This window comes from Bufo bufo, chromosome 1 (genome assembly GCF_905171765.1).
Source record: "Bufo bufo chromosome 1, aBufBuf1.1, whole genome shotgun sequence".
NCBI lineage: Eukaryota > Metazoa > Chordata > Amphibia > Anura > Bufonidae > Bufo > Bufo bufo.
This window is the reverse complement of record NC_053389.1, coordinates 281186069-281474426: the sequence shown is the minus strand read 5'-3', so window position 1 is coordinate 281474426 and position 288358 is coordinate 281186069. Positions and strand designations below refer to the sequence as shown.

At 45.6% G+C, this 288358-nt stretch overlaps 2 protein-coding genes across 4 annotated transcripts; one reads left to right on the top strand and one right to left on the bottom strand.

Annotated features, from left to right (window-relative positions):
* Nucleotides 1–84643: 84643 nt before the first annotated feature.
* LARP1 (La ribonucleoprotein 1, translational regulator) lies at nt 84644–154095 on the top strand. Of its 3 annotated transcripts, none has more exons than XM_040440119.1 (19): nt 84644–85063; nt 125348–125409; nt 128692–128757; nt 131160–131319; nt 133191–133319; nt 134770–134919; nt 135687–135849; nt 136723–136867; nt 136963–137137; nt 139851–140023; nt 141428–141817; nt 144745–144868; nt 145648–145853; nt 146301–146407; nt 146540–146697; nt 146788–146932; nt 147020–147129; nt 147214–147341; nt 150774–154095. In XM_040440119.1, the coding sequence occupies exons 1-19, from the start codon at nt 84835–84837 to the stop codon at nt 150972–150974; spliced, it is 3021 nt and encodes a 1006-aa protein (XP_040296053.1). In that variant the 5' UTR covers nt 84644–84834; the 3' UTR covers nt 150975–154095. The 3 variants fall into 3 exon arrangements, with proteins under 3 accessions (XP_040296053.1, XP_040296060.1, XP_040296070.1); XM_040440126.1 differs by lacking the exon at nt 84644–85063 and adding an exon at nt 118226–118265; XM_040440136.1 differs by lacking the exons at nt 84644–85063; nt 125348–125409; nt 128692–128757 and adding an exon at nt 129775–129910.
* A 16841-nt stretch (nt 154096–170936) lies between these two features.
* Nucleotides 170937–211042, bottom strand: FAXDC2 (fatty acid hydroxylase domain containing 2). Its single transcript, XM_040440107.1, has 9 exons — nt 210959–211042; nt 200365–200409; nt 199829–199920; nt 194843–194946; nt 179591–179712; nt 176266–176471; nt 175675–175780; nt 173370–173536; nt 170937–171337 (listed from the first exon to the last, which is right to left on the bottom strand). Exons 2-9 carry the CDS (start codon nt 200407–200409, stop codon nt 171181–171183), a joined length of 999 nt encoding a protein of 332 aa, XP_040296041.1. The 5' UTR covers nt 210959–211042; the 3' UTR covers nt 170937–171180.
* Between the last annotated feature and the right edge of the window lie 77316 nt (nt 211043–288358).

Genomic DNA, 288358 nt, shown 5'->3' with positions numbered 1-288358 from the left:
CATTTAAAAACAATGCTAACAGATTAGCTCTTTTCGATTGTTGCTGTTATCCACAGCTCATATGACAGCAGACCTGATAACTGGTGTTGCCATAAGATTAAAAAAACTACTGTATGGATATTGTTTTCTCAATACAGAGAGCCAGCCATGTCATAACTTGTGACAACACAAAGAAATACTCTAAAAAAAATCATATGACAAAACATTACAGAAAGGTTATTTAAACAGGAAATTGGTAAAAGTTTCAGTTGGACATTACAAATATAATAAAGTTATCTGAAGGTGGAAAAGACAGTAAAATTCCTTGAATCCTCCTTGCAATAATCTAAAAGTGATAAAGGTTGATCCAGCACAAGGTATAGAAGGGTCAAATTTAGTCTTATCGAAAGTCCATTAAAATCCACAGAACATGGGTACAGATGATCTATCTATCTCTGAGGTTACAACACCTCAGGTGTGTAGGTGGTTATTGCTGCCGCTGTACAGCACATGTGAATAGCTGGGATGTCTGCATAGATTGTGCAATGGAAGCACCAGGCTTAGTGAACTCAACTTCAATAATGCTGACATCCCTTTATGTAAATGTGGAGGAAACTCTGGGCAGCAGTTACAGTGCAAAGGGCTTAATGGAGAGAAGACTAGGTCTACCATTAACCCCTTAATTAACAAAAAGTAAAACTTCAAAACAGAAACTTAAAACATGACAACAATTTTTATTTTAAATATCCTGAACCTTTAGCCTCTTAGTTAATTATTTCACTTAAACACAAATAGTTACAAAGTGTATGTGTATCTGCTGTGTCACTTGAACAACTTTGGCTTGAGGCTACTCCTAAGGAAGTAAAGTGGCCCCCCTGCTCTGCTCTTCACCCTTTAAACCCTATGCAGGGATCTGGACTCCACTACTATAGAAACACCAGGTTGCTGCCTCTTGGAGTAGCCTCTATTCAAGTTATGGTTGACCCACAGTGGCCAAGAGCAGCACCGAGGGATCAAGAAAAATTTAGTCAGGGAGAGGCAGCGTTCGGCCAATACAATAAACAGTTTGAGGTCAGGGTGGCAGCTCAGGGTCAGAAAGGAGATCAGGTCAGGTAGTGAAGGGTCAAATGCGGGAAACAGGAAGAAGTTGGAACATAGGCAGATAAACGTAGAAACAGCAAAGCCTTGGAGGACACTAGTAAACTAGAACCTATTGCTCAGGCACCTTCCCACAGGTCAAGGTGTCTTAAGAACCCCAAGGTGGACAGCCATTAGCTGGTAAAGTTTAAGGTTCGCACAATCTAGCCCTGTAAGAGGTGGCGGGAGTGCGTGTCCGCACTGTACTGGCAGATAAGGAGCAAGTTAGCCTGCATGAAGGAGAGGGATGCCAACAAGAAGCAAACTACAGCCTGCGAGAGAAGTTATTCTGGTGGCTGGCCCCACTACTTAGGAGGGGACAGATGTTGGGGGGTCAGAGCAGCCAGGAGTGGGTGAGCAGGGTGGCGTCTGTGCTCAGGAGCAGAGCAGGGACTGGAATATGCTGCTGCTAGAACACAAATTTCAGTAGCCTGAAGTTGATCTCCAAAAAAGTACTGTATTTTTCACTCCATAAGATGCACTTTTCTCCCCCCATAATTAGGGAAAGTGCTCACTAGTACACAGTAGGACCGGGTGTGGTGAATATAGCCACCCTCCTAGTTCTGGCTGTACTCACTGCTCCCTGGTATTCTGTGGGTGCTGCACTGTGTTCTGACTGTGTACAGCATTATGACCTGAGGCTGTGCAATGTTAGGTCACATCGGCATCAGCAGAAGACCAGGGAACAGTGAGTGCAGGAACAGCATGCTGGATGTCCCAAGTGGCAGCATCGTCCTGAGCAGGAGAGGTAAGATTATTTATATATTTCATTTCTCATGGGGTCTGATCTGAGTTCTAATGAGGAATAGGGGTCTGATCTGAGGTCTAATAATGAATGACAGTCTGATCTTAGGTCTGATGAGGGTCTGATCCGAGGTCTAATAATGAATGAGGGTCTGATTCGGGGCTCTGATCCTAGGTCTGATGAGGAATGTGAGTCTGATGGAAGGCTGATCTGTTTGATGGGGATTTATGGTCTGATGAAGATTGGGAGTCTCATTTGGTGGTCTGATCTGAGGTCTGTTGGAAAATATTTTTTTTTCTTATTTTCCTACTCTAAATCCTAGTTGTGCATTATATGCACTCATTTTCTGATGCAAAACAATCTTCACTTTATTGCTGTAAACAAAATATGAGCAGATGTGACATGTTTTGGTTAAACAGCCTTTTTCAAACAAGCAAAACACACTTCAACACCTAGGGCCACATAGATCAGCAAAATGAAGCTGGACAGTCCCTTCAATGCTCCCCAGGCTCCCCCATTCCAATATTGTCCAATTTAGGGCTCTTTCACACTTGCGTTCTTTTCTTCCGGCATAGAGTTCCGTCGTCGGGGCTCTATGCCGGAAGAATCCTGATCAGTTTTATCCTAATGCATTCTGAATGGAGAGAAATCCGTTCAGGATGCATCAGGATGTCTTCAGTTCAGGACCGGAACGTTTTTTGGCCGGAGAAAATACTGCAGCATGCTGCGCTTTTTGCTCCGGCCAAAAACCCTGAACACTTGCCGCAAGGCCGGATCCGGAATTAATGCCCATTGAAAGGCATTAATCCGGATCCGGCCTTAAGCTAAACGTCGTTTCGGCGCATTGCCGGATCCGACGTTTAGCTTTTTCTGAATGGTTACCATGGCTGCAAGGACGCTAAAGTCCTGTTTGCCATGGTAAAGTGTAGTGGGGAGCAGTATACTTACCGTCCGTGCGGCTCCCCGGGCGCTCCAGAGTGACGTCAGGGCGCCCCACGCTTATGGATGACGTGTCGCATGGATCACGTCATCCATGCGCATGGGGCGCTCTGACGTCATTCTGGAGCGCCCTGGGATCCGCACGGACTGTAAGTATACTGCTCCCCCGCTCCCCACTACTACTATGGCAACCAGGACTTTAATAGCGTCCTGGGTGCCATAGTAACACTGAACGCATTTTGAAGACGGATCCGTCTTCAAATGCTTTCAGTTCACTTGCGTTTTTCCGGATCCGGCGGGCACCTCCGGCAAATGTAGTGCACGACGGATCCGGACAACGCAAGTGTGAAAGAGCCCTTAAGCAACTATGGACCACTCAGTCGTTGAGGCCCGATTACCTCTCTGCAGTCTACACCAGTGATGCCCAACCTACAGCCCGCGGGCCAAATGCCGTGTCATGCGGTCCGCAAAGCGATACTGCCTGTGCCTGCAATCTCCCCGCTCAGCGCCGCCTCCTAGCTAATTTATTCACTGCACTTGCCTCTGTGAAATTGAAGAGAAGCGCCGTAATCTCGCACAGGCACACTGGCAGAGGCATCGAAATGCGCATGCACCGTCTTCCTGGCCTCTGCCAGTGCACCTGTGCGAGATTACGGCGCTTCTCTTCAATTTCACAGAGGCAAGTGCAGTGAATAAATTAGCTAGGAAGCGGCTCTGGGTGGGGGGAATATCTGTGGAGGACACTGAAGGGGGGGATCTGTGGAGGACACTGAAGGGGGGATCTGTGGAGGACACTGAAGGGGGGATCTGTGGAGGGCACTGAAGGGGGGATCTGTGGAGGACACTGAAGGGGGGGGATCTGTGGAGGACACTGAAGGGGGGGGATCTGTGGAGGACACTGAAGGGGGGGTATCTGTGGAGGACACTGAAGGGGGGTATCTGTGGAGGACACTGAAGGGGGGGATCTGTGGAGGACACTGAAGGGGGGTATCTGTGGAGGACACTGAAGGGGGGGTATCTGTGGAGGACACTGAAGGGGGGTATCTGTGGAGGACACTGAAGGGGGGTATCTGTGGAGGACACTGAAGGGGGGGTATCTGTGGAGGACACTGAAGGGGGGTATCTGTGGAGGACACTGAAGGGGGGTATCTGTGGAGGACACTGAAGGGGGGTATCTGTGGAGGACACTGAAGGGGGGGTATCTGTGGAGGACACTGAAGGGGGGTATCTGTGGAGGACACTGAAGGGGGGTATCTGTGGAGGACACTGAAGGGGGGTATCTGTGGAGGACACTGAAGGGGGGTATCTGTGGAGGACACTGAAGGGGGGTATCTGTGGAGGACACTGAAGGGGGGTATCTGTGGAGGACACTGAGGGGGGGGTATCTGTGGAGGACACTGAGGGGGGGGTATCTGTGGAGGACACTGAGGGGGGGGTATCTGTGGAGGACACTGAGGGGGGGTATCTGTGGAGGACACTGAGGGGGGGTATCTGTGGAGGACACTGAGGGGGATTTTGGGGTGGGAGGTCCTGGAGGGGTGTTTGGGTGGGAGCTTTGGAACGGGTGAGAGATCCAATACGTATGTGGGGGTGGGAGATCCGGGAGGGGGGGCCCATCATTTTTTTTGCTATGGGGCCCAGTCATTTCTAGCTACGCCCCTGATTGTTAAGATTGGGTGGGCACTGGAGCGATAGAGCGCCCTCCTGTAGGAGAAGCCGGCGGGAGATGAAAGGAGGAGGGGCCAGCTCCTGGTGGTGTCGGGCACACGGCGCAAGCATGGCGGTGGAGGATCTGACTGAAGCCTAAAGACTAGACATCAAGGTAGACCTGCAGAAGAAGGTGACAGCGCAGTATGTGATGTATACATGTGTGTAATGTATGTAGTGCAGTGTGTGATCATCACATACTGCACTACATACATTACACACACGTATACATCACATGCCCCCTCACAGTAATAATGCCAAGATATGTGCCCTCTTCACAGACTTAATGCTTACACATGCCCCCTCACAGTAGTTATGCCCAGATATGTGCCCCCTCACAGTAATGATGCCAAGATATGTGCCCTCTTCACAGATGTAATGCTCACACATGCCCCCTCACAGTAGTTATGCCCAGATATGTGCCCCCTCACAGTAGTTATGCCCAGATATGTGCCCCCTCACAGTAGTTATGCCCAGATATGTGCCCTCTTCACAGTAGTTATGCCCTGATATGTTCCCTCCTTACAGTAGTTATGCCCTGATATGTGCCCTCCTCACAGTAGTTATGCCCTGATATGTGCCCCCTCACAGTAGTTATGCCAGATATGTGCCCTCTTTACAGTAGTAATGCTCACTCGTGCCCCCTCACAGTAGTTATGCCCTGATATGTACCCTCCTCACAGCTCACAGTAGTTCTACCCTGATATGTGCCCTCCTCACAGTAGTTATACCCTGATATGTGCCCTCCTCACAGTAGTTATGCCCAGATATGTACCCCCTCACAGTAGTTATGCCAGATATGTGCCCTCTTCACAGTAGTAATGCTCACACGTGCCCCCTCATAGCGTTTGCATTTCTTTCTGGCAAAGCTACCTGGTTCCGGCCCGCGAAATTTATACCAAGTCTAGTGCGGCCCTGAAGTGCTATTTTTCTCTTCAAAGCGACTGAGAACTCAGTGGAACCCAAAAGATACATTGTAAATCAGCAGGACCCATTGGGTGCCACCGGTAACCATCTGGCTCTGGTTCCACCACCATGTTGTGGCTTCTATTATAAATGCAAACCACAATGCTGATGTGAATACAGATAACTTTTTGAAGGGATCGACCAGTTTAGAGTTAGTCACATAGAATGTGGATGATCAACCTGGGACCTAATCCCAGAGAGTCTCACTTATGGAAGCCCCTTGATTATCTGTTAATGGCAAAGGCACCTACAATATATTAATTTTCCTTGTAAGAGTGTCTAATTTATTAGGAAATGTTCGTAATTTATTGCTACCTGCATTTGCTCTGCTCTGCTCTGCTAAAAGCCTATCACATCAGTAAATCAGTACAGCCTTGCATACCAATGTGGTATGCAAGGCTTTTAGCAGAGTGTAGTGAGTAGTGATGAGCGGCAGGGGCAATATTAGAATTTGCAATATGTCGCAAATATTTTGGAGAATATTTGCCATAAATTCACGAATTCGCGATTATATTTTTGATTGCGAAAATCGGCAATGTAATATGCACGTATTGCGCGAAATACAGACGTGGGTCACTATTGCTACATTTTTCAAGCTGCTAGAAGTTTCCTGAGACTGGAGAAAATGGTTGGCACCCCAGAACATTAGAATAGCTTTATGTGTAGATAGGGTGCTCCAATATATTCGCAATTGCGCTTATCAGCACTAATGATGCAAATATTTTGGCGCAATACGGGCAACTTCACATTTTATCAGGTCTGAGTAGATATTACTGATTGGTGCACTAAGTATTGTTGTGACATCACGGCACTGTGTCTGTAGTATGTATGTATGGACAGCAGAACCTATCAGCTACACTATATCACTATCTAACCTACACTGACTATCTCCCACTAACTATCTGCATTATATATAAGCTAACTAACTAACTAACTAACTAACTATCTATCTAATGTAATTAAACATTAAGCACAGAGCCCAGCAATGACACTGCTGTCTCTCTCAGAACTCCATAAAACTACAGAAAATGGCTGCTGGGGAGGTTCCTATATAGCAGTGCTTCTCAAATAGTGAGGGGGGGGGCGCCAGGCTCCGTAAAGGGGGGCTCGTTCAGGGCCGGCCTTTGGGGTGTGCGGGCTGTGCGGCCGCACAGGGCGCCATAGCAACAGGGGCGCCGGGCGGCCGACAGCTCGCAGTGTAATATGCGGCAGGGAGATGAGCGCTTCCATTGTGATCATCTCCCGTCTGATCAGAGGCCGGCGCAGGCGTTGGACGCGATGTACGGAGCGGGGGGTGCGGTCACTGTACTATAGCCCCGCCCCACCGCTCCCTCCGGTATACTAATATAAAATGTATTATTGAATTAAAAGTTATTAAACATGCCCCCCTCACTCCTAATAGTACCGTATATCCGAATTTCTTCTGTATAATGCCGGCAGGCAGGCCGGGCGGCCGGCGCGTCCCTCAGTGATGTCACGTGCCTGCGCCGCCTGCTTTATGAATGAAGCAGGCGGCGCAGACAAGTGACGTCACTGAGGGACGCGCCGGCCGCCCGGCCCGCCTGCCGGCATTATACAGAAGAAATTCGGATATACGGTACTATTAGGAGTGAGGGGGGCATGTTTAATAACTTTAAACGGCGGCGGCGGGCACACGGAATCTGTGGATGGCACAGTTAAGGGGTGGGGGTCTGTGGATGGCACTGTTATGGGCTGGGGGGGGCACTGTGGATGGCACTGTTATGGGGTGGGGGGTCTGTGGATGGCACATATATAACAGTGCCAGCCACAGATCCCCCTGTAACAGTGCCAGCCACAGATCCCCCCCATAAGTGTTCGTCATCCACAGATCCCCCCATAAGTGTCCGTCATCCACAGATCCCCCCATAAGTGTCCGTCATCCACAGATCCCCCCATAAGTGTCCGTCATCCACAGATCCCCCCATAAGTGTGTGTCCGATCCACATTTCTTTCTTTTTTTATTCTCTTATACGTTAATAAGGATACAGTGTTATGCAGAGGTGTACTTATAACAATTTTATAGACAAATGATACTATTTACAGTCGCGCGGGGGGGGGGCGCGAAATGTTTTCTTCTTCCTAGGGGGGGCATGACAGAAAATAATTGAGAAGCACTGCTATATAGTAAGGGGTAGGCAACTTTCCTATTGGTTGCTAGGGATGTTGCTAAGCTCAGACAAAGACATTGCAGCCTTCTCATTGGCCCACAAGCAAGAAGCAGGGAGGGATCTTGGGTTCAGATGAAAAAATTCGCAAATACGAATATATAGCACTATATTCTAAATATTTGCGAATTCTCAAAGTGGCGATATTCGCCAAAAAAATTCGCGATTCGAATACTCGCGCCCAACACTAGTAGTGAGAGCAGTCAGTATCTCTGCATAACACATTGCTGCTCCTGCCTGTGCCCTGTCCTCTGAAGCCTGGCACAGCACATCGGATGTCCTATGCCAGGCTTTAGCAGAACGCAGATGGTACAAGAGATGTGTGCTCCTGCCTGTACATTGATCACTGCAGCCCCACAGTGGAATCGGTACACCCGTACACCACATACATGTCAGCGGTATACCATTGTTAGGGTTCCAAAGCGCTATAGACACCTGAACTCCAGGTGCCTATCTCATAAGGAAAATAAAGTATATTACAAATATCCATTTTATGAAATTTTGACTGCCGACCACAGAGCACACGGACTGCTTTAGCACAGGTCTTATCTATTTTATGACTGATTCTGAAAAATGAAACACATAACAGTGTGGACAGAACTTATCTAGAGTAGATATTTTTCTGACTTTCAAGTTACTAGTATATTATACTCTTCAGATATATACAATCTTACCCAAACAAAGCAAACTGTTGTATGTTTAGCAAAGTCCTTCATCCAATTATTTATCCAAAAAGGGTCACCGACACAGAGCGTCAAACTTTGTCCTCACAGCTAGGGCAATCTTTTTACTGACCTCTGGCCGCCCACTCACTGTCATGACAAGGCCAGTTCACCTGCTTCTACAAGTGCTGTCACTCCTATAATAATGACTATGGTCTCTACTAGAGGTGTAACTTGAAGCTCCTGGACCCTGATGCAACATCTATCCTCATTGACCAGGTCCCATACTGGTGTATTTTTATGTGGCAGAGGAACTTTTGGGTCTCCTTAGGTGTGACTGCTACTTCTGCACCCCATACTGCTATACCCCTGGGCTCAGGGGTTACAGTCACAGGTTACATTCAGTTAATTATTGCTTGCTTGGCACCAACTCCTCCGTTATCTGATTCTTCTTTCACCTCTTTGTTCTTGTGCATTAATATATTTGTTTTGCAGCTACTACACTGTCAAGTAAAATTCTCCACCACTGTGCAAGTGAAATGCATGCATGTATAATGTCCCCATCATGTAAAGTCTATAACCACTGTTAAATAAAAGCCTTGTCCAGGGATAGAAAAAAGGTCTACTTTTTTTCCCCCAGAAACAATGGCAACCTTGATCATCGGCTGTGTCTGGTATTTTTATTATTATTTATTATTAAATCAACATTCATTCCATAGCGTTGTACATATGAGAAGAGGTATACATACATAATACAGACAATTGCACTAATCATAAGCAAGACGAGTTACAAACAGGTACAGAAGGAGAGAGGGCCCTGCCCGTGAGGGCTTACAATCTACATGGTATGGGAGAAGGACACAGTAGGTTAGGGTGAAGTTGGTCATGGCGGTATAGAGGCAGCAGGGTCGCTGGTTGTAGGCTTGTCTGAAGAGGCGGGTTTTCAGGTTTCTTTTGAAGGATTCCACTGTAGGTGAGAGTCTGATATGTTGGGGTAGCGAGTTCCAGAGTGTGGGGGATGCACGGGAGAAATCTTGGAGGTGATAAGAGGAGAGGAGAGAAGGAGGTCTTGTGAGGATCGGAGATTTCGTGTGGGGATGTATCGGGAAAGTAGCTCAGAGATGTAGGGAGGGGACAGGTTGTGGACGGCCTTGCATGTTATTAATCTGTGCTGTATGAAACCATAATTCAGACCCCAGTCTAGACCCATAAATAACTTGAGACACCAGACTAGACCTCAAACAAACTGAGACCCCAGACCAGATTACCTAATTACTGTAATTTGAGACCAGATATCAAAATTAATTTGAGCTCAAACGCTTAAGTAAATTCAAACTCCAAACAAGAACTTACTTTCCGTTCTTCACTCCTAGGTCGGGTCCACTCAGCATTCAGTCCACTCAAGATACAGTGTGGTGACAGAGCTTTAGAAGAAACAAGAGGAGGAGGATAAGTATATAGAGGAGTTATTGTAGTAACTGTGGCATGGTACACTACAAGAGCTCCTGGGCAGAACATGGTGCAGGGGCCACCACGAGCCCTCCTGGCTTCAGTGCCGGTGACAATTGCAAACTCTGTGTCCCTGCTTAATATGGAATATGCAATAAAGAATATTACACTATCTACTCATTTTCATGAGTTCATGTCCATTTCTTGTGAAGTTGTGATGTCGAAATTTAGTGCTCCCGATGGATACATGTTACATGTGATCGCAAGCTGATTAATCACTGATTTGTTTGACAGAAATGCAAATATTTTTGCTCATTACTTCTTCTCACATACTTGCCTCCAGCAAGAGGAGGAGGATTAAAAAAACTGCTCAAATGAGATACAAAGGGAAACATGACCTATATAAAAAAGTGACATCTATTTACATACAGCAAAAGATGGTGTTACATATTGGGGTAACAATCTGCAGTGCCAGTAGAAGTTGACTTAAGATTAGGTGCCTTGGGAGGGGGGGGGGAAACAGAAGAAAATATGACTATGCCGCAAGCCCCAGAGGAGCGGAGGATGGAAGTGGTAGTAGCTCTGTGTCAGGAATCATCCTGCTATATCTGTTTAGTTCAGATTGTCTTGCCCTCAAGTTTTCCCTCAGTTAAGATGGTGGATTGTGCCTCAGCTGGGTGCCATCTTACTTCCGGTTTCACATTTAAACCTCTCAAGCCTGTTACTAATTCCTTGAGTATTGTGTTTGAGCTCCTGCTTGTGCAGTCCTCTCGCTTGGAACTTGCTCTCCGGTTTGTCCCTCCTCCTTGCGGTTTACCCTGCTACCTCCTGTTGCCGACCCCGTGTTCTGTCAGAAAACCTTAAATCGTCAGATTCCCTCACCCCACATGACTTCCGATGGTGTGCCGGAGGTGTGCGCCTCTGCGCAAGAGCAGTACCAAGGCACGCGCCTTTGCGCAAGTGCAGTACCAGGTATAGTACGAGGGCATGGTAGAAAGTGTAGGTGCTGTGGCCAGCAAATGGTGCTGGAGTTAATAGCTAGGGCAACTGTAGAAAATAAACAAGTCTCTTGTTACTAAAGTGCAGAATGGGAGTTGTAGTAGATCCAACAGTATCAAAACACAGTTCCAAACTCCATAATCTCTTTCTGCAGAATCTAAGTCTGTCAATATTACTCTTGCAATGATGGTTGTAATTCCAAACTGAGAGGTACATGATTAAGATACAGTTAACCAGACCATGTCCAAGTGTGAAGGGTGTCTTAGCAATGTCCTTCTCATTGCAATAAAGTCTTAAACAGTCTTAAACAGTAAATACCTTACTGACTGACTCCAGTGCTCGACTATGTAGATTCTGGACCTTCTTGGTTGTTTCATTTTGTTTTTCCTGGAGTACTGTGTAGTACAGATGGCTTTCCCTAGTCCTCTGAGGAGTAAGCACTGAGCACATGTAGCTTCCACTCACTTCCTCCACTAGCGCACAACTAAATGAGCTAGGAGCTAACTTCCTACATGGGAAGAGTCAGGAATAATAACCCTGACTGATCCATACACGGATATGCTGGTACATCACCAGGCATTAACATCAGCCACAATAATAAAACACTGGCCCATATATTCCTCTGGAACTTGTCATTTTCTCAATATTGGGAAAACTTGGCAAAAGTTTCTTTACTTGCTTCCCAAGATGCCAAACCAGACATGTCTATTAAAAGGGGTGAGCAAGTATGAGCCTCTGCTTGTTGAATACTTATTCGGCCAGTAGTTTTATTTTTAGTAAAGTGATTTACAGTTTGTTTCATTACTAGTTTATATTCAGATATTTCAGAGGGAATAAAGTTGTTTTATGAAGACCTTGCTCTGTTGAGCTGTTAAATTCGGTATAATTTACATCATAAATATACAGTAGTTAAATAGTTGGGTCCATCAATTCCAACCCATTATTCTACCATGTTCATCCAGAGGAAGGCAAATAACCCCTATGACCATTACCCTATATTAAAGAGGACCTGTCACTGATCCGGACATGTATGTTCTAGTAAATACTCGCATTCCCCACAAAATGACAACCCTATGTTTCACTATCCTCCTAATGTTTATGCATGAACTGCCAACGGGTGCTACTAGGTAGGGGTGTGTTCCTACACGGCCTGACACTATCCAATCGGTGCTGCCAGTATGAGACTGTGAGGGACTCGCTTCACAATTTGTTCATAAACTTATAACAGGAATACCAGAGGAACAGCAAAACATCAAGTCATAAAAATAGACGCTCCAGAATGGTTATGTGGAACAGAATTTGGCTACTTTCACACCTGCGTTCAGGTGCGGATCAGTCTGGTTGGTATCCGTTCAGTACGGATCCGTCTGCATTAACTCTGTCAAAAAAAGTGTAAGTGTAAGTTAAACGGATCCGTCCTGACTTACATTGAAAGTCAATGGGGGACGGATCCGTTTACAATTGCACCAATATTGTGTCAATGTAAACGGATCCGTCCCCATTGACTTACATTGTAAGTCAGGACGGATCCGTTTAGCTCCGCATCGCTAGGCGTTTTGGTGTCCATCTCCAGAGCGGAATGGAGGCGGAACGGAGCCAAACTGATGCATTCTGAACGGATCCTTATCCATTCAGAATGCATTGGGGCTAAACTGATCCGTTTGGGGCCGCTTGTGAGAGCCTTGAAACGGATCTCACAGGCGGACCCAGAAACGCCAGTGTGAAACTATCCTTATTTAACCCCTTAAGGACTCGGCCCTATTTCACCTTCTGGACTTGGGCATTTTTTGCAAATCTGACCAGTGTCACTTTAAGTGCTGATACCTTTAAAACTCTTGGACTTATCCAGGCCATTCTGAGAGTGTTGTTTCATCACATATTGTACTTCATGACACTGGTAAAATGAAGTAAAAAAAAAATCATTTTTATTTTAAAAAAAATACCAAAATTACCCATTTTTTTTTTAAAAATTGCAAATTTCCAAGTTTCAATTTCTCGACTTCTATAATACATAGTAATACCTCCAAAAATAGTTATTACTTTACATTCCCTATATGTCTACTTCATGTTTGGATCATTTTGGGAATGATATTTTATTTTTTGTGGATGTTACAAGGCTTAGAAGTTTAGAAACAAATCTTGAAATTTTTCAGAAATTTTCAAAAACCCAATTTTTAGGGACCAGTTCAGGTCTGAAGTCACTTTGCGAGGCTTACATAATCGATACCACCCAAAACTGATTTTACAAACTTTGTTTACCCTTTAGGTGTTCCACATTTAAAAATTTTTTTTTTCAGTTACAAAGCAAGGGTTAACAGCCAAACCAAACTCAATATTTGGAACCAATACTCAGATATATGGATCAAAAACTAATCACAAATCATAACTCCACCAACAATTGTATTTAAATAATCATCAATTTTATTAGGTACTACTGGAGTTGCAAAAATCTGGCCTCACATAAATTAAGAACATTTAAAATCCTTCTCAGACTTTGGGTGTATGGTAGTTACAATTCATACATATAAAAGTGCAATAATACATATGAGATAGTGGTAGCAGTGCATACAAAAAGTGCTGTCCTGTCCACAAAGTATGGAGGTCACAGAGTCAGACTTCCGACCCTGGATCTCATGGACATTACAACGCACATTGCCATACATCAATATCATATTGTTGGCATAAAACCTAGCATACTGACCCAAGTATCTACCACACCACCATCAGACTGTGCCCCGACGCGCGTTTCGCCGTCAGCTTTTTCAAGGGGTTATAATATCAATCAAACAGCCGGGTATATATGGCCTGGAGAGTGGGCTGAGTATCTTACATTGAGCCAATAAATGATAGCTAAACTAAAAATGGGCTGGATGACACACGTCCTCACCTGTATTGATTTAAATAGTTGGCATCGCTATGTACGTGGCGCGCGACTCACCGCGCACCGCCGGTGCCTGCGTACGCAGTCGCGGCGATGATGAAAGACGGCCGCGCTCCTTGGAGCACAGAGCATCCCACGTCAGAGCCCCGACCACGTCAGCACGCCCGCGGCTGCACAGAAGGACGAGCGCTCTGCGAGCCCCATCTTGGATGAGGGAATAGGTGTCAACCCAAACATATAGGGCCAGATTTATCATTAGCTCAGGTCAGAATAATGGAGTGAAAAAGTCCCAAAAAAGTCTCAAACGCTAAAACTGCGCACAAATTTGCGACTTTTTTCTGCTCTGCACTATGCTCGCCAGTTTTCTGAAAGTGGGCGTGTTTTCTTATGTAAATGAATCTCTAGACAGATTTACTATTGGGACTATTTAAAAAAGTCGCAAAAAAGTCCCAATTTCACTCCAGTGAGGACCATGCTTATCTTATGAGACTTTTTAATAGAACATGCGACTTTTTCATAAAAACGTGCGACTTTTTCATAAAGATGTGCGACTTTTGTAAAGCTGCTTACTGACGGATAAACTGCTACCATCAAACCACATTTATTACAGTCTTAAAGGGCTGATCATAAATCTGACTTGGCTAAAACTGACTTTAGCCATATGTGAAGGTGGAGTGAGCTGTCAGAGTAATGATAAATCTGGCCCATAGTGTGCATACTCGTCATCTATGTATATCATATCAAGGAACCCAAGGTCGATTTTACAGTCATTGCATAAAAATATGCCTAGGATACAGCATGTTTTTCCATCAAATCATTACACAGATGTATGCAAAAGGGTTCGGCATGTTTCTCCACAACATATCATCAAATACAGACTGTGCATATGATAGCAGTGAATATATACATTATCTATAAAAGAATATACTTCTTTTACATATAGGACTTTAGTGATCATAAAAATTTACAAATAATAAGTGATAGAAATACCACAGAAGTATTGTGTGATGACAATAAGTATACATAGTATATATAGGAGAATTTTTTTTTTCATAAAAAACTTTGGTGACCATAAGACTCTACAAATTATCATATCTATATATACACTCACCTAAAGAATTATAAGGAACACCTGTTCTATTTCTCATTAATGCAATTATCTAGTCAACCAATCACATGGCAGTTGTTTCAATGCATGTAGGGGTGTGGTCCTGGTCAAGACAATCTCCTGAACTCCAAACTGAATGTCAGAATGGGAAAGAAAGGTGATTTAAGCTATTTTGAGCGTGGCATGGTTGTTGGTGCCAGACAGGCCAGTCTGAGTATTTCACAATCTGCTCAGTTACTGGGATTTTCACGCACAACCATTTCTAGGGTTTACAAAGAATGGTGTGAAAAGGGAAAAACATCCAGTATGCGGCAGTCCTGTGGGCAAAAATGCCTTGTGGATGCTAGAGGTCAGAGGAGAATGGACGACTGATTCAAGCTGATAGAAGAGCAACGTTGACTGAAATAACCACTCGTTACAACCGAGGTATGCAGCAAAGCATTTGTGAAGCCACAACACGCACAACCTTGAGGCGGATGGGCTACAACAACAGAAGACCCCACCGGGTACCACTCATCTCCACTACAAATAGGAAAAAGAGGCTACAATTTGCACGAGCTCACCAAAATTGGACTGTTGAAGACTGGAAAAATGTTGCCTGGTCTGATGAGTCTCGATTTCTGTTGAGACATTCAAATGGTAGAGTCCGAATTTGGCGTAAACAGAATGAGAACATGTATCTATCCTCTGATGGCTACTTCCAGCAGGATAATGCACCATGTCACAAAGCTCGAATCATTTCAAATTGGTTTCTTGAACATGACAATGAGTTCACTGTACTAAAATGGCCCCCACAGTCACCCGATCTCAACCCAATAGAGCATCTTTGGGATGTGGTGGAACGGAAGCTTCGTGCCCTAGATGTGCATCCCTCAAATCTACATCAACTGCAAGATGCTATCCTATCAATATGGGCCAACATTTCTAAAGAATGCTATCAGCACCTTGTTGAATCAATGCCACGTAGAATTAAGGCAGTTCTGAAGGCAAAAGGGGGTCCAACACCGTATTAGTATGGTGTTCCTTATAATTCTTTAGGTGAGTGTATATGTGTATGTAGTGACATCTATTGTGCAGTGCAAATTATATCAAAGAATTATTTTGTTCTTCTTGAAATGACAATACATTATTAAACAGTGAATTCACACCTCCATCAGTTGGTGTGCCATTATGCTGAGCACATAATAAAAATCCAGCACAATTCAAATGTGTAAAAATAAAACAAACATGCAAGTGAGAAAAATTAAAGAAAAAATATATAAAAAATATATATAAGTATATTAGGAGATCTGTGGGATTAGGGATACATGTACAAACTCAATATTTATGGCCCTGATTCTGTAATTTACAGAAACACCCCATATGTGGTCGTAAACTACTGTACGGGCACACGGCAGGGAGCAGAAAGAAAGGAATGCCATACGGTTTTTGGAAGGCAGATTTTGCAGGACTGTTTTTTTTTTATACCATGTCCCATTTGAAGCCCCCCTGATGCACCCCTAGAGTAGAAACTCCATAAAAGTGACCCCATCTAAGAAACTAAACCCCTCAAGGTATTCAAAACTGATTTTACAAACGCCGTTAACCCATTAGGTGTTCCACAAGAATTAATGGAAAATAGAGATACAATTTCAAAATTTCACTTTTTTGGCAGATTTTCCATAAAATATTTTTTTTACTTTTACAAAGCAAGGGTTAACAGCCAAACAAAACTCTATATTTATGGCCCTGATTCTGTAGTTTACAGAAACACCCCATATGTGGTCGTAAACTACTGTACGGGCACACGGCAGGGCGTAGAAGGAAAGGAATGCCATACGGTTTTTGGAAGGCAGATTTTGCTGGACTGGTTTTTTTGACACCATGTCCCATTTGAAGCCCCCCTGATGCAACCCTAGAGTAGAAACTCCATAAAAGTGACCCCATCTTTGAAACTACACCCCTCAAGGAATTTAAAACACATTTTACAAACGTCGTTAACCCTTTAGGTGTTCCACAAGAGTTATTGGCAAATGGAGATGAAATTTCAGAATTTCAATTTTTGGGCAAATTTTCCATTTTAATCAATTTTTCCCAGTAACAAAGCAAGGGTTAACAGCCAAACAAAACTCAATATTTATGGCTCTGATTCTGTAGTTTACAGAAACACCCCATATGTGGTCGTAAACAGCTGTACGGGCACACGGCAGGGCGCAGAAGGAAAGGAATGCCATGCGGTTTTTGGAAGGCAGATTTTGCTGGACTGTTTTTTTTTTATATCATGTCCCATTTGAAGCCCCTCTGATGCACCCCTAGAGTAGAAACTCCAAAAAAGTGGCCCCATTTTAGAAACTACGAGATAGGGTGGCAGTATTGTTGGTACTAGTTTAGGGTACATATGATTTTTTGTTGCAAGATAAGAAATAGCTGTTTTGGCACCATTTTTATTTTTTGTTATTTATAACATTCATCTGACAGGTTAGATCATGCAATATTTTTATAGACCAGGTTGTCACGGATGCGGCGATACCTAATATGTATACTTTTTTTTATTTATGTAAGTTTTACACAATGATTTCATTTTTGAAGCAAAAAAAATCATGTTTTAGTGTTTCCATAGTCTGAGAGCCATAATTTTTGCGGGATGAGATGACGGTTTTATTGGCACTATTTTGGGGTGCGTGTGACTTTTTGATCGCTTGCTATTACACTTTTTGTGATGTAAGGTGACAAAAAATGATTTATTTAGCACAGTTTTTATTTTAAATTTTTTACGGTGTTCATCTGAGTGGTTAGGTCATATTATTTTTTTATAGAGCCGGTCGATACGGACGCGACGATACCTAATATGTATACTTTTTTTTTATTTATGTAAGTTTTACACAATAATATAATTTTTGAAACAAAAAAAAAATCATGTTTTAGTGTCTCCATATTCTGAGAGCCATAGTTTTTTCAGTTTTTGGGCGATTATCTTAGGTAGGGTCTCATTTTAGAGCCGGTCGATACGAACGCGGCGATACCAAATATGTATACTTTTTTTTTATTTATGTAAGTTTTACACAATAACAGCTTTTTTAAAACAAAAAAAATTATGTTTTAGTGTCTCCATATTCTGAGCCATAGTTTTTTAAATTTTTTTGGCGATTGTCTCAGGTAGGGGCTAATTTTTTGAGGGATGAGGTGACGGTTAGATTGGTACTATTTTGGTGGGCAAACGCCTTTTTGATGTAAGGTGACAAAAAAATTGTTTATTTAGCACAGTTTTTATTTTTTACGGTGTTCATCTGAGGGGTTAGGTCATGTGATATGTTTATAGATCCGGTCGATACGGACGCGACGATACCTAATATGTATACTTTTTTTCCCCCCTATTTTTTACCAATTTTTTTAAACTTTATTTGGGGAAAATGACGTTTTTGTTTATTTTTACTTGAAGCTTTTCATTTTTTGGGGGGAAAACTTTTTTTTATCAACTTTTTTTTTTACTTTATTTTTTGTCCCACTTTGGGACTTGAACTTTTGGGAGACTTCTGTATTGGAATGCATTGGCTGTATGAGTAATACAGTGTGTATTACTCATACAGCTTCCGGCCTGTGAGATCCAGGGGGCTGGATCTCACAGGCTCGTCACCGAAGGCAGCGCAGATGCCTCAGGAAGGCATCGTGCTGCCTTCCATGCCATCGGGTCCCCCCCACAGCCCCATGGGGACCCGATGGCACTTCCGCCGCACCAGGTGAAAGCCGCAAACTGCAGGTCTGAATTGACACGGGACCCCCCCCGCGCATTTAGCCGAGGTGCCTGCTCAATGATTTGAGCTGGCACCTTGTTCCGATCACCGGGCGTCGGTGATCGGAACAACACATGGCGTACCGGTACGTCATGGGTCCTTAAGGACTCGGGAACCATGCCGTACCGATACGTCATGGGTCCCTAAGGGGTTAACCACTTCAGCCCCCAGTGCTTAAACACCCTGAAAGACCAGGCCACTTTTTACACTTCTGACCTACACTACTTTCACCATTTATTGCTCGGTCATGCAACTTACCACCCAAATGAATTTTACCTCCTTTTCTTCTCACTAATAGAGCTTTCATTTGGTGGTATTTCATTGCTGCTGACATTTTTACTTTTTTTGTTATTAATCGAAATTTAACGATTTTTTTGCAAAAAAATGACATTTTTCACTTTCAGTTGTAAAATTTTGCAAAAAAAACTACATCCATATATAAATTTTGCTCTAAATTTATTGTTCTACATGTCTTTGATAAAAAAAAAAATGGTTTGGGTAAAAGTTATAGCGTTTACAAACTATGGTACAAAAATGTGAATTTCCACTTTTTGAAGCAGCTCTGACTTTCTGAGCACCTGTCATGTTTCCTGAGGTTCTACAATGGCCAGACAGTACAAACACCCCACAAATGACCCCATTTCGGAAAGTACACACCCTAAGGTATTCGCTGATGGGCATAGTGAGTTCATAGAACTTTTTATTTTTTGTCACAAGTTAGCGGAAAATGATGATTTTTTTTTTTTTTTTCTTACAAAGTCTCATATTCCACTAACTTGTGACAAAAAATAAAAAGTTCTATGAACTCACTATGCCCATCAGCGAATACCTTGGGGTCTCTTCTTTCCAAAATGGGGTCACTTGTGGGGTAGTTATACTGCCCTGGCATTCTAGGGGCCCAAATGTGTGGTAAGGAGTTTGAAATCAAATTCTGTAAAAAATGACGAGTGAAATCCGAAAGGTGCTCTTTGGAATATGGGCCCCTTTGCCCACCTAGGCTGCAAAAAAGTGTCACACATCTGGTATCTCTGTATTCAGGAGAAGTTGAGGAATGTGTTTTGGGGTGTCTTTTTACATATACCCATGCTGGGTGAGATAAATATCTTGGTCAAATGCCAACTTTGTATAAAACAATGGGAAAAGTTGTCTTTTGCCAAGATATTTCTCTCACCCAGCATGGGTATATGTAAAATGACACCCCAAAACACATTCCCCAACTTCTCCTGAGTACGGAGATACCAGATGTGTGACACTTTTTTGCAGCCTAGGTGGGCAAAGGGGCCCATATTCCAAAGAGCACCTTTCGGATTTCACAGGTCATTTTTTACAGAATTTGATTTCAAACTCCTTACCACACATTTGGGCCCCTAGAATGCCAGGGCAGTATAACTACCCCACAAGTGACCCCATTTTGGAAAGAAGACACCCCAAGGTATTCCGTGAGGGGCATAGTGAGTTCATGGAAGTTTTCTATTTTTTGTCACAAGTTAGTGGAATATGAGACTTTGTATGAAAAAAATAAATAAATAAATAAATCAGCATTTTCCACTAACTTGTGACAAAAAATAAAAAATTCTAGGAACTCGCCATGCCCCTCACGGAATACCTTGGGGTGTCTTCTTTCCAAAATGGGGTCACTTGTGGGGTAGTTATACTGCCCTGGCATTTTCCAGGGGCCCTAATGTGTGGTAAGTAGGTAAATGACCTGTGAAATCTAAAGGTGCTCTTTGGAATATGGGCCCCTTTGCCCACCTAGGCTGCAAAAAAGTGTCACACATGTGGTATCGCCGTATTCAGGAGAAGTTGGGGAATGTGTTTTGGGGTGTCATTTTACATATACCCTTGCTGGGTGAGAGAAATATCTTGGCAAAAGACAACTTTTCCCATTTTTTTATACAAAGTTGGCATTTGACCAAGATATTTCTCTCACCCAGCATGGGTATATGTAAAATGACACCCCAAAACACATTCCCCAACTTCTCCTGAGTACGGCGATACCAGATGTGTGACACTTTTTTGCAGCCTAGATGCGCAAAGGTGCCCAAATTCCTTTTAGGAGGGCATTTTTAGACATTTGGATACCAGACTTCTTCTCACGCTTTGGGGCCCCTAGAATGCCAGGGCAGTATAAATACCCCACATGTGACCCCATTTTGGAAAGAAGACACCCCAAGGTATTCAATGAGGGGCATGGCGAGTTCATAGAAATTTTTTTTTTTTGGCACAAGTTAGCGGAAATTGATATTTTTAATTTTTTTCTCACAAAGTCTCCCGTTCCGCTAACTTGGGACAAAAATTTCAATCTTTCATGGACTCAATATGCCCCTCACGGAATACCTGGGGGTGTGTTCTTTCCGAAATGGGGTCACATGTGGAGTATTTATACTGCCCTGGCATTCTAGGGGCCCTAAAGCGTGAGAAGAAGTCTGGAATATAAATGTCTAAAAAATTTTACGCATTTGGATTCCGTGAGGGGTATGGTGAGTTCATGTGAGATTTTATTTTTTGACACAAGTTAGTGGAATATGAGACTTTGTAAGAAAAAAAAATAATAATTCCGCTAACTTGGGCCAAAAAAATGTCTGAATGGAGCCTTACAGAGGGTGTTCAATGACAGGGGGGGTGATCAATGACAGGGGGGTGATCAATGACAGGGGGGTAATCAATGACAGGGGGGTGATCAATGACAGGGGGGTGATCAGGGAGTCTATATGGGGTGATAACCACAGTCATTGATCATGCCCCTGTAAGGCTTCATTCAGACGTCCGGATGCGTTTTGCGGATCCGATCCATCTATCAGTGCATCCGTAAAAATCATGCGGACATCTGAATGGAGCTTTACAGGGGGGTAATAAATGACAGGGGGGTGATCAGGGAGTCTATATGGGGTGATAACCACAGTCATTGATCATGCCCCTGTAAGGCTTCATTCAGACGTCCGGATGCGTTTTGCGGATCCGATCCATCTATCAGTGCATCCGTAAAAATCATGCGGACATCTGAATGGAGCTTTACAGGGGGGGTAATCAATGACAGGGGGGTGATCAGGGAGTCTATATGGGGTGATAACCACAGTCATTGATCATGCCCCTGTAAGGCTTCATTCAGACGTCCGGATGCGTTTTGCGGATCCAATCCATCTATCAGTGCATCCGTAAAAATCATGCGGACATATGAATGGAGCTTTACAGGGGGGTAATCAATGACAGGGGGGGTGATCAATGACAGGGGGGTGATCAGGGAGTCTATATGGGGTGATAACCACAGTCATTGATCATGCCCCTGTAAGGCTTCATTCAGACGTCCGGATGCGTTTTGCGGATCCGATCCATCTATCAGTGCATCCGTAAAAATCATGCGGACATCTGAATGGAGCTTTACAGGGGGGTAATAAATGACAGGGGGGTGATCAGGGAGTCTATATGGGGTGATAACCACAGTCATTGATCATGCCCCTGTAAGGCTTCATTCAGACGTCCGGATGCGTTTTGCGGATCCGATCCATCTATCAGTGCATCCGTAAAAATCATGCGGACATCTGAATGGAGCTTTACAGGGGGGTAATCAATGACAGGGGGGTGATCAGGGAGTCTATATGGGGTGATAACCACAGTCATTGATCATGCCCCTGTAAGGCTTCATTCAGACGTCCGGATGCGTTTTGCGGATCCAATCCATCTATCAGTGCATCCGTAAAAATCATGCGGACATCTGAATGGAGCTTTACAGGGGGGTAATCAATGACAGGGGGGTGATCAGGGAGTCTATATGGGGTGATAACCACAGTCATTGATCATGCCCCTGTAAGGCTTCATTCAGACGTCCGGATGCGTTTTGCGGATCCGATCCATCTATCAGTGCATCCGTAAAAATCATGCGGACATCTGAATGGAGCTTTACAGGGGGGTAATCAATGACAGGGGGGTGATCAGGGAGTCTATATGGGGTGATAACCACAGTCATTGATCATGCCCCTGTAAGGCTTCATTCAGACGTCCGGATGCGTTTTGCGGATCCGATCCATCTATCAGTGCATCCGTAAAAATCATGCGGACATCTGAATGGAGCTTTACAGGGGGGTAATCAATGACAGGGGGGTGATCAGGGAGTCTATATGGGGTGATAACCACAGTCATTGATCATGCCCCTGTAAGGCTTCATTCAGACGTCCGGATGCGTTTTGCGGATCCGATCCATCTATCAGTGCATCCGTAAAAATCATGCGGACATCTGAATGGAGCTTTACAGGGGGGTAATCAATGACAGGGGGGTGATCACGGAGTCTATATGGGGTGATCACCACAGTCATTGATCACGCCCGTGTAAGGCTTCATTCAGACGTCCGGATGCGTTTTGCGGATCCGATCCATCTATCAGTGGATCCGTAAAAATCATGCGGACGTCTGAATGGAGCTTTACAGGGGGGTAATCAATGACAGGGGGGTAATCAATGACAGGGGGGTGATCAGGGAGTCTATATGGGGTGATCACCACAGTCATTGATCACGCCCGTGTAAGGCTTCATTCAGACGTCCGGATGCGTTTTGCGGATCCGATCCATCTATCAGTGGATCCGTAAAAATCATGCGGACGTCTGAATGGAGCTTTACAGGGGGGTAATCAATGACAGGGGGGTAATCAATGACAGGGGGGTGATCAGGGAGTCTATATGGGGTGATAACCACAGTCATTGATCACGCCCCTGTAAGGCTCCATTCAGACGTCCGTATGCGTTTTGCGGATCCGATCCATCTATCAGTGGATCCGTAAAAATCATGCGGACGTCTGAATGGAGCTTTACAGGGGGGTAATCAATGACAGGGGGGTGATCAGGGAGTCTATATGGGGTGATCACCACAGTCATTGATCACGCCCGTGTAAGGCTTCATTCAGACGTCCGGATGCGTTTTGCGGATCCGATCCATCTATCAGTGGATCCGTAAAAATCATGCGGACGTCTGAATGGAGCTTTACAGGGGGGTAATCAATGACAGGGGGGTAATCAATGACAGGGGGGTAATCAATGACAGGGGGGTGATCAGGGAGTCTATATGGGGTGATCAGGGGCTAATAAGGGGTTAATAAGTGACGGGGGGGGGGTGTAGTGTAGTGTAGTGGTGCTTGGTGCTACTTTACTGAGCTATCTGTGTCCTCTGGTGGTCGATCCAAACAAAGGGGACCACCAGAGGACCAGGTATCAGGTATATTAGACGCTGTTATCAAAACAGCGTCTAATATACCTGTTAGGGGTTAAAAAAAACACATCTCCAGCCTGCCAGCGAACGATCGCCGCTGGCAGGCTGGAGATCAACTCTCTTACCTTCCGTTCCTGTGAGCGCGCGCGCCTGTGTGCGCGCGTTCACAGGAAATCTCGCGTCTCGCGAGATGACGCATATATGCGTGACTCTGCGCAGGGCTGCCACCTCCGGAACGCGATCCTGCGTTAGGCGGTCCGGAGGTGGTTAAAGAGGTTGTCTCACAAAAAATATTCTACAGTTTTCAAACCAGCACCTGGATCTGAATACTTTTGTAATTACACGTAATTAAAAATTTTGTATAGCCACTCAGTTATTCAATAAAATGTATCTGTACAGCGCCGCCTGCTGTTGTTTTTTTTTTTTGTATTTCTTTGTCCTGCTCACTGAGAAGGCCGCACATGCTCAGTTTCATCCTTCAGCTGCCTCCTGAGCTGTGATAGGGAGATCACGGACACGCCCCCTGAGCTGCAGCAGAACAGACACTCCTCTTGAGCTGTCAGCTTGATATAAATCTAGCAGAGCAATGAATGGGGAGATCTCTGGATCCATGTGAGGTTCAGGGCTGGTTCTAGCTTTGTTAGAAAGAGACTGTCATGTACTATATGATGTCTGATTTTCATTTGTTACATTAGTCATGGGATAACACCTTTTATAAAACAGACATGTCGGGAGTTTTGTCAGGTCCTCTCTAGGGAGAAAAATTAATTTCCAACTTCAAATATGGCATTCAGAATAAATCCAGGGAACAATGCACCTTCTCTAAAAATCTAGTAACATAACATGCAATACTTTCACATTCAAGAAAGACATCCAGGCTCCTCTTGAACTGGTTCAATGAATCAACCATCAAAACATCTGGTGACTGTAAAGAATCCTTGTCTATATTGATAGAGAAACCTTCTTTCTTCTAGATGTAGAGGATGTCCTCTTGCCATGCTCGTTAATCAGGTGAAATGATTGTTGGTGCAGACACCTAAATCATTGTTTCTGGACAGCAGATGTAAACAGCACTCTATTGACCAGATGGATCTGTATGAGGATGAGCAATTGCAGTGGTCATCGTTCATCACCATACAGTGGAGGTGATCGCTGCATGTAAATGCAACCCTTCACCTCCACTAACGAGCAGGCAATTATCAGGAATGAACTCTTCCTTTCCAACTGTCTGCTCATCGGCGCAGTGTAAATACGCCTTAAACAAACCCAAATTTGACAAACTTGCTTGGTACTGCAATCCATTTCCTTATCCCTGCCCTGTGCTATACTGTTATGTTGTTTCAAGTACCTAGCTAGAGAAAAGCAACATAATAGTATGGCACAGTTATGGTGCGGGATCAGGAGCTATCCCCGCTCCATCACTTGCAGGTGCCAGCTGTATTATACAACTGGCAAACTGTCCTCACTGCTGGGATTAAACATAACTCAGATTCCACCATTTAACCCTTAAAGGGATTCTGTCACCAGGTTTTGGCCTATAGAGATACGGACATGCACGGCTAGATCGCCGCTAGCAGGTCCGCAATATATCTGTCCTATAGGGCTGTGTGGTTTTAATTTCTTTAAAAAAGGATTTTATAGATATGTAAATGAGTCTTGAATGTGTCCAAGGGGCTGCACTAACCTTACTTGTGCCCAGCCACGTCCGCCTGTGAAGGAGCCCCGCACCGCCTATGTCCTCCGAATCTCCTCCTTTCATCAACAATAGATAGCCGTAATCTCGCGATGTGCGAGATCGCGCATGCGCAGTGCCGATATAGTGTTCCTTCCCTGTGCTGGCATCAGCCTCAGGGAAAGAACTGCGCATGCGCGATCTCGCGCATCGCGAGATTACGGCTATCTATCGTTGATGAAAGGAGGAGATTCGGTGGACATAGGCGGTGCTGGGTTCCTTCACAGGCGGGCGTGTATATTGCGGACATGCTAGCGGCGATCTAGCCGTGCATGTCCGTATCTCTATAGGCCAAAACCTGGTGACAGAATCCCTTTAAGATGCCACAATAAATAGCTACTGCGGAATCTGAGATGTTAGAGAGACAGAGAGGTAGAAATATAATTTTTTTTTTATATATATATATATATATATATATATACTAGCAGAAGGACTTCGCACGGGTATATTTCATCTATTTCATTTAATGTTTGTGTGTGTCGTTAAAAGATATCAACAGTATCCCCCATAGCAGTGACCTCTACAGTACCCTGCCCCCTTAACAGTGACCTCCATAGCCCCCACCCCTTAACACTTACCCCCCCACAGAGCCCCACCTCCTTAAAATGTAACCTGCACAACCCCCCACATGCCCACTAACAAAGACCTCCACAGTGGGGCATTATTGTCTTTAATTGACAGTATATAAAACCCCATAGAATAGTATACACTTAAGGTCATGTGAGTTACATCAGCCTCTATAACAAATCATATTAACTCACACATAAGCTGTCTTATACTAAGAATGTCCATTGTTGCCTATAGCAGCCAATCAGAGCTCATATTAATGACCTGTAGCAAAATAGAAGCTGAGCTGTAATTGGTTGCTATATGCAACCTGATGAATATCCAGGTTAACTGCCACAACAGCCAACAGACAATGGCTCCTGTAGTTTGGCGGTTAGGTTACTAAGCATATAATTGGAAAGTGTGGGGTGACAATTTCTACTCAAAACCTGGTCTATGACGTTCCCCAAGTCGCAAGAGGCGGCTTTGCCAAATTTTGTGATTGTGATTTTGTGATTGTAAATACGACGGATTCCTTTAGTGGACATTGTGACAAATCAGGGTCACTTAGCTCTCCAGGATCGCCGTCTTCTCCGCTTAGACGGTTGGCACCCCTCAGGAAGCCACTCCAACACTGCAGATTTGGGTGCAAACTGGCCACGACCAGTTTTATTGTCACTTTAACAGCAGACCAAACATAAATCATAAACATGAATCCTAGGCCGTCTGGCCAGTGGCCACTGACTATACAGTAGTTCTACCTCTCTATCGGGATCTGGGTCTACCACCCAGCTCCCCAAAACACAGCACCCTGCTTACCCCACACTGGGTCAGAGGGTCTCGGCTCCCACAGGCGTTGGCGCAGCCTGCTCCTTCCCCGGACAGGGAGCCCTGATTGAGGAGCTCAGCCCACATTTATTCTCCTCAGCTGGCTGCTAATTACATTCATTACCAGCCTAGCGGCTGCAGACAGTGGTAGAGATCTATTTTCCCAGCCTTTCTTTTTCTCACCCAGCTTCCTCTGGGTGAGATACACCATTTTAATGGCCCTCATATGGTCTTCTGGCAGCTCCACTGCCACAACATACACGAATACATACATATACTCAGCTTTATGTCTGTGTTCATCCCTGCTGTATATGGGTGCGGGTGTGTATATGCAAAGCTAAACAAAATTACTATTGCCGTATTCATAAACACACAAACTATTAACCCCTTACTGACCAGTCTGTTTTGGGCCCTAATGACCAAGCTTTTTTTTATTTTTTTTATTTTTTACATTGTCTCCTTCCAAGAGCTATAACTTGAATTTAAAGGCTATGTACACCTGCAGAGGCAATTTTTTATGATTGCATTTGACTCATTTTTGGCAAAAAATTTTTTTTTTCAATTGGCCTTTATTGAGCGGTTCTGTCACAAAGGGTTAACAGTTTTTCTAGCTGTGTGACTAGTACTTTCACTTTGTGCCAGTCATCTAATAAACCTTATCTCTAAACTACTGAGAGGTCATAAACAATTATTTAAGTCACAATCTTATCAGTAAGAGGTCAGAGAGCAGAGATAAGGAGTCAGCTTCTGGTCTGACAGAAAAGACAGAAAATCCAAAGGGTGCTACTAGAGCATGTCAGCTCTGTACAGAAAAGGGACTCCATATTTTTAAATAAAGACCATAAATATTTTTTGTTCAAAATGAGTACAATGCAATCATAAAAAAAAAACACTGCCCACAAACGTGTGCATAGCCTTTAACTTAACTTTTCAATTGAAAAAGGTGTATTTTTTTACTTGGATTTTTTAAAATTAATTTAATAAAACGTTTATATTTTCTTTTTAACCATTCAGGTTTCCCATAAGAAGGGGACTTTAACAGGCACTTCTTTAATACTCTGTACAGAGTATGCAGTGGAGAGCATTATAGTGTTGTGTGCTATACTGCCAAGAGATAGCTTTGGGAGAGCACTCCTTGTATTTTTTGCAGGGTGTTGGTGAAAGGTTTCTTCAACCACACAACCAATATTGTAGAAAAATCCATTGATTACAGGTAGTCAATCACTATATTCTCTCCTGGTTTTTTTTAATTCCAGCTTAGTAGTGTAAAGTAACATCAAGACTAGATAACAACGTTTCAGTCAGAATGACCTTTGTCAAGTTGCATTTGGATGGAGTAATGCAGCACACGTAGAACGCTGGACACACCTGCATTACTTCATCCAGAAGAGACTTGACAAAGGTCATTCGGTCCAAGACATTGTCACCTAGTCTTGATGTTACTTTACACTACTAAGCTAGAATGAAATAACAGGAGATAATATTGTGATTGACTACCTGGAATCAATAAACATTTACTCAAATTGGTACACAAGAGCGAGTGCCCTGGAATTTTCTACAACAGTGCTATACTGACAGTCACCAGCAGGCTGCGACAGAGAGGCACATCCTGATTGGGATACACAGCAGGCAGTCATGGCTATGCCAAGACATCGGCGTGGAGACAAAGGGTGCTCACTCCCTCTAAACAATTTAGATGCTGCGGTCAATAGCTATTGACCATGGCATCTAAGGGATTAAACCGGCCAGATGTGCGCTTCGGCGAGTCCAGGCAGTTAGAGCAGGAGCCCGGCCTTATTTGAGAGACCCGTGAAGCGTTTAGACTTTGCCGGGAGCAGGTAAAATGTAACTGGCACATTTCAGTTTCAATTGGAATTCTGACACAGTACACAAGTACACAATGGGGCAGATTTACTATTTAAAATGCACAGTTTTAAAAAAAAAAATGCAGTTTGCCCAAAAAAACTGCGTGCATGTTTGGCTTAAAGGGGTCGGCCACTTTCTGGCTTCTGAAGTAAGATGACTATATGGAACTCACCAATATAGCCTTTGTTGATATTCTGTGTCATTTGCTATATTTCAGAAGATATTCTTCCTTGTTGGCCAAGTCATTTGTGCTGTACAGTGAAAGGTCCTGTCCATTAAATGGCCGCTGGTGGAGGGTCATCTGATCAGGCAAATCACTCAGTCTCTGCCATTAAAATAGCCCACACCTGCCCTAAACTTTTAACATTGCAAGTGCAGAGGATAGATGTGGTATTTTGAGGGAAGAAGGGTGAGTGATGTGTCTGGAGTTATTTTTGCTTGGTCACATGACCCTCCATCAGCGGCCATCTTATGGACAGGTCTCCTGTGAAGATTTGCCCAACAAGGGGAAATGACTTATGAAATATAGCAAACGGCACAGAATATCAACAAAGTCTATGTTAGTAAGTGTCATATAGTCATCTTACATATGCTTTGGTCAAAAGTAGCCAGAAAGTGGCCAACCCCTTTAACGTTTACCAACTGTTTTCTAAGCAGGGAGTGGCTTTGTGAGAAAGGACGTGGCATCATGAGAAGGGACATGGCCTAAATGCGCCTCTGTGCAACAAAAAATATTATTATTTTTTGGGGCATAAAACTACACCAACAGGTGGCATAAACAGACTAGAAAGTTTTTTTTGGCACATGGACACATCTTTTTGGCGCACAGGTGGAATTGTAGCCACCAGAATAGTAAATTTGGCTAATATTAAGACTGTGTTTTGTATTCTTAGACGACACAAACGTTTTTCGACATTATTAGTAAATCTTACCCATTGAATTTGGTTTACCATTTGCAGCAAAAATGCAATATGCATTAACCTGTTGAGCTGAGCGGGTGACAAAGCCAGTGGATCCCTGCTGTTTTACAGACATCTGCCAGAAGTGTATGTGATCGGAGACAACGCCAGTCACTTACATTTAACCTTTCAAATGCTGTGATGAATTGCGACCAGATCAATGAGACAAGATCCTAGGCGGGCACTTACTCTCTCCTATGACTTATCCGAGGTTTGATAAGAAGGATCACTACTAATATAGCTGCATCCAGTGCTTAAAGGATGCTGGAAGGTTTTAGAAAAAAAAAAGGTTAACCAATTAGGAAAGAAGCATATATGAAGTATATGAAGAGATTTGAAATCACAATTCTGCAACCTCTCCCCTCAAGAAACACTGGCCTGCTCGTACCCATGCTGTGCAGGCATGCTATGTCACACAGATCCTTTAATCCCATCCCTGTGTTCCCTGTACATTGCTTGCACAATAGCTGCCTGGGGTCTGATGCTGGCATTGCATTTTCCTTGATAGTCGAGTCTTTTTTTTTTATCTCTGATACGCTGACCAGTTGCTGACAGAGTACTGTTGGGATGCTCTAGATAAATTGCAATACAACGGGTGGGTGACCAGGGTTCCGCCATCCATCACACTGTTTTATGTGGGTCATTTAAAAATGTACATCATAAATAAATCAAGACCACTAGCCTAGTTTAGGCAGTGTTGTCAGGTTGATGGCTAGTTGTCAGGTTCATGGCTAGTTGTCAGGTTCATGCCGAACCCTTACCCTAATACAGATGTATATGTGATAGCGAGGGATCTCCCTACTTGGGAAAAGTCTATTTGACAGAGATGAGAGCCACATCATACATGGCTCCCTGTAGTTACTTATTGTAGAGGATGTCCTACAATGCTTTGCCCTTTCCCCTTCTGGAGTGAAAACCAGCCATTGCTTCAACACTATAAACTGATCAATGGAGAGCCCATGATCTTAAAACTGTACATTGCAAGATGAATAACTGATGCTACAACATGTGGCAGAAGGATGAAAACTGTCTAAAGGAAATGGTTGTCCTTGTACTGACATCTTCTTTAAAGCAACCAACAGGAACAGCTAACTCTTGTACACAAGCTGTAAGCCACGCTCCATAAAAAACTCCTTACCCAGATCCCAGTTCATAAGGGTCAAACACATAGTATCCTACTTATCTATGGTACAGAACAGACTCCTGGCACTGGCGTCACGAACTTTAAGGGATCTTGCCACAGGCACACTAAACCTACAACACCCAGGGCACCTCACCTACCACCTGGCCTGGTCCCTATACACAGAGAGTGCCCCAGAGGATCCATGTGCCAGCCTCTCCATCACTTCTGTACGCCTGCCCAGAGTATATAAAAACTGTGAGTACCAAGAGCAACCCTCGGTTTGTTAACTACCCCTGTGACCTCACATTCGCTCACCATGCAGGACTGGCGTACTGCACTCAGAACCCACCTTCTCAGGATGAGACCTATGGAAAGCCTTGATGAGACGAGTGGCCTTAATGTCCGCCACTGGGACCCACATCCTCTCCTCAGGACCATAACCCTCCCAATGAACAAGGTATTGGAGAGAACCGCGGATAATGCGAGAATTCACAATCCTAGAGACCTGGAATTCAAGATTACCATCAACAAAAATCGGAGGAGGAGGTAAAGAGGAGGGTACAGTGGGTTGGACATAAGGTTTTAATAGGGACCTGTGAAAAACATTATGGGTCTTCCAAGTCTGAGGAAGATCAAGACGGAAGGCAACGGGATTACCCTGAATCTTTTGCCAAATAAATGACAAAGACGAGGAAAATCTCTCCTCTTCAGGTAAACCAGAAGACCCCTCTCCAGAGAATGTCCCAAACTGTGGATGAAACCCATATGCACCAAAAAATGGTGACTTATCAGAGGACTCCTGGCGACGGTTATTTAAAGCAAACTCAGCAAGGGACAAAAAAGAATACCAATCCTCCTGATTCTCCGCCACAAAACAGCGCAGATATGTCTCCAGATTCTGATTGACGCATTCGGTCTGACCATTCGACTGCGGGTGAAAAGCAGAAGAAAATGACAACTGAATCCCCAAGCGAGAACAGAAGGCCTTTCAGAATCTGGAAACAAATTGCGTGCCCCTATCAGAAACAATGTCTGAAGGAATGCCATGCAATTTAACAATGTGATCAACAAACGCTTGCGCCAACATCTTAGCATTGGGTAACCCAGGAAAGGGAATGAAATGCGCCATTTTGCTAAAACAGTCCACTACCACCAGAATCACAGTCTTCCCCGAGGAACGAGGCAGGTCCGTAATGAAGTCCATGGACAGATGCGTCCAAGGACGGGAAGGAATGGGTAAAGGGAAGAGAGAACCCGATGGCCGTGAATGAGGGACCTTGGCACGAGCGCAGGTCTCGCAGGCTGCCACAAAACCCTCAACCGTCTTACGAAGAGCCGGCCACCAGAATCTCCGAGCAATAAGATCTACTGTGGCTCTACTCCCCGGGTGCCCAGCAAGGACAGTATCGTAATGCTCCTTAAAAACCTTGTGTCGTAAAGCGAGAGGCACAAACAACCTCCCAGGAGGAGCCTCTGCCTGGGCTGCCTGAACCTCTGCCTCCAAATCAGGATAAAGAGCAGAGATGACCACCCCTTCAGCCAAAATGGGACCCGGGTCTTCAAAGTTCCCCCCTCCCGGAAAACAACGTGACAGGGTATCCGCCTTCACATTTTTAACCCCAGGGCGGAACGTGATAACAAAATTAAACCTAGAAAAGAACAAAGACCATCTGGCCTGTCTCGGGTTCAGACGCTTGGCTGATTCCAAGTAGGCCAGATTCTTATGGTCGGTAAACACGGTAATAGAGTGTCTGGCTCCCTCTAGCCAATGGCGCCATTCCTCAAAAGCTAATTTGATGGCCAACAACTCCCTATCTCCCACATCGTAATTTCTCTCTGCGGAGGAGAGTTTCCTTGAGAAAAAGGCACACGGTCGCCATTTGGCAGAAGAGGGACCCTGAGAAAAGACAGCACCCACACCCACCTCAGAAGCGTCCACCTCAACAATAAAAGGTAGAGAGACATCAGGTTGTACCAAAATGGGAGCGGAAGCAAAACTCTCTTTGATACTAGAAAAGGCCTTAAGCGCATCTACCGACAAGGAGGAAAAATCTACCCCCTTTTTAGTCATATCAGTGAGGAATAATTAAAAATGAACTTTCTGTAATAATTGGCAAAACCCAAAAACCGCATCAGCGCCTTCTGATTTTTTAGGAAGCTCCCAATCAAGCACAGCGCGGACCTTCTCGGGGTCCATGCGAAAACCAGAAGCGAAGAGAAGAAAACCAAGAAATTGAATCTCCGGAACCGCAAACACACATTTTTCCAGTTTAGCGTACAATTTATTCTCCCGCAGAATGAGCAAGACCTGACATAGGTGGTCCCCATGAGTTTTGAAATCAGGAGAAAAAATCAAAATGTTATCTAGATACACCAGTACAAATTTCCTCATTAAATGATAAAAAATGCTGTTCACAAAATGTTGGAAGACGGCCGGAGCATTCATCAAACCAAAGGGCATAACCAAATTCTCGAAATGACCCTTAGGGGTATTGAAGGCAGTCTTCCATTCGTCCCCTTCCCTGACCCTGACTAGGTTGTATGCCCCTCTTAAATCCAACTTAGAAAAAACTTTAGCCCCAACAATCTAGTTAAACAGGTCCGGGATCAGAGGAAGCGGATATGGGTCGCGAATTGTGATAAGGTTCAGCTCCCTGAAATCCAGACAAGGTCTTAAAGAACCATCTTTTTTCTCAACAAAAAAAAACCCAGCGGCAACAGGTGACTTCGAGGGTCGGATGTGTCCCTTTCTCAGGCATGGCGACTCTTTTGGGAGAGATTGTATAAACGTGATTTTGGCAGCTTGGCGCCTGGGATGAGATTAATAGGGCAATCGTACTCCCAGTGATAGGGCAGCTCCTGGACACCACTCTCGGAAAACACATCCGAAAATTCAGAGAGAAAAGATGGTACAGTCTTGGTAGAAACCTCTGAAAGAGACACTGTGAGGCAATTCTCTCTGCAAAAGTCACTCCAACCATTTATTTGCCTTGCTTGCCAATCAATGGTGGGGTTATGTTTAGTGAGCCAGGGTAGCCCCAACACTAGAGGAGTAGGTAATCCGCTTAGGACGAAACATGACATATCCTCAACATGAGCATCACCCACAGTCAAACGGATATTGTGAACTATGCCCTTTAACGATCTTTGAGAAACTGGAGCGGAATCGATAGTAAAAACACGTATATCCTTATCCAAAGTGCATACCTGGAAACCATGCGTTATAGCAAATTGATTATCAATGAGATTGACAGCTTCTCCACTATCTACAAAAATCTCACAAACAATGTTCTTGCTGTCTAGTGCCACCCTGGCAGGTAGGAGAAAACGGGAACTACAAGCAAATGGCAAACTTTCAATTTCCGCATCAACCTTGCCAATAGTAGCAAATGGAAAGTTTTTAGAGGTTTTTTTTATTTTTGTTTCTTTTTTATTACCCTCAGAAAACTCCATGAATCTCCTAGAGGGGCAAACATTAGCCAAATGATTTATACCCCCACAACAGAAACAAACCCTCCTCTGAGAGCTGAATCCTCTACTATCAGAGGCAAGCAAACCCAGCTGCATGGCCTCCTGCTCAGAGGGGATTGAGAGAGACTGAGACCCCTGTGTACTGAATGAGACAGCCCCACTGTCCTTGGGCTGAATATGACAGGAAGGAGTGGTCTCTCCTCTCTCTCTAAGATGCCTGTCAATACGAACAGCTAGAGACATGGCAGACTCCAAGGAGGCAGGTCTCATGAAAAGCAAATGCATCTTTCAATCCCTCCGAAAGATCATGGCAAAATTGACTTCGGAGTGCAGCATCGTTCCAACCAGTATCAGCTGCCCATCTCCGAAATTCAGAACAATATATCTCTGCGGACTGTTTACCCTGGCATAAAAGACGCAGTTTAGATTCAGCCAGAGCAATACGATCCGGGTCATCATATATCTGCCCCAGGGCTACAAAAAATTCATCCACCGATCAGAGGGGCCGTGCCCCCACCGGCAGCGAAAAGTCCCAAGACTGAGCGTTATCCCTGAGCAACGAGATGATGATCCCCACCCTCTGCTCCTCATCACCAGTGGAATGGGGAAGTAGGCGAAAATGGAGTTTGCAAGCCTCTCTAAGGCCTCATGCACACGGCCGTGTTCCGCGGCCGAGAGCGGTCTGTGGTAACCCGGCCGGGATTCCTTCTGACAGCAGGAGCGCACGGTGTCATTGGTTGCTATGACGCCGTGCGCTTCATGCCGCCGCTGCTGTACAGTGATACACTCGTATAGATCATACCAGTGTATCACTGTACAGCAGCGGCGGCATGAAGCTCACGGCGTCATAGCAACCAATGACGCGGTGCGCTCCTGCTGTCAGAAGGAATCCCGGCCGGGTTACCACGGACCGCTCTCGGCCGAAGAACGCGGCCGTGTGCATGAGGCCTTAAGCGAACAAAATTCTCACTACCCCCGGAGAACGTATCCGGAAGCGAGATCTTAGGCTCGAAACAAACTCCATGAATGCAAGCAGAACCGGTCACCTGAAACTGAGACACAGTTTTACGGAGATCTGCTACCTCCAGTGAAAGACCTTGCATGCGGTCAATCAAGGCTGAAACCGTATCCATGCTTAAGATGGTAATGGCGGTTTATAATGTCACGGATGATGTTGCAGATAGCTGGAAGTTATGAATAAACGTCCGACTGGCTTGATCCCAAACTAAGGAGCATATAGGTGACCCCTATAAAACCCTAAGAGCTCACCCTGACTGCTAAGCACATACAAGGGTCTCAGAGGTAGACGATTGTATGCCCACGTACCTAAGACTGTGTGACACCTGAAAACCCTATAATAGTGAGGGGACACGACCACCGGCTCCCTGCACTTCATACGGAGGGAGACAGGGTCACCTAGAATCAAGTCAGCAAGGAAACACAATACATGAAAGGACTTATCTGAACAAGCAGCAGCAGAAGCCTCCAGCAGTGAACACTTCAATCCAGGAAGTAGTATAAACCGCAAAGTGAGGCAGTATAGGAGGGAATATAAAGGAAAGAGGATTAGTCTAAATAGGTGACACCTGGGAGAAGGAAATGAGATGAGAAAGTGAAACCAAAACAAAGAACATCATGCAAGAGGTAGAGAAGGACGTCTGTCAGACCTTCTCACAGAACTGGCGGTGACAACTCCACAGACTCGTTCAAACATCCACAGACACAAAGATCATTCCCAATTAGGGTACTTTCACACTAGCGGCACGGACCTCCGTCAGGCTGTTTCGGCGGGTGAACAGCCTGTCAGATCCGTCCTGCCGCTAGTGCACGCGTGCCCCCAGACTACCGCTCCGGCCCCATTGACTTTGTAGTTTCACTTAATGCCTATATGGCCTTGCTTATGTAGGGTAGACCACACAACCAATCAGAGACAGGATTGCAAACCACAAATCAACAATCAGGTGCAAGAGAACATGGCTAGCAATACTCGACCACTTCCTCTGAGCCAGGCACAACATCTCCCAGTTACTGCCTGTAGAGCTCAGAAACAGTATTGTGTGGAAGCTCAGACCTAGAGAAGGGTAAAAAAAAATGTCTTCTGCACTGAAAGTTCCCCACAGTGGCCTCCTTAATTCTTAAAAGGAAGACGTTTGCAACAACCAAAACTCTTCCTAGAGCTGGCTGCCCCACCAAACTAAGTAATCAGGGGAAATGGGCCTTGGTAAGATAGGTGACCAAGAACCCAACAGTGACTGTGGCTGAGCTACAAAGAGTCAGATAGTACAGTCGTGACACAAATATTAGTTTTCACAAAGTTTGCTGCTAAACTGCTTTTAGATCTTTGTTTCAGTTGTTTCTGTGATGTAGTGAAATTCAATTACACGCTCTTCATACGTTTCAAAGGCTTTTATCGACAATTACATGACATTTATGCAAAGAGTCAGTATTTGCAGTGTTGGCCCTTCTTTTTCAGGACCTCTGCAATCCGACTGGGCATGCTCTTAATCAACTTCTGGGCCAATTCCTGACTGATAGCAACCTATTCTTTCATAATCACTTCTTGGAGTTTGTCAGAATTAGTGGGTTTTTGTTTTTCCACCCGCCTCTTGAGGATTGACCACAAGTTCTCAATGGGATTAAGATGTGGGGAGTTTCCAGGCCATGGACCCAAAATGTCAACGTTTTGGTCCCCGAGCCACTTAGTTATCACTTTTGCCTTATGGCACGGTGCTCCATCGTGCTGGAAAATGCATTGTTCTTCACCAAACTGTTGTTGGATTGTTGGAAGAAGTTTCTGTTGGAGGGTGTTTTGGTACCATTCTTTATTCATGGCTGTGTTTTTGGGCAAAATTGTGAGTGAGCCCACTCCCTTGGATGAGAAGCAACTCCACACATGAATGGTCTCAGGATGCTTTACTGTTGGTATGACACAGGGCTGATGGTAGCGCTCACCTTTTCTTCTCCGGACAAGCCTTTTTCCAGATGCCCCAAACAATCGGAAAGAGGCTTCATCTGAGAATATGACTTTGCCCCAGTCCTCAGCAGTCCATTCACCATACTTTCTGCAGAAGATCAATCTGTCCCTGATGTTTTTTTTGGAGAGAAGTGGCTTCTTTTCTGCCCTTCTTGACACCAGGCCATCTTCCAAAAGTCTTTGCCTCACTGTACGTGCAGATGGGCTCACACCTGCCTGCTGCCATTCCTGAGCAAGCTCTGCACTGGTGGCACTCCGATCCTGCAGCTGAATCCTCTTTAGGAGACGATCCTGGCGCTTGCTGGACTTTCTTGGACGCCCTGAAGCCTTCTTAACAAGAATTGAACCTCTTTCCTTGAAGTTCTTGATGATCCTATAAATTGTTGATTGAGGTGCAATCTTAGTAGCCACAATATCCTTGCCTGTGAAGCCATTTTTATGCAACGCAATGATGGCTGCACGCGTTTCTTTGCAGGTCACCATGGTTAACAATAGAAGAACAATGATTTCAAGCATCACCCTCCTTTTAACATGTCAAGTCTGCCATTTTAACCCAATCAGCCTGACATAATGATCTCCAGCCTTGTGCTCGTCAACATTCTCACCTGAGTTAACAAGACGATTACTGAAATGATCTCAGCAGGTCCTTTAATGACAGCAATGAAATGCAGTGGAAAGGTTTTTTGGGATTAAGTTAATTTTCATGGCAAAGAAGGACTATGCAATTCATCTGATCACTCTTCATAACATTCTGGAGTATATGCAAATTGCTATTATAAAAACTTAAGCAGCAACTTTTCCAATTTCCAATATTTATGTCATTCTCAAAACTTTTGGCCACGACTGTAGAGTGCAGATAGTAGAAACTTCCAGAAGGACAACAATCACTGCAGCATTCTATCAATCTGGGCTGTATGGCAGAGTGGCCAGAAATAATCCTTTCTTCAGTAAAAGACACATGAAAGTTTGCAAAGAATCACATAAAGGACTCTAAAACCCTGAGAAACAAAATTCTCTGGTCTGACTAATCAAATATTTAACTTTTTGGCCTCAATTCAAAGCATCATGTTTGGAGAGAAACCAGGCACTGCCCAATACCACTCCTACAGTGAATCATGGTGGTGGCAGCATCATGCTGTGGAGGTGTTTTAAAGCAGCTGGGACAGGTAGACTGGTCAGGGTTGAGGGAAAGCTGAATGGTGCAAAGTACAGAGGTATTCTTAATGAAAACCTGATCAAGAGTACTCTGGACATCAGATTTGGATGACCCTGAGCACACAGCCAAAACAACACAGGAGTGACTTAGGGACAACTCTATGATTATTCTTGAGTGGCCCAGCCAGAGCCCTGACTTGAACCCCATCAAACATCTCTGTAAAGACTTGAGAATGGCTGTCCACCGCCGGTCCCCATCCAACCTGACAGAACTTGAGAGTATCTGCAGAGAAGAATGGTAGAAAATCCCCAAATTCAGGTGTGCAAACCTTGTGGCATCATACCAAGAAGACTGGAGGCTGTAATCGCTGCCAAAGGTGCTTTAACTAAGTCCTGAGTAAAGAGTCTGAATAGTTATGTCAATGCAAGTTTTTAGTTACTCCTTTTCAATAAATTAGCAAACCATTCTGTTTTCACTTTGTCATTATAAGGTATTGAGTGCAAAATGATGGAGAAAAATTATACCTTTTTTTTTTATTTTAGCATAAGGCTGAAAATGATGATTACACTTACCGGTAATCGGATTTTCCTGACCCCACGACAGCACCTTAGAGAGATGGCTCCGCCCCAGGACAGGAAACCTGCAGCATAAAAAGGTGGAGCCGCTCTCCCACCTCAGTGAGTTTCCAGAGCATGAGAGGGACTCCCCCTTACGTTAGTTCAGTTTAACATTCTTCTTTTTTTTTTTTTTTTTTGCAACACCCGTGAACACACAGACTTACACCAACAGGGAGGGAATAAAGAGGTGCTGTCGTGGGGTCAGGAAAATCCGATTACCGGTAAGTGTAATCATCATTTTTCCCCTCCCCCACGACAGCACCTTAGAGAGAGATTTCAGAGATCAGCCTCAGGGTGGGAAACAGTACTCAAGACTTTTGTACCAAAGAGAAGGTCAGAAATAGAGTCAAGTTGAAGCCTATAGTGTTTATAGAAAGTGGACGGAGAAGACCAGGTGGCAGCCCGACAGATCTGTTCAATGGATACGCTGGCCCTCTCAGCCCAAGAAGTGGACACCGCCCTCGTGGAGTGAGCCCTCACAGAAATAGGGGGAGACACACCGGATACTGAATACGCCAAGGATATAGCTTCTCTGATCCAGCGGGCAATAGATGCCTTAGAGGCAGTATTACCTTTCCTAGCCCCGCCGAACAGAACAAATAAGGCAGAAGACTTCCTCCAGTCCTTAGTCACCTCCAGGTACTGCAAAATACACCTCCTGACATCGAGGGAATGCATCTCCTTCTCTCTGTCATCTTTTGGTTCTGAAAAGAAAGCTGGAAGAGCTACCTCCTGAGCCCTATTAGTCCTAGAAGGAACCTTCGGCATAAAGGCGGGATCTGGTCTGAGAACTACCCTGTCTTCTCTGATGGACATGAAAGGGGGGTTAATGGAGAGGGCCTGAATCTCCCCAACCCTTCTGGCTGACGTTAAGGCTACCAGCAAAACTAGTTTAAGGGAAAGCACTTTAATTGAGCAAGAGACTAGAGGTTCAAAGGGATGTTTAGTTAGGGCATTTAACACCAAGTTAAGGTCCCAAGGAGGAAATCTAGGGCCTGCTACTGGCGTAATCCTATCTACTGCCTTAAAAAACCTAACAATCCAAGGGTCCATGGCTAAACTCCTTCTCCCTAAGACCGATAAAGCTGACACCTGCACTTTTAATGTACTTTTTGCCAACCCTAGGGACAATCCCCTCTGTAGAAAATCCAACACCTGAACCACTGAAAATTCTAATGGCCAGGAAACACTTTCTGTGCCTATAAAGGATAGGAACTTCCTCCATACCCGTGCATAAATAATATTCGTCACCTCCTTTCTACTTTTCATCAGAGTGGAAATGACCTCCTTAGAGAATCCCTGACTGGCTAAAAATGACCTCTCAAATTCCACGCCGAAAGATGCAGAGACTCTACCTCCGGGTGGAATACTGGACCCTGTGACAATAGGTCCGGAATTCCCGGCAGGATCCATGGATCCGAAACCGACATGGCCCTCAACAGGGAAAACCACGCCCTTTTCGGCCAGAAGGGAGCTATCAGAATCACTCTCGCCCTTTCGTATCTGATCTTCCTTATCACTAACGGAATCATTTGTAGCGGGGGAAAGGCATAACCTAGCGGGAAGTCCCATCTCTGGAGGAAGGCGTCCACCCCAGATGGGCACTCTTTTGGACTGAGGGAGAAGAACTCCGGCACCTTTCTGTTCTCCCTTGTGGCAAACATGTCTACCGAAGGCAGACCCCATAAATCTACTATCTGGGAGAATATCTTTGGACTTAGTGACCACTCCCCCTGACGTAGCCTGTGGCGACTCAGGAAGTCTGCCTGAAAATTCTCGACCCCTCGAATATGAATGGCCGAGAGATGAAGCACTTTCTCCTCTATTTCCTCGAAAATCCATCTTGTCTCCTTCTGTAAGGAATCTGACCTGGTTCCTCCCTGACGATTGAGATATGAGACCACTGTCCGATTGTCGGACATCACCCTCACATGTCTGTTCTGTATCATAGGAAGAACTGCCCTCAAGGCCAACAAAACAGCTCTCAGCTCCTTTCGATTTGACGAGAACAGCTTCTGACCCTGGGACCACTCTCCCTGAAAGATCTGATCCTCCACGTGAGCCCCCCATCCCCAGGGGCTGGCGTCCGTAGTCACAACTACCGGTTCCGGAAAGGACCAGGGAAGTCCCTGAGTCAGATTCTCTTCTTCTTTCCACCAATTTAGGGATGAAAGAGTTACGTCGGACAAACTTATAACTGACTCCAGAGACGTCCCTGCTCGCCTTGCGGCAGCCAAAATCTCTCCCTGTAACTGGCGAGAGTGTCGCTGCGCCCACTGGACTGCTGGCATGCAGGATGTTAAGACTCCTAACAGGGACATAGCTTTCCTTATAGACAGGGTTCCTCCTGACTGAACCCGCCGAACTACTCCCTGAATCCTGGCTACCTTCTCCTCTGTGAGGAAAGTTTTCTCCAGCCTGGAATTTAAAACCAGACCCAAGAAAACCTGGCTTGATGATGGCTCCATCCTGGACTTCTGGGTATTCAAAAGCCACCCCAGGGACTGAAGTACCTCCATCACCCGATTCAGAGCCCAGACACACTCCGCTTGAGTTTGGGCCACCACCAGAAAGTCGTCCAAGTAAGGCAGAAATGTGATGTTCTCCTTCCTGATGAAGGAGGCCATCTCCGCCACTACCTTCGTAAAGATTCGAGGTGCCATGGAAAGGCCAAAGGGGAGTGCCTGGAACTGGTAATGAAGAAGCCCAGTCTCGGTTCTTACAGCCACCCGGAGGAATCTCTGGTGATCTGGATGAATCGGAATATGATGGTACGCATCTTTTAAATCCAGAACCGCCATATGACAACCCGGAGATAAAAGAAATATTGCTGACCTGATGGTTTCCATCTTGAATTTCCTGGCTTTCAGGAATTTGTTCAGGTATTTGAGGTTTATTATAGTCCGGTATGACCCATCTGGTTTCTTCACTAGAAACAGGGTGGAATAAAAACCTCTCCCTATCTCTGACTCTGGGACAGGAAGTAACACTTTTTTGTTTATTAGTTTTTTTATTTCTTGCAGCATAATGATAGAAAACTTTGAAATCACAAATTTTTCCGCGGGGTATCTCAAAAATTCTAACCTTAGACCTTCCCGCAGAAGACCTATCAACCATCTGCCCGCCATCTTTTCCCAAGCAGGAAGAAAGAATCTTAATCTTCCTCCTACTGGGATCATGGCGTCATTGCTTTCCTTGTTTTCCCCCACGAGCTGCGGCTGATCTAAACAAAAAGCCCTTACTTCCTGATCTAGGCCTTGCTCCCTGCTCTCTGTCCCCCGTCTGCTTTTTATTCTGAAATCCACTCGGGTTCCGAAAGGGCCGTCTATATTGCTTAAATTGAGTGAAAGATTCTTGGGGAAACTTTTTCTTTCTATCTGCCGCTTTTTCGAGTAAGGAGTCAAGTTCAGACCCAAAAAGGAACTGGCCATCACAGGGAATGCTACACAATCTCAGCTTGGACGGCATATCCCCCCCTTTCCAATTCTTAAGCCACAAAGCACGTCGCGCGGAATTGGAAAGGGATGCGGCTCTCGCTTCCAGCCTCACCGAGTCCACTGCGGCATCTGCAATAAAGTCCGCGGCCTTCTGGAAAGTGGGCATAGATGCCAACAATTGCTCTCTAGGGCATTTATCCCTAATCTGCCCCTGTAGCCTATCCAACCACAGTGACATAGATCTCGCAACCACTGTGGCGGCTATACTAGGCCTGAAAGCCGCCGCAGAAGATTCCCATGAATTCTTAAGGGCAGAATCTATTCTTTTATCTAAGGGATCCCTCAAGAAACCCATGTCCTCAAAGGGCAGAGAGGATTTTTTAGAAATCTTGGAAATGGCTACATCCAGCTTCGGGGCCCTGTCCCAAGATGTAGATGCCTCTTCCTCAAAGGGGTACTTCCGCTTAAAGGTTTTAGAAATAAACGGTTTTTTATCCGGTTTTTTCCATTCTTTTTCTATCACAGCTGAGACCGATTTATGGACAGGGAAACACCTACGCTTCTTTTCCCTAAGTCCCCCAAACACAACATCCTCTACAGATCTATTTTCTCTGGTATCTTCCAATTCCAGGGTAGATCGGATAACCTTTAACAATTTGTCCGTATCTTCTGCCGGAAAAAGGAACTTTCCTTCTTTGGTGTCATCCTCCGAAGAGAAGGAATCATTAGAGTCCTCATCCCCGGAGAGAGAGCCACTATCTTCCGATTCCACGTCGGACTCCTGTCTCACTTCTCTTCTTCTCTTCCTACCGGCTTTCAAGGAATTTTTGACTTCGGACATAATAGACTTAATGTCTTTTAGAAGACTCGGAGTCTCCTCGGCCACTGTCTTCTCAATGCACTGCTGACAGAGCTTCTTAGCATAAGTAGAAGACAGCGAGCACTTGCAGATAGGGCATTCCTTGTTCTTTTTCTTTGTCGCCACCTTCTTAGGCACCGTCTAAGAAAAATGGAATATACCCAATCTAAGTAACAGCCTAGACCCTGAAAGGAGCGAGAATAGGACTCACAATACCGGCGGCAAGATTTCAATATCTGCACATTCAGATCTCCCTTCTTCATCCATAATGAAAGGTAACCTGCAAAAATATTGCCCAGGTTATCTACTGCCACCAAGAATTCCTCTCACCTGAGAGATACATAGTTACTGCAAACCTCTCCACGCCAAGATAGCCCAGGAACTTGGTCCACTTCAGGCACACCGAAAACAGACAACGGCGTCCAATAACTCCAGCACCCTCATACCTGTATGTAGTTGGTTTTAAAACTGCCGGGCAGCCGAACTTCCGGTCACCTGACCGGAAGCGCACGGCCGTGGAACGCATGGCACTTCCTGTCCAGACGCCACCCACCAGCGTCTACATCCGGTGGCGTCCTGGCTGGTTTGCAGCAATACTGGGGCCTTCTGGCCACCCTAGATCCGTTGGTGCGGTCCTCCTCGTCTGAGGGACCAGCACCTTCTGCCCTTGTGACCCGGGATCTTCTCACCGGTATCCTGCCCCCGACGCCTGTGGGGATGATCGGACAGGTAAACAAGCCGCCTCCAACCCTCCGGCATCTACCGGGACTTCCAGGTCAGGACGACAACTGCAGGCTCCCGTACCAGGACAGGAAACCTCACTGAGGTGGGAGAGCGGCTCCACCTTTTTATGCTGCAGGTTTCCTGTCCTGGGGCGGAGCCATCTCTCTAAGGTGCTGTCGTGGGGGAGGGGAAAACATAACATATATGGACATTGTATGTACATGTGCCAGGGAGATGAATAGTTTTTGCTCAGTCCACAGCAGAAGTGACATCCCATCCATAGGCTAGGCTTGAAATCTGGTAAAAGACATGTCATCAATGGAAACAGGATTTTCAGCGTCACATGCTCAGTGGCCGATCCACGCAATTTGGTGATGGTAAGTATATTACAGATTTTCTCTAAGAGGTTAGCTATGCATTGATTGAATGATATGAATTGGATTAGTTACAAGTTTCACAAAATTCTTCTGCCAAACGATTCTGAAGGCAGGGAGGATAAAAATGGAGGATCACATGACCCTGGGAAGGAGAGGGCTTGTCCTGATTGGCTCAGAGGCTGGCAGGCTGTGAGCCAATCAGGGGGCAGGATTTTGACAGGTCCTTCAGCCTCTGGATGACATTCTGAACTTCGCTTACAATCTGAGAGCATGTGTCTTCGATATGTCTGGCAAAAAGCAATTACAGACACAACTGACCAATCTAGCTGTTGTAGGGACAGTTTAGGGACATAGATTGAATGAATAGGTAGAAAAGTCAGGGTTTTATCAGGGAAAGAATTGGCTCTAGAGATGAGTGAACTTTTTGAGATCAGGTTTGTTTCAGGTTCGCCAATTTTTTGTAAAAGTTTGATTTGGACCCGAATGGATTCTACCCAAACCAAATTTTGCTATTGCCCTGGAAATTGGTATATAACACCCTCTAGTCTCCTAGAACTCAGAATTTTTAGGAAAAGATGTTATCTCTGACATACATAGCTATGGGTAAACGCATGTTTGACAATGTTGACATGTGTTATGCTTTTTCATATTCCAAAGCTTCCAAAAATTGTCCCTTATTGGTATTTAAAGGGGTTGTCTGGGTTCAGAGCTGAACCTGGACATACCCCCATTTCAACACTCTGGCCCCTTGGATATGCACATTGGAGCATTTCATGATCCAATACTCTCCCTTGTTGTATAGTGCAGGGCAGGGGTTGTTTGTTTCTGTTTTTGATGCTATTAGATGGAGGCTTTTGCCTAGCAGTGTTGCTGGTGACATCACTGGCTCTGATAGGCGGTCTTTAAGCTAGGGCAGCGCCTAAGCAAAGGAGAGGAGCATGAAATGCTCCGATGCTTATATAAAGGGGGCTGCCTGGGTGAAAATGGGGGTATGTCCCAATTCAGCTCTGAACCCGGACAACCCCTTTAAACACACACAGTGTTTTGAGGGGGAAAAAACTGTGGCTAATTGGAGGACCAAGTGTTCAAAAATTATAGCTTAACAGGGTCAAAATGCCTGCCCATATGACACGCACATGCCAAGAGTTCCACCACACCACCCTAGCCAGAGTCCAGAAAAATGTAATTTCAGTGAAGGCGTGGAAGTGTGCCACATTTGCAAACTAAAAATTAAACTTTTCCATATAGCAGTGGTACTCTTGCTCCCCAAGAGTCCCAGTACACCTGTGGGGCCATACCCAGAAAATTTTTATGTAGGCTACGGAGTAGAAGTGTGCCACATTTGCAGACCAACTAGTCAAATTTACCATATAGGCGTGGTAATCTTGACTGTGTAGTCAAGAGTTCCACCACACTGCTTGGGCTAGAGCCCAGCAAAATGATTTTAGGCAAGGTATGGAAATAAGTGGTATGGCAGCAACTGAATAGCCAGCAACTTGACCAGGTGGGAGTTCAGATTGCATATAAGCTAATTGCTGGCTGAGAATGGTTTTCACACGGCCAAACATTCTGTTATAGATGCCACACTGCTTACAATCTGAGAGCATGTGTCTTCGATATGTCTGGCAAAAAGCAATTACAGACACAACTGACCAATCTAGCTGTTGTAGGGACAGTTTAGGGACATAGATTGAATGAATAGGTAGAAAAGTCAGGGTTTTATCAGGGAAAGAATTGGCTCTAGAGATGAGTGAACTTTTTGAGATCAGGTTTGTTTCAGGTTTGCCAATTTTTTGTAAAAGTTTGATTTGGACCCGAATGGATTCTACCCAAACCAAATTTTGCTATTGCCCTGGAAATTGGTATATAACACCCTCTAGTCTCCTAGAACTCAGAATTTTTAGGAAAAGATGTTATCTCTGACATACATAGCTATGGGTAAACGCATGTTTGACAATGTTGACATGTGTTATGCTTTTTCATATTCCAAAGCTTCCAAAAATTGTCCCTTATTGGTATTTAAAGGGGTTGTCTGGGTTCAGAGCTGAACCTGGACATACCCCCATTTCAACACTCTGGCCCCTTGGATATGCACATTGGAGCATTTCATGATCCAATACTCTCCCTTGTTGTATAGTGCAGGGCAGGGGTTGTTTGTTTCTGTTTTTAATGCTATTAGATGGAGGCTTTTGCCTAGCAGTGTTGCTGGTGACATCACTGGCTCTGATAGGCGGTCTTTAAGCTAGGGCAGCGCCTAAGCAAAGGAGAGGAGCATGAAATGCTCCGATGCTTATATAAAGGGGGCTGCCTGGGTGAAAATGGGGGTATGTCCCAATTCAGCTCTGAACCCGGACAACCCCTTTAAACACACACAGTGTTTTGAGGGGGAAAAAACTGTGGCTAATTGGAGGACCAAGTGTTCAAAAATTATAGCTTAACAGGGTCAAAATGCCTGCCCATATGACACGCACATGCCAAGAGTTCCACCACACCACCCTAGCCAGAGTCCAGAAAAATGTAATTTCAGTGAAGGTGTGGAAGTGTGCCACATTTGCAAACTAAAAATTAAACTTTTCCATATAGCAGTGGTACTCTTGCTCCCCAAGAGTCCCAGTACACCTGTGGGGCCATACCCAGAAAATTTTTATGTAGGCAACGGAGTAGAAGTGCGCCACATTTGCAGACCAACTAGTCAAATTTACCATATAGGCGTGGTAATCTTGACTGTGTAGTCAAGAGTTCCACCACACTGCTTGGGCTTGAGCCCAGCAAAATGATTTTAGGCAAGGTATGGAAATAAGTGGTATGGCAGCAACTGAATAGCCAGCAACTTGACCAGGTGTAACGGCTGAGGATGGGGGAAACCCTCAGCCGTGAGGTGCCAGGTGTTGAAGTAGCTACTCGGCCATGAAGCCACAGGACAGGGAGCAGGTCACCTCCTACAGCGTCCCTACCCTGACCCTAACTCCTAACCTGCATGGGCCGACCTTTAAGGTAGGAGGGCCCATGCGCCGGAACCTCGGAGCCCTATCTTACCCTCCGCAGATCCCTGAGCTAGGAGCTGGGTAAGGCAACCTACTCCTCCTTGACACGGAGGAGCAGGAGCCTCAATGGCCAAGCTGTTGGGAAAAGGGGAACAGAAACAGCAATACGGAAATGGCAGGTGAACAGACATTCACCAACCTGCCACAGCCCTGCTGACTGGATCCCTAAACAGACAGGGATCCAGAACCGTTATGCTGCACAAACACATATGAAAATCCCAACAGACAAACTTGCTACAACACACACATAAAGACATAGGCATACATAAAACTTTAACTTAAACCTAAACTCAAACTCAAACTTAAACTATGAACTATGACCACAGTGGTGGCTCTCACTGGCGGATGTAAAACACAGGAGGCTGCTATCAGCAAGCATGCTGAAGCAACCTACTGAGCTCTGCAAGAGAGAGGGTCTTTATAGGCCCAAGTGGCCACACCCAAGGATTGGACACACCCAGTGACATCACACACACACTGGGAAGGAAGTTAACCCTTCCAGTAACACAGAAGGGAAAACAAACATACATAAAGGGAAAGTGCACACAATAACTAACAACAAGTGCACACATACACACATCACACAAAACCGCATGCACAACGTAGCAAGCTGCAATGGCACAGCTCCGACTGCTACGCTGCCCATACACACTGTTGCCAGTGGCAACCACAGGTGAGGCAAATACCACAGCCCTCACCTGTGATTGAACACCAAAGAGAACCGCTGACAACCGCATGCGGTTCAGGAGTCACGGTCATAGCCATGGCCGTGACACTCCCACCCCTCAAAGCCCCCCCACCAATAAAAAAAAATAAAAAAAACGTGAGGGACTCACACAAGGGGATGGGAGAAGGGGACGTCCACACTCAGACACGGTTCCCAAAATGTCACTGTCAGCTGCATCCTCTCCCAGCACACAACACAGCCAGTCCGACGAGGCCTGCAGCCCGCAGCAGTGACACAGGGAGGAGAACCACAGAGAGTGAACGAGGGGACTCTCCACTCACGTCCCCACTCCAGTCGCTGCCAGCAGACACTCCTAACCAGCACGCAGCCGGACCACTTACGGAGTGCTGCCAGCAGACGACCAGAGATGGGAACATGGAGAGGGACGAGGGATCCCCAACACGGACACGGAAGGTAAGGTGGCGGGGAATAAGCCACCAACCGTGCCGTTAACGGAGAACCCCCAGGAACGCTCTCCCTCCGGAGAACGCGCATGCAGACCACAAGGGTATGGCACTGCATGCTGCACCCTCTTTCGAAGGTATGCATACCGCATACCAGACACACACCACGTGTAATAAAATCAGGGGGACGCCAAACGAGGCAACGGTGAAGGGATGGCGGGGAAACGCCACTCACCGCGCCATCAGAGGCGAAACCCCCAGAACGCTCTCCCTCCGAAGAGCGCGCATGTACCCCTTCACAGACGGCGGTACATGCTACACCCTCTTTCGAGGGAATGCATACTCCCACCCCTCAAAGCCCCTCCCAACAACAAAAGGGGAAGGTTGGTGAGGCATAGGAAACAATGGGAGGGGGGGAGGGGAAAGACAAACAAAGGGGATACCAACACGGACAACGGTGAGCGAGGAATGCCACTCACCGCGCCGTAAATGGTGAAAGCCCCATAACGCTCTCCCTCCGGAGAACGCGCATGCACCCCATCCGTAGATAGCGGTGCATGCTTTACCCTCTTTCGAGGGAACGCCACGCGGGAAGCCTCTGTGGTCATACTGTCACGGCTGAGGATGGGGGAAACCCTCAGCCGTGAGGTGCCAGGTGTTGAAGTAGCTACTCGGCCATGAAGCCACAGGACAGGGAGCAGGTCACCTCCTACAGCGTCCCTACCCTGACCCTAACTCCTAACCTGCATGGGCCGACCTTTAAGGTAGGAGGGCCCATGCGCCGGAACCTCGGAGCCCTATCTTACCCTCCGCAGATCCCTGAGCTAGGAGCTGGGTAAGGCAACCTACTCCTCCTTGACACGGAGGAGCAGGAGCCTCAATGGCCAAGCTGTTGGGAAAAGGGGAACAGAAACAGCAATACGGAAATGGCAGGTGAACAGACATTCACCAACCTGCCACAGCCCTGCTGACTGGATCCCTAAACAGACAGGGATCCAGAACCGTTATGCTGCACAAACACATATGAAAATCCCAACAGACAAACTTGCTACAACACACACATAAAGACATAGGCATACATAAAACTTTAACTTAAACCTAAACTCAAACTTAAACTATGAACTATGACCACAGTGGTGGCTCTCACTGGCGGATGTAAAACACAGGAGGCTGCTATCAGCAAGCATGCTGAAGCAACCTACTGAGCTCTGCAAGAGAGAGGGTCTTTATAGGCCCAAGTGGCCACACCCAAGGATTGGACACACCCAGTGACATCACACACACACTGGGAAGGAAGTTAACCCTTCCAGTAACACAGAAGGGAAAACAAACATACATAAAGGGAAAGTGCACACAATAACTAACAACAAGTGCACACATACACACATCACACAAAACCGCATGCACAACGTAGCAAGCTGCAATGGCACAGCTCCGACTGCTACGCTGCCCAAACACACTGTTGCCAGCGGCAACCACAGGTGAGGCAAATACCACAGCCCTCACCTGTGATTGAACACCAAAGAGAACCGCTGACAACCGCATGCGGTTCAGGAGTCACGGTCATAGCCATGGCCGTGACACCAAGTGGGAGTTCAGATTGCATATAAGCTAATTGCTGGCTGAGAATGGTTTTCACACGGCCACACATTCTGTTATAGATGTCTCACGATGGAGCGGAGGACAAGGAAGAGGAGTTTCAGCAGGAGAAGAATCATCTGATAATGACAAGGACACTGTACTGTTGTACTGTTTAGGGATGTGGGCTGGCTGCCACGAAGAAGACCAGTAGAAGGAGGACAAACTTGTTCTGATTTAGTAAGCTGCCCAGTTCTATTTTCCCACAGGATCCGGTGATGCCGCCTTACATGCTGCAAGAGTCCTGGTACCTATGTTTGTGTTTGAACACCCACGGCTTATTTTAATCCTGCAGCTATTGCAAATGGCTGTTTTGTGTGTCGGCTGTGTGGAGAAAAACCACCATATGGGAGTTGCTCGCACAGAGCTAGAGGCAGCTGAGCTTGGCCTATGTCTTGGACATTACACCCACAGTATCAGCAGCATCACCAGTTCCCAAGCTGACCACAATAGAAGCAGATGTGGCCCTGACAGTTATTTTGGAGGTTTTGGCTGGACATTGCCTCCACACTTATCCTCTGATGTCTCCTCCTCCTCTCTGGCACCCCAATCCAGCTCCCAGGTTCTGTCCTACACACAATCCTCATCCTCCCTACTTCTTTTGTCAAACTGTGATACTCATGGTGGGCTTCCGATTCCCTGCTCTGCATTTGCCCAGAGTGTCACTGTCTCTACCACTGCCCCTACCGCCACCACCTACAAGTGGCTAAAAGTGCCATCATCACTACCACAACAACACATAGGGTCCCCTCCCTTACCCTAAAACTCCCTCATGGCAGTCCAAACATTCACTGCTCTCACACAAGTTATCAACAGAGAGACTCTCTTGACTATCTGCCGTAGTGCATGGTGGGGTTTTGTTGACTCTTCTTAGGAAAAAAGTAAATGCAAGTATCATAAAATAATAAAGTTACAACAAAAATAATCGCACATAATACATACACTCACCTAAAGAATTATTAGGAACACCTGTTCTATTTATCATTAATGCAATTATCTAGTCAACCAATCACATTGCAGTTGCTTCAATGCATTTAGGGGTGTGGTCCTGGTCAAGACAATCTCCTGAACTCCAAACTGAATGTCAGAATGGGAAAGAAAGGTGATTTAGGCAATTTTGAGCGTGGCATGGTTGTTGGTGCTGTCATGGTCTTACCTGCTTGCTGCTCTCCTTCGTTTGACATGTGCTGGCGGCCATCTTGGGTCCTGGGTTTCTTGTAGCCTTCCACCCTGCGGCTCCTCCTTCCCCTGGGAGGAGCTGGATGCCTAGCTCATATATATAGGAGGTCTGTGGCTTCAGTTCCTTGCTTGGTCCTCTTGTGTTCACATGCTTCTAAGACTGCTGCTGCTTCTGGTTCCTGATCCTGGCCTCGTCTGACTACCCTGCTGGTTCCTGATCCTGGCTTCGTCTGACTACCCTGCTGGTTCCTGATCCTGGCTTCGTCTGACTACCCTTCTGGTTCCTGACCTCTGGCTTCGCAAAGACTCTGCTCGGTTTCACCATCCGTTTGGACTTTTGCTTTACAGCTTTATTTTCAATAAAGCCTTCTTATTTTCACTTATCTCTTGTTGTACGTCTGGTTCATGGTTCCGTGACATTAGGACCAAGCCATGAATTCTGACGGTACAGGGCCATCCTCGCTACCCACGCTGGTTGCCAGACTTGATCAGCAGGATCACCTGTTGGGTCGGTTCGCTGTGGCGTTGCAAACCCTGCTTGAACGCACGGCTCATTTCGCTCCCGTTGCCGATGGGTCGGTTGTCGCTCCTGGGCTCGCTCCTACTGCCGCTCCGGTTGTTGCGCCAGAGTCTACCCCGACACCTGTTGTTGCGCCTGCGGTGTTTCGGGGTATGACCGGTTCTGCCCCTCTTCCACAGCGCTTTGGGGGAGAGCCAACTCAGTGCCGAGGTTTCCTTAACTCGGTGGGCATTTTCGGTTGGCATGTCCGAACCGTCCGGGAAACGCTCGTACCCTGAGATCCTGTCGGGGGCAGATCTTGGGTGGAGTCTCCTCGTCCCCGGTTTCCCGTGTTGACAAACCACTGATCACTGTTGTCCTCTCCTGGGTCGGGGGCTCTGTGACGACCCAGGCGTTAGTGGACTCTGGTGCTGGTGGTTTGTTCATTGATAGTGTGTTCGCTGCCGCCAATTCCATTCCTCTGCAGGCTCGAGGTTCCCCACTGGCTCTTGAGGCGATAGACGGCAGACCCCTTCTGCCGCCACACGTGACTCATGAGACCCTTCCAGTGGGGATAGCCATTGGTGCCGTTCACAGAGAGTCGGTCTGCCTCCAGGTTATTTCGTCTCCACACTACTCGGTGGTCTTGGGGTACCCCTGGCTCCAGAAGCATAATCCGACTTTCGATTGGAGATCGGTCGAGATCCTCTCGTGGTCACCGCAGTGTGGGGCTAGTTGCATCCATGGGTCTGTCAAGTTGCTGTGTACTTCCTCGGACTCTCTGTTGCCTCCTGAATACGAGGAGTACCGGGATGTATTCGATAAGGTGCGCGCGGTTGCCCTACCTCCGCACCGCCCATACGATTGTGCCATAGAGTTACAATCTGGTGCCGTTCCTCCTCGTGGCAAAGTCTATCCACTGTCGGTAGCGGAGAATGAGGCCATGGAGGAGTACGTGAGGGAGGCGCTTTCACGCGGACACATTCGCAAATCTTCGTCCCCGGCAGGGGCTGGATTTTTCTTTGTGAAAAAGAAGGGCGGTGAGTTGAGGCCTTGCATCGATTACAGGGGTCTCAATCGCATCACGATCAAGAACGCTTACCCGATAACCTTGATTTCCGAGCTGTTCGATCGCCTTAAAGGGGCCACGGTCTTTACCAAACTCGACCTGAGGGCGGCATATAACCTGGTAAGGATCAAGGCGGGCGATGAGTGGAAGACCGCGTTTAACACCAGGACCGGTCATTACGAATCCTTGGTTATGCCCTTTGGGTTGTGCAATGCGCCCGCAGTCTTTCAGGAATTCATCAACGATGTTTTCCGTGACCTGTTGCAGCAGTGTGTGGTAGTCTATTTGGATGACATCTTGGTATATTCTGAATCCATGGAGGCCCACATTCTGGATGTCAGACGAGTGTTGCAACGGTTACGAGAGAACAAGCTGTTCGGTAAGCTTGAGAAATGCGAATTTCACCGATCCCAGGTAACCTTCTTAGGTTACATCATTTCCGCTGAGGGGTTCTCCATGGATCCTGAGAAGGTTTCGGCTGTCTTACAGTGGCCCCAGCCCAGTGGTCTTCGTTCCCTGCAGCGCTTTTTGGGCTTCGCCAATTATTATCGGAAGTTCATCAGGGACTTTTCCATGCTGGCCAAGCCTCTCACGGATCTGACCAGGAAGGGCAGTAATTCCCAGGGCTGGCCGCTCGAGGCCATCCGAGCTTTTGAGGCCCTAAAGTCCGCCTTTGTGTCGGCTCCGATTCTGTCGCATCCCAACCCTGGGTTGCCCTTTGTCCTCGAGGTGGACGCGTCTGAGACGGGAGTAGGCGCCCTTCTGTCTCAGCGTAGAACACCAGAGGGTCCTCTGCTTCCTTGTGGGTTTTACTCCCGGAAACTGTCTTCCGCGGAGTGCAACTATCAGATTGGTGACAGGGAGTTATTGGCCATCGTGCAGGCCCTTAAAGAATGGAGGCACTTGCTCGAGGGTTCGGTGGTTCCGGTTCTCATCCTGACGGACCACAAGAATCTGACCTACCTTTCTGAGGCCAAGAGATTGACACCACGTCAGGCCAGATGGGCTCTGTTCTTGTCACGTTTTAATTACGTGGTCTCCTACCTACCCGGTTCCAAGAACATCAGGGCGGATGCCTTATCACGGCAGTACTCCGAGCTGTCCAGGGAGGAGTCGATTCCGACTTCGGTCATACCTCCGAATCAGATCCTGGCCGCCATTCGCACCAGCCTGACCTCTCCCCTGGGTGAGCAGATTTTGGCGGCTCAATCTGGTGCTCCCTCTGGGAGACCCAACGGCAGATGTTTTGTGCCTGAGGAGTTGCGCACTCGGTTGTTGCGAACCTACCATAACTCCAAGACCGCGGGGCATCCTGGAAAGAATCAGCTGTCCTGGGCTGTTTCACGTCTGTTCTGGTGGCCTTCCCTACGTTCCGACATCGCCGCATATGTAGCGGCATGCTCCGTTTGTGCCCAGAGTAAGTCCCCTCGGCACCTTCCGTTGGGCCTTCTGCAACCCATAGCCACCGGGGAGCACCCATGGTCACACCTGGGGATGGATTTCATTGTGGACCTCCCTGCATCCCGAGGCCATACGGTCATTCTCATGATTGTGGATCGGTTTTCCAAAATGTGCCACTGTGTTCCTCTCAAGAAGTTACCCTCTGCACAAGAGTTGGCCACGATTTTTGCCAGGGAGGTCTTCCGGTTGCACGGTTTGCCTAAGGAGATTGTGTCGGATCGGGGGAGTCAGTTTGTGTCCAGGTTCTGGCGCGCCTTTTGCTCCCAGTTGGGGATTCATCTCTCCTTCTCCTCAGCCTACCACCCTCAGTCCAATGGGGCCGCAGAACGATCCAATCAGGCCTTGGAGCAATTTCTTCGTTGCTATGTCTCCGATCACCAAGACAATTGGGTTGACCTCCTGCCTTGGGCTGAGTTTGCCAGGAACACGGCGGTGAACTCTTCCTCTGGGACGTCTCCCTTCATGGCCAATTATGGGTTCCAACCTGCCGTGTTACCGGAGGTATTCTCTCCCCAGGATATTCCGGCTGTGGAGGATCACCTTTCCGTCCTACGTGCTTCTTGGGTACAGATCCAGAAGTCCCTTGAGGTCTCTGCGCAGCGCCAGAGATTCCAGGCTGATCGCAGACGAGCGCCTGCTCCTTCCTACCAGGTCGGAGACCGTGTATGGTTGTCCACCCGCAACCTCAACCTTCGAGTGCCCACTCCCAAGCTGGCGCCTCGCTTTGTTGGTCCCTTCCGAGTGCTTCGCAGGGTAAACCCGGTAGCCTATGCCCTTGCGCTTCCTCCTGGCATGCGGATCTCCAACGTGTTTCATGTCTCCCTGTTGAAGCCACTGGTGTGTAATCGTTTCACTTCCTCGGTTCCTCGGCCTCGTCCGGTCCAAGTGGGCAATCGTGAGGAATATGAGGTGAGCAATATCCTGGACTCACGCCTGGTCCGCGGTCGGTTGCAGTTTTTGGTCCATTGGCGTGGTTATGGTCCAGAGGAGCGTTCCTGGGTTCCCTCCGCAGATGTCCATGCTCCTGCCTTGCTCCGAGCCTTCCACGCACGCTTCCCTCAGAAACCGTTTTGTGCTCCGCGGAGGAGGGGCCCTTGAGGGGGAGGTACTGTCATGGTCTTACCTGCTTGCTGCTCTCCTTCGTTTGACATGTGCTGGCGGCCATCTTGGGTCCTGGGTTTCTTGTAGCCTTCCACCCTGCGGCTCCTCCTTCCCCTGGGAGGAGCTGGATGCCTAGCTCATATATATAGGAGGTCTGTGGCTTCAGTTCCTTGCTTGGTCCTCTTGTGTTCACATGCTTCTAAGACTGCTGCTGCTTCTGGTTCCTGATCCTGGCCTCGTCTGACTACCCTGCTGGTTCCTGATCCTGGCTTCGTCTGACTACCCTGCTGGTTCCTGATCCTGGCTTCGTCTGACTACCCTTCTGGTTCCTGACCTCTGGCTTCGCAAAGACTCTGCTCGGTTTCACCATCCGTTTGGACTTTTGCTTTACAGCTTTATTTTCAATAAAGCCTTCTTATTTTCACTTATCTCTTGTTGTACGTCTGGTTCATGGTTCCGTGACAGGTGCCAGACGGGCCGGTCTGAGTATTTCACAATCTGCTCAGTTACTGGGATTTTCACGCACAACCATTTCTAGGGTTTACAAAGAATGGTGTGAAAAGGGAAAATCATCCAGTATGCGGCAGTCCTGAGGGCAAAAATGCCTCGTAGATGCTAGAGGTCAGAGGAGAATGGGCCGACTGATTCAAGCTGATAGAAGAGCAACGTTGACTGAAATAACCACTCGTTGCAACCGAGGTATGCAGCAAAGCATTTGTGAAGCCACAACACGCACAACCTTGAGGCGGATGGGCTACAACAGCAGAAGACCCCACCGGGTACCACTCATCTCCACTACAAATAGGAAAAAGAGGCTACAATTTGCATGAGCTCACCAAAATTGGACTGTTGAAGACTGGAAAAATGTTGCCTGGTCTGATGAGTCTCGATTTCTGTTGAGACATTCAAATGGTAGAGTCCGAATTTGGCGTAAACAGAATGAGAACATGTATCCATCCTCTGGCTACTTCCAGCAGGATAATGCACCATGTCACAAACCTCGAATCATTTCAAATTGGTTTCTTGACCATGACAATGAGTTCACTGTACTAAAATGGCCCCCACAGTCACCAGATCTCAACCCAATAGAGCATCTTTGGGATGTGGTGGAACGGGAGCTTCGTGCCCTGGATGTGCATCCCTCAAATCTCCATCAACTGCAAGATGCTATCCTATCAATATGGGCCAACATTTCTAAAGAATGCTATCAGCACCTTGTTGAATCAATGCCACGTAGAATTAAGGCAGTTCTGAAGGCAAAAGGGGGTCCAACACCGTATTAGTGTTCCTAATAATTCTTTAGGTGAGTGTATATGCTCCCAGGTAAACCAGTGGCGTCCAGGTTTTGATCACCAGTGGAAAAGAAAGGAGCACATACCATATGTCCCAGGAATGCAAACTTTGTCCCGACACATTTCTCTGAACCGTTCTCTGGGGTCAGTTCATCAGGGGACCACATATAACAAAAAAGACTCCAAAAATCAAACAATACAGAAATGGAGGCAATAATATGTGTGCGAATCAGATTATATTCTTGTAGTAATACCCAAATGATAATAGTAAATCCCATGGCCATAAAGAAAGACAATTCCCACATATTTGGGACCAAATATAATGCATCTGCATCGCATACCAAATGTCCACAGTGCTGCTACTACTGAGACCCTTTTAAAAATCTACCACACACCATTTAAATACTGATAATCAAAGTATGTCTATTCTATAAAATCGAAATAACAGCAGGATAGGCCAATAAACATAACAATCGCTATGACAGAAAGAAGAGGATATGATTATACTTCCCTAAATCCAAAATGAGATGCCAAGCCTGGAGAGGTACGATAAGGGATCCGTCTGAGTCAACACGGTGGTGCAGTGGTGTCCAACTTGATGGAAAGTCTGGTCTCTGTCCATGCATTCCTGGGACATATGGTATGTGCTCCTTTCTTTTCCACTGGTGATCTCAAAACCTGGACGCCACTGGTTTATTTGGGAGCATATATGTATTATGTGCGATTATTTTTGTTGTAACTTTATTATTTTCTGATACTTGCATTGACTTATGACATTACTATTGGACTGTAGTCATATTAGGTCTCTTCTCGGGTGGCGGTATCTATCCCATGTCAGGGACATATAGGGCCTATCAGGAGGTTCCTGACACGGGATCGCCCCTATCGGGGCAGCCATTCAGTTTTGCTAGGCAGGGTCTATAGCTTGATAGGGCAAGTATGAGGGTGAGTCAATTTTCCTTTCCTTGTCCTGCCCAGCTTCATTGTTAATTGAGGACCGGGCAAATTTTCACCTTAAAGGGACACTGTCAGGCCTTCTGAGCATATTTAGATCTTTATATGCCCTCCTAGGTCTTGTATTATCCCTGTGCACATTGTAAAACGTGAAAAATAATCTTTATAATCACCTGTCAATCAACTGTCCTTTGTGCCCAAGGGGCGTTCTTTGTGCCGCATTTGTGCCCAGCCGCGCCCCAACTGCCGGATCCTTAGAGACGCCCATCTCATTAGAATTCACTTCGCTGGGCGGTATTTTGTACCCACAGACAATGAGGGCGAAGTGAAGAGTAGGAGGTCGGGCGCAAGCACATTAGCATAGGATGATGTGGCTTTACAGCAGCGCTCTAAAGCGCTGGAGAGCAGTGCCCGGCGCAGGCGCAGAATGGAGAGGCTGAAGCGGCCTCATAGAAACATAGGGGACGCAGGCGCGATGTGATCCCGGCAAGTGAGGGTGCCGGGCGCATGCACAGATGATGCTATTGAGGCCGATGACCGTAACTTCGTATTGGGCATGCGCGGGATCTCTGAATTTCGGGGACAGAAAAATACCGCCCAGCGAAGTGAATTCTAATGAGATGGGCGTCTCTAAGGATCCGGCAGTTGGGGCGCGGCTGGGCACAAATGCGGCGCAAAGAACGCTCCTTGGGCACAAAGGACAGTTGATTGACATGTGATTATAAAGATTATTTTTCACGTTTTACAATGCGCACAGGGATAATACTTATATGAATTGGAAACTTATTACAAGACCTAGGAGAGCATATAAAGATCTAAATATGCTCAGAAGGCCTGACAGTGTCCCTTTAAAGACCAGGCCATTTTTTGCAAATCTGACTAGTGTCACTTCATGTGTGAATAACTTTAAAACGCTTTTACTTATCCAGGCCATTCTGAGATTGTTTTTTCATCACATGTTGTACTTCATGACACTGGTAAAATGGAGTCAAAAAAATTCCTTTTTATTTCTAAAAAAAATACAAAATTTACCAAAAATTTGGAAAAATTTGCAAATTTCCAAGTTTCAATTTGTCTACTTCTATAATACATAGTAATACCTCCAAAAATAGTTATTAATTTACATTCCCCATATGTCTACTTCATGTTTGGATCATTTTGGGAATGCCATTTTATTTTTTTGGGACGTTACAAGGCTTAGAAGTTTAGAAGCAAATCTTGAAATTTTCCAAAACCCACTTTTTAAGGACCGGTTCAGGTCTGAAGTCACTTTGTGAGGCTTACATAATAGAAACCACCAAAAAATTACCCCATTTTAGAAACTACACCCCTCAAGGTATTTAAAACTGATTTTACTAACTTTGTTAACCCTTTAGGTGTTCCACAAGAGTTATTGGCAAATGGAGATGAAATTTCATAATTTAATTATTTTTTCAAATTTTCCATTTTAATCAATTTTTTCCAGTAATAAAGCAAGAGTTAACAGCCAAACAAAACTCAATATTTATTGCCCTGATTCTGTAGTTTATAGAAACACCCCATATGTGGTCGTAAACTACTGTACGGGCACACGGCAGGGAGCAGAAGGATCATATGGTTTCTGGAAGGCAGATTTTGCTGAACTGGTTTATTTATGTCACATTTGAAGCCCCCTGATGCACCCCTAGAGTAGAAACTCCAAAAAAGAGACCCCATTTTGGAAACTACGGGATAATGTGGCAGTTTAGTTGGGACTATTTTTAGGGTACATATGATTTTTGGTTGCTCTATATTACATTTTAGTGAGGCAAAGTTACAAAATTGGCACTATTTTGGGGTGCATATGACTTTTGATTGCTTGCTATTACACTTTTTGTGATGTAAGGTGACAAAAAACATTTTTTTGTCACCTTACATCACAAAAAGTGTAATAGCAAGCGATCAAAAAGTCATATGCACCCCAAAATAGTGCCAATAAAACCGTCCTCTTATCCCGCAAAAAGTAAGCCCCTACTCAAGACAATCGGCTAAAAATAAAAAATAAACTGACTCTCAGACTATGGAGATACTAAAATGTTTTTTTTTGTTTAAAAAAGGATATTATAGTGTAAAACCTAAATAAATTTTAAAAAGTAGACATATTAGGTATTGCCGCGTCCGTAAGAATCTGCTCTATAAAAATTAGGTATTGCCGCGTCCGTAAGAATCTGCTCTATAAAAATGGGGAAGTCAACCCGCCCGCCCATGCAGCCAATAGGAAGCGATCCTGAGAGGTGATGTCACCATCACCTCTCAGGATCTAAGGATGGTGATTGGTGGTGTATTATCACACCATCGATCACCATCCTATTCCGGGTTATCGGGTCACCAGAGACCCGAATAACCCGGAAACGCAGCAAACCGCAGGTCTGAATTGACCTGCGGTTTGCTGCGATCGCCGATACAGAGGGGTTAACAGGACCCCCCTCGGCATTGTCACGCCCTGTGTCCTTAACTGTAAAACAAAACATGCAATGCAACAGCTCTCTACAAACCAAATAAAGTACAAAAATGCATAATAATTGCTAATGCTATACTTATAAATTTGAGATGCTTGGCAAATACATTTTGTACAAAATTATTTGAGCCCGTCTGCCGCACGTCAAGGCGATCTCTGTAAGACGGGTTCCTAACACAAAATTATACCTGTTATGTGCCATGACGGCTACCATACAATTCAGGGATGCTGAGCCTTCTTTAATTTCTGTCATCTTTGGTGCCAAAATGGCCTCCATTATATCCAAGGAATGCAGGTACCAACATGCATGCTGAGCCCACTCCACACCTCTCCTGGTGCCAAATGGCCACCAAAGAATGCAATGAGAGTCCACACTATATCTCTCCTGGTCCCAAATGGCTTCCAGTGAATAAGGGAGAGCCCTGTGTCCTTAAGTACGCCCTGTGTCCCCAAGAGGTTAAGGGCACAAATTGGATTATTTTTAATGATCATCAGTAAAGGTTACGTTTTACACTGGTGAAGGAACTCTGTGATTACATTATAATTAAGTTACACTAGTGACTACCTGACATCTGATGTCTATATCTATCAGAACTGTGAAAAATGTACGGTATAATTTGTGTTTGATTTCACTGGTATAAAATGTTATTGCTGTAAAATGCTTTTTGTTATAATGTTTAATAACACCGGACAAATATAATGCACTGAAAAAAAATGTGCAATTGCTCAGCAGCAGAATGATATTGGGGTGCTGTGCTGACAATAATATTATGTAGAAACTTGAGGTTCCTACAGAGTGAATGAGCGGTCACCCTTATCAGGGCAGGTGCTCTGGGGAGGGACAGTGTAGGGACCCACCTGACAGGGACAGTAAGTGGCCTCAATATGTGTTGTTAAGCCCACACTAGCTAACTAAAAGAAACCTCTGGAGAAAAGAACTGTATCTATTTCTGGGGTATCAATGTCCTCCTTTGGCTATCAAGCTGGACGACTGCATCTGAAGTTTGGCTATCAAAGGGATGGCTGAGTAAGGTTTAGGCCTCATGCACACGACCGTTGTGTGCATCCGTGGCCGTTGTGCCGTTTTCCGTTTTTTTTCGCGGACCCATTGACTTTCAATGGGTCCGTGGAAAAATCAGAAAATGCTCCATTTTGCAGCCGCATCCGTGATCCGTGTTTCCTGTCTGTCAAAAAAATATGACCTGTCCTATTTTTTTGACGGACAACGGTTCACGGACCCATTCAAGTCAATGGGTCCGTGAAAGAACACGGATGCACACAAGATTGGCATCCGCGTCCGTTATCCGTGAAAACTCATATCCGACAGTATATTCTAACACAGAGGCGTTTCCATAGTGATGGGGACGCTTCTAATTAGAATATACTACGAACTGTGTACATGACTGCCTCCTGCTGCCTGGCAGCACCCGATCTCTTACAGGGGGCTGTGATCTGCACAATTAACCCCTCAGGTGCTGCACCTGAGGGGTTAATTGTGCATATCATAGCCCCCTATAGAGATCAGGGGCTGCCAGGCAGCAGGGGGCAGACCCCCCTCCCTCCCCAGGCCACCAATGAAAATAGGGAGGGGGGGCCGGGGGGGCCGCACAATGTGCCACCAATGAAAATAATACAATAGAGGGAGGGGGGGGGGCCACACACTGTGCCACCAATAAAAATAATACAATAGAGGGAGGGAGGGGGGCGGGGGGGGCGCACACTGTGCCACCAATGAAAATAATACAATAGAGGGGGGGGCCGCACACTGTGCCACCAATGAAATTAATACAATAGAGGGAGGGAGGGGGGGCCGAGGGGGGTCTGCCCCCTGCTGCCTAGCAGCCCCTGATGTCTTACAGGGGACTATGATACGCACAATTAACCCCCCTCAGGTGCAGCACCTGAGGGGTTAATTGTGCGGATCACAGCCCCCTGTAAGAGATCGGGTGCTGCCAGGCAGCAGGGGGCAGTCATGTACACAGTTCTTAGTATATTCTAACTTGAAGCGTCCGTATCACCATGGGAACGCCTCTGTGTTAGAATATACTGTCGGATCTGAGTTTCACGATCTAACTCCTATCCGACAGTATATTCTAACATAGAGGCGTTCCCATGGTGATGGGGACGCTTCGAGTTAAAATATACCATTGGATTGGAGAAAACTCCGATCCGATGGTATATTAACTCCTGACTTTACATTGAAAGTCAATGGGGGACGGATCCGTTTGCAATTGCACCATATTGTGTCAACGTCAAACGGATCCGTCCACATTGACTTGCATTGTAAGTCAGGACGGATCCGTTTGGCTCCGCACGGCCGTGGATCCTCCAAAAATCAAGGAAGACCCACGGACGAAAAAACGGTCACGGATCACGGACCAACGAAACCCCGTTTTGCGGACCGTGAAAAAATACTGTCGGGTGCATGAGGCCATACCCTCATGAAATAGTTATCTTTATGGAATTAAAGACACCACATCAGAAGGAATACCATATAATTTCACGATTTTATCGACAAACACTTGTGCAAGTTTAAGCATTAGGTAGACCTGGCAATTCTATAAAGTACACCATTTTACTAAAGCAATCAACAACCACCAGAATCACAGTTTTTCCTGAAGAATTCAGTAAATCTGAGATAAAATCCATGGATAAATGAGTCCAAGGTCGGAACGGGATGGGCAACGGATGTAAAGATCCGGAAGGCCGAGTATGTGTCACCTTAGCATGTGCACAAGTACTACAGGCTGACACATAGTCCTCAACACACTTACGCAACCCCAGCCACCAGAATCTACGAGAGATGAGACAGTGGATCTGTTCCCAGGATGTCCTGTGAGAACTGTACAGTGATGTTCCTCGAACACTTTGTGACGTAATTCAGAAGGAACAAACAACTTCCCCGGAGGACAAGAATCTGGTGCATCTCCCTTAGCCTTCAACACCTCTGCCTCAAGGTCGGGATATAGGGCGGATAATACTACCCCTTCAGACAATATTGGACCAGGATCTTTCGAATCACCCCCGCCCCCTTCCCAGGAAAGCTACACGACAAAGCATCAGCCTTGACGTTCTTATCCTCGAACACTTTGTGACGTAATTCAGAAGGAACAAACAACTTCCCCAGAGGGCAAGAATCTGGTGCATCTCCCTGGGCCTCCCATACCTCTGCCTTAAGGTCGGGATATAGGGCGGATATTACTACCCCTTCAGACAATATTGGACAAGGATCTTCCGAATCGTTTCCCCCCCCCCCCTCACCCAAGCTACGCGACAAAGCATCAGCCTTGATGTTCTTAACCCCAGGGCGATAGGTGACAATATTAATCTGGTAAAAAACAACTACCATCTGGCCTGCCTTGGGTTCAGTCGCTTAGCCGACTCCAGGTAAGCCAGATATTTGTGATCAGTAAGCATAGTAATAGGATGAATTGCTCCTTCCAACCAATGACGCCATTCCTCGAAAGCCAACTTAATGGCCAGCAACTCTCTATTACCCATGTCATAATTCCTTTCTGCAGCCGAGAGTTTCTTAGAGAAGAATGCACATGGGCACCATTTACTAGGTGAAGGACCCTGCAACAAGACTGCTCCTACTCCTACCTCAGATGCGTCAACTTCCACAATGAATAGCTGTGACACATCCGGGTGCACCAGTATAGGACAGAAGCAAAACATTTCTTCACCGCTGAAAAGGCTTGTAATGCCTCATCAGACCAGACTGAGACACCTTTCATAGTCATGTCCGTTAAAGGTTTAACCACAGTCGAGTAGTTCAAAATGAATTTACGGTAGTAGTTAGTGAACCCCAAAAAACGCATAAGCGCTTTCATATTTTCGGGTCGATCCCAGTCCAGCACAGCACGGACCTTCTCTGGATCCAAAGGAAAACCTGAAGATGCTGCCAGTGGGGATTTGGAAGGTCTAATATGTCCCTTTGCCAAACTTTTGGCAATATACTCTCGCATGGCCGCTCTTTTGGGTTCAGAAAGGTTATATAACCTAGATTTGGGCAACTTCGCTCCGGGAATAAGATTAATAGGACAATCATATTCCAGATGTGGGGGTAAATTCTGGCAACCACTCTCAGAAAATACATCAGAAAAATCAGAAATGAAAGTGGGTACAGCTTTAGTGGTTAAGACAGAAAGAGATGTATTAAGACAGTTGTCAATGCAATAATCACTCCAATCAAGAATCTGTCTCGCTTGCCAGTCAATGGTAGGATTATGTTTGCTTAACCAAGGTAAACCCAGAACCAATGGAGCAGGCAGACCCTCCAGCACAAAACACAAAATGGATTCCTGATGAAAATCACCTACTCTTAAACGGATGTCCTGCACCATCTGTGACAAACATTTCTGAGTAAGTGGTGCAGTCAATTGCAAACACAGAAATATTTTTTTCTAATTCACTTGTTAACCCATGCATATGGAAGAACTGACCATCAACTAGGTTAACCCCTGCCCCACTGTCAATAAACACCTCAATTCCCACAGTTTTGGACTCTAGAGCCACCTCGGCAGAGAAATCGGATACTACCAGTAAATGACAAAAGTAATTTCTCTGACTCCCCACCCAAACCACCAAGAGTAAGATGGGGATTAAACGTCTTTTTCACGTTTTTACCTTGACGCTGAACTTAAGTACAAATATTAACAAAATGTCCCCTTTTTCTGCAGGAAAAACATACTCCCTTCTTATGACTAAAACTCTTGTAAGCAGGCCCAGAGGTAGCTCCCCCTAACTGCATAGGTTCGTCACCAGACATAAACTCAGGAGTATCTCCACCCAAAGTGTCAGGAGATGATTCGTGCTGAGAGGGAGGGACCTTTCAATACGTACGGCAAGGGACATAGTCGCTTCCAATGACTCAGGATTTTTGTGAAAGGCCTACGCGTCCTTTAGCCTCTCGGATAATCCCTGACAGAATTGGCTATGGAGAGCTTGATCATTCCACTCACTAAGCTACACCTGAGACAAGAAGTGTGGTCATTACCAGCAACAACACTGAAAACAAGTGAAACCAAAGAGGTTGTCAGATCACGTGCAGCCAGTCTCTTAGATCTTCTGACACCTCTCACGTTAGAGACTGTGACACATACTGTGTGTATACTCATATATGGGTACCTTTATTTAAGGTGTGGCTGTAGAGCAGCACATGTGTTATATAAGGCTACTTTTACACTCACGTTTTGTGAGTGGACAGATCGGTTCAGATAATACAACCGTCTGCATCCGTTCAGAACTGATCTGTTTGTATTGTCTTTAACATAGCCAAGACAGATCCGTCTTGAACACCACTGAAAGTCAATGGAGGACGAATCCGTTTTCTATTGTGCCAGATTGTGTCAGAGTAAACAGATCCGTCCTCATTGACTTACATTGTGTGCCAGGACGGATCCGTTTGCCTCAGTTTCATCAGACGGACACCAAAACGCTGCAAGCAGCCTCCAGAGCATAATAGAGACGGAACAGAGGCAAACTGATGCATTTTGAGCGGATCCTTTTCCATTCAGAATGCATTAAGGCAAAACTGATCCTTTTGGACCGCTTGTGAGAGCCCTGAACTGATCTCACAAATGGAAAGCCAAAACGCAAGTGTGTGAAAGTAGATAGTTTTATTTCTGGCTGAATAGTTGGGTATCTTTAAATGATTACAAATTAAAGGTTATATTCTAGGATGATGCCCTTGGTGCCATCGTAAGGGCAAATGTTTGCCTAGCTGACTGACCTCCTGCTATGCTAATGAGATATCTGCACCCCAAAATGGTGCCATTAACAACTACAACTTGCCTTATAGCACTTTGAATGTGACAATAAAAAAATGAAAAAAAAAACAAAACGTAGTAAGGCCCAAAACAAGCTTGTCACTAAGGGGTTAATCAGAGAGATGTGCTGCCAACCAGCGAGTATTTTCATGCTCACAAAGAGGATTCAACCAGCCATTAAACAAGCGTTTGCTTGTTTGCTGGTTGAACACTGCCACACTAATAGTACCTGCAAACAATGTCGATTATGCACGTTTTTTTCCGGGTGGATTCCCGGGTGGAAAAACCACAGTGTTATACAATACCAGCAAAGTGTATGAGAATAGATAATTCTCATATACAGTGTGCGGATTTCTTCTGCGTTAATATATTGACCTGCCATGCGGATTTCCAAGCATGTCAATTATGTTGGCTGCTTTAACTGCAGATTTCACCACTTTCAGATGAAGGGTAAGATCTGCAGCAAAACCACATCAAATCCGCACTAAAATCCACAATTAGAAATTGCAGTTTTTGGTGTGGTTTGGGTGCAGAAACGCACAGAAATCTACACGGAAATTTGTGTGGATTTTCTTTCAGTTCATCGCACCCAAGTGCAGGTACCCTAAGGCTACCTCCACACATTGCGGATTATACCGGGTTTTTTTCCTGCGCGGATTCTCATGCAGAAAAAATGCAGTGCAGTACAGTACCAGGAAAGTGTATTTACAGTTTGCTTTTTTTTCCATGCGGAAATTGACCTGCCGTGTAGATTTAGAAATCGGCAATCTGCAGCATGTCAATTGTTTGGGCGACTTCTGTGCAGATTTGTCTGAGGCAAAACCGCAAGTAACATATGCGTTTTTTGGTGCTGAAACGGTGAGAAATCAGCATGGAAATCAATGCTGACATTCTGGGGGTCATGTATCAATTTGAAATATGGTTAGTTGCGCCGCAATCGGCTACTTTTCCCCACTCACGCCAGATCTGAGATTGTGGGCATGGCGTGGAAGGGCCGCGAGGGCCGTCTCATATACCGTTTTCTACGCCTGTTGTAAGTGTAGAAAAAGGTCTAAATGTAAGACAACTCGGAAGCTGTCTTACATTTAGATCTGGCAGAGCATCTGCAGAAGTTACGTAGAGGCCAGCGTCTCTTCATAACTTCGGTGGAACCACCGCCAGGGCAGGGGCTTTATTAAGACCGGCGTCTAAAACGCATGTCTTAATAAATGTGGCCCTTTATTCTCTGACCTGCTAGAAAGGTACATGATGTAATCTGTACTAAAGGTAATCTTCTTCTTCTCATCAGTGACTGCATTTGTGAGTGATCCTCCGCTGTGTTATGTGACCAGCGCTCTAACTTTCCTAATAACACAGCATGTTATATGTAGACAGGAAGTCAGTTTCTCTATGTACTCCTATGGGAGCCTCAATGTCAGTCTCATAGGAATAAACAGAGAAGTAACTGACTTCCTGTCCTGTGTCAGTTGGAGATCAGAGTTGGTCACATGACACAGCTGAGGATTAGAAGGGAGGGGATAACTCACAAACACTGATGAGAAGATTACATTCACCACAGATTACATCATGTACCTTTCTAACAGGTCAGAGAATAACATTTTTTTGCATGGGTTCTTCTATAACAATGCAGACCCTCTAAACAGTGCGGTCCTCATTAGTTTAATAAAGGTTTAAATGTGAACGTTCCCTTACATGAGCCAACTATTTGGAACAAGTTTTTGGGTAAATGTTCATTCATAATAATTGGCCCAATCATCTATGCATGTAAAAGGGCCCTTAAAGTGGTCCCTTTCTGTTAGGAGGGTGCCACAACGACAAATTACAGTGCCTGGTGGCTGCAATGATAGGAGAGGTGCCATATAACGTGCTGTGTAGTAATAATCGGTGACACAATCTAATACTGGTGTAGTAAAGTGACTGAGACGATCTAACCATGGCTGAACACACACCTTCTCACTGTGAAAAACGAGCCGGTAGTACTGCTAACAAGGAGGATTACCTCATGCTCACTTTACAAATACCGTAGCATAGAAGAAAGTACACATGACTCATAGTGTGCCATGTACAGTATAGAGCATAAATCATCTCATGACAGGGAGCGGGAGAGATTTGTTTTCTCATTGACTGTAAGATGTATGGCATGAAACCCTAAGCCCTGTACTATGTGACATGAAATACCACACACAACTGCACCTAAAATGTACTGAATTAATACCCATACCTCACATACCTTTTTTCAACAAGTCTATGCCCTTTTAGATGGAGATATGGTGAGGGAAATGGCTAAAGGTGCGCCTTTAGGATACATTCACATGACATTGAAGAAAAAACATGCATTAGGGGTTATCCGAGCCTGGAAATGCCCCTCCATATGCCCGGGCCCCTCACACTGAATATACTTATCTGGCTGCTCACGCCGCTGCTGCTTCTCCCCGTGCATGGTTGAAAACATCTGGTGTCGAGGGGGGGGGGATGCCAATGGCAGGCGGTGACAGGGACAAGCCTCCCTAGCATCGCGGGTGACGTTATAGAGGCACGTCCCCGTCACCGCCTACCCCCCTTCCCCCTCGACTCCAGATGTTTTCATCTGCGCACAGGGAGAAGCCGCAGCGGTGCGGGGACCAGGAGCGGCACAGGAAGAGGAGAGCCAGGTAAGTAGAATCAGTGAGGGGCCCGGGCATATGGAGGGGAGGGGGGCATTTCCAGCCTCGGATAACCCCTTTAAAAGGGGTTCATTTGTCAGTTTTTCATGGCCATTTTGAATCCGTGTAAAAAAAAAATGTATCCATTTTCTGGCTACCGGTTTTTAACGCCTGTTTGGCATCAGTTCTCCAACTGTTTTTAATGGCTGTTAAAAAAACAAAACAGAAAAAAATGATGAATTCCATTGGCTTTTTTTCAATTTTTCAGGATTTCCTTGCCTCTCATCTCCTGACAACGCCTAGCATCTCCTGACAACCAACCATTTTTAGTCATCAGACGGATAACATTCTGTGCAACGGCTGTTAAAAACTGGCCTATTGACTTCTATTGGGTCTGTCAAGCAGTTAAAACAGACAAAAATAGGAAAGGTCCTACTTTTTGAAAGCTGGTATTCAGGGTCCGTTTAAAAAAATGGACGTGTGCATACACCCATAGACTGCCATGGCTGGCACACGGCCATTTTTCACATGAATAAGGCCTAAGCCGTAAGTACTGTACAGTCGTGGCCAAAATTTTTGAGAATGACACAAATATTCGTTTTCACAAAGTTTGCTGCTAAACTGCTTTTAGATCTTTGTTTCAGTTGTTTCTGTGATGTAGTGAAATATAATTACACGCACTTCATACGTTTCAAAGGCTTTTATCGACAATTACATGACATTTATGCAAAGAGTCAGTATTTGCAGTGTTGGCCCTTCTTTTTCAGGACCTCTGCAATTCGACTGGGCATGCTCTCAATCAACTTCTGGGCCAATTCCTGACTGATAGCAATCACTTCTTGGAGTTTGTCAGAATTAGTGGGTTTTTGTTTGTCCACCCGCCTCTTGAGGATTGACCACAAGTTCTCAATGGGATTAAGATCTGGGGAGTTTCCAGGCCATGGACCCAAAATGTCAACGTTTTGGTCCCCGAGCCACTTAGTTATCACTTTTGCCTTATAGCACGGTTCTCCATCGTGCTGGAAAATGCATTGTTCTTCACCAAACTGTTGTTGGATTGTTGGAAGAATTTGCTGTTGGAGGGTGTTTTGGTACCATTCTTTATTCATGGCTGTGTTTTTGGGCAAAATTGTGAGTGAGCCCACTCCCTTGGATGAGAAGCAACCCCACACATGAATGGTCTCAGGATGCTTTACTGTTGGCATGACACAGGACTGATGGTAGCGCTCACCTTTTCTTCTCCGGACAAGCCTTTTTCCAGATGCCCCAAACAATCGGAAAGAGGCTTCATCAGAGAATATGACTTTGCCCCAGTCCTCAGCAGTCCATTCACCATACTTTCTGCAGAAGATCAATCTGTCCCTGACGTTTTTTTTGGAGAGAAGTGGCTTCTTTGCTGCCCTTCTTGACACAGGCCATCTTCCAAAAGTTTTCGCCTCACTGTGCGTGCAGATGCGCTCACACCTGCCTGCTGCCATTCCTGAGCAAGCTCTGCACTGGTGGCACTCCGATCCCGCAGCTGAATCCTCTTTAGGAGATGATCCTGGCGCTTGCTGGACTTTCTTGGACGCCCTGAAGCCTTCTTAACAAGAATTGAACCTTTTTCCTTGAAGTTCTTGATGATCATATAAATTGTTGATTGAGGTGCAATCTTAGTAGCCACAATATCTTTGCCTGTGAAGCCATTTTTATGCAACGCAATGATGGCTGCACGCGTTTCTTTGCAGGTCACCATGGTTAACAATAGAAGAACAATGATTTCAAGCATCACCCTCCTTTTAACATGTCAAGTCTGCCATTTTAACCCAATCAGCCTGACATAATGATCTCCAGCCTTGTGCTCGTCAACATTCTCACCTGAGTTAACAAGACGATTACTGAAATGATCTCAGCAGGTCCTTTAATGACAGCAATGAAATGCAGTGGAAAGGTTTTTTTGGGATTAAGTTAATTTTCATGGCAAAGAAGGACTATGCAATTCATCTGATCACTCTTCATAACATTCTGGAGTATATGCAAATTGCTATTATAAAAACTTAAGCAGCAACTTTTCCAATATTTATGTAATTCTGAAAACTTTTGGCCACGACTGTATATGTATCCTTGTGGCACTAAACTCAGTAAGGGCTCATGCACACAAACTTATTTTTTTTCCGCATCCAATCTCCATTTTGTGCAGGTCAGCTGTGGACTCATTCACTTCAATTGGCCACAAAGCATAGCCAACTCCTATATACAGTCTTTTGGGAAGAGTCTATCCTGTGAAATATTTCAGGACTGTGCCTGCTGCATGTATTTGTACTATGACCCCCATCATTTATTCAATAAAGGAGACATTTTATCAAGGACATCCTAATATCATGGTCCTTCCTGTGACAGAGGTTAAAAGATCTGAGAGACTGGCTGCACATTAGGTTATCTGACAGCCTATCTGTTTTCCTTTGTTGCAGTGTTGTTGTTGATAATAACCAAACCTCTTGTCTCAGGTGTAGCTTGTGGTCATTACTGCTCCTCTATTTAGTCTGGACTCACACTTCATACCATGCGGTTGATATTATCTGCCTGAAGAGCTGGTGTGTGGTCCACCTGCTCATCCATTTTTATTGAAGATAAGTGTACTTCCCTTTGTATTTTGTTGTTCCCATGTGCTCATTGTTTACTAGGCCTCAGGGAGATGCTGGTTCGTTCATCTGGGAAGAAACCAGTGGTCTCAGACCCTGTCACTACTCCTACGGCTATTCAGGGTTACTAGGGCCTAGGTTTCTGGTGTATGAATATTCCCACCTTCAGTGTCTATTCATATTGACAGGAGTCAGGGCTAGGTTTAGGGTTTCCTAGGTGGTGACCATTTCCCTTTCCCTAGCCGTGAGGCCTAGTTTCTGGTCATTTTCCTTCTGTTGTTATGCTATGTACCTCCTCTCACCCTACATTGTGACATTATCAACCGCCGAAAAACCGCCATTTTGTTTGTGTCAGTGCAGCAATGGATACTGTTTCTGCACTGGTCGAACAACTGCAGGGGCTGTCTTTGGAGGTAGCTGACCTCCGCACGACCGTCTCACAGATCCAGAGACCACAGGCGGCTGGTTCCGGGAACAGGCCTGTCCTGAACCTAAGGTCGCTCTCCCGGATAGATTTTCCGGGGGAAGTGACAATTTTATTCGGTTCAGGGAGTCGTGCAAATTATATTTTAAACTAAGTCCTAACTCTTCTGGGGACAAGAGTCAAAGAGTGGGTATAATCATTTAGTTACTTAAAGGTGACGCTCAGTCTTGGGCTTTTTCGCTGCCGACCGGATCACAGTCCCCCCAGTCGGTAGATTAATTTTTCAGAGCTCTATCTACAATGACCCAGATCGGATCTCCCTGGCCAAGACCAAGTTGCGTGGCTTACAGCAGGGAGAGCGTTCTACGGAGACCTATTGCTCTGAATTTAAGAGCTGGGCTACGGATATGGAGTGGAATGATCCAGCTCTCCGTAGTCAATTCTGTCAAGGGTTATCCGAGAGCCTGACAGAAGTGTTGGTGTTGTTTCACGAATATCCTGAGTCATTGGAAGCGGCCATGTCACTTGCTGTACGTATTGATAGACGCCTGAGTAAGAGATCTAAAGTTTCTCACTCTCAGGACGTACTATCATATAAAGTGGCATCCTCCTCCGACACTTTGGGTAGAGAGACTCTTGAGTTCATGTCTGGTGACGAACCAATACAGTTAGGGGGAGCTATACCTGGACCTGGTGATAAGAACTTTAGGCTTAAGAAGGGACTCTGCTTTTTCTGTGGAAAAAGGGGACATTTTGTTAACGTATGTCCCTATGTTTAGTGTCAAAGTGAAAAAAGAAAAATGTTTAATCCTCATCTCACTTTTGGTGGTGTGGGTGGGGAATCTGAGAATTTACTTTTGTCATTTACCGGTAGTACCCGATTTCTCCTGTCTGCTGAGGTGGTGCTAGATTCCAAAAATGTGGGAACTGAAGTGTTTATTGTGGGGCATGGGTTAACCTAGTTGATGGTCAGTTCGTCCGTATGCATGGGTTGACAACAAGTGCATTAGACAAAAATATTTTGGTGTTTGCAATTGATTCGGCTCCACTCACACAGAAATGTTTGTCACAAATGGTGCAAGACATCAATTTAAAAGTGGGTGATTTTCATCAAGAATCAATTTCGTGTTTTGTGCTAGAGGGTCTGCCTGCTCCCTTGGTGCTAGGTTTACCATGGTTAAGCAAACATAATCCTACCATCGATTGGCAAGCGAGACAAACTCTTGATTTGAGTGATTATTGCATAGACAACTATCTTATCACATCACGTCAAGGTCGCCTCTATGAGTGGTCCCTAACACTAGTTCCTACCTGTTTATGGGCCATGATAGCCACACAAAATCCAGGGAGCGCAGGTACAGCATGCACGCCAGGCACACTCTGGCGTGCATGCTGTACCTGCGCTCCCTGGACTTTGTGTGGCTATCATGGCCCATAAACAGGTAGGAACTAGTGTTAGGGACCACTCATAGAGGCGACCTTGACGTGGTGAGTGGCTTATTACGCTTTGGCCAAAATGTACACCAATGCCTCATTCAGCATCCAGCGTAGAGGCAGGGCAGAGTGCTGGTTGCAGAGTGCTATTGAATTTGTGTTTTTGAATTTGTATATGTATTTCGCCATAGTGATGTGCACCTGCATACAGGGTTGTGCTGACTGAATCCCCCACATTTTATCTTATCACATCGCTTTCTGTTGTAACCACTAAATTTGTACCTTAGTTTATTTCAGATTTTTACGATGTATTCTCTCAAAGTGGAGACCAGGAGTTACCTCCACATCGGGAGTATGATTGCCCCATCAACCTCATTCCCTGAGCTAAGTTGCCCAAGTCTTGGTTGTATAATCTTTCTGAACCTGAAAGAGCTGCCATGCAAGAATATATCACGGAGAGTTTGTCAGCCACAGAGAGGTCATATTAGACCATCCAAATCCCCAGTGGCTGCAGGATTATTATTTGTTAAGAAAAAGGATGGAACTCTTAGGCCATGTTTGGACTTCCGTGAGCTCAATCGCATTACTGTCCGTGATCTTTACCCCCTTCCTTTGATCCCGGATTTGTTCAGATTGTTGGTACCTAGGTGTTCTCTAAACTGGATTTGAGGGGGGCATATAATCTGGTAAGGATCAAGGAGAGGGACGAATGAAAGACGGCCTTTAATACCCCTGAAGGTCATTTTGAGAATATGATCATGCCTTTTGGGTTGACCAATGCCCCTGTGGTTTTTCAACATTTCATTAAAGACATCTTTCATCATCTGGTGGGCAGGTTTGTGGTGGTGTATCTGGATTATATTCTAATTTATTCTCCTGACATGGAGACACATCAGGATCACGTGAGACAAGTGTTACAGATCCTAAGAGAGAATAAATTGTATGCTAAGATGGAGAAGTATGTATTTGCAGTTCCGGAAGTGCAATTCCTGGGTTACCTACTCTCATCTTGAGGTTTTCGTATGGATCCTGAAAAGGTACGTGCTGTGTTGGACTGGGATTGACCTGAAAATCTAAAAGCGCTTATGCGATTTTTGTGGTTCACCAACTACTACCGTAAATTTATTTTGAACTACTCGACTGTGGTCAAACCTTTAACGGACATGACTAAGAAAGGTTCTAATGTCTCAGTCTGGTCTGATGCGGCATTACAAGCCTTTTCTGTGGTGAAGGAGTGTTTTGCTTCTGCTCCTATACTGGTGCAACCATTCATTGTGGAAGTTGACGCATCCGACGTAGGGGTAGGAGCAGTTTTGTCGAAAGGGTCCTTCACCTAGTAAATGGCGCCCATGTGCTTTCTTCTCTAAGAAACTCTTGGCTGCAGAAAGGAATTATGACGTGGGTAATAGAGAGTTTCTGCCCATTAAGTTAGCTTTTGAGGAGTGGCGTCATTGGTTGGAAGGAGCTATTCATCAGATTACGGTGATTACCGATCACAAAAATCTGGCTTACCTGGAATCGGCTAAACATCTGAACCCACGGCAGGCCAGATGGTCGTTGTTTTTTTTACCAGATTTAATTTCATTGTCACCTATCGCCCTGAGGTTAAGAACGTCAAGACGGATGCTTTGTCGCATAGCTTTCCTGGAGGGGTGATTTGGAAGATCCTGGTCCAATATTGGCTGAAGGGGTGGTAATATCCGCCCTTTATCCCGACCTTGGGGCAGAGGTGTGGGAGGCCCAGGGAGATGCACCGGATTCCTGTCCTCTGGGGAAGTTGTTTGTTCCTTCTGAATTACGACACAAGGTGTTCGAGGAACATCACTATTCAGTACTTACAGGACACCCTGGGAGCAGATCCACTGTCGATCTCATTTCTCGTAGATTCTGGTGGCTGGGGTTGCGTAAATGTGTTGAGGGCTATGTGTCGGCTTGTGGAACTGGTGCACGTGCTAAGGTGACACATACTCGGCCTTCAGGATCTCTACTTCCGTTGTCCATTCCGTCCCGAACTTGGACTCATTTATCCATGGACTTTATCACAAATCTGCCAAATTCCTCAGGAAAAACTGTGATTTTGGTGGTTGTTGATCGCTTCAGCAAGATGTTGCACTTTATAGTATTATCAGATCTACCTAATGCTAAAACTCTTGCACAAGTGTTTGTCAATAACATAGTTAAGCTACATGGTATTCCCTCTGATGTGGTGTCTGATAGGGGGACTCAGTTTGTTTCCAGATTCTGGAAGGCATTATGTACTTTTCTGGGGGTACAATTGTCCTTCTCTTCGGCCTTTCATCCTCAGTCGAACGGACAGACTGAGCGCACTAACCAGAATCTGGAGACTTATTTGAGATGTTTTGTCTCAGAGAATAAGGAGTGGTCTTTATTTTATTCTTTGGCCGAGTTTACCATAAATAACCGTAGGCGGAGTCCCCTGATAAGGGGACATATGGGTTCCATCCACAGTTTGGCACATTTTCTGGTACTAAGACTTCTGGTATACCTGAAGAGGAAAGATTCTCCTTATCTTTGTCATCTATTTGGCGGAAAATTCGAAATAATAAAAAAAAAATGGGCAACAAGTATAAACGGATGGCTGACAAGAGACGTATTAATGGTCTGGACCTGAGAGTGGGTGATTCTGTGTGGCTGTCCACAAGAAACATTAAGTTGAAGGTACCTTCATGAAAGTTGGGTCCAAGGTTTATTGGTCCATATCAGATCTCTGCCATTATTAACCCGGTAGCCTTTCGTTTTGAACTTCCGCAGGCTTTAAAAATTCATAATGTTTTCCACAAATCATTGCTGAAAAGATATGTCGAACCTGCTGAACTGTCCTCCTTGCCTCCTGCTCCTGTCATGGTGGACGGTAATCTTGAATTTCAGATCGCCAGGATAGTGGACTCACGTTCACTGGAAGGGTTACTGTCCAGAGGAGAGAATGTGGGTTCCAGCGGCCGACGTTAATGCCAGTCGCCTTGTGAAAGCTTTTTACAGGGCTCATCCAGATAAGGTCGGTACTGGGTGTCCAGAGGTCACCCGTAGAAGGGGGGGGGGGGGTACTGTCACAGTCCCTCCTGTGACAGAAGGTTAGAAGATCTGAGAGACTGGCTGCACAGTAGGTTATCTGACAGCATATCTATTTTCACTTGTTGCAGTATTGTTGTTTGTAATGACCACACATCTTGTCTCAGGTATAGCTTGTGGTCATTACTGCTCCTCTATTTAGTCTGGACTCACACTTCATACCATGCGGTTGATATTATCTGCCTGGAGTTGGAAGAGCTGGTATGTGGTCCTCATCTGAGTTCCTGATCATCCATTTTCTATTGACGATAAGTGTACTTCCCTTTGTATTTTGTTGTTCCCATTTGCTCGTTGTTTACTAGGCCTCAGGGAGACAATGGTTTGTTCATCTGGGAAGGAACCAGTGGTCTCAGACTCTGTCACTACTCTTAGGGATATTCAGGGTTACTAGGGCCTAGGTTTCTGGTGTATGATTATTCCCACCTTTAGGGTCTATTCATACTGACAGGAGTTAGGGCTAGGTTTAGGGTTTCCTAGGTGGTGACTGTCTCCATTTCCCTAGCCATGAGGCCTAGTTTCTGGTCATTTTCCTTCTGTTGTCATGCTATGTACATCCCCTCCCCCTACATTGTGACACCTAACCACCACCAGGCAAACCCTAAAAGCCCAGGGTGTGCCATGAGGGGAAGAAGGGTTGCACCCCTCCTATCACTGCTCATGCGGCCCAGGAGAGCCCTGAAATCAGGATTAGCCACCGTAAGGACTACAACCACCTTCATTGCCATTCAATTGAAATGTGGACACCTAAAGAGGACTATGGCAGACAGCAGTGACTGGTACTGTGCAGTGGCACTGACAGACCTATGGGCTGTATCAGCAGGAACATAGAAAAAGCAGAGGCAGGGTATGGCAGACTGTAGCATCTGGTTCTCTGGAAAGGCACTCAAGGACAGCCACTGCCGTACCCTGCTCCAGCCGTCTCTATGCTTTACCCACACGACACACCCACTCCACTGTGCCAGTTTCTACAGTCTGTGAAGAGGGTTGCGCTACCACCTGGTAAAGCACAGGGTCACGATCTGGGGGCATTTGTTAAAGTTGCATATTTTAAACCTCATTATAGAAAGGTGAATTTTGTAAATCAACATAAAATCCAGTAAAATACAACAAATGCCAAAATGTCCGTACGGCCCTAGGGCCACATAGATCAGTCCCCCTAGTGGCAGGAGCATGTAACGCAGGAAAGATACCTGCATAGTTTGTTAGGCTGAATGCTATCTCTTCCTACTCCCACACAGACATGCTTACTTCACTGGAGAGAGGAATGATAAGCCACTGCCTGACACCTCTGACAACGCTTACATCCCAGGGGATGTATCGGAGTAGGTAAAAATTATAATCTTACACAGGAATGTCTAGACTAGATTCAATTGTGACAAACCTGCTGAAATAACTATAATGAGCTGAAATCTGTGCAGGCTTCGTCTAGCGGATGGAAACAATGTTTCACTTCACTGACAACAATCAGAGATTTTGAAAACTTAGGGCTCTTTCACACTTGCGTTATTGTCTTCCGGCATAGAGTTCCGTCGTCGGGACTCTATGCCGGAAGAATACTGATCAGGATTATCCTAATGCATTCTGAATGGAGAGTAATCCGTTCAGGATGCATCAGGATGTCTTCAGTTCCGGTACGGAACGTTTTTTGGCCGGAGAAAATACCGCAGCATGCTGCGCTTTTTGCTCCGGCCAAAAATCCTGAAGGCTTGCCGCAAGGCCGGATCCGGGATCAATGCCCATTGAAAGGCATTGATCCGGATCCGGCCTTAAGCTAAACGTCGTTTCGGCGCATTGCCGGACCCGACGTTTAGCTTTTTCTGAATAGTTACCATGGCTGCCGGGACGCTAAAGTCCTGACAGCCATGGTAAGTGTAGCGGGGAGCAGGGGAGCAGCATACTTACCGTCCGTGCGGCTCCCCGGGCGCTCCAGAGTGACGTCAGGGCGCCCCAAGCGCATGGATCACGTGATCACATGGATCACGTCATCCATGCGCATGGGGCGCTCTGACGTCATTCTGGAGCGCCCGGGGAGCCGCACGGACTGTAAGTATACCGCTCCCCCGCTCCCTGCTCCTACTATGGCAATCAGGACTTTAATAGCGTCCTGGGTGCCATAGTAACACTGAAAGCATTTGGAAGACGGTTCCGTCTTCAAATGCTTTCAGTACACTTGCGTTGTTACGGATCCGGCAGGCACCTCCGGCAACGGAAGTGCATGCCGGATCCCAACAACGCAAGTGTGAAAGAGGCCTAAGGCTACTTTCACACTTGCGTTGTTCTTTTCCGGCATAGAGTTCCGTCACAGGGGCTCTATACCGGAAAAGAACTGATCAGGTATGTCCCCATGCATTCTGAATGGAGAGTAATCCGTTCAGGATGCATCAGGATGTCTTCAGTTCAGTCGTTTTGACTGATCAGGCAAAAGAGAAAACCGTAGCATGCTACGGTTTTATCTCCGGCTAAAAAAACTGAAGACTTGCCTGAACGCCGGATCAGGCATTTTTTCCCATAGGAATGTATTAGTGCCGGATCCGGCATTCAGAATACCGGAATGCCGGATCCGTCCTTCCGGTATGCGCATGCGCAGACTGAAAAAAAGGTGAAAAAATAAATGCCGGATCCGTTTTTGCCGGATGACACCGGAAAGACGGATCCGGCATTTCAATGCATTTTTTCGACTGATCAGGCATTTTTAAGACTGATCAGGATCCTGATCAGTCTTACTAATGCCATCAGTTAGCATACATTTTGCCTGATCCGGCAGGCAGTTCCGGCGACGGAACTGCTTGCCGGATCTCTCTGCCGCAAGTGTGAAAGTAGCCTAAATTGGAAAAAACAAGGGATACACTACTGACATAACGTAAACTGTATGGGGGATGAATGATCACTGTAATGATTGTTCGTTCCCTGTGCAGTTTCCATTGGCCAGTGTGAAGGTACTGTATATCTATGGGACAGCAGCGGACAGGAAGAGAGAAGGTGGACGGCAGGTGCCTACTGCACGCCGTCTCCTCAAACAGCTGATCTGCAGGGGTGCCGGGTGTCAGACCTCCGCCAATCTGATATTGATGACCAATCCTGAGGATAGGTCATCAATAGAAAAAGCCTGGACAACCTCTTTAAAGGGAACCTGTCACCAGGATTTTGGGAATAGAGCTGAGGACATGGGTTGCTAGATGGCCGCTAGCACATCCGCAATACCCAGTCCCCATAGCTCTATGTGCTTTTATTGTGTAAAAAACCAATTTGATACATATGCAAATTAACCTGAGATGTGTCCTGTACCTGAGATGAGTCCAGGGTGAAGGAGCCCAGCACCGCCCCGTATCCTCAGAATCTCCTCTTTGCTCCCCGACGACAGAAAGCTAGAGCGCCGTAATCTCGCGATGCGCGAGCTAGTGCATGCGCAGTGTCGTGATAGTGTTCCTTCCCTGTGCTGGCATCAGCCTCAGGGAACGAACTGTGCATGCGCTAGCTCACGCATCGTGAGATTACGGCGCTCTGGCTTTCTGACGTCGGGGAGCAAGGAGGAGATTCTGAGGATGCGGGGCGGTGCTGGGCGCATTCACGCTGGACTCATCTCAGGTACAGGACACATCTAAGGTTCATTTGCATATGTATCAAATCGAGTTTTTTTTACACAATAAAAGCACACAGAGCTATGGGGACTGGGTATTGGGGATGTGCTAGTGGCCATCTAGCAACCCATGTCCTCAGCTCTATACACAAAATCCTGGTGACAGGTTCCCTTTAACCTTGCTGCATTTCATATTTCCCCTACGCTTTCAGCTAACAGCTGAAGCTTGCATCTTTTCAGCAAAAACTGCATGTACAAAAATGTCACAAGAAACGCAGTGCTGAAAAATGGCACTAAAATCAGTGGGCATAATTTACATTTTTGCCAATTTTCTGGCAAGTGGCCCCACCACATTTATCTTCTTTTACGCTTAGCATAAATTGCAGTTTTGGCCAGGGGTGCACCACCAATGAGGCAAGGTGAGGCGATCGCCTCAGGCAGCACCAGGTAGGGGCAAGAGGAGGGGCAGCTGAAGGGCCATGGGCTGAAGGGAAGGGGTTAGGTTAAGAAATTGGCATTGGGGAGGGGGCGCTGTTTAAGTTTTCGCCTCAGGCAGCAGAATGGCTAAGCGCACCCCTGGTTCTGGCACATGGACTGACAAAGGCTGCGCCTAATTTACAACTAGGCCTAAATTGGGTGCAGCCTCTGGCAACACATAGGGTTATCATAGACTGGCGTACACCGCCGGTCTATGATAAATCAGGCCTTATGTGTGAATTCACCCCAAGGCTGTATTCACACTTAGGTTCTATCCTGGTATTTTCTGCATTTTTTTATTTTTTGTGGTGCTTTTTGCCTTCTTCTTTGGGGTAGGATGCCATCTCTAGATGTCAGGTGAACATTTATGAAAATATAAAACCCAGGACACACAAGCATTTTATTTTTATTTTTTTGGCACTGACATTTTTGTTCATTAAGTTGTGTTTTTTTTTTTGTTTTTTTTTTAAACGTTGCATGCTGGAGCTCTTGGCATTTTTTTGGAGCTTGGTGGGCAGGGCCAAATATACACTGTTTTGCATCAAAATAATGCCATAATTTGGGCGTAAAAATCTGTCTTACACTTACCTAAAGAATTATTAGGAACACCTGTTCTATTTCTCATTAATGAAATTATCTAGTCAACCAATCACATGGCAGTTGCTTCAATGCATTTAGGGGGGTGGTCCTGGTCAAGACAATCTCCTGAACTCCAAACTGAATGTCAGAATGGGAAAGAAAGGTGATTTAAGCAATTTTGAGCATGGCATGGTTGTTGGTGCCAGACGGGCCGGTCTGAGTATTTCACAATCTGCTCAGTTACTGGGATTTTCACGCACAACCATTTCTAGGGTTTACAAAGAATGGTGTGAAAAGGGAAAAACATCCAGTATGCGGCAGTCCTGTGGGCAAAAATGCCTTGTGGATGCTAGAGGTCAGAGGAGAATGGGCCGACTGATTCAAGCTGATAGAAGAGCAACGTTGACTGAAATAACCACTCGTTACAACCGAGGTATGCAGCAAAGCATTTGTGAAGCCACAACACGCACAACCTTGAGGCGGATGGGCTACAACAGCAGAAGACCCCACCGGGTACCACTCATCTCCACTACAAATAGGAAAAAGAGGCTACAATTTGCACGAGCTCACCAAAATTGGACTGTTGAAGACTGGAAAAATGTTGCCTGGTCTGATGAGTCTCGATTTCTGTTGAGACATTCAAATGGTAGAGTCCGAATTTGGCGTAAACAGAATGAGAACATGTATCCATCCTCTGATGGCTACTTCCAGCAGGATAATGCACCATGTCACAAAGCTCGAATCATTTCAAATTGGTTTCTTGAACATGACAATGAGTTCACTGTACTAAAATGGCCCCCACAGTCACCAGATCTCAACCCAATAGAGCATCTTTGGGATGTGGTGGAATGGGAGCTTCGTGCCCTGGGTGTGCATCCCTCAAATCTCCATCAACTGCAAGATGCTATCCTATCAATATGGGCCAACATTTCTAAAGAATGCTATCAGCACCTTGTTGAATCAATGCCACGTAGAATTAAGGCAGTTCTGAAGGCAAAAGGGGGTCCAACACCGTATTAGTATGGTGTTCCTAATAATTCTGTAGGTGAGTGTAGACTACATGCACACGAATGTTTACTTCCGTGTCCGTTCCGCTTTTTTTGCGGATAGGATGTGGACCCATTCATTTCAATGGGTCCGCAAAAATTGCGGACAGCACACCGTGTGCTGTCCGCATCAGTATGTCCGTTCCGTAGCCCCGCAAAAAAAATAGAACATGTCCTATTCTTGTCCGTTTTAGGCATTGTTACAATGGATCCGCAAAAAAAAACGGATGGCATACGGATGTCATCTGTTTTTTTGCAGATCCGCACTTAAACCCTCCTCACCGCCACAAGCTTGGTACATAATGATCTGATTCTCTCCTACTCACCTGGCCAGCAGCTGCAGGTCCCTCCTGAATTCAACTGTATGGACATCCTCAGGACAGCTATGCAGTTGAATACTGTGGCGCAGTATTTTGTGCTGCACTGTGGTATTTGGTTAAGCTGGGGAGGTATATTGCTCTGCCCTATGGCATTGCTGGCCCTCCTACTTCTGTTGGCCCTGCCTATTATGTTGCTTTTTTTCAAAATGGACCCGCCTGCAGCTTGGGGGCCCTTTTATGTTCTTTTTTTCCAGGGACACTTTTAGTTCCCAGTCTGCCCCTACCTATAGTATTAGTAAATCTGGGCCACAGTGTGCAAAAAATGCCACAAAAACCGTGGGTCTACTGTCCTAGAGTCACAGCATCATAGTGATCTACTTCCAGCCTGACCATGGGTCTACTATCCTGGACTCACAGCATCATAGTGATCTAGTTCCCACCTAACCATGGGTCTACTGTCCTGGACTCACAGCATCATAGTGATCTAGTTCCAGTCTGACCGTGAGTCTACTGTCCTGGACTCACAGCATCATAGTGATCTAGTTCCCACCTAACCATGGGTCTACTGTCCTGGACTCACAGCATCATAGTAATCTAATAGTTCCAGCACAACCGTGGGTCTACTGTCCTGGACTCACAGCATCATAGTGATCTACTTCCAGCCTGACCATGGGTCTACTTGTCCTCGACTCACAGCATCATAGCAATCTAATAGTTCCAGTACAACCGTGGGTCAACTGTCCTAGAGTCACAGCATCATGGTGATCTACTTCCAGCCTGACCATGGGTCTACTTGTCCTCGACTCACAGCATCATAGTAATCTAATAGTTCCAGTACAACCGTGGATCTACTATCCTAGACTCACAGAATCATGGTGATCTAGTCCCAGTCTGACCGTGAGTCTACTGTCCTGGACTCACAGCATCATAGTGATCTAGTTCCAGTCTGACCGTGAGTCTACTGTCCTGGACTCACAACATCATAGTGATCTAGTTCCCACCTAACCATGGGTCTACTATCCTGGACTCACAGCATCATAGTGATCTAGTTCCCACCTAACCATGGGTCTACTGTCCTGGACTCACAGCATCATAGTAATCTAATAGTTCCAGCACAACCGTGGGTCTACTGTCCTGGACTCACAGCATCATAGTGATCTACTTCCAGCCTGACCATGGGTCTACTTGTCCTCGACTCACAGCATCATAGCAATCTAATAGTTCCAGTACAACCATGGGTCAACTGTCCTAGAGTCACAGCATCATGGTGATCTAATAGTTCCAGTACAACCGTGGATCTACTATCCTAGACTCACAGAATCATGGTGATCTAGTCCCAGTCTGACCGTGAGTCTACTGTCCTGGACTCACAGCATTATAGTGATCTAGTTCCAGTCTGACCGTGAGTCTACTGTCCTGGACTCACAACATCATAGTGATCTAGTTCCCACCTAACCATGGGTCTACTGTCCTGGACTCACAGCATCATAGTGATCTAGTTCCATCTGACACATGAGTCTACTATCCTGTACTTACAGCATCATAGTGATCTAGTTCCCGCCCAACGGTGGATCTAATGTTCTGGACTCACAGCATCATAGTGATCTACTTCCAGCCTGACTGTGGGTCTACTTGTCCTCGACTCACAGCATAGGGCCCCAATCATACGACCGTATTTTTGTGCTGCATCTGATCCACATTTTTTGCAAAACGGATGTATAATTAATTTCAATGAGGCTGCAAAAAAATGCGGACAGCACACCATCTGTATCTGTATGTCTGTTCTGTAGCCTCGCAAAAAAGATAGAACATGTCCTATTCTTCTTCATTTTGAGGACAAGGATAGGCAGTGTTACAACGGACCCCCCCCCCCCCTCCAAAAAAAATGGACGTCATCCGTATTTTTTGCAGATCCGCATTTTGTGGATTGCAAAATACATACAGTTGGTTGCGTGAATGCAGCCTCAGGGTGATCTAGTTCCAGCCTGACTGTAGATCTACTGTCCTGGTCTCACACCATCATTTCAGGTTGTCACTGCGGGGGTCTTCTCAACCCCTCTCCATTAACCAGAGCTGCTGAGAACTTGGATGAAGGTCACATGTAAAGTTCCTATAGGTCTATATGTTTCACCCTCCAGAAAAAAAATACCCTACCGCACATGTGAACAGATTCCTATCAATGGCTACTTATCTGGAAACCCCTGACACAGTGCAATGTTCTCCAGAAACTACAACTCCCAGCATGCCTTGGCACTTTACGCTGGGGGTTGTAAGAGACCACTGCTTCATGGACTACAAGTCTCAGCAGGACAAAGCGCGGACGAGGCAAGAATGGGGCTCCAGCTGACCCTCAGCCCAGATCCCCGCCCCCTTCCCTCCTCCCCACGGGCCCGGCGGGAGCGCGCACGTCGGCGTGTCTCAGAGCGCGTCCCCGCACAGCCCATCGCGTGGTCTTCCTTGGCTTCCATATTGCGGCGATAGCCTCGGGATTCCGCCCGGTGATCGAGCGTCCGGTGTCCAGCGATCTCCTCCTCTTATCCTTACGTGATCCGTGCAGAGAGGGAAGCCCGGCTGGTCGGAGCGCTGATCCCCGCCCGGGTGGTGGTGGGCAAGGGAGATGGCGACTCAGGTAGAGGCTCCGCTTATGCCACCGCCGCCCCTGCAGCAGCAGCCACCACCGGACGCGGAGGAGAGACGGTCGGAGGGAGGCAAAGCAGAGCACGGGCAGGACGGCGATGATGGGCCGGGGCGCAAGGAGTTTGTGGAAGCTCCACCGCCCAAGGTGAACCCCTGGATCAAAGGCAATGGGGGCCCCGGGGGGCCGGTGAACGGACAGATCTCCGCAGGTGGGTGATCGCCTTGTGCTGGGGGGTGCACCGATCTCTGCACGGGCACGCTGATCGCGGCTGCAGGGTGCCATGTTCTGGACTTTACTTGTTTGCGGGCGGTGCTGCCAGGGGCTCTCCTGGGCCATGTGCTTGTCATGAGCGGCTTTTTTTTTTTTTTTTTTTTTGAAATGTAATTTTTTTGGGGGGTCATTATGTTTGACTTTGTATGAATTATTGAGGCGCTTATAAGGTCACCTGCTTGTCCCCCCCCCCCCAGGCTTGTGACACGGGAGATATGGGGGGCGGTGACTGGTCGAGGGGGAGGAGGTGGGGTGTCCATTACCCAGTCCACCCTTTGATGACACTGCAGTCTGGCCTGGGAGGTGGGTGGAGGATAGCTGGCTCCTTACCAGCACCCCCAGACCTTCGATGGGTCCCCATTCCAATGCGTGTGACGCCATGTGGGTGGAGTGTGAAACCGTGCTGCTGGCGGCGGAGGGGTTAATCGCAGGGGTCCGCTGTGGGACGTACCACTCGTGTGGGCCAAAAGAACGTTTTCTAATGGACCGTTCCATTCAAGAACGCCCAGAGTCCAACGTTCCATTTTGGAGCGTTCACGGTCCAACGTTCTTCAGGCCCCGCCCACCTCGGCTACCCAGCATTCCTCTGCAGACAGGCAACGTGGGTCGCTGTACCTAGGCCTGAGCGCCTGTCTGCACCGTGCACACGGGCCCTGCCGGAGAGAGCGCGACTGTCGCCGCGTGTGCTCGCCATGTGGGTGCGCCGGCGGCCGACTGCCTTGTAGGCGCCTCCGTCTCCTGACTAGGCCTTGGCGAGCCTCCCGTGCTTGGCTGGCACTCTGCACGCCTGCCCTGCGCTCATATAAATAGCTCGGGTACTCTTCCCAGGCTATAAGTGGCAGTGGGACTTGGTACAGCTCCCATGTGCAGCCAGACTGTACTTCAGGTGACAGGCCCTCAGCTTATGGTTAAATGTCATATTGTCATCATCCTCTGCTGGGTGGTCCTAGCAGTGCTGTGGGGTGTTAACGGGGGTTTCCAGCCTGCAGTTATGGATGACCGTGTACAGGACCCCCGCCAGTCAGCTGGTTATCAATATTAAAGTTGTGGAAAACCCTTTTAATATCAGATCGGTGGGGTTCTGACTCCAAGCACCTCACCGATCAAATGTAGGTCACGGCGGACAGAAGCAGAATGGGGGGGGATCAGCTGCCGACTTGGCCACTACAGAGTGGATGGAGCCTTCTGCTTCTGAGTCTGTCTACCGTTTCCAGCAGCTGATTGCCGGGGGTCAGGAGTGTCGTCGCCCAATCCCCCCTCCAAATCTCATATTGATAACCTATCCTGAAGTTCCTCTTACATGGGGTCCGCGATCTGCTACCAACAGTCCGCAACGCAAAAAAGTAGTGCAAGCGTTTTTTTTTTGTTTTTTTTTTTGCGGTGCTGAGGCACGGACAGAAAACCCATGGAAGCATTCTGTAGTGCTTCAGTGGGCTTCCGATCCGTGCCTCCGTTCCGCACCGCATCTCCTGGATTGCGGACCCGATTGCAGGGTGCACACAGTTGTTGCCCGCTTATTGCGGGACGGGCAACGGCTGTGTGCACGAGCCCTTACAAATAGTATTATGGCATTTGTGTGTAATGTTCTTTTCAGACGTGGCTGGGCAATATTGGCAACAGTCAGAAAATGCTTCCAGTTAATCCTAAATTGTGAAACAGGTTGGTTTCCCATAATAAGTCAAGCCTTGGCAGCTGAAGGCATCTGTGTTGGTCAGAGAAAATTGAAGTTCTAACATATGTAAATGAGTCTTTAGGAGCAATGGGGGCGTTGCCCTTTCATGTAGAGGCTCTGCTCTGTAATTGCCACCCCCCTCTCCACTTTGACCAAGTAGTGAAAATTTAATTGCAGAACCTCTAGGTGTAACGGCAACACCCCCCTTGCTACTAGATGCTCATTTGCATAGATTAAAACTTCATTTTTTTGGAGCAATGGGACCAACACAGATGTCTTCAGCTGCCAAGTGCACATGTAACAGGTCAGCCAGTGTCATAGGTACAAATCTTCTACAAAGGTTGCAAACCCTGAGATTGCAGCTTTTGAAACGTCATTTGCGTAATTTTCTTTTGCTGAAATGGCCGTTTTTATGTACCACACTTGCCACTTCTGAAAAGGGCAGAATTTCCATAGTTTACACCAGTTTTCAGACGCAAGAGATTGAAATCTATGCCAGAGTTGATCTCATTCTTGGCACGCAGACTGCTGAAGGATGTGCTTAGTTTATGACTAGGTGGGTGCCTCATTGTAAATAAGGGCCACTTCCGGTGGATGGGGGGGGATATCAAAACGGTTGTAGAAAATGTCAGTCTTGATCAGTAGTGGCCCCCATTGTTCTTAAAGTGTATCAACACTTTTGCATTAATCAATCTTAGGCTACATGCACACGAACGTTGTTTGTTTCCGTGTCCGTTCCGTTCTTTTTTTTTTGCTGATAGGATGCGGACCCATTCATTTCAATGGGTCCGCAAAAAATGCGGACAGCACATCGTGTGCTGTCCGCATCAGTATGTCCGTTCCGTAGCCCCGCAAAAAAAGGAACATGTTTTAGTCTTGTCCGTTTTAGGCATTGTTACAATGGATCCGCAAAAAAATGGATGGCATACGGATGTCATCGTTATTATTTTTTTGCGCATCCGCAATTTGCGGACTGCAAAACACATACGGTTGTGTGCATGTAGCCTTACAATGTGAGTATATGAGGAATTACACTATTTTTGTCCATTATATGACTTGTATGTGGCATTTTTAGCGTCTCCTGTCCACTGCCAACAGGTGGAAGAGGAGACTGCTTCCTAAGGGCTGATTGACATGAATGTGCTTGATCAAGGAAATGCGGTCCATGTGTCAACCACAGCTTTTCTGACCCCAACTGACTGAATCATAGTGATTTGATACTGTCAGTAACTTCCTATAATAAATTCCTATGATAGTCAGGAGAGCTAATGGAGGACATTATAGAGCAGTACTGACCCGTATGGATGTGAATAAAGCACTTAGGCTGACACAGAAGCTGCCTATTTAGTGCAGTCTCTTAGTATGTCATGTCTGTAATCTGATTTTTCCGTGAGCTTGTCCATCTGGAGATTGAACAGAAATTTCATAGTTCGTTTTGGACAGCTGATAACTGGAGAAAAATAAATTTGTTTAAGGTATATTACAAAGTTTCGTATAGTTAATTGAAGTATTCATTTATACAAAGTTGTAAAAAGTTCTTGATTATTTAAATTGTTTGAGATCTAAGGGTTTAAAATTGAGTAGGCAAACCTGTGACGCTGCTCCTTGTCTAAGTTGCCCTTACACATAAGAGAAAAGCTGCTCGACTGTCTGTTAAGAATTACACAAGAATGTTTGGGATGGCAATGGTGGACTATTGTTTTCCAAAAATGTGATGTCAGTTTTTTTTTTTGTTTTGTTTTTTTCCATCCGTTGTCAGCTCAAACTCGGTGTATAGCATGATCAGCAGGTCATTTGACACTGTAAGCCCACTGTTGTTTTTTTTTCCCCCTCCATGATCTGCCATTTTAGTCTGGCAGTAGCTGATTGATCGGGCTTTGATGCTGTGGCATCAATATCAATGAAACGTCACATTGACAGTCACGTTCTGGTGATGCAATATCACACCTATTTTTATTGTAATGTCTTATTTCTCCATTTTTAGAACAGTGTCCAGATCTTTTATTTCTGTAAAATTAAAGGGATTGTCCATTTAGGAGATCCACTTTTGCTAATGCAGCCTCTGGTTGATTGATTGGATTACTCAGGATCCAGCAGACGATAGCCCAAAACGTCCAGTAGTCAGGTGGACCCTTCACAACTCAGACAGTAAGAGCTTATGCACACAACCTCAATTGGTGTGGGAAACACCTATGTGTTGGCCACATCTGAACCAAGGATGTTTCTTTTGACCCAAACTAAGATCATCGTAGTGATTTATGATGCAGTCAGTTCAGGTATGGAAGACGCAGCTGACACGCAGGACGTGTTTCCTGATCCGAGCCAGAGCCTTAATGACTTGTGCTAACTACCTTAGTCATAATTCTGAATTTGACAAGTATGTGAATATTTGCTGTGGTAGACCTTTTTGCAATGAAGAGCAGCCATTTTGGTTGACAACTTTGAACTAGCTTCTTGGGTAGTCATTGAATTGTTTTTGATGGAATTTATGGATATCAACTCATTTCCTGTTAAAAAAAAAATGGCCACCCACTACTAAACCGACAAATGCCCATATCTCTAAGTAAATCAAATGTGTTAGACTCACTGCCAAAATGTAGGTAAGCGCTTTGGCAGAGCTCCATATGAAATGGCCAAGCAAGGAAGTGTTGCCTACAGCTATCCTCTTGGGAAGCGTTTGAGATGGGAGTTAGAACGGTTGCCAACATAACGCCGGAAGGATCGTGTCAGTCTATTATCCATAAGGAGCACCCACTGCAGAGAAGAACTCATCTGCCCAGAGTCTGAATTGTTGTAGTTCATACACAGCCATATTGTGCCTTCTTATGGCAAAATGATATAAGTAATGATTCTAGAAGATTTTTTTTCCTGGCAGACTCCTTCAGATGAAACCATTGCATACAACGGCTGCTGTAGGCCGCTAAATCATTGAGCCAAACGTGACCACAGCCTGCCATGGCTGGACAGCGCAGTCACTTGACATTACTTCATGTTAATGCTATGTGACTGCAGCCACCAATCCTTACTTAGGGTTTTTTAGGCAGATAAGTCAGAATCCTGAACAGCCGCCTTAAATTTCTCATTAATGGTTCCATTTATCTGTAGTGTACATTTTAGGGTAGGTTCATGTTTGAAAAATCACTAAAGTAAAGTGGCCTAAATGGGAGGAAACCCCAAACACTGTAGCGTGTTTATAACCGGGGAGCAATTCCTCCGCATGTGATCTGTTGCTAGCGGCAATCCCCAGCAAAAATGCATACAATGGAGGATGTCGGCAGTGGACCATATGTACCACAAAGGCATCCTACACAAGATGGAGTAGTGTGTGGATGAAAATATACAAATGCAATTGGTGATCTCACTATGGAGGTATGTGGGAGCTTGGCTGTAAGTTGTATCTTGGCACCTCTCAGGCCGTCTTCACACACCATAGGTAGTCTAGTGCAGTGGTCCCCAACCTTTTTTGCACCAAGGACCGGTTTCATGCAAGACGATTTTCCCAGGGACCGGTTGGGGGGAGGGGGTGGGCGGGACCGACTGATTCACGCGCATAACAAAACACAAATGTGCATATTAAAATATATAACACTATATAATGACTATATAAACTGACTATGGTCTCTGCTGCACTGTACCATATTTTTCGCCCTATAAGACGCACCTAGGTTTTAGAGGAGAACAATAAGAAAAAAATATTTTTCATTACACCTCAGGTCAGACCAGCAATCAGACCCCCAATGTTAATCAGACCTCAGATTAGACCCCCAATGGCTCAGATCAACCACCAAACCTTTAGCCATCTATCAGCCCCCAATGTCAGCCATAAGCCCCCCATTAGCCCCTCATGTCATCCATAAGCCCCCCATTAGCCCCTCATGTCGGCCATAAGCCCCCCATTAGCCCCTCATGTCGGCCATAAGCCCCCCATTAGCCCCTCATGTCGGCCATAAGCCCCCCATTAGCCCCTCATGTCGGCCATAAGCCCCCCATTAGCCCCTCATGTCGGCCATAAGCCCCCCATTAGCCCCTCATGTCGGCCATAAGCCCCCATTAGCCCTTCATGTCAGCCATAAGCCCCCCATTAGCCCTTCATGTCAGCCATAAGCCCCCCATTAGCCCTTCATGTCAGCCATAAGCCCCCCATTAGCCCTTCATGTCAGCCATAAGCCCCCCATTAGCCCTTCATGTCAGCCATAAGCCCCCCATTAGCCCTTCATGTCAGCCATAAGCCCCCCATTAGCCCTTCATGTCAGCCATAAGCCCCCCCCATTAGCCCTTCATGTCAGCCATAAGCCCCCCATTAGCCCTTCATGTCAGCCATAAGCCCCCCATTAGCCCTTCATGTCAGCCATAAGCCCCCCCCCATTAGCCCTTCATGTCAGCCATAAGCCCCCCCCATTAGCCCTTCATGTCAGCCATAAGCCCCCCCCATTAGCCCTTCATGTCAGCCATAAGCCCCCCCCATTAGCCCTTCATGTCAGCCATAAGCCCCCCCATTAGCCCTTCATGTCAGCCATAAGCCCCACCTATTAGCCCCACATGTCAGCCATAAGCCCCCCCCCCCATTAGCTCCACATGTCAGCCATAAGCTTCCCCCCATGTCAGCCAGCCCATAAGCCCCCCATGTCAGCCAGCCCATAAGCCCCCCATGTCAGCCAGCCCATAAGCCCCCCATGTCAGCCATCAGTGCAAATAAAATAAAAAAACACTTACCTCTCCTGCTCCTGGTCACCATCGCGATCCTCTTCATTCTGCTGTGCGCAGCCATGCATAGCCGAGCCGAGGACCAGGAAGCGGTGAGTACAGATCCTTCACCGCTCCCTGGTCCTTCTGTACTAATGAAGCGCTTCCATAATACAGAGTTAAAGACTGCCCTGATCGCCGCGGCCCGGCTAACAATCCTCCACGGCCTGGTCCTGGGCCGCGGCCCGGTGGTTGGGGACCGCTGGTCTAGTGGTAGAACATACCGAGATACCTTGACGGTGGTGCAAAGGGGCTCTGATGTGTTCCTGACTGGAATACATTGGCTAAAGTCTCAATTTTTACCTCAGCCTGAGGGATTAGCCAGTATTGTCAGTTGCATATCATTGTGGTGCACCTTTTGCAGTGATTTAGGTTCACGTTTGGGTTAAGCGCAATGGTTCTTGTCCAGCTGAGACGGAAACCAGCTGGATTACCGCCGGATCCTATTATAGTCAATGGGATCTGACGGTGAACGGCAGTATCCGTCTAGGCCGCTCACAAGTGTGAACCTACTCTAACTTGTAATCTTCAGAGTCTCAGTTTTTTTTTACTAGAATTCTGCCAGAAATAGACATTCCCATTTGTTAGCAACCTCCTAGACAATGGATGTGAGGCCATAACGAGTGCCGAATGATGAAACAAGTCCGTTGATGCTTGTTCAAAGAGCCTTCACCCCAACCGGCAGCACATTCCCAGTTGTCCCAAGCAGTGCTGCCAACGGGCCAGATTTTTCACTGGACAGTACGGTGTAATAGACTGCCCTATTCTGTCCGTTGAAGAAAAACTGGAATAAAAGTCAGGTAAAGAGTCCAAAGACTGCCTCGTTCAAGACTATGTACATATCGTGGCATAATTTTGACTGACTCTGGGGTATTCCAACCTATACCTCTGTAGGAAATCCCGGTGGGGTGTCATAATTCTATGTGAACCCAGCCTAAATCATTGTTCCTGGGCCGCAGAGCGCTGTCTAGACCGCATGATCTGCTTCCTAGGAGCAATGACTTTGGGGTACATATCTCGGGATCATTTCATTCAAAGAACGAGCATTTCGATCCTTCGAGTGATATGCTCCTCCTTTACACAGGCGGATTCTTGAGAGCGTTTATAGGAATGCTCTTTCCAGATAATCGGGCCATGTAAATTCGGCTTTTATAAAGTGCCCACACCCCCTGCGGAGTGTGTATGTGGGGAGTTCAGAGACATAACGGGACAACTTTACAGAAACTAGTGCTGACAGGACATACGTGAACAATAAAGCTACCCTCATTCAGTGCGCTTCACCTCCTCATACAGCTGATCGTCGGGTTTCGGACCCCAGCCGATCTGATATTGATGACTTATCCTGAGGACAGGTCATCAATATTAAAAGCCTGGGCAAGGAAGTATAACACATGGAGTGACTTCAATAAGTCATAACTAGAGATAAGCGATTTTTCCACTTATGAAATTCGTTCACACTTCGTTTGGTGAAAGGTGAATTGAGTTACGGATTCCGTTACCACGGGCCATAGTGCAATTCTATGACTGAATGCCTCTGAAGGCATTCCGTCATAGAATTGCATTACGGTCCGTGGTAACGGAATCCATAACTCAATTCACCTTTCACCACCAAACGAAGTGTGAACGAATTTCAAAATATTAAATTCGTTCATCTCTAGTCATAACCAGAAAACCATTAATCTGTTTTACATAGACTGTTAATATGTGATGAAAAAAACTTAAAGGGAACCTGTCACCAGTTTTATGGTGTCCTAACTAAGGGCAACATAAATAAGTGACTGATTCTCTTAGCACAATGCTGGCTCACTTTCTTTAATTGACCCAGTCAATCTGCCAACATCTTGTATTGAAAAGCTCCAGCTGATAATGATGAGTCCTGAATATTCATGAGCTCCTGACTCTCCCCGCCTACCTGCTGCTGATTTACAGTTTTTTCCATATGAATCAGCAGCAGGTGGGCAGGGGAGTGGCTATATCTCTGAATTAAATATACGCTGGACTCAATGACATCACGCTGGACTCGAATCAGCTCATTAGCATGTGGCATCTTTGTGTATATTATGAGGTAACCATCTGTCACACCAGTAAGTGAATACACCGAAGGCACTTTTTAGTAGTTAATGATTGTATATAATTAGATTATAATGAAATATCCACATGACAAGTTCCCTTTAAAGAAAAGAATAAAAAAAACTCCTGGGGGGGGGGGGGGACGTGATTTCATTAGGGTGTGTATCGCTGCATCTAATGTGATTTAATACATTAGTTTATGAGAAGTTTATTATATTTCAACACTTTACTACCATTTGCTGGTCCACATTGGAATATACTTGCTATAGGCTGGGGCCTGTACAAGGCTACCAGGCCTATCGCCTCCAAGGTACGGCTTTTCCAATCTCACCATCTTCAATGCTGTGGCCACGATTGGCCATGACATCTGCGGGTTTGCAATAACGCGGATCACAGACATTTTTAACCCAGGTGCCCTCTGTGTAAAACAGCAGGCACCCAGCAGCTATGGTGCCCACTCCTCTGATCTTTAAAGGGAACCTGTCATCAACTTTATGCTGTCCATACTAACGGCAGCATAAAGTAAAGACAGGTAAGTTGATATCAGCCGTCTGTCATTTAAAAGTTATAAGTAAGTGGTTGCCGAGAACCAACATCACAATCATTGCAGCACAGGGCTGGAAAAAAGTCACAGCCACCTGAGAAGAGTCCTGGTTATTCATGAATTCCTGCCCACCTGCTGATGACTGACAGTCTTCTACCTAGTTTTCTCCCTTTCTCTCTAGGAGAGAACTGCCAATCATCAGCAGATGGGTGAGAGCAGGAGATTCTGAATTTGAACTCTTTTCCAGGCCTGTGCTGCAATAGTTATGATGCTGGTTCTTGGAAACCACTTACCTTTAGCTCCTCAGTGACACACCGCTGACATCAGCATTTCTGTCACTAATTTATACTGCCCTCAGTGAGGTCAGCATGAAGTTAATGACAGGTTCCCTTTAAAGAGCCATGTACAGCACATCTCGTCAAGGGGTTAAGTTGTACTCCTTTTACAGTTGGATGCATACCCACAACAAGCTAATGCTCTATATTTGCCACTAAAAGTGCCCATAAGATAAGCTGGCTGGACCGCTGATGAACTTCTGTGTATGTTCTTCTTCTAAAGGTCCTTTTATGCAGGCCAACAGTTGATCGTATGAATGCTTGTTCTTGAGGAAACGCTTATTCATCAGGTGAAAGCACCGTTGATGTGGACACCAAAATTGTTTCTGGACAGAAGATTGTCCCCGAAACGAAGAGTGGCTGGTCTGGCATGAGCACAGCCTCTCCATTTCTGTGGAAGTTCTACAGACAGATGAGCGCTGTACTTGGCTAATCCCAGAACTCCCATAGAAATGATTGTGGAGGGGGGCACTCCACAGGGTATAGGGTCCCTGTTCTTGTGATCTTTGGGGGTACCAGCAGTAGGACCTCCACCAATCTAATAGTTATCCCCTATCCTGTGGATGTGGAATAACTTCCCATAAACGGAATACCCCTTTACCTCTCTCAAAGGCAGAATGGGGGAAATCCGGATTGGGCATGTTCATAGTTGAGTCATAGCAAACGGCTGGGTCCTTTAACTCTAAGTGGAACCTTGGGTGCACACCCCTCTGTTCAGTGTGGGACCAAAATTTATTTATTTTTTTCCCTTTAGGCAGGAAAGGGGCATTAAAAGGACATGCATGAAATATATCTGTTACAATTAGTTCTTTTCAATTGGTATTTTCACACAAGATTGTGTTTCGTTAAGTATAGCCTAGAAATTTGAAGCAAGCCCCATAATTGTTCTCACTCATGGATCCAGCTATTCTATTAATCGTGGCCTTCTACAGCCAGGATATAGTTTACAGTGTTTATGGCCAGTTTATAGGGCAGAGGATATCTGTATCTCTTTAAAGAGTTTGCGCACTTTGGAGTAAATGCACCAAAAGTAATCTCTTGATTGAAAGGTTGTCCTGCCAGGGCAAACTTGAGGGTCACTGAGTTTTCAAAAAACTTATGTCATAGAGACATAGCAAAGCTTTTGATTGTAGGGGGTCTGAGAGCGAAGACCCCCACCAGTCGCTAGAATGAGAAGAGAGAAGCACCCATCTCAATTCCATCCTCTGCAGAGAGAACGTGTTGTACGAGCTCCCCTCTAATCGTTCTAGGGTTCAGTGGGGGTCTTCACACTCAGATCCCCAACAATCAAAACTTTTGATATGTCTCAATGACCTGTCCGGGGTATGTTAATATTGAAATACCATAATAGGCCTTTTTAGTGTGAGAACTACATGCACCATTACTGGGCCATACCCTAACGTCCTAGACAACCCCCACAGAAATACACCTGGTTCCTTCCCTGGATCTACCTACACTAACTGTTAAGTTGTCCGATTAATATGAAAACGAAAATCGGACATCATATAGTACATAATCTCTTTAGCTAGAACCAGCCTTGTACTTGATATGGATCCAGAGCTCCCCCTTTCATTCTAGTTGCACTGGATGATTTTCTTCAAGCTGGCAGTGCAGAGGACGTATCCTTTCTCGGGAAAGAGTCCCTTCTGCTGCAGTTCAGCGGGTGTGTCCTTTCAGCTGAAGCTCACTCCCTGTAACTGTCACAGTGAATGCAGTTGGAAGCAACTGAAGTATGGACCTGTGCCTGGTAAAAAATAAAGGACATGGCACTGCAGCCCTTTCAGTCCGTTAAGAGTAGAATGCCCATGGATCTTATATTAAAGGGGTTCTCCAAGTTTTTGTAAAAAGGGGGTAGTAAAAAAAAGAGAACCATACTTAAATTTAAAATGTCCATATGTCCTGTGACAATTCACCTATCCATGCTGTTTCTATATGGATGACATCACTTTCATCTGTCCTGTGACTGCTGCAGCTTGCTGTGTTCACATGTACCATAAATGGCTGCAGGCCCACAGGGAAGCAGAACAGCGGCGCTGGGCATTTTAAAGGTAGGTACATGTTTTTTCTTTCCTCCGTGAAATTTTTCCAAAGTCTTGGAGAACCTCTTTAATGAGCAATCCTAAAGACATAAGTCCTGTATTACCCCTTTAATTTTCTTAGTGATTCGCCTTGGATCACCATATTGTTTTCAGGTCTACGCTTCCTGAGAGAGTAGAAATTTCACCCGATAGTTGATTAGTCAAATGAGTTCATTCCAGTAGATTGTGGCCAGCTTTAGACTTTTTCTCCAAAGCTAGCATTCTGCCTGATTTTTCAAAGCAGTGCATGAGAAAATAAAAAATATGGAAAAACAACTCAAGTATTGACATACTGGGGCAGGTTGTGTGCATTTTCAGAGTGTTGGTATTACATCCTGACAGGTGCTTCACATAGAGGCAACCACGATTATGCGTTTTGTTCAGTTAATCACTTAATCTCTTCCATTCCAGCTAAATACATCTGCTGTATAACCAGGGCGAGGGTCAGATCAGATGCTGCCGGCATATGTTGGTTTTTGCCTTCATATTCAGGGAAATAACATGTTTCGGGTGTCCTCTTATATTTGTTGCAAGATATGAAATCCATGTGGTATCTCTTGATTAGTCCTTCGGAGTGTGTGAAAGTGGTGTTCTGCGCCATAAATGTCTTTCGAGTGTCAGTTCCCTTCACATAGCTGAGAAGGAGGCCATAGTGCTTCTAGTGTGGACAGAAGATTCACCTGGACTAGGAGAACATTGAGTCTGGTGTTCCAGAACAATCCATTATATGTACTTCTATTTTGGGACAGAAAAATGTCCTTGAGACAATCGTAAGCCTTTTGCAGTCCACAGACCATGGCTCTGCAAAAATACAGATGCATCTGTATGTCTGTTCCGCAAAGGATAGAACATGACCTATACTTGTCACAATTCAGATCCATGAATGTAGCATGCATAAGGACCGCATCCGTATTTTGCAGATGTGTGGTTGCAGACCACCAAATGTTTACGATCGTGTGCATGAGACCTTAAAGGAGTTGTGCAGGCTGTATATATGGATGACCTATCCTCAGGATAGTTCCTCAGTATCTGATCTGCGGGGTTCCAACACCCAGCATTCCTGCTGATTAGCTGCTTCCTCTAAATATGGGCTCATGCACACAACCATGGTTTTGGTCCACATCCGATCAGGTTATCTTTTCCTGGGCAGGTTAATCCTTTCTTGATCTTCATTTGTATTTTGGACAATGTCATCTGAAGATGATGGTGGAACCATGTGGGAACTCAACCTACTGTGTTACAGTTTGTGTAGAGACCATTTTATGTAGAAAAGATCAAGCATTTTGCAATCCAGTGGTTAGGACTGTAGGGCTGTCCCCGTTTAGGTCCTTTCTACAACATGTCCTGGAGATCCGCTCTCCCATATCTTCAAGAAGAAGGGACACAGTCTTACTGTACATTCAGTTCTACCAGTGTCAAACTTGGCAGGAATGCATTCCATTTGACAGCGGGGAAGGAAACACCTTGTCAATTTATTTATAAATTTATAGTAGGAAAAAGAGGAATGGCAAAATGTACAGGACAGTGGCTGTGCTTGGTATTGCAGCTCAGCCCAAATCATTTGGATGGGACTGAGCTGTGCCTAGGCCATGTCATGAATGTGACCTCATTAGCCTAGGAAGAGGCCAGAGTACCACGGCCTCTTCACGTAGCTGATCAGTTGGGGTCCGAGGATAAGCCATCAATATCAAAATCTCAGAAACCCCTTTAAAGTGAATGTCATTTGAAAATGACCTATTTACATTTCAATTTAGTGTTAAAAGTATTTTAAAATCACAATCTCAATTTCAATATCACAATCTGTATTTAAAGGGACTCTGTCACCACTTTCTAACCCCCCCTTTTAAAAGTATTGTTATCTCCATGGCGCCCCTGTGATTACAAAGGTGTTGTTAGAAGATAAATTCGCCGTCTCCTTTTGATAAAAAGAGCTTTTATCTAACCTGTCAATCTTCTTGATAAGGTGCCCAGGGCGTTTCTGTTGGTCTCAAGCTGCCGCCCGCCGCTGTTGGTGCCCAGCTCCTCCCCTGATGCTTTCAGCGCCGCCTGAATATAATGAAATACGCCTCCGGCTCTCGCTCAGTGCCCCCTCCTTTTAAAAGATCCCGCGCGTGCGCACAGGCCTGTGCCTGATGCGCCCGTGCGGACATTTACAATCAGCCTCATTGAGCGAAGTGCGCATGCGCGCACTTCGCTCAACCTCCTCATCAGACGAGCACTGCAGTTCCGGAACGGAACGTTTTTTGGCCAGAGAAAATACCGCAGCATGCTGCGCTTTTTGCTCCGGCCAAAAATCCGGAACACTTGCCGCAAGGCCGGATCCGGAATTAATGCCCATTGAAAGGCATTGATCCGGATCCGGCCTTAAGCTAAACGTCGTTTCGGCGCATTGCCGGAGCCGACATTTAGCTTTTTCAGAGTGGTTACCATGGCTGCCAAGACGCTAAAGTCCTGGCAGCCATGGTAAAGTGTAGCGGGGAGCGGGGGAGCAGCATACTTACCGTCCGTGCGGCTCCCGGGCGCTCCAGAGTGACGTCAGGGCGCCCCAAGCGCATGGATCATGTGATCACATGGATCACGTCATCCATGCGCATGGGGCGCTCTGACGTCACTCTGGAGCGCCCCGGGAGCCGCACGGACTGTAAGTATACCGCTCCCCGCTCCTACTATGGCAACCAGGACTTTAATAGCGTCCTGGGTGCCATAGTAACACTGAACGCATTTGGAAGACGGTTCCGTCTTCAAATGCTTTCAGTACACTTGCGTTTTTCCGGATCCGGCGTGTAATTCCGGCAAGTGGAGTACACGCCGGATCCGGACAACGCAAGTGTGAAAGAGGCCTAAGGGACACTTCAAAGTCAGTTTTTTTTCATACAAATTCACTTAATGGCCATCTTCTGGTTACTGATGACAAATGTGTTTGTTAGATTATACGGCAATTATTAATATGGCCTTTGATGAAATTCTGCACCATTTTTTACTTCATGAGGTATGCCCCTTGTTTACAAGGTCTTATGTAATGTCCAGAGAACTTTTACATAAAATGGCTGCTGATAGAGGGTCATGTGACCAGGCAAATCACCTCCATATCAAACACACTGCACCTGTCATATGTACTTGTACTGTTGGGAGTTTAGTGTATTTGAATGGAGGAGACATCACATGGAGATGATTTGGTCACATGACCCTCTATCAGCAGCCATTTTATGGACAGGACCTCTGTGTGGACAGCACAAATGGCCGGACAAACAAGGGGCATACCTTATGAAATATCAGCATTTTAACAAAGGCTATATTAGTAAGTGCCGTAAAGTCATCTCACAAACAGTGGTCAACCCCTTTAATAAAATATATATGAAAAACTATCCTTGTCATTCCCCTACACATTACAATTTTTTTTAAACAATAGGTCCTTTTTTTTTTGATGACTTATTCCCTTTAAAGGGAACCTGACAGTTTGAAAATGCAGTGCAGTCTGCAGGCAGCATGATATAGAGCAGGAGGAGCTGAGCAGATTGATAAATAGATTGGTGGGAAAAGATTCAGAATAAGGGCTCGTTCACACAAGTGTGAAGCCCTTGCTGTGGACCGCAAATTGCAGCCTGCAATGCCGCAGGCACATGGGGATCGCAGACCAATTCACTTGAATGGGTTCGCGGTCCTTCCGTTCCGCAAAAAGATGAACTTGCTCTATTTTTTTGCGGTGAGGAAGCACAGAACGGAACCCCAGAAAGCACTCCGTAGTGTTGAGCTCCGGATTTGTGGACACATTGAAATGAATGGGTCCACATCCGTGATGTGGAATGGCCACGGAACGGTGCCAGTGTATTGCGGATCCGGCATCAACGAGCCCTAACTTGTATTTCATTCATTTAAATTTCTGCTCATTCTTGGCTTTGAAGTCATGGACCTCTCCTCGATTAAATCTTTTCTCATAAACTGTCTATTAGAACTCATGCACACGACCATATGTATTTTGCGGTCCGCAAAAAATACAGATGACATCCGTGTGCATTCTGTATTTTGAGTAACGGAACAGCTGGCCCCTAATAGAACAGTACTGTCTATATCCGTAATGCGGGCAATAATGGGCCATGTATTTTTTTTTCCGGAACAGACATATGGAAACAGAATGCACATGGAGTAACTTCATTATTTTTTTTTTTGTGGGCCAATTGAGATGAATGGTTCCGCATACGGTCTGCCAAAAAAACGTAACAGACACAGAAAGAAAATAGGTTGGTGTGCATGAGTCCTTAATGTGCTCAGCGCCTCCTGCTCCGACACCATGTGCAGCGTGATGGGTTCCCTTCAAGCACACATTCAGTCTTGCCCAAGGCGTGTTTAGATGGGGCGTTAACAGCCCTTGTGTATGCAGCACATGCCCTGTATGTTGAGTGTCCCTATGGGTAAAAATACAGACCTTTAATTGCCATATGGTGCTCCCATAGAAGCAGTACTTTTAGGCCATAATTCTTTCCTAATGTGAAAGTCATTAATATGTCGATAGAAATCTGGTGGTTTGCATGGTCACCATTTTGTCGTATGTAGCTGCAGGCTCATCATCTGTTGGTCTTAAAGGGAGAGCATCACTAATATTTTGCCTTGAATTTTCTCCACTACAACACCTGTCCAGTTTGTGTGGTTTTTGCAGTTGCGGGACTGTAGGTACTGTATTCATGATTGCCTGATTTTTATTAAATATCTTTTTTTTTTAACCCTTTTCTTTGACCTTCAGGACCAAAGCCCTGTACTTGCACAGTACATCTGCTAACAAAATGCACCACCCAGCTCTGGTCTACTTCACTCAACAGTGGAGAAGACTAACTTAGTTTGTATAGGCACCTTGGCAACTCGCTGGCGACTGACTCCTATGTTTGTTTTTTGATCCCTATGACACCTTGTGGCTTTGAATCCTGAAGTTTGTAGTAACGGCGGTGCTGTTTGTGTGCGCTCTATGGCCTCTATATAGCACCTGTCAGCACTATATGAACCAGGTACTGTGCCAATAGATTTTGGTGTACAGGCCTGGCAGTGCATGTGGTGGATTTCCTCCGATTAGAGGTTTGGGTGGGGGTTGCTAGTATTTGCTTATCCTCTGCTAGATGTGGAGGAGGGGAGACCTGTTTATCCAGCCCCACCCATTCCCTTGAAGACATTAATTGAAGAAAAGAGTCCCAGTGGTGGTTGACCTGGGGCACGTTCTCTAGAACCAGTTCTCGTTAAGTGCTATGGCCTGTGGTTAGGTTCACATGGAGTTTTTGGAGAAGGTTTTGAGGCAGATTTTCCTTCAGGTTTTTCAGCCAAAGCCAGACGTGGGTTTGGTAGGAATGGGAAATATGAAGGAAGGACTTCTCCTTCCTGCTGGATCCACTTTTGGCTTAGACCTGCATAAAAATCTGCCTCTCTCCTCCAAAAAACTTCTTGTGAATCTACCCTAGAGGTACATTTAAATGACGGTATATCTTTTTCTATCTGCAAAATAGGGATGATGAGTTTTTTTTTTTCCATCATCTGTTTCCGCATCCATATGTGCGTTCTGAAAAAAGATAGAACATGTCCTATACTTGCTGGCAAAATGCCAGCAAGTGAATGGGTGTGCCAAACGGATGTTTAATGGATCACAAAATCCATATGGTCTTGTCAATGTACCCTTAGGCAGACCATACACTGCAGGCAGCTGTTCCCCTTGTCTAACCCCGCACTTGGTGTGAATAACGAGAGGGGAGTAAGGTGCTGGGAGACGCCTCTGGCCAATGGCTTATCTCCCCTGAAAACCAATGGAGCAGGTATGCTGACATTCAACAGCTACAGCCTTCCCACCACCAATATCTCCTGTTACGTGGAGAAGTCTAGACCTCCCCATACACACTAGAACGGTGGCTGGTTCTGAAAAAAAAAAGTAAAATATTTTGGCCGACACCATAATATGTAAGGAATCAAGTATGGTGATTTGGCAAAACCTCTTAAAGGGATTCTGTCACCTCTATCTGTAAAGAATAAATCAAGGCAACTGGACGTACTGTAGATTTCTTGATTTATTCTTTACAGATATACCATGACCTGGATAAATGAGAACCTTCACAGACATTCTGTCACCTCGTTTTCGGTTATAGAGATGCGGACATGCACGGCTAGATCGCCGCTAGCATGTCCGCAATATACCGGTCCTATAGGGCTGTGTGCTTTTGTTTAAAAAAAGAATTTAGAGATATGTAAATGAGTCTTGTAAGGTGCCCAAGGGGCTGTACGAACCTTCCTGGTGCCCTGCCCACGCCCCCCTGTGAAGGAGCCCAGCACCGCCTATGTCCTCCGAATCTCCTCCTTTCGTCAGTTAGATTGCCGTAATCTTGCGATGCGCAGTGCCGGTATAGTGTTCCTTCCCTTGCTAGCCTCAGGGAAGGAACTGCGCATCGCGAGATTACGGCAATCTAACTGTGTCGAAAAGAGGAGATTCGGAGGACATAGGCGGTGCTGGGCTCCTTCACAGGGGGGCGTGGCTGGGCACCAGGAAGGTTCGTACAGCCCCTTGGGCACCTTACAAGACTCATTTACATATCTCTAAAATCATTTTTTAAACAAAATAAAAGCACACAGCCCTATAGGACTGGTATATTGCGGACATGCTAGCGGTGATCTAGCCGTGCTTGTCCGCATCTCTGAAACCTAAAACCAGGTGACAGAATCCCTTTAAGACCTCCATACATGTTAACTATTGTCTGCCAAACTCAGTCTATGCCCTCCCTAAAGATATCATCTTTTACTAGGTAAGTCTTTGTCAGAAGTGTCTGCCAGCGCCTTTATCCTCACATAAATCAAGTCTGTATGTAATTGAGGTAGCTGGGCGCTATAGCTATCAGCAGGTAACTGCTGAAGGTGTATGGGTGCCTTTTTAGAGCTGTATCCAAGAACAATGGTTTAAAGGGGTTGTCTCGCTTCAGAAAGTGGCATTTATCATGTAGAGAAAGCTAATACAAGGCACTTACTAATGTATTGTGATTAACCATATTGCCTCCTTTGCTGCCTGGGTTCATTTATTTTCATCACAATATACACTGCTTGTTTCCATGTTACGACCACCTTGCAATCCAGCGGTAGTGGTCGTGCTTGCACACTATAGAAAAAAGCACCAACCTATGTGAGCCCCCACCATCCTGGCCACCAAGAGAGGCAGGCACTTTTTCCTACAGTGTGCAAGCACGGCCACAGCTGCTGGATTGCAGGGTGGTCATAACCATGGCAACGGGCAGTGTATAATGTGGTGGAAAAATGACTCCAGGAAGCAATATGGAAAATCACACTACATTAGTAAGTGGCTTGTATTAACTTTATCTACATGATAAATGTTATTTGCTGAAGTGAGAGAGCCCCTTTAATTCTTCAAGGTAGAAGATGCATGCTCGAAATATAAAGCAGATAAACTTGGCCCTGGTTGCCACTATGTGCCCATCCTTGATATTACCACCATTGGTTACAAGGCAAAGTCATATGACTGTGTAGGTCTATGACTGGTGGATATTGTCACTGCTGCTGGTTATCTACCCAAAATCAGGGCGGAATTATTTTATATGCCGGTCACATATAGTCTTTCAACCCATTATATTCTCTCACCGTTGTTCACTAGCGTTAAAGGGGTTGTCCCTGCTGGACCTTCTCAGCATATGGATAGGAAATGGATTAGTTTGTATTATCTTTAACATAGCCAAAAGTCAATGAAGGACGGATCCGTTTTTTATTGTCAGTGAAAACTGATCCGTCCTCATTGACTTACATTGTGTGCCAGGACGGATCTGTTTGGCTCAGTTTCATCAGATTGACACCAAAACGGAATGGAGACGGAAGGTAGGCAAACTGATGCATTCTGAGTGAATCCTTTTCCATTCAGAATGCATTAGAATGCAAACTGATCCGTTTTGGACCGCTTGTGAGAGCCCTGAATGGATCTCACAAACGGAAAGCCAAAATGCGAGTGTGAAAGTAGACCAAGTCAGATTTATTAATGGTCTTTTAATAGTGTGATAAATGAGGTTTGACGGTAGCAGTTTATCCTTCAGTAAGTGGCTTTGAAAAAGTTGCACGTTTATAGGTTTCTGACAGAAAAGTCGCAAGATTTACTTCATTATCAGTTGTACCTGAGAGAACCTGGCAAACATGGGCCCATCTTTTGATGACAGATCTTTTTGATAATGATAAAAGGAAAAATAATTTTACAGAAGCAGAAAAATTATTGAAAAGGTAAAAAAAAATCAGTTAATGTGTAATAAGTGTGTATAGTGTAATATTTGAATGTGAAGTGCGGTTTTTTTTTTGTCCCTTTTTAACATCCATTGTGTAATCTGTTCGTGGGATCGCCACATGCAGTTATAGGACCCATTAACTTTAAATGTGGTCTGCGATACCCATCCGACTGTCCTCATTTATAGAAAACAATTTTTCTATTTTTTTAAACCGTGCAAAACCAAAAATTTTGGAATATATTTTATTTTTAGGAAACTAAAAAAAATACATGTTATACTTTAATAATTAACCAAATATACATTAATAAAACATTAATTTTTGTAAAATAATGAAAACAATTTATTTTGAACATTTTTACATTTAACTTTCAACATTTTTATAGGTTAAAATAGGGTTGTCCCGATACCACTTTTTTAGGACAGAGTACAAGTACCGATACTTTTTTTCAAGTAGTCACCGATACCGAATACCGATACTTTTTTTAAATGTCATGTGACCGTTTTGGGGGATCTGTGGATGACGCACTGTCATGTGGGGGATCTGTGGATGGCACTGTTATGGGGGATCTGTGGATGGCACTGTTATGGGGGATCTGTGGATGGCACTGTTATGGGGGATCTGTGGATGGCGCTGTTATGGGGATCTGTGGATGGTGCTGTTATGGGGGATCTGTGGATGGCACTGTTATGGGGATCTGTGGATGGCACTGTTATGGGGATCTGTGGATGGCACTGTTATGGGGGATCTGTGGATGGCACTGTTATGGGGATCTGTGGATGGCGCTGTTATGGGGGATCTGTGGATGGCACTGTTATGGGGATCTGTGGATGGCACTGTTATGGGGATCTGTGGATGGCACTGTTATGGGGATCTGTGGATGGCACTGTTATGGGGATCTGTGGATGGCACTGTTATGGGGATCTGTGGATGGCACTGTTATGGGGATCTGTGGATGGCACTGTTATGGGGGATCTGTGGATGGCACTGTTATGGGGGATCTGTGGATGGCACTGTTATGGGGGATCTGTGGATGGCACTGTTATGGGGGATCTGTGGATGGTACTGCTATGGGGTGGGATATCTGTGGATGGCATTGTTATGGGGTGGGGGGATCTGAGGATGGCATTGTTATTTGGTGGGGGATCTGTGGATGGTGCTGTTATAGGGGATCTGTGGATGGAACTGTTATGGGGAGGATCTGTGGATGACACTGCTATATGTCATCCACAGATCCCCCTCATAACAGTGTCCCCCAATACACCGGGCCCCGCCGCTCACCGAAGTATTTATAAACGTGAATCCTTATCCTGTTGTTAAGTTGAACTAACGCTGCCCTCTCCCATGTTCCCCTGTATCCCCCTGTATCCCCACAGCACTTACTTAAGCTTCCATAGCAGGCAGAGCGGACGGCAGCAGTAACGTCACTCACTGACGTCGCGCGTCTGCTCCGCCTGCTTCACTCATAAAGTGGGCGGAGCAGGCGCTCTACGTCAGTGAGTGACGTTACTGGTGCCGTCTGCTCTGCCTGCTATGGAAGCTTAAGTAAGTGCTGTGGGGATACAGGGGGGACATGGGAACATGGGAGAGGGCAGCGTTAGTTCAACTTAACAACAGGATAAGGATTCACGTTTATAAATACTTCGGTGAGCGGCGGGGCCCGGTGTAAGAGTACAGTGACTGCACCGGGCCCCGCCCATAGTTACGCCCATAGTATTCTATTTATGTATCGGGGCGGGGTATCGGCGGCTGAGTACCGCCGAGAAAACTCGGAATCGGTCCCGATACCGATACTAGTATCGGTATCGGGACAACCCTAGGTTAAAAGATAAAAAAAAAGGTAAAAAAGAGTCTTCTGTTTGATGCCAATGTTATAAGCGCAGGGTATGTATGTATATGTGTGTGTGTGTGTGTGTGTGTGTGTGTGTATATATATATATATTAGAGAACAAAGAAGTAGGACTGCACTCCAAGATAGTGATAAAATCAGCAAGTGGTTTATTCACCCATAATATGGCAAGTCTTGCGACGTTTCGGCTCACAAGAGCCTTCCTGCTCTTGTGAGCCGAAACGTCGCAAGACTTGCCATATTATGGGTGAATAAACCACTTGCTGATTTTATCACTATCTTGGGAGTGCAGTCCTACTTCTTTGTTCTCTATACCATTGGGGATTGCCATTACCCTACGTTGGACCTTGCACCCACATGCTGGCTGGTGCTCCCACTGGACTTTTTCTTCTATATATATATATATATATATATATATATATATATATATATATATATATATATATATATATATATATATATATATATAATTTAAGGTGGGACGAATCAAATTTTTTCCGAATCCGAAAAGGTTCTCGAATCCTGTACATAATTGTGTGAACGGTGTAAGAAACAAAGTCAGACCGCGTCAGTTTGTCTGAACCTCCACCTCCCAGTCATGGTCGCACCCTATATGACCGCGATGACCCCTGCTCCTATCACTACAGAACATACAGGGTAATACAGCGCCGTCTCCTTTGATGTAGATGTTCTCTTTCCTCATCTTCTCCTTTCAGACCAGACCACCATTTTTCATCTCTGCAGTTTGACCAAAAAAAAAATCTTAGTTTACTACTTTTCCATCATCCTCCCATCTTCTGGACAAATCATCCTAACACCCCCAATACTGTGCCGCTGTGCTCCCCAATACTATACTGCAGAAACAGCTAATACCCCTGATAATACTAGTACCACACAAAGCCCCCCATATAAAATACCCCTTCTTTGTGGCCTCAATAGATGCCCCCATAGTGCCCCCCAATAATGTGCCAGTAAGTGTCCCCATAGATGCCCCCCTAATCATGTGCCAGTATCAAGTGCGGAGTGCCTCCCCCCCCCCCCTTTCCCCATGTGCCGGTATTATAGTGCCATCTTCCCCCCCAATGTGCCGGTATTATAGTGCCATCTCCCCCCCAATGTGCAGTATTATAGTGCCACCTCCCCCCATAATGTGCCAGTATTATAGTGCCACCTCCCCCCATAATGTGCCAGTATTATAGTGCCACCTCCCCCCATAATGTGCCAGTATTATAGTGCCACCTCCCCCCATAATGTGCCAGTATTATAGTGCCACCTCCCCCCATAATGTGCCAGTATTATAGTGCCACCTCCCCCCATAATGTGCCAGTAGTATCCAGACCCCCCCACCCCATAACAGTGCCATCCACAGACCCCCCCCATTGCCGCTCCAGTACGGTTATAAAATGTGTAATTCTGATTAATAATGATTCATGCTGCCCCCTCTGTAGTATAACATTCAATATATCCCACTCACAGGGCTACTGATAACGTAATGCAGGCCGGCTGGGCAGACGAGCGGCAGAGTGACTGAGTGACGTGCCTGCGCCGCCTGCTTTATGAATGAAGCAGGCGGCGCAGGCACGTCAGTCAGTCACTCACTCTGCCGCTCGTCTGCCCGGCCGGCCTGCATTACGATATCAGTAGCCCTGTGAGTAGGATATATATATTGAATGTTATACTACAGAGGGGGCAGCATGAATTATTAATCAGAATTACACATTTTATAACTGTACTGGAGCGGAGGGGCCGGAGCACAGTGAACGCACCGGCCCCCAGCTCCTCCTCCCAGTCCCTCCCACCGGGATTCGTCGGATTCGTATCGGGTAAATTACGTCGGGATTCGAGTCCACGAATCGATTCGATGAATCCCCCGTTTATATATATATATATATGTGTGTGTGTGTTCCCAACATAAGCATGGCCCTCACTGGAGTGAAATTGCGCAATTTATTGCGTCTTTTAAATTGTCGCAATATTAAATCAGTCTAGAGATTTAATTACATAAAAAAACGCGCCCACTTTCAGAAAACTGGCGAGCATAGCGCAGAGCCATAAAGTCGCAAATTTTTGCGCAGTTTTACCAATTGCGCAAAAGTTTGCGACTTTTTTTTTACGCCATAAATTTGATTTTAGCCAATGATCTGGCCCGTAGTGTCTGCGTGTGTATAATCCCATAGCTGTGAAGGTTATGGACTTAGGAGCCCGTGTTCTTCTCCTTTATGAGAACTTATGGTTCGGCTACTACCACACTGGCAGTTTGGCAGATGCCACACTGGAGCAGTTTTGCTTAAAGGATAACCGTCATGTTTTCATTAAAAAAAATCTATTTTAGCATATGTTACTGCTGCCGCAGCATTATTCATAAAGCAATTTTTAGTTTCTTCACTTACCACTGCTTTCCTTGAGTTTTCTCCTTTGGTTGTTTTGAATCCTATATTATGAGGATCTTCTCAAGATGGCTCCTCTGCCAATTCTCTGAGGCCAAAACTGCATTCCCTCAGGTCACATACAAACATGCTGTAGCCGGCAGCATATCAGATTGGATTACTGAGAGACACGCCTCCTCACTCTGAAGCCTAATGCAGGCATGCAGTGTGAAGGACCGCCCCTCTGTCTTCCTAGCCGGAGACAGATGAGCCATAGCAAGGTCTTTTAAGGGAGCAGTGGAAAGGGACAGGGGACATTAATGAAAGCCGTTATTATAAGGTAATTACAGATCTTTTGGCAATCATTGACAGACTAAGGCTACTTTCACACTGGTGTTTCTGGGTCCGCCTGTGAGATCCGTTTCAGGGCTCTCAAAAGTGGCCCAAAACGGATCAGTTCAGCCCCAATGCATTCTGAATGGATAAGGATCCATTCAGAATGCATCAGTTTGGCTTCGTTTGGTCTCCGTTCCGCTTTTGAGGCAGACACCAAAACGCTGCTTGCAGCGTTTTGGTGTCCGCCTGACGATGCGGAGCCAAACGTATCCGTCCTGATGACTTGCAATGTAAGTCAATGGGGACGGATCCCTTTTCACTGACACAATATGGTGCAATTGACTTGGACTTTTTTTTTTTTTTTTTAAAGAATTATGCAAACGGATCCGGAATGGATACAAGCGTTTGCATTATCGGTGCGGAGCCGTCTGTGCAGATACAAGATGGATCCGCCCGAACGCAGGTGTGAAAGTAGCCTAAGGCTACGTGCACCCGAACGTTAGGGCTCAGTGCCCGTGCTGCGGACTGCAAATTGCGGTCTGCAATGCACGGGGCAGCGTATGCGGATCGTGGACCCGTTAAATGGGGTTCGCGATCTGCATCAGACGGTCCGCACCGCAAAACAAGTAGTGCATGCGCTACTTTTTTGCTGTCCGGAGGCACGGCCAGAAAAAACACGGAAACACTCCGTAGTGCTTCCGTGGGGTTCCGATCCGTGCCTTCGTTCCTTATGTCCGTGATTGCGAACCCATTCAAGTGAATGGGTCCGTGATGCGGAATGCACACGACCAGTGCCCGTGTATTGCGGACCCACTGTATGCGGGCTGCAATACGGCCACGGGGGGCACACGGCCGTGTGCCTGTAGCCTAACTCGGGTATACATGCCTAGCTCTAACAAACTGGCAAATAAAATCTGACCGTTATCCTTTAACCACCTCCCGACCGCCTAACGCACGGATGCGTCCGGAAGGTGGTTGATTCATTCCTCCTGGACGCATCCGTGCGTCATCTCGCGAGACGCGAGATTTCGGGTATTGCCGGCCCGCGCATGCGCATCGCGGGCCGGCAAAAGTTAAAGAACAATTTCGTCACCAGCCTGCCAGCAACGATCATTGGCTGGCAGGCTGGCGATTTTCAAAAAATCCAATCACAAGCCATATAACAGATCATATTAGTAAATATGATCTGTTATATGGCTTGTCTGCTCCTGTGCTGGTCCTTTTCGTCGGTTGGATCCAGCACAGGAGCAGACTGAACTGTGAGTACACCAAACACTACACCTTAGCCCCAGATCACCCCCCTGCACCCCAATTAACCCTTTGATCACCCCTTTGATCGCCCCTGTCAATCACTAGTGAAAGGAAAAAAAGTGATCAGTGTAAACTGTCACTTTTTTTTTTCCACTAGTATTGGCTGTTAGGTTTTAGGGATAGTTTAGGCCCCTTGGTTAGGTAGTTAGCGTCAGTTAGCGCCCAGCCCACTGCACCGCAGTCACTTTTATTCGCTGATTAGCGTATCGCTAATCAGCATTTGTACTTTTATAGTATCTGTAAGTGATCAAAACTGATCACTGTCAGATCTATACTTGTATTAGTGTCACCTTAGCTCGCCCTCCACCCAAAACGCAGTGTTTGCCCGATCAGGCCTGATCGGTCGCCCACACGTGCGTTCACCCACGCCCGCCCCGCCGCAGTGACAAAAAATTTTTTGTTTTTTGATCACTGCACATTCACTGTACACGCACTGCGGCGATAAAAAAATCAGTTTTGATATTTTTTATCAACCGCAGCGGCCTCCGGTACTTCGCTAGCCTCCCCTTTGTAAGACAGGTTTGCTTTTTTTCTTGGGTAGTCTCAGGGAATACCCCTAAATTTAGTAGTCCAAAATGTCAAACAGGGGGTATTCTTCTGAAGAGGCCTACAGGATTCTGACCCAGTCGGATGAGGAGTGGGAACCCTCATCTGACGAATCTAGCGGGTCAGAATATGAACCTGTGGAAAGCAGTGGCTCTCTGACCCAAAGTTCGGACGAGGAGGCTGAGGTCCCTGATAGCACCAGGCGTACCCGGCCCCGTGTCGCTAGACCACAGGTTACGCAGGATCCGCTTCAAGAGCAGCAGAGTGGGGCTGTCGCTGCCGGATCACGTGGTGAGGCATACACCAGCAGCGCAGCCCTTCCTGGACCTAGTACCAGCACTGCCGTACAACATGGTGAAGTAGCGAGCACCAGAAGGGCAGTTGAAGCTGGTACGGTGGCACGTGCAGTAGTTACCCCGTCGCAGCCACCGCACAGACAGGCCCGTAGAGCCCCTAGAGTCCCTGAGGTGCTGGCAAACCCTGATTGGCAGTCACCAACTTCAGCCGCACCTGTAGTTCCCCCTTTCACCGCCCAGTCTGGAGTTCGGGTTGAGACGGCTCAAATCGGTTCGGCCCTGGGATTTTTTGAGCTGTTCTTGACTGCGGAGCTCTTGGACTTAGTCGTGGCAGAGACAAACCGGTATGCCACACAATTTATAACCGCAAACCCGGGAAGCTTTTATGCCCAGCCTTTCCGGTGGAAACCAGTCCAAGTTTCCGAAATTAAAATTTTTCTGGGCCTTCTCCTCAACATGGGTCTAACTAAAAAGCATGAATTGCGGTCATATTGGTCCACGAACCCAATTCATCACATGCCCATGTTCTCTGCTGCTATGTCCAGGACACGATTTGAGACCATCCTCCGTTTTCTGCATTTTAGCGACAACACCACCTCCCGTCCCAGAGGCCACCCAGCTTTTGACCGGCTCCACAAAATTCGGCCCCTCATAGACCATTTCAACCAGAAATTTGCAGATTTGTATACCCCCGAGCAAAACATCTGCATAGACGAGTCCCTAATACATTTTACCGGGCGCCTTGGCTTCAAACAATACATCCCAAGCAAGCGTGCCCGGTATGGGGTCAAATTGTATAAGCTCTGTGAAAGGGCCACAGGCTATACCCACAAATTTCGTGTCTATGAGGGAAAAGATCAGACCCTGGAGCCGGTCGGTTGCCCTGACTACCTGGGGAGCAGTGGGAAGACAGTCTGGGACTTGGTGTCACCCTTATTCGGCAAGGGGTACCATCTTTATGTGGACAATTTCTACACAAGTGTGGCCCTCTTTAGGCATTTGTTTCTAGAACGGATTTGCGCCTGTGGCACCGTGCGACCTAGTCGCCGGGGCTTCCCCCAACGGCTTGTTACCACCCGTCTTGCAAGGGGGGAGAGGGCTGCCTTGTGTAATGAAGAACTGCTCGCGGTGAAATGGAGAGACAAGCGTGACGTTTACATGCTCTCCTCCATTCACGCAGACACGACAATCCAAATTGAGCGAGCAACCCGTGTCATTGAAAAGCCCCTCTCAGTCCACGACTATAATTTGCTCATGGGAGGGGTGGACTTCAATGACCAGATGTTGTCTCCGTATTTAGTTTCCCGCAGAACCAGACGCTGGTATAAGAAGGTGTCTGTATATTTGATTCAATTGGCGCTGTATAATAGTTTTGTTCTCTACAGTAAGGCTGGGAGAACACGATCCTTCCTCAAATTCCAGGAAGAGATCATCGAGAACCTCCTGTATCCAGAAGGTTCCGTGGCCCCATCCACCAGTGTAGTTAGCCGTCTACACGAGCGACATTTCCCCAATGTCGTTGCTGGTACCTCAATCCAACCGTCACCCCGAAAAAGATGTCGTGTCTGTAGCAGGAGTGGAATAAGGCGTGACACCCGCTATTTCTGTCCTGACTGCCCTGACCACCCTGCCCTATGCTTAGGAGAGTGTTTCCGGAAGTACCACACACAGGTACACCTAGCATAGGGATCACATCTCACCAGGACAGGCACACAGGGCTATTAGGGCCCATTCACTCACAGCTGCTGCAAACGTCTCCTTTCACATGGGACAAAGTGCATAACGTACTTCGCCACATCTTTGGGCGATTTGCGCTTTGCACATTGACCCATGGGGAAGGAGAGGTTTGTTCTATAAAGGTAAAAAAAAAACAAAAAAAAAAAAAACACCAGTAAGCAAAAAGGTTAATGTTCAGTTCAAAAAGTTAAAGTTTCTATGTTCTCTTCCAAAGTTAATAAAATTATTGTGTTGCGGCCTGGTTTTTTCTCTTTTTTTTTTTTTTTTTTACCTTCCAGGTGGACCAACCGATCGACTAGCTGCAGCACTGATGTGCATTCGGACAGAAGCATTGCGCTGCTGTCAGATTACACGCAAGTCGGTGTATGCGGCGCTGCAAGACGAGATTTCTCCTCTGCAGTAAAAGATACGTTTGCCGAGGCATATGAGCTGAGGAGGTGGCGGTGTTCATATACTTTGGCAAACACTTTGTATATATAAAAAAAAAAATCCCGGCAATGATTTATTCATCCACATCGATTGATGTGAATGGAGAAATCGGGTTTGCCAGGGCATACGAGCTAAGTGGGCATGGATGTTGGGCGGAGCTCCTATGTCCTGGCAGACGCCTTTCCCCTCCTTTTTCTTTTTTTGGCAGAGATTTTTTCATCCACATTGATCGATGCGAATGAAGAAATCTGTGCTGTTCATTTTTTTCTTTCAGCCCAGCGGCTGAACGGAAAAAAAAAATCTCATTACCTGTATGCTCAATATAAGGAGAATAGCAGAAACTCCTAATGCTGGGCATACATGTAATGATTGCGGAGACCCTCAAATGCCAGGGCAGTACAAACACCCCACAAATAACACCATTTTGGAAAGAAGACACCCCAAGGTATTCGCTGAGGGGCATATTGAGTCCATGAAAGATTGAAATTTTTGTCCCAAGTTAGCGGAAAGGGAGACTTTGTGAGAACAAAATCCAAAAAATCAATTTCCGCTAACTTGTGCCAAAATTTTTTTTTTTCAATGAACTCGCCATGCCCCTCATTGAATACCTTGGGGTGTCTTCTTTCCAAAATGGGGTCACATGTGGGGTATTTATACTGCCCTGGCATTTTAGGGGCCCCAAAGCGTGAGAAGAAGTCTGGTATCCAAATGTCTAAAAATGCCCTCCTAAAAGGAATTTGGGCCCCTTTGCCCACCTAGGCTGCAAAAAAGTGTCACACATATGGTATCTCCGTATTCAGCAGAAGTTGGGGAATATGTTTTGGGGTGTCATTTTACATATACACATGCTGGGTGAGATAAATATCTTGGTCAAATGCCAACTTTGTATAAAAAAAATGGGAAAAGTTGTCTTTTGCCAAGATATTTCTCTCACCCAGCATGGGTATATGTAAAATGACACCCCAAAACACATTCCCCACCTTCTCCTGAGTACGGAGATACCAGATGTGTGACACTTTTTTGCAGCCTAGGTGGGCAAAGGGGCCCACATTCCAAAGAGCACCTTTCAGATTTCACAGGTCATTTACCTACTTACCAGACATTAGGGCCCCTGGAAAATGCCAGGGCAGTATAACTACCCCACAAGTGACCCCATTTTGGAAAGAAGACACCCCAAGGTATTCCGTGAGGGGCATGGCAAGTTCCTAGAATTTTTTATTTTTTGTCACAAGTTAGTGGAAAATGATGATTTTTTTTTTTTTTTTTTTTTTCATACAAAGTCTCCTATTCCACTAACTTGTGACAAAAAAAAAAAAATTCCATGAACTCACTATGCCCATCAGCGAATACCTTGGGGTCTCTTCTTTCCAAAATGGGGTCACTTGTGGGGTAGTTATACTGCCCTGGCATTCTAGGGGCCCAAATGTGTGGTAAGGAGTTTGAAATCAAATTCTGTAAAAAATGACGAGTGAAATCCGAAAGGTGCTCTTTGGAATATGGGCCCCTTTGCCCACCTAGGCTGCAAAAAAGTGTCACACATCTGGTATCTCCGTACTCAGGAGAAGGTGGGGAATGTGTTTTGGGGTGTCATTTTATATATACCCATGCTGGGTGAGAGAAATATCTTGGCAAAAGACAACTTTTCCCATTTTTTTATACAAAGTTGTCATTTGACCAAGATATTTATCTCACCCAGCATGGGTATATGTAAAATGACACCCCAAAACACATTCCTCAACTTCTCCTGAGTACGGGGATACCAGATGTGTGACACTTTTTTGCAGCCTAGGTGGGCAAAGGGGCCCATATTCCAAAGAGCACCTTTCGGATTTCACAGGTCATTTTTCACTGAATTTGATTTCAAACTCCTTACCACACATTTGGGCCCCTAGAATGCCAGGGCAGTATAACTACCCCACAAGTGACCCCATTTTGGAAAGAAGAGACCCCAAGGTATTCGCTGATGGGCATAGTGAGTTCATGGAAGTTTTTATTTTTTGTCACAAGTTAGTGGAATATGAGACTTTGTATGAAAAAAAAAAAAAAAAAAAAAATCATCATTTTCCACTAACTTGTGACAAAAAATAAAAAATTCTAGGAACTCGCCATGCCCCTCACGGAATACCTTGGGGTGTCTTCTTTCCAAAATGGGGTCACTTGTGGGGTAGTTATACTGCCCTGGCATTCTAGGGGCCCAAATGTGTGGTAAGGAGTTTGAAATCAAATTCAGTAAAAAATGACGAGTGAAATCCGAAAGGTGCTCTTTGGAATATGGGCCCCTTTGCCCACCTAGGCTGCAAAAAAGTGTCACACATCTGGTATCTCCGTACTCAGGAGAAGGTGGGGAATGTGTTTTGGGGTGTCATTTTATATATACCCATGCTGGGTGAGAGAAATATCTTGGCAAAAGACAACTTTTCCCATTTTTTTATACAAAGTTGTCATTTGACCAAGATATTTATCTCACCCAGCATGGGTATATGTAAAATGACACCCCAAAACACATTCCTCAACTTCTCCTGAGTACGGGGATACCAGATGTGTGACACTTTTTTGCAGCCTAGGTGGGCAAAGGGGCCCATATTCCAAAGAGCACCTTTCGGATTTCACAGGTCATTTTTCACTGAATTTGATTTCAAACTCCTTACCACACATTTGGGCCCCTAGAATGCCAGGGCAGTATAACTACCCCACAAGTGACCCCATTTTGGAAAGAAGAGACCCCAAGGTATTCGCTGATGGGCATAGTGAGTTCATGGAAGTTTTTATTTTTTGTCACAAGTTAGTGGAATATGAGACTTTGTATGAAAAAAAAAAAAAAAAAAAAAAATCATCATTTTCCACTAACTTGTGACAAAAAATAAAAAATTCTAGGAACTCGCCATGCCCCTCACGGAATACCTTGGGGTGTCTTCTTTCCAAAATGGGGTCACTTGTGGGGTAGTTATACTGCCCTGGCATTCTAGGGGCCCAAATGTGTGGTAAGGAGTTTGAAATCAAATTCAGTAAAAAATGACGAGTGAAATCCGAAAGGTGCTCTTTGGAATATGGGCCCCTTTGCCCACCTAGGCTGCAAAAAAGTGTCACACATCTGGTATCTCCGTACTCAGGAGAAGGTGGGGAATGTGTTTTGGGGTGTCATTTTATATATACCCATGCTGGGTGAGAGAAATATCTTGGCAAAAGACAACTTTTCCCATTTTTTTATACAAAGTTGTCATTTGACCAAGATATTTATCTCACCCAGCATGGGTATATGTAAAATGACACCCCAAAACACATTCCTCAACTTCTCCTGAGTACGGGGATACCAGATGTGTGACACTTTTTTGCAGCCTAGGTGGGCAAAGGGGCCCATATTCCAAAGAGCACCTTTCGGATTTCACAGGTCATTTTTCACTGAATTTGATTTCAAACTCCTTACCACACATTTGGGCCCCTAGAATGCCAGGGCAGTATAACTACCCCACAAGTGACCCCATTTTGGAAAGAAGAGACCCCAAGGTATTCGCTGATGGGCATAGTGAGTTCATAGAACTTTTTATTTTTTGTCACAAGTTAGTGGAATATGAGACTTTGTAAGAAAAAAAAAAAAAAAAAAAAAATCATCATTTTCCGCTAACTTGTGACAAAAAATAAAAAGTTCTATGAACTCACTATGCCCATCAGCGAATACCTTAGGGTGTGTACTTTCCGAAATGGGGTCATTTGTGGGGTGTTTGTACTGTCTGGCCATTGTAGAACCTCAGGAAACATGACAGGTGCTCAGAAAGTCAGAGCTGCTTCAAAAAGCGGAAATTCACATTTTTGTACCATAGTTTGTAAACGCTATAACTTTTACCCAAACCATTTTTTTTCTACCCAAACATTTTTTTTTTATCAAAGACATGTAGAACTATAAATTTAGAGCAAAATTTCTATATGGATGTCGTTTTTTTTGCAAAATTTTACAACTGAAAGTGAAAAATGTCATTTTTTTGCAAAAAAATCGTTAAATTTCGATTAATAACAAAAAAAGTAAAAATGTCAGCAGCAATGAAATACCACCAAATGAAAGCTCTATTAGTGAGAAGAAAAGGAGGTAAAATTCATTTGGGTGGTAAGTTGCATGACCGAGCAATAAACGGTGAAAGTAGTGTAGGTCAGAAGTGTAAAAAGTGGCCTGGTCTTTCAGGGTGTTTAAGCACTGGGGGCTGAGGTGGTTAATGTATGCTAACCAGGGCTGCAGGGCAGCATTATAAAGCGCTACCAGGGCTGAATGAGTCAGTCATGTTACAGGGCTCAGTAATGCTGATGCAACAGGTTCTGGTGGCTTCCTGGAGCCTCAGACCTGTGCAAATCCTGCACAGCCTGCCAAGTACTTTGCAAACTATGATGCTGCTTTGTTTCTTTGGCTGCATATGTGTACTTTTTTTTTTTTTTTTTTTTAAGGAGTCGGAGTACATTGTATTTTAACCAATGGGTGGGGGTGATGGAGGGGTGGAGCAAACCCTTCCCAGCTGCTGGTTAGTCTTCTATCTGAGCTTGAGCGGAGCTGCAGATCCCGGTGATGGTCCATTGATGATCTTGTTTCTGTGGTCATGGTAGGGTGGGGTACGTAGAGGTGGGGTTTTTATCTCCTGGAGTACGGGGGGGGGGCTGAATTGTTAGTGTCCATAAATAACTTCTCTGGTGATGTGATATGGGTATGGTGGTCTGCACGTTTCGTCTTTTTCTAATGTATATTTTGTTGGATTGAAGGAGGTGTATTCATAAGCATGGCTAGAAATGTACCAAAAATATCCATACCCGGGGGGCAGTGGTTTTGAGCGTAGCAGATGAGGTGACCTCTGGCTGAAAGATGTCACATTGCAGGTAGTGTCCAGCGTGTCCTCCCCTATTTGGTGGACGTGTGCGCATTGTGATAGCTCGTGGACATATTGTACATATTGTACCATGGCTGTGCTATGGGCGTGCTGTAGGATATCATAGTTGTATTTGCTTTTCTAGCACATGACTGTTGTTAACCCTTTACTGCACCACTCAAGGCTGGCATTGTTCTGGCACTGCTTGGATTTCAAGTACAGTACCTGAAGATCAATGGCATGCCATGACTTCCTTCTGTAAAAGCCTATTAATAGAAGTGCATAGTTTCCCTTGCACCCATTCCCAGGAGTCCTGTCATGTGCGCAGAGAGTCCAGGGGGCACCATACCTTTTTTTTTTTTAAAGGGCTGTGTCACCTGGTTCTACGTGGACTCTGAATGGGTTTGTAAGTCAGCAGTTGTGTGGTCCCTGCCGATAAGCCCGTGTAAGGGGGGGGAAGAGTACTGGACTTCTGGGATTCCGTTCAGGAACCAGGAAGCCCAGTATGAACAGTGCTACAGTCCCTTTTGAGACATTCAAGAGTGAATACGGTACATGAACTAGTGGTAAAATCAGTCAATAAGGCCTCATGGAATCGCACTGCACTGTGCTAAAGGGGTACCCCCCTTCCTTGATGGTCTATCGATGGTGACTTCTATGATTCCTACCCTTAATGAGAATGAAGGGGCTGCTATGTTGCTGCAGCGCTTTGACCCCACCGATCCTAAACTGATGGCATATTCCAGTAGTAATGCTGCTTTAAAGAGACCCAGAGTGAAAGTAGGAAGGATAGGCAACATGTCTGCAGCTAGCATAGTGTTCATTTAAGAGAAGTCCCCAGCTGGACGGAGGTTTCCTCAAACTGCAACCTAAGGCCTCATGCACACAAACCTATTTTCATTCAGTGTCCGGTCTGTTTTTTGCGGACCGTATACGGAACCGTTCATTTCAATGGGTCCGCAAAAAAAAAAAAAAGGAAGGTACTTCCGTGTGCATTGTGTTTCCGTATGTCCATATTTTCGTTCCGCAAAAAAAATAGAACATGTCCTATTATTGTCCGCTTTACGGACAAGGATAGGACTGTTCTATTAGGGGCTGGCTGTTCCGACGTCATCTGTATTTTTTGCATGAGGCCCAAGTAAAACTTTTCATAAACTTTCACTGGCTCTGAAAGGAGGAGATAAAATTATTATTTAGTAATTTTCTACCAAGGTGATGCACAAATCCAGTGGTAGGCAGCATACTTTACACTGCAGCCAGATTGACTTTTCTACTGCCTAAAGCAGGGATGGCCAACCTGTGGCTCTCCAGCTGTTGCAAAACTACAACTCCCAGCATGCCCAGACTGCCTTTAGCTTTCAGCCTGCAGCAGGGCATGGTAGGAATTGTAGTTTTACAACAGCTGGAGAGCCACAGGTTGGCTATCCCTGGCCTAAAGTATCTAAGAAGTTTGCAACTGCAGTTAGTCTGCCGAGGCTCCTTGGAAGGGGTGTGAGGTTTTGGGCATGTCCCTACTACTGCCATAGGAGAATCTTGCTTGTCTTGATACTGGTGTAATGCGATCTTTACACTGTGATTGCACCTGAATAAACGTCACGTGGCTTTTCACCAAGCAAGGACCAAACTTATCAGATGTGAGCGCAGGGTATGAGCTGTCTCCCGGTGATTGGCGAGCGCGCTGTGCCTCCTGTCCTATAGGGATTTGCTGATTCTCTCAGCAGAAAATGGCTGTATTTCAATGCAGGTTTCATTCTCTCGTCATGCAAATATTTCAGCTTAACACCAAGCAAAGAACAAGCTGGTTTTACCATAAACCTGTACGTTTGGTTTTTTTTTTAACCCTTGTTTAACAGGGTCTAGTATTTGGAAATATTTTTTCGTACACAGTCTGTGATGGAAGTGATCACGCCCTGCGCTCCAGCATTCTGGTTTCAAAAGGTCGCAAAATGGGGACTTGTGACTTTTTGAGCTTATTTACCCCCCAAAAAAAATTATTTTTGCTTTGTTCATTCCAGTTTCGAGAATTGGTTGGGAAATTGGTCAGAAATTGTCTCACTGCTGACTCCTCATTGTGTTGACCCTCGACTTTCTTCTGACCCTGCACGCATATATGTGCAGTTTAATTTAAAGGGAACCTGTCACCATGTTCTGACATAAAACCGAATGTACCTTAATGCTTGTTTACCCTGATGGTTCCTAGCGATCGATCCATAATCTTCTCTGGACTATCCTATCCCGGCCAGTAGTGGTCATCAGCAAAGAGGTTCCTTCTGGTTTCTGAAGTGTAGGTGGACTGACCAGTAGATGCTTGGAGTATAGGATCTGTTCACACGTGCATTGCGGTTTCTATTTATTAAAGGGGTTCTCTGGAGGTGTACCTAAAAACCTTCTTTCTGCTGACCTGTGGAGAGAAGACACTTTGAGTAGTACTTACCCATCTGTCGTTCAGCTATCACGTGACTGCTGGCTTTTCTGACCTGGTGACCAGATGTGGTCCTCTTTCTTCCTGTTCAGCTGCATAATGTTGATTTAGCTGAACAGGAGAAGAGAGAAGCACCATTGGTCGCAACGTCACAGGAAGAGTCTGCAACCAGTCCCAACCGACATCGCAGAGGGTAACTGCACCTCAACTGTCTTCTCGCCACAGGTTAGCCGAAAAGTCTTTTTTCGTGTTTTAATTGACATGTTTTAGCAACTACTTGCCTTCCTCGTGTAATAAATCTGGAGCATCTATTATGACTCTGTAGTAGAACCATTCCTTTATTATTCCTGCTAGAAGATATGAGTGAATTACTAGCAGTTTGCAATGAAGGTCCAGATGGCTGTTACCAGTTGGATGAAAGGGGTACCCCTGCACAGTCTTCCACTGGCAGTGCTCATTGGATAGTGTCAGTTTGTTCAAGTGCACACCCTCAACTGGTAACACTCTTCTGGACCTTCATTGCAGACTGCTAGTAATTCGTTCATAACGTCTGACAGGAATAATAGAGGAATGTTCCATCAGAGTCAGGCGAATAGATGACTTACAATTATTACATGGTTGATAGAACTTGTTGTTCAAACCTATATGAGAAGTGACCGATCCTTTTTAGAGAGCCGCAACACAGTGACAGATATGTTGCACGGTACACGCCATCAGTGTCGTTGCATATGATGATATATTTCCCATAAAAAAAAAAAAATACAGGGATCTGTATGGGCCCCAAATGAGGATCAGGTGTGAACAAATGTGCGATTTGCACTGCAACCCCCTGTTTCTATGGCTGGCCTACGCTGGGAAACTTGGGGTGCAAAATTGCCATGTACCCTAAGGGTAAAAGCACACGTTAAGGGTTTGTGTGGACAATCCGCACTGAAATCTGCATCTGTTCGCAGTGAAATCCGTGTGGTCATTCCGCACAATTGGTGCGGATTTTACTTTCCCCATTGAAGTGAATGGAGAAAATCCGGACAATAAAAATAAAATAAATTGACATGCTGCGGATTTTAAAATCTGCACTGAAAAAATCTGCATAATGTGCATGAGAATTTCAATTTCTCATAGAAAACAATATTTATGACCTACAGTGCGGATTTTCTCCACGCAGAAAATCAGCACGCAATCCATATTGTGGGCATTTAGCCTAAAAGTTCAGCTGCTCACCCAACCATGGTAACAGTTGTCAGCCCCCCTTTCACCTTGCATCAAGCCATGTAATGGGCCCTTTAAGCAAGTGCAGATCACTCATTTTTTCCCCCCAAATCTGCCCACGTAAAAGGACCCTTATTCATCCAGTTTTCGAAAGGAGATAAGTGGCTGCCAGATATCTCTGGTGCTGCTTATCTCTCCCTATTAAAATGATGTGCACACTTTACTCCCCGGGCTAGAATCTGTCCTCAGAGAAGCTTGTAGCACTGGGATGTCACCTGTAGATCTCTCCAAGGTTTCAGTTGCTGTTTATATGTAACCTGCTTTCTCTGGAGAAGTATGTGTTGGAGGCAGGGCGGTATCTGTATCGTGAAATTCCATTAATCTCTTCTTAAATATAGCTGAGACCTTGGCCAAAGTCACAGCAAGAAAGCATCCACTCAATGAAAAACGTACACCTAATCCCTTTCTCCTCTTGAAGCTGGGGGGACCTCTCGTATTGACTCAGGTGCTGGTTCTCATGGCTGCTCACCTTGTGCAAGAAGCTGTCACTTTTCCATCTTGAAATGGCTTTGCCTTGAAACGCGTTTTGGTTTATGCATCATCCAATGTGTGAGGGACACGTTTGCCTTCATATCGGTGACTGACGCCTGCTGCTGGCTGGTCAGGTGTAGACTCGAATGAAAGGACACATGGCTTAATACTTTCTCAAAACTATGAATGATCCCCGACAAAACAACATGGAGAGATCATTACTTCCCTCCACTCTTCCTCATTTGCTTAGAGTTCTGACACGGAGAATTAAAAATTTCTTCCCCCATTCGCCCTCTTGTCGGCTTCTGAAAAAAGTCCCAGTCAGTCGGTGAAAACTTGCTTTCTTCATCGAGGATAGTAAATTGGGTAAAGGGCATCATGGGGGTCATTTACAAAGGCTAGCGGTTTATCCCATTCTGTTCCCCAGGCCCCCCCCCCCTCTCTCCCTGCGCTGGCCGAGAAAGCACCTAATTTATGTCGAGGCTCTGGCCTGGTCATAAATTAGGCCTGTTTCACCCCAGCGTTGTGGCTTTTTGGGTTTGACATCCGGTAGAGGATTTCAAAAATGGGTCAGTTTTGTCCCCATTCATTGTCAATGGGAGATGAAACTGATCAGGATGCGTTCCGTTCTGTATTTTTATTTTATTTTACAATGGAACTTTATGGTGTTTGGATCCGTCTGAGGCATCCTTTTAACATGTGTATTTTTTATATATGTTAAATGGATGGGAAAAACTTAATGTGAACCCGGCCTTACACGGTCTGAATATTAGACTGGATTAGTAAATCTGCCCCATTGTATGGACTGGGCATATGGTTGTTTTGGTGGCCATGTTGGTTGTCGCACAGCATTTCCAGACAGGTTTTGGTGTGAGGAAAGGCCGAATAGACTCTTTACCAGCTTGTATTAGAGGAGGGTCCTCGAGGAGTCATCTGCAATTATCTCCGGAAGATTAAATGGACAGTGAACTTACCTCTCTGTGTGTTTGAGGTGTAATTGGTCTCTTATAAAACGTAATAAGCATACATCCGCCCTAAACAAAAGTTTGCTTTGTGTGAGCTTTTGAGGAGTCATTCTGTGAGGGGCTCTTTCCACCGCCATGTTTTAGCTGCGGGGCATGAAATAGCAGCCCTGTCACAAGCCAGCATGTGTAAAATCACATGGGCCCTGATCCTGCTTCGCCCTGCCCCCTCCCCAGCTGGATTTTTCTCCTTATGTAAATGATCGCTCTTTGCCCCTTCCCTCATCTTGGGAAGGAACGTTTGCTCCTTAACCGCTTGTGTTCTGTGTGTCCCCCGTGTGTGCTGCTGACATGCCCCGGGCCCTGTCACTGCGTCTGCAGGCCACGTCACTCTAGCGACTTGTTCCATATGTTTTCTGAAGGACACCTTATCACTCGTTAAATGCGTGCACTCATGCTGCAGGCCCCTGATACACTGGCGGGTCATAATCCGCCAGTGAAGGCTAGATAAATGTCTACCCTCGCCAAATACACGGTTGGTACATGTAGTAAATGTGGGTTTTAGGGTTTTCCAAATAAACTGCTTATAGTGTGTACATATAAAGTATGTATAATCTCACGGCGTTCAGAAAAACTGAAAGGGCCTTGTATCACTCAGCTTCCCTGGCAACGGAAAATTTATTACATATTATACATGTTGAGTTTTTTTTTTATACGGTTTGAACTGGAGCTGCCTGGTTTTGCCTAAATCTGGATTATCTCTGCCCATCCCTGTGAACCAGCATTCCTTACACGCTTTTTCTAGATGTTCGAACTGTACACATTTATGATCCATAGACAAACCTACATTTTTTTCTTTAAAAGTTACGACGCCTTACACCAGGGCATAGCCATCTTGTGGTGTCACCTTGGTAACCACCTCCCTCGCGCTGGTTCTCCTCTCGTAAAGTTAGTTTGTGTTGTTGCTGCTATGGGCCTTGTCATTCCTGTAATTTTCTGCGTATTGGAGTGCAGTCGCTGTAACTGGGTTTAGAAACAAAACAATGGAACGGCTTAAAGGGGTTGCACAAGGTAAAGCACGGCTTCTCCTTCCAAATACAGTGCCTCGCCCGTTCTCAGGTTGAGTGGGGTATTGCACACCACCTGCATTCACTTCAGTGAAACTGAACTGCAGTACCAGACACCACCCATGGACGTGTGTGGCACCATTCCTGGAAGAAACCTGACATGCATTTCTAAGGCCTCTTGCACACGGCCGTTGTGGTTCCGTTCCATGCATTGGGGACTGCAATTTGCGGTCCCCAGTGCACGGGCAGCATCTGTGCGGCGGCCGGGACGGATCCAGACCCATTCAATTTGAATGGGTCCGTAATCCGTCCATTCCGCAAAAAGAACAAGTTCTATATTTATTTTTTTATATATATATTTTTTTTTTGCGGAACGTGGGGTTCCGTTCCGTGCTTCCATTACGCACCGGATTTGCGGGCCCATTCAGATGAATGGGTCCTCATCGAATGCACACGGCATGTTCCCTGTGTATTGCGGAACCACCGTATGCGGCCCACAATACGGCCACGTGAGCACAGCGGCCGTGTGCAAGGGGCCTAACTGTTTAACCCTTTACAGACTTAACAATTGTCATCACAGTTCGGTTGGTAACACACATGCAATGACTAGTGTTATAATAATTAGTTGTTCCTTTTGCAGATCCTCCGGCGCCTGCCAAGGTGGTGAAAGCTGGTGCCAATCGGCCAAGACGAGGCAGCAAGGTAATGGTTTATTCTTACAATAATCGTTTGTTGCCGTTTGTCAGGCAACTACAGTAATTGTCCGCTGTAGGGAGAAAAAAAAAATTCTGGTACGCTAAAAAATAAAAATTATATAGAAACACTTCTATAGAAATAGAATATCAGTTTTTTAGCTAAGCCCACGGCATTCCCATGCAGTTCTTAGGGCTCCTTCACACTTGCGTTGTCCGGATCCGGCGTGTATTCCACTTGCCGGAATTACACGCCGGATCCGGAAAAACGCAAGTGTACTGAAAGCATTTGAAGACGGATCCGTCTTCAAAATGCGTTCAGTGTTACTAATGATAGCCAGGACGCTATTAAAGTCCTGGTTGCCATAGTAGTGGGGAGCGGGGGAGCGGTACACTTACAGTCCGTGCGGCTCCCGGGGCGCTTCAGAATGACGTCAGAGCGCCCCATGCACATGGATGACGTGTCCATGCGATCACGTGATCCATGCGCTTGGGGCGCCCTGACGTCACTCTGGAGCGCCCCGGGAGCCGCACGGATGGCAAGTATACTGCTCCCCGCTACACTTTACCATGGCTGCCAGGACTTGAGCGTCGCGGCAGCCATGGTAACCATTCAGAAAAAGCTAAACGTCTGATGCGGCAATGCGCCGAAACGACGTTTAGCTTAAGGCCGGATCCGGATCAATGCCTTTCAATGGGCATTAATTCCGGATCCGGTCTTGCGGCAAGTCTTCAGGATTTTTGGCCGGAGCAAAAAGCGCAGCATGCTGCAGTATTTTCTCCTGCCAAAAAACTTTCCGTTCCGTAACTGAAGCCATCTTGATGCATCCTGAACGGATTTCACTCCATTCAGAATGCATTGGGATAATCCTGATCGGGATTCTTCCGGCATAGAGCCCCGACGACGGAACTCTATGCCGGAAGAAAAGAACGCAGGTGTGAAAGAGCCCTTGGGGTATTCTGGAAACCAGTTACCCTTTATCCACTGGTGAGGGTATAACTGTTAGATTGGTTGGGGGGGGGGGTCTGGCATCTGGGGTCCCTTTCAACCATGAGGATGGGGGTCCCGTGTCCTCTATTGGTTGAGCATTCGCCCTGCTGCTCCATTCAGACTCTGGAGAGTTGTATTTGGCCGTCTTCGCCAGCCTCATAGACTTTGAATGGATCAGTGGTGCCCATGCTCAATGTCACTACAGTCAAACGGGGGACATGGGACCACTGTCCTGTCCCGTGGATAGTAGATAACTTTGCACTGGAATACCCCTTTAAGCTACCCATACATACTGTGTGTATTTGTACAGCATGGTGGCTGTAGGAGGGAAGGTGCAAGAAATTATCAGCCATATGGCTCTTTCACACTTGAGTTGTTCTTTTCCGGCATAGAGTTCTGTCACAGGGGCTCTATGCCGGAAAAATCCTGATCAGGATTATCCCAATGCATTCTAAAAGGAGAGAAATCCGTTCAGGATGCCTTCAGTTCAGGACCGGAACGTTTTTTTGGCCGGAGAAAATACCGCAGCATGCTGCGCTTTTTGCTCCGGCCAAAAATCCTGAACACTTGCCGCAAGGCCGGATCCGGAATTAATGCCCATTGAAAGGCATTAATCCGGATCCGGCCTTAAGCTAAACGTAGTTTCGGCGCATTACCGGATCCGACGTTCAGCTTTTTCTGAATGGTTACCATGGCTGCCAGGACGCTAAAGTCCTGTCTGCCATGGTAAAGTGTAGTGGGGAGCCCCACGTGCATGGATCACGCGATCCATGCGCATGGGGCGCCCCGGGAGCCGCACGGGCGGCAAGCACTCTGCTCCCCACCACTACCATGGCAGCCAGGACTTTAATAGCGTCCTGGCTGCCATAGTAACACTGAACGCATTTTGAAGACTGATCAGTCTTCAAATGCTTTCAGTTCACTTGCGGTGTTACGGATCCGGCGGGCACCTCCGGCAACGGAAGTGCACGCCGGATCCCAACAACGCAAGTGTGAAAGAGCCCTTAGACTTCAACATGTCCGATCCCTTCTTCTCTTTGCCCAAAGTGTCTGGCATGTCTGATGATGAAATTTGCTCTAGAAATGTATGTGACTTGAATATCTGTCCCATTCATATGAATGGGGTTTATGTTCTACAAGCGTAATTCAAATGTATGCAGTAGTCACAGATCTTTCTGTATAAATCTGTCCTGTGTGAGCATACCCTTTAGAAGATTCTCCAGTTTTATGCATGGCTTTCAGTTGGCAGATGGGCTCGGGGGTTGGTTGGCATTTTTCCCCTTGCACTGTGGATTTACCACCCTTCATAATCTGGCCATAATCCTATCAATCTGCCTTCAGCCAGGATTTCAATATTTCTCACTGTTGCGGTGAAAGTTGAGGAATAGCCAAACACTGCAAGATATCTGCAAAAAAAGGAAAATTCTTCTGACCTAACATGACTGGTGTCATAAGTTTAGCCACTAAACCCCTAATGGTACATTGCTCTAATGTCGCATACTCTGTAGCTGATTCGTGCAATCACCTCCGATTGCCTATACGGCTGTTACTCAACTGCCTCCCTATAACAGCTGGATGGAAGATAACTGATCCCGTTCATTTCTCCAATGCCATGGTCAATGCTGACCATGGTGTCTACTCTAAAGGCATTCAGTCATAGAATTGCGTTAAGGTCTGTGGTAACGGAATCCATAACGCAATTCTGCTTTTACCATCAAACTAAATGCAAACTAATTTCATAACATGAAATTCGCTCATCGGACCCTCACCGATCTGATACTGACGACCTATCCAGAGGTCATCAGTTACAACATCTTAAAAAGGGTTTTCCAAGATTTTAGATCATTGTTTTAAATTGAGACCCACTCTTTAAAGGAGTATTCCAGAAGATAAGGAATAACTATCAGATCTGTGGGGATCCTACCAATAGGACCCCACCAATCACAAGAATGGTGGCCTCGTGCCCCCTGCAGTTGCCCTGAAAAGAACGGAGCGGCCGCGCGCATGTGCATAGGAGATGACCATAACCGCCTGGAATACCCCTTTAAGATCCAGTAAGTGATGGCCAACTTAATAAACATTGCCTTTCCAAATCCCAGGAGCCAAGTAGCCAGTGCTTAAAAAATAAAAAGTTCCTAGCTTTCTTTTTTTTCTTTTTTCTGCTGGTGTTAAAGTAGCCTAAGGGACAATGTTGTAATGAAGATGTCTAATTGTGTCGGGTCTCGGCACTTTATTGGGGTATTTGTTACTATTGTATATTGATGGTAGCCAGGTATATGTAATTACTGTCACTTTTGGCAGGTTGGAGATTTTGGTGATGCCACCAACTGGCCAACGCCTGGAGAGATTGCCCATAAAAGCACACCGGTAAGAAAAATGCTGTTACTGAATGTAACCCAGCCGTCCTTTTGACATCAATAAAATATTAGTTGAATTCACGAAGTGCTGTTCTTTGCATTGGGTCTCCTACTATTTGGTTGGACCAACATCTGTAGCCGTTATATGCACTGTTGTGTATTTGAGGGGTATTTGTATCAACATTTGTGGCACATTGCCAGCATGTGCCACAAATATCCGATAGGAGTGGTTATCAGTGGTGGAACCCACGCCCATCTCCAGAACGGGGCCCCTCTGGTGAAGGGAGAGCATCTGCGCATGTGTGTCTGCCTTTTATTGAGAATAGCCAAGCACTGGTTCGACTATTTCGGGCAGTCCCGTAGTGGCGAATGAAGAGGTGGCCACACTTGCATGGTGCGTTCTACACTCGGTGCTATGGGACTTCTGAAAATAGCCAAGTGCGCTCACTTTTCGAACTCCCATAGCGGTGAATGGAGGACGGTGGCCGTGCATGCGCAGTGTGCTCTCCTTCACTTCAGGGACCTGGTTCTGGAGATAGGAGAGGGTCCCAAAGGTGGGATCTACACCTTTTTCAGACATTTTGTGACATCCTTGCGAGGGTTATGATGCACTCCATAACAGAAACCAGACAAGCTCCATTATACATAGTGGGGTCTGTCTTGCACCATTAGTTTGATGTTTGTCGGATCCTGCACCCCCTTTATTGCCATAGTTCTCTTCCTATGACTGATCAGGAAAACGGTGATCGTTAGCGAAAATGTGAAAAGCAATTTGTCTTCCATTAACCCCCCCCCCCCTTCCCATTCCGTGTGCACGGTGATGTGGAATGTGTTGGGACTGGCGTGAATGGCAGCAGTCAGCCCTGGCCTTGTACTGCAGTCACATTTGAAGCAAGAAGCTTGGAAGGGGCTGTGACACCAGGAATAGCACAGACTGGTCCCCCCGAGCAGGATTTCCATTTAGGGGATGCCCTCCTTCCAAGTCCTCCCACCAGGTCTGCTGCTGGCAGTCTCTATTCTGGGACTGGAAGCCTCCGATGCAGCATGCACTGCTCTCTGGGTGAAGGCTTCATCCTGGGAAGTATTTTTAGGATCCTGGGTAGAGTAACTTGGCTTGGGGGTATGTGGAGATCTCGGGTTTCATTAGCTCTTTGAGGACACAGGTAAGGGAGATGTGTGGTCACTTGTTTGGAAGAGAAAATCTGTGTTTAGCCGCTTTCCTGCAGTTTAGAAATGGAGGATGTTAGGCTTGAGGTAGTTCTGTGTACAAATGCAGCAGAGCTGGGTCTGTGACCTGTTCTGAGCTGGGTGTATGCTTTTGACACAGCATGTTATGTTATTTGTGGCTTTACATAGGAATGCAGTTAACCCATTAAGCATTGTTGTTCTTGAATTTGACACATTCAGCTCTGCTTCATCTGGACTCCTCCATTGCATTTCTTATTCTGTCGTCCTCTTTTTCTCTTACTCGAATGGTCATCACCTAAGCCTTTTATCCCCTGGTTAAGCTGCAGATTATGCCTCCTCTCACCTCCCAGGACTAGGTAGATTATGGGTCTGGACTTTCAGGAATGAGTTATCTGTGTTGGTATGCTTGGTGGCTCTCGTGCTGCGGCCAGTGTAATGAGGCTAGTTTTTATTAATGAGCGGGTGTGTCCTGCGCCGTGGTGGGTACTGTGACTTTGACCAGAAGTCGGTTCACAGGCTTTGGATCTGTGGGAGTTAGGGTCTGATATGAGTTGTGGGAACGAGGGTCTGATAGGAGTTGTGGGAAACTGTTTCTACATTTTCAGGGAGTCATTATTGTCAGGGTTAAGAGACGTGTTATAGGAGACATTTCCTCTTTTGCAAACTTGAAAATGTGCCTAAAGCTGGCCATATACATTAGATGTGCGCCTGCTGAATCTAATCATTTTTGGTAGGACTGGCCGTCTAATCGGACCTTTAACACGTAAAGTTTATGAACCAGAAGCAAATTTGTATGTGCATTGGCCACTCCTGACTGCTGGGATTTGCCCCATTTTCCTCATGTGCTCCATGGGGTCGTTCACCATCAGCAGGCCTTTCTGCCAACCCCTGCATGAGGTAGCATACTTTACCGGCTCCTCACTCTTGGATTCCGACTCCCTTCAGTCCGCTGCTGCCCGCACCGGTCTCCCCATGTCAACTTCCTGTTTGACACTGGTCACGCAATGCAATGTGTCCCATTTGTCTTGTGACGAATGGGGGCTAGAGATTCCATGGAAGAGAAACCTGACCAGTAAATAAGCTGGAAGGCTCCATGCTTTTCATATATCCAATAGGTAAAAGCACCTAGGTATGAAGGTCATTGCCTGTACTCATGTAGGATATTGCATGTTGCTTTATTTTGTAGTATGTAAGTAACCCATAACTTGTTTGTCTTCCCTAAAGCCTCCTCAGAAACTGCAGCCAACCAGAAGGTCATTCGTAAAGAAGGAGATGAAAGAAGAGAGTGCTGACGGAAAGGAGAACCAAAGAGTAAAATCTGATGAGTCCAGTGAGGAGAAGAATGGGGATGATGATGGTCAGAGATCATCTCACAAAAAGAAAGGTGCTTTTATATTGACCACCATGTATTTTAAACCTGACCCATTTTAGCATGTCAAACGAAAAATGACTAAGGCAAGCAGACATTGAGGTAGTTCTGGAGAGGTTGCCAATGCAAATGAATTGGCTATTCATTTAAGTGACCAGCTCTAGGTCACCAGGGGTTTCTGAAGGCAAACTTTGAGAGAGGTTGAACTTGATGGACTTGTTTCTGTTTTTCAACTTATGTAACTATGACCTTGCAGTCAGCTGGTTGCCTCTCTAAATAAAAAGGAAGTTGTGGAAGAATATGTGGAGAACAAGCGAAGCAACAACTTGAAACTAGTAGGCAACAATGTTAAAAGGGGTTGTCCCATCTCACACATTGGACCAGTCTGACCTGACTGCCAGGGTTCCAAATAATTTCTCTGAACTTTGTAGGATGAAACTTGTCACATAAAAAACAAATTGGGGTCTTATTAAACCTAAAGACTTTTGAAAGCAGGTCATGCACATTAGATGTTTGTTGGCCAGACCCACCAGTTATGGTAGTTTTGGCCAACCATCTAATTTGTATGGTGGGTATCTGACACTCCCCTGATGGTAGATGTCTGGGGAATGTCAGGTGGCCACCATACACATGGGCATTTAGATTTCAGTTGCTCTAAGTTTCAATGCTTACCGGTTCTTCATGCTCCATGCATTTCCTGCATGTCGAGACAGGACCAGGCAGTAGTTAAAGGGTAACTAGACCTCTGTTGAAAAAAATGAAGAGGCAGAAACTCCACTTGGTGCTCTGCCCCTTTGGCTTTCGTCAGCTCTGCTTGTCTTTTCAGTGTATGGAGTACATATCAATAGGAAGCATATAGGAAGCATACTACACACGCTCAAAAAGCCAAGTAGAGCTTAGGAAAGCCAAAGAGGCGCTATGATGGAGATTCTGTTTCTTCGTCTTTTCAAGAAAGGTGTAGTTATCATTTAATGGTGCACATATTCTGCTGATGGTGTTGGGAGTAGCAGCTGTGGCAAATTCATTTGCTTTGTGGCTGCTTTCCCCTAGTGGCCTAAAGTGCTCCCCTTCCTAAAAGTATGGCCAGAGGTTTCTGCATGCAGCTTTGGAAGTCAAAATCTAGCATTTTTCTTTCATGAAATCCCAGGAACCTGGAATGTTTTTTGCTATACTTCTACTTACTAAAAGGGTTGTCTCATGATGACCTCTATGTATTCCACCACTCGGAGCCCCCGTCTATGATCTAGATCCAGGAACTGCCATTTAACGGAGTATTCCCATCTTGGACATTGATGCCGTATCACAAGGATATGCCGTCAGTGTCAGGTGCGGGTCCCACTCCTATCTCCAGAACCGAGCCCCTTGAAATGGAGCGCACACCGCACAAGCGCAGTCGCCCTCCGTTCACCATTATGGTAGTTTCAGAAATAGCTGAGCACTGGCTCGGCTATTTCCGTCACTCCCATAGAAGTGAGTAAAGGGTGGCTGTTCTTGTGGAGTGTGCTCTCGTTCACTCCAGGGTCCCCATTCTGGAGATAGGTGTGGAACCCACACCTCTCAGTTATTGATGGCATACCTTAGCAATATGCCATCAATGTCTGAGATGGTCAAACTGCTGCTCTGTCAGATCCGTATCCTCTATGCCAGGGATGCTCAACCTGCCGCCCTCCAGCGGTTGCAAAACTACAACTTCCGGCATGCCCTAATAGCTGTAAGCTTTCAGGCATGCTGGGAGTTGTAGTTTTGCAACAGCTGGAGGGCTACAGGTTGGGCATGCCTGCTCTGCATTACAAGGGCGGCCGTTCATTTGATAATGCTACGTTTCCCCTGCATTGTATGCAACTCTCATTCTCTTTCATCATATTATTTCTACTTCTGTTTAACAGGAAATAAACACAAGTGGGTTCCCCTGCAGATCGAAATGAAACCAGAGGGGCAAAGAGAGAAAACTGCTTCAAGGAACAATCGTCAGAATGAGCAACAGCGTCACGCCCTCAACAGGAGTGACCCCAAAGGTATTATTGCCCCCTCTGCTCTCACTGTACTATTTATATACTTGCCATTATTGGCACAGAAATGGGTTAGGGTACTTTCACTCTTGCGGCAGAGGATTCCGGCAGGCAGTTCCGACGCAAACTGATGCAATACCGGATCCGTCTTTTCGGTTGTCATCTGGAAAAACGGATCCGATATTTTATATATATTTTTTCACAGATTTAATGGTCTGTGCATGCGCAGACTGAAAGAACGCATCCGGCACTAACGGATAGAACGGATCCGGCACTAATGCATTTCAATGGAAATTAATGCCGGCAAGTGTTAAGGATTTTTGGCCGGAGAGAAAACTGCAGCATACTGCTGTATTTTCTCCAGCCAAAAACGTAAGAGGGACTGAACTGATGCATCCTGAACGGAATGCTCTCTATTCAGAATGCATTAGGATAAAACTGATCAGTTCTTTCCGGTATTGAGCCCCTAGGACGGAACTCAATACTGGAAAAAAAAAATGGTAGTGTGAAAGTACCCTTACAGTTTTATAGGTGGAAGCTTCTGACTGGATGAGCGATTATTACATTCAATATTTACATAGCTTTAATTATTGGAGCAAATATTTGCATTTTTGTCCCCTTAAGACATGTGCGTTATAGGATGTGGCTCTCTTTGCCAGATGTCTTTTCTTACACGTATCATTTACTGTGCCCTGCACACCTTTCAGCTACTTAATTTGAAGATTTTAAGTGTTTGTACCAAGATTTAAACGTATCCCTAGCCATATAATGTGAGTAAGCATCTGATCGATTGCTGGGATTTCCACCAATCAATCCCAAGAAAAGAGGACCCTGAACTGCCATTATGGAGGTGTATCAATAAGTTGCTGGTTTTGCATTCATTATATTCTCCTGTATGTTGGCCAAACCTCAAGCAGCTTCAAGTGCTTGCTCTGCTGTGGATAGACTTTGGGCACCTTAAGGACTTCATACATATTGTGTTGTCGGACTAATCCTTTGCTGGTTTTGTAGTCCTCTCATTTTATGTTCATTATATTTTCATGTTTGTAGGCCAATTCTCAAGTAGCTTAAAGTACTTGCCTTGCTGTGGCTGCAATTTAGCTCCAATTCTGGTTATGTGGAGTTATCCTCTAGCCACAACATAAGCTATAACTATTAGATTGGTGGAGGTCCTACTGCTGGGACCACCACTGATCACAAGAATGGAGCCTCCATCCCCCTGAAATGATCGAAGCGACAGGTCCATTCATCTCTGGAGTTCTGGAAATAGCAGAGCGCTGTTCTTGGCTGTCCCCGGAACTCCTATAGAGGTGAATGGAGCTTCAGTTTGCATGCCCGACCTGACATTCGAATCATTTTGCCTTGCTCCTAGAGGTACGGGGTTGACGGCTATTAACTGTGTATGGCAACTTTAAACACAGGGTTATTGATCTACGTGTTGTGCTTTCCCCAATAGCTTGGTATCCTGATAACAAGCAGGAGAGGGACTGGCCTGATTACGATGACACTTCCAGTGTGAAAAGTGAAGGAGCGGTCCGAGGTGGCTTCAGAGGAAGAGGCCGTGGACGGGGAAGAGGGAGAGGACGTGGGCGTGGTGGCACTCGCTGTAAGTACAATATAAGACTTTAGGACCCATCCTCCTACTATACTACACAATTACATCCACTTCAGTTATAAACACTACAATGGCCATAGAACTAATAGAATTTCCGCCAAATCGCATGATATTGACCCACACGAGTCCTGTTTTTGTCAGGGCACTTTGAGGTTGAACATGGCCTTACTAGAAGACAAGGTGGGCTTGTCTCTGCCCTATGTAGGCATATGTATTTACATTGCATAATACCCACACTGCACCCCACATACCTATAGTTACTGATGGAGAGGAAGTTGTGAGGATCCATATTGATTGACTTTCAGTTTTTGAAGCGGAAATAGCTGGAATGGTTTCATTTTTTTGTTATTCCTTGTGCAAATATGAATTGCCAAATGGATATTAGCATTCTCATCAATAAAGATGTCCCTACATACACAGTCTGACCCTCGTGGGAGGTCTGGCTCCCAGCACCTCTGTTAATCAGCTTTCTGAAGAGGCCGCGGCAATCTTCGGGTTCTTCATGGTACAACAAACACAGTACATGGTATTAATTTTGAATGGGACTGAGCTGTATAAAGGCCATGTGACCGGTGGACATGACGTCACAGGTCGAGGAAGAGACCACAGCTCTCCTCCAAATGCTGGGGTCACTGCCAACAGCTGATGAACGGGGTGCCGGGTCAAACCGCCAATCATGATGGGTCATAAGTATTTATCTCCTAGAAAAGTCCCTTTTAAAGCGATGGTGAACCTTACAATAATTATTTTTCTCACAGCTCATTTTGACTATCAGTATGGATACAGGAAATTTGACGGTACCGATGGGCCTCGGGGTCCTAAATATTCCAGTAATATTACTTACTACTATGACAACATGAGCAGTTCGGAGCTGTACAGTGTCGATCAGGAGCTGCTGAAGGATTACATCAAGAGGCAGATGTAAGTTGACGTATTACTTAGTTGAGAATCTTGTAGTAATGGTGCTCTTCTGGCGGGGTGACAGCAGTCTCTGGAATTTTTTCACTAGCTCTACCATGCATTGAACATGCAGAAATCCATAGTTTAACCCCCTTCATAGGCTGGAAGGCTGTAGGTTTTTCACACCGTAGTCCAGTGCAGAGGCTCTCCGTCAGTTGATATACTATGACTGCCAGCATACCTGTCTGCACATGCTGGGAGTGATTGTTTCGCAACAGTTGAAGACCACTAACCCCCCCCCCCCCCCCCCCCCAAAATTCATTTGTCCACTGAGTTAACTGAAATCTATCTGTATAGTGCCTCCTGCGGTTTGCTCTTTTTATAATTTCTCTGTCCTGCTCACTGAGATGGAAGCTCACGCTTGGTTCAGTCCTTAAGTTGCCAACAGCCGTAGTAGAATGGACACCTCCCCGGGGAAAATGCATGACCCCTAAGCTGCCAGCTCGAAATCAATGTAGCAGAGCAATAAATGTGGAGATTCCTGGACCCATGTGAGGTACAGGACTGATTCCAGCTTTGTTAGAGAGTGTCATGTACTATATGATTTTCATCTCTTACATATTGGACATCCCCATTTAATGGCAGACGAAGTAATACATAATAGTTAGGTTTTGGCAACTGTAAGACTCCATGTTAGCGGCCAACCTCTCTACCATTAGATGACCTTCCCCATTTGATGACCTCTTGGAACATGGTCAACTCAACAGTTGTCTTCCTGAGAATTTCACCATCACTCCCGTTTCGGGCAGATCACCGTAACCTAAAAAGTGAAATTGCTTTGTATTTAGTGCAATGTACACAATTTTGGTAATCTTTCTGTTGTCTGTTTTCCAGAGAATATTACTTCAGTGTGGACAACCTACAGCGAGACTTTTTCCTGCGCAAGAAGATGGATTCTGAGGGTTTCCTGCCCATCGGGTTAATAGCAAGCTTTCATAGGGTGCAGGCTCTCACCACTGACGTCGGACTGATCGTTAAGGTGAGGCAGCTGATCTGCTTCTGCGTTTTCCAGGCCTCATCCTGTTTTCTGAGGCTCTGTGGTTTAATAATTTTTATGAAAATCTTGGTTTTCAGGCGCTAAAGGATAGTAAAGTCGTAGAAATAATTGATGAAAAGATCAGACGGAAAGAAGATCCCGATGCTTGGCCTCTGCCCGGCCCTTCTCTCACCGATGCTTCTCAGACCGACTTCACCCAGCTCATCAACTGCCCAGAGTTTGTACCTAGGCAAGAATACCAGAAAGAGACGGGTGAGTGTACATAGTAGGCCTCATTTCCCACAGTAACTAATAAGAACTTGGCTCTCATTTTTGTAAACTGAAAGCAGCACTGTGATTGGTTGCTGTGGGACAGCCCTTCCATTACGCTGTTTTGAGGCCTGTATTCGATTCTTGGCCACTGCATGCACCATGAGTTGTTACTTAAGTGCAGCTTCATGTTTAATATTTTGATTTTACTTACAGAATTCCCTATAATTCATTTATCCACCCAATAGGATATTGGAGTGTGAAGAGACAATCGTACAGCTCCTGAAGTTGTTCATGCATTAGACAGTTGCACGACATGTTTATGAACCAATTCTTAACATTTTTAAGAACATTTTCAAAACCCACTTTTTTAGGACCAGTTCAGGTATGAAGTCACTTTTAGGGGCTTACATAGTGGAAACCCCCCCATAAATGACCCCATTGTAGAAACTACACCCCTCAAGTTACTCAAAACTGATTATACAAACTTTAACCCTTTAGGTGTTCCACAAGAATTAAAGGGAAATGGAGATGACATTTCTAAGTTTCACTTTTTTGGCACATTTTTCCATTTTAATAAAAAATAAATTCTTTAACACATTGAGGGTTAACAGCCAAACAAAACTCAATATTTATTACTCTGATTCTGCGGTTTACAGAAACACCCCACATGTGGTCGTAAACTGATGTAAGGGCACACGGCAGGGCGCAGAAGAAAAGGAGCGCCATATGGTTTTTGGAAGGCAGATTTTGCTGAACTGGTTTTTAGATGCCATGTCCCATTTGAAGCCCCCCTGATGCACCTTACAGTAGAAACTCCCAAAAAGTGACCCCATTTTGGAAACTAGGGGATAAGGTGCCAGTTTTATTGGTACTATTTTGCGGGTACATATGATTTTTATTTGCTTTATATTACGTTTTTTGTGAGGCAAGGTAACTGAAAAATGGCTGTCTTGGCACTGTTTTTACTTTTTAAAACATTCATCTGACAGGGTAGATCATGTGCTATTTTCATAGAGCAGGTTGTTACGGACACGACGATATCAAATATGTATACTTTCTTTGTTTCAGTTTTCTATAATAAAGCATTTTTGAAAAAAATTTGTGTGCATTTTCTGAACGCCATATTTTATTTTTTTATGCCGATCGTCTTGTGCAGGGGCTAGTTTTTTTGCAGGAAGAGTAGACTTTTTTTTTATTGGTACCATTTTTGGGTACTTATTTTTTTGATCATTCATTATTACACTTTATGCAGCAAGTTGACCAAAACATTGGTTGTTTTAGCTGTTTTTATTTTATTTATTTTTACGGCGATCACCTGAGGGGTTAGATCATGTGACATTTTTATAGAGCAGATTGTTACGGACGTCGCAATACATGTGTACTTTTTCTTATTTAAGTTTTACAAAATCACATTTTTGAAACCAAAAAAGTGTCTCCATAGTCTGAGAGCCATAGCTTATTATTATTATTTTTTTTTTATATATATATTTTACGGTGTTCACCTGAGGCATATATTTTTTTTAGAGCTAGTTGTAACGGATGTGGCGATACCTAATGTGTTTTATTTTTTATTATACACTTTGCAACCCTCATAAGGTCATACAAGACCTCTGGGGGACACTTAACTTCACATTATTTTTTTTCCCCACTTTATTTCTCCTGTAACTGGGGCTGACATAGTAGCCCCAGTTACAGGGAAAATACACCCCCCAGAGAGGCTGTACAGCAGAATACAACGCTGTACAGCCTCTGCAGGGCTGATTGAGGTCTGTGGAAGACCCGACAGCTCCTGCGCACTCTCGGCCCTGGCAGTCACATGACCACTGGGCCGGGACAGGAAATGCATAGCGCTTCCTGATATGTATACACAGCGCTCTAGAAGGCAGCAGGCCCCCCGCTCGGCAGCTGCACGATTAACGTGCAGCTGCCATCTCTGAATGGACGTTCAGGAACATCCTTTTGGAGACGTTTATATCCTATGGGCGGGTGTGAAGTGGTTAATGAAAGGAAGGCTGCACTGTCATTGGCTGTTAGTGGCAACAGTCAGGGGTGTTTTGTGTTAGTTTTTTTGCAGAAGCTCTATCCAAACTGGTGTGAAGGAAAAGTGGCTTAGTAGACCATAGCAACTAGATTCCAGCTTTCATTTTTCAAAGGAGCTCTAAAAAAATTAAAGGTGGAATCTGGTTGCTATGGTCTACTAAGTCAGTTTTCCTTTACACCAGTTTAGATAAATCTTCCCCTTTGTGTCTTTTCGTGGCCCATGTTGTCTTTCATGGCTGAGTTGGGAATAACCCACAGTAAGCGCTGGCCCAGGCCGAAGTTATGGTTCTTCGCTGTCTGTAACTCTCAATTCACTGAACACGAACTACGCAAATAGCACAGCACTACTACTACACTACTACGGGAATTACACGAACAACGGAGGACCGACACTTCCATAACTCCACCTCCCTGGGCCGATCCTTTCTGTGGATTATTCCCTTCTTGGCCATGAAAGGGTGCGATCACACATCTCCTTTAAAAAGTATTGGTCTGGTGCTCCCACCACTCGCTTTTCTTTTCACAACTGCATCATGTGTTCCAGTTTTAACAGAACCTTAGATGTATATTGCAAAATGTATGAAACTCAAGTCCTCCCATTTTGCCCATTGCTAAGTAACGGTATGGTCCTACAATGTGTTGCGGCTCTGCCTGACCCCCTGTCTCTTTTCAGAATCTGCACCTGGCTCTCCACGGACTGCCAGCCCCAATTTGCCTACTAAAACTGAGGAAGTGAGCAACCTAAAGACTATGCCAAAAGGGCTTTCTGCCAGTTTACCAGATCTGGACTCTGAGAGCTGGATAGAGGTAAAGAAGAGGCCACGGCCCTCGCCAGCCAGAGCAAAGGTAAGAATTTCAGGGGGAAAAAAAACTTTTTGCTTGACAAATATACTCCAAAGTTCAACATTGATTTTACTTAATCCCAGTTTGGAGCCATAGCTTGCTTGTCCTTTGAGTACATTCTTACGTTCATATTACTTTGATGCCAACATTCTCCTCATTGTAGATATCCGGCTGTTGCAAAGTTAACTTCCAGGTTGGGAACGTCTGCTGTAGGGTTCATTTACACAACCATAGGGGCTCCGTGCCTGTGCTGCGGTCTGCAAATAGCAGGCACTGTGAATCCTGTATTGCGGTGAGGACCCATTGACTCGAATGGGTCCACGGTCCGTAAAAGATAAGACATGTCCGATCCTTTGCGGTGCAGAAACACAGACCCGAAAGCGCTTCAGAGTGTTTCCGTGGGTACCTCCACTCCGCAAAAGATAGAGCATGTGCGATCTTTTGCAGATCGCGGACCCATGTAAGTCAATTGCGGTCCACAATAGGAACACTGAGTCTTTACCGTTGTGTGTATGGGCCCTTAGGGCTCATTCACACGACTGTATCAATGTGCTGTTTACGGACAAGAATAGGACATGTTCTATCTTTTTACGGGGCCACGTAATGGACATACGGTTGCATTGCCATTGAAATTAACGGGTCCACATGTGATCCACAAAATTGCATTTCCATCTCAACCTTCCAAGAACCATAACGTCTTTATTTTTCTAAGTGTAAATTGTAGGGATTGTTTTTGCTTGGTAAGTTTCCTTTTTTTGCTGGTACCATTTTGGAGGTACATATGAAAAACTGCATTCGCAGGGCAGCATTAAAGACATCCTAAAATTATTTTGCCAATCAGTGTGGTTATGGCTTTACCAAATTTTTATACCATATTTTGGACGCACCTAGGATTTGGAGAGGAAAATAAAATATATATATTTTCTTTCATCAGACCCCCCCCCCCCCCCCAGCTCCATCAGCCTCAGATCAGACCTCTTAAAAAAAAAAAATATATATTATACACTGTCGCACAGCGTTGGGTCATAGTGCGCTCCTTCGCACACTATGTCCTAAGGCTGTATGCAGTCAGGGCACAGTGTAGATTGGGGCCCAGAAGAAGACCAGGGAGGATGAGTAGAGCCAGCGCAGCACTTCCTGCGCCTCTCACATGCTGATGACTGCTTCCATCATGGAACGGTCATTAGCATTTGGACTATTAAGACGCACTGCCGCTTTTCCTTTTTTTTGTGCTACTTTAACACTGGTTCTATTTTGTATATCTTTATCCCTTTTTTTACGGTACACTTTTTTTCATTTCTGGTTGAGATGAATGCAGTATATTCTACTGAAAGTTTGGTTGAATGACGTTGTGTTCTTTCCAGCTCCAGGGATGCTAGTAGTAACACCTCTTTTAAATTAACCTAGAAGCCAGATGATGTGCAGCAGCCTGAAGCACAGACGACACCTGCCCCAGTGACGACCCCGAAACCGCCCAAAGAGCAAGATGAACCGGAAGAGCTGGACTTTATGTTTGACGAGGAGATGGAGCAGATTGATGGCAGGAAGAACACCTTCACTGACTGGTCGGATGAGGACTCTGATTATGAGATTGATGACCGGGATGTAAACAAAATCCTTATTGTCACTCAAACCCCACCGTCACTGCGCAAGCATCCTGGAGGAGATCGGACTGGCAACCATACGTCTCGGGCGAAGATGAGTTCAGAATGGGCCAAAGTAATCAATGATGGTCTGTACTACTATGAGCAGGACCTGTGGACGGAGCAGTTTGAGCCAGAGTATTCACAGATCAAGGTGAGTGCAAGTGGCACTATCCTAAACCCAAACATGTTGCCAGGCTGATCGAGGGGCTACTTTACTTTATAATACCTGGTAGGCTTTATGCAGGCAACTGCTCATAATGGTTTCCAAGCTTGCCGGACTTTACCGTTTCCATTATATCTGTAATGGGAACTGGCAGTAACCCGCCCATTTTCTGGCATATATGCTGACGAAAAATGTGTGTAGCATTTTTTTTGTCCTGGTATATACGCCGGAGTTCACAATGCTGATGTGAACCCGGCCTTAGAGATCATACTTGCTATACGTCAGAATACACTAGGGCATTATTTAACTAGCAGTTATCTGTTACCAAAAACACAGATTTATGGGGAGCAGTTTAAGAATGTCATTTAGATCTTTGCAGGTATCAGATTTACCCATAGTAGCTTCACTCGAGAGCGATCAGAAGACTAGGGATTTCCTTTTACTGAATGCAGACTGACTGGTATACAACATACTGTAAAGGAAGAAAGCTTCTGTGAACGTGCAGTTCCCCATATTTTCAGATGATTCCTAATATGTAATTGCTATGTGAGTAATTACCTAGTCTGTAGTATTAGAGTCCATTCACACGTCCGTGGTGTGTTGCGGATCTGCAACACACCCGTCCGGCACCCCCTATTGAAATGCCTTTTCTTGTCCACAGCTGCGGACAAGAATAGGACATGTTCTATCTTTTGCGGAGCTGCGGACCGGAAGTTCGGGGCCACGCTCCGCAAATGCGGAAGCGGAGAGCACATAGTGTGCTCTCTGCTTCACGTCTGGGCCCATAGAGAATGAATGGTTCTGCACCCATTCCGCAAAATTGCGGAACAGGTGAGGACCCTTTTGTGGACGTGTGAATGGGGCCTTAGTCTGTTGTGATCCTCTTCAAGGAGTTTCACTTAAAGGGCATCTGTCAGCAGTTTAGTACCTATGATACTGGCTGACCTGTTACATGTGCACTTGGCAGCTGAAGGCATCTATGTTGGTTCATATGTGAAAAAAAATAATGAAGTGTTCATATATGCAAATGAGCCTCTAGTAGCAGTGGGGGCGTTGCCGTTACTCCTAGAGGCTCTGCTCTCTCTGCAACTGCCACGCCCTCTGCACGGTAATTGACAGGGCCTTGCAGTCGTGATGATGATTTCACTGCCTGTTCCTGTCATTTAACGTGAAGAGGGCGCAGAAGTTGCAGAAAGAGCAGATCCTCTAGGTGTAACTGCAACTCCCCCGTTGCTCTTAGAGGCTCATTTGCATATATTAAACGAAACAGATGTCTTCAGCTGCCAAGTGCACATGTAACAGGTCAGCCAGTGTCATAGGTACAAATCTGCTGACAGATGCCCTTTAAATGAATGTCCACTAGGCATTGGTTCTTAAAGGGTTTCTCTAGGAATAAAGAAAATTACTTAATACTTAAATATTAGTTTTTATAAATTAATAAATATATTACCAAATCCCTTTCATCAGTTATAATTGCTTGTTTTGTCTGGGGAGCAATCATCAGGGGATAAAAATGGCCTCTGACCTTTTTAGTACACACAAAACGTGTCCTAATCACGCAGCAGGGCAAGTTACTTCACAACACTGAAGAGCTGCCTCTTCCTCCTCCCTGCTCTGCTTGTCAGGGATTATGGTCCTGAATACAGATGAGATCTTCAGCAGGATCTCTGTGGGAATGGGAGACATGAAGTAAAGGGGAGGGGGGAGGGGCATGTGACTGATGAGCAGCAGCTCTTGTATGCAGTCTCCATTACCACAGTCTGTCCTGTCCGTCCTCTCTGTACTTCATGTCTCCTCATGAACTCCATTCCCCAGAGATTCAGCTGAAGATTTTATCATCTGTATTCATGATCATAATCCCTGACAAGTAGAGCAGAGAGGAGGAAGCAGCTCTTTACCTCAGTGTTGTGAAGTAACTTGTCCTCCTGTGTGATTAGGACAGGTTTTGTGTGTACTAATATGACGGCGGCCATTTTATTTCTCTTAATGACTGCTCCCTAGACAAAACGAACCATTCTAACTAATGAAAGTTTTTTTGTATTATATTTATATATTTTTTTTATTCCTGGAGAACCGCTTTAATAAAGTTTTATGGTATACATCCCCCTGGTACAGCAGAGGTATGTACCCTGTCATGGTTAATTGTATTGACCGTGTGACGTGTTCTTGTCAGTCACATGTTTTTACAGTACTTTCCAGGTCCGGCCTTTCATTTTGGATAGTCTAGCCCTGTGACTTGTCAATGGGCACATTCTAGTGCTGTTTACCTGCATGTGAGTGCTGGGCATGATCCGTGAAGTGGTGATGGGGAGGCATACAATGCCTTGTCTTTGTGAAGAACCTCTGGAACAGATCACCACCTCATTTCAGAGAAGGTTGGCTGGGCTTCAGACAAGGTCCTGTTATTGGTAGTACGTTGTGTACTAGCACTGCCTTGTGTTTCCTGAAGGTACTGGTAGATTATGGCTCTAAATATTCCAATATTGGTTTCTTTTCACATTGGGTTGCATTTTATGTTCCCAATTAACCAGTTTGCGGCTGACGTTTTAATAATGACATAACTATGTTCTTAATCTACTTTGTTCTAAATGCGTACTCGCCATCCTTGAATACTCACTATGGTTTAAAGGGTGTAAAATAAAGATTCTTATTTCAAATGCCGGAGTGTGGTAATGTATGGTTAAATAATTGTGAATCTGGTTTTATAGCCTTATGTTAATTGTCTAGTGCTTGGTTAGAGGTAACGTCATTAATCAGAGCTTTAGGTTTCAGGCCACTTGAAAAGGGGGATTTGAAATAAATAGGGGACCCATTTCCATTTAAGTGTTAAACGAAAGTGTGATGTGCCAATCTCCACAGTGTAATACCTACAAGTCTGTGCTCCCTCTAACCATCTACTTCCTTTTTCATTGTAGCAAGAGGTGGAGAACTTCAAAAAGGTGAACATGATCAGTCGGGAGCAGTTTGACAATTTAACCCCAGAACCACCTGTCGATCCAAATCAAGAAGTTCCACCTGGACCTCCGAGATTTCAGAAAGGTAATTTTTTATCATTTATTACGTCCTCCATGACAGCACACATGGAGGATGTCCTTATATACCTCTAAAGGGGCAGGTGTTAAAAGCCCCTCCAACACCAGTGTTCTTCCAGTCCCTTACAGGTCAGCAGCAAGGGGATCCCTGTTATGGGGAAAAGTTTATGCTTTGGCATAGGAGCCCAGGATAGGATTGGGGGGGGTTTATGCCTCTCCTTCCATCCCTGAATTGGAGGGCTCAGCTAGCTCCCCCAGCCTTACCAGTACCCCATGAGGCCGCGTGGTCTGGTTGCGGTGTCCGCTTCCTCTCTGGAGAGGCTCTCTGCACCGTACTGCATCCTTCTTCTCCATCGGCGTACCACGTGCAGGACGCAGCCATATTGAAGGCAGTCCCAGGAGCGTCACTGGGGGGGGGGCTCTTTGTTTTTATAGATGTAAGAATTATTTAGAGGGCAAGTCTGTCCAATTAAATTAAAATAAATAAAACTAATGCTCACAATGGTAGAATATAAGTAATGCTCTTCTAAATCCCCACTGCTCCTGTTCTGACACTCCCTGGGTCCCCTGCCAGTCCTTCTCAACACAATCACTGGCCTCATTTTCTGTGTCACGATGGACCCTGAGGGGACTGGAGGAGACCCGGGGGAATCAAGTGATGGGGGTATGACTGATTTTATTTTACACCATTGTAAGCCATATTTAAAGACTTGTAATGGGCTCCACAACCACTTTAATTTCATGCACATCCTGGAAATTAGGGCTCACTCTGTTATTAATTTTCAGTTCCCACTGATGCCTTGGCTAATAAACTGTTTGGTGCTCCTGAACCCTCCACAATTGCCCGCTCCCTACCAACCACAGTTCCTGAATCTCCAAATTACCGCAATGCTCGGACGCCCCGTACGCCTCGGACACCCCGGTTGAAGGATCCCACACTTACTCCTCGGTTTTACCCTGTTGTCAAGGAGGGCAGGACGATCGATGCCAAGGTGAGAATGTCTTGATAATTTGAATTGCTCTTGTCATTCCCAGGTTTAATGAAGAGCACTCGGTTATAATGGCCAAACATATCCAAGTGTTTCACCACGCTGGACATTTGGGGTTTGATTTGACCTTGAATGGTATCAATGGGGCAGACTATCTAGGATTACATGCCCAGTTAGGCTGGTAAGGCTTTGAGCCTTCCCCCTAGAGCCACATCCAGTTTGCTTTTATGTCCTATTTGATGTCCATAGAAAACTGTAGCTGCAGACTGAACATCTGGGACTAAAGCGTATTGGTGCTATGTAGAGAAAATGTCCAAAGGGCCTTAGTCATGGTGATTATTGGTGTCCCAGAAGTCTGACTTGGGTATAAAATGCCCTTTATCAGACCTCTGAGATGATCAGCACAGGATTGCCCATCACTAACCTTCCTGAAATGTTTTCTGTCTTTAGACGCCTCGAAAAAGAAAAACACGTCACAGCTCTAACCCTCCCATGGAATGCCACGTTGGGTGGGTGATGGATTCAAGGGAACATCGACCACGAACTGCCTCTGTCAGGTAAGTTAAGATTTTAGTTTAATCTAGCAGTAGCCATGTTTGTATCGAGAATTTATCAAGCTGATTATTCCTAACTCATAAGATGTGCATATACTTCATTTTGTGAATAGCTTCCATTTATATTTCCTTTAGCTCCAACGCCAGTCCCTCTGAGGGTGCCCCAGCTTTGAGCAACTATGGATGTACACCTCAGTCTCTGCCAAAGTTCCAGCATCCTTCTCATGAGCTGCTGAAAGAGAATGGATTCACACAACATGTTTACCACAAGTACCGCCGACGTTGCCTTAATGGTGAGGAGCATGAGCTAAAAATGACCTATAAAGTCCGATGTATAGCCTTTGCGCTTTTGGGAATTATAATTTTTTTGCCTTCTTTGACAGAGAGGAAACGGCTAGGCATTGGCCAGTCCCAGGAGATGAACACCCTCTTCCGTTTCTGGTCTTTCTTCCTTCGAGATCACTTTAACAAGAAGATGTATGAAGAATTCCGGCAGCTTGCTGTTGAGGATGGAATGGAAGGCTACAGGTTGGTAGCGGCTTCTTGGGTTATTTTTCATAAGATCTGAATTTTTTTTTAGATGTTTGCTTTTCCTACCTTGAAATTTGTTTTTAGGTATGGCTTGGAGTGCCTTTTCCGATATTACAGCTATGGCCTAGAGAAGAAGTTCCGAGTGGACATATTCAGGGACTTCCAGGAAGAGACCAGGAGGGACTATGAGACAGGTGAGTAATGTGACACCTTGATGATACAAACTGCTACATTTAACTTTGCATCAGGGTAATCCATGTCCATTTCATTTTTCAAAGGTCAACTGTACGGACTTGAAAAATTTTGGGCCTTTTTGAAATATTCCAAAGCCAAAAACCTGGATATTGATCCAAAGTTGCAGAAATTCCTGAGCAAATTCCACCGGCTAGAGGATTTCCGAGTAGATGTAAGTAATGCCAAGTAGATGTTGTGCTTTTAGATATTGATGACCTATCCGCATGATAGGTCATCAGTAAGAGGTTTTTTGGGGGGTCTGGCAGCCCACCTGATCAGCTGTTTTCGGCAAACACTGGTGCCAAAAACATAATACTGGACGGATATAGATGCCAAAGTCTCCGTCCACTGTGTAGTGGTCCTGACCAGTGTACTACAGCTCAGTTCCATTTTGGCAGCTGAACTGCAGTACACTGACAGCACCACTACACCGTGGATGACTGCTCTGTCCACTGTTTCCAATGGCTGTGGCAAACAGCTAATCCGTGCGTTACATGCCCACCAATCTGGTATTGATTACCTATCTTCAGGATATATTATCAATTTGGAGGGGGGCTGACACTAGGCACCCCAACTGTTCAGCTGCAGTCTTTGGTGCCAGAATGAAGATGTTGAACAGAGCCAGGAGCACAGCTCTGCTCAAAGTGTAGTTCCTGTGACGAGGTTACTGCACCTCAGCTCCCATCCACTTCAGTGAGCCAAAGGTGGCAGAGAACAGCTTATTGGTGGGAGTGCCTGGTCTCAGACCCCATGGATCTGATATTGATGACCTATCCTGAGGAATAGGTCATCAGTATCATTAATCTAGAAACTCCCTTTAAGGACTGTATTATCAGAAAATGACCTTTTGTATGAATGTTTTTATGTTAAACATTTATAATTTTCCATGTCCATATCTATTGAAAAAACAAAATCCTGCAGTTTTCACACTAGTCGCTAAGCCATAGTCTGTACAGATCACTTTACTGAACTTATCTGCTTATCATTACAGGCAGGATTAGAATGAGAAATATCACCTCTACCCATGTTGGCTGCTGTAAAGCATATCTCTAAATGCTGTTGAACACCTGTCACCACTTCCTACTTGCCTCTTTTAGTAGCCAGTCTGTTCTTATGGCTATATGTTGTCATTCCATTATTTCTACTAGAAGTTATGAATGAATTGCTAGCAGTCTGCAGTAAGTAGGGGTGGTAACCAGTTAGGGGGTGTACCTGCACAGCCTGAGAATGGCAGCACTGATTGGATAGAGTGAGACTGAGCAGGTCCACACCCCCAACTGGTTACCACCCCTCTGTACCCTTACTGCAGACTGCCAGCAATTCATTCATAACTTCTAGTAGAAATAACACAGGAATGGCACAACATAGAGCCATAAGAATAGATGCTCCAGAATTATTACATGGGGAATGCATGTAGCTATTAACCGGTTCGCTACCAGCACCGTACATGTAGGCGACATGGCCGGCAGATCTCTGCTGTTTCAAACAGCAGAGACCTGCGGTTAATTACCGTGACTGACAATAATGCCGATCGCGGTAATTAAATGCTTTAGATGCCGTGACCAATTGAGGTCACGGCATCTTAAAGGGAATCTGTCACCTGCTTTTACCATTTTAAGCTGTCACCATCGCCATGTTCACTAAAGTACCTTATTTCCAGCAGTCGTCTTTTTACTTTATTTCGTTTTGTCCTTTTGATAAAAAAGCGACAGGAAGAAGGACGGGGCGTTTCTAGAAGGTAGACTATGACGTGGGCATGGGGCGGAACCGTTTGTAGGGTTGTGGGAGGTTATTTGAGGATCAGGAGGCATTCTTGAAATTCAAAATAAGGCGGGCTGGGCACTGCAGGGGGGCGTCACTGGGCACCGGAGAGGGGGGAAAAAAACGCCCCTCTGGGCAACTTGGAGCCTCATTAGCATATCATAAAAAGGGCTTTTTTTTATCAAAAGGACAAAACGAAATAAAGTAAGAAGAGGACTGCTGGAAATAAGGTACTTTAGTGAACATGGCGATGGTGACAGCTTAAAATGGTAAAAGCAGGTGACAGATTCCCTTTAATGCACAAAAACCCGGAAGCGCTTCCTACCGCTGCCCCGTGTGGCCAATTCGGGCATCGGTATTTGTACTGAATACTTTCAGCCTCGCTGATGAGGCTGAAAGTGTTCATGCTGCAATTCTTATTTTGGCCACCAGATGGCAGGCCAGGGTAAGAAATAAGCAAAATTGAGTTTAAATGGCATTTTAAAAATCCCTGATAGACCAAAATTAAAAATTAATAAACCTAATTTATAGGCTCATATATATGAGCCACCAAATCACAAAAAAAAAGTTTAAATCACCCCGTCCCCCATTCCGTATAATAAAAAAATAAATAAATAACAAATATAAACATGGGTATCGCCACGACTGAAAACGCCCATACTATTAAAATGGAGAAAAAAAATTCCAATATGGCATAACAAGGGGAAAAGGGTCAAAATGGACTATTTGCCATTTTTTTCATTGCTTTTCTTACCCAATTTTTTTTTTAGAAAATGTGATCAAAAAGTCACGCACACTCCAAAATGGTATCAATAAAAAACTACATATTGTTCTGCAAAAAATGAGCCCCTAAACAGCTCTGTAGACATAAGTATAAAAAAAAGTTATGGGGGTCAGAATATGGTGATGTAAAATAAAATTGATCAGTTTAAACTTATTTTTACACTATTTGGACATAAAGAATCTATACTTATCCCAGGGTATCATTGTAATCATACTGACCCAGAGAGTGAAGGGCATGGGTCAGTTTTGCCGGGAACAAAACCCGTAAAACTGTGGAGAAATTGCGCTTTTTTTTATTTAATTCCACCCCATTTGGAATTTTTTTTTACTGTCCCACTACATCTTATGCCATAATTAATGGTCGCACTAGAGAGTACAACTTGTCCCGCAAAAAATAAGCCCTCATACAGCTATGTGACTGGAAATCTTAAAAAGTTATGTCTCAAGGAAAATGGGGAAGAAAAATAAAAGACGAAATAAACTCCGGTATCCTAAGGGTTAAAACAGGCATGTCCGGAGTGATGACAGGTCCTCTTTAAAACCAGCTCAGGCAAGATGGCAGCCCCCATAATCACCATCAGGAAATACTATAAAACAAATTTATAATCAGTAAATAACAGATTAACAAAAAAGAAGTTACTGTCTTGTAATTTTGATGACACATTCCCTTTAAGACGAGAGTAAATTGATATTTGAGTACACCTGTAGTGGTACTACATGCACTTGACATCACGTTATTATGTACCTTTCTCATGTGGAGCTGTAATTACTACTGTACCTCTGCATTGTAGCCCTTTGTGGCCATTATCACCTTATTCACACTCCAGAGTCATTAATATAATTAATGGTTTTTGGTTGTGTGGATATTTAAAGGAATTAGAAGAACATAGACTCTTTGTAGATACAGCACCACCTTTGTCCATAGGCTGTGCCTGGTGTTGCCAATGAGCCCTAGTCAGGTGACACCACCTCTTCATCAGTGGCACGGTCTCTGAAAGTAGCCATGCATAACTAATGTTATACAACTTACTGATACTCACAATCGTTGTTTAATTTCCAGCCACCAATGGGAGAGGATGCAGGCTCCAGGAGGCGTTCCTCTCTGTCAGCAGGTGAAGGTAGGAGAAGATATCCTTCTCAGTCTTCCAGCAAAGGCTCAGGTCACCAGTCATCAAATAACACAACTAAGGAGGACACCAAAGGCCAAAGCCAACCCTCATCTGCCACCTTGGATTCCGAAACGTCAAGAGGAGGAAATTAGAAAGCTTGGAAACAATGATGGTTTTTCTTGGGAGGGGGGGTGAAGATGTGGGAGATTTCCTGGCCGTGGGGAGGAACGTATGATTCACAAACTGAGTGGGACTTCCCTCCACTTCCCACTGGAAATAATTCTACAAAAATCAGAGACTCCATGTGCTGGAGAAAACTGACTGATCCCATGGCTTTCCTGCAAGGGTGGCGGATGCTTATCCCAAAACAAAGAATTTTAGTTTGCTTAGGGATATAAATTTTAGTTTTTCTTTTAGCAGGAACCTGGAGGAAGGGGCTCGTGTTAGGGAGAAATTTTTTTTTTTTTTCCTTTTTAAATTATTGACATGCCCTGCCTCTGAGCAGGGGGCTGCCTGGGTGGCAAAATGAGTGCAGGCCTCATCTCTGCTCTGATTGCTGATTGGACGACCAGAACTTTGATGGTACAGGCTTTGAAAGAACAAGATGTCATCACACACGTCTCTGGTGGAAAGTTTGAAGCCTGTTGGAGTTCACCTGCTGTCATCTTGCGGCTCTGAGAGGATTCTCTTCCGGTTGCTACGTGGAGGATCTAGCAGTTGCTCACCAGATGGCGCTGTATCTCTTGGTTTCATTTGCAAGTTCTTCACAGCTCGTTGCTTTCACGACAGCCCTGCTTTTATTTTTATTTTATTTTCCTTTTTAAAGATATATATATATTTTTATTTGTTTTTTGTTTTATTGTTACTTCAGACTGTGAAAGAGAAAACTACAGAAGACTTTACTAGCAAATGGCTGCAAAAGAAAAATGGTAAAAAAAAAAAACTTAAAAAAAAAAATATAAAAAAAAACTGCCTTCACTTTCCCTTTAAAATTATTGTAAGCGATGATTAAACACAGTACAAAAAGTTGCCTTATTGTAACCTTGAAACTTGCAGAGAGCTGCCGTTTTCCAAAAAATTGGCAGCAGTCAATCAAAAGCAAAGAATGCAGAGCGGTGACAACACGTGGCAACAAATTCACGCCCTCTCATCACTGCCACCCATTTCAGATCTCTTTGTCGCTTGCTGTCTCCAGAGGATTGTTACTGGGTATTTACAGAACTGTTTCACTCAATGCAGAGAATGACCGTCACCCCCCCTCCTTCCTTTTTTTTTTTTTACCTTATCCCCTTGAATTATGGTCATTGGGTATTGGCGTGTGTACACATATGTATAGGCGTGTATACCTTTTTATATACGCATGTATACATAGGTGTATACACACTTTGTGGGTTGGTTGTTGTGCATCTGCTGTGTCCTTTTTAGGCATATAATTCTACCAAATGTTAGGAAAAGTCCCCAACATTTTCTCGACTGATCAACCATGTCACTGCCACATTGTCATCTGGGCTTTTGAAAGCTGGTACGTCTGATAAGAAAAATATATACCACCAAGTAGGACGGCTGCTTCTCAAAGGTTGACGGAGAGCAGTTCAAACAAGGTGCAGAATCCTTTTGTATGTTTTCGGCCAGGCATAAACTGCCATTCCTTGCAATGTGAACTGACATTTCCTACTCTAGGTTGGGTCAAGGCAAGCAATAGGGGTATCCCCTCAGAAGGTAAATGTGATGCCATGTGACAAACTTAATGTTATGATCCTCAAATTACTGTATTCTCCCGTGGCTTTCACACACCACATAACGAATGGTCCCTATGCATTGGTCAGTTTTGTTTTACAAGAGTCTCAGATTTCAACATAAACTTGGCGTCCCCACGCGGGCAGCCATTTTGTGAGCTGTTTGTATTCATTGCAAAGTGATCATGATCTCAGCTCACAGAATTGCTTCCCTGCTATTTTCCGATTCAGCAGCCGCTGACATCGAGAGGTCGTCATTTCCTTAATTTTTTTATTTTTTGTACTCCTTTCGAGTACTCGTTCTCACTGCAAGCTGTAATTATCCAGTTGGGTTTCATTGCATAAAATTTAGGGCTGGATCCTTAAGGAAATATAATGCTGGTGACTTAATGGAGGCAGATGGTTCCCTTCGTATTCCCTGCAGCGGAAAAGTAAAAAAAAAAATAAAGTTCACCATTGCTGGTGTCTGGGTACCGGCATTTCCCTACTTTTCTGTTAGCGGTCTTTTGTGGAGTGTGGTTGAGGGGTAGGAATGAGTGTATGTAACCCTCAGAATCCCTTTGAAGACATCTTGATGGTGCTTTAAGACAACCTCTCAATACCCCTCCTTTTTTTATATTTATGCAGTGGAAAGGGTAAATCGTAACCCAATATATGCTTTCTTTTTTTGTTGGGAGGGAAGGGTATGTTTGCGCTAAGAAAACATATATCTTCTATTATGTATAGATATATATAGATATTGGTCATGACTACATGGTTACACCCTTATTTGGCCTAATTTTCTTTGTAATATGTTCAGGGTTTTTTTTTTTTGTTTGTTTTAATTGTTCCTCTCTTTGAATTTTGATATTTGAGGGGAAAAAAGTGGGGAAAAAATACAATTTCCAAATTTGTTGCACCTTAAACAAGATTTTTGACTATTCTAGTACTGGTAGAACTTTACTGGTACTGAGCTACCTAGTGCCGGTACAGGGAATCTTTATACCATTGCCTACTTTTGAGCAGCTTCCTCAAAAGCTACCTGGTGCGTAATTGGTATTCTAGTGGCATTTTTAGCCCTGGGATGGGCTTCACTCCCCACTTGTTAGGGACAACACACTAGGCTTTACAACTGTTCTAGATAACTCTTGGCTTCCAGATAATCGGGTTCTGGCATTGTCATAATCTCCAATTAGCCCCCCATGCAATCACATGCCGACCTCAAAATACCATACACATGCAAAGATTTGACTCCATGCTGCAAGCTGCTTTCCCTCAACATGGAATGCTACAAGTACCTACTCCTGACCCTTATAGACCAATAAATAATTAAAGAACAGAAAAATTAAAACCTAAAAACAACAAAAAAATAAAAAAAAATGTAAAATACTTGAATGAGCGCTTGTATTATAACATTAATATTATTCAGAGTATCCATTCTTATTGCGTTATGATTTTGCTTATAGCTGTGCTTTAGTCATGGTAATTTGTGGTAATTCTACTTTTTCCTTTTTAATACAAAAAAAATGTATAAAAATAAAAACCTTAAAAGACCAAACTCTGTTGTGATTGATTTTCTTATATTCACTTTTTTTTGTGTGCCTTCATACAGAAGGGATGGACAATGCCAAGTACCTATGATAGAGCCAGGGTATACGACTTTTTATGGGACTAGCAGTGGGAGGCTGCTTACCGTAACATCTTTGGGGGAATTTATATCCTTGGCTGTACAAAAAGTCAGATTTTGTGGGTAGGGACAGGGTCTCTGACTTGTGCAGCTAATTGGGGTAAAGTACAAAGCTAGATTATCTTATCGCTGGCCTAGATTTGCTTTTCTGGTGCATGGACTGCCAGAAGATGTGCATATTTATTATGGCTTACTCCAGCGCACTTCTGATTAAAGGGGTTGTCTTGAGAGTTTGATATTGATGGGCCTATCTTCAGGATCGTTTGAACATGCGATCATAAGCCTAGTCACATGGCCTAAATGCAGCTCAGTCCCACTTAAGCAAATGGGGCAGAGCTGCAATACAAAACACAGCCGCTATCCAATGGAGGCATTGTGCTTGGTACAATGAGGCTTGGCCTCAAACAGCTGGTCGACAGGGGTGCCGGGCCTCTGTCAATCTGATATTGGTGACCTATCCTGGGGATAGGTCATATGTATATTAAATGCCTGGAAAACTCAAGATTAGTGTATGAAATGCCAGTCTTGATAATTACCACTAGGGGGAGCTCATTGCTTGTATCTTCAATTCAGTTTAATAGCTTTCTCTAGTATTGGCAGCAGGCAGACAGAATTTACAGTGAGGAACAAGTATTTGAACACCCTGCGATTTTGCAAGTTCTCCCACTTAGAAATCATGGAGGGGTCTGAAATTCACATTGTAGGTGCATTTCCACTCTAGAATGAAAAAAAAAATCAGGTAATCACATTGTATGATTTTTTAAGAATTTATTTGTCTTGCACTACTGAACATAAGTAATTGAACACCTGAGAAAATCAGTGTTAATATTTGGTACAGAAGCCTTTGTTTGCAATTACAGAGGTCAAACGTTTCCTGTAGTTCTTGACCAGGTTTGCACACACTGCAACAGGGATTTTGGCCCACTCCTCCACACAGATCTCCTAGATCTGTCAGGTTTCGGGTCTGTCGCTTAGCAAAGTTTTTCTATTGGATTTAGGTCTGAAGACTGGCTAGGCCACTCCAGAACCGTGATATGCTTCTTACGTAGCCACGCCTTGGTTATCCAGGCTGTGTGCTTCGGGTCGTTGTCATGTTGGAAGACCCAGCCACGACCCATCTTCAATGCTCTGTCTGAGGGAAGGAGGTTGTTGCTCAAAATCTTACAATAAATGGCCCTATTCATCCTCTCCTTAATACAGTGCAGTTATCCTGTCCTCTTCACAGTAGGGATGGTGTTCTTGGGATGCAACTCATCCTTCTTTTTCCTCCAAACATGACTAGTGAAGTTTGGACCAAAAAGTTCTACTTTGGTCTCATCTGACCACATGACTTTATCCCATGCCACCTCTGGATCATCCAGATGGTCATTGGCAAACTTCACACGGGCCTGGACATGTGATGACTTGATCAGGGGAACCTTCCGTGCAATGCATGATTTGAAACCATGACTGCGCTACTAAGCTCGATCAATAAGTGGACTTTTTAAAAGCACAGTAACAGGTCTTTGAGAGCCAGAATTCTTGCGGTTTCTCAGCTGTTCAAATACTTATACAAACTCAAAAACACAAATGCAATAGCACTCTGCAACCAGCACTCTGGTTGCAGAGTGCTATTGCATTTGTGTTTTTGAGTTTGCATATGTATTTCGCCATAGCGATGTGCACCTGCATACAGGGTTGTGCTGAATCCCCCACACGTTCAAATACTTATGTTCAGCAATGCAAGACAAATATATTCTTTAAAAAACATATGTGGCTTCCTGTTTTTTTTTTTTTGTTTTTTTTATTATTCTGTCTGAGTGGGAATGCACCTACAATGTGAATTTCAGACCCCACCATGATTTCTAAGTGGGAGAACTTGCAAAATCGCAGGGTGTTCAACAGGGGCGTAGCTAGAAATGCATGGGCCCCATAGCAAAAAAAAATTATGGGCCCCCCCCCCTCCCCTAAATAGTGCCATCCACAGATCCCCCTCCCCTAAATAGTGCCATCCACAGATCCCCCTCCCCTAAATAGTGCCATCCACAGATCCCTCTCCCCTAAATAGTGCCATCCACAGATCCCTCTCTCCTAAATAGTGCCATCCACAGATCCCCCTCCCCTAAATAGTGCCATCCACAGATCCCCCTCCCCTAAATAGTGCCATCCACAGATCCCCCTCCCCTAAATAGTGCCATCCACAGATCCCCCTCCCCTAAATAGTGCCATCCACAGATCCCCCTCCCCTAAATAGTGCCATCCACAGATCCCCCTCCCCTAAATAGTGCCATTAACAGATCCCCCTCCCCTAAATAGTGCCATCAACAGATCCCCCCCCCCCTAAATAGTGCCATCCACAGATCCCCCCCCCCCTCCCCTAAATAGTGCCATCCACAGATCCCCCCCCCTCCCCTAAATAGTGCCATCCACAGATCCCCCCCCCTCCCCTAAATAGTGCCATACACAGATCCCCCTCCCCTAAACAGTGCCATCCACAGTATCAGGTGCCATCCCCCCTCCCTACATGTGCCAGTCAGTATCAGGTGCCAACCCCCCCCCCCAGGTGCCAGTATCAGGTCAGGTACCAACCCCCCTCCCCCCATGTGCCAGCATCAAGTGCCCCCCCGCTCCCCCCATGGCAGTAACAGTCGGGTATTAAAAAAAAATAAAAATAAACACTTCTACTTACCTCCATGTCAGCGATGCGATGCAGCCTCTTCCTGTGTCCCTCCCTGTATGTCCATATATGGAGTCAGTGCTTGTATTTCAGAAAAGGTTTCTGCTGGGATTTGAACCCACGACCTTCTGTATCAGATGCAGAGCACCTAACCACAAGACCATAAGAGTAACCTTGCTGCTGATTGAAAAATTATGAGACTTCTACTGTTATAGCTGGCTAAGTGTACATCTATACGCATGACAGCTGCTCATATATAGAGATATGGCAGAGCTGAGTGTGCTGGGATAGCTGTCATATAGAGATATAGCAGTGCTGGGTGTGTTGGGGCAGCTGTCATATGTATAGATGTACACTTAGCCAGCTATAACAGTAGAAGTGTCAAATTTTTCAATCAGTTGCAATGCCTCTTTTATGGTTGTGAGGGTAAATGCTTTGCCTCTGATACACTGATACATTGGAGGTTGTGGGTTCGAATCCCAGACACATCAGGAGACTTTAGAATACAGTAAGATTAGATCACATTAGCGAGGGGGCCTGAACATTAAGACCGCTGCTGTGAAGGGGCCCTGAACAGTAAGACATCGATATTTAACTAACTTGAAAATAAACTGTCGGGCTCCGAAGCAGCTGCTTCCTCGGTAGTTACGCCACCTCCTGGCTGCCTGTGTGTAGTGTCTGTGTGTGTTAATAAAAAACTGAATGCGGTCGGACGGGCCCCCAGTGGCGTAGGGCCCCATAGCCACTGCTATGGTTGCTATGGCAATCCCTACGCCACTGGTGTTCAAATACTTCTGTTCCTCAGTTCTGTTGACCAAAAAGGGGAAAGCAGTCGGCACTCCTCTGGCAGAGTCGTGGTGCACGCGTCCAGGGTATGAAAAGCCCACTTACAATATGGAACAGAAGACCGGCACTTCACAGGTGGAATCTTCAAGATTCCACCTGTGAAGTGCCGGTCTCCAGTTCTGTTGACCAGTTGACTAAATATGGTGCTCTGTAGAATCCAGAATGGCTGGCTGTGGCTGCTCAGTTTAAACTTACAGAAGGAAAGGTAGCTCTGGAGGTGAAATATATTGTAGGCAGTGCTTGAAGTGGGCCGGAACGTGGCGGTACTCAGTACCGCCACTTCCAAAAATTGCCCTGGAGAGTACCAGCACCTCTCCGTGCGCCCAGTACGTGGGTTTCCGGTACCGGAGCGCAGCGGAGAGCTGGCAGTATCTCCTCCCTAATGTCGTTGGCTGGGCAGCTAGTGGAGGGGGGCGGGTCGTTGCAGAGTACGGCTCAGGCTGGCGCAGGCAGGGAGTTGACCTCACGTTAGGTGACGTCAACTCCTTCCCGCGCGCCTGTGACTGAGGAGCGATCAGTGCGGCGACCAGTGACTGGTCCTCCTTGGAGTCAGGAGTCGGACGGTGCAGCAAAGAACATCGACTTTGCTTTGGAATCCAACTTCTGAAGAGTACTGGTGAGTGACAGGCACCCCCCCTCCCCCCACACACATTAGTTCCTCTCTGTACCAGTACCCCCCCCCCCCCCTGGCAGGGGGGTACTGGTACAGAGAGGAATTAATGTGTGTGATGAGGGGGGGGGGGGGGGGGGGGGGGTCTGATGTGCAGGGGGGTACTGGTACAGAGAGGAACGAATGTGCGGTGGTGGGGGGGGGGGGGGTACTGGTACATAGAGGAACTAATATATATGTGTCTGATGGGTGGGTCTGATGTGTAGGGGGCCCCTGCACATCAGACCCCCCCATCACACACATATATATGGCAGGGGGGTACTGGTACAGAGAGGAATTAATGTGTGTGTGTGTGATGAGTGGGGGGGGGGGTCTGATGTGCAGGGGGGTACTGGTACAGAGAGGAACGAATGTGCGGTGGTGGGGGGGGGGTACTGTACTGGTACATAGAGGAACTAATATATATGTGTGTGATGGGGGGGTCTGATGTGCAGGGGGGGGGAGCACCGGCGCCTAATAGAGTACCGGCACCTCTTTTGGCCCACTTAAAGCACTGATTGTAGGAACAGAAACCTTCATAAACATGCGTGGTCATCGGGGTTGCCAACCATAATTGGGGTCCATTCACGCGTCCGTTTTTTCTTTCCTGATCTGTTCCGTTTTTTCAGGAACAGATCTGGACCCATTCATTTTCAATGGGTCCTGGAAAAAATCGGACAGCACAATGTGTGCTGTCCGTTTCCGTTGTTCCGTTCCGCATGTCCGAAAAAATATAAAACATGTCCTATTCTTTTCCGCAAAAATCGGATCCTGGACCAACACAAAGTCAATGGATCCGCAAAAAACGGAAGACATTCGTATGTCATTACGTATGTCATCCGTTTTATGCGGATTCCGTTCCTGGAAATTAGGCTTCCTCCCCAGTATTAAATGTGACCAGTGCGGCCCCCCTCCCTCTATATTCATTGGTGGCCAGTGCGGCAGTGCGGATTCCCAGTAAGTTTTCTACAGATCAGATTTTTCACTTCGTGAAAAACTCAGATCCGACAGTATATTCTAACACAGAGGCGTTCCCATGGTGATGGGGACGCTTCTAGTTAGAATATACTGAGAACGGTGTACATGACTGCCCCCTGCTGCCTGGCAGCACCTGATCTCTTACAGGGGGCTGTGATCTGCACAATTAACCCCTCAGGTGCTGCGCCTGAGGGGTTAATTGTGCATATCATAGCCCCCTATAAGAGATCAGGGGCTCCCTCCCCAGTATTAAATGTGACCAGTGCGGCCTCACCTCTTCTCCCCCCCCCCCCCCCCCCCATCATTGGTGGCCAGTGCGGATTCCCAGTATTAATAAATGTGCCCAGTGCGGCCTCACCTCTCTCTCCCTCGCTCCCCCCCATCATTGGTGGCCAGTGCGGTTTCCCAGTATTAATAACCATAAGCGTGCGCACGGGGTGTGCCACACCCTAATCAAGCCGACTGAGGTTTACAATGTGCAGCACTGCAGGTAGCAGAGCAATACAGCTGATGCCTGAAATCTCCAATAACAGAGCTCTGTACATTACAGAGCTCTGTTATAAGGGAGGAGGCTGCTGATTGGCCAGTATCATCTGGCTGCCCTGCTATTGGCTGATCCTCTCACACCCCCTTCTCTCGGGAGCTGAACACAGCAGCAGCAGTAGCTTCCTTTTCAGTTATTATGAAGACAGGAAGCGCGCCGGCCCTGCTGCTGATGAAGTGCCAGGGACAGCAGAGGAATGGAGCCATCACCATGTGCCCAGGTGAAGTGCCCATGTGAAGTGTCCTGCAGGCTTCTAACTACTGCTGGGTGGGAGCTCCATGTGGAGCTTTATGAATGGAAAAACTAATAGCCAAGACAGAGGCTAAAAAAATAACTGCTTCTGACCCTTATGTTAAAACATAACTTTCATTTGATTGCTTTAACACCTAATGGAAAAAAATCATTTTAAAAAGCTGCTGTTTCTCTAGATGACCTTATAGTAGTGGTAATAGAGTCTCAGGGGTCTATAAAAGCAGCTACACTATTTTTACAGACCTTTGAGACTCTAACACTACTATTAACATAAGGTCATCTAGAGAAAAAGCAGGTTAAATTCTTTTTTTTTCCGTTTAGGTGTTAGAGCAATCTAATGAAAGTTATGTTTTAACACCTAAAGGAATTTTTTTTTTTTTTAAAACCTACTGTTTCTTTAGATGACCTTATGTTGATAGTAGTGTTAATAGAGTCTCAAAGGTTTGCAAAAATAGTGTAGCTGCTTTTTATAGACCCTTGAGACTCTATTACCACTACTATCAACATAAGGTCATCTAGAGAAACAGCAGCTTTTTTAAAAAATATATATTTTTTCCTTTAGGTATTAGCGCAATCAAATGAAAGTTATGTTTTAACATAAGGGTCAGAAACAGGGTTTTGTTTAGCCTCTTGGTTATTAGTTTTTCTATGCAAGTTCTCTGGATCAATGAGATTTTTTTCCCCCGTATGGTTTATATATGTAGAGCAATGTCCAGTGATAACAGAGAGGACTATACTGTATATTGTACGGGATGGTGCAGGGGTTATACTGTATATTGTATGGGATGGTGCAGGGGTTATACTGTGTGTTGTATGGGATGGTGCAGGGGTTATACTGTATATTGTACGGGATGGTGCAGGGGTTATACTGTATATTGTACGGGATGGTGCAGGGGTTATACTGTATATTGTATGGGATGGTGCAGGGTAGGGATCGACCGATTATCGGTTTGGCCGATATCGGCCGATATTGAGGATTTTGAACGTTATCGGCATCTATTTTGCCGATATACCGATAACGTATGGGGAACACAGAACGCGCTGCTCTCAGCGCGTTCTGTGTTCCCTCCGCAGCACATGGGAGAAGGAAGCAGTGTCTCCTCCCCCTGTGCTGCTGCTGCTGCCGCTGCCGCCAATGACAGAAGAGAAGACAAGAGGAGGGGAGGGGCTGTGGCCGCTGCGCCACCAATGAAGATAAGCCATTCATTCATATACAGGAGGCGGGAGCTGGCTGCAGAATCACATAGCCGGCTCTCGGTCTCTATGAGCGATAGCTGCGATCCGCGGTAGTTAACTCCTCAGGTGCCGCGGATCGCAGCTACCGCTCATAGAGGTCGGGAGCCGGCTATGTGGTCCTGCAGCCAGCTCCCGCCTCCTGTATATGAATGATTGAGAGACTTATCTTCATTGGTGGCGCAGTGCGCCCCCCCCCCCCCCAAGCCCCCCAGTATTAATCATTGGTGGCGCAGTGCGCCCCCACCCCAATCCCGGCCAATAGTAAAAACATTGGTGGTGCAGTGCGCCCCCCCCCCCCCCCACCCAGTATTACTCATTGGTGGCAGTGGCCATAGGATCCCCTCTCCCCTGCTCCTCCGATCGGAGCCCCAGCTGTGTAAGCCTGGGGCTCCGATCGGTTACCATGGCAGCCAGGACGCTATTGAAGCCCTGGCTGCCATGGTAAGCTCCATGCTGCTGTGTGCACAAAGCACAGGGCAGCAGGGACAGTGTGAGATCCTATTCACCCTGATAGAGATCTATCAGGGGGAATAGGACAAGGGTTCTAGTCCCTAAGGGGGCTAAAAGTTAGTAAAAAAAAAAAAAACACAAAAATATTAAGTATAAATGAAAGACTTATAAAAAAAAAAATACACATTAACAATAAACCAAAAAATACACATTAACAATAAACATATTAATTTTCAGCAGATTTGTGTAGGAATTTTTTTTTTTTCTCAAAAATGAAAATTCCCAGAATATCGGTATAAATTATCGGCTATCGGCCTGAAAGTTCACAAATTATCGGTATCGGCCCTAAAAAATCAATATCGGTCGATCCCTAGTGCAGGGGTTATACTGTATGTTGTATGGGATGGTGCAGGGGTTATACTGTATATTGTATGGGATGGTGCAGGGGTTATACTGTATATTGTATGGGATGGTGCAGGGGTTATACTGTATATTGTATGGGATGGTGCAGAGGTTATACTGTATATTGTATGGGATGGTGCAGGGGTTTTTCCAGGACGTCCTCCATGACAGCACTACATGGAGGTTGTCTCCCCCGCCCACTATTGGGACAGGAAACAGAGAGGTTAAAAGCTCCCCCCCCACCCACCATCACCAGTGTTTTTTCCTGTCCCAATAATGGACAGGGCAGAGAGTGGTCTCTTGTAGACCTGTATAATCCTTTTTTCTTTTTCTATTTCGCCGGGCTAAAACCCCTATGCTGGGGTCCCTTAGCCTCCCAGCCCTCTCCAGTACCTGTGGGTCACGCGACTCGCGGCTGGAGGCGGGTATACCAGGGGCTGGGATACGGTAGCCGCAACCCCGCTGGGGCTCTGGGCTGCAGGACGCTCCTCCAGGAGGGATCGCGCGGGAACCGGAGTAAGCGCCGGCAGAGGAGTGCGCATGCGCGTGACCTCCGACGCCGGAACCAGCATGGCGGCGCCCTGCGGACGATCCCCAAGCGGCGAGGGACGCTGGAGGCCTAGCGAACGGCCTCGCGTCCATCCAGAATTTGTGGGAGGAGCATCCACGTCAGGAGGGGTAAGTGCCAGTGGCATTTAAAAGTCTGGTGGGCTAGGTGTCAGTCCCTCAGTCATGGACTCGTCTGGTGTGAGAGAGCAGTCCCCAGACCCTCCTGCCCAGGGACATGTGAGTAACCCAGCACTACATGTGGTGAAGCTGGCATATGGGATAGTGATAGGCTCAGGGATTTATGGCCTGTTTTTTCTATCACCATGTCTCCTAGGGAGAGAAAGATCCTACCCTAAAGGTGGACATCAAAAAGAAGCCCAGGAGATGTGCTATTTGCAATAAAAGGCTTCAGGAGTCATATACAAAGAAGCTTTGTACCGATTGTATTAACAAAATGATGAAAGAGGAACAGTCGTCCCTTTTAACGGACATTAGAGCCATCATTAAGGAAGAGGTCAAAGCGTCAGTTTCCTCCTTAATAACGCCTAAGGTGGCTGAACAGACCACCGGGATTAAAAGACCTAGGGAAATCTTGGAGTCAGACACAGAGGTCATAGAGGTGGAATATTCAGGGGAGGAGGAAGAAGAGGAGTCCTTACCTTCCTCATCCCATGAGGAGAGACGCAAGTACTGCTTCTCAACTGAGGATATGGATTCCCTCCTAACTGCAGTTAGACAGACTATGGATATCTCAGACGAACCAGCTAAGAGATCCATTCAGGAGGAGATGTTTGCTGGCCTGATTACAAAACAGAGGAAGGTGTTCCCCTTAAATTCTAGCCTAAAACAAATGATCCTGGATGAATGGGAGGATGTAGAAAAAAGGCTGTTTATTCCTAGAGAATTTAAAAGCCGTTTATCCTTCGACAAAGAGGACACTAAAATTTGGGAAGAAATCCCCAAAATCGACGCCCCGGTCGCAAGGGTAGCTAAAAAAACAGCGATCCCATTCGAAGACTCCTCCCAGCTGAAAGACCCCATGGACCGCAAAGCCGATGGTCTCCTGAGGAAATCTTGGGAAGCTTCTGCGGCCTTGATGTCTACTAACGTGGCAGCTACTTCAGTGGCTAGGTCCCTTTTATTGTGGTTATCTCAGCTGGAGAATCATTTGTCAATGGGAACTCCCAGGGAAGACATTTTGGAGACTATCCCACTCCTAAAGATGGCGACAGCCTTTACAGCAGACGCCTCAGCAGAGTCAGTCAGGTTCGCAGCTAAAGGCGGGGCCCTTCTGAACACCGCAAGAAGGGCTTTGTGGCTGAAGAACTGGTCTGGTGATCTCACCTCAAAGAATAAGCTATGTGCTATCCCCTTCTCAGGATCATACGTGTTCGGCCCTAGTCTGGACAAAATTCTGGAGAAGGCCTCAGATAAAAAGATAGGGTTTCCTGAGACTAAAACTAAGAAGACGCAGTTTTTTCGTAAAAAATTCCAGCCAAAAAACCAAGCGTATAAGGATAAGGGGAAATCAGGGAGATGGTCCTATCCTAAAGGGGGTAGGGGCAGAGGATTTCTGCTTAACCCCAACACTTCCCAGGACAAACAATGACGCCAGACCAGTCGGGGGGAGATTAAGATCCTTTCTCCCAGCATGGAGCCAGGTAACTCAGAATCCTTGGGTGCTCCAAATTATTCAAGAAGGGTACAAGATAGAATTCATATCTATTCCGCAACACAAATTTGTGCTAACAGGGTACGGAGGAGGTACACAACAGGAAAATCTTTTAAAAGACGTCGCAAAACTAAAAAATCTAGGTGCAGTGACTCGCGTCCCTGCGGGTCAGGAAGGCAGGGGCTTCTATTCAAGGTTATTCCTGGTCAAGAAGCCGGATGGTTCTTTCAGAACTATAATCAACCTAAAACCTCTAAACGTCTTCATAAAGTACCGTCGTTTCAAGATGGAATCAATAAGATCAACAACACCCCTCATTTCTCAGGGAGCGGTAATGTGCACCTTAGACTTAAAAGATGCATATTACCATGTACCAATACATCCGGACCACCAAAAATTCCTAAGATTTGCAGTAAGGGAAGCAGGCAGAGTAAACCACTATCAGTTTCAGTGCCTGCCCTTTGGGATATCAACAGCCCCCCGGGTGTTCACAAAATTGATAATAGAGATAGTGGCCTTCCTCAGGCTGAAGGGAATAAAGATTGTACCTTATCTGGACGATCTCCTCCTGACCGCAGACTCTGCACCGGTTCTAGCGTCACAAACCCAGACAACAATATCCCTCTTACAGGATCTCGGCTGGATCATAAATTGGGAAAAATCGGACCTATTACCAGAGACCAAGAAGATCTTCCTGGGAACACTACTAGATTCAAACCTACAGAGGTCTTTTCTTCCACCTCAAAAACAACAAAACCTGGTCAAGAAATTGAGAGCATTTCAGGGGAAATCAGTGTGCACCATCAGAAATGCCATGAGCATCCTGGGCCTGATGACATCTTGCATATTTACAGTACCGTGGAGTCAACATCACACGAGAGTCCTGCAGAAGATGATTCTATCGGTCTGGGACGGAGACCACCGATCCATAGACCGGAGGATCCTTATAAAGGAGAATGCTCGAAGATCCCTGGACTGGTGGCAGACATCAAGCAACCTATCAAAAGGCGTTTCCTGGAATCTAAATCCGTATGTCATAGTAACTACAGATGCCAGCCAACAGGGTTGGGGGGCAAAGGTTGGAATCTACTATTTCCAAGGAACCTGGAGCCAGACCATAAAAAACAGGTCTTCAAACTTCAGAGAACTTCAGGCCGTTTGGGAAGCTCTCAGACAGAGTCAGGATCTTCTGAGTGGACAGAACATACGAATCCTGTCAGACAACATGACAGCAGTCTCTTTCCTCAGACATCAGGGAGGAACAAGATACCCTCTCCTCCAGAATCTAACAAACAAGATTTTTTCCTGGGCAGAGGAGAATGTGCTGTCAATCTCAGCCGTACACCTACAAGGTTCAAAAAACCAGTCGGCAGATTTCCTCAGCAGACACTTTATAGATCCAAACGAGTGGACTTTGAACAGACAGGTGTTTCTAGAGTTGACAGCCTCATGGGGATATCCGGACATCGACCTCTTTGCTTCAAGGGAGAATACTCAAACAACCTCCTTCTTCTCCCGGAATCCTGCCGATCACCCCACGGCCGTAGACGCTCTATCTCAGTCCTGGAACATGAAGCTGGCGTATGCGTTTCCTCCTTTCCCTCTGATTTCAGTAGCCCTAAAGAAGATCAGCAGAGAATCGGCCAAAGTGATCTTCATAGCTCCCTTTTGGCCAAAACAAGCCTGGTTCCCGGTCCTGTCCTCCCTGAGTCAAGAGGAACCGGTTCCCCTCCCTCTCAGGCCAGACCTGTTGCATCAGGGTCCAATATGGAATCCGGAAATAAACAGGCTGAAATTAACAGCGTGGCTTCTGAAAGGGACTTGTTAAGATTACAGGGGTTCTCAGAAGAAGTAATAGCCACTATTCAGAGAGGCCATAAACAGGTGACCTCGGCGATTTATAATAAAATCTGGAAAAAATTCTGCTCCTGGATGGCGCTGAGAGAGAAGAATCCTCTACTCCCGAGTGTGGGAGATATTCTTGATTTCCTCCAGGAAGGGTTTAACATGGGTCTCAGGCCCAGTACCCTTAAGGTCCAAACTGCAGCCTTAAGTTGGTTTCTAAACTATTCCCTGTCAGAAAATCGGTGGGTAAGCAGGTTCTTAAAGGCAACCACACGGATTAGGCCAACACTAAGGTCCCAGGTCCCTCCCTGGGATCTGTCGCTAGTTCTTAATGCCTTAACAAAATCACCTTTTGAACCCCTACACGACAGTAGCCTAAGAAACCTGACCTTAAAGATGATGTTCTTAGTGGCTATCACATCAGCCCGTAGGCTAGGGGAGATCCAGGCCCTCACCATCCGTGAACCGTACCTTACAATCTGTGAAGATAGAGTCATATTAAGACTAGACCCGTCCTTTAGAAGGTAGCTTCTTCCTTTCATCGTAACCAGGAGATAGTACTACCAACTTTCTTCACAGACCCAAAGACCGAAAGGGAGAAGGAGTTCCATCTTCTAGACGTCAGACGTTCTCTCCTTTTCTACCTAGACGTTACCAGTTCCTTTAGAGTGGACTCAAATCTGTTTGTTCAATTTTCAGGCCGCAATAAAGGCAAGAAAGCTTCTAAAGCAACCTTAGCTAGATGGATTAAGATAGTCATTAAAGAGGCCTATCAGAGCCAGGAGCTTCCCTGTCCCCAGGAGATTAGGGCTCATTCAACGAGAGCAGTCTCGGCTTCATGGGCCGAACATGCGAATGCTTCTATCGACCAGATATGTAGAGCAGCCACCTGGGCAAGCTCCCAGACCTTTTGTAAGCATTACAGACTAAATGTGTCAGGGAATATTGACCAGTCTTTTGGACGTAAAGTTCTTCAGGCTGCGGTCCCTCCCTAGTTTTTGGATTAATTTGGTATTCCTACTCCATGTAGTGCTGTCATGGAGGACGTCCTGGAAAGTAAGAATTAGTCTTACCGGTAATGATGTTTCCAGGAGTCCGACATGACAGCACTGGTAGTTCCCTCCCTAATGTTTAGAGTAATCTTCCTTTACTTTTTTTCACTATGTTACCCATTATTGTGTGATAATCTATAAAACACTGGTGATGGTGGGTGGGGGGGGGGAGCTTTTAACCTCTCTGTTTCCTGTCCCAATAGTGGGCGGGGGAGACAACCTCCATGTAGTGCTGTCATGTCGGACTCCTGGAAACATCATTACCGGTAAGACTAATTCTTACTTTATGCTCTTTGATGTGACAATTATCTTAGGTTTTCCTATCGCCCACCTTTGATGGCGCTGTGCCCAGCTCTGAGCCGATCCCGCTCAGCAGCTGCCAAGGCTTAGAGGGAACACTGGTTCTGTCACCCCCATGCTGCACTTTTTCGCCCCATAAGATGCATTTTTTCCCCCAAAAGTGGGGGGAAAATGCCCCTGCGTCTTATGGGGCGAATACTAATCAAGTTAGTAGGCGCTATACTCACCTCTTCCTGGTCCTCATGCGCTCCACTGTGAAGGCTGCGCACAGTGTGAGGCTGCGCTGTGACCTCACACTGTGCGTGCCCACACAGCATACTGTACAAGAGGATTACCCGAGCGCGAGCGGTGAGGAGCGGCAGCGTCCGGAGCAGGAAAGTGTTTTTTTATTTTATATGGGGCACGGGGGATTGATATGAGGCACTGGGGCTCTTATCTGAGGTCTGATTGGGGGTCATTCACATTGGGGTCTGATCTGAGGTCTTATTGGGGATCTGATTGGTGGTCTGACCTGAGGTGTAATGAATTTTTTTTTCTTATTGTCCCTCTCTAAAACCTTATAGGGCGAATAGAGCGTCTTATAGGGCGAAAAATACGGTAAGTTTAAAAATGATTTCTTCTCCCTTCATTATATTGATAGTGCAGGTCTGTATGTATACAGAGTGTATTTGTGTATGTATATATATATAATATATATATATATATATATATACATACACACACAGGTGCGTGCGCTGCGTCTGTGTTTGTGCTTTAGGGTGCACACCCTAATGCAATAGGCTGCGCACGCCTATGAATGTGCCCAGTGCGGCCTCACCCCCCCCCCCCCCCCCATCATTGGTGGCCAGTGCGGATTCCCAGTATTAATAAATGTGCCCAGTGCAGCCTCACCTCTTTCTCCCCCCCCCCCCCCCCCCCCCATCATTGGTGGCAGCGGAGAGTTCCGATCGGAGTCCCAGTTAAATCGCTGGGGCTCCGATCGGTTACCATGGCAGCCAAGACGCTATTGCAGTCTTGGCTGCCATGGTTACTTAGCAATAAATACAAGCATTATACTTAGCTGCGATGTGTGTCCGGCCGGGAGCTCCTCCTACTGGTAAGTGACAGGTCTGTGCTAAAAGCAATGCGCCGCACAGACCTTTCACTTACCATTAGGAGGAGCTCCCGGCCGGACACACATCGCAGCTCGCAGTCGCAGGTAAGTATAATGCTTGTATTTATTGCTAAGTAACCATGGCAGCCAAGACTGCAATAGCGTCTTGGCTGCCATGGTAACCGATCGGAGCCCCAGCGATTTAAACTGGGACTCCGATCGGAACTCTCCGCTGCCACCAATGATGGGGGGGGGGGGAAGAGGTGAGGCCGCACTGGGCACATTTATTAATACTGGGAATCCGCACTGGCCACCAATGATGGGGGGGGGGGGGGGGGGGTGAGGCCGCACTGGGCACATTTATTAATACTGGGAATCCGCACTGGCCACCAATGAATATAGAGGGGGGGGGGGGGGGCCACACTAGTCACATTTAATACAGGGGAGGGAGGGGGTCTGCCCCCTCCTGCCTGGCAGCACCTGATCTCTCACAAGGGGCTATGATTCGCACAATAATTGTGCGGATCACAGCCCCCTGTAAGAGATCGGGTGCTGCCAGGCAGGAGGGGGCAGTCATGTACACAGTTCTCAGTATATTCTAACTAGAAGCGTCCCCATCACCATGGGAACGCCTCTGTGTTAGAATATACTGTCGGATTTGAGTTTTCACATGTTTCCGTTTTTTGCGGATCCGCAAAAAATGGATGACATACGGAAACATTTTCAGGAACAACGGATCCGCAAAAAACGGACAGAAAATCGGATTATAGAAAAATACTGACGTGTGAATGTAGCCTTATTTTTTTTTTTTTGGACAACTTATCCCAAAGCCAACAATTTTTACAGACAAATTTGAAACCCATAATGAACGATAAAGATTCTAAGTAATCCATGTCTGTAGCTCAACATATTGATAACACCTCCTCGTTACCAGCATTTACTGAGCAGTAAAATGGTAATTACCACCAAAATAATCCAGCCTAAAAATAAAAAAAACACAAACGCATTAATTTATTTATTTTTATTTTTCATGGACTGTCCAGAAATTTCTGCATGGTTGGCAACCCTGGTGGTCATATAGGCTCTATATAAACTATGAACCGGTGACGAGGAAAGAGGCAGACACGTTTTATAAATTATACCTTTACTTCTTTATTCCAGGTTAACGCACATCATTCAGTCATACTTCATTTTAAATATGAAATGTGAAAAGACAATTCTATCTGTACATTTGTTAGTTATTGAATTAAAATAAAAATGATTATTGCACTCTTTTTAATACATTCAATTATTAGCAAGTGGTCTACCCGACAAGCTGTGGTCCCTGCAGGGTCAGTACATCACCACGTTCATCATCAACTTTGGCGCCATCATTCTCTGAGTCTAAAAGAATGGTCCCCTGCCTGTGGACTCTTCAGCTGTTGTGCAAGTACAACCAGCCATGCTGGGAGTTGTAGTTTCGCAACAGCTGAAGCACTACAGGTTGGAGGCCACTAGTCTAATGTTTATGAAGACACAGGAGGAACAGTTCAAATTGAGATGAGCACAAGATTAAGGCTACTTTCACACTAGCGTTCGGGGCTCCGCTTGTGAGCTCCGTTTGAAGGCTCTCACAAGCGGTCCCGAACGCATCCGTACTGCCCTAATGCATTCTGAGTGGATGCGGATCCGCTCAGAATGCATCAGTCTGGCAGTGTTCAGCCTCCGCTCAGCAAGCGGACTCCTGAACGTTCGGGTGTCCGCCTGGCCGTGCGGAGGCAAACGGATCCGTCCAGACTTACAATGTAAGTCAATGGGGACGCATCCGTTTGAATTTGACACAATATGGCTCAATTTTCAAACGGATCCGTCCCCCATTGACTTTCAATGTAAAGTCTGGACGGATCCGTCTGAAGCTACTTTCACACTTAGAATTTTTTCTACAATATAATGCAGACGGATCCATTCTGAACGGATCCCAAGTCTGCATTATATGAGCGGATCCGTCTGGGCAGACCCCAGACAGATCCGCTCTGAACGCTAGTGTGAAAGTAACCTAAACCGCTAAGCTGAAATCACACAGAGGTTGCTGTTTGTGTTATTATGCTGTCCCCCTAAAGAGAAGTTTCAGGCTTCATTCACAAGTCCGTAAAGAAAAAAATTTGTTAAACTGTCAGTTTTTCATGGTTGCTTTTTTGAAAAAATAACGGCTCCTTTGACTTGTATGAGGGCTGTCAGGCAATGAAAATGGACAAAATTTTGATGGCCATTATTCACCCTTAAAAATGGACTTGTAAATGTTTGGACCCGACCCTGGTAATGGCTAGAAAATGGCTACAGAAAAACTACTGTCCCAAAGTGTGAACTCAGCCAAGCGAATGAAAGCACTTTGGTATTTGCCTATACAGAACCCATACAATTCCAGTATTGGTAAAGGAAAGTCCACCAGGATGTTATTCTGTTTTCTTGGGTGGATCAGGAATGCTTTGAGTCAGAGGGATTAAGCTCAGTAGTAATATGTGTCTGTCATAGGCCTTGGTTTGCTTGAATATCAGGTCTGTGCCATGCAGTCGGTCAAGAATTCCTAGTACTCCATAACATTGGTTAAATCTAGAAGAGAGGAGTGGAAAGATGAATAAAAATGCAAAATGATTATTTGTCTCCAGTTGGTGAATGAGCTGCTGCAAATTTTTATTAGAAAATATAAATTCACTAAACGTAAGGAAGTTTCCTTCTACTTTTCAGTCTTGTTCTGGAAGGGTGGATACATTTTTTTCAGTCTTTGACAAAACCCTCTTTTCAAACCTCACCCTCTTTATACCCACACCCCTTTTTGCGACTTTCAACACCCCTCAATGCATATTTTTGTGTCTGCCTTAGGCCTCAGGCACATGACCGTTGTGTGTTTTGTGGTAAGCAAAATATAGGATGGCGTCCGTGTGCGTTCCGCAATTTGCGGAACGGCGCGGACAGCCATTAATATAACTGCCTATTCTTGTCTGCAAAACGGACAAGAATAGGACAGGTTATATATTTTTTGGCGGACCACGGAACGGAGCGAAGTGAATGGGTCCGCATCCAAGCCGCAAATACTGCAGCTCGGATGCGAACTAAAACAACGGTCGTGTGCCTGAGGCCTTAGTCTCAGGCACACGGCCATGTTTTGCAATCTGCAAACCATGGATTCTGGCTCTCTATGTGCTGCCATTTTCTTTTTAACTTCAATAGAATTGTCCTATCCTTATCAGCAAAACGGACAAGAATAGGACATGTTCTTTCTTTTTTGCGGGTCTGTGGAAGGAACGTGCGCATGAGGACAGCACCTTTTGCAGCCCCATTGAATTGAATGGTTCAGCATCAGGTCCGCAAAAAAATGCAGACCTAACATGCGGTCGTGTGCCTGAGCACTAATGATGCTGTATCCTGATGCCACACACTGTGGAAGTTAATGGGCTGATTTTGAGGAGCAAGCACCCCTTCATATGACACCTTGGAGATTTGTCAGCTCTTCCAAGAAGGTCTCCTCTTTTCCAGAAGCCTCCTGGACTTTTGGGAGAGTTGGCAACTAAGGGTTCTTTCACACTAGCGTTTATATTTTCCGGCATAGAGTTCCGTCCTAGGGGCTCAATACCGGAAAAGAACTGATCAGTTTTATCCTAACGCATTCTGAATGGAGAGTAATCCGTTCAGGATGCATCAGGATGTCTTCAGTTCAGTCTTTTAGACTTTTCAGAAAGGAGATAATACCACAGCATGCTGCGGTTTTATCTCCGGCCAAAAAAAACTGAACACTTGCCTGAATGACGGCATTTTTTCCATAGGAATGTATTAGTGCCATATCCGGTGTTCAAAATACCGTAGTGCCGGATCCGTTTTTCCAGATGACACCAGAAAGACTGATCCGGCATTTCAATGCATTTGTAAGGCTACTTTGACACTAGCGTTTTTCTTTTCCGGCGCTGAGTTCTGTCCTAGGGGCTCAAATCCAGAAAAGAACTGATCAGTTTTATCCTAATGCATTCTGAATGGAGAGTAATCCATTCAGGATGTCTTCAGTTCAGTCTTTTTAGGAAACCGTAGCATGTTGTATTTTTACCTCTGGCCAAAAATCCGGAACACTTAGTGGGAAAAAGGCCGGATCCGGCGTTCAGTCAGACTTGCATTAACGCTGGATCCGGCACCGTGTGTTCTGTCAAAACGGATCCAGCTTTTGCATGTTAAATCCGAAAAATGTGAAAAAAAAGTCCATAAATGGCGGATCTGTTTTTCCCAATGCATTTTTTCATTGTGATCAAAATCCTGATCAGGATTCAAATGTAATCAGTTTTCACACGTTTTTCCGGATCCGGCGGGCAGTTCCGTTGATGGAATTGAACGCCGGATTCAAACAACGCTAGTGTGAAAGTAGCCTAAGACTGATCAAAATCCTGATCAGTCTTACAAATGCCATCAGTTGGCATACATTTTGACAGATCCGGCAGGCAGTTCCGGCGATCGCTCTGCCGTAAGTGTGAAAGTACCCTTAGTACAGGAACTGAATGTTACGGCTATATTTAGGGTTGACTAAGATATGGCTGTGAAAAGAGGGAAGCATTCACTCCCCCCAGTACAAATATAATAGTTATTTTGATGTTTAACTTACTTGAGATGATGAAAGTCATGGAACTCTGCGGAAGGCAGGAAGGGAAGGTGGTACCCACAATGTGATATGGTGGTGACAAACAGAGCAAGACTAAACCATAGCATGATGGTAGTTACGTGGGATCCCATCAGCATTGGCCCAACCATGGATGGTAACATGTTGGAAAGCTGCAGTTGGAAAAAGAATAAAAATAAAGACCACAGTGACCAGCAAGAATGAAGGACTTTGTGAGGAAAAAAAATTATAAGACATTGTATGCTTCCCACATCGTAAAGGGGTTTCCTATGAATAAGATTAACGAAAAGATTCAGGCTTATCTGCTCCCTGCCACTCCACGCTGGCTCAGGTGTGTCCATGTTCTGGTCCCAAGTTTTTCTTCCAGCGCTGTATGGTCAAATGCTCAACTGCAGGCAATGACTGTCTTCAGGGGTGACATGGTCACAAGCAGCAGGACACAGCTGAAGCCAGTCATTGGCAGCAGCAGAGCATGGACACACTGAAGCCAGTGTGGAGACGAGAGTGGCAGGGAGCAGGCAAGTATTAACTTTTGGCTTCCTGAAGCAGGCTGGGGGCATTAGGTAAAAACGCATTCCCGTATGCTGTCCACAAAAATGCGGATCCGTTTTTTTGCGGATTAGATGTCCCATTCACGTCTATGGGGCCCTTTTCTTCCATTGCACGGCTCAGCAAAAAAAAAAAATTAAACATGTCCTATACTTGTCAGTGAAAATCAGGACATGGCCCTTTTGAAGTCTATGGATCAGCAAAAAAATGGAATGCAATCCTCAGAGCAAAGGATGTGGTGAAGTCAATTCCAGGGATCCACGACGACACCGCAGAGACAGTTTGGACTAATGTGTCGTCAGACAGGTTAAACGGGCATAAGGACTTGTCATGGATGGCCATACAGGAAGGACTGCCAATTCGGTCATTCATGCACGCCCGCCCGCAACTTATGCAAAACCCGGTACTGCCCCAGGTGCCCTTTCGTGGAGGAAACATCGTATCACCTGTTTTGGGAGTGTTGCTTTAGATGCCCTGGAACATGAACTCAAAGACTCTGTGCCCAGGAACAGCCTGCAATACACTTCGGTGCTGTATGGACTATTTCCTGGGACTCTCTCTGTTGGAGCCACCCAGGAGGCCTGGCGCCTTATGAACGGTTTTAAGGACGCTATTTGGTTTGCTAGGAACCGGCTCATTCTCAGGAGGGAGAACAAGTCCATCCTGGACTGCCGCAGACTTATCCATAGTCTGCTGCAGGATTACAACATCTTATACGTCGACGAACAAGAGGACTAAACCCCTCTCCCCCTGTTTGTTTTTGTCTTCTCAATAAAGCTAAGGGCATGTGATCCCCCCTCCCCTTCCCTCATCACTGTCTAAATGCTTTGTTGGAAGGTTTTGTGATTGAATAGGTATGCTAGTGTAGCATTCATTGTGATGTATAGTGTAGGTTAGCCTGTGCTTTACATAACATTGCCATGCTCGCAAAGACGATTGTAAGTAATTTATTAAGTGCTGATTCGTGGCCTGTGCTGCGTCACAGTACTAAACTATGTATGTATGACGACTGATTGTAATAAAGGTGTTTCAATCAAAACTCAGTGTCTGACTGTGGGGGTCCTACACCTGGAACTCCTGCCGATCAGCTGAGAAGGCACCAGCCCTTGCAGTAGCACTGTGGCCTTCTCTCAGCAAACTTGTGCTTGGTATTGCAGCTCAGCCCCATTCACTTCAATGGGGCTGAGCTTCGCCTAGGCCATGTGACCAATGAAGGTGACATCACCCAGCCTAGGAAAAGCTGGAGAAGGCCGCAGCTCTACTGAGGTAGGTGTCAGGTGTGTAACCTACACAGACCACTCCATACATTCCCTTGAGACCAGTGACGTATATGTACATCATTGGTCATTAAGGAGTTAAAGTTCCAGGCCCAAAAGTCTTGGTCTGCACTATGTGGATTGTCACGTGGAAAGTAACATGGCATATAAATAGGCATTGGTTGTCATGAGTTTCATAAAAAGTGTTACCTATCCTTTATTTATTTTTTGGGGTTTGGCTACATGGCAATTTTTGGTCACAACAGTGTGACGTGACCAAAGATCGCAGTCTAGCGGGGCTGCCATAGGAATTAATGGGGTTTGCTGCAACAGTGACAAAAAAAAAAAAACAACACTGTTGGATTTTTTGTGATTCCTGTGTCACGGTTGCCGCAAATGTGTGAGTCGCAGTATGACCTGATACCTATGGAAGCCCCGCTACACTGCGATACGATACAAAATCGCTTGTTATGTCTCATACTTACAATGTGTTCCACTGGATGAGCATACAGTGACACTACTCCTATCGGTGCTGTCCACTCGTGGTGCTTTTTATGGATCTGTTTGTAAAGGCTTGGGTGATGGAGCAATCTACAAAAACAAAAAGTTGCTGATTTCTGCTCAATAGCATATTTATCTACTTTCTGGAAAACCCCTTTAAGCCAAATACATACCATGGTATTGGGCCACGCCAAAAAAAAAAAAAAATAATAAATGTTGGCACAAGCCCTTAAAATTAATACCCACCCTGTAATACCATTTTGCTTGTTTTTTTTTTCAGTTCTAAATAATTAAAAAAATTTGTGGAGAATAATGTCCTAATATACTGTATCTGGCATGGGTAACTAGCATATGTGCAGTACCGTGCATGGTATTACTTGAGGTAGGCCACTAATGTATGGTGGTCATGTGCCCCTCCATCAGCGGCCATGTTGGGGCAGGATCATTATGTATATACAGGAGCTGGTGCTGCACAGCATGGGACAGTAACGCTGATCATGCTCCTTTTACAGCCTACAGTAATAGCATAAAAGGTCCAACCCCTTGAATCCATCCCATTGTCCTTTTCATATTACCTGTGTGAGTAAAAGAAAAGTATTTCTTCAACCATCGCGAAGACTGACAATTCTAGTAGTACCCAGTGAAATGTAGGCAGCTCCGTACCACATGGGTTGCCCTTCCATTTAAGGAATGGATACATGAGGAAAACCATGGGAAAGGATAGGAAGAACTGGTTAAACAAGACAACTTTGACTGCATGTTTGAGCTTGGCTGGATCCACCTAGAAGAGAACCAAAGCCATTTACATTATAAGCATCGTATATCACCACTATTTGCTCCAAATGTATCAAACGGCACAAGTTTGTTAAATGTGGCTCATCATTAAAGGCGTTAATCAACTTTACGTTTTTTTTTTTTTTTATCACAGCCTTTCAGAGTGGCTGGACCCACGCCGTGGTTTATACTTACCTGGTTCCAGCTCCACTGCCACCTCTGCAGGTTCCAGGTCTTTACGAATCAACATCCTTTTGACGGGGCAGGCCGCATGTGACCGGTGCAGCCAATCACCCATGTGCATGTAACCCAGTGATGTACCACATGAGGCCACATCACCACTGAGGCTGTAGCGGTCACATATGTACTGCCCCGGCAACAGAATGCTGATTCCCAGAGACTCAGTACCATGCGAAGGCAGCAATGGAGCTGGAACCACCCAATGGCTGGGGACCAGGTAAGTATGAACCCCAACGCAAGTCCAGCCACTCTGAAGTTTAAAGTTGGATAACCCATTCAAACCTAAAACTTTTTTTCTAAAAATATAACTTTTATTTTTTTCTACACTACCTCCCTTACTAGAGTGGCTTTGGACCTTTTTTGCGACTTTTTAAAAATGTCACAGTAAGGCCTTATGCACACGACCGTTGTTTGGGTCCGCATCCGAGCCGCCGTTTTGGCGGATCTGATGCGGACCCATTCACTTCAATGGGGCCGCAAAAGATGCGGACAGCACTCTGTGTGCTGTCCGCATTCGTGGCTCCGTTCCGCGGCCCCGCTAAAAAAATATAACGTCCTATTCTTGTCCGCGCTTTGCGGACAAGAATAGGCATTTATATTGCCGGCGCCCGTTCCGTAAAATGTGGAAGGCAACACGGGCGGCTTCCGTTTTTCGCGGACCGCAAAAACGGCACCGCTGTGTGCATGAGGCCTTAATATGTAGTGAAACTCTAGCATACCCACTTTTTCGACTATTTTTCAAAATTCCCCCAATTGTACTCAAAGGGATTCTCCACTATTGCTTTTCTGGTCCTGTAACCAACATAAAACATACCCTCACACAACCATTAAGTAAAACTAGAGAGAGAGGCAAGAGTGAACTAAGAAATTATCCCCCACTGATCAGGACCAAGGTGGTCCCGTATCCTGAAGTGGTTGAAAACGATGGTCAACCATTCATTCTACGTGGGACTGCCAGGAATAGCCAAGCGCTGTACTCGACAGTCCTGTAGAAGTGAAAAGAGTGGTGGTCATGCATGTGCTCAGTCAGTACTAAACCTGACTTTGGTTTGCTATTTTAGATTGTTTTTAAAGAAGCAGATGTGATTACCAAATTAATTCACCGAATGTATCACGCGTCTTTGGTTGAAACTAATAATTTGCCTACACAGAGGCAATACATTTTAATGCTGTACGGAGACTGCATTAAAACCAAGGTGTTTGAACAAATCGATTTCTGATCACTTATCCGAAGCTCGATGCACTCAACACTACCTGTGACTGTTCAGGGAGTGAGCTGCAGGAGAACTGTGATAGGGAGAGAACCGAGGCAGAAAGGACACACCCAGGGTCAGCTCCAGGTTCATGTGAGCCCTTGGGCTATAAAGTCTCAGTGGCATTGTGCATGACACACTCAGCAATGAAACAGCATGTAATATATATAGTGCCCCTATAGTGCCCACAGTAAATGCCCCCATAGTTCTCCTCTCCCCCCTTCCGCATAGTTTCCCGCATAATATGTCAGTACAAAATACCCCTATATAGTGCCCCCAGTAAATGCTCCCATAGTGCTCCTCTGCCCTTCCGCATAGTTCCCTTCATAATGTGCCAGTAGAAAATACCCCTATATAGTTCCCCCAGTAAATGCCCCCCATAGTGCTCTTCTCCCCCCTTCCGCATAGTTCCCCCCATAATGTGCCAGTAGAAAATGCCTATATATAGTGCTCCTCTTCCCCATAGTGCCCCCCATAATATGCCAGTATAAAATGCCCCTATATAGTGTCCCCAGTAGATGCCCCCCCATAGTGCTCCTCTTACCCCCTTTCCCACAGTACCATCCATAATGTGTTCCAGTATAAAATGCCCCTATAAAGTGTGCCTCCAGTAGATGCCCTAATAGTGTCCCCCATAATGTGCCAGGAAAAAATGTCCCTATATAGTGCACCCAACAGCATTGTGCCAAATAAATAAAAAAACACTAAAAAACTTACCTCCGTGCTTCTGGCAGCGATGCGATGCAGGCCTCTTCCGGCCTGTGTCCTGCGCTGTACACTACCGGGACAGGCGGCACGACGATGACATCATCGCGATGCCTGTGCCGGCCTCTGATAGGCTTCAGAGGAGCAGGGAAGGAAGATGCCGCTCCTGTGCCCTCTTGCAGCATCCAACTGTATTGCTGTGCTGAAAACAGCGATACAGATTAATGTAGAAAGAGGAGCGCTTCCACAATGAAAATGGAAGCGCTCATTTCCCATGGCCCTGCTGCTGCCGCCACCCCCCACTTGTCTCCAGGGCCGTGCCGCTTGAGCCGATCATCTCAGCTCACCTATTTGGTGGTACTGCCCTGGGGCCCCCCCAGGAGCAGTGGGCCTTGGCACTTGCCCGGGTATGCCGGATGCTGACACCGGCCTTGGACACACCCCTTGAGCTGAAAGCCTGAAGAAAAAGTAGCAGAGCAGTTGGAACGATGAATGGAGAGATCTCTGGATCTATGTGATGTACATGGCTGATTCTAGAAAGAGACTGTCATGCACTGTATAATTTCTGATTTTCATTTTTTACATTAATAAGTTGAATAACCCCTTTAAAAATGTCTGCCCACAATTGAACTTGGGTGTTATTTCTTTTTAGTAAGGCCCTGCAGTTAACACAATTAGCTTGCAGCTCTGGTGTTTCATTCTGTACAGGAATAATATAGGCATGGAGTTTGTATGTTCTCCTAGTGCCTGCTTTACTTTCAACCGAGCACCATTATAGTCAATGGGGACGGAGCAGCGGCACGGCAAAATAGTGGCACGACGGATCCGACACGGTGAACAGCCTGTCGGATCCGTCCTGCCGATAGTGTGAAAATAGCCTTAAATACTAGGGAAATGTACAGACGAGCATTTGGTTCTCCATACATACCGGGTCATTCTTTCCAAGTTGAATTTTATACTGAGTTAAAAAGCTTGGTTTTCCGGTCAAGTCAATCATCATCAGGATTGCATTGTACATCCAAAAGGAAAGACTGGGAATTATCACGACCCCTAGACAAAAAGATGCAAAAAAAAATCAGACCATAGATAAATGATTTACAATTAAACGAAACAGTACAGAGGGCCATTGTCACCACCAGGCCCACTGGGCTTGGTAAACATGCTCGATTGGGATAGACAGGGGACCTATAGGAAGTCCAAGAGCCCATATACACCTCAAACCGGCCCTGAACATAAAGCAAACTATCAACTATGTGTTTATCTTCCTGTCTTGGTTTACTCAGCGGCAAACAAGGGCCTAGGTTCTGACCAGCCAAAACTGAGCCCATTAATTCTGGCACTGGGCAAACCAATCTGAAGCTCACAGTTGAGAGGATTACTTACTGCTGCCATTTTTTGACATTTTTGGGTTATTTCTTCTAGTCCTTATTAATGGTATGGACATTGCATGAAATTATGAAAACACTGTGACATACATCTGTTATGGTGGGTAATGGTGGATTTGAGTGTTCCTCAGTGGTGGTTGGTTGTTATGGGTAACTAAACTAGTTCTATTTTACACCAGTTTGATAAATGACCCCATATATATTTATATATCTCAATCTGCTCAGAACCTCCTCATCTATAACATGCTGCTGGTGAAAGGTTCCTTTTAAGATATAGTACCAATATTGTCTTGGAGATTATGAGCTCCTTACAAAAGAACCGCTGACAGAAAGACACTGGTAATCTGGATTAAAATACCAGCATTGCCTAACTATGCCTGGAATGTACAGTATATTGGCAAACATCAGGAGGTACTACAATAAATCACAAGAGAGAGCGAGTGTTTTCCATTTCTGGAGTAATTAGATATACAGTAACGCTCAAAAAATAGCAGTCCAACATCATTAACCTGATAATGACTGGTTTTGGTAGAAGTGATATTTCTACCTAGAAAATAATTTACTTATAAGGCTACTTTCACACTTGCGGTAGCAGGGTCCGGCGGGAGAACAGCCTGCCGGATCCGTGCTAACGTTCGCTCCGGCCCCATTCACTATAATGGAGGCGGGCCGGAGGTCTGGCCGCAGCACGGCAAACAAGCTGAGAGGCAGCTGGAATAAAACTACAGCATGCTGCAGTTTTTGTCCAGCAGCGTCTCGGACTTCCAGCGGCACAGTGGGCTACCGTTTGCACGGATCCGGCAGGACGTTCCCCAGCCGAAACAGCCTGCTGGACCCTGCTACCGCAAGTGTGAAAGTAGCCTAAGTGTAGTAGAGTAATAGAAAAACAATTAGGACCCAACAATTAGGAGGTTGGATGCCACTGATTCTGAGTAATTGAATCATTCATAGAAAGGGGCTTGTTGAAAAAATTAGCAGTGAGGAGTTAAATTGGTGGATTCATTATGTGGAAGACCAGGTGTTAATTTTGGTCCTTGTCTAAAGTAGGCGAGTGGCAAATATTGCACATGTTGGTTATAGTGCTCCTGAAATACTGGGGAAAATGGGTTGTCCCAGACATTGTTATTATGGAGAACATACTTTGATTAAAAAGTTCATTGGAGAGGGAAAAACACATGGAGAAGTGCAGCAAATAGGCTGCTTAGCTAAAATGATCTCAAATGCCTTGAAGTGGCGACCAAAAGACACGGAAGTAAGTGGGGAACTACTGTCCGAATGAATCGAAGAATAACCAAAAGGGCAAAAGCGCAGCCAATGATCGCCTCCAGAAAGATCAAGGAAGATCTGAAGTTACCAGTGAGTACTGCTACAATCAGAAGACACTAAAGTAAAACCAAGTTACCAGGGGCGTGGCCTGAGCGCAAGATGGATGGACGTGTCTAGCTGAGCTCCGTCACTGTCGCCCTAACTTCGCAGTTATCCTGAACTTACCAACCGCAATCATATCATCCACGGAGGAGAGAAGACCGGGACGTTCCCGCAGAACCGGGATGGCACGTAACAAGGCGCTGTCGGCGGCTGAGAAACTCAGACAGTTTGCTCGGTGTGATTCCCAAGATGGCGAAGGCCCTGGGCCGCGCACGCAAGCAGCGACCTCCCGGAGTGCCTCTCCTGCTCCCAGTGAGGATAGCGCGCCAGACACCGAACCCTCTCTCAAACAGGTGACCGATCAACTACTCCAGGCGATAGCTACCTGCCGCTCCTCTCTTTCGGGAAAGATGGAGGAGGTAAAGATAGATATCGGTCTCCTGAGACACGACATGCAAAACATGCGTGACTGTATTGCGGAGGTGGAAAACCGTGTGTCCACTGTGGAAGACCAACTGAACCCATTACCGGCCCGCTTGGCTGATTTGGAAAAGAAAGTGGATTATTGGCAGCAAAAGTGCGACGACTACGAGTCAAGATGGCTGCGAGCCACTTTCCCTGATGCCACCTTCTCTTCTGCCTTTATTGTCGAGAGAGCGCACCGGGTACCGGCCAAGCCGATGCCTCCTGGAGCACCACCGCGGCCATTATTGGCGCGACTTCTGACGTCTGCAGATCGAGACCTCATTCTACAGCTGGCCCGTCGCAAGCAAGAGCTTCGCTTTGAAAATGCAAATATCATGCTCTTCCCGGATTTCTCCGCAGAGCTTCAGAAGCGCAGAGCGACATTCACAGTGATAAAGAGACGTCTTCGGGACTTAAACCTCCCATACTCAATGGCCTACCCAGCCAGGCTACGGGTAGTAGACGGAGAGTCCATTAAGTTCTTCAATACTCCTGCGGAAGCTGCGGCCTGGCTGGAGGGCAAGTCGCGTCCAGCAAGATCCCTGAGATGAACACTCACTGCAACCTTTAGATGTTATTACTGGTCGAGGTTTTCTCCGTTGTTTGCAGGGGGTTTACTGAAGGCATGTTATGCCAAGTGTGTGCCTTACACACTTTATAGTTTGATACCACTCATGTTTTGTCCCCCTAACATCTGATCTTTATTGCTCATTGCATAGCATGCATTTTCTAGGATTGCATTGTTGCACAATGTTGTTGTTCTGCATTAGCTGGTGTAAAGCAGCATCTATGATAAGCGTAACCTGTGATACTCTGCAGACTTACTGCTATAGAAGGGCAGTAATATGATTGTAGGTATAGGGATGAAGGGCTCTCCCCTTAGATAGGTGTATTTACATACTACGAAGTTAGGGCACCAGTCCTTTGCGTGCTACTTAAGTTAGTTACAGTGCGAAGGGTTAAACTAACCAATAGCACACCCCGTATACTGTTGTGCCACACAGGACCTACACAGAGTATCCCGTTGCATGTGTGTGATGCCCCGGATACCTGGTGCTAGATCTGCCTTTTAGATGGCCTTTAATGAACCATTGTTAAATGTTTGGATTTTTTTAGTTCTTAACTACCATTGCATACTTACCTATGTACTATCATATCATGTGAAAGGTATTAAGATGTATGACCGGAGGTGGCCGTATGTAATAGAGTGTAGGGAGCGATAGGCATATTCCATGATGTTACAATGGCAGACATAAGGTTAATGTCTTGGAATGTCAGGGGCCTTGGGAGTGTTAGGAAGCGTACCATGGTGTTCTCAGTGATCGGTCAGTTCAACCCTCATATCTTGTGCCTACAAGAGACCCACTTACTCCCTGACAAGACTAGGAGATTATGTAAATCTTGGGTCCAATGGTCTCGCCACTCATGCTACTCTAACCTGGCTAGGGGAGTTTCTCTTATGGTTCATAAATCCCTAAGATGGGAGGTGGAGAAGCTACAGATGGACAATGCGGGAAGGTATAGTTTTTTGGCAGCATATATTAATTGCATACTATATGTTATACTGGGGATCTACACTCACCTAAAGAATTATTAGGGACACCATGCTAATAGGGTGTTGGACCCCCTTTTGCCTTCAGAACTGCCTTAATTCTATGTGGCATTGATTCAACAAGGTGCTGATAGCATTCTTTAGAAATGTTGGCCCATATTGATAGGATAGCATCTTGCAGTTGATGGAGATTTGAGGGATGCACATCCAGGGCACGAAGCTCCCGTTCCACCACATCCCAAAGATGCTCTATTGGGTTGAGATCTGGTGACTGTGGGGGCCATTTTAGTACAGTGAACTCATTGTCATGTTCAAGAAACCAATTTGAAATGATTCGAGCTTTGTGACATGGTGCATTATCCTGCTGGAAGAAGCCATCAGAGGATGGATACATGTTCTCATTCTGTTTACGCCAAATTCGGACCATTTGAATGTCTCAACAGAAATCGAGACTCATCTGTAACGGTCGTGTACACACACACACACAGGGGGGAGGGAAGTGACCACTGCGCTCCACCCTTACCCCTGGCCCTGCCTACTTGCCTCGCGAGTCCTAATGACAGGGGACAACTGGACGGCAATCCCTAACTTGGAGTAAGTGCAGGGATGACAGACAGACAAACAACAGGACGTGAACGGACCGAGTCAATACCAGGAAAGCTGCAAAGTACAAATGGAGCAAGCAGAGAATTGTCAGGAGAAGCCGGGGTCATAAAACCAGGAGAGCAGAGAAGTACAAGAGGAGTCCTAAGAGAGTAGTCAGGTGGGAGCCGAGGTCACAATACCAGGACGGATGCGCAGTACAGGAGGATCAGGCAAAAGGATGGTCAAGGAACAGGATCAGGTAAGTATTCAGCAGTCCAACAAATACCAGGAACCTAGAAATTAACAGGCAACCTGTAGCCAGCAGGCTGCCTGTATTTATAGTGGGGAGTGAGGGTCATGTGACGTGGCCAGCGTCACATGACCGACAGACCAACCAGTCGAGCACCGAGTGATCAGCTCGGCGCTCAAGGCAGACTTAGGAGCAAGGAGCCACCCAGCTAGTAAAGCCGCCCTGGGAATGAGGTCAAACACAGAACCGCATTCCAAAAGCTAAGCAACAGTTCTGCGGGCAATGGGGGACCGAGTGCACCTTCGGAACCCCGTGACAGTACCCCCCCTTTTACGAGGGGCCACCGGACCCAAGACTTCAGGCGATGGCTTTTCAGGGTGTTCTAAATGAAATTTAAGAACAAGTCTAGGAGCATGAACCTCCCTGGCAGGTACCCAAGATCTCTCTTCAGGTCCATACCCCTTCCAGTGAATCAGGTACTGCAAGGAATTACGCACCTTCCTGACATCCACTATTTTAGACACCACATACTCGACAGCATCATTAACAAGAACTGGCGGAGGCGAGGCTTTTGATGGTACTACCGGTTCAAAATATTTTTTAAGCAGAGATTTATGGAACACATTATGAATGTGGAATGACTCAGGCAGCTCCAACCTAAAAGATACCGGGTTAATCACTTCCGTGATCTTATATGGTCCAATAAATCGAGGAGCAAATTTTTTAGAAGTTACCTTGAGAGATAGATTCTTGGAGGACAACCATACTTTATCCCCAACCTGAAAGTTTACCCCCCCTTGAACGTCTCCTATCGGCCTTGAGTTTTTGAGAACATAGAGCCTTTTCTAGGTTCGATTGAACCCGGGCCCAAACTGTGCACAGTTTGGAGGAGAGTTTATCAGCTTCAGGGTTAGAGGAGGAGACGGACGACCCAGAATGAAAACGGGGATGAAAACCATGGTTACAAAAGAAAGGGGAGACCCCAGCAGAAGAATTGACACGGTTATTCAGAGCAAATTCAGCCAACGGAAGGAATTTGACCCATAATTGCTGGTCATCAGCAACATACAACCTCAGGAATTGTTCCACAGACTGATTAAGGCGTTCAGTCTGCCCATTACTCTCAGGATGGTAGGCGGAAGAAAAAGACAACAAAATTTTACATCTTTGACAGAAGGCCCTCCAGAATTTGGACACAAACTGCACACCCCTGTCCGAAACAATATTTTCCGGGATACCATGCAATCGAACAATTTCTTTCACAAAAATAGACGCCAGGGTTTTGGCATTCGGGAGTTTAGACAGGGGAATGAAATGGACCATCTTGCTAAACCTATCCACTACTACCCACACTACAGTCTTACCCTCCGCCAGTGGTAGGTCAGTTATAAAGTCCATCGAGATATGGGACCAGGGTCTACTGGGAATGGGTAGGGGTCGTATGTTACCAGCAGGGCGAGTCCTAGGTGTCTTGGACCTGGCACAAACCTCACAGGCTGACACATAGGACTTGACATCCCTAGTTAGAGTGGGCCACCAATAAGATCTAGAAAACAGATCCTTAGTGCCCTCAACACCCGGATGTCCACAAAAGGCAGAATCGTGACACTCACCCAACAGCTGGAGACGAAATTGTACGGGAACAAACAACTTATCTGTTGGGGTGGATACTGGTGCCAGATGTTGTTCCGACCTAATGCGAGCCGAGATATCCTGGGTAAGAGCTGCTAAGAAGATTTTTGCTGGTAGGATAGATTCAGGTGGTACCTCAGTAGGTTGAAAAGCCTGGAAGCTCCGAGATAATGCGTCCGCCTTCACATTTTTACTTCCCGGCCTGAACGTGATGGAAAAATCAAAACGAGTAAAAAACAGAGCCCATCTGGCTTGACGGGGATTCAACCTCTTAGCAGACTCGAGAAACATAAGGTTTTTATGGTCAGTGACAACAGTTACACAATGCCTTGCCCCCTCCAGAAAATGCCTCCACTCCTCAAATGCCCATTTAATGGCCAGCAGCTCCCTATTCCCTATGTCGTAGTTTCTCTCCGTGGGAGAGAATTTCCTGGAGAAGAAGGCACATGGTCTCAGATTAGTGAGGCTGGCAGGACCTTGTGAAAGGACTGCTCCTGCGCCGTCCTCGGACGCATCCACCTCCACAATAAAAGGTTTCTCCTGATCAGGCTGGATCAGAATGGGAGCGCTACTGAATGCCTTTTTTAATTTTTCAAATGAAGAAATGGCCTCAGTAGACCAATTCTCCAAATCCGCCCCTTTCTTAATAAGGTCGGTCAACGGTTTAGCAATTACGGAAAAATTCATAATAAATTTACGATAGTAATTGGCGAAACCTAAGAACCGTTGTAAGGCCTTTAAGGATGAAGGTCTTACCCATTCCTTAATTGCTAGTACCTTACCAGGATCCATCTTGAAGGCGTGAGGAGTCAGAACATGCCCTAGAAACAGAATCTCCTGCACACCAAAGACACATTTCTCTTGTTTAGCGGATAGCTGATTCTCCCTCAACACCTCTAATACTTGTCTAACATGAGACACATGGGATTCGAAGTCAGGAGAGAATATCAAAATGTCGTCAAGATAGACAATAACAAATTTACCTAAGAACTCCCTAAGAATGTCATTCATGAAGTTTTGGAACACAGCTGGGGCATTGCTGAGTCCAAAAGGCATCACCTGATATTCAAAGTGTCCTACCGGAGTATTGAACGCCGTCTTCCATTCGTCTCCCTCCTTGATTCGGATTAGATTGTATGCCCCTTTCAGGTCAATTTTGGAAAACCAGGTTGCCCCCAGGACCTGGTTAAATAAATCCGGAATCAATGGGAGGGAGTATCTATTCTGGACAGTGATTTTATTTAACCCCCCGTAATCGATACATGGCCTAAGACCACCATCTTTTTTCTTAACGAAGAAAAACCCCGCCCCCATAGGAGAGACAGAAGGTCTAATATGCCCTTTACCAAGGCTCTCCTTAATATAATCTTCCATGGCCTTGCGTTCGGGCATAGAAAGATTATAAATTCGTCCTTTAGGAAACTTGGCCCCCTCTACTAGCTCTATGGTACAATCATAAGGTCTATGGGGGGGTAGAACCTCCGGGGTTGGTGATGAGAATACATCAGAATATTCTCTAACAACAGAGGGTAAAGTATCAGACTTTACTGAGACCCCAGCCTGTACCACGGACAGGCACGAGTCACACTTAGGCCCCCATCTCACCAACTCCCCATTGGACCAATCTATAGTGGGGTTATGTAGTCGGAGCCAAGGCAACCCTAGTACCACCTCAGCAGGTAGGTTCTCCAGGACTAGAAGCGAACATCTCTCTGAGTGGCACACACCCACGGTTAGAGAAATCTCCGAGGTACATAAGCTCACCGTACCACCAATAAGAGGAGTAGCATCAATAGCCATGACATGGATAGGAGTTGGTAAGGCAAACATAGGAATACCCAATCTAACAGCATATTCAGAGTCAATAAAGCTAGCCGCTGAGCCAGAATCAATAAAGGCCTTACCCGGCCATTTATCTACTCCCAGAGAAATCGTAATGGGTACCGAAAGCTTACATTTAGAAAATTCAGGGTGTACCTGGTCTTTAGGTTGCCTTGCCTTAGGAGACTTGACAGAGAGGACCTTCTTAGGACACTGGTTGATCCAATGGTCAGAATCTCCACAGTAAAAGCATTCTCCACGTCTGCGGCGAAGATTCCCTCGGGTCATGCCAACCTGCATGGGTTCCTCGGTGGAGACCTCAGCATTGTCTCTGGGATAGGCCTCTGGCTGGACCACCATCTGGGAAGAGAACTGTTGTTCCTGTCGTCTCTCTCTAACCCGTCGGTCAAGTCGGACAACAAGGGTCATCATCTCCTCTAAGGTCTCTGGAAGTTGATAACTGACCAGAAGATCCTTTAATTTATCAGACAGACCTGACCTGAACTGACTCTTCAGGGCTGGTTCGTTCCATCCTGAGGGGACACACCACTTTCTGAATTGGGTGCAATAATCCTCCGCTGGTAAATTGCCCTGAACCAGTGCCTTTAGAGCCGTCTCGGCTACTAGAGCCCTGTCTGGTTCATCATAGAGGGTACCTAGGGCCTGAAAGAACCCCTCCACAGAATATAAACAACTGGCGCCAGCAGGTAAAGAGAACGCCCAGTCCTGGGGATCACCCTGTAATCGGGAAATGATAATGCCCACGAGTTGACTCTCGGGGCCAGAGGACACGGGGCGCAAACGGAAGTAAAGTTTGCAACTCTCCTTAAAAGAGAGAAACTTCTTCCGGTCTCCAGAAAAGGTTTCTGGGAGCTTAATCTGGGGCTCAAAATGCGGACTGGAGGCCTGAGGAGTGGAAGAGCCTTGCCCTAACTCAAAAGAGCTGAGTTTTTCCCCAAACTCCTGCACCATCTGCGTCAGATTAGAGACATAGTCAGTCAGGGTCACCAGAGGATTCATAATACAGTGGTTATTGGGCCTGTTAATCTGTAACGGTCGTGTACACACACACACACAGGGGGGAGGGAAGTGACCACTGCGCTCCACCCTTACCCCTGGCCCTGCCTACTTGCCTCGCGAGTCCTAATGACAGGGGACAACTGGACGGCAATCCCTAACTTGGAGTAAGTGCAGGGATGACAGACAGACAAACAACAGGACGTGAACGGACCGAGTCAATACCAGGAAAGCTGCAAAGTACAAATGGAGCAAGCAGAGAATTGTCAGGAGAAGCCGGGGTCATAAATACCAGGAGAGCAGAGAAGTACAAGAGGAGTCCTAAGAGAGTAGTCAGGTGGGAGCCAAGGTCACAATACCAGGACGGATGCGCAGTACAGGAGGATCAGGCAAAAGGATGGTCAAGGAACAGGATCAGGTAAGTATTCAGCAGTCCAACAAATACCAGGAACCTAGAAATTAACAGGCAACCTGTAGCCAGCAGGCTGCCTGTATTTATAGTGGGGAGTGAGGGTCATGTGACGTGGCCAGCGTCACATGACCGACAGACCAACCAGTCGAGCACCGAGTGATCAGCTCGGCGCTCAAGGCAGACTTAGGAGCAAGGAGCCACCCAGCTAGTAAAGCCGCCCTGGGAATAAGGTCAAACACAGAACCTCATTCCAAAAGCTAAGCAACAGTTCTGCGGGCAATGGGGGACCGAGTGCACCTTCGGAACCCCGTGACATCATCAGACCAGGCAACATTTTTCCAGTCTTCAACAGTCCAATTTTGGTGAGCTCATGCAAATTGTAGCTTTTTTTTCCTATTTGTAGTGGAGATGAGTGGCTTGAATCAGTCGGCCCATTCTCCTCTGACCTCTAGCATCCACAAGGCATTTTTGCCCACAGGACTGCCGCATACTGGATGTTTTTCCCTTTTCACACCATTCTTTGTAAACCCTAGAAATGGTTGTGCGTGAAAATCCCAGTAACTGAGCAGATTGTGAAATACTCAGACCGTCCCGTCTGGCACCAACAACCATGCCACGCTCAAAATTGCTTAAATCACCTTTCTTTCCCATTCTGACATTCAGTTTGGAGTTCAGGAGATTGTCTTGACCAGGACCACACCCCTAAATGCATTGAAGCAACTGCCATGTGATTGGTTGACTAGATAATTGCATTAATGAAAAATAGAACAGGTGTTCCTAATAATTCTTTAGGTGAGTGTATGTCCCTCCTCCTTCCTCCCTCCAAGTAATACACCAGGCGATATGTTTCGCGGCCACTTTTCCCTCACCACGGATTATATGTATGGGGGACTTTAACATGACCCTACACCCCCTACTGGACAGGTTTCATGGTGAGGAGCAGCCACGAGGGAGGGCTCAATCCGAATCACCATTGTCCAAATTGATGACGGAGGTGGGGTGGGTGGACTTATGGCGCCTTAAGCACCCTGATGATCGTACTTACTCATGTCAGTCAGCTAGCCATAACTCCTTGTCCCGCATTGACTATGTCTTTGGTGACTCCACAGTGTGTTCACTCCCTTATCGGGTGGAGTATGGTGCCAGAAGGGTTTCGGACCATAACCCTATCCTACTATCTCTGTTGATGAATGTGATGGGTATGGGGCTCTCCATGAGGGTGCACCCCTTTTGGCTTACATTGTTTCCGCCTTCGGACCTAATTCCGGACCAACTGTCAGTGTTTTTGTCCAACCACGCTTCTTATAAAGATAGGTCAATGGTGTGGGAGACGCTGAAGGCATACTTGAGAGGGTGCTTGAGATCCTCTATCTCCTTTATCAAACGTAACTCTGCTAAACAAGAAAAAGACCTAGCTGAGGAGTGTGCTGAGATGGAGAGGTTGTATGTTGCGGACCCAACGCCCCAGAATAGGGAGAGGTGGTTACAAATCGGAAGACGTTACCTTACTTTATTACAGGAAAAGGCCTAGCGCAAAATGTTCTTTACTAAGCAATCTTATTTTGAATCAGTCTAGTAAGTTGCTGGCACATATCGTTCACCAGAATCAGGCATCTCCTGCTATCCTGCGTATTAGAGATGGAGAGGGCATTATAGTAGTGGAACCGGAGGCCATAGCTCACCGTTTCCGGGAGTTTTATCAAGACCTGTATGAGGCCCGAGTAGATTACACCAAGGAGACAGTTAATACCTACCTGCAGGAGTTAGAATACCCCAAGCTCTCGCAGGAGATGGCTCAATCTCTGGAGGGCCCAATATCGGATCGGGAGATATTAGAAGCCATTAAGTCTCTGGCGAATGGGAAATCCCCTGGCCCGGATGGGCTACCCCTAGAAGTGTACTCTAGATATATTGACCAATTAGTTCCTCCTTTATTGCAAATGTATCATGACTCCTTTTCAAAAGGTACCCTGCCGCCTTCACTATACGAAGCTACCATTGTGATACTCCTCAAGCCAGGCAAGGATCCAGTTGATTGTGGATCATATAGGCCCATATCGCTATTAAATCTAGACTACAAAATCTTGGCTAAGATTGTGGTACAGCGGTTGAATGGGGTTATTTTAAACCTTATTCACCCGGATCAGTCTGGATTCTTGCCTGGTAGGTCCACAACAGATAATATCCGTAGAGTGCAGGTTGTCACCCACATAGGCCTTCAATGGGGGAGTCAGTGGGCCCTGGCATCTCTGGACACAGCCAAGGCCTTTGACTCAGTAGAATGGCCATACCTACTGGCCGCCCTGGAATGCTTTGGAATTGGTCCCGCATTTATTAGATGGATATCAATATTGTATAAACAACCTTCAGCTGGTATTCTGGTGAATGGTATGTGCTCGGCGAACTTTGATCTGGGTCGTGGGACCAGGCAAGGATGCCCATTGTCGCCACTACTATTTGCTTTAGCGATCGAAAATTTAGCTATCCGTATGAGATCTGATGCTCAATTCAAGGGGATAACTATAGGTGACCAAGAGGATAGAGTGGGACTATACGCGGACGACATGGTACTGTTTATGTCAGATGTGGAGTCTACGCTACCCCATGCTACTGATATCATTGAAACATTTAGTCAATTTTCCAGTCTTAGGATAAATTGGTCTAAATCTGTTCTATTTCTGCTGTACTCCCTACCCTCATCCTCTCTTAATACCGAACTACCTATAGTATCTGAATTTAAGTATCTAGGGATCCATATCACCAAATACACGGCCTCTTTCCATACTCTCAACATACAACCTCTCCTGAACTATAGTGCAGACAAATTTAGGGTGTGGGGTGGTCTCCCACTATCCGTCCCGGGTCGAATAAACCTGATTAAATTAATCATACTGCCTAAGTGGTTATATGTGTTAGAGCATGCACCTTTCATTGTTCCCAAAAAGATATTCCAGCGTTATAAGTCACTAATGTCTCCATTTATTTGGGGCAATAATAGACCTAAGTTATCCATTGACGTACTATGTCGCCCTAGAGGAAATGGAGGTATGTCCTTGCCTGACTTATATTTATATTACCTGGCGGGACAATTGAGACAGCTAAGGTCATGGATCTCCTCGGAGAGTGTTCTGATTAGGGCAGAAAGGCAGTTGGCTGCATTTTTGGATATCACCTCGTTGTGGCCAGTGTTGGAACAGCCAAAACTCTTTAGCCGAACACTCTTGCCCGTACACAAATTAGCCATTCAGGTGTGGGATGCTGGTAAGAAGATGCATTATTATATAGGACTGGACCCCAATATACCCTTGTGGGAAAACCCTATGTTTCGCTCTCTTCATACTGGGATGGATAAGCAGTTCTGGAAGGATCATGGGATTACCGTCCTGGGTGACCTTTATTCCAATAATGTGATTAACACCTTTGAACAACTGAATCTACCTAGAACCACATTTTTTAAATACTTTCAAATACGACATGCTATGAACACCCACTTTAGGGATATCACAATAGCAATCTCTGACTATCCACTGATCGGTGTCATATGCTCCCAAGGCCCCAAGGGATTTATCTCTGCTCTTTACACTCACTTGCTGAGTACAAAGATGCATAAGGCCCCCCTCTTGGTATTATCCAAATGGGAAACTCTAATACCGGGTATCACAAATGAAGAAATTAGTGACCTATTAGAATCTCCTGTATTGGTTTCCCCATCCATAAATAATAAATTTATACAACTATGTATTATTCACCAAAGTTACCTATCGCCCGTCCGGTTACAAAAAATAGGCAAATTGTCACATTCTAGGTGTCATAGATGCGACTCTGAAGGGGCAACTTTCTGGCATCTTATATGGGATTGCCCGTACATACAAACCTTTTGGTCTGACATCACAAGCTTTCTTTCTACGCTTACACACCTCCCAATAGCACTAACCCCACAAGTATGCCTGTTTGGTATACTGGATGAAGAGGTATATCCTCACCATGTTAGAATACTCTTGAGGGAGACATTGTTTCTCGCACGGAAAGCTATTGCGATTCGTTGGATGGGTGATAGACGACCTTCTCTTAACCAATGGAAAGTACTTGTGAATAATGTGGTATCCTATGAGAATATTGTATTCAAGAATCGGGGTTGTCCTCAGAAATTCAGTAAAGTATGGGGACCCTGGTGTTCATCTATGCAAACTATGTATTCAGCTCCTAGATTTTCAGATAATCTTAACGCAATATTAGGATAAGATGGTTTTGTACTCACTACAAGTATGTGCTCTGTCAAACATGATTGCTCTGTACATGTTTTACATACGTGAATTGTCATTTCTCCTTTATTGATATTGGTATGTATGTGGTACTGTTTGTGTATTTGAATGTCTCATTGACCTTCATGTATACTGATGTTCTTTGAACTTCTCTATGATTCGTTCAATAAAACGAGTTAAAAAAAAAAAAAAAGTTACCAGCAAGAATGCTCCTCAATGTCCCGTGGTTAAAAAATACATCTTGAATAGGTTAAAATTTGCTAAGGAACACATTGACTGGCCCAAAGAGAAATGGTGCAACATTTTATGGTCTGATGAAGGCAAAATTGTTCATTTGGGTGTAGTGGCCACTGACAGTATGTCAGACGACCCCCGAGCACTGGATTCACTATGAAGACAGTAAAGCATGGTGGTGAAAAAAATCATGATATGGGGATGTTTATCATAACATGGTGTTGGTATTTATAGCATATGAGGGACCATGGATCAAATATGAAAATACTGGAGGAGATCGTGTTGCCCTATGCCAGTGATGGGCAAACTGCGGCTCTCCAGCTGTTGTAAAACTACAAATCCCATCATGCCCTGCTGTAGGCTGATAGCTGTAGGCAGACTGGGCATACTGGGAGTCGTAGTTCTACAACAGCTGGAGAGCTGCAGTTTGCCCATCCCTGCCCTATGCCAAAGAAGAAATGCCCTTGAAATTGGTTTTAACATGACAACGACCCAAAACACACCAGTAAGTGAACAACATCTTGGTTAGAGACAAACAGAATTGAGGAAATGAAGTGGCCAACCAAATCCTCTGACCACACTCCCATAGAGAACTTGTGGGGTGACATCAAAAATGCAGTTTATGAAAGAAATGCAGAAGAACTGTGGAATATAGTGCAATCGTTCTGATCTGGAATACCTGTTCGGAGGTGCCAGAAGCTGATCAAGTCCATGCAACACAGATGTCAAGCAGTTCTCAGACACAATGGTTATACTAAAAATAGTCCAGTAATTCAAAGTAAAGTGAAATCTCAAGCATTTTCTAAATTAAATGTTTGAGTTTTTAAAGAAAAATGCTGCCACTGCTATTTTTTGAACATCCTAATATTCCCTTTTCTTTACTTTCTGTAAAGGGTTAACACAGACTGGATATATTTTGTTTTTGATTCGGAATTGAATGTGTAGTATTTCCAGTGCATTTGCTTTTATGGAAATAAAAGTTTTTATAATGATTTTGCAATTTATTTGCTTTTTTAAACTCACTGATATTTTTTTTAAACTCTACTGTATAGTTCCTAACAAACAATTATATTCCTTATATCAGATTGATTGTATCACATAGATCACACAATTTATAATACCCTACAAATCAGGAAGTCAAAGATTTAATTATGAAAGCATAGCAAATGAGACAAGTTGAATCTGACTCAGACTCACCCAGAAAGTATAAAACAAGTTCATTGCCCCCAAAATAGTTGTGCAGCTTTCCCCACTGGGCTTGCCAGAAATCGCCAGAGGCACCCCAAAAATGCTGTAGATGCCTAAGATAGAGAAGAGCTAGTAAGCAAACACAATCGAGCATTGGTATATATATATATATATAACATGCACAAATATGCCCCTACCACCCTGCATTTACCCTCTTAGGGCTCCATGGTGACTTTAATTGTGGTTAAATAATTTCAGTAAAGGGAAATGCAAGACAATTGCAAGATTTTTGATATGGTCCAAATTTTTTTAAATCATAACCAGCCGCTACTTCCCCCATGGGAGAACATTACAGTCACATGATTGTCGCAGCAACACATTATCTTGTGTTGGTTATTTGCCCTAAACTCCAGCCACAATTCATCTGCTTCACCATACAAATCCTATAGGCCCAGATTTACTAAGCCTGTAAGTGGAGTAAGCTTAGACCTGCCCAGATTTATCACAGTGGCTCAGGCTGGATGATGAATTTTGCACAGTAGCAGAACTTTGCTCTGACTCTATACCAAGTATTGGTTGGCTTACTTTGAGAAACATTTAGCATCAAACTTTTGGCACAAAATGCCACATTTTAGGTCCTTCCCACTAAGCACTGCCCACTTTCCATTTAGCCCTACTCTTTTTTCAAGTGTATCGGAAAAAAGTGTAGAAACCCTAGATGCGCCATATATTCTTCATCCTGTCCTGGATCTTTAAATAGCATCTGCACCAGAAAAATAAAATGAAGCTTAACCCTACCAGATGTCCAAATAAAAAGCTCATCCTGGCACACACAATAAAGGACATATAGTACTTCACTGTACTGGAAATTAGAGCTGCTAGAGGCTAATACACGTGTGTGTGTTTTTTGCAGAGAAATGGATATATAGATTTCTTGGATCTGACTCTGAGGCATTGTATGTTGAGTTTAGTTTCAGATACAATGACCCAAATAGACTATTGTAAGGCTAATTTCACAAAAGCTTTTGAGAACAGCCTGCCGGAGCTCTCTGGTTCCAGCATTAACGGACGTTGCCTTAATGCCCCTTTAACCATAATGGGGGCTGACGGAGATCCAGCCACAACCCGGACTAAAACCGCTGTGCGCATAGTAATAGTTAATTAAGCCGGCGGGAATTCAGGCAGCATCCAGCAATGCTGGAACCAGAGAGCATGGGCAGGCTATTCCCTGCCAGGACAGCCTGCCAGATCGCCCAAGCGCTAGTGTGAAAAGTTGAAAATATTGTATCCTGAAGCCATTTTATTTTGAGGAACCACTGTACATGTAAATGTACCCTTACAAAACTGGGAAACCCTCTTTCTTTAGGGGACCCAAAAATGTATGGGATGGGAAGTTCAGTCCTAAGGTAACACATGCAGTTACGTAAATGAGTAGAGCACATAGGATGATTAAGTAAAAAGGTGATATAACTAATAAAATAAAAAACTTTGAGGGACTTGCAGTATAACAGGCCGAACTGGATGGACAAATGTCTTTTTTCGGCCTTATGTACTATGTTACTATTTATTAAGACTGGCATACCCATGGGCCTTTCTTGGTCTCCCTGCATTGGTGTGAGATGCGCCTAATTTATTAAGAGGCAGATGCTTCTTAACAAGTCAGGTGCATCTCTGCCCGTCCACCAGAAACTAATGTCTACACCACCTTCAGGCTTTAGCTATAACTTCCACCACTTTGGTGGTAAGACTTATAGTAAATACAGCGGGTGGTGTGAAGTCCCACCGCTTCTGTTACGTCCCACCACTTTTTCTGTGCCACTTCGAAAAAGTGGTGAGAAGCTTAAAAACTCGCAAATTATGGTGCAAATATGGAATGCGCCATAATGTGCTACCTGTTTTACGCCACAATGGATTAATAAATGTTCCTCTTTATGTTTAAAAAATTATTCAATTGTTTAGCATGTTTGAACTTTTCAGGACGATTAGGTCATCAGTCTGTGGTAATTGAAGAAGAACTGCAGTAAACCTGAGTCATAAGACCTACCAGATTTCTATAAACTGGAAGTTGATATAGTTCCCCTTTAATCCACAATGCAATATACAGACTGATGTATTATCAAAAGATGTTATATATAATAAGAAAATAGAATAAAAGTAAATTAAACTAGGAACTGACATAAAAAATAACCATAGATTTATTTTCGGCGCATGGACTGCTGAAGTAGAAATGTAATTTATGACGAGGCCTGCGACTTGTCATGAATTACATGGCTTCTCCAGTGGCTCAGGCCTCATCAAGTCCAGCGTAGCAGATGCCAGTCTTGATGAATCAGGACCAAAGATTCTTCTTTGGAAATCTATTTTCTTCCAACAATCTTTTACCCCTGCACAGAATTCTGGTTCCTCAAAACCCAGAGCTAGTTTTCTGTCTTAGGGTACTTTCACACTTGCGGCAGGACGGATCCGACAGGCTGTTCACCATGTCGGATCCATCCTTCCGCTATTTCGCCGTGCCGCCGGACCGCCGGACTGCCGCTCCGTCCCCATTGACTATAATGGGGACGGGGCGGAGCTCCGGTGCAGCACGGCAGTGCACGGCGAGAGCCGCCAGACTAAAAAGTCGGACATGCAGGACTTTTAGTCCGGCGGCCTTTCGCCGTGCACTGCCGTGCTGCGCCGGAGCTCCGCCCCCGTCCCCATTATAGATAATGGGGACGAAGCGGCGGTCCGGCGGCATGGCGAAATAGTAGAAGGACGGATCCGACATGGTGAACAGCCTGTCGGATCAGTCCTGCCGCAAGTGTGAAAGTACCCTAAAAGTCCTGCATGTCCGACTTTTTAGTCCGGCGGCTCTCGCCGCGCACTGCCGTGCTGCGCCGGAGCTCCGCCCCTGTCCCCATTATAGTCACAGCGAAATAGCGGAAGGACGGATCTGACAGAGTGAACAGCCTGTCGGATCCGTCCTGCCGCAAGTGTGAAAGTAGCCTTAGGCCTCCTGCACACGACTGTGTGGCTTTTTCAGTGTTTTGCGGTCCGTTTTTCACGGATCCGTTGTTCCGTTTTTTGTTTCAGTTTCTGTTCCGTTTTTCCGTTCCGTTTTTCCGTATGGCATATACAGTATACAGTAATTACATAGATAAAATTGGGCTGGGCATAACATTTTCAATAGATGGTTCCGCAAAAAACGGAACAGAAACGGAAGACATGCGGATGCATTTCCGTATGTGTTCCGTTTTTTTGCGGACCCATTGACTTGAATGGAGCCACGGAATGTGATTTACGGGCAATAATAGGACATGTTCTATCTTTAAACGGAACGGAAAAACGGAAATACGGAAACGGAATGCATACGGAGTACATTCCGTTTTTTTTTGCGGAACCATTGAAATGAATGGTTCCGTATACGGACCGCAAAAAACGGCCAGTAAAAACGGGGGGGAAAAACGGTCGTGTGCAGGGGGCCTTAGGCTCCATTCACACGTCCGCAAAATGGGTCTGCATCCTTTCCGCAATTTTGCGGAATGGGTGCGGACCCATTCATTCTCTATGGGGACGGAATGGATGCGGACAGCACACAGTGTGCTGTCTGCAGCCACAATTGCGAAGCGCGGCCCCGATTTTGGGTCCGCAGCTCCGCAAAAAGATAGAGCATGTCCAATTCTTGTCCGCAGCTTGCGGACAAGAATAGGCATTTCAATGGGGGTGCCGGGCTGGTGTGTTGCGGACCTGCAATTTGCGGGTCCGCAACACACCACGGACGTGTGAATGCAGCCTTAGGCAGAAATATTTTGAAAGCTACTAGACAAATACATTAATTCATTGAGCATATTGAGCCATCACCTCATCTGGTGCAGAAATGTCATGTTCCATAACTGAAATGGTCTAAGATGGTTAGATACGCCCCTTGCGTGTTGTATGACCATGAAGAAAAATCATTAAGGCTCTATTTTATTGGTTAGGTTGACTGGCACTTTGGAAGGTCTTAGGTGCACTGTGGTAGGGTTAGGGTAGCACTCTCCTTAGTCCAGGTAATTAAAGAACCACGGCACTCCGAGATGAATGCATTGATACATATGCTTTTTATTAATAATTCAACATAGGAATGTAAAGGACAAGCCCACGTAGTGGTAATGGCCAATGTTTTGGTCTCTCCTGGACATTGCCAATGGCCTTCCTGTGGGATCAAGCAGCACATGTAGCATATCCAGCTGTTCTCTACACACACTGCGTGACACCACAGGAAGGCCGTGACAAATGTCCAGGAGGGACTGAAACGTTGGCCACTATCGCTGTGTGAGCTTGTCCTTTATGTTCCTCTGCTGGATCATTAATTAAAAGCATCAGTATCAAGACACTTACCACAGAAGTGCAGGGGTTCTCTAATCTTAAGGCTGTATTACACAAACAGATTTTCTGACCAATTTCTGTCCAATCAGACCAATAGTTGGTGTGCATAACAAAAGATCTGTGTGTGTAAGCAGCCATATGATTGGTCAGAAAATCTGCCAGATAATCTGTGGGTGTAATATAGCCCTTTTAGACGCATTTCCCTAGGCTCTGACTGCAATATCACCTGAAACATCCTATTATTGGCCCTACACCCCCTATTTTAGATCCTTTTCAGAAATGATCTTGTTTTCCTGTGTTTCAGTGTGTATCATACCCACATCTGTGTGTCTTCCAATGACGCCTGCAATCATTCATTTCTTTACGAATCACCATTGGGGGCAAACATTTACTGACTATATGCAAACAAATGTCAAGATACAGACGGGGTGGCACTGCCCGAATTTCTTTTATAAGTCTCTGCTCTCGAATCAGGTCTTCTCCCCCACTATCGGCGGTGCTCTGCCCTCAAGTCTTCATGCACCTGTCCCACAAAAGAAAAACACATGAGTGGCACTCAAGAAACCCATCTTTTTGGCGAGTGCCGCTCATGTGTTTTTCTTTTGTGGGACATTTACTGACTATATACTCCAAATGTTGTTTCCTCACCATGTGACTGTGTTCCTGAAAGCAGCAAAGATAAGAAGTCCAGTACCCAATACAAAGGCTGTTTTCTTCACGGAGTCCCAAACCTGACCATCCTATGAAGCGAAATAAAATAGATTTATCATTGGTGAAATGGACACTATGGGAGAGATTTATCAAAGTCTAACATTTTACACTGGTCTTTAAAATCTCCTATGTTGCTGGATGATGCGCCTCATTTATGATGAGGCGCCGGCCTTATGATATACTAGGTGCCTCATCCGGCAGGGGGTGCGCCTGAATGAAATCTATGACAGCCCTAGGCTGCCGGAAACTTCTGTCTTAATTTGAACTTGAAAGCAAGAGCAAATGAAGATAAATGTAATGGACCTGCTGACCCAAATGCTCACCATGCCCAAACATTGTGAGGGGGTCTCAGAAGAGCCATCTGCGTGTTTGCGATTTTTTTTTTATGCCACAAAAGTGGTGCAGTAAGATGATAACTCTCCCCCTGTATGCGCACTATTTTATCAATATTCTTTATGTAATACACAGCTTACCTGGGCCTGACGTTCTGGGAGGGCAGAGGTTTTACTTTTACCCATCTGTAAAGAAAAAAAACCCCACAAAGTTAAAAGTGCAGCTTTTGAGTACCATCCCTACATAATCTCTCTTGGCAGAGGTTCAACTGGAAGCCCCTTGGTCCTATTTCAAAATCTGTAGCAGCCCCACACCTACCATGTCTCATTAATGGTCCTGGTGTTTACTTATGCAGCAAAGGAATTTTAAGCCTCCTCAGGCACCATAGCGTGGTTGAGACTGCTACCTCTGCACCCCTCACAGCTATGCTTTTGCCTCTTGGTCCGCTATGTGTGACTTCTACATATGCTAGGTCATGTCCCATTCACAACACATTCTAAGAGCACTTCGGTATGAGAGAATCAGGGGAGATAGCTCTCAACCAAACAGGTGTTCAAGCGACAGGCAAACCATGTGTATGGCCACCCTTAGGGCCCTACAAGACTGCCTGATGATTGGGCAGGATGAGCGCCGATCTACAATAAACACTGATCGGCACTCGTTTGCATCAGCCTATTACACAAGAGGACGCAAAAGGAATGGGGGTTAGAATGATTGTTACAACAGTTGCTCTTCCCCAATTTAGTTAAAATTATTATCGGCAGCACATTCCTGATTATGTAGGGATAAGGAAGATGTGCTGGCAAGAACTGGGCATCTTTCATTCTGATTTTCTTATAGCCAAAGCATGAGCGTTTGCTAGTTTATCGACTGTTTGACCGAAGGATTACCTATGATAATGAGATGACTGCTGAAAAATGATTTCCACAGAGTAGATTGTAAGCTCTTGTGGGCAGTGTCCTTTACACCTCTGTACCAGTTTGTTAATGGTTTTATATTTATTGTATTTGTATTTTTTATATTATGTATTTGTAACCACTCTTGATGTACAGTGCCAGGAAATTAATGGGACTTTCAAATAAATAATAGTAATAGGAAATTAATGGAACGGCCACACACATGCCCAACTGGCCACTCCGTTCATTTCTGGGAGACTGCAGGGGGGTATGGGGCCCCCGTTCTTGCGACTAGTGGGGGTCCCAGTGAGAGGGGATAATTTAATCTAACCAGAATACCCCTTTAAGTGTGAGTGCCCAGTGCGAATGTGCCCATATCCTCATACAATTCCAGCTTTATTATATTTCCACCTGGGCAACTTATCTCATTGTAGATAAAAAAAAACAACAAGGACAGAACAATAAAAAAGACAACAAGGACAGAGGGCACCAGTACATTTATTATCTGTCACGCTAAGAAGAAACTGTCAGCATATAATTTGTACCTTTTTACCTGGAAAAAGTAAAAATTAAAAAAAAGCTAATATCCAAAATTATTATGGCATTTTTACTCTTGTAGAATTAATGAATTGATGTGCCATGAAAGTTGAGATTCTTACCTATACTGACAATGGGGGTGTCCAGTCTGACCAATTGCCTTTATGGTGTCTACCAAACTTTTATAACACAACTACTTGATCTATGTTGCCCTATGATTCTCTCTAATCATCGGGTCTCTCCAGCAGTCTATAGTGTAGTTGCTTGGCCATGTTTCCACATTGAAGCTATGGCTTTTTGGCTGCAATTCTTTCATGAAGGCCACTGGACTGATTCTAAATTGAATTTGAAACATTTGCCTGTAACAGAAGGCAGTTTGTTCGACAAAGGACTGGAGATTGGTTAAATAATGATTGTCTGGGGCTGCATTTCAGCAAATGAAGTTGGGGATGGGGTCAGGATCAATGGTGTCCTCAGTGCTGAGAAATACAGGCAGATGCTTATCCATCATGAAGTAGCATCAGGGAGATGTCTGATTATCTCCAAATGTATTCTGCAGAAGGACAACCCCAAACATATGGCCAATGTGATTAAGAACTATCTTCAGCATAAAGAAGAACAAGAAGTCCTGGAAGTGATATCGCCCCCACAGAGCCCTGATTTCAACATCATCAAGTCGGTCTGGGATTACATGAAGAGACAGAATGATTTGATCAGGCCTACATCCACAGAAGATCTGTGGTTAGTTATCCAAGATATTTGGAACAATCTCACTGCCAAGTTCCTTCAAAAACTGTGTGCAAGTACCGTATATCTAGAAGAACTGATGCTGTTTTAAAGGCAAAGGATGGGCACTCAAGCGTTTGTTAATTGATAATAATAAACATTAACACTTCTTTGAAGCATTTTTTCACAGCTGACTAAAACCTTTTTTTTTTTTTATGTATTGACAAAGAAACATACAAAATTATTTTCTATACAGCTTAATCTTCAACATTATTCAATTTCTAATTTTTACCACAAAACATCTCCCTTCTCCCTGCGGTGCGTCTCCTATCCCCTCCGTCAACCAAGATGAAAAAAGAGATAACGGTGGGGTGAATGCCGGAGGACTTAAGACTTCCAAATCCCCTATACCTCATTCCATTTCTCCTCAATATTTCTTTGTTTATATAAGATTCTTTCATATTCCTAAATCTTATTGACCAAATTTAAAGATACATACACACTAGGAGTATTTCGTGAAAACCCACTTAGCGTGATTAAAAGTCTCGCCAAGAAGAGTATTTTAATCAAAAGGAATCTTTTATACTTACACACTTATCACAAATAATTTGGGAAAAATCACCCAGGATCCAACATTCCACACCAAAACATATGTAAATAACCAGCCCCAAGTGAATCGCACCATGGACAATTGGACGTATTTCTCAACCGACATTTATTGAGCCATACTTGTGTGACATATACTCTATGTATAATATTAAATTTAACCAAACATGATTCAAATTATGTGACACTAATCTTAAATTTGTCATTATTTTCCCCCAATCATCTGGTTTGATCCTTGAAACAGATTCCCAAGCCTTTTGTCCGGGGGAACGTATACTATTAAAAAGTGCTTCAAGAAGCGATTTATAAAGTTGAGAAATTTTAAACTTCTGCCCCAAATTTCCCATCAAATCATTCAGAGGTGTACAGGTATCTATCTGTAACCCCTTTACACTAGAAAGTGCTGAACATAACTGTAAATATCTAAACTAAGATAAATTAATTATATGCTCTGTGTCAACTCCAAAAAAGGAAGTATATCTCCATTGCTCGGCACTTGTGCAACATACCGAATATTGTTTTTTTGCCAGTATCTTTATCTTCAGCTAAATCATTTAACTCTTGTAAATAATAGTTATGCCAGAGAGGCGTACAATGGAGAGATCCCCTTATTCCCAACCAACCTCTAATAATGCTCCACATCTTGACAAATATTGACAGAGTCCTGCTGAACTCTGGATGATAACCCAGACTTTAATAATGTAAACATATTATCATATGTAGATCTACTCAACAAATTCCTACAAAGTGGACTTTCATCCCAGTGGTTATAAAGCCATAGTTGTGAAGCTATAAAATAGCCATTGAAATAGGGAAGGTTCAACCTTCCCTGTTCCATCGGCTTATAAAGATATTCCAATTTAAGCCTCACCCGCTTTCTTCCCCACAGCAGATCATTAATAATTCTCTCAATTAGTTTAAAAAATGTATCCTCAATCCACAATGGGGAGTTCCTGAGAACATAGAGGAGTTGGGGTAATATCACCATCTTAACCAGGGATATTCTGTCAGCTCTAGATAGAGGAAGTCGAAGCCATACCGTCACTTTTGACCTCAACTTACTTATCAATGGAATTAGATTTAGATATAAAAAAATCTTCAACTTTAGGGGATATAATCATGCCCAGATATTCAAATGAATCAGAAATCCTAAGTAAACTCAAGGGACCCTCAATAGAATAGTCAGGTCTATCCACAGGCATAAGTGTCATCTTTGACCAGTTAATATCAAAACCCAATGCTGCACCAAAGGTATTAACTATATGAATAAATTTGTGAAGTAAGTGTCACTGGGAGCCGGCGACGCGCTCTTCATTCGCAGCGCGGCCGCCGGCATCCCACGCATTCAGAGGAGCGAGGACGCAGTCGGCATCCTAGTCTCCATGGGGACCAGGGGGCGGGGAGGACCCAGCCACGCACGCCTCCTCAGCATGGCAGGCGTCCTCCATCCCCTAGACCAGTGTTTCCCAACCAGTGTGCCTCCAGCTGTTGCAAAACTACAACTCCCAGCATGCCCGCAGAGCCAAAGGCTGTCCGGGCATCCCGGGAGTTGTAGTTTTGCAACAGCTGGAGGCACACTGGTTGGGAAACACTGCCCTAGACAACGAGAAGCATGTTAATGAATCAGCGTTTAGAAGTTATGAGCTGGCCACATCACGTGACTCACCTGTAGGGGTTATTTAAACAGGCAGCCTGCTGGCCACAGGTTGCCTGTGATTGGTCTTGCTACCCTCACCAGCATTTTGTATTGCGCCTTTCTATGTGTGTTTGGACCTCGGCTCTGTTTTTGACCTCGACCTTGTGACCTCCCTGGAATTGACATGATCTCTTGGCTTCTGACTCCGGATTGTGTTTTGACCTTGTTATTGTATTGCTCCCTGTGTACCTGCGTGACCTCCTGGATTTGACCTTTGCTTTCCTGACTCTGTTACTGTACTTCTTTATCTTCTTAGGCCTCTGCACGTGTCTAAGCGAGGGACTGCCGCCAAGTTGTACGCCGTCGGTTAGGACTGGCCGTGCAAGTAGGCAGGGACAGAAGTCGGGTGGAGTTTAGGGCTGCACTTATCCCTACCCCCTGTCGTGACAGTAAGGTATTGGAATGATTTATAAAAAACAAAACATCATCCGCATATAAAGAAATACGGTCCTCTGGCCCAGTATGAATTTTACTGTGGTAAACTAGAAGTATCTGCAAATATTAATGGAGCAGGTTGTAAATAATTAATCTTTCCACAGTACATATGATCCTCAAAGAATTTTTCTTCTTATCAATATACCTCAATACAAACAAGTTCAATGTACAGTGCAGTAAAAGCAGAACATGTCTGTCGTTAAAATGCTGAAAGGGTAAACAGAAGGAGATCAATGCTAGAGCACAGGGCTTTTGTAATTTCCTATAGTTTGTAGGCAGCACAAGCACAAATGGGTTAAAGCCCCCTAGTTACACCCAGACAGAGATATGGTCAATAAGCAGTAATTAAAATTAATTATTTATCATAGATCCTATAAAGCTGAGCAGAAAGAAGTAGCTATTTATTGAAGCAATATATAATTTATCAAAGGGAGGCAAAGTTGGCCTGCCTTCGAACTACAGGAAATGAAAATTTTTGTGAGTACATTTTTCCTGGTCGTCCTACGGCACCACAAGCACAAATGGGATACATAGAAGACGCCATTTCAAACCCTCTTCTTCCAGATTTCGAGCCATTTGCAGTGAGAATGTCTAGCCTGAAATGTTTCATGAAAGGTGAAGAAGTTGACCCCGTGACAACGTCGCAAATTTGTTCTAGTGGAATATACCCCAGTTCGGTCCAGGAGGTGGCAGTGGAGCAGGTAGAGTGCTCCATAAAGAGGAGGCTGAAGATAACTCACAGCACCTCTTAGTCCACCTTCACATCACCATTTAGTTTTCCGTTCTTATGAAGAACTTTTTCTCTGGTCTAAAATAACGGATCTCTGACGGAACTGACAAAAACAGATGCAAAATGAGCACAAAGGATGCTCAAAATCAAGGATCTGTTTGGGGGTATTTTTTCCTGTTCTTCTGACGGATCAGAATAGAAAGGAAAACTAAACAGTTAGATGAACGCGGCCTTAACAGTTCCCTTGAAACATTGAGCTAGAGACATGACATGCTCTCTCGTTCTTATTGAGCCCTTGATATGGAAGAAACGGCACCTCTGATTGTCTGAAGGTATCTGTCTTTTGGATGTATTTTAAGAAAGCCCTTCTAACATCAAAGAAGTGTCATTCCTCCTGCTCCTGACCTTGTTGATATGGAAACTGAAACAGTCTCCTAGGCAATTGTTTGTTGATGGAACTTTAACGAGGGAAACTAGGCATGGTTCATAAAAAAAAATAGACAATCCTCTAGATTTCAGAGAAGGTTCCTTGCCTTGTCTTCATCATGATCTAGACTGAAATAAAAAAAACACAGGCTCCTTCATTCTGCTTACCTTTATAGGGTCTACGGTGATGAATTTTTTTAACTGATTAATCGTTATTACTGTTTATTAACCCATCTCTGTCTGGTTGTAGCTGGGGGACTTTAACCCATTTGTGCCTGTGCTGCTGTAGACGACCAGAAAGAGGGATTCCTATTTTCAACATTTTTGCCATATCAACAGGATACACCATTAAAGGGGTTATCCGAGTTATGAAAAAAAAAATATATAGCACTGAATATCTGATATATAACTGAGCTAAGCAAGTTTTATGCAAAAAAAATATATATATATTTCCTCATTTCCCTGGTTCTTTTCTGGCCCTTTGTTTACATGCAATAAAAACAACCTCTGCCCCTCCCCCTGCTCTGCTAAGGGAGTGAATACAAGTGCTGCCCTGAGTGACATGTCTGCCTGCTGGGAGACTCTGCAGCATGTTGTAAGTGTAGAACTACAAGTCCCAGCTGTATAATGACACTGCTAAGGGAGTGGAGCTGCCCTGAGTGCTGGGAGAAAACAGCAACTTGTAAGTGTAGAACTACATGTTCCACTTATATAATGACACTGCTGATACACACAGGATCTTCCCCCTACCTGTAATGCTCTGCAGAACTTCTCTTTCAGCTCCTGTGCCCAGCATGTGTCTCCTCACTGCCTGCAGCTACACAGTAAACACTTCAGCCCTGAGTCTGTGCAGCTGAAGGGGTTAAGAATCCTAGGATAGAGCACACAGCCGGCAGTGAAGGGGGCGTGGCCAGCACAGTGACGTCTTGTTTACAGGCTTGTAAACGACCTTTATCAGAGCAGGGAGAGAAGCTGACATCACAGGTCATGTGACCCTCAGTGAAATCTGAGAAACCAGCCACTGGAGATAAAGTGAGTGAATTGGAAAGCTGTTACATTTGCCCAGTTAGGAACATAGAAGAACAAAAAAATAACTTGGATAACCCCTTTAAATCCTCAGAAGTGTGGCTACCACCTCTGGGATGCTCACCTAGTGGGAGAATGGGAGTCCAGTGACAAGCTTTCCCAGACTCACACCAGTGGAGGTGTCCATGCTTGTGAACAGCCCCTTTCTGAGCTGGGAAAGACACAGGGGCTCCGTTCTCCCCATTGTCAAGGGTTCCAAACCTGGCACCTGGATTTATTAGGCATTTATGGGATAGGATATACCATAAATTTTAAAGATGAGAAAATAGGAATACTCAAAACAATTTGATACATATGCAAACTAACCTGAGATGAGTCCTGTATCTCAGGGACAGGACTCATCTCAGGTTAATTTGCATATGTATCAAATCTTTTTTTTTACACAATCAAAGCACGAGAGCTATGGGGACGGGGTATTGCGGATGTGCTAGCAGCCATCTAGCAACCCATGTCCTCAGCTCTATACCCAAAATCCTGGTGACAGGTTCCCTTTAATGCATCTGCTGTAAAAGAAGAAACATTAAGCTACTTTGCAAATAATCTTAATAAAAATCTACTCTTTTGCATCTACAGCACCTATGGGTCTCCATAGTAACAGACTACAAACAAATCCTGTGTAGTCTGATTCTGCAGTCATACTCCTATTTCCCCTAGCTCTCGCTAGCATATACTTTATCTGTAGGTTTACAAGATGTAGGGACAAAGAAAAGAGAAGCTAGTAATCGGTTGCAGTAGTCACATTATTGCTGAAACGGGACCATGAGACTGTCAGCTCTTTCCTTTAATCTATCTATATACAGTATATAAAGAAGGACGTATGTATGTATGTTCCACATTCACTCAAACATCGATTTCAACGAAACTTGGTGTACACATCCCTTGCTACCTGCAAACAAATCTTGTGGGGTCACAGATCTCTGGGACGTACAATTCCTGAGGTAGTCCCAAAAAATGACCTGCATTAGCCAATACAAGCCTGCAAGTCTTTCTTTTCATATCCCAACTGCCACACACACGGTCACATATCCCTTATCAGCCAATAGAAGCTCGCAGGCCCTTAGTCTCCACATACACACAGCTTTACTCCAGGTTTCCATAACAACCCAGCCATTTTTCTTCACTGCTGTAGGTCAGCTTTAGGCTAGGGCTACACGACAACAATAAGTCGCACAACACATAGGTCACAACTACATTGCTACATGTGTCGCACGACATTGATGTCGCACCAATGTCGCGCGACAATTTTTATAATGATAGTCTATAGTGTTGCACTGCGACATGTGACATGCTGCGACTGTGACGCGACAGTTGCAGAAAAATCCATCTTGGATGGATTTTTTGCGACTGTCGCGTCGCAGCATGTCACATGTCGCAGTGCAACACTATAGACTATCATTATAAAAATTGTTGAGACAAAATGTCGTGCAACACATGTTGTTGTGTAGACCTAGCATTAAAGACGCAGGGCGCTGTGGAGGTCACTTTTAAAGGGGCGGGCACTGTGGAGGTCACTGTTAGGCCTCATGCACACGACCGTTGTTTGGGTCCGCATCCGAGCCGCTGTTTTGGCGGCTCGGATGCGGACCCATTCACTTCAATGGGGCCGCAAAAGTTGCGGACAGCACTCCGTGTGCTGTCCACATCCGTTGCACCGTTCCGTGGCCCCGCAAAAAAAATATAGCATGTCCTATTCTTGTCCGTTTTGCGGACAAGAAAAGGCATGTCTACAATGGGCCGCCCGTTCCTTTCCGCAAATTACGGAAGGCACACGGGCGGCTTTCAATTTTTACGGATCCGCGGTTTGCAGACCGCAAAAAACAGCACGGTCGTGTGCATGTAGCCTTAAAGAGGCGTTCACTGTGGATGTTACTGTTAAGGGGGCAGGCCGCTGTGGAGGTCACTGTTAAAGGGAAGGACACTGTGGAGGTCACTGTTAAGGGGGCAGGGGCCACTATTAAAGGGGCAACTGCTGTGGAGGTCACTGTTAAGGGGGCAGGGGCCACTATTAAAGGGGCAACTGCTGTGGAGGTCACTGTTAAGGCAGCAGGGTACTGTGAGGACACTGTTAAGGCAGCGGGGTACTGTGAGGACACTGTTAAGGCAGCGGGGTACTGTGAGGACACTGTTAAGGCAGCGGGGTACTGTGAGGACACTGTTAAGGCAGCGGGGTACTGTGGAGGTCACTGTCAAGGGAGTGGGATGCTGTGAAACTCACTGTAAGGCCCCATTCACACGTCTGCAATTTCATTCCGCATTTTGCAGAACGGAATTGCGGACCCATTCATTTCTATGGGGCCGCACGATGTGCTGCCCGGATACGGAATTGCGGATCAGCACTTCCGGGTCCGCAATTCCGTTCCGGAAAAAAATAGAACATGTCCTATTCTTGTCGGCAATTGCAGACAAGAATAGGCATATTCTATTAGTGCCGGCAATGTGCGGTCCGCAAAATGCGGAACGCACATTGCTGGTGTCCGTGTTTTGCGGATCCGCAAAACACGCTACGGACGTGTGAATGGAGCCTTAAAGGGCTGGGCTGCTGTGAAGGTCAGAGTTAAGGGGATGGGCTGCTGTGGAGGTCCCATTTTAAAGTGGCGGGGCACTGTGGGGGGGTCAGTGTTAAGGGGTGGGGGGCTTTGGAGGTCACTGTTAAAGGGGTGGGGTGCTGTAGAGGTCACTGTTATGGGGGATACTGTAGATATCTTGTAACGACACACACAAACATTAAATGAAATAGATTAAATATACCCGAGCGAAGCCGGGTCCTTCTGCTAGTATGTAAATCTAACTCCTTACTCCTGGGATGCCAGGAAATGTTCATTTCCTGTGGTTTCCATGAACATTCATCAGAAAGTCTTAATGCACATTTTGAATACTCTGGTAAACTACAAGGAACTTCAACAAAAGAAAGTAAATATGGATCCCTCCAGCATCTTTCATGAACATTTCCCATATTATCTTTCATATTGTTCGAAAATTGAAATTTACACGGGTTGTCCACTGTATAAAGTGGTTTTCCAGAAGTTTAATATTGAATACCTTTGCATGTACTCGGCCGCCCCAATCATTTGTATGGAAGTTCCATCTGCTCCACATTCATTTCAGGACAGCTCCACCGGGTTCTCGTGATCGGTGGGGGGTCCCAGCAGTAGGACCCCTACCGATCTAATAGTTATCCCCTATTCACAGGATTCATATAACAGGAATACCCTTCCAAGCACCTTTCGGATATTTTTGTATGTTCAAAGATTACGTCTTTCTGAAAAGAAACTTGTATCCCACCCCATTCTAGACTAGATCCTTCTTAACATATACAAGTCAGTATTTTGTAGATTCATTCACACACCATAATACTAGATCATAGTACGCAGCATGCAAACCTCATACCCTGAGCTGCAGATCCACATGAGACAAAGCCAACCCCCTGCTTGCAACAAATCCAGTGATAACAGGGAAATACCAAGCGCAGGGACAGTGAGAAAAATAACCCTTTGTCTTCAGCCCAGCATGTTTCATGCATTTGCCATTACAAGTCCTAAGCTTTGATTTATGGAAAGTTGAGTGAGCACTTCCACCTTCCCTTGCTGCATGCTTACCCTTCTTTCTCCGGCTGCTCTTCTTCAGCCTTTCCTGGGCTGCCCTGCAGTTCTTTAGTGTTGTTTCTCTTGACAGCCTCCCAAGCCTTGTCCCCACCTACCCCAGTTAGGACAGGAAGATGACACGCCTTTTAAAGATACAGTACCATCACAGACGTGCACAGAGCTTTACCAGACAATTTGCAGTCTGTTATATGATTTCCTAGTAGACTAAAAGATCACCCGGTAAATTGTAAAAACTGAGCTTCATGTACAATAGTATATATGCGGAATACTGAAATAAGGGGCACACCAATAAAAAACGAGTGCCAACCACGGTACTAAAATGCAACCATATAGAAAACAGAAAAAGAAATGGCGCATACAAGGCTGCACCTCCATTAATAAAAAAAAAATTTATTAAACACAATAACACAAAAAGTCGGAGAGAGAAAAAGATTGTATATAATGAAAACAATGTGTGTGCACTGAATATATGTCCACCACACCACCCTATAAACACCAGCTTCTAAATGGAAACATACATGGGCTCAGCCGCAATAATGTGCAATACATAATAATTAGGACATCAAAAATTGGAGATGCTTATCATAGTATGGAGATCGGCGAGCATGGTGTCTAGGGAAGACATGCCCCACGCGTATCGCTAGGTACAACTGGCTTGCTCAGGTGGTTTTCACAATAGTATATATATGCAGCACTTGCAAAACTTTTTTTCCATTGGTGGTTTAGTTCTTTATTTCTAATTATGTTTTCCTCGCGGTAATGGAATGTCCATGCACTGAAGTCTGCCGAGTATCTTAATTCACATTGTGACTAGAGCTGCAGAATAACATATAGAGGGAGGAAGGGGAAAACAGCCAGTGCCTCTGACGGTGGAGCAAGAGGTGGATTATGTTCTAGTTAAAGGATTATACAGGATTAGAAAAACATGGTTGCTTTCTTTCAAAAACAGTGCCACACCTCATCATAGGATGTGTGTGGTATTGCCACTTAGGCCCATTCATGTCAGTGGAGCTGAGATGCAACCCATGGACAGACAACTTATACTTATATTCTATATATTAGGGTCTGCTTGACACTCCCTCTATTTGTCAGAGAGGATGGCTACTGAAAAAAGGGGTTCTTCCACTGCAGCCTAGGCTCTACTTGAAGGCCCATTTTTAATCAGCTCATTTTCAGGGTATGATGTTATGTGCTAAGGCTTTGCCCCAGCCATACTACCCCTGTAACCATGGAACAAAGCATCATGGGAAATGGGGCATTCTATTTTTTTGGATGATGTTGCCTTTTAACATAACTCTGCAATTGTGTGCGTGTGGAGAATCTTGTAACAGGGCAGCTCCTCTTTAAAAGGGGGAAAACATTCTTTCAAAAAGGATCATAAACAGTTTATAATAGCACCGGTGACACACTCTTACCTCAGCCAGTGATTGGGTGACAGGGAATTTACAGATATTTTCTGTGTGTCGAACTGAGATCCGCCATCTCTTGTGTGTCAAACTGGGATCAGCCATTTTCTGTGTCAAACTGAGATCCGCCATCTCTTGCGTGTCAAACTGGGATCAGCCATTTTCTGTGTTTCAAACTGAGATCCGCCATCTCTTGCGTGTCAAACTGGGATCAGCCATTTTCTGTGTGTCAAACTGAGATCCGCCATCTCTTGCGTGTCAAACTGGGATCAGCCATTTTCTGTGTCAAACTGAGATCCGCCATCTCTTGCGTGTCAAACTGGGATCAGCCATTTTCTGTGTTTCAAACTGAGATCCGCCATCTCTTGCGTGTCAAACTGGGATCAGCCATTTTCTGTGTGTCAAACTGAGATCCGCCATCTCTTGCGTGTCAAACTGGGATCAGCCATTTTCTGTGTGTCAAACTGAGATCCGCCATCTCTTGCGTGTCAAACTGGGATCAGCCATTTTCTGTGTGTCAAACTGAGATCCGCCATCTCTTGCGTGTCAAACTGGGATCAGCCATTTTCTGTGTGTCAAACTGAGATCCGCCATCTCTTGCGTGTCAAACTGGGATCAGCCATTTTCTGTGTGTCAAACTGGGATCATGAAGTGGGAGGGTTTTTTTTTGTTAACTGTTTGTGGTGGTCAATTTTCAAAATAATTCTCCCTCCCCCTGGGAAAACCCCCATTAAGTAGATTAATTTACCAGATGGTCTACAGGAATGCAACGTATACAAATGTCAGTGCCTCTTTTAGGGCCACTTCACATATAGTAACATGGTTTGTAAGGCTGAAAATAGACATACGTCCATCCAGTTCAGCCTGCAAAGTCGATCCTGAGGAAGGCAAAGAACCCCATAAAGTAGAAGCCAATTTTTATCATCTTAGGGGTAAAACATTTCCTCCCGACTCCATATATCCAGAGATCTGATTCAGTTTGAAATGCATGAGGGAAACTAATGCCTGAACTGACTGCATACTTTTCTATGGCATCGTTCGTATCATCCTGCACATCAGTTTTTATGCCAGATGTAAAATAGGTTGCCTTTGTGGCAGCTCCTCCTTTATCAGAATACAACCCATGTGCTGACACACCCGGCTGCAGCAAATGCCAAGCTCCCATGATAATCCTTCCAAGCATGAGTAGCCTTAGAACACTATGAATGCAGGGAAAAGGTCACTGAATGTAACTTAAGAATTGTGTTCTTCTGAACAGAAGGACAAAGCAAAACTTGAGTGTAAATGTGAAACTGCCTTGAGTGCAAAATAACATAAACTCCACTCATATAATTAAAGGGGTTGTATGGTTTAGAAAACCCGATTTTCTATGCCCTATTTGCGAAATCTGACATAATAGAGGGAAACCACCACATCCAGGATCCTCATCTCTTGGCAGGAGGTGAACAATGGTTACAGTGAGCAGCCAACACTCTGGAGAACCTTGCTGCCCTACATTACATGGACAAGCCATCAACACGAATGGGAACTGTGTAATGCTATATTTCACCTGAGGTGGCACTGCAGGAAATCTGAACACTTATTGCTGAATTTCCCTACAGATAACAGATAATTGCTGGGGGTCTTTGTGATCAGATTCTAATAGGTAGGAAGTGTCTAAAGCAGACAACCACTATGATTGGTTGCTTCAGACTTGTAGCTTGATGCCACCCCAACCATCAGGTGACACATCTTGTAGAGATTAGACTGATACTAAACAATCTTGTGGGGCACTCTATCCCCACTCCTTATTAGCATGTCCTGACTTCCAAAAGAAATTCTGGTTGTTATCTCAGTACTTAAAGGGAACATGGCATAATCTGCCAGCAGCATGGTGTAGAGCAGGAGGAGCTGAGCAGTATAACCTGAATTTTAATTATTTAAATTTCTGCCCTTTCTACACTTTGGAATCCAGTAAGTGGCCGAACTTGGTGAATGACAGCTGTCTCTGCATTCACTGTCAATCCAGGAAGGCTGTCAATCACTAAGTAGGACTGCCCACTGAACAGGGGCAGATTAAGTGCATGATGGGCCCGGGGCTGTCCACCCAACTTGGGCCCCTCCCTCCATTTTAGTTTAGTTTTTTTTATGCAGTGCTTTGTGAATGCCACAGTCTCTTTCTGGGCCATATGACATCACATTCATCTAGGACACAGCAGCATACCGTGCTCCGGACAAAAAAAAATACCCACTGGCTTCTAAACTGAAAAATTTAGGAGCCAAATTTAAATTTAGTTGCCAAATTTAAAATACATATAATTATAATAAAAAAGACTTGAAGGAGAATACAGCAGCACCACATAACTGTTACATCCAGTGACATCCCCTGTCATGTAGACCTTCTCTAGCCTCTTCTCCTCCGTTTGACCCAGACCGCCATGACAAATTCTTTCAGCAGCATCTTGTCTCTATGTTTGTTACATAGAAACATTTGATTTCTCAATTTTTCCATCAACCTCCCTATCATGGTGTCCCAACAATGTCATCCTGCTGCCACTCCCAATACTGTGCCCGTTGTGCTCCCCAATGCTCCAGGTACTATACTGCAGAAAAAATAGTGACCCCAGTAGACATGATTGAGGTCATTTATCAAACTGGTGTCAAGTAGAACTGGATTTCCAAAGGAGCTGTCAAAAATGAAAGGTGAAATCTGGTTGCTATGGGCAACTAAGCCAGTTCTACTTGACACCAGTTTAATAAATTACCCCAAATGTCCCTATAGTGTCTACAGCAGTTATAATGTCCCTAGAGTTCCCCTAGTAATAATAATAACACCCTATATTGTGCTTCAGGTAATAATCCCTGTATAGTGTCCCCAAAGATAATGTCACCTAATATGTCCCTGTAATAGAAAGGCCCCTACAGTGCCTTCCCAATAGCAATGTGCCCACACTGCCACTATATAGTAATTTACCCCCATACAGTAATTTCCTAGTAAATTTACCCACACTGCCCCCACATAGTAAACCTCCCATAGTAATTTGCCCCCACCCAGTAATTTCCCCCACACTGCCCTCACATAGTAATTTTCCCCCCACTGCCCCATATGGTAACCCCCCATAGTAATTATCCCCATGCAGTAATTTCCCACACACTGCCCCATATAGTAATTTCCCCCCACACAGTAATTTCCCCCACACTGCCCCCACATAGTAATCCCTACCATAATAATTTGCCTCTACACAGTAATTTCCCCTCCACACAACCCCAACATAGTAATTTCCCCTCACACCGCCCTCACATAGTAATTTCCCCCCTAATAACTTTTCCCCACATAGTAATCCCCCCATAATAATTTGCCCCCACATAGTAATTTCCCCTCACACTGCCCTCACATAGTAGTTTTCCCCCACACAGCCCCCATATAGTAATTTGCCCCCACACAGCTCCATATAGTAATTTGCAACCATGTAGTTAGTAGTTTGCCCCCGATGTAGTAATTTGCCCCTACTGCCCCTTGTCTAATATGTCCCCCAAAGTTGACACATAAAAAAAAAAGCTAATACTCATCTATGTCCAGGCGCTCACTCGCTGCTGGTACTGGCCTGGCAGGCGCGCACACGTCACTGTGCTGCGTCCTGGCACAGTTGGGCAATGACGTCATTACGCCCGCCTGCGACAGGATTTTACTACCGCATAGGCCTCACATTGAATATACTTATTCCGCTCCCCGCAATGCTCCTAGTCCCCGCACCACCGCTGCTGCTTCTCCCCGTGCGTGGATGTAAACATCCGGTGCCGTCGGGAGCAGCCAATGGCAGGCGGGGACGAGCCTCCCTAGCATCACCCGCGATGTTAGGGAGGCTCGTCCCTGTTCCCGCCTGCCATTGGCTGCTCGTCCTCGACACTAGATATTTTAATCCGTGCACGGAGAAAAGCAGCAGTGGCGGTGTGGGGACCAGGAGTGGCGCAGGGAGCGGGTTAAGCATATTCAGTGTGAGGGTGTCACAGACGTTCTCGTGGCAGGTACCAGGAGATCGGAGAGACTGGCAACTCGTGGGTTAAATTGACAAGTTCACTGTGGATCTTATTGTGTCTGTGTTTTGGTGAATGCCACACCCCTTGTTTCAGGTGTTGCTTGCTGGTAATTTAACTTTCCCATAAGTAGCCGTTTCTCACTCTTGGAGGTGCGGTTTATAGATTTTCTTCCTGCCTTCACTCTGTGGTGCTTCTGGAGTTGCCAGTTTTCTACTTTCAGATAAAGCTACTTTCACACTCGCGTTTGGTGCGGACCCGTCATGGATCTGCACAGACGGATCCGTTTAGATAATACAAACGTCTGCATCCGTTCAGAAGGGATCCGTTTGTATCATCTTTAACATAGCCAAGACGGATCCGTCTTGAACACCATTGAAAGTCAATGGAGAACGGATCAGTTTTCTGTTGTGCCAGATTGTGTCAGAGAAAACGGATCCGTCCCCATTGACTTACATTGTGTATCAGAACGAATCCGTTTGGCTCAGTTTCGTCAGACGGACACCAAAACGCTGCAAGCAGCGTTTGGGTGTCCGCCTCCAAAGCGGAATGTAGACTGATGCATTCTGAGTGGATACTTTTCTATTCAGAATGCATTAGGGCAAAACTGATTTGTTTTGGACCGCTTGTGAGAGCCCTGAACGGATCGAGAGCCCTGAACGGATCTAACAAACGGAAACCAAAACGCCAGTGTGAAAGTAAGTCTTTTCGTTTCTTATTGTTTTGTGTTTGTTATATTCCCTGTTGTTTGTATTTGGGCCTGAGACAGAGACTTTCATTCGTCCATCTGGGGAGGAATGGGTTGTCTCTGGTCCTAACCTCATTCCAGGGCCTTATAGGGATATAAGGGCCTAGGTATACAGCATATCAATATTCCTACCGTCAGGGTCTATTCATATTGATAGGTAGTTAGGGCCCGGATTAGGGTGTTGTGGAAATTTTATTAGGATGTGTATTTAATATATTGTGTATTGTCATCATGTGTCTCAGTGTCAGGGTAAACCATTGGAGTGGATATCTTCCCGTGTATTTCCTGTCACAGCTGCTGGGCGCAGAGGTCTCCGTCGGCAAATGGTCCATGTGCTAAGCACTGGGCTGTGGGCCGGGGAAGACTGATGTGTTCAGCAGAGCAGTGTTTTGTTGGCTGATGTATGGATGCCGGCTAGGGCCCCCGCGCAAGACGCAGATTTATTGGCTTGGCGTGGATGCATTTGTTAAGAGAACAATAAATGAAAGGAACGTGCGTTTGTTGTCTGTAGTGCGCCTGATCAGCTGCTGGAGATAATGACGTTGTCCTGTAAATAAACATGCATGAGGATCATAGTAACTTTATCTGGCATTGATCACTGAGCAAGGCTAGATGAGGTTCGCTCCAGTGGTTATAGGATACATGTGTTTGTGACCTGGCTATGTTCTCATCTTCCTATGTCATCACTTCCTGTATGTCATCACTTCCTGTATCCTTGTCTTGGGCCAGCCCCTTTTACACCTTTTGTGAGTAAATAAAAGAAACAGACTGGGCAGGAGGAGAAGGGGTGCTCAGCAAGAATTCAGCATGGTAACACCTGTGTCTGACTCTGACGGCGGTTGAGGGATTTTTACCTTTCCTTACACAAGGACATTGGAGAGCAGATTTCTAATATTAATATTTCTACAACAGATAATATTTCTACTTCAAGGGTTGTTTAGGAGGTGACCTGTTCCTTCCCTAGTTTTCAGGCCCAGTTACTGTTCCCCTTCCCTCCTGTGTTTAGTGTGGAGTTTTTCCCCCACACTGATCGTGACAGAGGGGCCTGGCATATGGGGGAGCTTTTTATAGTCTCGAATAACCCCTTTAATGCACTGCTGAGCTCCGTCTCCCCTCTCTGGTCACATGATTGGGAGGTCATCGCAGGTCCTTCATCCCCTCTTCTCTGTTGAGCTCCGCCTCCTGCATCTGACATCATGGCAGATCCTAAAGCTCCAGTAGAAGAGTGCTGCTGTTGTCCGGAGCTGTCAGCACTAGGGTAATGATTTCTCTTATACGTGAGGGAGGGGACCTTACACTGCATTGTTAAGTGCAGCTGTTCAGCTGTCCGCCCGTTTGCTTCCACGGATGTTCAGCTGAACAGTAGTACTGAAACAGGGGCCCCTTAGATGATGGGGCCCGGGGCAAATGCCCACTTTGCCCCCCCCCCACCAATGCTGGCCCTGCTTCTAGACACAGAGCATGTCCCCTTGTCACAGTCCCGATGGCAGGCGCGCGCACGTCACTGTGCTGGATCCTGGCACAGGCGCGCAATGATGTCCTCACGCCCGCCTGCGCCGGGATTATACTACCACATAGGACTCGCATTGAATATACTTATTCCACTCCCTGCGCCGCTCCTGGTCCCCTCACTGCTGCTGTTGCTTCTCCCCATGCACAGATAAAAACATTCAGTGTTGGGGGGAGCAGCCAATGGCAGGAGAGGACGAACCTCCCTAGCATCACCCGCGATGTTAGGGAGGCTTGTCCCCATCCCCGCCTGCCATTGGCTGCTTGTCCCCGACACCGGATGTTTTAATCTGAGCACGGAGAGATGCAGCAGCGGCGGTGCGGGACCAGGAGCGGCGCAGGGAGTGGGGTAAGTATATTCAGTGTGAGGGGCCTGGCATATGGGGGAGCTTTTTATAGTCTCGGATAACCCGTTCAATGCACTGCTGAGCTCCGCTTCCTGTCCTGGTCACATGATTGTGAGGTCATCGCAGGTCCTTCATCCCCTCTTCTCTGCTGAGCTCCGCCTCCTGCATCTGACATCATGGCAGGTCCTACATCTCCAATAGAAGAGTGCTGCTGCTGTCCGGAGCGGTCAGCACTAGGGTAATGATTTCTCTTATATGTGAGGGAGGGGACCTAAGTCCTAAGTCCTTTTCCATGTCAGTGTTACCCAGTGTTTTACCATTTAGTATGTACGGGTGACTTGTATTATTCCTTCCCATGTGCATAACTTTATATTTGTCAGTGTTAAACCTCATCTTCCTCCTCTCTGCCCAAGCCTCCAATCTATCAAGATCCCTCTGTAGCAGTATACTGTCCTCTTTCGTGTTAATTGCTTTACACAGTTTAGTGTTATCTGCAAAAATTTATATTTTACTGTGAAAGTCTTCTACAAGATGATTAATACATATATTGAAGAGAATAGGGCCCTTCACAGAAAAAATGCCCAGATGCGCCCCTTCACAGTAATAATGCTCACATGTGCCCCTTTCACAGTAAAAATGCCCATATGTGCCCCTTCCCATAAAAAATGCCCAGATATTTTCCCCTTCACAGTAGTAATGCTCACACATGCCACCTCACAGTGTTTGCATTTCTTTCCGTCAAAGCTACCTGGTTCTGGCCCGGCGAAATTTATACTATGTCAAGTGCGGCCCTCAGACGAAAAATGGTTGGGCACCACTGGCCTAATGCATATATACAGTACATCAGCGGTCGGGTATTTAAAGATGGCACCCACTTGCAAGCGCAGCGGGAGCCATAGCTGCTGGGTGCCTTCTGTTTTAAACAGCAGGCCCCTAGTGATAATGTATGCGATCAACAATAATATTGATAGCACATATTTAATCCTTTAGATGCTGTGGTCAAATGTGACCACAGCATCTGTGAAGTTAAAAACCCCAGAGTGCGCGCTTCTGTACGTGCACCAGCTTCCCCTAGCAAGGATCAAGAGAGCCAGATGGTGTGTGCAGCAACCTCAGTCCTCCTCAATGATCCAAGGCTGCCGCAGATGGGTTCCATAGGGCTCCATAGGAGGAACATAGTGAAATGTTCATTGACTCCGATACTGATGATTGCTTATTGAAGGGAACTATTAAACTGTTAATAAGTGTAATTAAAGAACAAAAAGTTATTTAAAAATAGAAAAAAATATATAAAATTTTAAATCACACCCTTTTCTCCAAGATTAAAATAAAAATCCATAAACAATTTAAAAAATATACATCGTGGGCATCGCATACATCATGGGCTTCGTGTGCGAAAATGTCCTTACTATTAAAATATTAAAATATTTATCCCATACAGCAAATGAAAAAATTGCTAATTTGCTGTTTTTTGGTCACTTCACCTCCCACAAAAAAATTTATAAAAAAATATCAAAAAGTCAGATGTGTGAAAAGTACAGATTGCTGCTACACAAATGAGCCCTAACAGAGATCCATACACATAAAAATGAAAAAGTTATGGGGGTCAGAATATGGTGATGCAAATAAAAGAAAATTCCAAAGTTTTTTTGTGTTTGTATAATTCTACCCTATTTGGAATTTTTTTCCTGCTTCCCACTACATTATACTCAACTGTAAATGGTGCCATTAGAAAGTACAACTTGTCTAGCAAAAAATAAGCCCCCATACAGCTGTGTGAGTGGAAAAATAAAAAAGTTATGGCTTTGGGAAGGTTGGGAGTAAAAAAACAAAAATGAAAAAAATGGAAAATCGCCTGGTCATGGGGTTAAATTAATAAAAGTCACGTTATACTAAATATTTCCCACAAAACTGTATATCAATCTGCTCAGCTCCTGCTATATAACATGGTGAAGAGAGATAGTAACATTGTAAAAGGGAATATTAATTATTTAGGGTACTCTCAATAATTAATATTCATAAATAGGCGTGAGTCGTCTAGTGATGACTCCGCCTATTTATACTTTAAATAAAACTACGGTAACTCTGTTGCCTCAAACTACACTGAGCTAACTACATTCGACTTACTGCTGCTACTACGGCGGCGACCATAAAAGTCTATACACTGTATTATGAACAATATAGTATATTTATTAACACAATAACACGTCTACAGTCTACTAATACGCTATATCTAGATATATTTATATATCAAGGGTTATAAATATACATACATATAGACGCACACACCACAGTACAGTAATAGCACTACAATAGACACCTAGCTACACTACACACAATACAATACAGTTCCACCCCACAAACTAGCTATACAATACACTCACTTACACACACGTACATAGCAGCAGCTCCCCCAACCTATCTCTACACTGTCCCTACAGGCACAAGGGGTTAATTCAATACCAGCGATGCAAGGGTTGATGCAGGGGCTGGTTAACACAGGGTAATGGCCAATGCAGGGCTTGCTGGGGAGTAATGCTCTGCAGGGCAGGGATAGGGTTCAGGGGTTAAGGAAAGGGTAGATGCAGGGAAAAGGGTTACAGTGGGAAGGCTGGGGCTAATGCAGGTGGTGTACAGTTGGTGGTATAGGAAAGTAAGGGTTACTAAGCCATCTCCAGGGGCACGTGGGGCTCTGCCTCTCTTCATGGCCTCTCTACCTTCATGGAGCCGTTCGGTCCATCTTCCGTCATGGAGCTGCTCAGTTCATCTCTTTCTCTCCCATGTATGTCTCTGTTTGAGGTAAAGTCCCGAGAGAGAGCCTTTGTCCTGCTTGGGCTAATATAAGCCCCTTTATCAACATAAGGTGCAGGGATATGACATCATCGTGTGTTTGTGACGGAATGCTTGGACTCAGACTGCAACAGATGACCGCCAGTTGGCTCCCTCAGGCTCAGGATCTGTACAGACAAAGGAATCAAAGGAATTCCTGCCCAAGGTGTAAATAAGAGCATCCCCCTAGATACACCATAGCTCCACACACACACCCATGTCAATACAATCCCTAAACAGAAGGTGGGGGAGAGTATAATAACTAGGCTGATCTGATATATATATATATATATATATATATATATATATATATATTAATTACACAGCCTGGTGATTATATAAGTATATATATATATATATATATACATATATATGCACACAACTTGGGGGCACTTAGGTATACATGTATACATATACACATACACATCCCCACACATATATTGGGTCCATACTGGCCATACAAGACCAATATATATATACTAGCAGAAGGACCCGGCTTCACTCGGGTATATTTAATCTATTTAATTTAATGTTTGTGTGTGTCATTAAAAGATATCAACACTATCCACTATAACAGTGACCTCCACAGCCAACCACCCCTTAACACTGACCCCCCCACAGTGCCCCGCCCCTTAAAATTGGACCTCCACAGCAGCCTACCCCCTTAACTTTGACCTTTACAGAAGCCTTCCACTTTAACAGTGACTTTCAGAGCATACCACCCCCTTGACAGTGACCTCCACAAGGGCCCGCCCCCTTAACAGTGGCCTTTACTGGATCGGGGGCGTGTCCTTTTGAACAGCTCACTCTTAAGCAGCACTGTACTATCTGAGTGTGAGCTGCAGGGAGAAAGCCACCGCCCCTCCCACTCCTGCAGCTGACAGAAGTAGATTTTTACCTTTATTTTTTCAATCCGCGTCGGCTCAGGAGTGGGATGGGGCGTGGCCTAACCAGATCTGGGCGTGGCTTAGCGGGACCTAGAAGTTGATTTTTAACTTCATTTTTTCAATCTGTCGGCTGAGGAGTAGGAGGGGCGTGGCCTAACTGAATCAGGGGCGTGTTCTTTTGAACAGCTCACTCTAAGACAGCAGCATTGTGCTGTGTAATGAAGTCAGGCGGCACAGCGTACTGGTCGAGGGGTGCTCGGTTTTCTTTCATTCTTCTGATTTTAGGATTACCTCCACACAAACCGAGCACCCCTCAACCAGTACGCTGTGCCGCCTGACTTCATTACACAGTATTCCTAGTTTTCTCGGGCGTGCACGCGTTGAACAGAAGCAGCAAACACAGATGAATACTTTCAGCTACCACGAGGAAGAAGCTCAACGCATCGTCTCACAGATCGATTTTTCATCCGATTTTCTCAAAGTTCCATCAAGACGACGACGCCAAAAAAAGCCAACACCAGGAGAGCAGGCCGACACCATCATAGGGGGAGCAGATGCACCACGACTGACCCGGTCCCAGGTACAGCCAGCACACCAGACACTTTAGTTCTCAATTTATCTTCTAAGAACTTAAATCCTTTACAGATGCAGGTGTTGCAGAAGGGACTGTCCTTCAGCCCCACTGCAACCTTGGACATTTTCGGCTTGGACATGGACCTGCAACGCTTCTTTCGCTCTTTGCGATTGAAGGCTCACTTCTCCACACAAGGAAATACCGTATCATATGATCCGGATCCCCCTGGTGGATTTGAGGACATTTTAACACTAAAATCTTATGGCTTACGGGTAAAAAGTCAGTATATGCCACCTAAAACTGCACACCCTATAGAAACGTACATTGAGCTAGTCCAGAAAGGCATTAGTACCTTGCTTACACAGTTTAACCTCTTAAGGACACATGACGTACCGGTACGTCATGATGTCCTGGTACTTAAGGACACATGACGTACCGGTACGTCATGAATGGTTCCGATCACTGCCGCTCGGCCGGCGGTGATCGGAACCCGGTGCCTGCTCAAATCATCGAGCAGGCACCTGGGGCAAATGCGTCGGGGGGTCCTGTGACCCCCCCATGTCGGCGATCGCAGAAAAGCGCAGGTCAATTCAGACCTGCGGTTTTCTGCGTTTCCGGGATATTCGGGTCTCTGAAGACCCGATAACCCGGAACAGGATGGTGATGGTGGTGTGATTTCACTCCACCAATCACCATCCAGCGATCCTGAGTGGTGATGGTGACATCACCACTCAGGATCGCTTTCTGATTGGTCTGTGGGCGGTCCGGCGGCAAATTCAAAAGAGGCAGGCGCTCCTCTCCTCCTCTTTTTGTGTTCCGGAGCCGGAGGAGAGAGGAGCTGCCTGCACGTGTGTATGCCAGCACCCCCAGGACCCGATCTGTGCCCCCAGGACCCGATCTGTGCCCCCAGGACCCGATCTGTGCCCCAGTACCCCCCATCAGGTACATAGGGACAGCACAGGGAAAGTTTGGTTTAGGCAGGGGAAAAAAAGGGAAAGTTAGTTTGTGAACTTTTATTGCATCACCCTAAGTTAGGGTGTCTGGGGTCCACAGCACAGCTGTGTGACCCTAGACCCCCCAGGGGTGCTGCCACTTCCCCCCCCCTGCCCCCCCCCCCCCCACCTTTTTTGGGGTGCATTTTTTTCTTTTTTTTTTCTTTTTTGGTGTACGCTGACTGTGGCCGGCACTTAGTGTCCGGCCGCTGTTAGCGCATCGCACACCTCACCGCTCATCAACTTCGGACGGTTGATCAGCGGTTTTGAATTTTTTTTTCCACATTTTTTGCCCTTTTTTTAGTTAGTTGTTTTTTTTTTTTCTGTTAGTTTTAGGGTTAAGTCCGCGAACACCCGTGCCCCCACACACACGCACACAAAATAAAGAGTTACACACACGCACATATACACGCAGACACACACTCCCCTAGGGCCCGCCGGACGTTCTCGGCCGAGGAGGCATACGCCCAGCTTGCCTCTGACTCCGAGAGTCCCAGTGAGGATGAGGATAACCCCACATTCCTGTTGTCATCCGCGTCCTCCTCATCATCTAGCGATGATAATGAGCCCCCAAGGCGGCGGAGACGCCGCCAGGCGGAGCAAGGGGACCGCCATGTTAGGGACCCTGTGGCCCAGCCTGGTACGAGCAGCTCTGGGGCTCGTACTGGTTTCCCGGCCCACCAGTTAAATCCACCGGAGCCCCCTGCCGGTGAACTTGTCTGGTGTAGCCCAGAGCGATACGAGCCTGTGATTCCTGATTTTGTAGGCCAATCAGGAATCCAGATTTCCACAGTGGGCTACACTGAATATGACTTTTTTTGTCATTTTTTCAGTGACCCACTGGTAAATCTGATGGTGGAGCAGACAAATCTGTACGCCCAACAGTTCGTCGCTCAACACCCGGGCTCCTTTTTGGCCAGGCCCGGTGGCTGGACGCCGGTCAGTGCAGCCGAAATGAGGACATTTTGGGGCCTCGCGCTGCATATGGGCCTGGTCAAGAAACCCAGTGTCAGGCTGTACTGGAGTGGGGACGTCCTATACCAGACCCCACTTTACAGTACAGCCATGACACGCTCCCGGTTTGAGGCCATCCGGAAATGTCTGCATTATTCCGATAATGCAGCATGTCCACCACGAGGTGATCCTGCCCATGACCGTCTGTATAAGATATGGCCGGTCATCGATCACTTTGGGGCCAAATTCATGGAGGCCTATGTACCTGGAAGGGAGGTCGCAGTTGATGAGTCTCTCATTGCGTTCAAGGGGAGACTCATTTTCCGCCAGTATGTGCCCTCCAAGCGGGCGAGGTATGGCGTAAAGCTATACAAAATTTGTGAGAGTACCTCAGGGTACACTTACAAATTTCGTATATACGAGGGGCGAGATTCCCGGATTCAACCACCAGAATGTCCCCCCACTCTGGGTGTTACCGGGAAACTTGTGTGGGACCTTATGTACCCACTGCTGGATAAGGGTTACCACCTGTACGTGGATAACTTTTATACCAGTATCCCCTTGTTCCAGTCCCTTGCCGCCAGATCCACGTTCGCTTGTGGGACCGTGCGGAAAAATCAACGCGGCCTCCCTGCCCCCCCCCTCCAGGTACCTATCCCCAGGGGTGAGACCCGTGCCCTTACCACTGGAAACCTGTTGCTGGTCAGGTATAAGGACAAGAGGGATGTCCTTATGCTGTCCACAATTCATGGTAACGGCATCACCCCTGTCCCTGTGCGAGGTACCGCGGCAACGGTCCTCAAGCCCGATTGTATCGTCGCCTACAATCGGTATATGGGAGGAGTTGATCTCTCGGATCAAGTCCTCAAGCCATATAACGCCAGGCGCAAAACCCGGACATGGTACAAAAAAGTTGCGGTCTACTTGGTGCAGGTTGCCATGTACAACTCTTTTGTACTATCCTGAAGCGCTGGCAGCACAGGGACATTCCTGCAGTTCTATGAGGCAGTCCTCATGGCCTTGATCTTTTCGGACCGGGAAAGAGCAGGCCGGAGTACCTCGGGAACTGTAGGTGCCCGGATCGTCCCTGGCCAACACTTTCCAGGTGTGGTCCCCCATACTGGAAAGAAGGGACGAACCCAAAAAAGGTGCAGAGTGTGTCACAGGAGGGGGATACGGAAGGACACCACTACTCAATGTGACACGTGCCCCGATCATCCGGGCCTCTGCATTATTGGTTGCTTCAGGGAGTATCACACTTCCATGGAGTACTAAATTTATATCCCAATTTAGCACTGACATCGGAAAAAAAAACTGGTTCTCAGACTCGAGACACCCAAAAAAATGAAAATAATTTATTAAAAGTAGACATATTAGGTATTGCCGCGTCGGTAATAATCTCCTCTATAAAAATACCCCATGACCTAACCCCCCAGATTAACACGGTCAAGAAAAAAAAAAAAAAAAAGGTGCAAAAAAAGATTTTTTTTTGTCACCTTACATAACAAAAAGTTTAATAGCAAGCGATCATAAAGTCATATAGCCCCCAAAATAGTGCCAATAAAACCGTCCGCTCGTCCCGCAAAAAATGAGCCCCCACATAAGATAATCAGATAAAAAAAAAAAAAACGACACCTAGACTTTAGAGATACAAAAACTTTTTTTTTGTATCAATAAAGATAATATAGTCTAAAACCTAAATAAATGTAAAAAAGTAGACTTATTAGGTATCGCCGCGTTCGTAAGAATCTCCTCGATAAAAATACCCCATGATCCAACCCCCCAGATTAACACGGTCAAAAAAAAAAAAAAAAAAGTGCAAAAAACGATTATTTTTTGTCACCAAACATAACAAAAAATTTAATAGCAAGCGATAAAAAAAGTCATATAGCCCCCAAAATAGTGCCAAAAAAACCGTCCGCTCGTCCCGCAAAAAATGAGCCCCCACATAAGATAATCGGATAAAAAATAAATAAAAAAATGACACCTAGACTTTAGAGATCCAAAAATTTTCTTTTTGTATCAAAAAGGATAATATAGTCAAAAACCTAAATAATTGTAAAAAAAAAGTAGACTTATTAGGTATCGCCGCGTCCGTAAGAATCTCCTCTATAAAAATGTCCCATGACCTAACCCCCCAGATTAACACGGTTAAAAAAAATAAAAAAAATAAAAAAAACGCAATTTTTGGCACTTTTTTTCATTTCAATCCGTTTTTTCCGGTAACAAAACGAGGGTTAACAACCAAACAAAAGTTAAAATTTATTATCCTGATACTGAAGTTTACAGAAATGCCACATTTGTGGTCGTAAACTGCTGTATCAGTAAAAGGGAGGCCGCAAAAGAAAAGGACCGACATGGTTTCTGGAAGGCCGATTTTGATGGCCTTTTTTATTGACACCATGTCCCTTTTGAAGCCCCCCTGATGCCCCCCTAGAGTAAAAACTCCCTAAAAGTGACCCCATCTAAGAAACTACACCCCTCAAGGTATTCAAAACTGATTATACAAACTTTATTAACCCTTTAGGTGTTTCTCAACAGTTAATGGCAAATGGAGATGAAATTTCAGAATTTCAATTGGACGCAATTGAGACAAGGGAAGGTGCCCTTTCTGACAGTGGCAAGTGTCCTTTGTCTAATGTTTAGTTTATTGCTGCCTATGTCGGCCCTAATCACCATGTCCCTGATGTTTCTTGCCCTTTTGTAGCAGATCATGGGAGGGTTCTGGAGTTCTGCAACAGTGGGGTAGGATTTGACTATATTCCAATTGTCTCAATTGCGTCCACTGCGTCCAAAAAAATGAAATTCACAAATTTCATCCCCATTTGCCAATAACTCTTGTGCAACACCTAAAGGGTTAACGACGTATGTAAAATCAGTTTTGAATACCTTGAGGGGTGTAGTTTCTTAGATGGGGTCATTTTTGGGTGGTTTCTATTATGTAAGCCTCGCAAAGGGACTTCAGACCTGAACTGGTCCCTAAAAATTTAGTTTTTGTAAATTTCTGAAAAATTTCAAGATTTGCTTCTAAACTTCTAAGCCTTATAACATCCCCAAAAAATAAAATATCATTCCCAAAACAATTCAAACATGAAGTAGACATATGGGGAATGTAAAGTCATCACAATTTTTGGGGGTATTACTATGTATTACAGAAGTAGAGAAACTGAAACTTTGAAATTTGCTAAATTTTTTCAAATTTTTGTTAAATTACAGTGGGGGAAATAAGTATTTGATACACTGGCGTTTTTACAAGTTTTCCCACCTACAAAGAATGGAGAGGTCTGTAATTTTTATCAAAGGTACACTTCAACTGTGAGAGACAGAATGTAAAAAAATATCCAGAAAATCACATTGTATGATTTTTAAATAATTCATTTGCATGTTATTGCATGAAATAAGTATTTGATAGAATATAAAAACAGAACTTAATATTTGGTATAGAAACCTTTGTTTGCAATTACAGAGGTCAGACGTTTCCTGTAGTTCTTGACCAAGTTTGCACACACTGCAACAGGGATTTTGGCCCACTCCTTCTATAGATCTTCTCCAGATCTTTCAGGTTTCAGGGCTGTCTCTGGGCTACATTGAGTTTTAGCTCCTTCCAAAGATTTTTGATTGGGTTCAGGTCTGGAGACTGGCTAGGCCACTCCAGGAACTTGAAATGCTTCTTACGGAGCCACTCCTTAGTTGCCCTGGCTGTGTGTTTCTGGTCATAGTCATGCTGGAAGACCCAGCCACAACCCATTCTCAATGTTCTTACTGAGTGAAGGAGGTTGTTGGCCAAAATCTCGCAATACATGGCCCCATCCATCCTCCCTTAAATATGGTGTAGTTGTCCTGTCCCCTTTGCAGTAAAGCACCCCCAAAGTATGATGTTTCCACCCCTATGCTTCATGGTTGAGATGGTGTTCTTGGGGTTGTACTCATCCTTCTTCTTCCTCCAAACACGGCGAGTGGAGTTAATACCAAAAAGTTATATTTTGTTCTCATCTGACCACATGACCTTCTCCCATGTCTCCTCTGGACCATCCAGATGGTCATTGGTGAACTTCAAACGGGCCTGGACATGTGCTGGCGTGAGCAGGGGGACCTTGCGTGCCCTGCAGGATTTTAATCCATGACGGCGTAGTGTGTTACTAACCGTAATCTTTGAGACTTTAGTCCCAGCTCTCTTCAGGTCATTGACCAGGTCCTGATGTGTAGTTCTGGGCTGATTCCTGCCCTTTCTCAGAATCATCCTTACCCCACGAGGCGAGATGTTGCATGGAGCCCCAGACCGAGGAAGATTGACAGTCATCTTGTGTTTCTTCCATTTTCTAATAATTGCTCCAACAGTTGTTGCCTTCTCACCAACCTTCTTGCCTATTGTCCTGTAGCCCATTCCAGCCTTGTGCAGGTCTACAATTTTGTCCCTGGTGTCCTTAGACAGCTCTTTGGTCTTGGCCATGGTGGAGAGGTTGGAGTGTGATTGACAGGTGTCTTTTATACAGTTAATGAGTTCAAACAGGTGCAATTAATACAGGTAATGAGTGCAGAGTAGGAGGGCTTCTTAAAGAAAAACTAACAGGTCTGTGAGAGCCAGAATTCTCGCTGGTTGGTAGGTGATCAAATACTTATTTCATGCAATAAAATGCTAATTAATTATTTAAAAATCCTACAATGTGATTTTCTGGATTTTGTTTTTAGATTCTGTCTCTCACAGTTACAGTGTACCTATGATGAATATTACAGACTTCTCCATTCTTTGTAGGTTGGAAAACTTGCAAAATCGTCAGTGTATCAAATACTTATTTTCCCCACTGTAGGTATTTTTTGGTGCAAAAAAAAATAATTTTTTGACTTCATTTTACCAGTGTCATGAAGTACAATATGTGACGAAAAAACAATCTCAGAACGGCCTGGATAAGTCAAAGCGTTTTAAAGTTATCAGCACCTAAAGGGACTCTGGTCAGATTTGCAAAAAATGGCCTGGTCCTAAGGTGTAAAAAGGCTGTGTCCTTAAGGGGTTAAGGGAGGACAATACTATTTACATCAAAATCTTACAGCATTAGAGAGACAGACTATCAATCACCTACTTGATGACACATCACTTATTTTCAAACCCGCGGACAAAGGGGGCGCCCTTGTAGTACTAGACAAGGAGTATTACAAACATGAAATTTTGCAACAATTGTCGGACACTAAAACATACGCGATCTTACCACGCGATCCAGTATATGACATTAAAAGAGAACTGCAAATCCTGATACAGAACAGTTTAGAACAAAAAAATTATAGACCAGAAAATGGCAGAATTTCTAATAAAACAGCATAAAACAGCATCCCATTACACCGGTGTTTTACACCTTGCCTAAAGTGCACAAATCGATGGAACGTCCCCCAGGTAGACCTATAGTGGCAGCATCAGATTCCATACTCTCTCCCCCAGCCATGTTACTAGACAAGGTATTGACCCCTCTTACACAAAGAACCCCCTCGTACCTTAAGGACACACAGCATTTCCTAGAAGAGCTTAGCCAGGTACATGTAGGTGAAGAATGCCTACTGGTCACATATGATGTATCCAGTTTATACACATCTTTAACCCATGCAAAGGGGATAGCGGCAGTTAAATCACTACTAGACAACAGTCATTACAATACCGACCAGAAAAATTTCTTCACCTCATTGCTTACCATTGTACTAGAAAAAAACTACTTCTTATTTCAGGACACATATTACCAACAATGCTGCGGGACCGCGATGGGATCTAACGGCGCACCGCCGTATGCAAATACGTATATGTCACAGCTGGAGAATGATTATATATATCCAAATCCCATTTTTCATAAAAATTGCAAATTTTGGAAAAGATTTATAGATGACATATTTTGCATATGGCGGGGCGGCGTAGAAACCTTACAGGAATTCACTGACTACATCAATAATATTTGGCCTGAACTAAAATTCACACTCCACTGGGATCCTCACAGAATATCCTTCTTGGACACTTGGGTTATAAAGGGGACTGACGGCAAGTGTATAACAGACCTCTACACCAAAGAGACTGACCGTAATAGTTTACTCAATTATGATAGTAACCATCCCCCTGCAGTAAAAAAATCCTTACCCTACTCCCAGTACAAAAGAGTCCACAGAATTGTCAGTGATCCCACAACTCGTGACACACGATTGAGTGAGATGACTGACATATTCAAACAAAGAGGATATCCCAGTTCTGTTTTATTACAACAAAGGGCCAAAATCAACAGTACTGATGCAACACCAAAAAAATCCAACCCCAAAAGAATTCCATTTGTGGTCAAATATCATCCGTGGATTAATCGCATCAGATCTGTCATGTATAAACATTGGAATATAGTCAAATCCTACCCCACTGTTGCAGAACTCCAGAACCCTCCCATGATCTGCTACAAAAGGGCAAGAAACATCAGGGACATGGTGATTAGGGCCGACATAGGCAGCAATAAACTAAACATTAGACAAAGGACACTTGCCACTGTCAGAAAGGGCACCTTCCCTTGTCTCAATTGCGTCCACTGCTCTAGTGTCATTAAAGGGGCATGTATCTCACATCCCCACACAGGTGAGCAGATCCCAGTGAGGGGACACTTCACATGTGACAGCTCCTTTGTTGTCTACCTGCTGAAGTGCCCCTGCGGTCTGTGTTATGTGGGTGAGACCAGCATGCGCATGAAGGAACGCTTTGGTAAACACAAATCTACCATACGCAATGAGAATTTATTACTCCCTATTCCTCAACACTTTCACCAGCAGCGACACAATGCCTCACAACTCCGGTTTCAGATCATTGAAGAAGTCACTTTACCTAGACGGGGTGGGAACCGTATAGAAATGTTACTCAGACGCGAGGCTTTTTGGATCCATCGGCTACAGACACTGGCTCCTAAAGGGTTAAACCGGGACTATGAGATTAACAGCTTCTTATAAGATTTTTTATAAAACCGCTTAGTACTCTTTTTTGCCTCTCTCTCTCTCTGTTGGTTGCACACTGTTGCAATATATAGCAATTAATGAATGTTGCTATTAGGATATGTTCATATGCACAATTTGTGTCACTTACTTGCAACAATGTTTTTCTTCACAGTGCAACTGAAATTTACTTTCCAGGGTGTGACCTCTGTGAAGACTCAACAGGAGGCGTCCACTCACATTGTTGTTTTGTCTACCCGGCAACGTGATGTCATCATCACATGACCAGGGGCGGCTTATTTAAACCTGTTTTGTTTGCATGTTCTTCCACTCATACTGCTGCTCATTTCTTGTTTGAAAAAGGCACCTGTGAGTGCCGAAACGCCACGCGTCATATGAGTGACCAATAAATCTATCACCAGGTCCCACAAAGCCACACCCCCAGTTAGGCCACCCTCCCTCCCAACCCTGCAGCTGACAGAAGTTGATTTTTACCTTCATTTTTTTCAATCCCTGTCGGCTCAGGAGTTGGAGGGGCGTGGCCTAACTGGGGGTGTGGCTTTGTGGGACCTGGGGGCGGGGTTTTAAGTTCATCTTTTGAGGGTGGACACATTGTGGCAGGGGGCGTGTCTGGGCTCCTTCCTGCAAGAGTGACGCCCCTCTGGGCACCTTACTGACTCATTTGCATTTCAAGTAAACTGGATTTTCAGAGGATGAAAACATCTATTGCTGGAACAAAGGTACATGATGAAATAAGGTACTAAGTGCTATTAGGCCATGGCTTTACTTCAATAGCGATTATCCTGGTGACAGATTTCCTTTAAAGCTCATCTATAGCAGTGAAGATAAATGGCTGGGTTGTTATGGAAACCTGGAGTAAAACTGTATGTGGAGGCTGAAAGACCTGAGAGCTTGTATTGGCTGATAAGGGTCATGTGACCAAGTTTCTATTGGCTAATGCGTTTATTGGGAATATCTCAGGAACGGTACATCCTAGAGAGCTGAGACCTGGTCTAAAACCTTCCCGGACACCTGATGTACCTGTGTGCCAAATGTCATGATTGTAAATGCAGTGGTGCAGATTCTTTTAGCGGACATACACACACACATACACTCAGCTTTATATATATATATATATATATACTAGCTGAAGGACCCGGCTTTGCTCTGGTATATTTAATCAATTTAATTTAATGTTTGTGTGTCGTTAAAAGATATCAACACTATTCACTATAACAGTGACATCTACAGCACCCCGCCCCCATAACAGTGACCTCCACAGCCCCCCACCCCTTAACACTGACCCCCCCACAGTGCCCCTGTAACGTTATACTTCCCTACTTCATGAGATTTCCCTACCCTCGTCACTTCCATGACATGCGGAGGTGTGCAGCGCCGCGCAGGCGCACAACGACGGGTTAGGGAAATTTCACAGCAGAGTGAGCATACGCCGGGAGCCTGCAGCAGCGCATGCGCACTCTGCTGTGAAATTTCCCTAACCTGTTGTTGTGCGCCTGCACGGCGCTGCACACCTCCGCATGTCATGTCCGGTGCGACCGGAAGTGACGAGGGTAGGGAAATCTCACGAAGTAGGGAAGTATAATGTTACACCCCGTCCCTTAACTTTGACCTTTACAGCAGCCTTCCCCTTTAACAGTGACTTTCACAGCATACCACCCCCTTGACAGTGACCTCCACAGGGGCCCTCACCCTTAACAGTGGCCTTTACAGCAATCTGCCCCTTAACACTGACCTCCATAGCAGACCATCGGACCATCCACTTAACTCTGACCTCCACATCAGTCTGCCCCTAGGGTGGCCATAGGTCCAGTTTTAGGCCGGACAGTCGGGCCTGGACAAACACAAGGATGTCCTTTTGAACAGGTCACTGTGCTGTCTGAGTGTGAGCTGCAGGAAGAAAGTCACCGTCCCTCCCACTCCTGCAGCTGACAGAAGTTGATTTTTAACCTCATTTTCTCAATCCGTCAGCTGAGTGGGATGGGGCGTGGCCTAACCAGATCGGGGTGTGGCTTAGTGGGACCTAGAAGTTGATTTTCAACTTCATTTTTTCAATCCCTGTCGGCTGAGGAGTGGGAGGGGGCATGGCTTACTGGATTGGGGCGTGTCCTTTTGAACAGCTCAGTCTAAGACAGCAGCACTGTGCTGTCTGAGTGTGAGCTGCAGGGAGAAAGTCACCCTCCCACCTCTGCAGCTGACAGAAGTTGATTTTTAACTTAATTTTTTCAATCTCTGTCAGCTAATAAGTTGGGGGGGGGGCGTGGCCTAACTGAATCGGTGGCGTGGCCTAGCGGGACCTAGACATTGATTTTTAACTTAATTTTTTCAATCCCTGTCGGCTAAGTAGTGGGAGGGGCGTGGCTTATCCAGATCAGGGAGTGGCTTAGCGGGACCTGGGGTCGGGGTTTTACGTTCATCTTTTGAGGGTGGATACATTGTGGCAGGGGGCGTGTCTGGGCTCCTTCATACTGGCTCATTTGCATACCAGATAAACTGGATTTTCAGAGGATAAAAACATCTATTGCTGGAACAAAGGCACGTCTTGAAATAAGGTACTAAGTGCTATTAGGCCATGGCTTTACTTCAATAGCGATTATCCTGGTGACAGATTTCCTTTAAAGCTCATCTATAGCAGTGAAGATAAATGGCTGGGTTGTTATGGAAACCTGGAATAAAACTGTATGTGGAGGCTGGAGGACCTGCGAGCTTCTATTGGCTTATAAGGGTCATGTGACCAAGCTTCTATTGGCTAATGCATTTTTTGGGAATATCTCAGGAACGGTACGTCCTAGAGAGCTGAGAACTGGTCTAAAACCTTCCCGGACACCTGATGTACCTGCGTGCCAAATTACTTGATTGTAGATGCGACGGTGCGGATTCCTTTAGCGGACATACATACACATACACACACAACCATAATATCATGGCATAGTATTTTGGCAAATTGTAATTTTAAAAAAGGGTAATGATGAAGTGGACCACATGGGGCAAGTAAAAAAAATTTGTAAAAAAGACAAAACACATTTTAAGTAAAAATCTAGTTTATTTAATCAAACAATCGTATATTCAGCACTATAACTCCTTCCCGCCAAAAAAGTATTGGACTGCTGAGATAAAAATCTAAACGTTTGTGCACGCCTGAATCCCAAAAATTAGTTGGTTCTGAAGGGGTTAAAGTGAAATTATTCATACACCTATCTACAACTGAACTTGCATTACATAAAATCTACCTCAGAGTAGAATCACAGATATAAAAAAAAAATAAGGAACTGCAGCGAAAGTCCCTGATGAAAGTCCAGTGGAGGGAGTCACTGGTAAAATTCAGTCACTGAGGAACAAGGTCACAAATATTTCACATGTACTGTAGAGCAACGGATAAGTGCAGGGTCAGCTATCTGGTGGAGATAAAGTCCCTGCTAGCAATCAATTCATTTACACAATAAGATAGGCGCTAAATGTTAGGTACCTGTCAGAGTAAAGATCATGAAGGCCATTAAAAACTAACAACCAGCTACCAATAGAAGAGATAAGTGGAATGCCAGTCAGCTCCAACCTCTCATAATAGGGGACATCCGTGCTCAGAACCCAGAGTAGGCAGGACACTGTATAGCACTGTACAGGCAGGGGTGCACCACCAATGAGGCCAGGTGAGGCGACTGCATCAGGCAGCACCAGGTAGGGGCAAGAGGGGGTCAGCGGAAGGGCCATGGGCAATAAGGGCTTGGGGTTAGGTTAAGAAATTGTCATTGGGGAGGCGCCATTTCAGTTTTCGCCCCTGTGTACAGCTGAGGTCATGAGTAAGGATTTCTAATCCGAAATGTGTCAACTTTGCATGTGGTACCTGCTCACACAAGCTTTTTAATGGATATTCAACAAATCTTTGGTTTTTATGGAGACATGGGATTCTGGAGTATTTTTTTGTTTTGTTTAATAAAATATGTCACATTTTAGAAAAATAATAGATTCCTGAACTTACAGTGAAATTTAAAGGGAACCTGTCACCAGGATTTTGTGTATAGAGCTGAGGACATGGGTTGCTAGATGGCCGCTAGCACATCCGCAATACCCAGTCCCCATAGCTCTGTGTGCTTTTATTGTGTAAAAAAAACGATTTGATACATATGCAAATTAACCTGAGATGTGTCCTGTCCCTGACTAATCTCACGTACAGGACTCATCTCAGGTTAATTTGCATATGTATCAAATCGTTTTTTTTACACAATAAAAGCACACAGAGCTATGGGGACTGGGTATTGTGGATGTGCTAGTGGCCATCTAGCAACCAATGTCATGAGCTCTAGACACAAAATCCAGGTGACAGGTTCCCTTTAACCCCTTAAGGACGTAGGACGTACCGGTACGCCATGTTTGCCGAGTCCTTAAGGACCCAGGGCATACCGGTACGACCTAACTTTAAAATTTCATTGCGGCGCAGCGGGGGTAAATCGGAACAGGAAGTCCGCTGAAATCATTCAGCGGGCATCCTGTCACAACGCCGGGGGGGTCATGTGTGCATCGGCGATTGCCACAAACCGCAGGTCAATTTAGACCTGCGGTTTTACCTTATCCGGCGGGCGGCGGTGCCATCGGGTTCCCATGCGGCTGTAGGGCATCGCGCTGCCTTCCGGTGACAAGCCTGTGAGATCCAGCCCCCTGGATCTCACAGGCCGGAAGCTGTATGAGTAATACACACTGCCATACTCATACAGCCAATGCATTCCAATACAGAAGTATTGGAATGCATTGTAAAAGGGATTAGACCCCCAAAAGTTGAAGTCCCAAAGTGGGACAAAAAATAAAGTAAAAAAAAAGTTTCCCCCCCCAAAAATTAAAAGTTTCAAGTAAAAATAAACAAAAACGTCATTTTCCCCAAATGAAGCCAACCATTGCCTTCAGTGGTCTACCACTGAGGACAGTAATTGGCTGCAGCAGTTACATTCTGTAAACTGGTACATCCCCACTGCAGTTTGTGTATAAGCAGTAGAAGAAGAACCAGACCAGCAGTATAGAGAATGACATTGGAGAAAGTTTTATTTTTTTTTAGGAAATTTCATTCTCGCGTAACCCCATTAAGGTGGACCTGTCACCACAAAATGCAATGCAATTTACAGGCAGCATGCTATAGACCGGGAGAAGCTGAGCAGGTTGCTATTTGGTGTGACCACCCCTTGCCTTCAAAACAGCATCAGTTCTTCTAGGTACGCTTGCACTAAGGCCTCTTTCACACGACCGTTTTTTTCCTCGTTTGCGGGCCGTTTTTTGTGTTCCGTATACGGAACCATTCATTTCAATGGATCCGCAAAAAAAAAAAACAGAATGTACTCCGTATGCATTCCGTTTCCGTATTTCCGTTCCGTTGAAAGATAGAACTTGTCCTATTTTTGCCCGCAAATCACGTTCCGTGGCTCCATTCAAGTCAATGGGTCCGCAAAAAAAAACTGAACACATACGGAAATGCATCCGTATGTCTTCAGTATTCATTCAGTTTTTGCGGAACCATCTATTGAAAATTTTATGCCCAGCCCAATTTTTTCTATGTAATTACTGTATACTGTATATGCCATACGGAAAAAACGGAACGGAAACAAAAAACGGAGCAACGGATCTGTGAAAAACGGACCGCAAAACACTGAAAAAGCCATATGGTCGTGTGAAAGAGCCCTAAGGACGGGTTCACACTAGCGTTAGGGATTCCGTTATGGCTTTCCGTTATAACATGGTTATAACCAAAAATAACGGAATCCATAGAATGGAATGCAAAACGGAAGCCTTTAAAAGGCATTCCGTTTTGCTCCGTCCTAATAGAAGTCTATGGGAAAACATAACGTCTGGTCCTGTCCTGTCGACAGGAATTTGTTTTCCGTCTTGCATAACGGGAACCAGACGGATCCGTTATGCTTTCCCATAGACTTCTATTAGGACGGAGAGCAAACGGAATGCCTTTTAAAGGCTTCCGTTTTGCATTCCGTCATAATGAAAGTCTATAGGCAGCAAAACGGATCCGTCCTTCCGTCTTATGGATTCCGTTACTTTCCGTTATAACCATGTTATAATGGAAAGCCATAATGGATTCCATAACGCTAGTGTGAACCCACCCTAAGCCAGGGATTTTGTAGGATTATAGTTAGGGCTTGTTCACACGGCCGTATGGCTTTTTCAGTGTTTTGCGGGCCGTTTTTTCCGTTTTTTGTTTCAGTAGTGTTTCCGATTCCATTCCGTTTTTCCATATGGCATATACAGTATACAGTAATTACATAGAAAAAATATGGGCTGGGCATAACATTTTCGATAGATGGTTCCACAAAAACGGAACGGATACGGAAGACATACAGAGTATATTCCGTATGTGTTCCGTTTTTTTTGCGGACCCATTGACTTGAATGGAGCCACGGAACGTGATTTGCAGTCAATAATAGGACATGTTCTATCTTTGAATGGAATGGAAAAACGGAAATGGAATGCATACGGAGTACATTCCGTTTTTTTTCCCTGAACCATTGAAATGCATAGTTCCGTATGCGGACCGTATATGGAACTGAAAAAACGGCCCGTATACAGAACGCAAAAAACGTTTGTGTGAACGAGCCCTTAGGTGTGGGTTGAGCCCTTATATGTAGGTTGAAACTCAGTCATTAACTGAAACATCTGTTTAGGAGTAGAGATGGCCTTGCGGTTCGCCCGCCGGTCGTTTCGCGGCGAACTTTGCGTGTTCGCCGAACATGCGAACATTTGGAGACATTCGCGCCCACCATATTATTTTACATTGTGAAGAACTTTGACCCATGACACATCCATCAGTTGATACAGGACAGCCAATTGAGACGTTTCAGCACATGGACATACCTTATAAATAAACCTGATCTGGCTGCCATTTTACATTCAGTGTTTTGCCAGTGTAAGGAGAGGTTGCTGTGTAGAGCAGGGACAGACTTTTCGGGACATCAAACGCTAGCTAATAGGGCCACAGAAGTCCTTTTAAGGACTGGTATAGGTGTGCTATCTATATGTGTGATACACAGAGGGGTGTGATATACTTATAATATACTTTTATAATGAGTCAAAAACACATAGATAGATCTATATAGTGATCACCTGGAAGTCAGGGGCCTAGGGGCTAGGGGCTTAATAGGGCCATTTTTATATAGGGCAAGGTTCCAGACGGGGTCGCTCTTATCAGGGCGGGTCGTCTGTGGTAAGGCTATCAGGGCCAGAATAGCACCCCCCTGTAGGGCAATATCAGGGACAGTTCTTTGCCCACCCTGTCCTTCAATACCACATCATCATTTAGCCCAGGGATAGATGTTTTCTGCTTTCCCTCCGGGATTCATCGATGTGCACTGGAACCCCCCGGATTGTGGTAGGACATATGGTTTCTGATTTGGTGCCGCCGAGCACCTGATTTAGTGCCGCCGAGCACTTGTTATTGCCTACCACATCTATGCTTTTAGATTAACTTTAATAATTTTATTTATTTTCAATTTGAGGGATATCTTTTCCATTCACACGTCCGCAAAATGGGTCCGCATCCGTTCCACAATTTTGCGGAACGGGTGCAGACCCATTCATTTTCAATGGGGCCGGAATGTGCTGTCCGCATCCGCCTTTGCGGATTCGCACTTCCGCATCTGTGCTTCCGTTGCCGCAAAAAAATAGAACATGTCCTATTCTTGTCCGCAATTGCAGACAAGATTAGGCATTTTCTATTATAGTGCCGGCGATGTGCGGTCCGCAAATTGCGGAATGCACATTGCCGGTGTCTGTGTTTTGCGAATCCGCAAAACACTTACGGACGTGTGAATGGACCCTCATAGTAACATTATTAAAGGTTACGTTTTATCTTTATGTACAGTACAGACCAAAAGTTTAGACACACCTTCTCATTCAAAGAGTTTTCTTTATTTTCATGACTATGAAGGCATCAAAACTATGAATTAACACATGTGGAATTATATACATAACAAACTAGTGTGAAACAACTGAAAATATGTCATATTCTAGGTTCTTCAAAGTAGCCACCTTTTGCTTTGATTACTGCTTTGCACACTCTTGGCATTCTCTTGATGAGCTTCAAGAGGTAGTCCCCTGAAATGGTCTTCCAACAGTCTTGAAGGAGTTCCCAGAGATGCTTAGCACTTGTTGGCCCTTTTGCCTTCACTCTGCGGTCCAGCTCACCCCAAACCATCTCGATTGTGTTCAGGTCCGGTGACTGTGGAGGCCAGGTCATCTGGCGCAGCACCCCATCACTCTCCTTCATGGTCAAATAGCCCTTACTTTCAAAGTTTTCCCAATTTTTCGGCTGACTGACTGACCTTCATTTCTTAAAGTAATGATGGCCACTCGTTTTTCTTTACTTAGCTGCTTTTTTCTTGCCATAATACCAATTCTAACAGTCTATTCAGTAGGACTATCAGCTGTGTATCCACCTGACTTCTCCTCAACGCAACTGATGGTCCCAACCCCATTTATAAGGCAAGAAATCCCACTTATTAAACCTGACAGGGCACACCTGTGAAGTGAAAACCATTTCAGGGGACTACCTCTTGAAGCTCATCAAGAGAATGCCAAGAGTGTGCAAAGCAGTAATCAAAGCAAAAGGTGGCTACTTTGAAGAACCTATAATATGACATATTTTCAGTTGTTTCACACTTGTTTGTTATGTATAGAATTTTACATCTGTTAATTCATAGTTTTTAAAAGCCTTCAGTGTGAATCTACAATTTTCATAGTCATGAAAATAAAGAAAACTCTTTGAATGAGAAGGTGTGTCCAAACTTTTGGTCTGTACTGTATATGCACAACCGCATGTGGGTTTGAGCCTTTCCTGCTTGGTTAATGCCACGCCATTCTTTTCAGTTTATATTTATAGAGATGTCTGGAGGTGTATAAACTCCAATTTAAATGTGCCTGCTTTCCATCTACAGGCTATATTTAGGTGCACCTGTGAGGCCTGGGCCATATCAGCCAGTCTTGAGTGGGACTCGCAGACTCCTCCCTCCTCCGCCCAACACTAGTGTATACCTCTGAAGGAAGCCATACATTCGGTGTACACAGAAACACTAAAAGAAGTATTGCTGACTACAAGTAAGTAATCACAGGCCACACCATGTTACTATAACAACAGTGGCAGTTATGATGACATCACAGGGCACATGACATCACAGACACCATATGATGTCATAATCGGTGCAGAATGACCAAAGTTCTAAACCAGAACCATTTTGTGTCACTTGAGCTTGACAGTTTGAAGAGGACATATCCAGGTATGTAGGCCTTCACTCAATGCTAAGACCACAGGCCATCACAGCAGCTAGAGGGTGTGCAGTGAAGTACAGAACTGCGCCATTAACCAGAACTATAGTTAAGGAGTGGCAACTGGGGCAAGGATCCAGGCTGGGGTGCAAACAAACCAACTGTCCATGGCCAGGCAATTCAGAAACGGGACTAGGGTAGAAAAATTCAACCCTTGGGTGAAAGTAAGCACAGATACAGTCATGTGAAAAAATTAGGACACCCTTTGAAAGCATGTGGTTTTTTGTAACATTTTTAATAAATGGTTATTTCATCTCCGTTTCAACAATACAGAGAGATTAAAGTAATCCAACTAAACAAAGAAAACTGAAGAAAAGTCTTTTCAAGATCTTCTGTAAATGTCATTCTACAAAAATGCCTATTCTAACTGAGGAAAAAGATAGGACACCCTCACATGTATTCCCTCTTAAATTGGCTCAGATCTCACACAGGTATATCACACCAGGTGCACATAATTAGTAGATCGTTACTCTGCATGTTGAATGAGGCTTGCCCTATTTAAACCTCAGACATTTAGTTTGGTGTGCTCCTGACTGTTGAAGTGAGAGTGAGCACCATGGTGAGAGCAAAAGAGCTGTCAGAGGACTTCAGAAAAAAGATTGTAGCAGCCTATGAGTCTGGGAAGGGATTTAAAAAGATCTCAAAAGATTTTGAAATCAGCCATTCCACTGTCCGGAAGATAGTCTACAAGTGGAGGGCTTTCAAAACAACTGCCAACATGCCCAGGACTGGTCGCCCCAGCAAGTTCACCCCAAGAGCAGACCGCAAGATGCTAAAAGAGGTATCCAAAAACCCTAAAGTGTCATCTCGAGAACTACAGCAGGCTCTGGCTACTGTTGATGTAGAAGTACATGCCTCTACAATCAGAAAGAGACTGTACAAGTTTAACTTGCATGGGAGGTGTGCAAGGAGGAAACCTTTGCTTTCCAAGAGAAACATCGAGGCCAGACTGACATTTGCCAGCGATAAAGTTGACAAAGACCAGGACTTCTGGAATAATGTTCTTTGGACAGATGAGTCCAAAATTGAATTATTTGGACACAACAGCAGAGGACATGTTTGGCGTAAACCAAACACAGCATTCCAAGAAAAGAACCTCATACCAACTGTGAAGCATGGAGGTGGAAGTGTCATGGTTTGGGGCTGCTTTGCTGCAGCAGGACCTGGTCAGCTCACCATCATAGAATCCACGATGAATTCTACTGTGTATCAGAAGGTGCTTGAAGAACATGTGAGACCATCAGTTAGAAAATTAAAGCTGAAGCGGAACTGGACCATGCAACATGACAATGACCCAAAACATACTAGTAAATCAACCAAAGATTGGCTGAAAAAGAAGAAATGGAGAGTCTTGGAATGGCCAAGTCAAAGTCCAGATTTGAATCCCATTGAGATGCTGTGGGGTGACTTGAAAAGGGCTGTACGTGCAAGAAACCCCTCAAACATCTCACAGCTGAAAAAGTTCTGCATTGAGGAGTGGGGTAAAATTTCCTCAGACCGATGTCGAAGACTGGTAGATGGCTACAAGAACCGTCTCACTGCAGTTATTTCAGCCAAAGGAGGTAACACTCGCTATTAGGGGCAAGGGTGTCCTATCTTTTTCCTCAGTTAGAATAGGCATTTTTGTAGAATGACATTTACAGAAGATCTTGAAAAGACTTTTCTTCAGTTTTCTTTGTTTAGTCGGATTACTTTAATCTCTCTGTATTGTTGAAACGGAGATGAAATAACCATTTATTAAAAATGTTACAAAAAACCACATGCTTTCAAAGGGTGTCCTAATTTTTTCACAAGACTGTATATCTCTGCCATTAACCCCCCCAAAAATGTATAATAAATGTTCCTTGTTCTTACTTTATGAAAAATGTGAGCATTTGGGCACTTAGGGGGAGATTTATCAAACTGGTGTAAAGTAGAACTAGTATAGTTGACCAGAAACCAATCAGATTCCACCTTTCATTTTCCAAAGAAGATGTGAAAACTGAAAGGTGGAATCTGATTGGTTGCTGTGGGCCACTAAGCCAGTTCTACTTTACACCAGTTTGATAAATCTCCCCCTTAGTTTTGTTCCTTCAAAAAGTGCAAAATATGGCAAGTATGATCCTGGCCTTACGGAAATTATCCCATCTGGACAACCGCTTCTCTACATGAGAACATCTTAGCGATCAGCTGTTATCAATGGGGGATGTTACAGCCTCTCCAGGACACAGATTTTATTTCATGGCCCTCTACAAACTATGTAATACTATACATGAATGGCTGCCAACTGTCTCTAATGTGAAGGGCCTGTTTCAGAGAAAATCCCTGCAGATTTGGGCCTTCCTGAGCCCAAAATGCGCAGGGCTAATGTAAGCTTTGACCATAAGTGGGTGGTCCTGGGCGGGTTTGGGGTGTTTAATCACTTCTCTAACTCTCCGCTGTCAGCTGCTTTGGGTCCTGTTGGATAAGGGGGTGACTAGGGACTAGTAGGTTATTGCTGCCAGGAAGCCCAGTGTGGAATCCTGTGTAGGCCTTTAGCACATGGAGCAGTAGCTGATACGGAATGAAGCTAAATTATCCCTTTAACCTCCCGAGGACCGGCGTACGCAGGATTGCGTCCTGGCGGCGGCCCTGCTCTTCTGGGTGGACGCATATACGCGTCCTCTCGCGATCGCCGAGTTTTCCTGTGAACGCGCGCACACAGGCGCGCGCGCTCACAGGAACGGAAGGTAAGCGAGTGGATCTCCAGCCTGCCAGCGGCGATCGTTCGCTGGCAGGCTGGAGATGTGATTTTTTTAACCCCTAACAGGTATATTAGACGCTGTTTTGATAACAGCGTCTAATATACCTGCTACCTGGTCCTCTGGTGGTCCCTTTTGTTTGGATCGACCACCAGAGGACACAGGCAGCTCAGTAAAGTAGCACCAAACACCACTACACCCCCCCCCCTGTCACTTATTAACCCCTTATCAACCACTGATCACCCCTGATCATCCCTGATCACCCCATATAGACTCCCTGATCACCCCCCTGTCATTGATCACCCCCTGTCATTGATCACCCCCCTGGAAGGCTGCATTCAGAAGTCCGTATGATTTTTACGGATCCACTGATAGATGGATCGGATCCGCAAAACACGTACGGACGTCTGAATGGAGCCTTACAGTGGGGTGATCAATGACGGGGGTGATCACCCCATATAGACTCCCTGATCACCCCTCTGTCATTGATCACTCCCCTGTAAGGCTCCATTCAGACGTTTGTATGTTTTTTACGGATCCACGGATACATGGATCAGATCCGCAAAACACATACAGACGTTTGAATGGAGCCTTACAGGGGGGTGATCACCCCATATAGACTCCCTGATCACCCCCCTGTCATTGATCACCCCCCTGTAAGGCTGCATTCAGATGTCCGTATGTTTTTTACGGATCCACGGATACATGAATCGGATCCGCAAAACACATACGGACATCTGAATGGAGCCTTATAGGGGGGTGATCAATGACAGGGGGGTGATCACCCCATATAGACTCCCTGATCACCCCTCTGTCATTGATCACTCCCCTGTCATTGATCACCCCCCTGTAAGGCTGCATTCAGATGTCCGTATGTTTTTTACGGATCCACGGATACATGGATCGGATCCGCAAAACACATACGACGTCTGAATGGAGCCTTATAGGGGGGTGATCACCCCATATAGACTCCCTGATCACCCCCCTGTCATTGATCACCCCCCTGTAAGGCTGCATTCAGATGTCCGTATGTTTTTTACGGATCCACGGATACATGGATCGAATCCGCAAAACACATACGGATATCTGAATGGAGCCTTATAGGGGGGTGATCAATGACAGGGGGGTGATCACCCCATATAGACTCCCTGATCACCCCCCTGTCATTTTTCACCCCCCTGTCATTGATCACCCCACTGTAAGGCTGCATTCAGATGTCCGTATGATTTTTACGGATCCACTGATACATGGATCGGATCCGCAAAACACATACGGACATCTGAATGGAGCCTTACAGGGGGGTGATCACCCCATATAGACTCCCTGATCACCCCCCTGTCATTGATCACCCCCCTGTCATTGATCACCCCCCTGTAAGGCTGCATTCAGATGTCCGTATGATTTTTACGGATCCACTGATACATGGATCGGATCTGCAAAACACATACGGATATCTGAATGGAGCCTTATAGGGGGGTGATCAATGACAGGGGGGTGATCACCCCATATAGACTCCCTGATCACCCCCCTGTCATTTTTCACCCCCCTGTCATTGATCACCCCCCTGTCATTGATCACCCCCCTGTAAGGCTGCATTCAGATGTCCGTATGATTTTTACGGATCCACTGATACATGGATCGGATCCGCAAAACACATACGGACATCTGAATGGAGCCTTAAAGGGGGGTGATCAATGACAGGGGGGTGATCACCCCATATAGACTCCCTGATCACCCCCCTGTCATTGATCACCCCCCTGTAAGGCTGCATTCAGATGTCCGTATGTTTTTTTACGGATCCACGGATACATGAATCGGATCCGCAAAACACATACGGACATCTGAATGGAGCCTTATAGGGGGGTGATCAATGACAGGGGGGTGATCACCCCATATAGACTCCCTGATCACCCCTCTGTCATTGATCACTCCCCTGTCATTGATCACCCCCCTGTAAGGCTGCATTCAGATGTCCGTATGTTTTTTACGGATCCACGGATACATGGATCGGATCCGCAAAACACATACGGACGTCTGAATGGAGCCTTATAGGGGGGTGATCACCCCATATAGACTCCCTGATCACCCCCCTGTCATTGATCACCCCCCTGTAAGGCTGCATTCAGATGTCCGTATGTTTTTTACGGATCCACGGATACATGGATCGAATCCGCAAAACACATACGGATATCTGAATGGAGCCTTATAGGGGGGTGATCAATGACAGGGGGGTGATCACCCCATATAGACTCCCTGATCACCCCCCTGTCATTTTTCACCCCCCTGTAATTGATCACCCCCCTGTAAGGCTGCATTCAGATGTCCGTATGATTTTTACGGATCCACTGATACATGGATCGGATCCGCAAAACACATACGGACATCTGAATGGAGCCTTACAGGGGGGTGATCACCCCATATAGACTCCCTGATCCTCCCCCTGTCATTGATCACCCCCCTGTCATTGATCACCCCCCTGTAAGGCTGCATTCAGATGTCCGTATGATTTTTACGGATCCACTGATACATGGATCGGATCTGCAAAACACATACGGATATCTGAATGGAGCCTTATAGGGGGGTGATCAATGACAGGGGGGTGATCACCCCATATAGACTCCCTGATCACCCCCCTGTCATTTTTCACCCCCCTGTCATTGATCACCCCCCTGTCATTGATCACCCCCCTGTCATTGATCACCCCCCTGTCATTGATCACCCCCCTGTAAGGCTGCATTCAGATGTCCGTATGATTTTTACGGATCCACTGATACATGGATCGGATCCGCAAAACACATACAGACATCTGAATGGAGCCTTAAAGGGGGGTGATCAATGACAGGGGGGGTGATCACCCCATATAGACTCCCTGATCACCCCCCTGTCATTGATCACCCCCCTGTCATTGATCACCCCCCTGTAAGGCTCCATTCAGACATTTTTTTGGCCCAAGTTAGCGGAAATTATTTTTCTTTTTTCTTACAAAGTCTCATATTCCACTAACTTGTGTCAAAAAATAAAATCTCACATGAACTCACCATACCCCTCATGGAATCCAAATGCGTAAAATTTTTTAGACATTTATATTCCAGACTTTTTCTCACGCTTTAGGGCCCCTAGAATGCCAGGGCAGTATAAATACCCCACATGTGACCCCATTTCGGAAAGAAGACACCCCAAGGTATTCCGTGAGGGGCATATTGAGTCCATGAAAGATTGAAATTTTTGTCCCAAGTTAGCGGAAAGGGAGACTTTGTGAGAAAAAAATATATATATCAATTTCTGCTAACTTGTGCCAAAAAAATAATAATTTTATGAACTCGCCATGCCCCTCATTGAATACCTTGGGGTGCCTTCTTTCCAAAATGGGGTCACATGTGGGGTATTTATACTGCCCTGGCATTCTAGGGGCCCTAAAGCATGAGAAGAAGTCTGGGATCCAAATGTCTAAAAATGCCCTCATAAAAGGAATGTGGGCCCCTTTGCACATCTAGGCTGCAAAAAAGTGTCACACATCTGGTATCGCCGTACTCAGGAGAAGTTGGGCAATGTGTTTTGGGGTGTCATTTTACATATACCCATGCTGGGTGAGATAAATATCTTGGTCAAATGCCAACTTTGTATAAAAAATGGGAAAAGTTGTCTTTTGCCGAGATATTTCTCTCACCCAGCATGAGTATATGTAAAAAGACACCCCAAAACACATTGCCCAACTTCTCCTGAATACGGCGATACCACATGTGTGATACTTTTTTGCAGCCTAGGTGGGCAAAGGGGCCCACATTCCAAAGAGCACCTTTCGGATTTCACAGGTCATTTACCTACTTACCACACATTAGGGCCCCTAGAATGCCAGGGCAGTATAACTACCCCACAAGTGACCCCATTTTGGAAAGAAGACACCCCAAGGTATTCCGTGAGGGGCATGGCGAGTTCCTAGAATTTTATATTTTTTGTCAAAATTAGCGTAAAATGATGATTTTTATATTTTTATTTTTTTTTCCTTACAAAGTCTCATATTCCACTAACTTGTGACAAAAAATAAAAACTTCCATGAACTCACTATGCCCATCACGAAATACCTTGGGGTGTCTTCTTTCCAAAATGGGGTCACTTGTGGGGTAGTTATACTGCCCTGGCATTTTAGGGGCCGAATGCGTGAGAAGTGGTTTGAAATCAAAATCTGTAAAAAATGGCCGGTGAAATCCGAAAGGTGCTCTTTGGAATGTGGGCCCCTTTGCCCACCTAGGCTGCAAAAAAGTGTCACACATCTGGTATCCCCGTAGGAGAAGTTGGGCAATGTGTTTTGGGGTGTCTTTTTACATATACCCATGCTGGGTGAGAGAAATATCTTGGCAAAAGACAACTTTTCCCATTTTTTTTATACAAAGTTGGCATTTGACCGAGATATTTATCTCACCCAGCATGGGTATATGTAAAAAGACACCCCAAAACACATTGCCCAGCTTCTCCTGAGTACGGGGATACCACATGTGTGACACTTTTTTGCAGCCTAGGTGGGCAAAGGGGCCCACATTCCAAAGAGCACCTTTTGGATTTCACCGGCCATTTTTTACAGATTTTGATTTCAAACTACTTACCGCACATTAGGGCCCCTAGAATCCCAGGGCAGTATAACTACCCCACAAGTGACCCCATTTTGGAAAGAAGACACCCCAAGGTATTCGCTGATGGGCATAGTGAGTTCATAGAAGTTTTTATTTTTTGTCACAAGTTAGTGGAATATGAGACTTTGTAAGAAAAACAAACAAAAAAAAAACATCATTTTCCGCTAACTTGTGACAAAAAATAAAAAATTCTAGGAACTCGCCATGCCCCTCACGGAATACCTTGGGGTGTCTTCTTTCCAAAATGGGGTCACTTGTGGGGTAGTTATACTGCCCTGGCATTCTAGGGGCCCAAATGTGTGGTAAGTAGTTTGAAATCAAAATCTGTAAAAAATGGCCGGTGAAACCCGAAAGGTGCTCTTTGGAATGTGGGCCCCTTTGCCCACCTAGGCTGCAAAAAAGTGTCACACATGTGGTATCTCCGTACTCAGGAGAAGTTGGGCAATGTGTTTTGGGGTGTCATTTTACATATACCCATGCTGGGTGAGATAAATATCTTGGTCAAATGCCAACTTTGTATAAAAAAATGGGAAAAGTTGTCTTTTGCCAAGATATTTCTCTCACCCAACATGGGTATATGTAAAATGACACCCCAAAACACATTGCCCAACTTCTCCTGAGTACGGAGATACCACATGTGTGACACTTTTTTGCAGCCTAGGTGGGCAAAGGGGCCCACATTCCAAAGAGCACCTTTCGGAATTCACCGGCCATTTTTTACAGATTTTGATTTCAAACTACTTACCACACATTAGGGCCCCTAGAATGCCAGGGCAGTATAACTACCCCACAAGTGACCCCATTTTGGAAAGAAGACACCCCAAGGTATTCGCTGATTGGCATAGTGAGTTCATAGAAGTTTTTATTTTTTGTCACAAGTTAGTGGAATATGAGACTTTGTAAGGAAAAAAAATTAAAAATCATCATTTTCCGCTAACTTGTGACAAAAAATAAAAAGTTCTATGAACTCACTATGCCCATCAGCGAATACCTTAGGGTGTCTACTTTCCGAAATGGGGTCATTTGTGGGGTGTTTGTACTGTCTGGGCATTGTAGAACCTCAGGAAACATGACAGGTGCTCAGAAAGTCAGAGCTGCTTCAAAAAGCGGAAATTCACATTTTTGTACCATAGTTTGTAAACGCTATAACTTTTACCCAAACCATTTTTTTTTTTTACCCAAACATTTTTTTTTTATCAAAGACATGTAGAACAATAAATTTAGAGAAAAAATTATATATGGATGTCGTTTTTTTTGCAAAATTTTACAACTGAAAGTGAAAAATTACATTTTTTTGCAAAAAAATCGTTAAATTTCGATTAATAACAAAAAAAGTAAAAATGTCAGCAGCAATGAAATACCACCAAATGAAAGCTCTATTAGTGAGAAGAAAAGGAGGTAAAATTCATTTGGGTGGTAAGTTGCATGACCGAGCAATAAACGGTTAAAGTAGTGTAGGTCAGAAGTGTAAAAAGTGGCCTGGTCATTAAGGGTGTTTAAGCTAAGGGGGCTGAGGGTGTTTAAGCTAAGGGGCCCATATTCCAAAGAGCACCTTTCGGATTTCACAGGTCATTTTTTACTGAATTTGATTTCAAACTCCTTACCACACATTTGGGCCCCTAGAATGCCAGGGCAGTATAACTACCCCACAAGTGACCCCATTTTGTAAAGAAGAGACCCCAAGGTATTCGCTGATGGGCATAGTGAATTCATGGAAAAAAAATTTTTTTGTCACAAGTTAGTGGAATAGGAGACTTTGTATGAAAAAAAAAAAAAAAAATCATCATTTTCCACTAACTTGTGACAAAAAATAAAAAATTCTAGGAACTTGCCATGCCCCTCACGGAATACCTTGGGGTGTCTTCTTTCCAAAATGGGGTCACTTGTGGGGTAGTTATACTGCCCTGGCATTTTCCAGGGGCCCTAATGTCTGGTAAGTAGGTAAATGACCTGTGAAATCTGAAAGGTGCTCTTTGGAATGTGGGCCCCTTTGCCCACCTAGGCTGCAAAAAAGTGTCACACATGTGGTATCTCCGTACTCAGGAGAAGGTGGGGAATGTGTTTTGGGGTGTCATTTTACATATACCCATGCTGGGTGAGAGAAATATCTTGGCAAAAGACAACTTTTCCCATTTTTTTTATACAAAGTTGGCATTTGACCAAGATATTTATCTCACCCAGCATGGGTATATGTAAAATGACACCCCAAAACATATTCCCCAACTTCTGCTGAATACGGAGATACCACATGTGTGACACTTTTTTGCAGCCTAGGTGGGCAAAGGGGCCCAAATTCCTTTTAGGAGGGCATTTTTAGACATTTGGATACCAGACTTCTTCTCACGCTTTGGGGCCCCTAAAATGCCAGGGCAGTATAAATACCCCACATGTGACCCCATTTTGGAAAGAAGACACCCCAATTCAATGAGGGGCATGGCGAGTTCATTTAAAAAAAAAATTTTTGGCACAAGTTAGCGGAAATAGATTTTTTGGATTTTGTTCTCACAAAGTCTCCCTTTCCGCTAACTTGGGACAAAAATTTCAATCTTTCATGGACTCAATATGCCCCTCAGCGAATACCTTGGGGTGTCTTCTTTCCAAAATGGTGTTATTTGTGGGGTGTTTGTACTGCCCTGGCATTTGAGGGTCTCCGCAATCATTACATGTATGCCCAGCATTAGGAGTTTCTGCTATTCTCCTTATATTGAGCATACAGGTAATGAGATTTTTTTTTTCCGTTCAGCCTCTGGGCTGAAAGAAAAAAATGAACGGCACAGATTTCTTCATTCGCATCGATCAATGTGGATGAAAAAATCTCTGCCAAAAAAAGAAAAAGGAGGGGAAAGGCGTCTGCCAGGACATAGGAGCTCCGCCCAACATCCATACCCACTTCAGCTCGTATGCCCTGGCAAACCAGATTTCTCCATTCACATCAATCGATGTGGATGAATAAATCATTGCCGGGATTTTTTTTTTTATATATACAAAGTGTTTGCCAAAGTATATGAACACCGCCACCTCCTCAGCTCATATGCCTCGGCAAACATATCTTTTACTGCAGAGGAGAAATCTCGTCTTGCAGCGCCGCATACACCGACTTGCGTGTAATCTGACAGCAGCGCAATGCTTCTGTCCGAATGCACATCAGTGCTGCAGCTGGTCGATCGGTTGGTCCACCTGGAAGGTAAAAAAAACAAAACAAAAAAGAAAAAACCAGGCCGCAAAGCAATAACTTTATTAACTTTAGAACAGAACATATTAACTTTTTTAAACTTTTTAAACTTTTTTACTTACCGGTAATTTTTTTTTTGTTTATTTTTTTTTACCTTTATAGAACAAACCTCTCCTTCCCCATGGGACAATGTGCAAAGCGCAAATCGCCCAAAGATGTGGCGAAGTACGTTATGCACTTTATCCCAGGTGAAAGGAGAGGTTTGCAGCAGCTGAGAGTAAAAGGGCCCTAATAGCCCTGTGTGCCTGTCCTGTGAGATGCAATCCCTATGCTAGGTGTACCTGTGTGTGGTACTTCCGGAAACACTCTCCATAGCATAGGGCAGGGTGGTCCGGACAGTCAGGACAGAAATAGCGGGTGTCACGCCTTATTCCACTCCTGCTACAGACACGACATCTTTTTCGGGGTGACGGTTGGGTTGAGGTACCAGGAACGACACTGGGGAAATGTCGCTCGTGTAGACGGCTAACTACACTGGGGGATGGGGCCACGGAACCTCCTGGGTAAAGGAGGTTCTCGATGATCTCTTCCTGGAATTTGAGGAAAGATCGTGTTCTCCCAGCCTTACTGTAGAGAACAAAACTATTGTAGAGCGCCAATTGAATTAAATATACAGACACCTTCTTATACCAGCGTCTGGTTCTGCGGGAAACTAAATACGGAGACAACATCTGGTCATTGAAGTCCACCCCTCCCATGAGCGCATTATAGTCGTGGACACAGAGGGGCTTTTCAATGACACGGGTTGCTCGCTCAATTTGGATTGTCGTGTCTGCGTGAATGGAGGAGAGCATGTAAACGTCACGCTTGTCTCTCCATTTCACCGCGAGCAGTTCTTCGTTACACAAGGCAGCCCTCTCCCCCCTTGCAAGACGGGTGGTTACAAGCCATTGGGGGAAGCCCACGCGACTAGTTCGCGCGGTGCCACAGGCGCAAATCCGTTCTAGAAACAAATGCCTAAAGAGGGCCACACTTGTGTAAAAATTGTCCACATAAAGATGGTACCCCTTGCCGAATAAGGGTGACACCAAGTCCCAGACTGTCTTCCCACTGCTCCCCAGGTAGTCAGGGCAACCGACCGGCTCCAGGGTCTGATCTTTTCCCTCATAGACACGAAATTTGTGGGTATAGCCTGTGGCCCTTTCACAGAGCTTATACAATTTGACCCCATACCGGGCACGCTTGCTTGGGATGTACTGTTTGAAGCCAAGGCGCCCGGTAAAATGTATTAGGGACTCGTCTACGCAGATGTTTTGCTCGGGGGTATACAAATCTGCAAATTTCTGGTTGAAATGGTCTATGAGGGGCCGAATTTTGTGGAGCCGGTCAAAAGCTGGGTGGCCTCTGGGACGGGAGGTGGTGTTGTCGCTAAAATGCAGGAAACGGAGGATGGCCTCAAATCGTGCCCTGGACATAGCAGCAGAGAACATGGGCATGTGATGAATCGGGTGCGTTGACCAATATGACCGCAATTCATGCTTTTTTGTCAGGCCCATGTTGAGGAGAAGGCCCAAAAAAATTTTAATTTCGGAAACTTGGACTGGTTTCCACCGGAAAGGCTGGGCATAAAAGCTTCCCGGGTTGGCGGATATAAATTGTGTGGCATACTGGTTGGTCTCTGCCACGACTAAGTCCAAGAGCTCCGCAGTCAAGAACAGCTCAAAAAATCCCAGGGCCGAACCGATTTGAGCCGTCTCAACCCGAACTCCAGACTGGGCGGTGAAAGGGGGAACTACAGGTGCGGCTGAAGTTGGTGACTGCCAATCAGGGTTTGCCAGCACCTCAGGGATTCTAGGGGCTCTACGGGCCTGTCTGCGCGGTGGCTGCGACGGGGTAACTAGTGCACGTGCCACCGTACCAGCTTCAACTGCCCTTCTGGTGCTCGCCACGTCACCATGTTGTACGGCAGTGCTGGTACTAGGTCCAGGGAGGGCTGCGCTGCTGGTGTATGCCTCACCACGTGATCCGGCAGCGACAGCCCCACTCTGCTGCTCTTGAAGCGGATCCTGCATAACCTGTGGTCTAGCGACACGGGGCCGGGTACGCCTGGTGCTGCCAGGGACCTCCACCTCCTCGTCCGAACTTTGGGTCAGAGAGCCACTGCTTTCCACAGGTTCATATTCTGACCCGCTAGATTCATCAGATGAGGGTTCCCACTCCTCATCCGACTGGGTCAGAATCCTGTAGGCCTCTTCAGAAGAATACCCCCTGTTTGACATTTTGGACTACTAAATTTAGGGGTATTCCCTGAGACTACCCAAGAAAAAAAGCAAACCTGTCTTACAAAGGGGAAGCTAGCGAAGTACCGGAGGCCGCTGCGGTTGATAAAAAATATCAAAACTGATTTTTTTATCGCCGCAGTGCGTGTAAAATGAATGTGCAGTGATCAAAAAATATATATTTTTTGTCACTGCGGTGGGGCGGGCGTGGGTGAACGCACGTGTGGGCGACCGATCAGGCCTGATCGGGCAAACACTGCGTTTTGGGTGGAGGGCGAACTAAAGTGACACTAATACTATTATAGATCTGACCGTGATCAGTTTTGATCACTTACAGATACTATAAAAGTACAAATGCTGATTAGCGATACGCTATTCAGCGAATATAAGTGACTGCGGTGCGGTGGGGTGGGCGCTAACTGACGCTAACTACCTAACCAAGGGGCCTAAACTATCCCTAAAACCTAACAGCCAATACCAGTGAAAAAAAAAAAGTGACAGTTTACACTGATCACTTTTTTTCCTTTCACTGATGATTGACAGGGGCGATCAAAGGGGTGATCAAAGGGTTAATTGGGGTGCAGGGGGGTGATCAGGGGCTACAGTGAAGTGTTTGGTGTACTCACAGTGATGTCTGCTTCTCTGCTGGATCCAACCGACGAAAAGGACCAGCAGAGGAGCAGAGAAGCCATATAACAGATCATATTTACTAATATGATCTGTTATATGGCTTGTGATTGGATTTTTTAAAAATCGCCAGCCTGCCAGCCAATGATCGTTGCTGGCAGGCTGGTGACGAACTTGTTCTTTAACTTTTGCCGGCCCGCGATGCGCATGCGCGGGCCGGCTTGGAGCGAAATCTCGCGTCTCGCGAGATGACGCGTATATGCGTGACTGTGCGCAGCGCTGCCACCTCCGGAACGCGAATCTGCGTACAGCGGTCCGGAGGTGGTTAAATAAGAGCCATGACATTTACCAATATATATTGTGGCTCTTACACGCCGTGCTGTGATGTAGTGCTATACAGGTGCAGTACTAGAAAGGTTTTCCTGACACTGGTACTTTTACAAATCTGTGATGGTAATCATGTACTTGATTGCTTGGCTGGCAGCTATGATGAGATCACAAGGCTGATGACATCATAGACACCACATGACATGACAGCATAACACCCCATGACATCACACCTGCTGCAGAATGTACAAAATTCTAAATCAGAATCATCTTGGGTCATTTCAGCTTTAAAGCTAGAAGAGGACAAGTCCACGCAGAAGAGGACACTTCACTTAGTGCTTTAGATTGTAAGAGATTGTTAGACTGTAAGATCTGAGGAGCAGGCCATGAATTGTATATTAGATTGTAAGCTCTTCGGAGCAGAGTTTCTACTGTATATTAGATTGTAAGCTCTAAAGATCAGGGCATGTAATGTATATTATACTATAAGCTCTTAGGAGCAGGGCATTCATTGTATCTTAAATTGTAAGCTCTTAGGAGCAGGTTGTTTCTTTCTTTCCAGGGTCAGCTCTCCGGAGCTTTATATTACATACATATATACAGCAATATGCAGCAGGGCAGATCTAATCCAGGGAGAAATTCGATCGCCACATCTGGGGTCAGGAAGGAATTTTTTTCTCCCCTGAGGTAGAACTCTCCGGGGGGTTTGTTCGCCTTCCTCTGGATCTTTGGATCTGGTGGCTCTCATCTCAGGACAGTGGTGGACTGGTCTGAATGACCGCAGCAAGTCCTGTGGTCTCCCCCGGACCTGACCTGAGAGTCACTGTGATCCCTGATTAATTAAAGGGCCAGTAATATTTTATTACAATGTTGCTTATTGCTATTCCAATAAAAAAATTCTTGGAAAAACAATATTTTGTGGTGTTTTTTTTTTGTCTGGATTTTGTCCTCAAACAGAGACTATGATGAGAGTGATTGTTGCCGCTCAATATTCTAGAACTAGACTTAGCTCCTTATTAAGTATATAATAATATGTATCATCCCCTAAACACATGGGGGCAGCTGCTGCCGGATCAGGAAGTATAGAGGACTCCATTATAATAAAGTATATGATCTCCTAAACACATGGCGGCAGCTGCTGCAGGATCAGGGACTATAGGGGACTCCATTCTAATAAAGTATATGATCTCCTAAACACATGGCGGCAGCTGCTGCAGGACCAGGAAGTATAGAGGTCTCCATTATAATAAAGTATATGATCTCCTAAACACATGGCGGCAGCTGCTGCAGGACCAGGAAGTATAGAGGACTCCATTATAATAAAGTATATGATCTCCTAAACACATGGCGGCAGCTGCTGCAGGACCAGGAAGTATAGAGGACTCCATTATAATAAAGTATATGATCCCCTAAACACATGGTGGCAGCTGCTGCAGGACCAGGAAGTATAGAGGACTCCATTATAATAAAGTATATGATCTCCTAAACACATGGCGGCAGCTGCTGCAGGACCAGGAAGTATAGAGGAATCCATTATAATAAAGTGTATCTTCTCCTAAACACATGGCGGCAGCTGCTGCAGGATCAGGGACTATAGGGGACTCCATTATAATAAAGTATATGATCTCCTAAACACATGGCGGCAGCTGCTGCAGGACCAGGAAGTATAGAGGACTCCATTATAATAAAATGTATCATCCCCTAAACACATAGGGAAAGCTGCTGCAGGACCAGGAAATATAGGGGGCTCATTATTATAAAGTATAATCTCCTAAACACATGGCGGCAGATACTGCAGGACCAGGGACTATAGGGGGCTCCATTATAATAAAGTTAATAATCTCCTAAACACATGGTGCAGCTGTTGTCAGGGCACGCCCGGTGGCGGCAGCAGCGTCCGGTGTAGTGTGGATGCTGAGGTTGCACCCAGGGGTGGAGGTCAGACAGGTCTATATGGCGAGTGATAGAAAAGCATTGTGGGAGATTTATCATAGATTGTAGTTTTATGCCGGTCTCTGAAATCTCCAGCACAGCCGGTGGATGTGACTGGTTTATGGCGAGTTGCAGGCCTCGTCGTATATTAGGTGCATTCACCGCCAGCTCAGAGCTGCTGTAGATTTGTCTAGGTTTTTACCTGAAAACCGGTGCAAATTAGGGCTCATTCACATGTGCCCCATGCTCGTATTGCAGCCTGTACACAGCGGGTCCACAATGTACAGGCACCGGCTGTGTGCAGGCCATACTGTGGATCACTTGAATGGTTCCGCAATCCACAAGATTCGCAGTGGAGCGGAGGCACGGATCAGAAGCCCTCCGTAGCACTACAAATCGCTTCCGTGTGATTTCGGCCCGTGCCTATGCACCGCAGAAAAATAGAACATGTTCTATTTTTTTGCAGTGCGGAACGTATCTTGCGGATCGTTGACCCATTCAAGGGAATGGGTCCGCAAACAGCATGTGCAGTAAGCCGGATTGTGACTAATGCACACTGGCGCAAAATTAATGTTTTTTAGTTCGTGACGCCAATTGCAATGTGCGCAGGTTATAGTCTCAGGGCCCTTTAAGATGTAATAACTCACGTACCAGGTGAGGAATGCCAGAGGGGGATAATGTCTCTGTATAATGTCAACGGTGTCTCCTACCTTGGTACGGCTGGACTCCTGGATCCTGGCTCACTTGCAATAAATTGAGTGTTGTTAATAGGAGCAACTGAGGAACTTGGGTAATAGTAAATGAGATCCAAACAGGTAATATGATCCAACTTGTCTTTACTGAAGGGGTGCAGCATAAATCCATATGAGTACAGCAATAGTCCTTAGCAATGTATGGCAGGGGTTAATACCTCTTCTGCTCCTATACTATATGCCCAGACATTCCACACCTCCTCAAAGAGGGGGGGGAGCTAAACACTGGAATGAACTATTCCAGTCTAGCTATACTAAACTGAACTAAACACATTGCTGACACCTGCTGGTGTACATGGAAATTACAGCAAATATGCATATAACAGGCTTAGAAAATACATATAATGGAAAATGCAATGTTAGATTACACCAGATGGAAATACATATGCACCTGACATGTTGTTGCGGGGAGAAAGAGTTTAGTGACATACTCCAGGATGTTACATACCCGCTTACTTTAGGGGAAGCCGTCCTCGGCGTATGCTTAGGAGGGTGAAGGAATCAGCTCTGGGTACCCAATAAATACAAAGTGCTGCGTGAATTACATATAAAGACATACGTAGACAAAACATGAAACGGCTTTCTCGAGGTTCCTGCCCGCTAGAGTAAGGTGTCCAACACACAGTTTCCTTATCTTGGTATAACCAGGTAACCTAAATACTGCACAAAGCAAACATTACTGACTGACTTCGTATGTCCTGAGCTCGGTAGACATCAAAGAAAGTATGGGGGTGTCTTTACTCCGTAATCCCACCATTGTGTAATGCAAAACCCGCAAATGAAAGAGTGGCTTTATCCTGTATTCCCTTCCCTGCACCATAGCCTGAAGAAATTTGGCTTAAAGCACGATCACTATGATGACTAAGAGGAAGCTAAAGTATGGCTCTAAGGCTTGAGGCGCCTTACCTTAGGCAAAAGGCTCAGAAGGGGAGGTATTTATCGTCTCCGTGTCTTCTGGCAAGTCACAGGAGGAGGGCCTTTAATCCCGTGCGCTCCTGGAAATAAGACACCTCCGGATGGGAACAATCCGGAACATAAAACAAGCGGGAAGGAGCAGCCTAGGGCTTCTAACGATTCCCGAAGCAGCAGGGGTACCTGTGTAGTAACTGGACCTGCCTGGACTTACCAGTTGGTCCTACCCTGGGTACCTATGGGTATATATCACCGGGTGTAGACCATTAGTATTCAGCGTCCCTATGAAGACAGTCCGTATAAGGGGGGAGAGAACAAGAGCTGTAAAAAAGGCACACTTTAAGTAAGTTGCTACATTTTTGTTAAGTGCAATGGTTAAGTGCAATCATTCTGAACAGTGCATAATTTCACATTGTGGCAACTGGATGGATAATACACACAATGGGCAGGTTATCTTGAACGTTACATAACAGTAAACTTGTTACTAGTGCAAAATTATTACAATATGAAATCACAAAGAGCTCAGGTATCATTTGAGTCTTTTCTTTGGGTGCTTGACTGTGGACAGGAACAAAAAGTCCATAAGTCACTTGTAATCCAAACAAGGTAGTGGTTAATTTCTATAATGGGTAGTTTTCCTCACAGGAAAGTCTGGAAAACATCCTCCTGGGTCCCATGTTTGAGAAGACAAAAGTTCTTATTTAAGCTGTCTGGTGCTCTCTGCAGCTGTAATGGTGCACCACTGCCATCTTGTGGTATCTTTTGGAATTGGCTGAGCAGTCAGCCTGGTGAATGCAGCTGTGACATGCTGCAAGCCGAGATCCCTAGCCGTTGCAGAGGTGGACAAAACCTCCGGCTGAAGGGGCTCTGGTAGGTAAACTGAGAGTGCCTGTGGCAGCTTTGACGGCAGAATGTAGGGTTGCACTCTGGGATTGAAAGTCAGGACAGAGTTATTTATTTGCCCCACCTGTAGAGTTGGAGCCGCAGGGATTTCAGGGCTCACTATGGGGACCTCAAGATTGAGACGTCCCGCTCTGGCAGTAGTAGCAGCACTGGGCGGCGGAGTGGAAGTCCCGGCCGCCTCCGCCGCAGCAGTAAGTGTCCTTGGCGGAGCAAGCTTAGGCCTGTTTGGGGTATCGGGACCCTCAGGGAGCGGTGCAGGGGCAGGTACGGACCGGGCCTGGGCCTCAGGGAGCGGGTCTGCTCCTACCTGATGTCACAGCCGGGCGGCCGGTTCCGGTGCCTCCTGGTGGTCATCGCGGGGTCCAATCACCGTCTGCGGTGCAGGCTGGTCCAAAGCCTGGGCGACTGTATCATCCTCTGCGGGAGCAGGCTCAGCATCGGCGGCCATCTTGGTTTCCGGGTTGGCGGCCATCTTCTTTTCCGTCATGGTGCATGCAGGAGGTGAGGGTGGAGCCCAGAGGGAGGAGTCTGCACTCCCTTGGCCCACAATGTAAAGTTCGTGGTGGGCAGTCTTTAGTTTTCCCGCTCCTAGAAGGGCGTATTCGACATCTTCACGCTCTTGAGAGGGCGTTCTTGTCTTTTCCCGCCTCCGACAAGCATGGAGAGGCGGCGCCATCTTGCGAATACGGCAAATTAACCCCCTGAGTACTCGCATGGTGCTTTCTTGCACAGCAACAATGCAATAAAGTCAATTCAGGGTTTTGTACAAACTGCAGCTCTTGCAATACTGTGAAATATGCGATGGGATCCGTTTTAACACAGGATTGGATCCGGTTCTGTTGGACAAGGATGGCACACAATTCAATCCGATCCTGTTCACAGTGACGCCAAAATATGCAGTAAGCCGGATTGTGACTAATGCACACTGGCGCAAAATGAATGTTTTTTAGTTCGTGACGCCAATTGCAATGTGAGCAGGTTATAGTCTCAGGGCCCTTTAAGATGTAATAACTCACGTACCAGGTGAGGAATGCCAGAGGGGGATAATGTCTCTGTATAATGTCAACGGTGTCTCCTACCTTGGTACGGCTGGACTCCTGGATCCTGGCTCACTTGCAATAAATTGAGTGTTGTTAATAGGAGCAACTGAGGAACTTGGGTAATAGTAAATGAGATCCAAACAGGTAATATGATCCAACTTGTCTTTACTGAAGGGGCACAGCATAAATCCATATGAGTACAGCAATAGTCCTTAGGTCCCAGCAGGTATTGGCAATGTATGGCAGGGGTTAATGCCTCTTCTGCTCCTATACTATATGCCCGGAGAATCTGTCAGGTATTTATCTTCTGCTCTGTCTGTCTTCTGATTGGTATGGGCCTGACTAGCTGAGGAGGAATTTGGATTCTCCTGGTCTCTGGATATGTACTCACAGCTTGGCTCACAGGGAATGCTTCTTCCTGGAGGCTGGAGATGGCTGCTTTTCTTGTCAACCAGCTGAGGCTGATGGCTCAGGCTGGGAAGAGTGATCTTGGCCTCAGCCGAGGCTCGATCCTGTCTTGGGATCCCTGTTTCTGGGAGCTCCTACTAACATAGCCTTCCCCAAGAGGGTGGCTGGTACACACTGGATCTAACTGGTTTCTTCCCTCCCTATGAGGCAGGATGTGGGAACATTCCACACCTCCTCAAAGAGAGGGGGAGTTAAACACTTGAATGAACTATTCCAGTCTAGCTATACTAAACTGAACTAAACACATTGCTGCCACCTGCTGGTGTACATGGAAATTACAGCAAATATGTATATAACAGGCTTAGAAAATACATATAATGGAAAATGCTATTGAAGATATTGAATATACATGGGAAGACACCCACATATACGTTGTAGTCTTTTTATGAATTACCATCTTGCTGTTATTCGTTTATTAAATGTACACTTCCTATATCATTTTAACATATTTTTATAGACTTATAGACTATTTATAGATTTTAGACTGTACTATCATTGTGCTTTGGGGTTATAGGGATATATTAAGAGGTTGCGGTTTGAATACAGCAAAAAACGCACATGCGGTTTTAAAACCGCATCAGAAACGCACGAAAACCGCATCATGCAAATTCGAGATTCCAATCCAGATTTTGTGTCCCACTGGTGACGATATAAAAGGGGATGACGTCTCTACAGGGGTATAGCTACTGAGGAAGAGGACGGAAGTCTTCGAAACGCGTTTAGCGCTATATCCCTGTCTACAGCATTATTCTGGATATCATCTAAAGGATACAGATTATTCTTCATAAGTGGAGCGCTCCATTTGTTCATCTCATCACAAGCACCCTCTTGCAGGAATAGCGGAAGTAAGTCTTCAAGTCCCGCGATACCTCTGGGTTATCACGTGTTCAAACCAGAGTGCGAGGACGCCGAGCAGCGAGCGGTGCAGTGAGCGGTCAAACCCGACGGCTGAAGACGTTTCTATAGGGGTAAGCGATATCTCCCTGAAATAGATTACTTATTTAACTACTGAAGGCCGTATTATAAATCGGTGAAAAGACTGCTGAAGATTATTCTAAATATAAGGACACTATATTCCCTAATATTACCCTCACAAGTCATTGTTGAATGTAGTTTCTTTTGGATCCGGATTAACTGAACTATTATACTGTGGACACTGAGCTTGATGCGAGTGGACTTAAGTGCTATTCGATCTAAAGAGACAGCACCCTCTTTATGAATTGTTAGGACATCTACTGCAAATCGATAGTGCTGCACTACATAGAGTTTTTCAGGAAACTCTGTCCAGATATATGCGTTTCCATTTAATTCTACTTATACAACCAGAGCATTATACTGTATTTTATGATATTGCATTTTATTCTTTTAGGGGTTTTTTAAACTTTATTGAATGTAATGTTGTTTTAAATTATATGCTTTCCTGCTACCACTCCACCGTGAGCGGACGGATAATTAATAAATAGTTGTTTGATGTGTACCACATAGTGAGTGCCAGTCGTTCATTCACCTATTTTACCTTGCACTATTGGACTGTTTGAGTGAGCAGCCCCTCGACTAGAGCACCTTTACCTGACTGAGGAGGGTGGTGAGCTATCCACAAATTTTTTTACAATGTTAGATTACACCAGATGGAAATACATATGCCCATGCATTGCAGACCACTATTTGCAGTCTGCAGCATGGGCACGGGTCACACACGCTCATGTGCATGAGCACTTACTGAAAGAAAGTCTATTTTGAGACCAGAAATTTTAGGATCTGCTGAAGGGGGTCCTATACTATTTATGAATCAGTGCCATTATTTGGGGGCAAACAGGAAAGATTTTGCTCGGAGTGTGCCATTTTTTGTTCCTCACTTAAGATTGGAAGCCATGACACAGTGAAAGACACATCGCAGACACCAAACAATCCCCCTGGCAGATCCCGATGACTTATAATTGGGTCCGTCAGGATTTCAGTGGGATGTCTGTCGCTTTGAAGTATAGAATCGTGCTGCATGTTGTACTACTCGTCCTATCAGAGCTGGAGAAGCTCCAGATGAAAGCTTTTGATACCAGTGCGAACACTTATATGTCATGAGTGTATACTAGTGTGGATCGCGCAACAAAGTGCTCAGGTGCTCAAGTAGAACACCTCAGGATGCTCGAGTAGAACACTTCAGGATGCTCGAGTAGAACACCTCAGGATGCTCCAGTGCTCTACAGAGCACCCGAGCACAATGGCAGTCAATGGGAGAACCAGAGCATTAAACCAGCATCCCCTGCTCTGAAGAGGGGAGGGTGTCTGGTTCATAGGAAAAGGTCAGAAATTCATGTAATCACCACTGAAATGGTTCGGGATCAGCATGGGGAGGATGTCTGGATGCATCTTGGACTCCCAGGTCACTGCTGGGAATGATGTTGTCTGAGTAGTACGCCACTTTTACAGACTGACAATAATACGCACAAAACTGAAGATGAAATCGATTTTAGATTAAAAAATTGTTAGGAAACATTCTTTCCTGTATATTTACTTTAATATATGAAGTGCAAGTGCTGCCAAAAATTTCAAGGAAGAGACACTCCGATACAACCTGTATATCACATAAAGGAGGGCCTCATTCACATTGTGGTACAATTGTTCAGGTAGTGGGACTTCTACACTCAAAAAGCCTATGCACTAAGTGAAAGGGCTGCCAAAAATTACAAGGAATCGGCACTCGAATACACCCTTTATTACACATAAAAGAGAACATCATACACACCCTTGAAAAATTATGATTGATGGCCTGCTGGTGACCCTCAAAATCATTAGGGGTGAGGGTCTGCTGCTGAGCTAAACATCTAAAACATTAGGAGTGAGGGTCTGCTGCTAAGCTGACCCTCTAAAACATTATGGGCGAGGGCCTGCTGCTGATCTGACCATCTAAAACATTATGTGTGAGGGCCTGCTGGTGATCCTCTAAAACATTAGGAGCAAGGGCCTACAGGTGACCCTCTAAAACATTAGGGGCGAGGGCCTGCTGCTGATCTGACCATCTAAAACATTAGGGATGAGGGTCTGATGCTGAGCTGACCCTCTAAAACATTAGGGGTGAGGGTCTGCTTCTGAACTGACCCTGTAAAACATTAGCGTTAAGGGCCTATTGCTGAGCTGACTCTCTAAAACATTATGGGCGAGGGCCAGCTACTGATCTGACTATCTAAACCATTAGGGGCGAGGGCCTGCTGCTGATCTGACCATCTAAAACATTATAGGCGAGGGCCTGCAGTTAACCCTCTAAAACATTAGGGGTGAGGGTCTGCTGCTGATCTGACCATCTAAAACATTAGGGGAGAGGACCTGCTACTGATCTGACCATCTAAAAGAGCCTGCTACTGATCTGACCATCTAAAACATTAGGGGCAAGGGCCTGCTGCTAAGCTGACCCTCTAAAACATTAGGGGCGAGGGCCTGCTGCAGATCTGACCATCTAAAATATGAGGGGTGAGGGCCTGCTGCTAAGCTGACCATCTAAAATATTAGGGGTGAGGGTCTGCTGCTGAGCTGACTCTCTAAAACATTATGGGCGAGGGCCTGCTACTGATCTGACTATCTAAAACATTAGGGGCGAGGGCCTGCTGCTGATCTGACCATCTAAAACATTATAGGCGAGGGCCTGCTGTTAACCCTCTAAAACATTAGGGGTGAGGGTCTGCTGCTGATCTGACCATCTAAAACATTAGGGGAGAGGACCTGCTACTGATCTGACCATCTAAAAGAGCCTGCTACTGATCTGACCATCTAAAACATTAGAGGCAAGGGCCTGCTGCTAAGCTGACCCTCTAAAACATTAGGGGCGAGGGCCTGCTGCAGATCTGACCATCTAAAATATTAGGGGTGAGGGCCTGCTGCTAAGCTGACCATGTAAAATATTAGGGGTGAGGGTCTGCTGCTGAGCTGACCCTCTAAATCATTAGGGGCGAGTGCCTGCTGCAGATCTGACCATCTAAAACATTAGGGGCGAGTGCCTGCTGCTGATCTGACCATCTAAAACATTAGGGGTGAGGGTCTGCTGCTGAGCTCACCATCTAAAACATTAGGGGAGAGGGCCTGCTACTGATCTGACCATCTAAAACATTAGGGCTGAGGGCCTGCTGCTGATCTGACCATCTAAAACATTAGGGGTGAAGGTCTGCTGCTGAGATGACCCACTAAAACATTAGGAGCGAGGGCCTGCTGCTGAGCTCACCATCTAAAACATTAGGGGAGAGGGCCTGCTACTGATCTGACCATCTAAAACATTAGGGCTGAGGGTCTGCTGCTGATCTGACCTTCTAAAACATTAGGGGCGAGGGCCTGCTGCTGATGTGACCCTCTAAAACATAAGGAGCGAGGGCCTGCTGCTGAGCTGACCATCTAACACATTAGGAGCGAGGGCAGCCTAATAAGCATGTTAATATGATGGAGGAGGAGGACGAGAAAAGGAAGATTGAACCATATACCCTTTTTTGTGGTGGAAGGGGTGCATGGGAATACAGTGTATTCAATACATCATGGAAGCCACATTTAAAGTGCCTTTATGTTCAGCCGCTTTCCTCTGGTGGAGTAGAGAAGTTAGGGGCAATCCAGGCCTTGTTCATTTTGATAAGAGTCAACCTGTTAGCATTTTCAGTTGACAGCCGGATGCGCTTATTAGTTATTATGCCCCCAGCAGCACTAAATACCCGCTCTGACAAAACGCTGGCGGTGGGGCAGGCCAGCACCTCCAAGGCATAGAGCGCCAGTTTGTGCCACGTGTCCAGCCTGGACACCCAATAGTTGTAAGGCACAGAGGGATCACTGAGGACGCTGACACGGTCTGCTACGTACTCCTTCATCATCTCCCAAAACTTTTCCCTCCTTGTGACACTAGGCCGCGCATCAGGGTGAGGGTGCTGGCGGGGTGTCATGAAAGTATCCCAGGTCTTGGAGAGTGTTGCCCTACCTCTGTTGGAACTGCTGTGTGTTCCCCTCATCTCCCCTACTCGTTTTCCCAAGGAACTACTTACTCTGCCACCAGTGTTTTCAGCTGGAAATTTTTGGAGCAATTTATCCACAAGGACCTTCTGGTATTGCACCATTTTGCTAATCCTCTCCACCACAGGAATGAGAGATGAGAAGTTCTCTTTGTAGCGGGGGTCGAGAAGGGTGAACAACCAGTAATCGGTGTTGGCCAAAATGCATATAACGCGGGGGTCAGGAATGGGATTCTAATTTTTAAGAACAGGTTCCCTACTCAACGGCAAATACGCTGCGTCACAACACATGTTTACATATACATACACCATATATATGCAACACACGTACACATAAATACACCATATACATGGTACACATACATAAATACACCATGTATACACTACACACACATACCACAAAACTTTTAAAAAGCCTAAGGAGCTAAACTATCAGTGTTGCGTGAAGTTTTTTTTTACAGCGCTGGCCCACACCTCTAACTCCTCCCAATGTCTATCTGTACATGTCCCAACCCTGCTTAGTCTCCATTGTGCCCCCCACACAGTAGTTATGCCAGATCTGGGATGGTTAAGAGGTATGCATACATAAACAGACTATATAGACACTACACTCATATAATCACATATACAATATACACCATACAGTATATAAATGACCCCTAGGCTACACTTACAGTAGATTTACCTACACCATATACATTTTATACACATTTGTACCTAGCACTAAAGACATATTTGCATACATATTATATTCTGTGCTATCCAGAATACAGCACCACATACCTCTTATATCAAGTAACTTCTCCTCTGATGCAGACCTTCTCTCTCTTCATCTTCTCCTTTGAGAGCAGACCGCCATGATGATTTTTCACTCATCTCTTGTCTCTGCAGTTTAACAAAAGACATCTTAGGTTCCTACTTTTCCATCATCCTCCTACCTTCTTAACAACTCACCTGCCACCTTCAATAATAATAATAATAATAATGTGCACTAGTTCAAAAATGCTCCCGTTCTGTGTGCCAGTACAAAAAATTCCCTCAGTGCCCCCAGCTGAGCTAATGTCCCCATAGTGCCCCCATTATGTGTGCAAGTATAAAACACCCCTATATAATGCCCCTGGTAAATGCTCACATAGTGCTCCTCTCCTCTTCCCCATAGTGCCCCCATAATGTTCCAGTATAAGATTCCCCCCTAGTGTCCCCCAGAATGTGCTGGTATAAATGCCCCTTCTTAGTGCCCCATAGTGTGCCTATATAATATGCCCCCATAGTGTTCTTCCTCCCCTCCAACACCATAGTGTCCCCATAATGTGCCATTATAAGATGCCTCCATAGTGTTCCCTATGTGCTAGCCATGCCCCCCATGTGCCAGCAATGCCCCCAGTAGATGCCCCCATAGTGTCCACATGTGCCAGCAATGTCCCCAGTAGATGCCCCCATAGTGTCCACATGTGCCAGCAATGTCCCCAGTAGATGCCCCCCATAGTGTCCCCAATGATGTGCCAGTAGATGCCCCCATAGTGTCCCCATGTGCCAGCAATGTCCCCAGTAGATGCCCCCATAGTGTCCCCATATGCCAGCAATGCCCACAGTAGATGCCCCCCATAGTGTACCCCATGTGCCAGCCATGCCCGAGTAGATGCTCCCATAGTGTCCCCCATATGCCAGCAATTCCCCCAGTAGATGCCCCCATAGTGTCCACATGTGCCAGCAATGTCCCCAGTAGATGCCCCCATAGTGTCCACATGTGCCAGCAATGCCCCCATAGTGTCCACATGTGCCAGGAATGTCCCCAGTAGATGCCCCCATAGTGTCCCCATGTGCCAGCAATGCCCCCAGTAGATGCCCCCATAGTGTCCCCTTGTGGCAGCCATGCCCCCAGTAGATGCTCCCATAGTGTCCCCTTTGTGCCAGCCATGCCCCCAGTAGATGCTCCCATAGTGTCCCCTTTGTGCCAGCCATGCCCCCAGTAGATGTTCCCATAGTGTCCCCCATGTGTTAGCCATGCAGCCAGTAGATACCCCCATAGTGTTGCATATGTGCAAACAATGCCCCCAGTTTTGCCACAGAAAAGCAAAAAAAAAAAAAAAACACTTACCTCCACCCTGTCAGCGATGCGATTCAGGCCTCTTCCGGCCTGTGTCCCGCACTGTACGGCTCAGGCGGCACAATTACATCATCGCTCCGACCTGCACCGGCCTCTGATAGGCTGCTTGCCTTATGCCAGCAGCCTATCAGAGGAACAGGGAAGGGAGACGCCTCTCCCTTGCCCTGCTGCAGTGTTCATCTGCATCGCCGTCCTGAGGACGGTGATACAGAGGAATGTAGGGAGATAAGCGCTTCCACAATGCAAGCGCTCATCTCCCGCCGCACCGGATCGGGATTCAGCCGGTTCTCCGACCCGGCTGTAATTTTAACAACCGGATCTGTAGAACCGGAGCGAACCGGCTGAATCCCATGTCTGGCGGGGGTCACGGGAAAGGCAGCCTAACATAAAGTCAGCCATGTGTGGAAAGAGTCCCAACAGACAAGACTTCGCTGTCCTTATCAGGAGGATGACTCTCAATCTCCTCATCCTCTTCCTCCTCTTCGGCTCATCCACGCTGAACAGATGGAATAAACCTGCTATGGGTACTACCCTCTGTAGCGGAGGCAACCGTCTCATGCTTCTCCTCCTCATCATCATCCAATTCGCACTGAGAAAACGAACAGAGGGTGGTCTGGCTATCACCCTGTGTACTGTCTTCCCACATTTCCACCTGTTCCACATGCAAAGTGTCCGCCTTCATTGTGAGCAGCGAGCGTTTCAGTAGACACAGAAGTGGGATGGTTACGCTAATAATAGCAGCATCGCCGCTCACCATCTGTGTTGATTCCTCAAAGTTGCGTAAAACCTCACAGAGGTCTGAAATCCATGCCCACTCGTCGCTTGTGAAGAGCGGAAGCTGACTGGAAAGGCGACGACCATGTTGCAGCTGGTATTCAATTACTGCCCTCTGCTGCTCACAAAGCCTGGCCAACATGTGGAATGTGGAGTTCCAGCACTTGCTCACGTCGTACAACAGTCGGTGAGCGCAATTGCAAGCGATGCTGCAGCGTTGCCAGACCGGCGGAAATGGGCACAAACTCGGCGCACCTCCACCAGTAACTCAGGCAAATTGGGGTAGGTTTTGAGAAACCACTGAACCACTAAGTTGAACATGTGGGCTAGGCATGGTATGTGTGTGAGCTTGCTGAGCTCCAAAGCCGCCACCAAGTTACGGCCATTATCAGACCCAACCATCCCAGCTCAGTCTAGTCCCTTATACCCTGCCACAGCTCTGCGGGCGGTGTGCGATTTTTGTCACCTAAGCAAATTAGTTTCAGCACGGCCTGTTACCGCTTCCCCACTGCAGTGCTACACTATTTCCAGCTACTGACTGATGTCTGACTGGTGCTGCAAGATGAGAATTCTGAGGTGGAAGTGGAGGAGGAGGTGGAAGAGGAGAAGGGGGGATTTCAGCCACTAATGTAGGTGATGGCGGAAATCCTGATGGAAGTAGGGCCCGCAATCCTTGGCGTCTGTAGCATCTGTGCCATCCCAGGGTACAACTCGCTCCCAGCCTCCACAACGTTCACCCAGTGTGCTGTCAGGGAAATGTAGCGTCCCTGGCCAAAAGCACTTGTCCATGTGTTAGTCGTTAAGTAGACCTTCCCAATAACTGTGTTGGTCAGGGCACGGGTGATGTTACGGGACACATGCTGGTGTAAGGCGGGGACAGCACACCGGGAAAAATAGTGGTGGCAGGGGACTGAGTAGCGAAGGATGGCCGCCGCCATCAGGCTGTGGAAAGCCTCTGTGTCCACAAGCCTAAATGGCAACATTTGCAGGGCCAGCAATTTGGAAAGGTGTGCATTTAGTGCTATGGCCTGTGGGTGGGTGGCTGGGTATTTGCTCTTTCGTTCAAAGGCCTGGGGTATGGACATCTGCACGCTGCGCTGGGGCACAGAAGTGGATGTGCTAGATGATGGTGCTTGCGAAGGTGCAGGGCGGAAGACATCCGGGCCTGCGTCTTGGACAGGGGATTGGCCAAAATGTAACACAGGGGAAGAGGAGGCAGTGGTGTGACCTGCGGACACTGATTGTGGACCCAGGCATTCGGCCCACCTATTAGGGTGCTTTGATGCCATGTGGCGGATTATGCTGATGATGGCAAGGTTGCTAGTGTTAACGCCCCTGCTAATTTTGACACGGCACAGGTTGAAAATGACAATTCTTTTATCGTCCGTACTTTCCTCAAAAAAGCGCCAGATTGCGGAACATCCACTCCTTGACAAGGGAGATTGCCGCAAGGGGGTGCTCCGCGGAACAGTTGTGGGCCTGTTTGGTGTGGCCTATACTGCTGTACTCGCTCGGCTTGCCACCTTTCCAGGTTGGGTCATTGATTTCATCGTATACCACCTTCTCTTCCACTTCCTCACTCTGGTCATCCTCCTGACTTGTTGACCTAACAAGAACCTCACTTATTGACAACTGTGTCTCATCCTCATCGTGAACCTCTTGAGACACTAATTGCGGTTGACTTATTGGCAGCTGTGTCTCATTATCATCATCCACCTTGTGCGAAGACTCTCCATGGTGGGAGGAAGGAGGATCAGGGTTGAGGATTCTTTTGACCAGACTCTTGGCTACTGAGACTGGACTTTGTGGAAGACAGGGTGGTGCTTAACCGACTGGAAGCATTATCTGCTGCAATCCAACTGACCACCTGGTCGCACCGGTGTGACTTCGAGTGTGATGTCCTGCGCCGCCCTGCAAACTAGGACATGAAGCTAGGTATCGTGGATGAGTGTGTTTCTTATGCTCTGGTAGCAGGCACAGTTTCACCGCCACAACCTCTGCGTGCACCATCAGCATCACGGCAACTTGCCCGTCCCTTACTGCTAACCCTGAGTATATATGCTTGCAAGTATGTCACACGTACAGTAGCGCAGGTTTTGTAAGTGTATGCACAAAAAATTTAAACTGAATGTCACAGATATTTAGGATGGGCAAACGTTATACAGGAGATGTAGCGCAGGTAATATCGCTAGTCACCAGCGGCAAAAAAATTAAACTAAATGTCACTGATATTTAGGATGCGCAAACGTTATACAGGAGATGTAGCGCAGGTAATGTCGCTCTCACCAGTGGCAAAAAAAAATTGACTGAATGTCACTGATATTTAGGATGTGCAAACGTTATACAGGAGATGTAGCGCAGGTAATGTCGCTGTCACCAGCGGCGAAGAAATGAAATGTCACAGATATTTAGGGTGCGCAAATATAACACAACAGATGTAGAAGAGGTTGTTTCACTGTCGGCAGCGGCTAAACAATTGCACACAATTTAGCTCAGGTTGCGCTAATAATATATATTGCAGCCAGATAAAACAATAGTCCTTAAAAGCCAACAGCCAATCACTGTATTGCCAGTAACTAACATGACTACGACATTACAGTGACTGCCAGCACTTACCCGAACGTTTATTGGCTGCATAGCAGCCAACAAACATGCGGGGAGGAGACTCGAGCATCGCGCTCGAGCACACAAATCAAAATGGTGTTCGGACGAGCACGAGCGCCCAACACTAGTGTATACCTCTGAAGGAAGCCGTACATTCGGTGTACACAGAAACACTAAAAAAAGTATTGCTAACTACAAGTAAGTAATCACAGGCCACACCATGTTACTATAACAACAGTGGCAGTTATGATGACATCACAGGGCACATGACATCACAGACACCATATGATGTCATATTCGGTGCAGAATGACCAAAGTTCTAAACCAGAACCATTTTGTGTCACTTGAGCTTGACAGTTTGAAGAGGACATATCCAGGTATGTAGGCCTTCACTCAATGCTAAGACCACAGGCCATCACAGCAGCTGGAGGGTGTGCAGTGAAGTACAGAACTGCGCCATTAACCAGAACTATAGTTAAGGAGTGGCAACTGGGGCAAGGATCCAGGCTGGGGTGCAAACAAACCAATTGTCCATGGCCAGGCAATTCAGAAACGGGACTAGGGTAGCAAAATTCAACCCTTGGGTGAAAGTAAGCACAGATATATCTCTGCCATTAACCCCCCAAAAAATGTATAATAAATGTTCCTTGTTCTTACTTTATGGAAAATGTGAGCATCTGGGCACTTAGGGGGAGATTTATCAAACTGGTGTAAAGTAGAACTAGTATAGTTGACCAGAAACCAATCAGATTCCACCTTTCATTTTCCAAAGGAGATGTGAAAACTGAAAGGTGGAATCTGATTGGTTGCTATGGGCCACTAAGCCAGTTCTACTTTACACCAGTTTGATAAATCTCCCCCTTAGTTTTGTTCCTTCAAAAAGTGCAAAATATGGCATGTATGATCCTGGCCTTACGGAAATTATCCCATCTGGACAACCGCTTCTCTACATGAGAACTTCTTAGCGATCAGCTGTTATCAATGGGGGATGTTACAGCCTCTCCACGACACAGATTTTATTTCATGGCCCTCTACAAACTATGTAATACTATACATGAATGGCTGCCAACTGTCTCCAATGTGAAGGGCCTGTATCAGAGAAAGTCCCTGCAAATTTGGGCCTTCCTGAGCCCAAAATGGGCAGGGCTAATGTAAGCCTTGACCATAAGTGGGTGGTCCTGGGCGGGTTTGGGGTGTTTAATCACTTCTCTAACTCTCCGCTGTCAGCTGCTTTGGGTCCTGTTGGATAAGGGGGTGACTAGGGACTAGTAGGTTATTGCTGCCAGGAAGCCCAGTGTGGAATCCTGTGTAGGCCTTTAGCACATGGAGCAGTAGCTGATACGGAATGAAGCTAAATGATCCCTTTAAATAAGAGCCATGACATTTACCAATATATATTGTGGCTCTTACACGCCGTGCTGTGATGTAGTGCTATACAGGTGCAGTACTAGAAAGATTTTCCTGACACTGGTACTTTTACAAATCTGTGATGGTGATCATGTACTTGATTGCTTGGCTGGCAGCTATGATGAGATCACAAGGCTGATGACATCATAGACCCCACATGACATCACACCTGCTGCAGAATGTACAAAATTCTAAATCAGAATCATCTTGGGTCATTTCAGCTTTAAAGCTAGAAGAGGACAAGTCCACGCAGAAGAGGACACTTCACTTAGTGCTTTAGATTGTAAGAGATTGTTAGACTGTAAGATCTGAGGAGCAGGCCATGAATTGTATATTAGATTGCAAGCTCTTCGGAGCAGAGTTTCTACTGTATATTAGATTGTAAGCTCTAAAGATCATGGCATATAATGTATATTAGACTGTAAGCTCTTAGGAGCAGGGCATTCATTGTATCTTAGATTGTAAGCTCTTAGGAGCAGGTTGTTTCTTTCTTTCCAGGGTCAGCTCTCCGGAGCTTTATATTACATACATATATACAGCAATATGCAGCAGGGCAGATCTAATCCAGGGAGAAATCCGATCGCCACATCTGGGGTCAGGAAGGAATTTTTTTCCCCCCTGAGGTAGAACTCTCCGGGGGGTTTGTTCGCCTTCCTCTGGATCTTTGGATCTGGTGGCTCTCATCTCAGGACAGTGGTGGACTGGTCTGAATGACCGCAGCTAGTCCGGTGGTCTCCCCCGGGCCTGACCTGAGAGTCACTGTGATCCCTGATTAATTAAAGGGCCAGTAATATTTTATTACAATGTTGCTTATTGCTATTCCAATAAAAAAAAAATTGGAAGAACAATATTTTGTGGTGTTTGTTTTTTGTCTGGATTTTGTCCTCAAACAGAGACTATGATGAGAGTGATTGTTGCCGCTCAATATTCTAGAACTAGACTTAGCTCCTTATTAAGTATATAATAATGTGTATCATCCCCTAAACACATGGCGGCAGCTGCTGCCGGATCAGGAAGTATAGTAGAGGACTCCATTATAATAAAGTATATGATCTCCTAAACACATGGTGGCAGCTGCTGCAGGACCAGGAAGTATAGAGGACTCCATTATAATAAAGTATATGATCTCCTAAACACATGGCGGCAGCTGCTGCAAGACCAGGAAGTATAGAGGACTCCATTATAATAAAGTATATGATCTCCTAAACACATGGCGGCAGCTGCTGCAGGACCAGGAAGTATAGAGGTCTCCATTATAATAAAGTATATGATCTCCTAAACACATGGCGGCAGCTGCTGCAGGACCAGGAAGTATAGAGGACTCTATTATAATAAAGTATATGATCTCCTAAACACATGGAGGCAGCTGCTGCAGGATCAGGGACTATAGGGGACTCCATTATAATAAAGTGTATCTTCTCCTAAACACTTGGCGGCAGCTGCTGCAGGACCAGGAAGTATAGTAGAGGACTCCATTATAATAAAGTATATGATCTCCTAAACACATGGCGGCAGCTGCTGCAGGACCAGGAAGTATAGAGGACTCCATTATAATAAAGTATATGATCTCCTAAACACATGGCGGCATCTGCTGCAGGACCAGGAAGTATAGAGGAATCCATTATAATAAAGTATATGATCTCCTAAACACATGGAGGCAGCTGCTGCAGGATCAGGGACTATAGGGGACTCCATTATAATAAAGTGTATCTTCTCCTAAACACTTGGCGGCAGCTGCTGCAGGACCAGGAAGTATAGTAGAGGACTCCATTATAATAAAGTATATGATCTCCTAAACACATGGCGGCAGCTGCTGCAGGACCAGGAAGTATAGAGGACTCCATTATAATAAAGTATATGATCTCCTAAACACATGGCGGCAGCTGCTGCAGGACCAGGAAGTATAGAGGAAGCCATTATAATAAAGTATATGATCTCCTAAACACATGGCGGCAGCTGCTGTAGGATCAGGGACTATAGGGGACTCCATTATAATAAAGTATATGATCTCCTAAACACATGGCGGCAGCTGCTGCAGGACCAGGAAGTATAGTAGAGGACTCCATTATAATAAAGTATATGATCTCCTAAACACATGGCGGCAGCTGCTGCAGGACCAGGAAGTATAGAGGGCTCCATTATAATAAAGTATAAGATCTCCTAAACAGATGGCGGCAGCTGCTGCAAGACCAGGAAGTATAGAGGACGCCATTATAATAAAGTATATGATCTCCTAAACACATGGCGGCAGCTGCTGCAGGACCAGGAAGTATAGAGGGCTCCATTATAATAAAGTATAAGATCTCCTAAACAGATGGCGGCAGCTGCTGCAGGACCAGGAAGTATAGAGGACGCCATTATAATAAAGTATAAGATCTCCTAAACAGATGGCGGCAGCTGCTGCAAGACCAGGAAGTATAGAGGACGCCATTATAATAAAGTATATGATCTCCTAAACACATGGCGGCAGCTGCTGCAGGACCAGGAAGTATAGAGGGCTCCATTATAATAAAGTATAAGATCTCCTAAACAGATGGCGGCAGCTGCTGCAGGACCAGGAAGTATAGAGGAATCCAAATGTTGTGCGACGTGAGTACGCGCTGGAACTCCACGTTCCACATGTTGGCCAGGCTTTGTGAGCAGCAGAGGGCAGTAGTTGAATACCAGCTGCAACATGGTCGTCTCCTTTCCAGTCAGCTTCCGCTCTTCACAAGCGACGAGTGGGCATGGATGTCTGACCTCTGTGAGGTTTTACGCAACTTTGAGGAATCAACACAGATGGTGAGCGGCGATGCTGCTATTATCAGCATAACCATCCCACTTCTGTGTCTACTGAATTGCTCGCTGCTCACAACGAAGGTGGACGCTTGAACAGGTGGAAATGGAGGAAGACAGTACACAGGGTGATAGCCAGACCACCCTCTGTTCGTTTCTTAGGGCAAATTGGATGATGATGATGATGATGAGGAGGAGCAGGAGACGGTTGCCTCCGCTACAGAGGGTATTACCTATAGCAGGTTTATTCCATCTGTTCAGTGTGGATGGGCCGAATAGGAGGAAGAGGATGAGGAGATTGAGAGTCATCCTCCTGATGAGGACAGCGAAGTCTTGTCTGTTGGGACTCTGGCACACATGGCTGACTTTATGTTAGTCTGCCTTTCCCGTGTTATACGCATTTTGGCCAACACCGATTACTGGTTGTTCACCCTTCTCGACCCCCGCTACAAGGAAAACTTCTCATCTCTCATTCCTGTGGTGGAGAGGACTAGCAAAATGGTGCAATACCAGAAGGTCCTTGTGGATAAATTGCTCCAAAAATTTCCAGCTGAAAACACTGGAGGCAGAGTACGTAGTTCCTTTGGCAACCGAGTAGGGGAGACGAGGGGAACACACAGCAGTTCCAACAGAGGCAGGGCAACACTCTCCAAGGCTTGGGACTGTTTCATGACACCCCAGCAGCACCCTCGCCCTGATGCACGGCCTAATGTCACAAGGAGGGAAAAGTTTTGGAAGATGGTGAAGGAGTACATAGCAGACCGTGTCAGCGTCCTCATTGATCCCTCTGTGCCTTACAACTATTGGGTGTCCAAGCTGGACACGTGGCACGAACTGGCGCTCTATGCCTTGGAGGTGCTGGCCTGCCCCGTCGCCAGAGTTTTGTCAGAGCGGGTATTTAGTGCTGCTGGGGGCATAATAACTAATAAGCGCAGCTGTCTGTCAACTAAAAATGCTGACAGGTTGACTCTTATCAAAAAGGCCTGGATTGCCCCTGACTTCTCTACTCCACCAGAGGAACGCAGCTGAACATAAAGGCACTTTAAATGTGGCTTTTATGATGTATTGAATACACTGCATTCCCATGCACCCCTTCCACCACAGAAAAGGGTGTATGGTTCAATCTTCTTTTAATGTCCTCGTCCTCCTGCTCCATCATATCAACATGCTTATTAGGCTGCCCTCGCTCCTAATGTTTTAGTGGGTCATCTCAGCAGCAGACCTTCACCCCTAATGTTTTAGATGGTCAGATCAGCAGCAGGCCCTCAGCCCTAATGTTTTAGAGGGTCAGCTCAGCAGCAGACCCTCACCCCTAATGTTTTAAATGGTCAGCTCATCAGCAGGCCCTCGCCCCTAATGTTTTAGAGGGTCAGCTCAGCAGCAGACCCTCACCCCTAATGTTTTAAATGGTCAGCTCATCAGCAGGCCCTCGTCCCTAATGTTCTAGATGGTCAGATCAGCAGCAGACCCTTACCCCTAATGTTTTAGAGGGTCAACAGCAGGCCCTCGCCCATAATGTTTTAGATGGTCAGATCAGCAGCAGGCCCTCGCCCCTAATGTTTTTGATGGTCAGATCAGTAGCAGGCCCTCGCCCTAATGTTTTATAGGGTCAGCTCAGCAGCAGACCCTCTTCCCTAATGTTTTAGATGGTCAGCTCAGCAACAGGCCCTCGTCCCTAATGTTTTAGAGGGTCAGCTCAGCAGAAGACCATCAGCCCTAATGTTTTGGATGGTCAGATCAGTAGCAGGCTCTCGCCCTAAAGTGTTATAGGGTCAGCTCAGCAGCAGACCCTCGCCCCTAATGTTTTAGATGGTTAGCTCAGCAGCAGGCCCTCTTCCCTGATGTTTTAGATGGTCAGCTCAGCAACAGGCCCTCGCCTCTAATGTTTTGGAGGGTCACCTCCGCAGCAGACCCTCACCCCTAATGTTTTAGAGGGTCAGATCAGCAGCAGGCACTCGCCACTTATGTTTTAGAGGGTCAGCTCAGCAGCAGACCCTAACTCCTAATGTTTCAGATGTTCAGCTCAGCAGCAGGCCCTCGCCCCTAATATTTTAGATGGTCAGATCAGCAGCAGGCCCTCACCCCTATTGAAAAATGTAATTTTATGTAACAAAAAAGTTTTGAAGCACACACGTTACACAGCAGATGTGGACCTGGTAAGGTCACTGTCAGAAGCGGACACCGTCTATTGAAAAATCAAATTTTATGTCGCAGAAAATTTTTAGAAGTGCCCACGTTACACAGCAGATGTGGGCCTGGTAAGGTCACTGTCAGAAGCGGACCCCGTCTATTAAAAATTAAATTTTATGTTACAGAAAACATTTTAGAAGCGCACAAATTACACAGCAGTTGTGGGCCTGGTCAGGTAACTGTCAGAAGAGGACACCATCTATTGAAAAATCAAATTTTGTCACAGAAAGTTTTTTGAAGCGCACACGTTACAGAGCAGATGTGGTCCTGGTAAGGTCACTGTCAGAAGCGAAAACCGTCCATTAAAAAATGACATTTTATGTCCCGCAAAATTTTTTGAAGCGATCACGTTACACAGCAGATGTGGGCCTGGTCAGGTAACTGTAAGAAGAGGACACCGTCTATTGAAAATTAAATTTTATGTTACAGAAAACATTTTAGAAGCGCTCCCGTTACACAGGAGATGTGGGCCTGGTCAGGTCACTGTCAGAAGCAGATACCGTCTATTGAAAAATAAAATTTTATGTCAGAGAAAAAAAAATTAACCGCACACGTCACACAGCAGATGTGGGCCTGGTCAGGTAACTGTCAGAAGAGGACACCGTCTATTGAAAAATTAAATTTTATGTAACAGAAAAAGTTTTTAAGCGCAAACGTTGCACAGCAGACGTGGGTCTGTTCAGATCACTGTCAGAAGCAGACACCATCTTTTGAAAATTTTTATTTTATGTCACAGAAAAAAAATTTAAGCGCACACATTGCACAGCAGATGTGGGCCTGGTTAGGTAACTGTCAGAAGAGGACACCGTCTATTGAAAAATCTAATTTTGTCACAGAAAATTTTTAGAAGCGCACACGTTACACAGCAGATGTGGTCCTGGTAAGGTCACTGTCAGAAGAGGACACAGTCTATTGAAAAATGTAATTTTATGTAACAGAAAAAGTTTTGAAGCGCACACTGTAAAGGATCTCCTAGCACCCCGACCGGGTACCTCCGTCGATATATGCTCCTAGTGCTTTCCGAGGACTCCCAGCACTCCACTTGACACCGTACGCACTGCAGACCCCACGAACCGCCGAAGCTTGGTTGAGGTCTCGCCGTCTCCTACCCACCCTGTACCTACGACAAGGCTCCAGGCTCCAGTGGGTGAACCTCTCCTAAAACCAGAGAGAAGGAACAGCTTTTAAAAGAGCTAGTAGTTATAGCCAGGGGAGTATAGCAAATCTCCCAGCGTATAGCAATCCCTCAGTGTTGATCAGTTACCCAAACACCAGCCTCAACATGATGAAGGATAAAACAGGCACTCTTTATTGAAGGCTACCCGCCCGTATTTATGCAGGTCCCCATCTGGTGGACACGCCCCTAGGGGACCAGAAGGAAGACTGTGACACAGGACAGATATGCAGCAACTCAGGATACACAGACACAACACATCCCCACAATGCATCATAGTTTCCTCCTCTCTGCCCTGGAGACACCCGAGGAGCAATTCAATTATCTCTCAGGACAAAGGGAAATGGCCAATACATGTGGAGACAACAGGACAGAAATCACCACCCAAACACACAATGTCACACCCCCACAGCAAACACAGACATTTAACATATCCCCAGATAGCTCAAGTCTGAGTGCATATCATTAGGTGAATGGCACTCAGAATACACGAATACAATAAAATTAGCTATCTGGGTACCCTCACATAACAAAATACAATTCCAAAGACAGATTTAAGCTGTGCGGCCGGTCTGTCTTCTCCTTTAAAGTTAGTATGGGCCATAATCCTGAGGCAAGAGGCTGGTAAACAGGCCTCTCCAAAACCCAGTGGCGAGGTTGGTTTCGCCACACAGACGTTACACAGAAGATGTGGGCCTGGTCAGGTAACTGTAAGAAGAGGACACCGTCTATTGAAAAATGAAATTTTATGTCACAGAATTTTTTTTGAAGCGCACACGTTACACAGCAGATGTGGGCCTGGTCAGGTCACTGTAAGAAGAGGACACCGTCTATTGAAAAATAAAATTTTATGTCACAGAAAAAAAAATTAAGCGCACACGTCACACAGCAGATGTGGGCCTGGTGAGGTAACTGTCAGAAGAGGACACCGTCTATTGAAAAATAACATTTTATGTAACAGAAAAAGTTTTGAAGCGCACACGTTACACAGCTGATGTGGTCCTGGTAAGGTCATTGTCAGAAACGGACACCGTCTATTGAAAAATTAAATTTTATGTCACAGAAAAAACAGGACAGAAATCACCACCTAAACACACAATATCACACCCCCACAGCAAACACAGACATTTAACATATCCCCAGATAGCTCAAGTCTGAGTACATATCATTAGGTGAATGGCACTCAGAATACACGAATACAATAAAATTAGCTATCTGGGTACCCTCACATAACAAAATACAATTCCAAAGACAGATTTAAGCTGTGCGGCCGGTCTGTCTTCTCCTTTAAAGTTAGTATGGGCCATAATCCTGGGCTGGTAAACAGGCCTCTCCAAAACCCAGTGGCGAGGTTGGTTTCGCCACACATCTCCCCCTCCCAGGGAAGACTAACCAGATACCTGATCTCATGCCGGTTGGTATCTGAGTTAGTCTGGCAGTCCACCCACAACCCAATACTGGACCTGTTGAATTTTGGGGCCTGGCTCTGTTCTGTATGTCCCCAGCTGTTGAGGGGGCATCTGCTACTCCTTGCTTCCTTGTTGCTCTCTAGCTTGGAGCTGTAGGTACTTGGTGGGCAGAGGCCGACTGCGCTCTGCCCCGATGCCAGCTCTTCCGCTGGGGTAGCCTGTGGGAAGTCCGGCTCTGGAGAAGAGGATAGGGGAGGGCAGAGGCCGACTGCGCTCTGCCCAGATGCCAGCGCTTCCGTTGGGGTAGCCTGTGGAAAGTCAGCCTCTGGAGAACAGGATAGAGGAGGGCAGAGGCCAACTGCGCTCTGCCCAGATGCCAGCTCTTCCGCTGGGTAGCCTGTGGGATGTCCGGCTCTGGAGAAGAGGATAGGGGAGGGCAGAGGCTGACTGCGCTCTGCCCAGATGCCTGCTCTTCTGCTGGGGTAGCCTGTGGGGAGTCAGGCTCTGGATAAGAAGATAGGGGAGGCCAGAGGCCGACTGCGCTCTGCCCAGATGCCAGCTCTTCCGCTGGGATAGCCTGTGGGGAGTCAGGCTCTGGATAAGAGGATAGGGGAGGCCAGAGGCTGACTGCGCTCTGCCCAGATGCCAGCTCTTCCGCTGGGATGTGGTCAGGGAATCCTATCCCCAGGACCTTGTTGCAGATCGGCTGTGGAGAGGAGGAATCGCTTACCTCCTCCTCCTGGCATTCCTGCAGGGTTGGTGGGGGATCTGAACTGGCCGTCCAGCATCCCGGTAGGCCTGGTGCAGAGACCGCGGTCCCATCTGCACCATTGGAGTTAGGGGTGCTGTCCCCCTGTGGTTGGGGAGAGAGATCGGTTGTCTCTTCTCTCTTTACAACACACTGCCGCTGGGGAATGGAGACGATGCTCTCCCTGCAAAACATACTGCCGCTGGGGAGCAGGACCAACTGTCCCTACTCACTGAAACTCCGGCTGCCGTTGGGGATCTGGGCCGACTGCCCAGCATCCCTGTAGGGCCGGTGGAGAGATCTCGGTCCCATCTCCACCTGCCATATGGGTTTCCCCCCAGGACCAGTCTATGAGGTCCCCTACCTCTGTAGCTGGTACTGAAGCAGGGGATACTTCAGTCGGGTCTTTCCAGAACACCTCCACAATATCCTTCCAGCTGAAGGGCTCTGGACCTGGGTCTGCCACTCTGCTCTCTCGCTGAGCCCTCTCAATGGAGTGGAAGAGATCTCGGTAGTCCTGCTCCAGTTCCCACTCCAGGGTTGCTAGGTGAGCCAGGTCTTTCTCTACCTCATGGGGGTCATCCCAATCCAGCCTAGCCTCCCTCTCGTAGAAGATGTTCTGAAGTCTGGACTGTGCAGGGCTCCCGAAGTCAGGCTCTGCAAAGGACTCCCATAACAAGCCCGGACCATAAAACTCCTCTCCCTCTGGCTTGTCATGCTCAGCTGCCCAGGGGGAATGTTGAATGACATGCCACCTTAGGGCCTGGTAAGCGTCCTCTAGCCAAAGCTCCTTACATACCAGGCTCTGGAGCACTGTTACCCAGTCATCCAGTGGCTGCTCTCCCAAGAGACCCATCCGCTTCGCCACCCGCTTCTGTAGCTGCTGCTCATAACTGGGGAGACTCTCACCTCGCCGCCGCTGGGCATTTTCCAGGGCATCATACCAGACTTCCTTTCTGTCTGCATCCCTGTAGTCTGCGGCTGCCTCCTGCTCCTCGTCATAGAACGCTGTCCGAAGACTAGCCGATTCCATTCTGCTGCTGTAGCCAGGGGCGCTGTACGGATACTAGCATTGCCCTCAATATACTCCACGAACGGTGTCTCCGAGCTGCTTCTCCTCACACTAGGACGCCATCCCACTGCTTGCCACCAAATGTAACGGATCTCCTGGCACCCCGACCGGGTACCTCCGTTGATTGGATGCTCCTAGTGCTTTCCGAGGACTCCAAGCACTCCACTTGACACCGTACGCACTGCAGACCCCACGAACTGCCGAAGCTTGGTTGAGGCCTCACCGTCTCCTACCCACCCTGGACCTACGACAAGGCTCCAGGCTCCAGTGGGTGAACCTCTCCCAAGTCCAGAGAGCAGGCACAGCTCTTACAAGAGCTAGTAGTTATAGCCAGGGGAGTATAGCAAATCTCCCAGCGTATAGCAATCCCCCAGTGTTGATCAGTTACCCAAACACCAGCCTCAACATGATGAAGGATAAAACAGGCACTCTTTATTGAAGGCTACCCGCCGTATTTATGCAGGTCCCCATCTGGTGGACACGCCCCTAGGGGACCAGAAGGAAGACTGTGACACAGGACAGATATGCAGCAACTCAGGATACACAGACACAACACATCCCCACAATGCATCATAGTTTCCTCCTCTCTGCCCTGGAGACACCTGAGGAGCAATTCAATTATCTCTCAGGACAAAGGGAAATGGCCAATACACATGTGGAGACAACAGGACAGAAATCACCACCCAAACACACAATGTCACACCCCCACAGCAAACACAGACATTTAACATATCCCCAGATAGCTCAAGTCTGAGTGCATATCATTAGGTGAATGGCACTCAGAATACACGAATACAATAAAATTAGCTATCTGGGTACCCTCACATAACAAAATACAATTCCAAAGACAGATTTAAGCTGTGCGGCCGGTCTGTCTTCTCCTTTAAAGTTAGTATGGGCCATAATCCTGAGGCAAGAGGCTGGTAAACAGGCCTCTCCAAAACCCAGTGGCGAGGTTGGTTTCACCACACACACGTTACACAGCAGATGTGGGCCTGGTCAGGTAACTGTAAGAAGAGGACACCGTCTATTGAAAAATGAAATTTTATGTCACAGAAATTTTTTTGAAGCGCACACGTTACACAGCAGATGTGGGCCTGGTCAGGTCACTGTAAGAAGAGGACACCGTCTATTGAAAAATTAAATTTTATGTCACAGAAAAAAAAATTAAGCGCACACGTCACACAGCAGATGTGGGCCTGGTCAGGTAACTGTCAGAAGAGGACACCGTCTATTGAAAAATAACATTTTATGTAACAGAAAAAGTTTTAAAGCGCACACGTTACACAGCTGATGTGGTCCTGGTAAGGTCACTGTCAGAAACGGACACCGTCTATTGAAAAATGTAATTCTATATCACAGAAAAAATGTAGAAGCGCACACGTTACACAGCAGAATAACATTTTATGTCACAGAAAATTTTTTGAAACACAAACGTTGCACAGCAGACGTGGGCTTGTTCAAATCACTGTTAGAAGCAGACACCATCTTTTGAAAAAGTAAATTTTATGTCACAGAAATTTTTTGGAAGCGCACACATTACACAGCAGATGTGGGCCTGGTAAGGTCGCTGTCAGAAGTGGACACCGTCTATGGAAAAACTGCACTGGATATCACTGGGGTGCGCACACTTTAAACAAGAGATGTGGCGCAGATAATTTAACTGTCCGCAGCGGACACCGTCTACGGAAAAAGTGTACTAGATGTTACTGATATTTTAGGGATGCGCACACTTTAAATAGGAGATGTGGCGCGGATAATTTAATTGTCTGCAGTGGACACCGTCTACGGAAAAAGTGTACTGGATGTCACTGATATTTTTGGGATGTGCACACTTTAAACAGGAGATGTGGCGCGGATAATTTAACTGTCCGCAGTGGACACCGTCTACGGAAAAAGTGTACTGGATGTCACTGATATTTTAGGGATGCGCACACTTGAAACAGGAGATGTGGAGCGGATAATTTAACTGTCCGCAGGGGACACCGTCTACGGAAAAAGTGCACTGGATGTCACTGATATTTTAGGGATGCGCACACTTTAAACAGGAGATGTGGCGCGGATAATAAAACTGTCCACAGAGGACACCGTCTACGGAAAAAGTGCACTGGATGTCAGTGATATTTTAGGGATGCACACACTTTAAACAGGAGATGTAATCATATGCTAAATAGTTGCAAGTCCAATTTATGTATGGGATAGCCAAGAAGATTGTCTATAAAATGATAGTAGTCTCACGTTTGAAGCTGCAGTGGATGGTGAGCCTGAAAGTCAAAAGTTCTAAACATTGTTACTCTTTTGCTCGTCCGTGTATGTAAATTATTACAGGTGTAGTCTGGGTCTACTGGGTCTTTCTACAAGAAGGTGTTAAAGTGCTTCCCCTGCTACCCTGTAAAAAGGCTTGCAGAGGCTACTTTTGGATAGTGTATCTTTTGGTGACAAATTGTTGCCTGCTGGACAGCCGATCTAGCTGATAGGAGGTGTTGGGAGCAGTGGTTGCATGAGGGCGCATACATAACAATCACGCCCTGACAGACCACCAGTATAGAGGATAGTTTAATCTGTCGACAAGCATGAGCAGCTCCCACATGTTTGTTTTCCACATCCAGACACAGGTGGCATCGAACACCCCTAGTAGTGATATGAGAGACACTAAGAGCTAAGGCATTTTTCAGCCCAGTCGCTAGATTTATCACCAATCAAGTATTTATGGGACCAGCTGGGATGTCAGCTTCAGCAACCTACTGTACAAGTGTGCAGGATCTACAGGCCCAACTGCAACATCTGTGGGCAAATATGCCACAGAATACCATACGGAAACTGTATGCCTCCATGTCCAACCATATCTCATCTCCTTTCAATAGTAGTTTTCCCCCAATAAACCTATTCTTTTGTTCTAATATTGTAATCACTTACATATATTATCATTTCATTCACACAAATAAAGTTTCAATTGATTCCAACAACCTTTTCTTGGTGTGTTATATTTTTTTGGGGGTCAATGTGTACTTTTTCATAATCTACCCACCTCTGGGACCCACTCCTAACTAGAGAATGGGGCCCGTGAAGTGAAGGGGAGCACACCAAGAATGAGTGGCATGCTCTCCATTCATTGCTATGGGAGTTCCTAAATTCCATAGTGGTGAATGGAGAGCGCAACAAGCAAGTGCAATCACCTCTCTATTCACCGCCAGTTATTTTAGAAACTCCCACAGTGGTAAAAAGGAGGGTAGTTGTATGTGTTCGGCTGCTCTCCCTTCACATTGGGGGTCCTGTTCTGGAGACAGGAGCGGGTCCCAGGTGTGGGACCCACACCTATCTGACATTGATTACATATCTTAGTGATATGCCATCAATGTCCCAGATGGGAATACCACTTTAATGATGTTTTGTAGGACTTAATTTAATGTATTTAAATGTGGTGAAGGGGTTTGCATGCATGCTTGAGAAAGGAGGCCGTAGTTCCCACGAAACGCCAAGGGTAGCGTTCAACACGCTCCATCCACCTCTCATCTGGACAGGGTTGTGACTAGTCACTTCTCTTCTTTGAGAAGAAGAGAGGTGTCTCTCCAATGTGATGATCTCCGTCACACGTCCTCGTGATGCAGCGCGATCTCATGAGAACTGGGACTTCTGGTGAGACCATAGCTTCTCACTCATACCATAGTGATGCTGCCACAGAGAAGAGCCCAACCACAGCAGAGAGGGTTCTTCTCTGCACTGGAGTCTCACAATGTTCTGAGTGAGAAGCTGTCCCTATCAAAAGCTATGGTACGGCATGGTCTCATGAAAAGTCGTGGGATCACAATGCATCATAAGGCTGTGTGACAGAACGTCATGTGTGGTGCCAGAAATCTCGGGGGGAAACATGGCCAACTAGAATATATAAATATCATTTTTTTTTGTATTGGTGACAGGCATGGGCGGATTAGCCATAGACCTTACAGGAAAATTTCCCGGCGGCCCAATGCCCTGGGGACCGCCCAAGCCCTCCTCACTGCCGCGGGTGGGGTACATAAGACCTCTCTGCAGTAATTAACGCTGTGAGAATCAGGTATTCATCTACTTGGTTGCACATGCCCTCCTGAATTCAACTGCTCTGGCTCACATTTTACCTTTTAATCCACCTGCTCCATATCTTAATTAGGCTACTTTCACACTAGCGTTTTGGCTTTCCGTTCCTGAGATCCGTTCAGGGCTCTCACAAGCGGTCCAAAACGGATCAGTTCATTCTGAATGGAAAAGGATCAGTTTGCCTCTGTTCAGTCACCATTCCGCTCTGGAGGCGGACACCAAAACGCTGCCTGCAGGATCGGTATTAGCACACAATGTAACAGGACAACAGGAGGAGGACATAAAATGGTAGCTATTGGACAGCTCTGGTGACAGGTTCCTCTTAAAGGGGTTTTCCCCAATTTTATTTTCTAAAGACCTATCCTCTGGATAAGGCCTCATGCACACGACCATTTTTCGGGTCCGCATCCGAGCCGCAGTTTTTTCGGCTCGGGTGCGGGCCCATTCACTTCAAAGGGGCCGCAAAAGATGCGGACAGAACTCAGTGTGCTGTCTGCATCCGTTGCTCCGTTCCGAGGCCCCGCAAAAAAAAAAAAATAGCATGTCCTATTCTTGTCCGTTTTGCGGACAAGAATAGGCATTTCTACAATGGGCCGCCCGTTCCGTTCTGCAAATTGCGGAAGGCACACGGGCAGCTTCTGTTTTTTTGTGAATCCGCGGTTTGCGGACCGCAAAAAAACGGTACGGTCGTGTGCATGAGGTCTAAGTCATCAGTATCTGTTCGGTGGGGGTCCAACAACTGGCTATTTAAGAAGGCAGCGGCGCTCCTGTGAGCACTGTGACCTTCCCTCTGCTTTCCCTAGGCCAGTGACGACAGGTTCATCGGTCATATGGTCTAGGAGCAGCTCAGCCTTATTCAGTCGCTATACAATGTATGGCGCTGTGCTTGGTAAGCTGTGAGATGCCTTCTAAAAACAGCTGATCGGCGGGGGTCCTGGGTGTCGGACCCTCACTGATCAGATACTGATGGCCTATTCAGAGGATAGTAAAATAAATCTTGGAAAACCCTTTTAAGTCTGTTGGATAACTGTTTGAAGTCGCTCAATTTCTTACATGAGCAGAAGGAGGGATAGCGGATCCCTATTCATGCGTACATTGAGTGGCACTATTTATAATGTGGCATTAAATTTCTTACATGAACACTACAATGGGCTTGTCAGTATTGTCCTAAAAGTATGATTGAGAGCGGTTTAGGGGACATGGACATACGGTGGTAGACGTGAGGCTCTCATACCACACTGTAAAATCTGACAAATAAGGCTACTTTCACACTTGCGGCAGAGTGATCCGGCAAGCAGTTCCGTCGCCGGAACTGCCTGCCGTATCCGGCAAAACGTATGCCAACTGAGGGCATTTGTAAGACTGATCAGGATTCTGATCAGTCTGAAAAATGTCTGATCAGTCAGAAAAATGCATTGAAATGCCGGATCCGTCTTTCCGGTGTCATCCGGCAAAACGGATCCAGCATTTATTTTTTTCACCTTTTTTTCGGTTTGTGCATGCGCAGACCGGAAGGACGGATCCGGCATTCCGGTATTCTGAATGCTGGATCCAGCACTAATACATTCCTATGGAAAAAAACTGCTGGATCCGGCATTCAGGCAAATCTTCAGTTTTTTTGGGCGGAGATAAAACCGTAGCATGCTGCGGTTTTATCTTTTGCCTGATCAGTCGAAAAGACTGAACTGAAGACATCCTGATGCATCCTGAACAGATTGCTCTCCATTCAGAATGCATGGGGATAAAACTGATCAGTTCTTTTCCGGTATTGAGCCCCTAGGACGAAACTCAATATCGGAAA

Bases quoted from the DNA above. Each gene is read 5' to 3' on its own strand.
- FAXDC2 (XM_040440107.1), bottom strand. From the start codon at position 200,409: ATGGGTAAAAGTAAAACCTCTGCCCTCCCAGAACGTCAGGCCCAG. The intron at 179,713-194,842 runs GTGAGTCTGAGT...CTTTTTGTCTAG, and splicing joins ACTTGTTTTATACTTTCTGG to GGGTCGTGATAATTCCCAGT. The intron at 173,537-175,674 runs GTAAGTATGAGA...TTCCAACTGCAG, and splicing joins CTCATCCAGTGGAACACATT to CTTTCCAACATGTTACCATC.
- LARP1 (XM_040440119.1), top strand. From the start codon at position 84,835: ATGGCGACTCAGGTAGAGGCTCCGCTTATGCCACCGCCGCCCCTGCAG. The intron at 128,758-131,159 runs GTAAGAAAAATG...TCTTCCCTAAAG, and splicing joins TTGCCCATAAAAGCACACCG to CCTCCTCAGAAACTGCAGCC. The intron at 137,138-139,850 runs GTGAGTGTACAT...GTCTCTTTTCAG, and splicing joins AGAATACCAGAAAGAGACGG to AATCTGCACCTGGCTCTCCA.